The 288,358-nt window shown below is 42.6% G+C and overlaps 18 protein-coding genes across 18 annotated transcripts; 13 read left to right on the plus strand and 5 right to left on the minus strand.

The window, feature by feature from the left end:
• Positions 1–318: 318 nt before the first annotated feature.
• LOC128707413 (cytochrome b5 reductase 4) lies at positions 319–31,648 on the minus strand. Its single transcript, XM_053802365.1, has 5 exons — positions 31,330–31,648; positions 8,525–8,740; positions 6,120–7,209; positions 4,279–4,368; positions 319–574 (listed from the first exon to the last, which is right to left on the minus strand). Exons 1-5 carry the CDS (start codon positions 31,646–31,648, stop codon positions 319–321), a joined length of 1,971 nt encoding a protein of 656 aa, XP_053658340.1.
• Positions 31,649–40,491: 8,843 nt separating this feature from the next.
• Positions 40,492–42,647, plus strand: LOC128706741 (fatty-acid amide hydrolase 2). The gene is made up of 5 exons (XM_053801683.1): positions 40,492–40,806; positions 40,877–41,096; positions 41,176–41,308; positions 41,373–41,632; positions 41,860–42,647. Exons 1-5 carry the CDS (start codon positions 40,492–40,494, stop codon positions 42,645–42,647), a joined length of 1,716 nt encoding a protein of 571 aa, XP_053657658.1.
• A 698-nt stretch (positions 42,648–43,345) lies between these two features.
• On the minus strand, positions 43,346–43,996 carry LOC128707064 (sentrin-specific protease 8). Its single transcript, XM_053802010.1, has one exon. The coding sequence runs from the start codon at positions 43,994–43,996 to the stop codon at positions 43,346–43,348; it is 651 nt and encodes a 216-aa protein (XP_053657985.1).
• Positions 43,997–46,550: 2,554 nt separating this feature from the next.
• Positions 46,551–47,257, plus strand: LOC128708602 (uncharacterized). Its single transcript, XM_053803582.1, has 4 exons — positions 46,551–46,644; positions 46,754–46,888; positions 46,977–47,109; positions 47,191–47,257. Exons 1-4 carry the CDS (start codon positions 46,551–46,553, stop codon positions 47,255–47,257), a joined length of 429 nt encoding a protein of 142 aa, XP_053659557.1.
• Positions 47,258–48,974: 1,717 nt separating this feature from the next.
• On the plus strand, positions 48,975–52,385 carry LOC128708364 (synaptogyrin). The gene is made up of 4 exons (XM_053803338.1): positions 48,975–49,076; positions 51,294–51,528; positions 51,966–52,289; positions 52,360–52,385. The coding sequence occupies exons 1-4, from the start codon at positions 48,975–48,977 to the stop codon at positions 52,383–52,385; spliced, it is 687 nt and encodes a 228-aa protein (XP_053659313.1).
• A 7,141-nt stretch (positions 52,386–59,526) lies between these two features.
• Positions 59,527–62,412, plus strand: LOC128710347 (pacifastin-like protease inhibitor cvp4). Its single transcript, XM_053805401.1, has 3 exons — positions 59,527–59,572; positions 61,569–61,813; positions 61,879–62,412. The coding sequence occupies exons 1-3, from the start codon at positions 59,527–59,529 to the stop codon at positions 62,410–62,412; spliced, it is 825 nt and encodes a 274-aa protein (XP_053661376.1).
• A 33,695-nt stretch (positions 62,413–96,107) lies between these two features.
• Positions 96,108–121,508, plus strand: LOC128719524 (5-hydroxytryptamine receptor 1A). The gene is made up of 7 exons (XM_053813151.1): positions 96,108–96,452; positions 96,528–96,644; positions 109,189–109,261; positions 110,207–110,640; positions 118,604–118,741; positions 120,046–120,171; positions 120,981–121,508. Exons 1-7 carry the CDS (start codon positions 96,108–96,110, stop codon positions 121,506–121,508), a joined length of 1,761 nt encoding a protein of 586 aa, XP_053669126.1.
• Positions 105,251–106,923, plus strand: LOC128719525 (putative flavin-containing monoamine oxidase AofH). The gene is made up of 2 exons (XM_053813152.1): positions 105,251–106,589; positions 106,661–106,923. Exons 1-2 carry the CDS (start codon positions 105,251–105,253, stop codon positions 106,921–106,923), a joined length of 1,602 nt encoding a protein of 533 aa, XP_053669127.1.
• Positions 121,509–130,690: 9,182 nt separating the features above from the next.
• Positions 130,691–144,599, minus strand: LOC128706876 (fibulin-1). The gene is made up of 15 exons (XM_053801819.1): positions 144,512–144,599; positions 137,159–137,415; positions 136,871–137,018; positions 136,517–136,679; positions 135,738–135,934; positions 134,331–134,433; positions 134,102–134,166; positions 133,704–133,832; positions 133,185–133,325; positions 132,836–133,105; positions 132,457–132,594; positions 131,869–132,378; positions 131,348–131,477; positions 131,030–131,266; positions 130,691–130,853 (listed from the first exon to the last, which is right to left on the minus strand). Exons 1-15 carry the CDS (start codon positions 144,597–144,599, stop codon positions 130,691–130,693), a joined length of 2,739 nt encoding a protein of 912 aa, XP_053657794.1.
• A 7,247-nt stretch (positions 144,600–151,846) lies between these two features.
• LOC128709086 (TCF3 fusion partner homolog) lies at positions 151,847–152,218 on the plus strand. Its single transcript, XM_053804070.1, has 2 exons — positions 151,847–152,010; positions 152,083–152,218. Exons 1-2 carry the CDS (start codon positions 151,847–151,849, stop codon positions 152,216–152,218), a joined length of 300 nt encoding a protein of 99 aa, XP_053660045.1.
• A 6,712-nt stretch (positions 152,219–158,930) lies between these two features.
• Positions 158,931–160,446, plus strand: LOC128707665 (GDP-Man:Man(3)GlcNAc(2)-PP-Dol alpha-1,2-mannosyltransferase). Its single transcript, XM_053802622.1, has 2 exons — positions 158,931–158,950; positions 159,030–160,446. The coding sequence occupies exons 1-2, from the start codon at positions 158,931–158,933 to the stop codon at positions 160,444–160,446; spliced, it is 1,437 nt and encodes a 478-aa protein (XP_053658597.1).
• A 3,083-nt stretch (positions 160,447–163,529) lies between these two features.
• LOC128710153 (death-associated inhibitor of apoptosis 2-like) lies at positions 163,530–164,231 on the minus strand. Its single transcript, XM_053805194.1, has 2 exons — positions 163,694–164,231; positions 163,530–163,618 (listed from the first exon to the last, which is right to left on the minus strand). Exons 1-2 carry the CDS (start codon positions 164,229–164,231, stop codon positions 163,530–163,532), a joined length of 627 nt encoding a protein of 208 aa, XP_053661169.1.
• Positions 164,232–164,951: 720 nt separating this feature from the next.
• On the plus strand, positions 164,952–166,276 carry LOC128707539 (ribosomal RNA-processing protein 8). The gene is made up of 4 exons (XM_053802496.1): positions 164,952–165,032; positions 165,099–165,655; positions 165,723–165,959; positions 166,063–166,276. The coding sequence occupies exons 1-4, from the start codon at positions 164,952–164,954 to the stop codon at positions 166,274–166,276; spliced, it is 1,089 nt and encodes a 362-aa protein (XP_053658471.1).
• Positions 166,277–166,557: 281 nt separating this feature from the next.
• On the plus strand, positions 166,558–169,201 carry LOC128707592 (splicing factor 3A subunit 1). Its single transcript, XM_053802550.1, has 4 exons — positions 166,558–166,669; positions 166,746–168,624; positions 168,772–169,012; positions 169,100–169,201. Exons 1-4 carry the CDS (start codon positions 166,558–166,560, stop codon positions 169,199–169,201), a joined length of 2,334 nt encoding a protein of 777 aa, XP_053658525.1.
• Positions 169,202–170,122: 921 nt separating this feature from the next.
• Positions 170,123–171,539, plus strand: LOC128710097 (acetyl-CoA acetyltransferase, mitochondrial). The gene is made up of 2 exons (XM_053805136.1): positions 170,123–170,143; positions 170,316–171,539. Exons 1-2 carry the CDS (start codon positions 170,123–170,125, stop codon positions 171,537–171,539), a joined length of 1,245 nt encoding a protein of 414 aa, XP_053661111.1.
• Positions 171,540–186,697: 15,158 nt separating this feature from the next.
• Positions 186,698–195,503, plus strand: LOC128719161 (uncharacterized). The gene is made up of 7 exons (XM_053812784.1): positions 186,698–187,513; positions 187,603–187,800; positions 188,647–188,760; positions 192,234–192,466; positions 192,537–192,654; positions 192,907–194,283; positions 195,408–195,503. Exons 1-7 carry the CDS (start codon positions 186,698–186,700, stop codon positions 195,501–195,503), a joined length of 2,952 nt encoding a protein of 983 aa, XP_053668759.1.
• A 2,311-nt stretch (positions 195,504–197,814) lies between these two features.
• LOC128718703 (gastrula zinc finger protein XlCGF52.1-like) lies at positions 197,815–198,921 on the plus strand. The gene is made up of 3 exons (XM_053812323.1): positions 197,815–197,958; positions 198,033–198,721; positions 198,792–198,921. Exons 1-3 carry the CDS (start codon positions 197,815–197,817, stop codon positions 198,919–198,921), a joined length of 963 nt encoding a protein of 320 aa, XP_053668298.1.
• A 3,822-nt stretch (positions 198,922–202,743) lies between these two features.
• On the minus strand, positions 202,744–233,549 carry LOC128710122 (disco-interacting protein 2). The gene is made up of 17 exons (XM_053805163.1): positions 229,880–233,549; positions 221,935–222,012; positions 217,906–218,250; positions 215,576–216,142; positions 211,893–212,021; positions 210,346–211,303; positions 209,320–210,278; positions 209,106–209,242; positions 208,471–209,026; positions 205,830–205,939; positions 205,240–205,705; positions 204,954–205,044; positions 204,414–204,576; positions 203,829–204,326; positions 203,342–203,578; positions 202,925–203,276; positions 202,744–202,847 (listed from the first exon to the last, which is right to left on the minus strand). The coding sequence occupies exons 1-17, from the start codon at positions 233,547–233,549 to the stop codon at positions 202,744–202,746; spliced, it is 9,420 nt and encodes a 3,139-aa protein (XP_053661138.1).
• Between the last annotated feature and the right edge of the window lie 54,809 nt (positions 233,550–288,358).

Genomic DNA, 288,358 nt, shown 5'->3' on the forward strand with positions numbered 1-288,358 from the left:
GTGCCCTTTCGTTTTTGCTTGCTCGAAGCGCTTCTCTACGTGCCGGTTTGTAGGTGCATAAAGCCACTGTTGCTACACATTTACGGTGCGCTAACACAAACTATCGGTGCGTACTGTAACACTCTGTGTCTCTATCGTTTTTTGCTTGCTATGAGTTCAAATTCGGAATTTCTTTTCGTGCCATATCAGCCAATCAGTGTACCGGGGGTATACTATACAAGCCCCGTATGTTACGCGGTAATGGTTCTATCACAATGTCGTCGTCGCACACACACACACACGTCGGGTAGGGATGGCGAACGCTGTCCGTCTGCCTTACTAACCCTGAAAACAGTGCAGATGCTTCGGATTATCGTCACCGAGCTGTTGGAAGTACTGCTGGCACAGCTCGTTGAACGGTTTCGGTCCGCACAGGCAGCGGTAGGTGGCGTACAGGGGTGAATCCTTTGTCGTCAGCTGACGTATGATGTCCGGTGTCACGCGTCCATGGACGAAGGTCGAACGATTTTCGTCACTCGTCGTACCATCGCTGTCCGGAAGTTCCACCTCCGATAGGTAATGTCTCAGCGTGAATCTGAATGGAAAGCGGGGGATAAAAACGGAAGGGAAAAGTTAGAATTCGATTTATTATATTGTGTCGCTGCAGATCATAAAGTGTGGAAGATTGAGGCAAAAATCAGTTCAAGCGGTCTGGCTTTTCCACGAATTTCCATCTCTGGTACTGGAAGTATTTAGTATTTTAATAACCATTTCCACGCACTGTGTAATAATTTGGTTCTTCAAGTGTTTTGTAAATCATCATCAATCTATTACTTCCAAGCTTCTGTTCTGTAGAAGGAACTCACAATGGTCCCAACAGTTTCGTTCCCGGGTGTCCAACGATACACAGCAGCAAATGCATTGGAATGTAAATTTCTTGTGCATAAAGTAAGGAAATTATACGACAGCGATCCTCGCCATTTGCTCGTTCCGTTCCTAGCCGTTCCACAAGGCAAAACTAAAGCACACTGTCGTTGAAGAAGCAGCAGTAGATGATATGTTAATTTAATTTCTGGCTCCCAACTTAAAATAGAAACACATCTCCCAACCGGCACTTTTCCCATACATCCTGGATGGTCACTGTTCGCTCAATTCGATATGCGCACATCCGGACCGGGTCCTCGGGATGGTGGTGGGTGAACCGTAACGCTTGGTGGTTCCTTGGCACGTAACCGAAGCATCTAAGTACGCTCAAGTTAGATTAAACGTAATTGTCGGGCGAACGTGGAAAGGATAGAGCGTCGTGCTCTGGAATGGAACGTTACTTCTTCCCAGCATGGACAACTTTTACCAGCGCGTCCGATCGATGCTGCAGCAATACGGGCGGGTAGAGGTTTTTCATGCAAGCGATTTTCCGGCTTTGCTTCTCTGCATTCTACAGACACTCTCTAGATATGGGCTGCAAGTGATTCAGCAACATCATCAGCAGCTACGGTTTAGTTTCACAAAAGCTTTTCCGTTCCCATAAAGCAAGAACTAATTAATGCTAGCCATCAGTTAGGTGATTCGGCAAGGTTTTCAGGGGAATATTTTTGGTGGTTGTTGTTAGAATCCTTACGTCCATAGTTCCGTGTTTGCGAGTTGTGCAGTGGAAGTTAAATTAAATTGCTCTAAAGATTGTAAAACGTTTTCTTGTTCAAAACCCATTCCGTCACGCCTTCATTGTGCAGGGTACTTCCTAGGGTTGGGTCACAACAACTAAACCTGTGCAGTTCGATCAGCCTTTTTAAGTGAACGAACGTTCTTCGTACGCCAAATGATGGTACGAACAGTTCGCGAAAAGTCCCCAGATTGAACTATCTATTATGTCGGGATGCTATTTTAGTAACCCCGTACTTAAGTAGCACAAATCCAGTATACGGGGAAATACTAAAATAGTATACAGATACTGAAAAAGTAGAGCAGCAGAGTAAAATAGTACACTGTTACTAAAATAGTATACGACAACTAAAATAGTACAAACCTAGCATACCGGGGTGGTCTTCGTCTTGGCCGGCACAATAATAATATACCTTAATATTATACCTCAAGGGATCTAGACCGACCATTTCTGATTTGCTTTGACTTTATTTACCCGTGGCTAAATACGACAGTTTATAGCAGGATTTACCATTATTTTGGTGATTCGCCACCTTTATACAGTACTTTGAGAATCTCCGATTGCGAAGAACTTCATCTCCAAACTACGCTCACTTTTAACAGTAATTGGTGATCTCCCAGCAAAATAGCGAACGGTTGTCTCTATCTCTGACCATTCTTTATAGAAAACACTCAAACTGGATAATTGCTATCTATTCCCAAATTTAAATATAACGACATACGGCAATATAACGACATAATGTCATAACCACTACGGACAATTTCATCACTCTCCTGAAGTTACTCACGAACGATATAATTCGTCAACTGGAACATAAACTTTCTTCGAATATGGAACATAAATCCCACTACGCTTTCGCATTAGCGCAAGTTGTTGTACGGGATTTAGCGAGCAAGTAAGCGTGTATTCCCTCAACTGTCAACAACCGTTGGCTAGCAAACAGAAGAGAGAAAGATTATCCAAGTTGAAGATACCACATATCCAACAGCATCAGTCGTTCACCAATTGTGAGCGATGCTGTCGACAAGTTTGCTAATAGCATTACAGGAAATTCGGACCGTTCGTACACTAACGGTGCGGATGCTCAGCAGGGAGTGGTGAAGTTCTGGACTGGAATCGACTGTCAAAACACGATCAGTTCGATGCTCTGGAGAGCAATTTTGAGCTTTCATCTCAGCGAGGGTGGCTCGGGGGAAATCCTGTCGATAGTTGGCCGATTTTATTGCGTGCGTGTATAAAACGGTTCTCGCCATATGCCGAGGGGAGTTAACTGCGAGTTTCATGGAGTAAATTGGGTTTCGAAGGGGATTTCATTTCATAGCTAAACTTTGTAGCTACAATTATTGTGCGGAATTTGCTATTGATTGATACACTGAAAACGAATAGAAATTGTATTTACGGTATCTTCCCAAGACTTTGCTGATACACATTGACATTAATTAAAAAAGGCCAAGAAGATATATATAAGAAGAAATATACTTTGAATATTTCAAACTTAAAAACTTTAAAAAACCCTCTACTAAACGTCAATGTTCCTTCTGCATATTACCCAAGCTGTCCAGATTCCTCCACATTTCCTCACCAGTAATGATGTTGCCTCTTGCCACAAGCTTGTCTTTGTTGAAACCCGTAGCTGTAATGGCTTTTTCCGTCCGGTTCGTTTTCCTACACTTGTAAAGCGACGCGAAACGCAACTTCAAAGCCACGCGAGAGTACGTTAAACATTTGTGATGGATTGTCATCCGATAAATCTTTCTTTTTCCCGGTTTTCAAAGATTGGCTTTGCTGTCAAAAAAACAACTCCAAACTCCAAACATTTTTCTAAAGTTGCTCGACCTTAAATCAAAATCGACCGTTAAGACTCTCTCTTGGAGTAGTGTCTGACTAAGACTTCACATGGAGAACCAACATTAATTTTTCACAAAAACACACACCGTTTTGTGAACATGTTCATAAAATTCTGCGCTAACCAACAGCTTGTTTCTTGCTTCCGTTCGCAATCAAATCCGCCCGTATCGAGCAGTTCTCACTCACCGCGGAACGCTGCATCCGTTTGCACGGTTAATCCAAAATGTTTCTCCATATTTACACTCACTGCATCATTGAGTGTTTCCCTCCGTTATCATTCAGTTAGCATGATTGGAATAGGACCGTTTTGGATCGCGAAGCGCGTTATCGGTACGGTGTTAGTCCAATTGGAAGGAGCTTAGATCATGAATAATTCAGTATAAACTGTTCAGGCGGAAGCAGATGAAGGTGCAGATGGGAGTAACAGTGGTGTGCAGGCACGCAATTGCCTCCATATTGGTCCCCTCTCGGCACACCGCAGCTACCCCCCAATCGCTAGTTGCCCTTGTGTCAATGATTTTGGAACGATTTCAATTCGTTGCAGAGAAAACCGATGCGTCTCCCTAGCGTGTGGCGTATTCCTCCTCCCGAAGCGGAGCGTTTTGCGTCATCCAAGCAGGAACAGTGACCATAGTTTCAATTCCATCCCAACCACAACAAAGCAATGCAAAAGAATCCGAACGACCGGTGTACCTCGTACGCGTCGTCAGCCAGGTGTAAGATGCGGCGTAGCGCAGACCAACCACACGAACGTAACAGAGCAGAGCATCAGATTCAAGATAATAAATTACCTTTTGTCCTTTTTGCATAAATTTTCCAGCATCTCTCGGCACCAGATATCCGCTTCGGTTTTGTTGAAGTACAGCAGACAGATGTGTTCTCTGTGAAGGGGGCAAAAAATAAGAGTGGATAAATGTGGAGGGGAAGAAAAAACAATACACAACACAACAGTGCAACAAAAATTGAGTTACGTCAACGTTAAAGTAGGAACTACATATTGGGTGTACAGGTAAGTTTGGAGCGTTTTTTTGATTACATCCCCGGAACGTTACGGGGACATGAATTTAAGATATCAGGTGTTTGGATATTTGTTAGTCATTCGCTGCCAAATTATGCTCTGCATTTGGTGGGATCAAAAGGAGATCATGTATTACGAGCTACGAAAAACGACTTAGAAAAAGAAAAACGGCTTAAATGTATATGACTAAGCACGACATTATATCATGCATGATATAAGTAGGGGAGTAGAAGCTTATTACACATTACGAACTGTTAACGGGTGGTTCGAAAGCGAGCATATTAGCTGCGGAGTCACGAGCGATAATGATTTTCTCAAAACTCAAAACCTCAGCCACTTTTCGAATGAGTATGAATATTTATATTTTCCACAAAATTAGGCCAAAAACAAAATATAAACAAGGAATACAAATAAATGAAACACATTTTACTCGTCACACACTGTGCGCTGTCACTGTCAAAAAGAGATCCAACATGGCCGCCAATAGTGACAGTTGGAGGGACTGAATGTGAGGAAAATCGCAAGATGCAACTTTGGGTTTGAGTGATTTTTGTAGGGGTTTTGAGTGACTGAAGAGTTTTGAGACAAAGTCTCAACGTTCGTGGCCCCACAGCTATTGGTTTGAAGCAGAATTGGTTGCAAGACGGAAATAAAAAATGTGAGTAGATTTGTTTGGTGGCAAGAAGTTGTTTTGAGCAAAACTTCCTTTTTTTCCAGACAGTTAGAAAGACAAACAAAACTGCAAATTTTTAAGAAAAAATGCTAAACCCATACTTGTGCACCCAATACATTCCATGGTACCAGGTGGATGTTTACGCTTTGTTTTGTATTTATTTGATCTCTACATGTGATGTATGGATAAAAATGCAACCATTTATCGTTTCTGTCGGTTCCAACTGTTTTCCTCCTGGGGGGTGGAAAAAAAAATATTTTCGCTTCGAGTGGAATATGTTATTACATAATTGAATTAAAGTTGCCTTTATTTTCATTTGATTGTTTCATTTTGTGTTCGAAAAAAAAACTGCTCAAAAAGCTTTACAGCAAGGCATAAAAAATGGCTTCACATAAGTTTGAAATCACACCACAATGAAATCAAACCAGAAGATGGATACGTTAGTCTGCACAAAAGCGCACTCTATTCAGCCTTGTGGTTTGAATTGCGTTCCCGCATAGTCGACTCACCGTCATTTTAATGACGCGTGAGTTACAACCAACCATCCACAAACACACACACACCGTACCGCAGTTACTCAACCGAGCTTATTTTCCAATTAGTTTGCAACCGAGCGAAGCGGTTTAACCATGGGAAAACCGCCAAAAACAACCGCACCGGAAACCGGTTTTCGGCAAAGTGAATGGTGCGCGTTTGTCGGTTTCTGTTCGGTTACGAGAGGAAAACTTGTATGTGTGCTGGGTGGTAATAAATTGATTAATATCAATCTTTCCCTTACACAACAGAACCACCACCAAGATATTAATGAAGGGAATTGTTCTGTATTTTGTTAGATGAAATTAAGGGTGACTAAAGGGGCCAACTCTGCGCGAGAACTAGAGAGAAAGCTTACAAACGTAATCTTTTTTTTGCTTTCTTTTGGGCAGAATTCCTTCACTTACATCCGATTGCTGTTCCGTTCGAGCAGATAGTGCAGTAAGGCGAGCATTGGAGTCAGTCCACTGCCGGCAGCCAGCAGCGCAAATCGATTGTGATGTCGCAGTTTGCTCAGCAGGAAGTTTCCACTCGGCTGGGACACCTGCAGCGACGTGCCGAGCGGTACCGGCCGTGTAAGATGTTTGGATAAACACCCGTCCGGGTACGATTTAACCAGCAGCGGTATGAACGTTTCCGGACAGTCCGTACCCGCGCAGCTGGCCGGCACGGGTGTGTAACTTCGCGACACGTACTCGCCCTCGATAGAGGCGGAAACGGTCACGTGGTAGCCGACCGGTGTCACCTGCAGCAGGCTGTTGTTCTTCGGACGCAACAGCAATGCGCACGAATCGTGCGTAATTTCGATTCGCGTTGCCACATCGTACTCGTGCAGTTGCAGCTCACAGTTCTCCCGCCGCTCGTACGTCATCTGGCCGTAGTTGGTCCACAGCGCGGGACACAGCTTGTTGAACATCAGCTCTATTTTGCCCGACTCGAGCGATGTGCGGGCGGTGCATGGCCACCGTACGTTGTTGGCCAGATGGAACCGGTACCGATGCTGGACGCTTGATTCGACCAGAATGTTAACTGTCACCTCGAGATGGTCCACACACTCGACCATCACGCCCGGATTGGCAAGCGAACGGGTGTAGAAGATAAGCGTCAGTTCGGACGTTTTCTGTATCCAGTCGAATCGTGGCACGATCGGTACGGACAGCTTAAGCGAATCGTCACTGGCCGAGCTGACGATCGACAGGGGTGGCGGTGATATTGGGGCCGTATCGAGGGTATCCTTGACCGACGGTGTGGGCGAGGAGTTGGTGGTTGTCACGCTCGAGGATGGGCCTGATTTGGAAGCCTTTGCGGTCCACGACGGAGGGGGCGGTGGGAGCTTACTGTTGGGATTAGTGCTGTCGGCAAGATTGATGGTAACCGTATTGCGGAGCGGACCGATGTAGCACTTCGCCAGCAGGGATTCGTAGTTAACCCAGGCGTGCACCTCCTCGAACAGTCTCGTCGCATCCTTGCCGGCTCCTCGCATCAGCTCATCGGAACCTTTAAAAGGGAACAAAACGAACCAATTAGTGACTGTGGTGAAGATGCGATAGTGCAAATGGTCGTAAGGCAGAGCTTTCGTTTAACACTATAACGATCTACAAGTCATCTTGAAATGGCATTTTGAACTCAAAGTAAGTTCGTGGTAGAAAATAATTTCAACAATGTTCTGATACGATAGTTATATATCCGGAATACGAATGAATTTTCCTTACATTCTTCACACTTGGACCAGAATCGTTAAAATAATCCGGTATTATTAGACCTTAGATATCTCCAAATTCCACAGTTAAATATGTTTCCTCCAATAATTTATAGTGTTTGCAATGTAAAACAGTACTGCTGTGCCTAATATACCTATGCAGAAGAGTCTTCCATACAGATTTCGACTACTAAAAAGAACAGTCATTTGAATCATAAGTCGAGACTACAAAAATTGTAGAAATTTCTTATGTTTCATTAATATCTGAAGATTTATAAATAATTGAAGATCGCTCTTATTCTTTTGCATTAGCAATTTGTAAACACATCGAGTATTTTAAGTATTGTTAATTTGAGACCGAATAAAAATTTAGATATTCATGAATATTTAAAGTACTCCAAATATACGTTAGTTTCTTAAGATTAATGAATAATTCAAGTTTTTTTCACGCTTTGAACATTCCACATTTGGAGTATTGGTAGCATTCGATTGTTGAATTTAACAAATATCGTCCAGGATCCCTATGATTGCGGAAATTTCAGGAGAACTATGAATCTAAATCAGATTCGTCCTACAGCTATAGCTCCGAACGGAAAAAAGGCCTAACAGTGAGAATCTATTTTTGTGGGCGTTTTGGACACTTTTAGTTTCTTTTAAAAGGTCCTTACCATTTTGATTGATACAAACGGATGAATTTATAAACAAAATCGAATTGGTTGTTGAGGGTCTTCCAAGGTTTTCTGGGAACAGAACGGATTATGCTAATTTCGTTGTTAGAAGTCTAGAAGAGGAACATGACACGTCAATTAAAACTCTTCGAACATTGAGCAGAAAACATGACAGTGTAGAATGCGAAATATTTATCCTCAAACATGACCAATCATTTTGTCTGATCCAACCAACAAAGGGACCAAATTTTTTTGTCAACGAGATGATGTCATTTGGAAAAATAATGCCATATACTTAGCAATGTTTGTCATAAATCAAACCCACCACAGGCAAATTGCGATGTTTATCTAGTTGGGGGTATTTTTTTATTAATAGTTTCCGTTAAATGCCCGATAAGCGTACACCCTCAAGTCCATTGAACCGGAAAGCAAGTGTCTTTCTTACCTCCGGGATGAAAGTTCATGTATCGCGTCACGTTGTACACCTTCCCCCGGATGGCCATCCAGGCGTCCTCGGACCGGTCGTGCTTGGCGAGTTCGGCATGGGTGACCGGCACTACGCGACCCCCGGTGCCGGACAGATCGGTGCCCGAGTTGCCCAGCCGGATCCAGTCCATCAACGAGTGACCCGGCTTCAGTGCGGTTTTGTTCCGCGGGTTGCCTGTGGAAATGGGAAGAAAGAAAACCACACTACATTAAAACCGGTCGATATAAAGCTGGGGCAAAAGGACTCGACAGACAGAACGAAGAAGCGAATAAAATGCGAGGAAAAGGGTCAGCAAAAAAGCCTCCCGCTCAGCTTTCTCAGCTGACGGCACCATCGATGATGAACGTTAACGGGGAGCAAAGCCTAAAGCTTTTGATCATAAATTATGAATATCCGGCTGTTGTCACGCAAAATGTGCTCCCCTTCTGTCTGTGCTTTATAATTTCCCTTTACGGTAAAGGGCAGCTCACGGCGCACGGTGTTGGGTGTTCGATTTTGGGGGTGATCCAACATTAATAAACCGTGTCTCGCAAGACCGCAAAATAGAAGAGTTCTACGAGTTTGGGTCCGAACCGAACCACAAGCACTAACAGGGGGGGGATTTTATTTGAGGAGCCTGCGTGAATGATAATTTATTATCCATGCGTAAAGCAAATCATTATCATCCCGGGGGTTTGAGGCTACCGCCGGATAGGCAGTGCCTTGAATGGAGTACATCCATTACGGTCGGAAGGATAAGCGAACGAATGCTCAGTGCTCGTCCGTTATGGTTAATGCGATGCGATGGATCATGGGTGCAGCAGTCCAGTCCAACCTCCAGAAGCATTCAAATTGAAGACAAAATATGCTCATCTCTATGGACAACGTGACCGCAAATATGAAGCAATGGAAATTCCTACCGAGGTACCAACCTGCCATTCAATGAACAACACGTGCCAAACGGAGAAGAAGGGGAGCAGGAATTCCGTTTAAACGTGATGCATATCCCTTCCCTTTCATCGACGGCATACCATTCCGGTGGCACGCGGGAGCAAGTTGCTTTGTTCACGGATAGTGAATTTTTCTAATACTAAATAGGTACGAGATGATGTTCCCATTTTCGTTTGCATTTTATTTTTTTGCAATTTTAAGAAAATCAAGATATATTAGAATCTTCAAAAGCAGGAACACAAAGCGCTTAAGGGGGCTCAAGGTACAACATTTAAACATGGTCCCACCAGAATGGCAATGGGTAAGGTGTACAAAATATTGAATTTGTATGCTTTGTTTTGATTAAATTATTTCAGTTTACATAATAACACATTATCCATTGCCTTAACCTCATTCATGTTCCATATATTGTATGTAATATTTAAATTTCATTATTTTCCATGAGCTTTGGTAGTTTTATTTGTTTACATATTTGTGTATTGTTATGTTTATTTATTGTTTATATTTTTCAGTGTGTTACCAACTTTGTTTATGTGACGTATTGTTTGTTTCTTTACATACTTTACACCCCTTACATTGATGCACATAGTTCTTTTATGTAATTTGGGAACATGTTGAACGGGGGGTTGGGAAGATTAAAGTTATTTATATTTTTTTTTACTCTGTCCACTAGTAAATCCGCCACTGCGATCATCTTTGGTTGATGCTGGTTTCAATCGGATTGAGATTATGAACATTCTACTTTAAACTACAGATATCTCTCCTTTTTAGGTCCTTGATGAATATACGGAGATTGCATCTTCTTATCCTGTGCAAAAGAATTACCTTATCGTGAGGGATATCTTTGTTAAGACTAAAGCCTTGATTCCACAAGGAATTTTTTTTGCAAGCTACATTTCTGGTTACGATGCTTTATAATCCATTAGCAAACCTCTATCGAGCTGGTCGTTCGGGGTTCATCATCAAATATTGACTAAACCGTTTCCGATTGCTATCTGAACTCAAACAACGCAGCCTTGTTTCCCGTTCGTATGTGCTTAACCTCCGATGTCGTCACAAACTACATCACGCCGAATGTTTTTGTATTGAGCCACGCCATGCCAGTGCGAAAATGTTCAACTTTTCGCATTGGCTTTGGCACAGAACCGTATCCACATCCAATTCCAATCACGGCAACCACAGCAGTATGTTAGCCAATAACGGATGCTACACAACTACATCCTATTAGGATCAGTTTCAGCCGACCGAATCATCAGGCTTCAGCAACAACGATTCGAGCACAAGCAACACCAAATGAACCCATCGCAACGATCGACACCGTGTAAGAAGATTGAAAGTACGTTAGGCAGCGAGCAGGGAAAATGGCACAGAGAAAAACTCTAACGAATGAGCTGTTTTATTTTTTGTAGCTCCGGTTCCACATGAATCGTTATTTATTTCCATTGAATGGTAACGGGCGTCTTTTTTTTGCGCTCTGTTCCGTTTATGCTTTCCCCACAATGAGGGATGAGAATTTCGGTTTTCTGGGAAATTCGCTCGCTTGTGGAAAGATGGCATGACACTAGCACCCAGTGCCCAAAATTCCCTGAAGAAAAACACACAATCCATACCCACGCAGAAGAGTGCTGAAAAATCTATTATCGTCTGATTTCCCGGGAAATGCTTGCCGGTTTGGGACGTGGAAAACAACTCGTCGGCGTGTACTGTAACGCTTCTCGAGACACCGGGCCCCGTCACGGTTGTTTGGCAGTGTATGGAACTCGTGTTGCGTTCGCTTCTTCAATTCTCTCATAAGACACCCCACGGTGGTGGTGATGGACCACACACAATACCTTATTATGGTGTAATAAACTTCCGGATGCACTGTCAAAAAGGACCCACCCTCCGAGAGAATCTTAAATCATCTTCAGCGTCGCAATTTTCCAATTCGGACGACAAAGCGCGAAGCTATAGAGAAGTCTTGTTTGCGAGGCCGTCCGGATGCTTGGTTTGCGATTTAACGCTCGCTCGAAGCTAATCATAATCTCTTACCCATTTGAACCGTTTTGCCTCGCTGCCGTGGACCGGTTCCGTTGTTTACTCGGGTTAATGAGCATGCGGAAGCTTATTTTACGGTAGGACGACGAGTGCTTAACGGGGCACGGACCGTACAATAAATGGTTTCGCCATCTCAGCTGGCCTGATTTGTGACTTGACGTCAGCGGGCACTCCGGCCCGCCGCTTAATGGTGAGTGTTTATGGCTTTTTAACAGCCGATGAAATCGATTTTGGAATGATACTTATTACGCCCGTGGCGCGACCATATTGAAGCGACAATTTAAAATGGAATTGAAGCGTGTGCAAGTGCATGAAGCGATTTACGTCAATTAACAGCATTAAACGAATGTTCGCTTCGTTGAGTGAGTGTTACAGAATGACACTTTTATGGTAATACATTTTATAGCATCATTTCGCATACAGCTTTAAAATGAAAACAAGAGTAGTGCAGGGGTATAGACATTTTCCTAGCAAAACAAAAAGTATTATATAAAATAGCTTACTTACAATGTTTGAATCAAACACTGAATATAATTCTCCGATAAAGCATAATTAAATGGTATTACTAAAGATATGAAAGCATTATGGAGTTTTAATTAATCTCCGCTGCTCGCAAGAATACTCCCGAAACACTTTGCAACACACAAAATTGGCCAGCAGTGTGTTGGTGGTTTAGGAGAAAATGACAACATTTAAGGCTTTTTTTTAGAAATTCGTTTATAGAAAGCATTTGCTTTATTTATATTAAAGGCTCTCACATACAAATTAAACGCAGAATTTGAGGGGTTTTGATTAACACTGACTGAAAAAGACAATATTTCTGCAGAAGATATTGGTAATGTTTATTATCAAGAGGGTTGGATTGGGAACGGGTTGATAGAAAAAATAGACCTGCTTAACTGAGCAATGATAATTAGATAACACTGCTGGTACTCTCTACCGCAAAGCAAAAGACAATTATTTGAGAAATTGAACAGATTACTCCCTTTTGAGCGGTTTCTCCTGATTAACTATAAACTAACTATCAAAATGACTCGAGACTTTAACGACATTGTGTGTTTAAAAGCTTTAAACTGCTCTCTGGTTCGATCGTTACTTGAGTATTGTTCAACGGTGTGCTGTCTATATACAAGCGAGTGGATAAATAGTCTTGAAGCGGCTCAAGGAAAATTCCTTCGGTCATCCTTTAACGTGCGATGTATCAACTATTAGGCCTGGAAAGACTGGATCATCGGCGGAACCCACAGGCAAAACAAAAAAACATTAGGCTACATTTATAGCAGGACTGCTTTTAGAAACCGTTGACGATCCTTATTTTCTGGGTGAACTTTATTTAACAACCCGGAGACAATCCGCACGGCACCAGTAAATATTACATTGTATACGTTCCCGCATACAATACGGATTACGGCCGGCTCCTCTCACAGCCATGATCCGCCGTTTTAAATTCAATTTTAACATGTCTTTCTCTGTCCTCGTTTAAAGAAATGTTACGCGTTACGTAATAAGTCTCATATAAATGTTGAATATAAGTCATGTTTGTATTGCCTTGATAAGCCATCTTCGGCGGATGATTCTAAAACAACAATAATAATAATGAACTGTAACCTATTGCCGTCAAGTATTGGGCGCCTCCATCAGTATGGCAGAAGTTCAAAAAATTTGAAGAATTCTCTAAGTGATGGAGGTTCATACAAAAAAAAACACGGCTTTCAAACACTCTTTTTAGTTGATCAAAATAAAAAAAAAATTAAAAAAACAAGGTTCTAAGGTTTCCCTCTTTGAACCGGGTTTACTCCGTCGAACTAATATAAACTTGAAGATAATTGAAGGAAAATGTATTTCCATACATATTTCCTCAACTGTTTGAGCCCATTAACTGTCGGTGCGTAACCGGTTGAAGTTTGCTTCAACCGTTCGGCAATTAGTAGCTTAAGCCAAGTCAATTTTACCAGCCGCAGTAAAGTGGAGAATTCGTATTTTTATTCCAAGGCAATTTTATTACAGTACACTATAAAATGGTTATCAAATGTAATATATTACAACAAAACTGTATGTAGCACACGATTAATCATTGGGCTGTATTAAATCGAATAAAGTACCTTCATGGACTTAATAAAACATTCAAAGGGCAATTGAAGGGAACCGATTGATCAAAAGCGTTTGGATAAGCAACCATAACCAACCTAACCTCTAACCATCATCAATCACGGCACAGCACACAGGCGCAAGTGTGTCGGAACCTGGCCCTAGCACTAGATATTGTTTTTGACGGATCATAATTGTGCCACTTATCGGCTAAAGTTATGACGTCGATGAGCAAACCGAACGCTGACGGCAAGCTGAACGCTGAAACGGCTGCCCGGAAACGTGTGGCGTTTAAATTGTGTTTTCCCCAGGTGGAAATTCCTTGCCTTTGAATGTTAAGTACGCTCAACTTATCTCACCCCAGTGTGCGATCGGGACTTAGCGCGGTACCGCAGTACCGCATCATAAACGATTCATTCCCATCATTTGACGTGCAAGTGTACACTTCATTGACTACAAACTTGATTTGCAATGTGTCCCCCAACTACGGGGTAGATTATTGGTTAGTAGGACGAAACTCAATTATAATTTTCAAATCAAGCCCACGTTACAGCGCACTGCACCACCATTGACTACGTGAATAACCCAAAAAAGCTCATGTTTACGCCTGCAAGGCTTTTAATAGCAGTGATCTGTTGAGGGTTTTTTTTTCACGCATACTTCAAACCGGGAAAACTTTTTCCATTTCCTGCTCTGCTTCTAGCTCAGTTTTGGGGTTCCATTCTGTTGGGTGATGAGTTTCGATGAGAAAGGGAATGCCTTAGGGGGTTTTAGAAATTTCCTTAACAACGTTAGGGTAATGGTTAACGAGAACGTGCGTCCGAACGATTACATTTGAATTCCGCAAAGCCTGTTTGTCTAACACGTTGCAGTTAAAGTGTTATCGAAAGGGAAACAAACGCGCAATTTCTGCTCAGCGAGAAATTTAATTTGTGAGCTAATTTTTAAACTTTCCTAACCACAACCTTTCATAATATATAATGATAATACAAACATAATAAACACTTAAATAGTTGTTTTAAGTGATAAGCCTTGTAAAACGTTTTTCCTCAAAAAAGAATCTTTTAAAGCGACTCAGCGATTCGATGAACTTAATACGCATGTGACCGCTTTTACCATCCAAACCGGCCACCCGGTCGTTTCAACAGAAAGACTTTTAATTATTATTTTAATTACTTCGCCACGCAACAGAAGAAAAGAGGGCCATAGAGGGAAAGCGTTCATTGTTGTTGTGTGCTGCTATTTATTCCAGGGATTCTTTCAGTGGCATCACGAAATAATGTGTTTTAGATAAAATATTTTAAATTTGCTTATCGTAATCATAATCGTTTTGGGGGATTATTTAATTATTATTCATACTTTATTTTTAAAGAAAACAGTACGTTGTTCAAAATACTAAATTTAATAATTCAATTATGACATAAATTGATCTTTTTTATAGCATTTTTAAATTATAGCTCATAACTACTTAACTCACAGTACAAACTTTGACCTTTATAGTATAAACAATTATTTTTATAACCAAAATTTTGCATGGTAAATATTCAATTCGCATTAAATAATTAGACAAATTATGTCTCCATTACTTGACTCCTGCCATAATAAGATTTCTATAACAATACTCCTTTTACGATTATTAATGTAACCATTGTAGAAACTTGCCTGCCTCGTCCCGTCTCGTCTGATGGGATGCTAGTCAAAGTTTTGCGTTCGTTTATGAGCTCATCATCTGATTATAGCGACAAAGCAAATACGCTTGCGGGTCAAAGAAATCGTACGACGCCGCTTCTCAGCATTCCACTTTTCCTTGCCCTTTTTTTTCGGAAAACTTTTCATTGCGAAGTAGATTTTACATTTAATTCAATAAGAAGGGATTAGCCGTCGAACAACACGCAAAACCGGTGTAGGAGGATGGGAGTACAGATGATTATTGTAGCAGTTATTCGATTTTTTACACACAATAGTACTAAAAAAGCACATGCTCACTGCTGGGTTCGGCCACAACACAACAGTCATCGTTACATAAAAGAAGCTAGCCGAAATGAACGTTCCATTCCGCAGCAAATTGCAAGCGATAAACAACTTGGCAACTTCTTGCACAGTTGACCTTCAGTCAGAAACCATTATCCTGTCAACCGGAGGCGTTGATGCACAGAACCATCCAACCTTACGTTCGAACGTCTTGGTGGTGTTTCGCCTCCCGTACCCCTTTGCCCTCCTTTTCCCATGGGCAAGGGAATAATAAACCCTTTGGTCGCTTGGTGCAACGTGTGCACTCGCTACCACGGCGCATGGTGCATAAATCATGGCCATTGTGTGCCGGGCTACTTTTCGTTCCCAGTTTTGCCGCTTTGGAATTTGTGTTTCTTTCGTGCTTTCGTTGGTTGCACTTTCGTACAACAATAACAAAACAACGGCAAGAAAGATTAATTGCTAGCAACAGCATTGCATCTCATCGCCAAGCCACTCCTTACGCGTGGCAATTAGAACAAACACTGAAAACATGGCTGTCGCTTACGCTAACGAATAGAAAATCTCTCTATAGAAACGAAACAACAAAAAAACAATAGTTTGCTAGTGAAGCTGCGCACCAAACGAGCTGCCGATGAAAGAGTCGCGAGAAAAAAGCTCTCCTTTTTTTAAACTTACCACCTACTTCCTACTTTTTTTGTTTTGTTTTTGTTTTCCCCCGTCGTCTCTTTAACTAGACCTTTTGTGCAATCGTAAAACTCAGTAAAAAAAAAGTAAAAGACTGGCCCAAAGTAGTAAAGCGGTTACAACGGGCCAACCGTTCTATCGTTCAAATTTGCATACAAAACCCATCCACGAATGGGTTTCATTCATTTTATGGAAGCTGCCTTGTTGGGTTTGCTATTTGCAGCAACAAACAGCATCATCGTTAGCTATTTACGTTTCTATTTCGGTTCTATTCCATGGCGCTTAATAGAATGCATTAAATGATAATGGGGGTTCTTTCTGGACGGTTGGTGCACTTTCAAACTCTTTGGAAAGATATTGCTCTTGGACAAGCAAGTAAAGCCAGATCTGGTGATACGCAACAAATGATTGATGACATCCTATACTTGTATACATAAAATGATCATTAATAACAAGGTGAAGGCTAGCAGATGATCTGAAGGAAACGTAAAAGTTGCTGGGGGACAATGTGTAATAAAGCTCGTTATAAAGCTTTTATTTTATTTGCTGTCAACTCTTAAAACTCAAAAGAATCGTTAGGCCGTTACGAAAACTGTCATGCGCTCATAATTCTGACATTCAATGAATACGTCCGTCATGGTCTACAACACTTGTTGATGTTACAAAACCTTAGAGAATGTTCCAAATTCCAACTATCGTAATTTATTCTTGATATTTTCAAGAATAATTTAAACACAAACATCAGGCAGAAAAGGTTTGGCACAACTTGATAACCCCTAATAATGGCCTGAAGTAATGCCTTGAGAACGTAGAATCTCTTAACTTTCTCCAGAATCGTTCTTGAGAATGTGATTTGCATGGTGGTGTCCCATCTGATTTACGCTTCTTGGCATTAATGTCAAAAGTACTTTGGTTTTTTTTTATTTTATTTTATTACAGTTCGGTTCTTTGGCGTATTTTCAGTCACATTGTGAGGAGAGTGCTTCATTTTAAAGCATTTCCTCCCTGTCTTTTACCTTATCCCGTGCATGCTGGCGAAGCCTGTTGTGCTATCGTTGGTGAAGATGTAAATGTTAAAGCTGTTTTATTGTGTAATGTGGGTCGTCCGTGTCGGTGTTTCGTCGTCGTACTGCAGGTAGGATATTCTTACAAACTCGATATTTTAAAAGTTTCAAGAATCTTCATGATAGAGATTTAGAGGGCTTTACTCTGTAAAACGACTTTTGTTAGATACATTACCACACACACATCACCAAATCCCAGTGAAACGAGAGAAATATCTGAAAACCAAATGTGTGAGTTCTGAAATTCGATTTGTTCTCTATCCTCTCAACCTCTGCACATGTATTGCATGCAGCAGAGAGCATGTAGAAAAACGAAGTAAAAAGCTTCACCGACATCAATTCTCGAAAGGAACAGTTAAATGGATAATTTTATTATCTTCTGGATGTAATAGACCTCCTAATGTCATACTGGGATGAGTAAACTTGAGATCCCTGGTCTAGATAAGTCCTGGAGTTTCGCAGTATTAGATCGACTATCTTTGCTAGATTCTTCAGACGATCTATTCAGATCAAGTGCAGATTTTTTTAATGGCATAGCTCATTTAAGCATTAACAAAATCGCACAAATAGACCTTAAATAAGCAATGGCACATTATGCATCGTTCATACGTCACGAAACTTCGCTGATAGTGCTTGCATTACTGAAGATCACTGATCGTGTACGAACGGGTTTAGATTAAGATTTAATAGGATTCCTAAATTTTAAAAACACAACATGCAATTCACACAATTTCACAAAATTAAACATATTTTAATCCCTAAATTCGCTAAATATCTAAAACATTTGAAACACCATGATCGAAGCCTTTTGCCAATGGTGGAAAAGGTAAGCATACATCAAATACGCCGTCCATACGTACCAACGTAGAAATGGCGTTAGCTTCATAGTGGGACATTAGTGAAATCTCTTCAAAAAACCCATTCATTGTTGCTTTTCCTTATGTCGAAGGAGCTACAAGAAGGTACTAAAATCTTTTCATCCACATGCACACATCACAGACGAGCGGTAACACTTGGGACCCACACGATTTCGGGGGTTGGCACAGCTGGAAAGCTGAAGTGGTTTCAACGCACCGTTTTGCGTTCCGGGCCACGTACGATGGTCGCTGGATGGTGAAACATTACCCAGAGCGAATGCACATTATTTATTCGACCATGAAAGGAGTCCGTCCGGCTCGGGTTTTTTTTTATCGCAACCCCAAAACAGCTTAAAGGACACCGCCCAGGTAAGGCGGAGATTTTGTCCGGGACAGTGTTAAACGGGTCCCGGGGTCCGATTTGGTTCGATTCCATTCCCGCCGGTAAAAGAATGTTTGTTTTCATAAATACATTCACCAGTGCGGAGCCAGGGCCATTCGGTCACAGCGTAATACCTTCCACGAAGCGGCGGCCTACGAAGGGATTCTTGGGTGAATGTTTACACACCGCCTTCCACAAAAGTCTCATTTTTGCACCGAGTTTTGCCGTTACGGTAGAATTTTCTTTACACAAAAAACAAACACAAGAACCTCCGGGGTATAAACATTTCACAATCGGTTTGTCGCTTGCAGGTGATGTGGCGTAAATTGAGTTTTTGATAAGGAAATTGTAGATAGATCTTACAGGCACGCAAATCCCGAGGAGGAACTTCGGTTTTTGTTTTAATACTAATGCTTAGAAAATAAGAAAAACAAATACTACAAATCCTAACACACATACATGCTGGGCTGTCTCGCAATGATCCCAAAACAATAGACCATCATGGCCCTGCATTCCGACGGTTGAACAGTCTCCAAGCCCTCCAGCAAGAAGCAGACAAACAAATGAGTTTGAAGCGAAACTTTCATACTTAATTGTGTTCGTTCGACCAACGTTGGAAAAGATAAGTGAAACAGGCGGTAGACAAAATGGAAAGTGACAAAGCGGGACAAAGGCACACGAAACGGTAGCACAATGGTAGTGGTACGTGATGTCTGAATATGCTCCAGCGCATTAACAACGAATGTTATGACTGGGCACATTTTCAATACGTACGAATGTTAATAGACACACACTTGCTCTAGGCAAGTGCAAACCACAGCTACAAGAGCCGGTGCAGAACAGTATTTGCACAGTGATAAGGATGAGTAGCAGAGTTGGCGAAGTTGATGAAAACGGCACGATGAGGCACGATATTTGACGTTTGAGCAAATTCGAAATGGAACTTTCCGAACTCGCCGTGAGATAGTATAAAATTATGCTTGTTCAAGCTTCCATGAAATTTCATACTGAGTTAAGAAAACGTTAGTAAGCGAACAATGCTTGAGGCATAGGGCATATCCAATTTTCCACTTTCCGTGGACAATAATTCGTCCTCTGAAATCTTCGTTAAAAAAAGACGAATCCGAGAAATTTTCTTGCCGAAATTGCCTTCTGGTGTTACGGTCAAATGTACGTTAATAATATACATTTACAACAAAAAAAAGAAAATTCCAATAAACCCGACTTCTTGGCGGGAGTGTGAAGGAGGAAAATGATTAGTATGCTAGCCCTGACAGCGCGCCCTACAATCGATGGGCTGTCAAACGATGTGACATCGCTGCGTAGACACACACAGTGTATTCGAACGGTAACACTAAAACCGTCACGTTTAGGTGGGTTTGCACAGATGACGTTCGTCCGTGGTGGACAAAGATCCAGGTGAAGGTATGCGCGTGAGAGCATTGTTGGTTGACTCCTATCAAACGATAATGTCGAAGGCGATAATCGATGGATTTCGGTTTGCTCAAGTTTGGGAGTGTGCGGGAAGATTGATCCATAGAGGTGGTGGTGTATGAAAACAAGCAAACAACAGAGGGATCCGTTTAACGAAATGCGATAAAATCTTGCCACCTTGTTGAGGAATGCTTTAATATAACACCATTTTTGCTAGGGTATTATTTACGAGACAAATTTATGTTATGAAAGGTTTAAAGATGACATAATTTAATAATATATCGACATGAGTACCGTTCTTAAATGCTTTAGCGAATTATTACAGGTTATGCCTGGTGTTTGTTGGCCTATTTACGTAGTGTTTTATTTAACCAAACATTTAATCTGTTGAATCAATTACAGTAATGCACCTCTGGATCCGTTAACTACTGGAGTTAAGGCAGGTTGAAACCAGAGCCAACTCCGAGCATCCGGAATCGTTAACTCGGGCTGAAGACAGTGTCAGATCCAGAGTTTTGACTACAGAATCAGCTCCCCAGTCGTTAGTTCAAAGCCGACTCCGGAGCTGTTAGTTTGGACCCGATTCTGGAGCCGTCAGTTTGGAACTGACCCCAGGTTGAAGTCGGAGCTGGCACCGAAGTTGCTAGTTCGGAACCGACCTCTGGACTAAAGTCGAAGTCAATTCCGCGGCCATTAGTGCGCAACAAGCGGAACGGTTCTGAGCTGAAGTCAACGAGAACGAGTCAAAGTTCGGAACCAGTTCCAGTCTGACTCCGGAGCTGTCAGTTCGGAGCTACTAATTTGGAACTGTTCGGAGCTGGTAGCTCGGTACCCTCTCGGGGCAAAAGTCGAAGTCAATTCTGGAGTTCTAAACTGACCTCCGTAACCGTTAGTTCTGAACCAGCTCCAGGCTGCTTCCGGAACCTTTAGTTTGGAACCGGCGCCAGGCTGACTTCGGAGCTACTTATACGGAACCACCTCCAGATTAACCCAGTAGTCGTTAGTTCAGAGTTTCCTTGATTTCCTTGAAGCCGGATTGTCCGTCCTGCCTACGGGGGATTGGTCCAGATGGGATTTTGGACCGGTCCTGTCGTGTGAAGTTCAGAGCTAGCTCTTTAAGTTAAGTTAAGTTGGAACCGACTTTGGAGCCATTGGCAACGCAGCCGGATAGACGATCTTTGCTGTAGAAGTACCAAAAACCGGGGCAAGAGATCTCGTTATTGAACCGGAACTATTCCAGACCGGAACTAGTTTAATCATCATAAATAATAAGGAAAGATATTCATTTAAAAGCGATGCATTGCAATAATTATAAGTGTTTTAATGCCACTTCCAAACTCTTTACCAAAACATGAAGACACAACCTTGAAGAAGCATAGACGATCATCCCCCACAATGCTGTACGGGGGAGTATTTTACGACTCAACTACGTTCACGGCTAAGAGTGTCTGCTTTCATTAAGCTTTCGCGAAATACGCGAATAAAAGGCATTTAGGCAGACACGAATTCGACCGATGAATGAATCACGAAAATTGGTAAAGACTCGACCGATTCGCCAACGGAACAGTTGGTAGACCGACCGCACGGACGGGACGGGCTGCCTAGCACCCGCGTGACCCTCGGTAAGCTCCATAATCCTTTCCCGACACACCGGATCTTGGTGGGGTTTAGCCCGACCCGACCGTGGGCGGATGTTGCAAAACTTTTATATCGCTCACGTTCGTACCTTGGGCCCGTGGCAGGGTTTCTAATTAATTGCCTACCGTGTACTAAGGAACCGCCAGCAAACCGGTTGTGTGAATTAGCGTCACCATTAGCGGGAAAAGGGACCAAAGACTCAGGCAGAAAAAAAACGAAGAACCCGCCGAACGTGTTGGAAAATTGCGTACGGCGATGTTCGGAGCAAATTCGGATGATGCGATTATACTCTGCGGATCCTTACACTAATGATACTTGACGAATGGTGGCTTGTGCTCAGGTGTGCCACGTGCTCTTTGCGTAGGAAGTGTGGTCCCTCCGAGTGTGTGGCAATGGGATTAATTTGGAGCGTCAATTTGGTAGCTACAAATCCCGTACACCTAATTGCACTGGAATTGGAAATGGAAAAGGTGCCTAATGGGATGGAATTTGTAGAGTGATTGTAATAAATTGTTGTTCACTTTCACAATAAAGAACATAAAATTAAATAGAAAGCAGAAAGAATTCTGCAATATTGTTGTTTCTCTTTCAACGTAGCATTTGTCGTTCATTCGTCATTCTATGTTATGTGGAGAGGAACACAACTTAGCCCAAGCAAAACAAAATGATGTCGCGGGAGACTTGAAATTATTCTTTCTTTGTCGGCGCCCTTAGGCAGAGGGATGGAAATTTTATTTATTTTCCCATTTATTCGCTTTATTAAGCATAAAACGAAATGTAAATGAAAAATTTGTATATGCAATGGCGGAAAATGGCGAGAGCTGAGTGTTTGATGTGAATGTGTGTGTGTGTGTGCGTAGACAATTTCAACAACGCTTCAGATTGAATTACACAGAAGCAACAAAATTGATCTTATTTTGTTTTTTTTTCTTTTTGTTGTTTGCGGAAAAAAGACACCACTTTAGGCCGCAAAAGCGGAGCAAGAGCAATGAGTCCAGTGTTAGGAAGGTTTCTGAACGGTGAGGACCAGCTATCGTGAAGAGGTCGATAGTATGAAACTTGAGCTACGCGAATGCTAGTACTATTACGCGCAGTTTACACACCGGTGTCTATGCTCTTTGGCATCAAGACTGACAAAAAGGAAAACGAATAGCAATAGACTCCCTCGAGTGGGCATAACAAGAAAAGCTCCTTTCCTTTGCGCAAATGTTTCATCTTCTTCGATGGCGGACAACCGGCTAACGTCGTTTCATCATCTCGACGTACTTGTCTTTCGACTTCAAATTTGCACCGGTCGGTATGGTGATCGCAAAAGGCGAACAGAGCATTGGGGTAGAATTTGTTTCCGAAGCATTAAACATCTTCAGTTTCTTCACCTTTGTAGCTATCATGGTAAGGATTTAAAAGATCGCTCCAAGTCACGGACGTTCGAATTGGATGCCTTTCCCCGCAATATGCAGGTGGAGATATTAATGCTGGGATTAAAGACATGTCCCGTTTGATGAAGGTTCGAACTGTCACGGAGAGCCACAATGGAAGAAAGCGTGCTCGAGAGATGAATGGATGTATATTTTGTAAAGCGAACGTGTCATAACCTTTACGTAGTGGAAGAAAAGCGTGCCATTTTGGTGGAATTCTACGTTCACGCAAGACACGGTGCTTGCAAATGAGGCCAATTTTGCGCTCTATAGCAGGGGTCGGCAAAGTGAGCGGCCCCGTGGAAAGATTTTATCCAGCGCGATAGAAACATTCGAAAGACTTTATAAACAATACAAAATCTCTACACCACGACACTAATAATGTATATATATATGAATCATCATCGGCATCAAATGTTTTATATTTGTCTACATTTAAAAAAAAAAATTAAACGTTGTCTTTTCTCTACCAATTGTTTCTTGGACGGTCTCAAAGCTTACTAAGCTTGCTTCGATGCGAAGTTCAGAAAATGTGCTATGATGATAATAAATCAAAACCTAATGATCCTGATGTAATGATTAACGATACCATATTGGGCTTGAGCATAGTGGAGATTGGTTAATGATTTGAAAATTCGACTGAACTGCAACGTTTTTTTTCACATTTCGCTGATATTCTAAGAGTTTTGAGCCAATTAACATTGGAACAAAAAGCAAAAAAAGTAATGTAAACAATAATATGTAATAAAAAGAAAGAAAAGAAAAAAGTCCAGCAGACATTTTTTTAGTAACTATTTAGATAAGACGTGCACCAGCAGAACCAATACAGCTTGGATGATTTTAAGAACAGTTTCATGATACCATCTATTTCGTGTGTCTTTAACTCGCTGTTTCTACTATCTGAACCTATAGCAGAAAACGTGTGCCGACCCCTGCACTGTAGACATGAATTATTTTCCGAGTTCGTAGTTTCTTCTATAGCCTTATAAAACATTTTTTAAAAAGGTGTTCTGATGTTTATAGATAATGTAAAAAAATTACTAATCACAAATGAGAATTTTAATATTAATAAAAATTTATAATGAATCAAATTTGTACTATATTATTATACATTATTTAAATACTTTAACGAAACATAATAAAAAATGTAAAATATTACAAATCAGAAAATTAGAATATGATTAAAATTTGGCAATTTAAAACATTTTTAATTATATTAGTAAACAACTCATATAATTAAATGAATTGAATCTCGACTGGACAATGTTTATTGCACAAAAGCTTTACATTGGACTAAATCAACATGGGAAAGCGTGTCAATAAGTCGAACGAAAACCAACAAATCCGACGGGCAGTGCACAACGAACAAGTTTTAACCAACCGTTGCATGAACTTCTCTCGCCAAGTTAATCAAACAATGGACAATATGCTTTGTTGCGAAAAAATCTTACCAGCTCGGTAGCTTTTTTCCCCCCTTTGCTGCGACTTTCGTCCTGTTGAGTCACCGTCAAACGTTAGTGCGGATGGTAACCGACATCTAGCACCAAAACAACAATATCAAATTCCGAAGGGATTTCCATCAAATCAATACTAAAGTGAGGACACAAATAAAAAAACCCAGAGAAATGTGTGCGGCCACTAGCTGGTTTTCTACTTTTCACAAGATTACGGAACACCATCACAATGGGGAGGGAAAAAAAACAAACTAAAGCTGGAGGAATACGTCATTCGTAAGCTTAGCATTCGTTGTGCTCCCTTGGCTCGTTATTTAGGTGGGACACGTCCTTACTTACGACCGCTCCGACATGGTAAAAGAAAACAAACCTTCTAACTTTTTCTGTACCTTCTGCGCGGACACTTTTCATGAGACTGTGTTTCTGGTAACTAGAAATATAAAAAAAGAGTTCTCACAGCTTCTTTGCTCCACTGCTCTAAGGTCCTCTACACAATAGTGACACAACTGTACAGATATATTTGTTTCCGTATCGTTCCCAGCAGCACACAAAACTTTGCGTAGTGTTGAAGCTAGCTTTACCAGCTACGCGACCAACTCAATCTACTCTGGCGCCATACGATAAGGCAAATTATACAAAGTAAGGAACGGTTCGCTATTCTCGCTGCATTTCCGAATGACGCCGCAAACATTTGGCTGTAGCAAATTTTCCGTCCAAATGGAGCGGAGAGGAAAGCGATGTTTTCATTGCGAATAAAAGATGGTAATAAAATCACAATAAATGGGTTACGATTTATGTTTCAACCGTATGCTATGTGTGGGAGGGGGGGGGGTCTGCCTGCTGCCATCATTAGTATTCACAACAGCGAGTGCGGACGGGCTTTTGATTCACTGCACAGTCTCGGCAACGGTATGAACTTTCGGAAAATCATAACGGTGACGTTTGATGTTTACTTGTACAAAGTTTGTCCTCCATAAAGTTTTATTACCCATGTTAAACATATATAGAAAGTATTTTATAGAATTTATAGAATATTTATAGATATTAGTATAATAATTATATTTAAATTCCCCTTTGAAAACCGATTCAAATCAGTCGCCGTTTGTTGCAATAAGACAGCTGAGTTTGATTATAGCATTGAAGCATTTTTTGATAATGTTTTCATTCCAAAAATCGCATGAATTGCTTAATAAATAAAATGTAGAGAAAGCAGTTAACTCTCTAACATTGAAGTATAAACGATATTACAATAGTATTCGACATGCGTGAACATTCGAGTTACTGATTATAGCAGACAGCTATAATAGCGTATATCGGGGACAGGCTGTATACTCTGCCCCAGAGATACACGGTCCCTCTTATACGCGAGTTTGGAGATGCGCACTTTGTTGAAATTTGACGGCTCAGTTGGTTTATAGCACAAAATTAAAGCTTTAAAGTTGAAACAAAAATTAAGCCATCCAATTGGATTTAATAGAATTTTTAATTTAAGTTTTATTATTGTTTACTGAATTCAATAATAAATTACAAGTAACGAAAGAAGTCGACTTCATAACATTGATGCATAAGGACTATTGCTCCCGTATTCGACATACAGCGGATCTCTCGCGGGGTAAGAGCGACCCGCTATAATAGTGCTTCTCGAGGACTGCCTGTCGCGTAATTGTAATGCGCGCATTACAATGTGTCAATTTATTCGAATGAAACAATTGCAACCAATCAGTGTCCGCGTTTCGCATTAACGACTGCGTAGCGCATCTATAATTTATGCCATCGAGCAAGTACGTATCAACACAAGCCGAATCGCACATGGTTGAAATTAACTTTCAATGATGTTCATCATAGATTCATTCGAATCCTTACAATGGAGCGAGCACTAATTTTGCGATGGCCGTAATTTAATCAACCGTAATTCGATTCCATCCTCGAATGAACTAAGCGATTTCGAATTGAGTTTTCCAGAACCTAGATAAGCTAAAAGCAGCCCGCTCAACACACATTTTAAGCACCCTTTCTGTGTGTGGGAGGCAGTAACATCCTGCGACATCCTGTTGCAGGCTGTTGTTAAACCAACCCAATATAAAAAATAACACGTTTTCCAACGCTTCATGGTTAATGTGTCATTCTTGTGTAACATTTCACTCTATCTTTCTTGTTTTTGTTTTTTTTCTTTTTCGTTTAGTGCATAAATTTTACAGCATATCGTCATGCCCCGCTGTAAAATGAATTTGCTTGTTAATGCCACTGTCCGATGGTAAAATCGATAAGCGGACGAACCCACCTTTTTCCCGGTTGAGGGGGAGCGAACAACACGAGCACTGGGCGGTGGATTTTTGCCCTGACGTAAGACGATCAACGTAACCGGCAGATTTATGATAATGGTATGCGGTTACTGGGCAGGAGAGCAATTACAATTTCAGCCGCTTTCGGGTGCCACACACCCGGGCGTTACCAAATGACCCCTATTTGAAGTAAAGCCGCCCTCTGGACGTGGAGAGACACGACTCCGTCTCTCGTGTTTCGTGTTTTATTTTCTGGCGAGGAAACGCAATGCAACGGTGAGATACGCAACAGGACGAAAGGCTTATTTTCTCACGTTTTACGCCTGTGGAAATGATAAGATGGTAACGGTTCTCGGCTGCCAGGAGATATTGTTGGTGTGGGTGCGATATTGTGATAGGTTAGGATCATTCCTTCGCTTCTGGCCGGCGTGCGAACCGAAGTTGCGTAATGCTCGCAACGCAAATAATACAGACGTTGCTGCGTCACAGGCGGGCACACAAATTATGTTTTAATTATTAATTGGATGGTTTAATCGTATCCATTAAATACTGTGTTCCATGTTGGATCATTATGAAACCGGTACTGGTTACTTAGTAGGACTCTGCTACATTTGGGAATCATGAAATAAAGGCAGTTTTTTCCACATTACTCATACATCGCATAAAATTAAAGAAAGGTGTTGAACTTAAATAATACTCAAAGATATATCAAAGAATTATACGTATATTTCATTGCTGAATAGAATTAATTTATAACAAATGCGCAAGACCAATAGGAAAAGAAACGATTCCAATGCAATAATTTATGAGAATGGAAAGACATTACAATTGATTTCGAAATTTGCGACAAAATAATACAAATGGGTCTTTATTGCTCATAACTTAACAAATAAGTGCCTGAGTCGACCATTATGTCGACTCAGCCCGATGTGGGCTGCTATAACCAACTTTCCATCACCTGATCTCCGCGCAACGCGATCACTCCACAATTTAGCTGACTATAAACAGCGTTTCTGGCTTCAACGCTATAAAGGCAGTCCTCGAGATACACTATTATAGCGAAATGCTATAATTCGCGTATCTCGAATTCGTCGTCGTCTGTCAAATCCGGGAGTACAATGGTTTATACTTGTAAGTTATAAAGTTGACTTGCTCGTAATCAGCATTTTAGACGACTTTTACAACAATTAAAACAAACACACGTTCAATTTTATGCTTCAATCTCCGAACCCGCATATAAAAGGAATAATGTATCTAGGAGACTGCCTGTATCTGCCTGTATTTGTAACTTTCGTGTCCTAATCGATGTTGTAAAATGATAATCAACAAAAATCTAAAATGATACAAACTTATCGCTGAGATTACTTCAATCTGTTGACTGTGTTAAACAATCAGAAAAAATGTTATGAATCATTTCCATACAAAATCCATTTTGTCGAAGCCTGACTATATTTATTATCTAGCGCAATCGTGAAATCCGCGTAACAGGCACACGCAACGTACCGAATTATGCATACGACTCGCTAGATATATTCATTCGACGGCCCCCTCCCCCCTAAAAGTACAATGTTGCATTAATATTCAAAGCATAAGCGAGCGCTGGGAGCGGTTTACAGTTTGCCGTTCCACGACACGCCACACCTGATGACTCTGATAACTCTCGTGAGCTGAGGAAAGTTACACGTGCGTGGAAAACCATACGGCAAACGTTCGGAGATCACAAAATAGCAATATCCGGCATTGGGTGGAATGGAACTTTGATAAGAATCAGAAGAAATCATAAAACATGACGCACCAACGAGATGGTGACGTGTAATGGAGATAAGCTTCTTACGGTTACGCGTAAGGAAGGAAATAAATTATCCCAACCACTGGAAGCCAAAATTATTTTAAATGTATATTATGTGTGTTATGGTATAAATTTGCATACGGAATGTTTTCTGTTGATGTTGGAATAGTGGCAGAATAAAAAATACCACTGTGCTTGGTTGGTGAAAGTTTACTGGTGACCCATCATGAAGAAGATCCGAGCAAAGCCTCTGGTCTGGTCTGGCATTGAAAAGCTATCTTAATTTGTGATTTCAATAAGGCACATACTGTCCTATGATTAATCGCAAACGTTCCAACAATTGGGACAATATTGGCCCAGACAGCACCTTCACACAGCCAACGTGTGCACGGAGGTGGTGGCGGGAAAGCAATTTTGCAGGTGTTCCAGGAACATAACATGCTCGTTTGTACAACCGATGGAAAGGGCAACAGCGCCGATGAAGACACACGCTTGTTTCGTCGGAATTGTGCACCGAACCGGCACGAGTTCAAATTTCCTCCTCGAAGGCAAAGGTGCTGGCGCTGTAGTTTATCTTACACCTCGCACCTACGTAGGTTGACTTTTGTCCGGAGCCGGTATTTGTTTTTGTGCAGCACCTATTATACGATATGGCACGCAAGAAAAGCTACGGCAAATATTATCTTTCCCTTAACTTTGTTTGGCTGTACGGATGGGTAACCGTTTAGCGGTCTTTTATGGGAAGTTGCAATGATCAGCTCTAGTGTTGGTATAGCATGAAAGGGGAATCCAAGAAAAAAAAAACATAGAACCATCATTTAGACATCATCATCGGTAAAATTTACTCTAAAAACAACATAGAAAGCACGTATCAGTCCAATGGCAACGTGCAATCTTTCCTGTACGCCAGCACACGAAGCAAATAATTTGCCCCACATAGGAAACTTTATAATTCTCTCTTTCGCCATCATTCAACCAAGCTTGTGTGGGGGTTGGAAAAATAATCAATACCCGGAGCGTACTTCGGTAACATGCGGCTCGGTACTTGCCAACACTAGCGCACTATCATATCGGGGGCATACTGCAAACATGTGTAAGCAGAGCGTTCTTGTTAATCATATGGTGCGCTCTGCTTAACTTTCCACCTAGTGTGTGCAAAAGTTTCATCGCTTCCAATATTCGTTAGTCATCTGGAGCTAACGCACACGAAACCCATTACGGTGGATGGGAATAGTTTCGGCATTACAGAATACATGCCACCCGATGGTATCGATGGCAGGGTACATTAGCTACACTGGCGAACGCTGCACGAGTTCATTTTACGAGTACACGATTAAAGAACGTGGAGCGTGGGCAACGTAAGTACACGGTGCGACGGTGACGCGTTCGCCTCCGAAGACTCGCGCACTGGGTGTTGATGTTTGGTTAGGTCAATGTTAAAAGCAGTGAGGGTTTAAGTTATTCATCACGTTTCCGGCCGAAAGGTTAACGAATGTTTTCGTTACGAAAGCTTTCAAGCGGTGGATGAAGTGTGCTTTCGAGGTGATGATGGTCGGAACGGCAGCAACACATTAGGAAAGATGAAGGAGTTGGCTTTAAAAAGGAGTACTTTGTGGCTAACGTGTGTTATTATTTCAGTAAAAGTTAAAATATTTCACACTTAACAAGAGTGAGCAAAGTATTACATTGAATTTGGTTGTTCTTAAATAATTCACTTTAGGTATTTAGTACCAAAACCAAAGATTATTATACATAAAATGGGTACTGAGATATTCAATTTACAATAAATTATTAAAAACTAATAAACAAAATTAATTATACATAAGTACTTCAACATATACGGACCTGAAATGCGCGGATTAGCAGATGTATCTGATTTTTAACAGCTCAGTGAGCATATTGCACCTCTATTTAAAAAAATGATGGTGGTATGAAGTTTAAATTTACTGTACCAAAGTATAAAAGAAAACACAGGTAGTACACGGTAACTCTTATATGCGGATTCGAATATACAGGGTAAATTTGACAGTTTAGTTAACTTATAGCACAAAATACAGGCGAAAAGGTATATAAAAAAGTTTGATAATATCTTCTAACTCGATGCGACACATTTGCTTTAATGCTTATTAATGTATTCTTTAAAAAAACCGCATTATTAGTTATAATTACAGTATAATATACTACGGCAAACAAAGAAGTCTCCTTCATGACACTTGAGTATAAACCTTTTTTCTACATCTGGATTTGACATACGCGGAAATTTGAGCTACGCGAATCTCTCACGGGTTATAGCGGTATAGCTACAATAGCGGCACTACCTGTCATTATGCAATTTTTATAGCAAGATTCCATAAACTTCAAACTTGACACTTCTGAACAAGTAACCACGTGGGGCATGGAGACGCCCGGTAGTTCAACAAATAAATTGCGATTACTAAAGGAAAGCCACATTTCTTGTGAACAAAATCGTATTAACTGGGTTAAAATGGTTTACCTGAGCAAAAGTAAAATGACTAAATGCAAGTAATAAATATAGGCGGACAAAACGTTGCAGTGACATTGATTGAAAGTGGAAAAAATCCTCTCAACACTTCAAAAGCAGTCAATCAAACCCATCAATCACATCGAGGATGGAATTTCAAAACAACAAACCCGCTTCACGTCCATATACCCGTTGGCCTTTTTTCAACGGGTCCCTCTCTGCCACATCCAAGCAAATCAAATTCACCTACCTTCATCAGCACATTCGAGCACAGCATCCTCGGCGGTATCATTCGCGCCCGAATGGGTTTCCTTCGCGTTCGCTGTGCCTTCCCGCTGGCCGCTAATTCGCTCACCAGTCGCCAATTTAGTGACACTTTTAATTTTCCTTCCCCAGCCCCCGATGGTGCGGCCCCCGTTAGCACGTTTCCCACTCGTTGACCGTTCGCCGCTTTCGCTTTCCCCGGTTGGCACCGTTTCGGCCACATCTTCATCTGCGGTCCCGCTCGCACCGATCGCATTTTTGCCCTTGCGTTTAAATGTCTTCAGCCAGCCGCACAAATTCATCATTCACCTGTTCGCCGCCGAAGGTTGTTCGCCCAGGCGGTGGCCGAAGGTGGAAGGAAAGCAATTTTCACCACAACCAACCGGGCTCATGACGGGGTGACGAAGTGTCAGCGATACGCGTGTTGTTCACCCATCGATGCTGACACGGTGTCGATCGACGGTGTGACTTGGTGCGATGGCTAACGATAGAGCAGCCGGCGGGTTCGATCGATTTTCAAACGACGGAAGTTTCAACTACGCTACACATTTCCGGCTCGCGATACAGACGATCCGCGGTGGCTGCATGGTTAGATTCCGCTTCAATTCCTGCCCAGAACGGTTGCCCAGCGACATTGAACGGTTGCGATGGTTTGCCACCGGAGCTACACACTTAATCGGATCGCTTGCGAGAAACCCAACCGCACTGTATAGAGATTTTTGTTGTGCTTTAACATTGGCCACTATTAGTTACCAGTCATGCATAATGCATATTCGTTGGAATAGTGGGAAGAATGTCAATGAAACGACTGTTGATTAGAAACTGGCGAAATGTAGCACACAAAACATAAAATTCCATCTAAGAACAAACGAACAATTCTGTACAAAATGTCCATTAAAGATGATTAACATCTTCGTTTGCCATTTGCGCTCGTCGATAATAAATTTAACTTCTAATCAAAACTAACGATCGACCGGAAATGGTATTTGCGTTTCTGCCCGCCTCGAAGCGAACAGACACACGGAAACGAGATTTCATGCTTTGTGCAATTCAATTTCAACCCAATCAATCATCCGGCGGCTGAGATTTGAATTCCCAGTCGGTTTCCGTCCGTCAGCAGCCATTTTCACCCATTCGTGTGTCGTCGGCGGGCAAACCCTTTTCCCACTCCCAGCGGGAGTTGGAACGTGATTTTGCTCAAGCTTCCACCCTAAACCCGAGCGCACGAGTGCATTTCTGGTCACCGCAGCTGCTTGGTGCTTGAGCTGAAGCGTTCCAACCATGTTCCCGAGGACATGTTTGATGGGATTCGCCGGAATTTATTTGAAGCACATGGTACGGCCATTGCGGTTTTGCCAATGTTGACACATTTACGTTACTGGTGGGTCGCTGAAGGTGCTGGCCGGGACCAGCTGGGACCGGGTACTGTTGACTGACGCGAATTCGATTAAACATTTTCCAACCGTTTGAGGCGATATTGACCGTTTCGGTTTGCGTTGGATGGAATAAAAAAGGGATTCCAAAATGGGGACGGAAATCTGTACATGTTACATAATAAACGTAATTAAATTACAAAACGTGTAAGATATAAAGCAAGTGATTTAAAAAAAATTGTTGAATAATTTTGTTTATTCACAAATAGTTGTAAAAGATAAGAAAATGATACTAATAATAAGGAAAATTGAGGAAACGTTACAATAGGTTCCGAGATACGAGGATTGGCAGATACGTGATTTTCGGAATTTTGACAGCTATGTTAGTCGATAGCACCACATTTAGGCAAAAAGTTATTAAACATTTCTCATAAAACATTTAATTCTAACGTTTTCTAACGTTTGTTTTCAAAAAGAAGTCTAAAATTAAGAATTAATAAAAAGCAAAATAGAAAGTTGACTCTGCAACATTGAAGTATAAACAATATTGCAGCAGGATTCGATATAGGCAGATCTTTCACGTATTATAGCAGTCTGCTATATTAGTGTGTTTCGGTGACTGTTAGTTTCTAAAATTACGTTTACAATACGCGGATTTTTTTTATATTTTACATCTCAATTAGTTTATCGCTTTAACGGTGAAAAGTTGCGTTAAAGCGATAAACTAAGCGATCAATTCGCGGGGACTATTTGTATTAAAAATATGAAGAATGAGTTTCCACAGTGAGACAAAAGACAATTATGGTTTCGATTGTTAATAGTGTAAATGTTTGTACATATTTAAAACATCAGGATTAGAACAACAAATTTAAAAATGGTAAAACACATAAGTACAGGCAGTCCCCGGTTTCTATAATCCGGGAAAGATCAGCGTAAATCGAATTTCCGCGTATGTCGAAATCTGGTGCAATATCGATTATGCATTAAAGTTACAAAGTCGACTTACGCACGCGTTACGCGTAATTGATTCAGAATTTCAAGAGATATTATGAGAGAAAAAATTAAAACAAAACTTAAAATAATCTTTCTTTACGGAAGCCCCTCTTTATCATGCTCAACTTTATCAACTTTTAAGCACATTAATAACTCTGAAAATCGCTATAAGACATCGCATATAGGTAAACTCCGATCGAATAGCGGACAGACACCACAACGCCGGATGTTTATACTTCGTCCAAAGTGCACTAGTTACCATTTCCCGCGCTCCGGTTCGACAACCGGAAAAATACGTGGAAATTCAATTATCCCAACACTTGGAACCGCTTGATATTGCGGAGATATTCATCTACCAGCAACAGCTCGTGTACAATCCCGACGGAATTGTGTACCAACGGTAAATGGGAAAGTTAACATTGCACACTAACCCGTTTTTACGTGTTGTTCTACACTGGGGTTTTCCATTTTCTTCGTGTCAAAGAGCAAAAATGCGATAAAACACCTAACCAATCAAAAAAAAAAAAAACCCGCGACGGAAAGCGAATGTTTGCCTCGTGTGCCGGGGTTTTCGGTGGTTTAGAAGTAAACAACGCATTCACTCACACACATCAGTCTACAACCGTCGTTTCCGCAAGGAAAGGCACAACACAATACAAAAAAGCCAAACAAACACTACACTTCCCGAGCGGATAGAGATTTACACAACACACGCATGGGTTTTTGGGTTGTTTTACTTGCTGTAACAACAACACTTCGTACCAGCGACATTACAGTAAGGTGTTTCTATTGCTGAAAGCTTCCAACACCACGATTGCCACCATTGTAGGGTACACGCAATATTCGATCGAACCGATTTTTCACGACTCGTACACCACTAGCGGTCCCCGAGTGCATCATGTCGACCGTCCGTCGTAAGAAAAACTGAATTGTGGTCGAAAATTTTCCTCCCGAACACCATCGATGCTGCCGAAACGTGAGAGAGTCACACATACACGTTTGGACGCGACAAAAGCGTCTTCTTGGTTCAATTCCATGAGAAGCTTTTTGAGCATTGTGAGAGCGAGAGAGAGAGAGAGAGAGATATGGTGTATGTTTCCGTGGAAAAGCGTTCTCATGCTGGTTTTTCCCGTGTATATAATTTCCCGCTCACTTTACATGGACCACGTTTGAAGGTTTTATCAATGAAAAGCTTGCCGTGCGTCACGACGTGGAATGGGAGGATGGGATGGTTTCGATTTTCACTGCCTGTCTGTTGAAATATTCATTTGTACACCGACGCACACGCCTGGTGCCCTGCAACGGGCGGAAGTCAGAATGCAACAAAAGCATCATCAAGTGCTGGGGTGGTTTTTGCTTTTTGTTTTATTTGCTACTCTCGTAGCGGTACGAGTCAGATGACGAAGATCAAAGAGATATTTGTCGTGACGAGCTTTTTGTTTGTGAACAAAGAAAACATACTTCAAATTTAAACCTGTTTGATGCATGAAGACAAATTGTTTAACCAGACAAAAATATCGTAATTACTGCGGTCAAGGATCACTCCACATTCTGCTGACGAAGAGAACATGGCGTCAGCATTCGTAACATATGTTTTAATGTCCGTTCATCCGTGTTGAACGTGTGCGTAATATTTTTAATCACTTTCCCGTACTTACCTGTGGCTGAAGTAGACGATTGCTTGGGAAGAAGCATCGACTGACTAACAGGAGACCGCATTGGCGATGTCGTTACATGTTTGACTTCATTAGTCAAATTGGGAAGCTGTAGTTTATCGGAATTGTCCATTCTGTATGCTGCAAATAAATGAATAAATGAAAAAAAAAATATTAACGATTTTATTCATGATTCAACAACTGCTAAATAGTAAATTAAGACGGAAGTAATTAACTGCAACCGAAACTTCTTAATAAATAACAGCAACCTAACATAAACACATTTAAAATAAAAAAATACGTCAAATAATAAAATTTCCAGCTAAAAAAAAAAAAAAAAAAAGAGTGAAAATAAAATATTTGTAAAGAGCAGATTTTAAATATTAAGCTATATCAACAGTAGAAGGTTCCCTTCGATAGCACACTTTACGTATTGTGATGAGTAATTCTTTTTGAATGGTTGTGAAATGGTTTAATAACAAAACCAAGAGCCTTTGTTGTACAACAATATATCTTTTATTTATTTAAACTAAGAAAAATAGATTTGCTTAACCAACAATACGCTAAAAAAACACATTTTATTAGTGTTTATGTGCAGAAAAATACTTCGATTCTGTTCAAAATTTACATGGTTAGTAATTATGTCAACAAGTGCAGTAAAATTGCAATACTTACAGGTTTATCTAGCAAACTAATTTACTTTTGAAAAATACATATTTGAAGAAAATTCGTTGCATGAACTGTCTTTCGAAAGATCTGCATCACGTGTACGAGCTCACTGTGTTGTTGGTTGTTTTGGTATGTCAAAATCCAAGCCCGTTGTACAGGGTTCGTCATACGCATGTGAACAATTTGAACAGGAAAATTAATTACTTTAAATACATGCAGTCTTGTTACGTAAGTTTTACATTAAGAAGAAATCATTAATTAATATTAAGAAAGGAAGTATTTGCGAGTAAAGGCCTCAGTAAAAAAGAGTTTTTACAGCTCTTAGAATAAAACTGCAAATAAGATGACGTTTAGTTGTTCGGTGCGTATACACAGCCATGATGTTCTATGTAAAAACTACTATCCACAGTACATCCACTCTTGGAGAGTCATAAAGATAAGTGTTTCTAGAATTTCGACGTATCTCGAATAGGGATGCAATATCGCACATGTATTTAGTAAATCAACAAGTACACTTCCAAACGGAGAAACAATCATTTGCTTCATTTGATCTTTAAAATACCTTAAACCTTTTAACCTTCGGTACTACCTTTCAACCTTCGGTAGCAATTTTACTGCTCCAATATGTGGAGTTGGGTGGGCTACAATTGGGTGATGTTTTTATTTTGAAGGTGTTTACTCTAATCAATCAATTAGTTGATGAACTGTTCACTTGCAGTAGACATTTAGTTCATCAGTTGAGAGAGTTTTATGTATTTCAACACTAGAAAATACACAATTAGGTGCAAAACTCTGCAGAAGATTAGCATGAAATTAATGGAAAATCGCAAAATAAAATGATCATCAATAAGCTCCAACCCTAAGCAGCCAAACCCTGCAATTGCGTTCTCGCGGGTTGATGTCATCTGCGAGCAATGTACACATGTCATTTGACAAGCGCCGTTCGCATCGCAAACAAAAGGCACTTGGCGCGACGGAAGGTAACCAAAGTTAGATCGGTTCCAGGCGGCGCGATAGCGCAAAACAATAGGCTACAGTGAAGGTTAGTGCACGGTTCTGGTGTCCTTTGCCTTTGCAACGGTGTGTGGTGAAACGTTACAGCAAGCGCTCTAATCAGATCAGCCTTCGTATAGTTATCATCATACTTCTTCGTTGGTATTATAAATAGTTTTGTTGTTTTGTTTTCGGATAGCGTAGCCGCGCCACGCACAAATGTGTGAGTTTTAAATCGTAAACAGTCGATTAATACAGCGGGTTTGATTCAAGAGCGACGAAAAAAAAACTGCTCCCAAACAAAGGGGAAAATCAAGTGTTATCGATTACCCACATGCACTTGAACGTGTTGTGTGTGGAGGAGAAGATTTCATAACCCATTCGGAGTGGTCGTTGCAAGTCCAGCTGGTTCGGCTCAAATTTATGTCGTGTACACACCGTCTGCTGCTTAGTCATTATCCGCCGATGTCGTCACTGCCTGCTTGTCAGTCACAAAAACCGTCGCCAGTAATTTGCCCCGGTAACGTGGCGAGTAAAGCGCCGAACGATGGACAACACATTTGTGCAAAAACCGGTTAACAGAAACACAAATTTGCCAGACACGACGGTGTGTGTGTGTGAAGGGAAATGGGCGGGTGCGGTGACAGGGACGGAACGCGACGCTTGACTTGCCTGGGAAGAACGGCACAACCGCGCTGATATAACGGTCAGGGCAACTTGTTGCTTCTGCCGTAAACACATAATCCAATCGCACAAGTGGCCCTCCTCGCATGTCTAGATATTGTTGCGCAGCGTTAAAAACCAACGGAGAAGAAGCTACCGGAAAGGCGGATCCGAATGCGATTGATGACCTTGAGGTACAAAAACCTTGAACCGGGCTTGATAATTTATGCGGTTGCTTCGATGATAGTCGTCATCATCTCGACGGTGCTGGGCCTGTGCTTGTATTTATGATGAAGCATAAACTCCCACAGCCAAGTTAGGTTAAGTTTCGCTTAAAGGCAAAAGAATGCAACGCGTAGAATGCAGTGCGTAGAGAGGAATGGTTCTACAACTGGATCACTTACTGATAACAATCCACTTTTCGATACAGCTGCTAATTCTTCGTAGTATAAAACGGCCCAGTTTGAATGCAGAATGAATGAAGAACGGAGAACTCTGAAACCTTCCTCCCGTTCCTGACCCTGTGTGACGGATTACAGAAACAGGAAGTGAGAAGTCACGGCATCCGCCTAGTAACACACGCAGGCTTGTGCGGCGAGTATGCTCTCGTTAATCGAATTGAATCGAGGAAGCGATCAAATAATCGATCTAGATCGAACCGGTCACATTTTCTTTGCATGATTTATGTATACATCATTTGCCTGATGGAACACACAACCACAACGGATGCTCCCGCCCACCCTTTTCAAATGGTTTCAATTCTATGGTCCCATCATGCTAACCGTGGGGGGCTTAATATTGTTCCACTTTTCTCTTCTTTTCAGCAGTAATCGATAGAGAAACAGCCCGTCTAATGTGGGCGAGAGCGTATTAGTGCTGATATAGATAACCATGCACATGAAGAATATGGGCGCCAACGAGAATAAAACACCACACGGTTGGGGTGGCGACTTTCGGCTGCAAAGGCATTGCTATCTGCTATCTAAAAACCGAGTGTGTCCCTTCACACTCTACCCTCCGTGTGTTCGCTGTACGCTCGTATTATAACCGCAGCAGATGAGGACTTATTGATAGTGCCGGTCAACGCTGTTAGCATATCGCGTCTGTTAAACAGTGTGTGTGCCCTGCGGAGTTCTTGGGGAGCTTCCGCACTTCTTGAATAATTGTACGCTTTTATTCAAGTAGTTAATTACAAGATCATAACGATTCTTTTCGATCAAACTTTAACGATAAGTGGTCCGATTCTGCTGCCAAGTACTGCATAACATTATTTGATGTATAAACACATTTTGCAACGAGAATTCGAAGGGTGCCCAAGGCTAAAGGTGACACACCGTGCGAAGATTACGCAATCGGAGAAGGTTTATCGTACCCGGTTTTTATATCTGGTGTTTGTTTTACTGGTTATCATCCACGTAAAAGCCCATTTCTTCGACGATGTTACAAAAGGGAAATTTCCTACGGTGACATCATCGTGTGGTGAAAAGAGAGTGGCATACATTTCGACAAAATAAAACATTAACGAACGTTGTGGTCCTGTTGGAAAGCGAGAGTAAAGAATGTCACGATCGACATCGATCGCAGGCGACAAAATTCCCAAACAAACTGTTGCAATGTGCACATTCCGCTCAGCAAAAACCCCAAAACTGTATATCAAATAACCTGTCAGCATTCCAGCACCTCACGACCCTCGTCGTTTCCTTTTCATCGGTCGGTGAAATGCACCATCGTTGCCGGTATAAAGTTGTAACATGAGAAACACTTTCCTTGTGACGGACATCGTTAGTCCGCATTTTAACCCGCGCGTGTGTTGTGAGAGAAGACACAACAACCACACCACGAATATTGGCTGTGTGTAACATCGCATGTACAGGCACGGGTTAGTTCGAGTCGGTTTATGTTTGTTTTGTTCCCGTCATCCAACCGCACCGGCCTCTGCCGTGGCCGGACGGTATCGGTTTTGTGCCAGTTTTCCAGCACCGCAAGCATACGGTCGGTCCGGAGGAGGCAACAAGCGTGATGCTTAATTGTGTCGCTGCAATCGTTCGCTGCTATTATTAGCAGTAGACGAACGATGCCGCTGAAAGAGGCATTGAGTTTTAGTAAGTCGTTTGTTCGTTCATAACTAGCGGTTGGCCATCCACAACCTGTTAGTGCCAAGATTAGCTGCAAGTTAGTGGAAAATAATACTTCTTTCTGTACGTGCTTGATTTGTATACCTTCAACAGTAATTTAATATCTCCCATGTTTAAAAAACATCGCAGTTAGAGCGTGTAGATTGCCTTCACGGCAGCTGTGTAAACGGCCACCAACCAGTCACTAAGAAAACATTAGGAGTATGAATAAGTTCGTGCGGTTTTTTTTTGTGTTGAGAATTGGTTTAGTTGAGTATTAATTGTTTTGAAAATTGATCCGCCTATAATCATTTCATTTTGCTGCTTTTCTGACTATTTCGAGACTATCCTGTCGTACAGGCTGACTATTAGTGAATTTATTCCATTCTTGTTATCAGTTGTTGAAGAGTTAATAATAATTAATGAACGAAGTTATTCATTAAATTATTAACTTCTAAAGAAATCGTTTTTATGAAATGATAGATAGTATTTTAAAAAAGAAAGTGATTTCACAGTATTGCACAAAAAAAAGTATTACTAACCCTAGTAGCGCAACGAACTTATTCAAACTCATCATATATATATATACCATTTAATCAGCATGGAAGTTGCAGTTAATTTTCTCATCTAACTTGTATCGTTTTCCCACAGAAACATTCGTGTGTAAGAACGTGCCATCCGTCTACATATGAGAGTGGAGGCCGAAAAGCTAAAGCACAAGGCAAAACATTTTCTTCGCACGTTAGGCGTATGCGGAGCGGACGCAACACGGAGTCACTCCCGAAGGATGGATGCACAGACGAAACAGAACCTGCAGGAGCGGCGTAAGGCCCGCTCACTGGTCAAATCCGTCATCAATGTTGTGCACAAGTTTCTCACCCTGCTCGTACGGTGGCTTTCGCGTACGATCTATGGCGAGCACGGTAAACGGATGCCACCGATAACTAACCTCATACTGATGGAATCGGCCACCTCGCTCGCGACGAAGATTCGCACACGCAAGGTAATTGGTGGAGCAGAAGTGGGAAGTTACTCGCTAACCTAAACGTCTGCCTGTTTCGTTTGTCCTGTAGCTCACGAGCGCGGAGGTAACGCAAGCCTTCATTGACCGATGCAAGGAAGTGAACCCACTGCTGAACTGTGTGGTTGACGAGCGGTTCGAGGAAGCGCTGAAAGAGGCGGAACGGGCGGACAAGCTGATCGCCTCCGGTACGATGACCGTCGAGCAGCTTGAGCGCGAAAAACCATTCCTCGGTGTGCCGATATCGACGAAGGACTGCATACGGGTGCAGGGTGAGTGGTTTAACGCACGCATATTTAGGTCAGCGGCTAATGAACCTTTTGTGTGTTTGCTTTAATTTTGCCCGTACAGGTCTGCTGCACACGTCCGGCATATGGAACCGGCGGAACATACGCGGCGACAAGGATGCACGCGCGATGGAACTGATGCGACGCGCCGGTGCCATACCCTTTGCCCTGACGAACGTTTCCGAGTGCTGCATGTGGTGAGTGTTGTGTCCAACAACACGTTTTGTTTCGAGTTTGTTCATTAACACATCATTCTTGCAGGTGGGAAAGTGTGAACACCATTCATGGCCGTTCGAGAAACCCGTACGATGCCAATCGTATCGTCGGTGGATCGAGCGGTGGCGAAGGATGCATTCAGGCTGCGGCTGGTTCCCCATTTGGGTTGGGTTCGGACATCGGTGGATCGATCCGGATGCCGGCCTTCTTCAACGGTATCTTCGGGCATAAACCATCGAAGTTCGTTGTGTCTAACGAGGGCCAGTACCCGGTGGCGTTGTCGGACGAACAAAACTCATTCCTAGGTATGATAAGATTAAGCCACGCACCAGTACGGCGTTTGAACTGCTAATTGGGTAAAGCCCAAAGGTCGTTTACTGGCTGCTTGAAGTGCATGTTAGCGTCTACATTCGGCACTTGAAGTAAGCGACTAATGGGTGATTTACGCAGATAAGCAAACAAAGCGGCAAAATCACCTCGCTGCAATGACGTTGCAATGTTAAGCACGGCTTGTTTGTTGTCCTCTCTACAGGTATCGGACCCATGTGTCGCTATGCCACCGACCTGAAACCGATGTTGCGAATCATTTCCGACGAGAATGTGGCCAAACTTCGGCTAGATGAACCGGTTGATCTGAAGCAGGTGAAATTCTTCTATCAAATTAACGATGGCGGCGCACATCTGGTGTCGCCCGTCGATCTGGACATACGCGATGCAATGGAGAAGGTGATGGCACATTTCCGTGCCACGGTCAAGGCGGAAGTGAAGAAGGTGTATCTGGACAAGCTGCGCAAGTCCGCACCGATGTGGCTGGCCAACATGAAAACTCCGTCCAAGGTTGGATTTGATTCGCAGCTCGCCAATCTGGAGGGTACGATTAATCCCTGGCTAGAGCTGGCCAAGTGGCCGTTGCGCATGTCGAACCACACGCTGATCGGCATACTGACCGCGCTCTCGGAACGGAGCGGTGTAAAGTATGGTTCGGAAGAGTACCACCATTACGTGCAGCAGAAGCAAGAGCTGGTGAACGAGTTCCGCGATATGCTCGGTGATAACGGTGTCTTTATCTACCCAACGCATCCGACAGTGGCACCGTACCACAATGAGCCACTGATACGGGCGCTCAACTTTAGCTACACCGCCATCATCAACGTGCTGGGACTGCCGGCAACGGCCGTACCGTTGGGTTTGGGCCGCGAAGGTCTACCGGTTGGGTTGCAGGTAGTGGCCGGCGTCAATCAGGACCGTCTGTGCCTTGCGGTGGCCTGCGAACTGGAACGTGCCTTTGGTGGATGGGTTGCACCGGAGGTGAAAGCCTAGACAACTTGACTCGGGAGGGGCAAATCAGCAGACTGGTTTTTTTTTAACGCAATAAACACGGCACGGGCGAGCGAAACACGGCATGCCGGGTATACACAGTGTTTTGGTAAGGGCGCGAACAAACACGTTGGTTGTTCCAATTAAAACGAACAAGGAGATATAGATGTATTTTGGGCGTGTTAACGTTTTTCGATTGAATTCTACTGAAAGATGTTTTATATACTGAAAGATTGCAAATAAATTCTACAACGGAAATATTGAAACATTTGTCCTTTGTGTCCCCATCACACAAACTAATGCATGTGATTTTAGGAATTTACAAAAGCACACGAACTAGCATTTTCAAATTTATTTATATTAGAAAACTATTTGTGCTCTAGCAAGAAACGAATGGTTTAAATAAATAAATTAAATATCTCTAGACACCATTTTAACACACAAACTATTGGAGGTTCCCATAAATAAATCATTTCTCGTTACATTAGTCACATCAGGGGGTGCGCAAAACAAGATCTTACGTAGATGTCTCAAAAAAAGGTGCAATAAAAAAACTATTTTTCCTCCGGTCAAGAGGCTATAAACGGTTAAAACACCTATGTTTCCTCACATGGAAGATTTCCTTTAATCGTGTTACTGCAATCAACAGCGATATATTAGCATGAGAGCCATTTCTATGAGATAAGCCTCCAATCACTTTGCTACTTAATCCTGCCACCTAAGGTTAGTATTATTCCCAACAGTTCCTCGCGCTTGGATCGTATCACATCGTACCGTGCACTACGAACACCCTCGATTTTGCCACTTTTGCGTATCTGCTGAGCCACAGCATCCACCGTACACAGCACATGCACACCACAGTCGTATCCGTTGCTCTGCTGTAGACAGTCCCCGGTGCGTAGTTGCGCATCCGGACAGTACAGGGCCCGCTTCAGCACCGTCACCAGATGGCGAGCATATTCGGCGTTCGCGTTGCGGGATGAATCGAAATGGTAGAATGCTTTCTCGCCGCGAGAAAACACCAGCAGACTCCAGTGTGATCCACCGGCCCGATCCGCCAGCTGGTTGTCGTTTAGTGCGAAAAACACAAACGCTCTGTGTTGGGCGCGCAGCGGTTCCAGAAATATGCCAACATCGTCCTGTGCCACCATCCGGATGCACTGGGTAACTTCCGGGCTGACGAACAGCAGATCGTTCTCGTTTTCAAACACCTGCTTCTCGAGATACTCGAAGTAGAACGAAATGATCTGATCGTTCAGCCAGTACGGACCCTTCAGCAGGTCCACATCCGACAGGCGGAGACACGATTCGTGATAGCTGAGCGCCACTTCATCGTTCCGGTGCGACGACATCTTTGTACAGGGTGAGAGCAGGTAAATAACTTGATAGCGCTACACCTATATATCTACGGTTCTCGAAACAGGTCCCGACGAAGGCTTTTGGTTAAGCTTTAATTGGCGATGTTGGTCCAAAAATTTTCTTCACTCCTTGACACTTGGCGGTGTTCCAGGTATCAAAACAAACAACCACCCCCATCGCGACGATGTCATAACAATCGCCAAGATGCCTTTGACAGTTGGTTTGAAGCATGCGTGAAAAAAACCTTTAAGTAAAAAAAAACTCAAATCGTACCTTTTGTGATGAATAAACAAGCAATCGTGACTGCAAACGGCACTTTTCCACACGGATAACTTCACTCGCTACACGTATCACACAATTCACTCACTATTGCACCACATTCGTACATAAAATACCGCAATCAAGACCAAAGATGCGCGAATATTCCTTCAAATCAATGGATCTGATGTTTTGCACAGTGTGTTGCTCCGTGGAGCAACCCGCATGACAGTGTTGATGATTTATTTTTCAACGAAGATTTTGTAAGTGAAGTATTTAACGAAGAATTTAAATGTACTATTGCTTTATGTGTAACGGTAACGTAGACAAAAAATTCACTTTCAACTAAAATATTTAATCGTGTTTTTAAAATTTAAATCGTGTTTTTCTGACTTTCTTTTATAGCTTTGAAAAGTGGTTCTATAAAATTTAAACAAATAATTACAACATCGTGAATAACAACTTTGCAAACGAGAGCATATCAAGAATTTCTTGATATATTTGAAGTATGTTCCGATTACTCTATAACCAATATACAGACAGGTTCCATATAAATAAAGGCGTTCCACTTAGTACATGTAAACATTCAGGCGTTTATCATGAATTAATAACTAAGTGAAATTTTCCTGAGTTCCACATTAAACTTCCCTCCAGAAATGTTTGTCGAAATGCAAGAGAATAGATTGTGACATCGTTAATAGCTTGGCAAACTTTATTAGACATCATTTACAGGAGCGGAATGTTTATTGTAAGTTGAACAGTAGTTGCGTAACGCGTTTTTTAATGGGGAAAGAGGTCATCACTGTCATCAGTAAACCGTAAACCGTAGCTTGTCCAGATGGGAAGCGAATGCTACGGGTTTGATTATGTGCATAAAGCAAATCAGCACGACATATCAGCTATTATCAGCCTCCATGAACACACGCATGATCTCAATCTCACCCCGCACGATGGTCCGTTCTTGTGAGTATGGAGCAATTATTCCGTGTTTTTAATTTTCCTGTTTGGTGAGTATTTGTTTTTGAAGTCAAAAATGGTCCGGTTATAACTGGTGAACAAGCGGGAAATCGAACAAGCACACTTGGTACGGCATTTTTTTGTTTCTTGTTTGCAAAATGCCGAGGTTATCATCGTTACACTCGAAGGGCGCTGCGAACTATGAATTGCGCGATGAACAGACACTGGAAGCAGGCGTCCAACTTTGGATTGATGTAGTTTACGGTCTTGAAGCTTCAAAGTATACTTTGGTACAATCAATGATAAGATGGGATAGTTCGATCGTAAACAACGGCTATTAGTCCTTGGGCGATGTTAAGTAGATGACAGATAGTTATACTCTATATAATTGAAGAATTGGAACCATGAAACGTTTTAAGCGTAAAATAACATTGCCAGAATGCCTCTGTTTATACTATGGAAACATCCAATTTACTCCAGAACCACATTAAGAGCATCAGACGTACAGCGGACGTGCGAGCAATCACATTCAACACGACCCTTTGGCTCTGTTGCATTGTACTATGGAATCAACAAAACCAGTTTTCTTCTTTTAGCTGTGTTCTCGAAGATGTTACGTCTAATAGCTCCAGACACGGACGAAGATCAAACATCTCACAAACACACGCTGTGGTGACTGATAAGGCCGTAGGAGTAGTGTATTATGATCGGCGGCTGAGCAATCGATCGACTGCACAGCCCGTCTTCGATCCGTCGGCATGGGAGCGCTTCTGTGATGATAACCTCCGTCTGACTACGGAACTCGGGACCCAGCGCGGTGATAAGGTACGCCACTGTTGCGCGTGTTGGTGTGAACGGTCGCTCTGGCACGGTACCGTGCCTCGTTCATAAAAGCTGACCCGGACCAAGTGAAACTTTCCAGTCGTTGTTTGTTCATCGATCGCTACAACCAAAGCCACACTTCCTCAGGGCCTGCTCGTACGCAACGCCAGTAGTCTGTGTGTGTGTGTGTTTGTGCCAGTGTGTTGTAAAGAAGTCTCGTGTACTAATGCGCAAAGACATTGGATGTCAATGTGTTGGGAACATTTGTAGATTTCATGTGACTTCCTATTGACCCGAAAGACCTGCAGGACTACTCACATCATCTGTGATTTAAGCGAACGAATAAGTCCCACTCTGGAACCACGTGGTGGTTCGGTGACTGTTTCCGCATATTTCGGACACCCTAAGCAACTGCTGATTTTTTGTGATTCTTACACTACTAGTGATAGCGAGTGTGTAACCGATACGTCCTACGATCCATCCGTTTGTACCTGTGTACCCAAGAACTGAATGGTGAAAGAGCCTCAGAGCAGTAGCAGTGTGAATTATTTCCACCTAGTCAGTTCGTTCTGTTTGGCATCCACATTGTTTGACCTTTGCGAAGGTACGATATCGCCACATGCTGACCGTTCCCAGGGGCATGGAAGATTTGATTGTGCTATCAGGAAGCCTGACTTTACGGTCATTTTATTATGCTTGTCTACTATTTTTAGATTGCTGCAAAATGGCCTGTCTTCCACAGTCAGCATTCGCAGTGCACAAGATCCGGCAGGCGCAGAACGACAAGGATCTCACCGTTGCTCGTATGACGGGTGAGAAGCAAGGCCCGAGATATTTAAACAAGAATAGTAAGCGTCCCTTTTGGCAGAGTCGTTCTAATGTGAACGAGTACAAGAATATTAGAAGCTATATTGTCTTGTCGATTCTCTTCCACAGCTCTCGACCTGACACCGGTCAAGTACAATGGGAAGCTGATGAACAGCATCTGGGGCTTGTACAATCGCTACTCGCCGCATAACTTCAAGAAAAACAATGGATCTTACGGTGGTTTCTTTGGCATGCAACAGCCGTAAGTATTCTTAGACTCAATTCTACTTACCCACTGGAAACGGTTATTCTATTAACCTCTCATATGCTTCTATCCTGACAGATTTGCTGTTGCATGCTCTCCACTGGAGAAAGAATCACCGGTAACCAATCCAGCCGACCAGAATTAGATTGGAACATAATGTCTAGGCGAGATCTACCGTTTCTAGATAAAAAATGTAGTGCGTAGAATCCTGATTGTGATTTATTGGAATAATAAACGGTATATTCTATAACTCTAAAACGCTTTGTTTGTGGTACTTATTAAAAATCAAATTCGGTTGTGACTAGAACCTTCCCAAACGCGGTATCAACTCGACATCATCAATCGAAATGTTTCCAAAAGAGACTGATTACGAGCTTGAGCCCCAAAAATTTACAGAACAAAAATGGCAAACAACTGAACTTGTGACCTTAGCGTTCAAGGACTTGCATTTGAAATGTCAGCTTAGCTGATAACATGTTGCGGATTGGCTACACGAGATGTAGAATCGGAACGGAACACATCGCACAAGGAGGGTTGTTCATGGAATTGAATGCTGCTGTGTTGATGGGTTAATAATACAATTTTATATTTCTAATATATAGATAAGTAAACAACTATTTTCCTCTTTTAATAATAAAGCTAAACAAACAATTTGTCTACCAAAGCTCCGCTTAGTAAGATGGCCGCCGCGTTGAGTACTTGACGAATGCGCCTAAAGTTATGCAATGTTTTAGTTAGATGTTCGTTCTTGAGGAATTCTACTTTAACCATTGGAGTTGAATACTTCCGTGATTGGCGTTTCAAGAGGAATTAATATCAACCTGAGGAAAATGTATATAATTAAATTTAATAACTAATTTATTTTGGATTATCGTGTTCTGCATATTTATAAAAAAATCTGAACATCCCAACACAAACTCGTCCTGATTCTACATCAGAATTCCAAACTCTGAGCAACAATAATATTGTTTAATAAGTTTAAAAATGCGTTGTGTTTTGTTTTAATTTTAATGTGTTATACTCATGCTTTCAAACGCATAAAAGGTAAAGTATTGAACAATTTTTAATCAAATTTATATTAAATCATCAAACTCGCATTAGTTGTTCATTACAGCTAATCTGAAATGTAACGAATGTGACTTAAAAATGAAAAGCAGAAAATAAATAGCGCAAACCCATGTTTCTTTCAGTTGATGAATGCAAACTAATTTTTGTGAGCTAGCACGGCTCACTGATGAGAGCGTGAAAATAGTGAAGATCTCACACGGTGCGCACACCATTGAGGGGCGAGGGTGGAAAATTATCATAACCCACAACACACGGAGAGACTTTGCCAAAGGGTGCACGTGAGAATGAGCTAGCATGCGTGTGTGTGTGTGAGCGTGTGTGTACAAAAAGAGCGGGCGGTAGTAGAAAGAGCTATTGCACTAGGGGTGAAAATAATGAAACACCAAACACCCGAGCGAGACGCAACACGGCTGAGAACGTACCAGTATCGTATGTAAGGGGCGCGCGAGAGATAATAGGAAACATTCTGAGCAAAAGGAAGGTTTAACGTTTTTCACTCGCTTTAGTAGGGGGTGGTTTTGCCAGTTTCGATTTGCTTGTAGGTGAATGAACACCAGCGTAATATCGGTGCGAGTGTGCTATTGTTTGCGGGTTGGTGTGACAGTCGCTTGAAGGAAAAGTCACAATTCCAATTTTTCGAGGCGAATTGTAACATCGTAACGACAACTGTACACCGTTCTTGGTATCATTATCTAGCCACCAACTGGGGCGTGTGAGTGTGCGTGCGGGTCTGTTTGCTTGTCGAGAGTGAGGTGCAAATTAGCGTTCAAGTTAGCCACACACGAAAAACCAAGATGGATATCGGTGGAGCATACGGAGGCGGTAAAGCGGGCGGTGCATTCGATCCTATTGCATTCGTACAGCGTCCGACGGTCATATTGCGTGCCGTTTGCTGGGTTAGTATCCATACCGAAGCGAGATTGTTAATTGCAGAAATCTTCAAGTGTGACGACTTCCTGAAGTTGGCTGAGTGTCTATGAGAAAGAGGAATCATTCATTTATGTTTTTTTTTTGGTATGCATTAGCGACCTTCCCTCGGAATAGGACGAAAATCGATTTTCCTGGTAGAGTTAGCGCTGCTCCATCGATGGTACGGTTCTCACGCGCGCTTTGCGTTCACGCTCACTCATATGCTTCGATTCACTCTCACGGCGGCACTCTCCCGTGAGTGAGGCATTGGTTCGGTGCGGTCGAACGAATCGAAATCGAATTTCTTGTGTACATTTGTACGCTCCTTGCTGGCACCAACCAACTGCAACAAGAGAAAGTATTTTAATGGTTCTTCTATCGCGATGTGTTGATGATGCTTTCAGCAGGAGTACAATATTAATTGTCGCTTGCAGTAGTTAAAAATCCAAACAAAAACGAGGCCTTCGAACAAGAGGCACCGTCGCATTAGACAATCATGCTCCGAATAGTTTGCTCTCTAGCGAACAGCGCTTGAATGTCGGGGGAGGTTTTGTGATTAATTGCCATTAATCGAGAATGAAACGCTCACGTGCATCCTTCCCGCACGTACGTTTACATAACAATGTCAATACAGGAAAAAAAAACTCCATTTCCATACAAATATTTCTGCCTCTGGGGTGGACAGTAATACCAGCCTTGACTCTCCTGGGTGCTACGAGCGCTTCCGCTTGTGAGACGAATCGCTGCTGACGGTGGGTATAGTGTGGGAACCCTGTGACATAATAATATGGACGCACGGGTGTCAACGGCGAGGGCACGCGAGTACTCCCTCGGAAGCTTTCAACTGGTGTGAACAAGAGCTAAGGAATCAACCACTGAACACCATCCCCCCCCCCCCCCATGCCCACAAAACATACAAATGAAGAAAAAAAAATTTTACCATTCGCGTGGAAAGCTTTTGGAATGCTTGAAGAATTTTCCGAACTTGTTCGGAACTTCCTGCTTTCCTTCTCCTTAAAACCACGCGAGGTTTCCCATTTGCCCCACTTGATGGTGAGATTCCATTAATTCACATACACACACACATATACACGCATACGTACGGAGTACGGATAGAATTCGATTCGTCTGCGGTCTGAAGAGCGTACCAGCTTAACCTTCCCATGCAGCTTTGGGATGCGTGAGTGCTAGCGTTACTTCCAGGCGTACGTTTGCTGTGCCATTCATCTTGGACTTCGGGGCTGGTACGCTATGGCGCCCCTGAATGTGCCATTTGATGGGAGTTTTATTGATTTGGAATGTGTTTTTTTTTGTTGTCTGTTCCCCCATGGGGATAAGGAGAACGTGAAAGGATGTGATGAGACAACGCGAGACACCATCGCGGTGGTACGAGAAGATCGTGCCAAATGTGACGGGTCCATTATTAACTTCAGCTTCTTGTCACGAACAGAACAGTAGCGGTGGAATACGCATTTGGAATACAGAAAGGAGTCGGGATGAACAGGTGATAGTTTGTTAAAGCTATCCCGAGCACTACTGAGCAGTCAAATATCTGTGGAATTTTCTCAAAAACTCCAATATTTTTATGCATTTTTGCTATAATTTATATACTTATTTTGGTTACTAGTAATGAGCAGCATTCAACATCGTTTGACAGCTGTCATAAACGATTTGACATTTGACGTGAACCTAAGTGTGCTTAATCAATTTCAAATAATTAACTCCACTGTCGGTAATTTCGTTGCATTTCGTAGCGGAAGAGAACACAAATTAATTTTTAATCACCCTGGCCCGTGTGCTTTGGAGCTTATCCCAAACGAACCCTTGCAAACGAACCTTTCATCAAACCTATTTCGAAAGAATGACTTTACACGATAGGTTTCCATCCTTCCATTCCGGGGGCTACGAGCCATAAAACATACCCCGCAAAAGGGTCAAGTTTCGTCAAACGGCTAGGAATAGGCTAGGGAAGTGGAAAAATATCGATTGAGAATGTCATCAGGATTCATCTCTACTTAGCTTAAGTGGGCATCACGTATCACCTGACTGAAGCTCGCCTCCTTCAGAGCGGGTGGCAACTTTACATGTGATTTGTTTTTTTTTCGTTCCTTCTTTTTAATATCCACCACCTGCATATTATGCAGTACCACTCATTAAAACCTGTCTCGTTGCATTTTGCCCGGCACATCCCGGCTATGTTTCAGCTATTTGCGATCATCGTGTTCGGGTGTGTATCGTCCGAAGGGTGGCGGGAGGAAGCGAACGGCAAGGAGTATTGCATAATTAATCGTGATGGTAATGCCTGCAACTATGCGGTCGGTATCGGTGTGATCGCTTTTCTCGCCTCGATGGGTTTCATCGCGGGCGAGTACCTGTTCGAGCAGATGTCATCGGTCAAGACGAGAAAGCACTACGTGCTGGCAGATCTTGGCTTTTCTGGTGAGTATCGAGGACGGAGAACCACAAAATTTTATAGTTTTGAATTGTTACATATATTTATGTTGTGCGAATGTTGTGTTGTGGAAAAATAAGCTTCCCAGAAAAATGAATTGCTAGAATACATCTTGGGAGATTTCAAACGCCTAAAGGTATGCAATCATGCTTTGTATGCAGCAAAAGTCAAGATGCCGGTTACTAACCCTGCCTAAACTAATAGAAATTAACATTTGAGCAAGACTTGCTTACCTTTAGGTGTATTAAAAACAATAAAAAATTAGAAGCATTCTGTAACTATCTAAGCGTAAAGCACAATTCTAGTAAACGGAAAACACGAAAACAAACAATGATTTAACATGAAAGCATTTTAGCGTCTAAAATTAATAAAATATATACCTAGTATATCACATTAATTAGTGTTCCAATTATGTCCATTCTAGCCTTCTGGTCATTCCTGTTCTTCATCGGCTTCTGCTACCTTACCAACCAGTGGGGCAAAGCGGACGATCCACCGAACGGTGAGGGTGTGAACAACGTGCAAGCTTCCATCGTGTTCTCGTTCTTCTCGATCTTCACCTGGGCCGGGTGTGCGTACTTTGCGTTCCTGCGTTTCAAAGCGGGCGTAGATCCATCGTTCTCCTCGACCTACGAATCGGATCCGAGCGCCGCTCAGCAGTACGCGGCCTACCCGGCCTCGAACGATAATGACCAATTCCAGGAGGCACCGTTCTCTGGCCAACAGCAGCAACAACAGCAACAGCGGGGTAGGTAGAAACAAAACGCACAGCACAGATAAGGTACGCGGCCTATGACTCATCCTTGTTTGTCTTTCAGCAGACTATTCGCAGCCTACGTACTAAATGCGATGACCATTAATGGATCCGCGTTGCATCCGGATACGCTTTTGTGCGAGCAATTGAAACGAAAGCTCGGGTTTTTTTTTGTGGTGGACATATTACGAATGTTTGCAGTTGAAAACAAAAACCTCTTCCTTGGGCATGAGCATAAGCCAACATGTTGAGATGCGAAGATGATGGTACTGACAGATGCAAAAGTATTTCATTTTGTGATTGAACGCTAGAAGCATATTTTGAGGGGCCATTCCTTTCAATGCCCGTTTGACAGTTGGGATATGAGACGTAATTTTATTTGTGTTGCTGCTTAATGACCCGCAACTAAGAACCAAACAAGCTAAACCTAATACAATATAGGATAGAACCATGTTTACTGTTTACCATTTTCCTTTTTTTTGTGTGCAAACATTAGCGCTCGGAATCGGTTTACAAAAGTACGATAATGCTCGGAAACTATAGATAACCTTCGATGAAAGGTTCGGAACGGAAAAGTATATTTAAAACACAAAAAAAAAGAAGTATGTTACCAAAGAGTATTGGAATGGCACGCCGAAGCGTGTTTGAGCGGTGTGTAATGTGTAATAAGAACTCAACAAAAATGGCTAAATCGTGTTTGTAACTGTAGTATGAATGTAAAAATAGTATGCAAACTTCATGACGTTGTACGATGTCGTTATGAGCAGAAAATATCGACTTAAGCATTCGGAACGTGTACTTCAACATGGCGCCAGTAAGTCATACATACAGAACTTTGACAAAACGTGTACGAGATTCGGTTGATTGGAGTATTGTCAATGTTGCCCAGCATACCGATAAGTTGATCTTGACTCTTTCAAACCAGATTTTGCCTCTTTGCAAAAACACATTCCGCACGATTCGGCATTGCAAAGTGTAAACCACGATCCAGTAAAGTTAAGCCAAACTTTAGAATTCGGAAGGAAAACATCAGATCAGCATTTCAATACTGTGGGAAGTTAATGAATAGTATCACTAGCGATTATTTTCCCCCAAAACACCTAGATAATCTTTAGCGTAATACAGTTTGTGTTAGATAAAACAGTTGTAAGAAAAGTATATTTATTAACATTATGAATAAGAAAACATTTTTATTTATTTAAACAATTGACGATCAACCGACAAGCGCTAAAACAATTTATAGTAAGTTGAAAGTTACTCGTCCTTACATCCATGCAGCCAACATGTAGGACGATATGGAAATAGTGCTAGGCTTTTGGTTTGCTGAAGATTATGATAAAGATTTCAAAACTTCTCATGCAATGGCGACGTCCCGGTGCAACTAATCAAAGCAAAAAAAATGGTAAAGAATCTTCATCCAAAACACATCTCCTAATCGGCAAATAGAATCCGCCATATCGAATCTCAATCTCTTGCCCACCTGCATCAATAACTCCGGTACAATCGATTGCTTCATACATTGTTGCGCTATTTGGAACGGGCCGTTCAGCTCGCACGTGCGCGAATGCCGTCGGACGATGGATGGAGTTGGGGAAAATTGTCGAAATAATTGTTAGCAAATTGCGGGCTACTCGCAGAACAGCTCGCAGAAAAAAAACCTGTAAAACCATCATACTTTATATGCTTAAAGTACCGAACATGTGGTTAAATCTTATGAACGCTGTTTCATTACGAATGCAAAACAAACACTCACATAGTTGTACTGCAACAATCATCAATATTCTTACACAGCAGCTAAACCGTAGGATGTTTGTTTTTAGCGGCAGGATTCGCGAGCAGACAAGCTGTATCAATTCGATTGGTATCATAGGCGCTTCCTCTCCAGCAGCTGGAACCCCACATCTGACATACACATTTGAAGGCACATTCGGAGAGACGGCAGATATCGAATATCAATGCTCATGGTAGAATAAAAAACAAACAAAACAAACAAACCACAATCTCACAAACAAAACACACTCGTTGCTAAAAGATATAATTATTGATAATAATAATATTTAAAAACAAAATAACAAAAAAACATACAAACGAAAAACACAAATCGGATCAAAAAATGAAAACAAAACAGTTGGAGTGTGGAGTATGGAAACGTAAAAACAAAACTGTGTGTTCTGTAGCTGACATATAAAAGAGCGTTAAGAAAATATGATTAGAACAAACAAACACAAATGCAAGAAAGCATACATAAGAAATAAATAAAAGCATACTTAGATGAGACGGTGCATAGACTAACACAAACGACTTGCATACCAAAATAGCATATAAATATGCAAACAAACAAAAAATCACATCAACAACCAAACTCCTCCAATACTCTCCCGACTTGATATGGCAAAAAGGATCGGAGCTAATTTAAAACCATTTAACATCGGTTCGATACACAAACAATACGTGCAATAAGTTCATTATGCAACCACACGCAACCAAAGTAACGAAAAAAACAAACAAACAATGTTATAAATATACATCGTGCACTATTTATATATGAAATGCAAGTTTCACGAAGCTGAAAGCTGCTGAAAAGAGCGTCATAAACGAAGTGAAAGAAAGTCGAAAGTAATATAAAAACGCTCTCATAAAAAAAACAATACAAACAAACACTATGCAGAAACATTGACAAATACACGTACGTTACCGTTTGAACAGAGAGTATAGCAAAAAGAGAAACAAACAGAAATTAAGAAAAAAAGATCGATATATTTACTTGCTGGTTGCATTGTAGTGAGCATTCGTTTCGTTGTTATCAAGTGTGCGAAACCTATTGTAAATAGAAACAATAAGGACGACAAAACCAAGAAAGATGAAGTAGTCGAAGACGAAGAAAAGACAAAGCTAATATGACAAAGTGAAGGAAATTGGTCAACCTAAAGGGGCTATAGCAAAACTAACGTTGAACACAAACAAACGATTACAAGATAGTGCATTGTGCTTGTAAAACAATGTTTCCGTTTTGCCACATAGGATTGTGATAATTTGCATTATGTTTTATGTATGATTGTTGTTAGCATTTCTTTGATGTAGACATTCTCTAGGGCTAGTCAATGCTACTTTGATTAGTACCGAAAACAAAACGATTGTTTTGATTAGTTCATTAAACTATTTTGCGCTTTTTTAGCGGCTAGGGCAACTGAAAAGTTTACGAAAAATAAAACCACGACAGTTTATGAGTTACAATTATCGAACTATTTTAGTTGTTTTGCAGTGATTTAGTTGATAACAATATCGGTAAAAATGAAGGAACGAAGGAAGTGGGTATGGAACATACGTTAATAAATAATACCAAATAAAACCAAAAACCAGACAATGACTTTGAATTTTTATTGCTAACCACAATAAGCGTCTTGAGTTTATTTGACGATGTATGATAGATAGATTAGGAGGTATTTTGCTTGGACCTCGCCTCAGAATTCACACGTTTGTCGGCACGTTATAGCATACCGATAATATCTCTCTTGGATATCCGATGACATACGACTTAACTGTATACCAGTTAAAATATGAGTAAGTGCCAATCGTCCACAGAGACACAGAGATTGCATCAAGATCAAGAACTACCTCCTGCACATCAACCATTCGGTGAATCATCACAACCTGTCTGCTTCTGGACCGGTTGCACTTGTTTTTCAGCTACTGCTGGTGCTGGTCGACAACAGTTTTATTTATTTATTTAGTAATTATTTAGTTATTTCTCCGGCGCTTCAACCACTTCGTGGTGTTTCCTGAAGCAGGAGGCTTCTGAGCTCCGTCTTCTACTCTATTAACGAAACGTATTTACTCCATCCATCCATTGATACTATAAATATCGGAAAGCCGTCCTGATGTCAGATGTTATCAGATTGAATATTCTTGTGCGTAAGATGTCCCTTGATTTATCTGATCATGTTGAAAAGATTTCCAGGCTCGGTTCTACCTTTCGACTATTTTGAATGACATTGACGTAAATACCTATAGCATCCAACAAAATTATCGGGTTATCTGCAGACCTTCCTAGGTTACACCGACACCATAACAACTGGAGGCTGCTCAAAAATTGTTTTAGGGCTGATAAATCAATTTTTTGGACAGTAACAAGTACCATCCTTCTACCGTAAAGTCGATGGGGCGTCAACATGACGTAACATGTAGCAAACACGATAGCAGATTAAACTCTAGCTAGAAGTCGGAACTCTCTTTTAAGTTGGGAGTTCAATGTGATTTGACCAATACTGTTGCAGTGTAAAACAATCTCTGATCATGTTTATTTATGCGGCATTGCAATTGCTTTGCCATGTCCCACAAGAACGTGTCTCATTGAAGTTGAGCCTATGCTTAACCTCCGAAAAGGCTTTAAATTCTTCTCCGGTACACGAAACAACACTTTGAGGCATTTTTTATTTTTAGAACTGCTTGCATGATTGATTGCATCACCTCGGCACGATGTTTACCACGGGTGTTGCGCTGCTCTGCATACGTACTTGGCGCACATTAAACGCGCCTTACAATCTGCGATGCGCCAATAATCTATTTTAGCGTTTCCCGGAACGCCGACGCGTTCCGGCTAAGTGGTTATGATAATCATTCGTTCAGTGGGATTTCCACTCAACGGTGGTAAGTTTGCATCGCGCAGACGCGCATGGGGGTATCGCCGGGAACCGAATTGAGCCTATAGGCGCGTCAACAAGCCAATATTTACCCATCAATTTCTATGCGGCCATGTGTTTGTATGTTTTTAAAAAAAAAGTTTGTTTGGCGCGTTTTATGCGCCTCAGTAAATATGGCAACGGATACGCCAAAGAGGGGTTTTTGCTCGCTTACTTCAATGGATTGACTTGACATTATTCAGATGCTACAATTGTTTTGCCGCATTATACCAGGAAACCTTAATTTGCACCCTTTAGGGGGTAGTTCCATAACAAAATGCGGGGACTCTTGACACACACGTTTTTCGCGACTGGTTGTGAATTGTAGCCCTTAGAAGTTGTGGAGGACGTTGAATTGTGAGCAAACGAAAAAAAAAAAACATTTACATTTACCGACACAATTCATTTGAAGCAGACTGAATTTATAGCACATTATTTAAAGGCTATGAATAAATTTCACACCTCACTGTGTGTTTACTTGATTTAGGGAATAGAAATTGCACAAATAATGCCAACACTGCATGTGTCACTTGTTTCTACTGCTGCATATGAATTTGAGCACCATGAATGTTTTAGAGCGTTATAGAAACCCTGTCTTTCACTTCTGTTAATCTGATTGATAATTATTTGAGTATGATGGTCTACAGACATAAGAGAAATAATACACTGGGTTGATCGGTGTTATTCACATGACATAAACAACACACCTCAATCTGAAAGGTACTAGGTAGAGTACTAGGTAGAGTACTGCACTGGTTTGGGAATAAGGAAAGGTTTCGTACAAGTGATACGAATTGTAGAGTACCCCTTTATTCCTTGCAGCTTCAAGATTCAGTCACATCTACTTGCTCTCGACCTTGACTAAATCTTCATCTATGCTTCATGTACATTGGTAGTATACACACGCTGGACGGCTTCAAATGTGAGATCATCTTGTTTTGAACATTTCTTATTTAGTATTTGTTTGTTGCTGATGCTGGTTGAATTTATTAGAAACCAATTGATAACAAATTGTTTTTAAGACGCAAAAGAATTGAAGTGTATAATCACTTCTTTTTACTAATTAATTTAATCAAATATAACATTATTTTAAACATAAACTATATTTAAAATATTTACGTCTTTATCCATTTATTGATTTATCAGCAATCAATTTCAATATAAAGTTAAAGTACTAAACTAAACTGGCAATAAGGAACAATTTAGAGATAATGAGTATTAAGCTGACAAATTTATTCATTGTGTCAGTAAAAATGACAAAATTAAGCCTGCCTGCCCTCAATCGTTAAACATACAAAGTAACATCAGTTTACCTCTTGCTATCAAGAATCAGTAGAATCCATCATTTAAGTGATTGCCTATTTGCTGTATTGCCGATGAACGCAAGCAACGGAGCGGAAATGCAAAACAGCCCACGCAAAAAGATTAGCACGAAAAGAAAAAAAAGGAAACATAAAAACAACAATGCCAGTGATCCATTAGCATTCGGCGTACCGTCAACAAACATTAAACACGTTTAGCTCCATTGGTGAAGTTGTTGCAGTGCCGGGCGGCAAGTGTTTCTTTGCATAACCGCATTACCGGGTACGGAACGTTCGTTGCCATAGTGATGAGCACCGAATGTCAACTGAGCGGGCGATGGTAGCATACGAAACGCGAGTGGGGAAAAACCCTTGCAAAAAGCACAAACCGTACAAACACACCCCGTGTGAACCGTTTCCGGCGAGATGTCTGATCGATTAAACCGGCACCGGCTGAACGGTACATAAATTTCGATGACGTACGGCGTTGTTTGGGTTGTGGTGTTGTGAAGCTCCGATCGTCATACAGCATCTGCCACCGCTACCACCAGCCATCGCCACCAGTTGCCGGCCATTTGTTGACGATCGCTAAAATGGCCGACAGGGAGACACGGGAAGCTGCGGCAATTGCGGGTTACCTTCTGGCAACGCGCAACCAGACCAGTTGATAAAGCATTTAAATAAACCGGCCCGCACGGTTGGGCGAATCAGTTGACGTGCCGTAGTGCAAAAGCAAAGATCCCAAGTGAGCGCGTGAAGGTGCTCAGCAAAATCGAACGAACGCGACGGATGCGATTGTTTGCTGGTGTAGTGTTGTGAGATGTTTTAAGTGTGCATGTGTTTATATGACAGTATTTGTGGCGGGAGCGATAGCGACAAACACTGTAGGTCCATCACCACCATCATCATCCGCTGATAGCATCGGAAACCAATCGACGCACCCCAACCACCGCGCTGAAGTACGGCAGTTTCATAGTGAAGTGATCGCGTGTGAGCAGCAAAGGCGAACGTATCCGGAATCGGGACGGCATCTTTTCGACCCCGAACCAAACCAGACCACAATCAGCCGTTGAGCCGTGCGCGTGGTGCCTGTTGGCTGCGAAAATTAGTGCCAAAGTCGAAACGTTTGGTGACTTGAAGCTAGCTTCAGCAGTGCAGTTTAGTTAACATACGCGTTAAGTGAACGATAGGCAGAGGAGGGGACGAACAGTGAATTGGGATTTTTGGAGAAGCTCATTAGTATTCAAGCACATGATGAAGCTGCTTATTTTGATTGTGGCAACGTGTATTGTGGGAGGTAAGAACTTGATCAATTAGACAATGCTGCTCGATCGATAATTACGCACGCGATCGTCGTGGAGGTAGTGATATGTTTAAAATTCTATTAGTTTCCTACGTTTTAAGATGTCATTCTTATTATTCCTGTTATTCTTCCGTTTATCAAAAAGAAGTTTACATCTTTTATTAAATCAAATTTAAATCATTATACGCTAACTTTAACTGTGTAAAAATGTAATTGAATTTCCTTGGAGAAATACCTCAGGAATTCTTTAATTCTATAATATAAATGTATTTTCTTTAAAAGTATAATCTATAGAAAAAGAGAGTTTTGTTCCAATAATTCCAATTTTTATATTTATTCCTACGAAGGTTGCTTGTATTAAATTGAAACTGAAATAAGATGTAAAAGTTTATTAATTAATGTTAATTTAAAACAATTGGTAACTACATATTAAACGTTATATATTAAACGCAAATTGATGAGGAATATGAAACTCACATGTCCGGAAGTCGTTAGAATACGAACACAGTCTAACACAGATTGGTACAGAAATTTCCAAAAAATCACCATTAACGGAACATGATTAAAGTAAGCCATGGTAAATCGGTCACTTGCTAGGGATGACGCCATCGTCGCGATGTCTGAGATGGAAAGGCTTCCATTTATTTTTTGTTGTTTCCCCCCTTTTTTTTGCTCTGCCCTCCTGACAGCAGCACACGCCATACCATTTGCATTCGGATCGATGTGATTGTGTGGATGGGAACTGCTTTTTTTGTACCCTCCCCGTTTGTATTGTATTTTGTTTTACGTTGAATTTTTGCGCCGACTTCCACGCCGTCTGACCGACAGACCGAGGCATCAGTATCAGTGCTACCTTGAACTCCGGAACCACAAACCACGGCTACGGCTATCTCGTGCCCAATTGCGTTCTCCATCAAGCCCGCAAACGACGTCTGGTAAACGGACGCACCCTGGCCGGTCCCACGACGACTTCCACGATCTGGCCACTGTTTCGGTGTCGGCTGTGGCAATGGTCGGGGTCGCATGCTGGCGGGCGATAAGAACCAGCAGAGTGGACCATTCCGCTGCACGGCAATAGTGGCGGTGGTCTTATGTAAATCATTCATGCATGTCCGGGCGGGTCGCCTAGCCAGTCCTCTCTTTCGGTGCGCTTCTAATGCGAAAGAAACCTTGAACTTTTGTTCTCGTCCGGTAACGTGCTGCGATCGTTTTTTGGAAGATCGATGCGAGGTCCTTCCGGAAAGAGGTCCAGTAATGCGTCATTGGCAAGGGAGGTTAGGTTGATGCACTTCCAAAGGTTCTTGATTTGGACGACTCAAAATTCATCAAGAAAGGTTAGAAAACTTGAAGAAATGAACAATATTCTGGCATAACTTTTGAAAATAAATAGTAATATTGAAGAAAGTATTACAGAATTAAATAGGGTAACTAACCCTCTGTCACTTGACATTTTGCCCTTAAAGTGATGCAACGTGCACATTGCAAAATAATTAGATTTGTTTTTCGCATTCGTTTCGAAGCCTGGAACGGCACCGTTCACCACCATCGGATCGGTCCGACGTACGTTGGTGGGCTCCCTCACCGGTTTAGTCACCGTGGAAGGTTTCCGCAAAGGTCAATTTAATTCCCGCAGAATCCAACACGTCCAATTGGCGACCCAACTGGTGCGGCCGTGCGATCGAAATCGCACACATCGCTCCGGCAACGTGATCGGTAAATTTGATTGGAATCGATCGTCACGTCGTCACGGTCAGGCTGGTTGGCTGATATGCTCCGGTGGCTTATCAGCGGCAGTTGCTCTATCCACCCAGTCTTGGTGATGCGCTGCCCTGCCCAGGCTAGAATGTGTGCAGAATGTCAGCAAACAGAATGTTCGAAGGCAACGATCTGTAGGATTTCTCGCAGCGATAAGGCGGCGCTGATTGATAATCACATCCCCACCAAAACGTTGTTTCATTCGGGCATTCTTTTCCTTCTCGTTTCTTCACAGCGCTGTGCGAGGAGAAATGTGAACCGGGCACGACGTTTATGGAGGACTGTAACAAATGTCGCTGCGGACTGGACGGTCAGAAGGCTTGCACGCGCAAGGCGTGCCCACCGAACGAGCTGTCCGACGATAGTCAGGTGCGCACCGATGTACAGAACGGTGACTCACTGTCGTCGGCCGACGAGAAGGATGAGGTGCACGTACAAACCAACGGACAGGTGTGCACTCCGAACGAGATCCGGATGAAGGTAGGAAGATCACTTTGCTCCTGTCACGAACAAACCATATTAACTTATTCTCTGTAACCCTGAAGGAGTGCAATCGTTGCCGATGTGCCAACAACGGTATTGGATGGTTCTGTACGCGGAGAGCATGTCCACCGCGCGAGAAGCGTGCCGCACCGAGTCCCGTTGATAAATGCACCCCCGGAGCGGTATTCAGAAGCGAGGATGATTGCAACACCTGCTTCTGCACGGATAGCGGTACTGTGGCCTGCACGCGGAAGGCTTGCTTTTCGTCACTGCCTCAGAAAACGAAGCGTTCCACTGCTTCCACTGGGGACGATAAATGCACCCCTGGAACGGTATTTCCCAGTGAGGACGGATGCAATACCTGCTTCTGCACGGATACCGGCATGGCGGCCTGTACGCTGAAGGCTTGCTATTCGGCACCACCTCAGAAAACGAAGCGTGAAACTCTTCCCCAATCGGACATTGCGCCCGGTGCACCCGGATTTAGCTGCCAGCCGAAGGCTTCCTTCAAGTATCAGTGCAACACGTGCCTCTGTTCGGACGATGGCAAGATGGCAGGATGTACCTTCAAATACTGCATTCCCGGCGAATGGTAGAACCACGGCAAGGGGTGCTCTACAACGGTGGAATAAATCTTTTAGCAAGCTGTACCATAAGTTGTTCTTGTCTCGTCAGTGGGAACACCCTTCTGTGACTGCAGGACGAGACATGGACGAGCGCGCAAGTCATTTGTAAAACAAACTACGGAAGATGTACGAAAATAAAGTTATTATTTTTACTATCACGAAGAAGTTTTATTGCGAAAATTGATTAACTCGTGCCCGTACAACAAGACTCAAGAGTTCAAGAAAAGTAGAGCAGTGGCCAATAAAGTTATATCGCAATTTCCATTTCAGCAGATTCACCACGGAGGGTTGAAACGACATACGAAATACGACAAAAACAAAAACTTTTCCAAGTGCCCTGGGGGAAAACTTTAGTCCCTTGTCGATTTCCTTGGGAATTATGTTTGCGGAGGGAAAAAATGTAACGATGAAGTTCCAAGTTCAAGTTGAACACTATCTATCAGTACGGACAACTGGGGCACGTGTATTAGTATATGGTTCGATTCAATGCAATGAAGTTCGGAAATGACAATATATTAACCCCAAAGGTGCGTTAGATATTTTCGTCGCAGTATAAAAATGTTGAGCATATTGTTTGTGAGAAGAATTTAGATCGCCAAGCATTCCAAGTCGTGAGATTGTTTGTGTTGGTTTGTTTTATACCTCATGTTTGTTTGGTTTATACCTCTACCCCATTGGAAACTACATTCTTCTTCTTTTTCGTCCTGGTCCTGGCCTGCTGAAGGAGTCCTCTAAACCGCTCTCGGTCAAGCACCTTCGGAAACTACATTCTACTGCTGGAAAAAAGGAAAATATCAGGAAAAATCAGCAAAAAGAGCATAACCATAGGCTATTTACATTTAAATTGAAAAATTACTTATACTTAGCATTAAGATTATTAAGTAGGTTAATAGGAATCTTCTGGCTATTGCGTCTTTTAATAATTTGATAAATGATTATAATTTGAATTTGCGTGGTATAATTTGAATTCTGCTGTTAGTTACCTAGCTACAGTACTACGCAACTACAGTAAAGGTACCACTTAGACGATCTACGCTTCATTCGTCTGGAAAGTCAACGAGATTGACTATGTCTCTGCCTTATGTGTATGACTCATTCACTCTAATGTACTCTAACTGTTCTGTTCTAATGTCCTGTTTATTTTTTCCATTTCCTTTTTCACATTTTCTGCACAAAATGGTACCGGTCGAATGACTTCTATTGCGCATAAAACATGGCATAATGGAAGAGATCCTCCATGAACCAAATAACCGTGATTTTTGTTTCTTTATTGGCATGAAAAATATTTGAATCGCTTAGTCGAAAACCTGCAGAAAATGGTTGTACTTTTTGCAGGGATTGAGATGTGGGGAACTTCTCTTACTTAGAAGGTAGCCTAGGTTCTTAACCACCCAAGTCGAATGTTGAGATCGTATTTCCTAATGCATCGGTGTGTGAGAAAATAATAATATATATGTGTGGGGAAATAATAATTAATTAGAAAATAATAATAAACAATTATTTCTGCCGAGTTTTGGGAAAGATCTCAACAGACCTCAGACCCGATTCGAAGGAGTCATGAGGTTTCAACACCTGCGGCTTTAGACACCCTCGAACCTTCACCACACCCCCCAGATTACCAGCGAAGGGCGCTAAGGGATGGGTATATGTCCACCACATGTAAATGCACAGCTTGGTCGTGACGTCCCAAAATACCACTTGCTGAAAATTGGGTGTATAAGGCTCTCGACAATCACTATTACATCTGCTCAAGCACATGCGAGAACACACTCCTGCACCCGTGCTCCCTAACACACTCCTTCGAGTTGTCCAACGAGGCAATAATATGGCTGTAGAGACCAGCAACCCGTACACGAAGTAAAAAGCTGTCGTTGTCTAATATCTGACAGGTACTTCTCAAATCCAAAACTTAGGCATGAGTGTTCCTTCTTTGGGAAATGATGCGCCTGACGCCTAACTCAGCGTTGATCTAATATCCTTTCGTCAGAACACATCTGGTTTCATCTCATTTGGTTCGGTCCTGCGGAAGCAAACAAGACTAATATTCGCCAGTGCCACAAGGAGGCATGAGATCGGATTTTGTTATTGAACCACACGCACATAACGGTGAAGTACACGCTCAGGACAAGTTCCTTTCTACGAAGCCTCAAAAGCTGAAAATAGCTTGCAACGTATTCATAATTTAATTTTAATTAATCTTTAGCAATAGCAATCATCATCTAATTTGGTGAGGTCCAACTCACAAACATCTTCCGAGTCGCATTGAACTGCGCCTGCGGTTTTCGGACCGTATTAACTGGATTCTGCTTTATGCACATATCAGAATTCTCAACAATACATTGAGAGCACTATTGTAAGCTCTCAAATCGAATCGATTGTTAAGCCAAGTAATCAAAGTATTCTTAGAAAGCAAAAATTTTGATGACATCAACACCTTGTCAACACATAAATGGAAGTAAAGAAAAACGTAGAATTCAAATAACAAAACGGCAGTTAAATGAACGTTTTCATCGCATGCTATGTTTTTTACCACGCCGGCACGTGAGCTTTTCGGTGAGAGCCCATGAGCGGGGCAGACGTTACCCGAGAGCGTAACCAAGCACGAACCATTTGCGCGGGAAAATCATCTACCAATCGCGTGACGAAAGCTTCTCAATTTTCTCCGTTCACTTCGGGCCGAGGATGCGTTTGTCGGGTTTCCGATACGGTACACAATGCCAGCCACAGCTGCAGGAGCTCTTGAGTCTCGAACTACTCAAGCAAACAGTATCCATTCGACAATCGAGCGCATACTAACGGTCCGCCGCGATCACCACGGTACGGTTAGTCTTACGCAGATACTTGAGCTCGCTGGACGCGCTGCTGTGTCTTATCGGATAGCCGTTGCGAGACGCAGATTACATCGCTTCGCATCAGGGCTGCACAAGTGTACGCAAGGTGACGTCTAGAGGGTAATAGATATTATTCAAAGCCTCCCCGTAACGCTAGTGTGACTGATGATAGTCATCTTTTCGGTGTTTCCGGATTTCGTGCACGCGTGCCCGTGCGATGCCATAAAACGAGCATGGCTAATGTGCGTAAAATCAGCCCGACCAAGTGTGGTACGACGCGTACGATGAGCAGTTTCCGCGCGTGACAGATGATGCCGTGTGGGTGTGGGGTACTGCGGCCATCCACCGTACCGAATCCGGCCTGAATGCGACAGCAGCCAGCAGCTTTATTGGGCAGAAAATGTCTTGCAAGATATTATCTTCCCATCGCCTGGGTTCAGCGTAAGTCGCCGAGTGCTGCACGCTGTAAACGGGAAGGCTTTCGACGAAAGGTGACATAATTCGTGGTTAAGCACTGCTTGGCAAATGTGAAAGTTGTTCACATGAGGGAAGATTGCAGGATGTGTGCAATGCTGCTTCGAGCAGCTGTTTCTGCGTAAGGTTGATAAGACATAAAACAATCCAAGTGAGCGTGAATGTTGGTGTGTTTGCGTGCGGTTTTATGTTGCGCAACGGATGAAGATGCTTCTCGCGAGCAAATAGTTGAAGCCAAGTGAGGAAAACCCGTACTCATCACAAAACAATTGTGCTATTTATTTCACTCGAGTGCTGGCGAAAGGTACCGAAGCCATTGGAGCAGCACTTCTTCGCGTGTGGTGCCTACTTACAAGTCAGACAACGGGCGGGATATACCAGTAAGTACATGCCGTCCGGTAGCCGTTTTTCGCTGTGTTTATGATTGCTCTTCATGCGGCTGTTAGCTGTATTTATGATTGGCGTTTAGCCCCGAGTGTTCTCATGCGGTGTGTGTTATTATCTTAAGGAGCTGTGAATTTCCTCTTTTTCCGTAAGCAAGCAAGCGAAAGAGAGCAAGAGCGATAGCGATAAATCCCATCTTTCTTGAGCAACCATAAAAATCAGTGCACCGCTTGGTACTGCAATTGTTTCAGCTTGGTTTTATATCGTGCGACAGCAAGTGTCCGTTGCGGCAGGGCACAGCTTTTGATTAATGAAAGCAGCTTAAGTGAATTGATTTCAAGCATGCTGGTTGCATTCCCGTATCCGGCACTAGCGCTGGTACAGGGGCCAACCGACAGCCTGCTGCATTTGACCGGAACGAGTGAGAATATCCGGAACGGAGGGGGTTTTTCACTTGTTTCCCAGTCAGGCGGAATGAGTAATGTTTGCATCGATGTTTACTTGGCATCGGTCCCAGCGATAGCCGATGGAGGCGCCTGGTGGTGCATGTTTCTTATCTTGTAGTACCGGGGGGAAACAGGGCAGCTAAAGCATGGCCGATACGCATAACGAAAAATATGCGCTAGATTACATGTTACGTCAAAAATGGATAGTTTGGATAGTTTAATATTGTTTTTATATATGTTAAAACTGAAATTTAATATTAACAAGCTCAACACAGCTGGCCTATAAATTCATTCATAATATTCATGTTAATCTACTGGATGTTGAATAGAAATGGTTTACTCGAAGGAAAGCACCATAACCATTCCACCATAACACGAATTATGGTAGTATCATTGAGTAAGTCCTATTACAGCTTGAATGACGAGCTAAAACTCTAATTGTGTCTGTTGCAGAGGGAAGCTTTCTACGGCGTTAAAGTGAAACATGTCGAATAGGAATCGAAAGAATGTTTATTTATAAAAAAAAAATATAGATTTTTTTCAATGGACTGTGAAGCATATTGGTTAGAATTTGAAGGTAATTACATTAATTGCGATAAATAAAAACTGTCTCCCTTCACACCATTAGTGAAGTAAATTATTTGATTGCAGACATTCAGGCGCTTGTTTAAGCCTTGCGTAAGTAAGGGCAACACGGAATAGAATTTAATTTGATTAGATTATTGCTAAAGAATTTGCAAAAAATTACAAACCATTCCAAAGTTTTACATTCGAAATGTGAAACTGTTTTTATAGAAGATCCCTCTTAATGGTCCATGGCACCACCGTTACAAGCAGGACTAATGAGGATAGTTTAACAATCACTTTTTTCGGCTTACCTCACGAGAAATGGCACCATGCCCTTACCTTGGCAGCCGGTATTAAACACCATAATTGCACAGCCTGCTGCTGCTGGTAAAACGAGATCAATTTGAGCACTCGGTAGAATTGCACTCAATTAGGATTATGCTTGTAATAATTGTAGCCATGTTTTGCCATCTTTTACGTTCGCCTGCCTTCGCCACCCGTAGGCGCTGGGCATCCCGCCTACATCATTCGACTTCTCGGTCGTACGTGTCGGTCACCGCTGGTCGACAAAAATCTGAAGTGGTTGTAAAGGAAGGCAGAGAAAACTTCTAGCCAGCCGTAGAGCATACGCCACCAACAGCGCGCCGTTATTTTTCTCGCCCCCATCCCAGGCCTTTCACTCTGACGGACGACGATCGATACTTGTTTTCCTGGTGTGGTCGGGTCGGTGGGATGGTGGGAGAGCATGGCAAAAGTTATGCACTTATCTTCACAACCATCGTCCAAACTCGTGCCCCAACGAAGGGAAGCCACCACGCTTCCCTTCGCAACCGGAGCGTTCTCATCATCATAAAAGTCGTGCATGATCGTTTCACGACCGTCATTATTATAATCACTTCGATTGCCTCTCGACACATTCGCGTGAGCGTGGACCGACACGGGAAGGGTTGTTTTTTTGATGTTGTTGCTTGCTGTCGCGAACGTTTGCTTCGTGTAACTCAGCTCGCACCATTAGATACAGCGATCGCGGAACACAGGTTGGATTGCGTTACCGACCAATTAGGAAGCTGCAGCAACCTTCTTACGAGCAAAACGGGGGGAGTTCTTATGTTTTTTTTTCCTGTCTTCTTTCTTCGTCCAAAATTCCAACAAGAAATAATTAAGCCCCCACCTAGATCCGGCTTAGCTGAACCTGGTCGGGCAGAAACCGCTCACTCGAAGGAAGTGGCGGGAAAAGGTGAAAAGTTAGCTATATTATCTTTACTGCTTTTTGATACGCGTAACAGCACTCGGTGTTGTTTGCTGTTATTGTTTTCTTTCGCGTTTTTTTTTTTGTTTTTCACTCGACCGGCCGGACGAGGAATCGGGTATGTTGCATCACAGCGGCAAAGCTATCGTAAGCAGGATTTTGCAATCAAGAGCATAAAGTTTGCGCTGAGCTGTGCTGTCAGCCCGTAGGGCATCCCGACCTTGCGCTACGTTTCTAGTGGCGTTGAGTGTTCGAAGTTGGTGCTTTTGACGTAGTTAGGAACACGAGACATTGTGCTTGAGATAGAGGGAGAAGGGGAGGGTAATGAGAAGAGGAAAGAAAAGAAAAAAGAAACAACTAACGTCAAAGAGCTGTGGGATATGGTGTAATATCATAAAGTTGTCTTAATTGCGTTTTGCTTAAATACGATTACTGCTAGTTATTTGTTTATGTTTATTCATGAGAAATTGTATAATGAGAGACGGGGGGGGGGGGGGGGGGGGGGTTGGTCACATTTTAAAATTTCTTGAAAAGATGTCATTAAATTAAAAATCATTAAATCGTATTTAATGCATTTTTTTTTGCTGTATTCCTTTGCATTGAAAATTGTTAAAAAAAATCTGAATTATTTAAACCAATCAACTTATTTAAATTTTAATTGTAACTGCAGATAGTCCTCGAGATACACTGTTATAGCGATCCGCTATAATCACCAAGAGATCCGCAGGTGCTTCTCGAATAGTAAGTCGAATATGAGGGTAATTTCGTTTATACTTGAAACATATGGAACGGATGTCCTACTGTGCTAGTTTAAACTGTTATATTCAACTGTAAATATTCAACTGAACTTTAAGAGAAAGGAGACTTTCTGAAAGAAAACATTAACAAAATCTGAAACAATTTTATTGCAACGATTTATTCAGCTTGATGCCTGAATTCTGTGCTATAAAGTAACTCAGCTGTCAAACTTTCAAACAAACGTACATGTCCGAGTCCGCGTATTAAAGATACGATGTATCTTGGGGACTACGTTCCCTGATTTAAAGATTCTTATCTCAATGCTTCTTCTTCTTCTTATCTCAATCTCAATGCTCAATGCGTATCCCGAAATTCACTTGATAAGATCACAACGCGTTTGTTTAGCAGTAACGCTATATTACAGTCTAGCTGTTGTAGGGTTCCAGTCTTTAGATGATGGTGGGCCTCGGCCTGTGGTGAGTCGCGATGCCGAAAAGGAAGAGAGAATGTATGAATAGGGCCGTAGGACACACCTTCAGTCTCTTTGAACCGAGAATAAATACTTATTTTGTGATTTTCCACAAGGCATATAAATCGTACATTATTCTGTTCACCGCGGAACGCAACCCACAGTTGTTGCCCAATGAATAATTACACTGACACATTGCCTCGCATGATGATATGCCAGGCAAGATGATCTTGCCCCTTGGCATAGAAATTAAATGCATTCTTTCCATTTGCTACCGATTCATGCAAAGCGCGTTCCACGGTACATGGCTCGGAAATATTTAATTAGAGATGTAACCGTACCGTTGCGCCGTTCTGGGGGAAAAGTCATTATTTTAATGATACAACAGGACGCTTGAAAAATTTACAACCCACCAACGGTACATTCTCCAGGGTACGTTTTCAGCCTAATTTCATAAATCTGTTATCCAAGCTCATCGGACCATCCGGTCCACCACTTGAAAAAAGCTTTTCGTGTGAGTTGTGAGGGTCATTGAAATAAAATAAATGTCACTACGAATAACCTGACAGTGCGATGGCACTTTCTACGGTGGTTCCGATGTGCCCGGGAAACCGAACCACAATGTGGTTGGCCCGCTACTGTTAAGTGTCCCGATGGACATGCCTTGAAGTGAGCTCGCAAGGCTTTAACCTTCAAAGCCCGGTTCGGGTTGGTGCAGCGTCTAGGGACGGTGTGAAACTACTTCACCTTACGAGTTTAAGCTTTAGCCGGTGGAACGCAATCTCGGCCCATGCTGACGGGTGTCTTACTTACTCGTTGGAGTAATTTCTGCCCGGTGTTTGTGCGATGGCAAGCGTGGTGCCGGAGGATTTCCCACCCCCATTCGGTGCCCTTTATCGCATTACGTTCGAATCACGGCTTAATCCAGCGATCTTCATGCTTCGCTTCTTAGCTTCTTTTGAACGTTTCCAGTGGAATGATGCTGTTTTTTTCGATGGATACAGATGCACTATAGACAATGTTGTTCGCTTCAGGACAATGAGATGTAAGCATCATTCCACAACTTGTAGATATATTATATAAAAGCACGAGAAGAAAGGCTTACATGAGAAAAACAGTAATTGTATTTCATTGTTGTTGAAAATATAGTAACATTTTAGTAGGAAGGAGATTCAAGATCTGTCAAAATTTGACAGTTTGACAGAAATGTCAAACTCGTTTACCTGTTTCGAAGTAAAATGCTTTGTGGTATCCATTTAATTTGTCTTTTATTTGAAAATGTTATCATGAATTTTCCTTTGAACTGCAAAATTTACAGGTACCTTTCTATTAAGCTCAATTGTATTTAACATCACCAAGGAATGATTTTTAAATTCGCATAGTTTTTAAGTACTTAAATACTTTGCAAGATTTTTTCACTAAGCAACTAATTCTTCAAAAAAGGCTTAACATCTTCAAATGCCGCAAAAAATTGGTGACGTTTTTTTCCGTCCGCTAGACATTCCGCTCGTAGCCGGCTGTGTGAAAGTTCAGCAGCTACGAAACGGTACAAGAAGCTTACAAGTTTGCAAGACAACACGAAGAAAATATCAAGTAAAAAACCACACCGAGATCAAGAAGATCCCCGCAAAACGCAGACCGGCCGTGGTTTTGGCCACAGTTTCTTAAGCAGTCAGCCCCGGTTCGTTGTTTTCCGCTGGGATGCAGCGTGGCACAAAAAAAAAAGTGGTGAAAAATGGAGCGCAAAAAAGCATGCAAACCAAACAAAAAGAAAGGAAAAGGAAAAACGTACAACGAACAACCCGGGCCAACGCAAAACCGAAAACCCATAAGATAAGATATAGTGTACTTCGCGTGTACTTGGTACGGATGTTTTCATCCACTTGCCCGAGCCTGACGTTTTTCTCGTCGGCTGTCTAATTTACAGGATGTTGCCAAAATGTCTACTGTACGTTTTGTGTGTGTGTGCCTTGCTTTTTGTTCCATGGTTTTTTTTTGTTGTTGCTCGAGTTCAATCTCTCTTCCGTCCTGCCGGTACCGAAGCTTTTCATGCCTGCCCAGTTGCACGATTGTGACCGTTTGTTTGGTGAGTGTCTTTCCTGTTCTTCGTACTATTTTTCAACGAATGCCCACGGTGCCTTAAACGGAATTGGATGCCCTTGTCCCTGCGCTGGCAGACAAGCTGTTTTCTGCCCTGCATTCCGCTCGCGGACGACTGCGCGTCTTTGGGTGAAGTTGGCTTTGCACTTTTCATAAACTCGTTCCCCATTTGCCCGGCTTACACATGAGTAGGGAAAATGCGCCCCTCCTCCCTTCTCCCCCTTCCCTACTGGGAAATGGCATATAGCACCACTTTGCCATCGGTATCATCTTCCAGCGCTGTAAAACAGAAAGTTGGTAGGTGAGGTGTTCAATTGCAAGGATTTTCCAATGGTGAAGAAGCGAATCCGGTGATTTCACTTACACTAGCCAACGGTGCCGGAAAACGGTAGAGCGTGCTTTTACTGTGCCATCATTCGGTGGAATGGTTAGTGGTGCTTTACTCGTTCTTTTTTTGGTCACAATTTGAATTTTATTCCAATATACTCTCACCGTGATGCGCCATGGGTGGTAAGCTTTTTGTAATGGTAGATTCCGAACTGACCTGATTTTTTTTTGCACACGGAAATGCTCTTGACGTTTGTTTGTTATTTGATAGGGATTGGTATTGTATTGTCAATGAGCGGATCCATTCACCTTGGCTTTTGTAAGGTAAAAGCAGTGGAAGATAATTGAACGAGCTTATTAAATGTCGAAAGAACACTATTAAGTGTTTAATTGAATCAGTTTTGAAAATGGTCAATATAAGTGAAAAAGTGAATCAATTTTAAATTTTAGTTGTTTTCACCATCCAAACATGAATAGAAAACATTCGAACCAAAACAAAGATAACTATAGTAAATATGTTAATACAGTAAATACACATGAAACATATAGTCAAATTTAAAATCATTTTGATTATTAAGTAACTAAATATAATCATAGAAAACAATAAGAAATTGCAAAATAGAACAAAAATTCTCAAAAAAGACTAAGAAATTCCTTAAACGAATACATGAAACCTGCTTCATAAGTAAGAATGTATGTAAAAAAGAAGAAAAAAACATGAAGGATACATGACTGCAAATTTAATCGAACATTTTTTTTTATGTTTGATGTACAAATCATAAAATAATGTAAAATTTTAATTCAAATGAAGTAACATGAAGTTTTAAGGTTAGCATTTTTTAATAAATCCAAAAATTATGCAATTCAATTTGTTAACTTACTTTCAAACACTAAGTTCAGGTTTAAACAAATGAAAAATTACTGTGCAAATTATTCTATATAATCTAAAAAATATTTACAATTGTAGATTGCACAATTGTAGAAGCGTTTTAAGAGCAAGAAATAAACATGAAACCATATCGTCAATGTGGCACTTTTCCAAATCTGTACTTTTTAAATTTATTGCGATTGTTTGAAGACATGTTATGATTAGAAGGAAAGACGAAGCTAAGCCTTTTGCGCAATAAAGATAGTCCAACATACCAAACAAGCAGAAAACTTTCGATTAAGATATTGCTTTAGGTACATTTTCTGTACACGTTCGGTTACAGTTGTTCATCATAACACCAGTTCCGCTGTGTGCGGAATAAATCTGAAACAATGCCCGCCCCGAAAAGGGACAAATAGTGAAGGGCATTTCGCTTCCGGCCATTCGTCGTTGATGCGTGCACTTTCCGTAAATCAAGTTTGATGTTTTCCGCCTCGAGTCATCCGGAAAACCGTACCGGACGTACGGGCGAGAACGAAGTATTGCGGGCACAGAGCCACCACGGAGGGGGCACGTCTGGATGAGTTTTTAGTTTTGGAGCTAGCTAATTTATGGCTGCACGCGATTCGTGCCTGCTGGTGCGCGTGGAAAAACACAGGTTAAATTCAAACGTGCACATTCCTTCCGCGATTGTGCGCTTCGCTGTGATTTTCTTGCGCCTTTTTTTTATTTCATGTTTTGGCTCAAACCTGTCGGATGGTTAGGATAATCGTTCACCGTGAGCGAACGACAGAGAAATTACTCCGACGCTGGATGGATCGAAATAAATTATGTGGAGCATCGATTAAAATCTGAAATCAGCAAAGGAACGGATTCAATGGGAGAAATTTTGGAAAAATTGGGATAAGTTGGTAAGCGGGAAAACAAGAACATCTTGGTCAAAGTTTTGCTTACAAATTACGCACAGTGTAGCATCATAAATCAATCAATGTATCTGAAGGTTGGAGGTGACAGCAAGGAAGGCATCGTTTTAGAGTGCTATTTGACACCTAACAATAAATAATAATTGTGATACTTTACTTAACTCAATCAGCTAAATCAGTTTGCTAACCCTGCAACCACATTTTATCTCACATTCTATTTGATATTTGATATGAACATGGAAAACGGCTGTTTCTTAACATTGTCTTCGTAAAGCAAGATTTTTTTTCGAAAAAGATGGTTTCAGAATGAAAATCATTTGATCGTTTTGTATTATCATGGCATTTATTGCAATTTATTTTCCATAAAAGAAGATGAATTTATGCGTATAGGTATAGGTACGCAAAGATATACAGATGCTAACCAATTTAACTTTCATTTTACTGTGTTCTAATACGTTGACGTAGCTACTACATGAAATTGATGGCATTCTCGTAACGTTCAAACCTTTCTAGGTATATGAACCAAGCAGATCCTTCCACGAATTTAATTCGTTTTCACTCTTGGTTTTCGGCTGGTTCTTGAACTTCTGAAATACTTTTTAAAGATAACAGTGCACAGACCGCTCCAGGGATACAAGGCACCTAATATACGCGGATGTAAAGCTACGCTAACTCCATATTTTTAGAGCTTAAAAAATATTGCACCCCAATTAGACCCACTTCACAAAATACGGATATTCAGATTACTTAGCTCTTATTCTTAGATTACTTAGGAAAATCTTAACGAGAACTAGTACAAAGACATATTCAAAGGGGCTTCGGCAAACATTATTGGGATTCCAAATTTTAAAACAAGTTCAAAGAATATAGTTTTGTTGAGATGTTTAACTTGAGGAAAAACAGTTCTCAAGAAGTAGTAATAAATTGTGTAAAATACAAGTGAGGTCTTCAGTACATCATGGGTACCAATGTAACATTCTTTTCCGACAGAACAGCAACTGTCACGGTCGCCACGTAATAAGGCTTGTAATGAGCTTCGCGGAAATCATTTAACAATTTCCAAGAACATACTCTCCGGGTGAGATTCATAAACTCACCGACAGAAAAAATCTACGTTGTGTCGATCATCCAGGTGATCGTTAGAACCTGGAAGAAGTTTCCCTGACTGGCGCCATAAGACACATTGAGGCGTAACCTTGGGTAGAGGGACACTCAATGGTCTTGAATTGAGAAGGCGTTAGGCTTAAGTAGAAAATCCATACTATTCTTTTCCGTGTCTTTTCCATACTATTCTTTTCCATCGCTCAGACGTGAGTGAGTCACTGAGTCACTTTATTTATATCCAAATTTAACCTGCTTCTTCTGTTTTAGTATAAAAAACACTGCTTTATTTGATGCATTCTGGGATGCCATCACATTGCTTTCGCAACACACGAGCGAATGATACAGCCTGACGAAGAAAACTGTTTGAATGGGTAAATTAGCAACGCGCTCTCTAACTGGAAGTTAATTTAAGTTAGTTTTTCAGATATTCAGAGTTTTTCAGATAAGTTAAATATTTATTGGAACATACAACATCATCATCGTGGGTGTAGTAATATAAGTATGTTCATCAAATCGAGAAACAAAACCAGACAAGATACAATTTTTAAAACGTGATGAATATTCTATTACTCGTCTATCAACAAACAGAAACAAGCGGATCAGTTAATGTCCCGTGCGTTGATACGATTGATTTCTAACACCTTATTTGCTTATCGTAACATAGACACAAACATTTACGCACCCATAGAAAGGATGAAATATGAAACTTTCAGACCCCTAACATCTCTATCGCGGTGTGCAAATTGCAGGGCCACACTAATTTATTCGCTGTTACGGCTGTTTTCGATTTCGGGCCAATGTTTACTGACCAACGTGCAACACGGTGAAGCAGTTACCCGGAAGTGGGGGTATGGGGCAGAGTGATAAATAACCCCGCAACAAATCCGCTGTGTTAGCTGCTCCTCGCGCTATTCGCACACACTATTAGGATATTCAAATTTAACCAAAAATTATTCACATTGCATTTGGATTTTTTGCTGCTGTTGTTTGCTGGTTGCGTTCGGCGTGTTTCCCGTGTCGGCGCTCCCGAACACGTACAAATAGAGCAACTAGCAGCAGTTAGCTGCATGCAGGAGTTAGGTTTTTCGATCGCAACATGGTATCCCGGGGAGAAATAAACTACAGCGACAGCGTATGCTGACAAAAACCTAATCGATTCAGCGTGATTCGTCGCTCGGTACCGCAACGCGTACCGTGTTGATTGTTGATGTGAAGTGGTGCAACAAACGGAAAAAGCGGTCCAGGACGGCAATCGAATCGATTTTTGTGACAAACGCATACACTGGCAACGGTACACATCCAAGCACTCGGGTGATGCCGTTTGTGGTGTGGAAGCAATGCGAAATGTTTGAAAATTGATCCTGGTGGCACATAATTCATGAAATTTTCCTCGCCGGACGTACCGTGCGGCATCCTCGTGGGTGTTGTTTTATTATGTCCTTCGTTTACAAAATATCCACTGACGTGTGTGTGTGTGCGAGTGGAAGAGATAAAATCTTCCCTTCGTCCACTCGGGGGAACGCTTAAGGTACCTTTTATAGACACTTATGTTGACACACTTTTGGAGGTTAAAAAGCGCAACTCATGCGTACAGCAAATTCTTCGCCCATGGTACAATGTGTAGTGGCTGGAAAATGTGTTTTACCCCGTACCTATTAGTATTGCAAACAAAGGCGGCAAGTCGTCCGCTGGCGATGGAGAAAGCGGTCGGGTAAAAACGCGGCCAAAGAAACCAAACAGAAAAAGCGACGCATCGTACTGATTAGATATTCAGGCAACGGACGATGCTCATCATAGTTTTGGTCTGGTTGCAAATGTGAAGAAAGTGCGCCATCGGAATGTCTGCTGCCTGCGGAACCAGAAGTTCCAGCAGTGCCTTCCAGCACCGACCCGATCTTCCGGGTTCTGATGTACAATGTGCAAAATATTTGCCGAGCCCATTGTGCCGTCTGTGCCGGGCGTCGAACGCCATTTCCGATGGTGCATGTTGTTCTGTGACGGTCGTGCCTGCTGGACAAGATGGCCATTGTATGCCGTGGATGGGTTTGTTAATTTTTAGTTTCGCTGTGTAGCTGAGCATGGCACTGCCCTGTTCTGCAGCAGTTTGAAGCAGCGTACCGGGTGCGGGTGAATCAGCACCGTACGGTGCGCTCTTCGAGTTTATCGATTCTAGTCATACTTTCCATTTGCATGTCAATTTCTAGGTACAGCAGTGGACAAAAATTTAACCCACTAAAACAAATGCGAACAGCACACTTATTGATGATGTTCTTACTAGATGTTTAATGGGGAAGTCTAGTGTTCCCCAACGGGGGATTCTAGTGTAATCATAAACATGCGTACATTTAGCTTAAGTGGTGGTCTGGAGCGTCCATCTGGTATGCGCATCATGTGTTTAATATGTACATCGAAAAACATCTTCGAGTAGTAAAAAAGTAGTATGTAAAAACGCTGGCAAAAAGAATCGAAAAATGATGCCAGTAAATGAAATTGGGTTTGAAAATAGGTTCAAAATGCCTTGCTACATTTGTTTTCAATTTTTGTCAATGTTTTCCTTTAAAAAGTCGCCTGAAATGCTGACTAAATAAAGAATTGAGAAAATGAGAATGTCGACTCTGTAACTATGCAGTATAAACGATATTATTCCAGCAAATTTGAGACATGTGGATCTTTTGCGGATTATAGCGATCCGCTGATTTAACGTACCTTTGATGCTGTCTGTATTAATAATTGTTACAGAAGGAATTGGCCACGCGTCGTTGCATGGATTATGACTTAGGAAGGGCGATTTATCAGTTTTCTTATTATTGATTTATTTTATTTTTTAACATTACTTATTTATTAACGATTGATTTTTTATGCTGTAATTATCAACACTATTTTAAGTTTATAACAAAATGGCGGCGTGATTGGCGCGGCGACACTACCCCAGAACTTCAGAACTTATAGCAAACGACATCAGTTAAAGTCGACATAATGACCATTAAATTGAAAAAAGGAGAAAAAAATTAAATTACGAAAGCATTTTATTGTCGTTTTCTTTTTCAATTAAAAATACAAAATTAATTATTTTCCAACAATAGATACATAATTAAATTATAGCAATATCTTTATGTCTATAATAATCTTCTCATATTTCAATGTACATCAACCACGACTAATTTATGTACATTGGTTTATAATACACTAACAACAACTAATATTACCACCTTTTATGTTTGAGAGCATCTCTAACATCCCTGAATGTTCTTTTCCACACACTTAGTTTCACCTAACCATGGTAAATTAGCGCAAAATATTTGTTACACACTAGCGCGAAGTACGCAAAACGTAGAGCACGTAACATCACAGTGGAACAGTTTAAAAGAAGTAATTAAAAAGAGTTAGTTCATCTTCTGACGGAATAATGGATCTTGTTCGGCGACACCGTGTGCGTGGTGTCTTCTCTGTACGTTTACGGGTTAGTGGAAAGGAAAAGGGATTTCCACGAACGCCGACGTCTAAGTAATTTTGCGGTGGCGAACCATTTTTTTTTTCACCCACTTCCTTATCCTTTGCTACGGACGCGTCGAGTGAGTTAATCGGATTGCCCAACCGGAGAATGAGCGCGGTGGAGTAATTGAAAAAGTTTAACAAGATTATTTGTAGCTTCTTCGGCGGCACGGGGCACCCGCGAGGTACGGGTGAGTGGGGGATGTATATGGGCATGAAGTGGCAACAGACATTAGCGATGTCGTGTGAGCTTTTGCACACGCCGAATTAAGCACCGAAAACATGCACGACAAAATGTGGGGAGATTAATTTGTGAAAAATTAAACTTTTTCCCTAACAAAGCCTATGTCCAAACAAAATACCAAATTCCCAAACAAATTGTTCTTCTTTTTAAATGTGAAATACCCATTTTGTAATATAAACGTTTCTAAATCAACCTGGATGATAATCATCGTGAATCAAGGGGAATTTCTCGATCGCGATGGATAAGTCGTGAATGTCGATATCATATAATTTACTGAGTATTTCGTCTTCGAAACTATGTTTTCATCCACCTAGTACTTATAATTATGCTAATTATAATTTAAGATAATTTTAATTGTGCTGAATATAAAAAATATGCATCTTTAATTCATAAATAGCTTTAGCAAAAAATATGTTATTTCTTGAAATTGTATTGAGTTCATAACAGTGAGCTAAATGAAATATATAATTGAGCAACACCAACAAAATTTTGTTTTAACCTAACTAGCATGTACTCATTCTTCTTTATATACATAGAATCGCCTGTAGTGGATAAAAGAAGATCGTTTCGATCGATCGAGCGTTTCTCATAACACTAGATACAACACCAGAAACATATTTTAACAACAGATGCATTGAATCAAATCAATGAAGAATGAGATTGTATTCAATCCCATCTTAAAGCCATTGTTTGCTTCGTACAGCGCTTCAAATTAAATATTTATTATCAGCGTATCTGTTTTGTGCCACCTTCAAGCTTTTTCTTATATTTGCCCATTTAAGATCCATCTTTCAAATCATTCAGCGCAGATCATATACTCCAATACTCGCGATATGTTGCCACTGATGTGCAGTGTGGAGATGGATTTATCATAAATAATCATATTTCATTCGCATCCATCCGTCCCGTAGCAGATCCTTGTGAGTTTTCACTTCCATTCAACGCGCCGAACGGTACGGATCAATCTCGTGCTCGCCGTTCGCGAACATCCGCACGTTTTGTCAGCCAAAGGACGATATCGTGCAGTAAGCAGGTAGCCTTTTCTTGTGTATCATTTGCTACTCCCACGGCACATCGCACCATTTTCTCGTTAGCACGTGGCGTCATTTTGCATAAATTTTTGCTTACCCTTGCTCCCCATCGTGGGGTCGCTTTTATCAATTCACACCGGCTTATCTTCTTTTTTATGTGCCGCGAGCAGCTGATTTCCGATCGGGCTGAATTTATATGGGTCGGGTTAATACGTTTCCTGCTTCCGTATGCATGCATGCCACCGTTTCATTGGCGATATATAAAAAAAACGAGGCTTGCATGCATATCACCACCGGCGCACGGTTTTGCTTGGAGCACTTTTCTTTTATCACTCACTATCATATCAATGCCAATGGCTAATTCTGTACGCACTGAACTGCACGCTAAAAGGACGGCTGGTTTGCCTTTTATTTGCCATCATCTTTCATAGAATCGTTCTTTCACGGCAGCAGCGTATACTGCACCGTGCAGGTAACTCACTCGGCAGCATATTGCATATTCAGGGAAGATTTATGCCATTTTTTAAATAACTCTTCACGCTGCCAGCTGTCTGGTTGCTAACAACTTGCCTTCGTGAGCTTCGTTAGTGGTTTCAAAGCACGATAGAGTGCAAAAGGGAGAATAAAAATAACATTTAGTTTGAGCAATAGTGACAAGCGGAAAGAAAAGTATAAGGAAAATGACTTAAAAGGAATTATATAAAACTTGCGTACGTCAGTTATTTTTCAATTCATATAACAAATGTCGTATGTCAGATATAGTTCAATTCACAAAATCAAAAGTGTTTCTTGAAGAGTTGGAAGGCTACTTATTCTATGCTCTATGCTTCTAGTCGACTCTGTATCATTGAAGTATAAATTGTCCCACTATTCGACCTAAGCGGAAATTCGAAACACGGATCATACCGGTCCGCCATAATATTATAGGCAGTTCTCGAAATATAACACGGGAATTGCAGGTCTGTGCCGGATTGCCTAGGGGATTAATGTTTGCTACTGTTCATTCCCTTTCATTTCTAGTTCATTTTCTGCTTTTGCTATAATTACTATAAAATCTAGTCCAATTCTGCGCATTAAACTTTTTGCTTAACTTGTGTTCAATTGTCTTGCTCTCACGTATTGTGGTATTTTGCTTCTTACTAAAACCCATGAAATTAATATAAGTTATCGGAGGTATCTGTTATAAAAAAAACCTGTCAAGAAACATCTTTTTTCAGTGACCAATTTGCCAATCATAAACAAATGCTTTGAAAGTACATCTACAAGTCAAGTGTCGATTAGTCATGAAAGAGGCAATTTGTCGATTTTTTTTTCTGCATACAATCATCACAACCATTGGACTTCATTCATTTTTTTCTATATTTTAACAACCCTCCATCGTCCATTTTATTGAACAGAAATGATGCGGAAAATGCAAATATAAAGCGAATTGAACTGGAAATTTGCAACGTTCATCGTAGCGGGCTTTTCTTCTTTCACAAAAAAAATGCATCTAATGGAAAGAGCCACTGCGAAGGAAACATCATAACTGTCCGACACATCTTCGCCAGCGAGTGAATGCTTCTAGAGGCTGACATAAAATGCACTGCTTCATTTGCAGTTTGCTATTCCACGCCAGGAAAGGCATTTTTGACGGATACAATGAGACTGACAGATGCATGTCCTGCAGCGAATGGCACGTGTTGCATTATTGCAACCCATTAATGCGATAGAACGTACAATGGAGAAGCTATTTTTTGCTTACTTTCTCTTTCCACTGTATAGCTTTACTCGCCGCTGAGCAAAAAAAAACCCCTTTCAGACGGGATGGGAAACGGTTGAGAATGAAAAGGTGTCTTTTTGTTCGCGTAAAACTGTCCCACCCGGAAAGCGACTAAAATTATCGCCTGTACAAAGATCTAATTCAAATCTTTTATGGACCGTAAAAGACCCGTAAACTTTAAGCACAACTTTGTGCATGGGTTAAGGGCGACCGGTATAAAGAAGATTAGGACCGTCAAAAAAAAAAACCCCCCAGCACATACAAATCCGCGTACAGCCGTGCAGTGAGCGGGAAAATTTTCCATTATTATACGCTTTCGTCCCGTTGTCTTAATCCACGACCCGTGTCGGATAAATGAATCTGTTAGCTTTTTCGGCACAGGAACGGGTTGACAAAAACTGGGGGCACTTTTCTTTCACTTTCTGGCTCCGGTTTCAGCCGAGAATGAGCCTTCAATCTTGAGTTGTTTTTTTGTTGTTTTGTCTTATTTGCTTTCCATACCAATTCTGTGACGGAACGGAAAATGAGAAAAAAAAACATGATTGTTGACAGATAAATATTCTATCCTGGTTTTGGGATGGCTGGCGTCACTGTTTGGCAAACAAAACCGCAAATTTTAATTTAAAAATTTTAATAAGCAAAAATAATCATTTTCGTACTCTGTTGGCAACCATATTGATGGAGGATGGCAAATTCGAGCTGTGGAACAGCACGGTTTGGTTTGGTTTATAAATTAAAATACATTCGTATTCGTATGATCATTTGCTTTAAAATAACGATTGTTGTAATTTTTAATTAAAATTATCATATCATGCCTAATCATTTACTTTGTATTGTAAAACCCGATAAACATACTAAAAAAAAATGGTTTATAAACAAAACTAATTAAAATGTGTTTTGTTTTACGATTCTCACCTTTAGAAAAAGTTGCCATTGTTTATTAACAATATAAAGTGGAAGTTTTTATGATGCTGTACAGGCCATAATCAGGTTCTCCGTGTAATGAATTTTTAAGAATCAACTTCAGCTTCCTTTTTCATCCTTTAACACTCACGTGTCTCCATAAATACAATGCGGACAGTTGAAAGGCATTATATTTGGTTTAATTAATACAGCCTGCTTAAAGCTACGGTTCGGACGGTGCTGTTCCAACGATGGCCGTGGAAGGTGTCACCCGGCTACGCAATCTCTAGTGAAACACTAAAGCGTAACACACTTAAACCCCTCTCCATCGCCCTTTTACAAGAAGGAAAGATCCACTGGTGAACAGGCGTAACCGAAAACCGAGAGAATTATGAGAAAAGTTTTGCACATTTCTTATTCCACTCATAACCGGTTACGGTGAATAGATACCCGGCCGGCGACGCTGCAAGTGGTGCTGACTTTGACTGTCGCAAACTGGGTATACATATATATGTATACGTGCATGTGTGTGTGTATGTGTGTGCCCTGTACGTGTGAAGTATGTGCGAAAAATATCGTACCTAAAGGAAATTCCGGACCATCTCACTGACCGTGTCGTGGTCGTCGTCTTCGCTGGTTTTTCCGAATGATGAATGTACAAACGGATCCTGTTCCCTTTTGTTGGTGGTGTCCCGCTTTTACCGTGGTCCGTTTCTGTGGGAAGGTTAAGCATCTAATAAAGCACGGGGTGTGTCTGTGATGAATAGTGCCACTAGCCGAACATTACACCCGAAACCGGTCCACCATTACGAACGAGCAGTTGTAGCGAGACGCATCCCCAGCCTGCACCGGCTGGAGACAGCTGCGTAACCGTTTGAGGCAAGCAGCGACATTATTCTTATGCTAAATTTGTGGGTGAAATTGGGAGCAATAAATGCGAGAAGCGTCTGTGGGCGCATATCGCTACACGTTACACGTACGTATGTGTCGTTTCGCTAGCTCGATCGATGAGAGACGAATGCAATCAAAGAAACATAATCGTATGGCACGGCATACCGATCCAGACTGCCGGGTTTGTTTTACGGCGATGCCTCAGCAACGAACCATTTTGTTCAGACGGTTTAATGGCTAGTTTTGTTTTTGTTTTTGCTTTTCTTTCCTATCAATTGATTTTAAAATCTATTCCATACGAACCATTGCACAATTTCGATGTGGTATCAGAAAATAAGCAGCAGTTTTAATACTTTTTGCAGCTTGATTTGGCATGAGCATTTTTGATAATTCATCATAAAGATTAAGTGTTTTGTCTGAAAGTATGCAATTGAAATTAACATTTGTGTTTTTTTAACGTTTTAACGTAACGTCATTACCACGTAACTCAAATGTGGGCGACGCTCTTTCGAACTTTTGAAGAATAAATATATTCGTTTGAATTTTTGGTAAGGAATTAGCCTAAAAAGATCCTCAGCTTAGGAATGAACAACAGAAGAGTAATTTTAAACTTTTATAGATAAGTGTTGTGTTTCGTAACATAATCGTTTTTGTAACGTTGGTTAAACAGTCTCTGATTTAATATCTATCACAAACTCGTATAATAACTTCAATATCTATAATATCTATAACTTTAGCAATGTATAACAAACGTAACTTGATATGGTAGGTTAAGCTTTGTTTATTGCGATATTATATACAGTATTAGAGAACAATTTAGAAAAGTTTTGTCTTAAATATTTGTTTAAAAGTACTAAACAAGTACTAAACTGTCATGAATCGTGCTGGCGTAATTAAATGTTCTCGATTGAAAATCCAATGCATGCAACTAAAAATGTGTGTAGTCAGTCAAAATTTAAGTGTATAACCCTGTAATTTAAACATAATTTAGTATAACGAGAGTGTTTTGATATACTGGAGTCCACATTAGTCCACATTGATCCTATCTAACCATGCGACATCATTATATCAAAGTCAAATTTTTCCTTTCTCTTGTTCATTTTTTTCCAAACAAAACCATCACATTAAAATAACGATTTAAAAATCAATTTCAAAGTCCAACTCTCAGCATACTAATTCTAGCACCGTAGTCCACAAATTATTTCTTCCATTGCATTTTACGAATGCAGCCCAGCAAGCGGTCTAAACTTTTGGCACTCGTTGTCGTCGTCGATTGCTCCCGTACGCCATTGGGCGATGCCGGGACTTGGACGGTTATTTATTATCACACGCCTGAGTGATTTTATTCGCGAAGTTAACGCTGTCGAACATCACGTTCCTAATGTGGAGGTTGCACCGTACTGGCGCGTTGTATCGTGCACTGTTTCGTGCGGGTTTAATCTTCGCGTAGAATGAATTTTAACACAAAAAAAAAAACAGTTCGATACAAGTTTCCCACGGGTATGGCACAAGGAAGGAAGTCGTTTTACATCGTGCTTGGTGTGATGTGGCATTGTTCTTTTTCTTGTTGGTGCACATTAGCTGCAAGATACTTCTACCGGGGATTCTAACGGTATGAACCGGTTTCCCAAGCGTTTCGTTTTGCATTGGATTCGCGATTCCAATTTGTAAAGCTGCAAGGAACATAAATTAACTACGCAAGGACGAAAGTATCGCGATGCTTCTTTGCGTATTCCGAGACATCCCGGGTGAGAAAAACATGCAAGTTTGGAGTGGAGTGTTTATCTGTGTAGGAAGAAATTCTAGTAAAAAAGGATTTGGACTCATGGATGGAAGTTGTGGATAGGAAGTACGAAAGAGTAAAAGTTAGTGGTTAAGTATTGCTTTAGCAATAAATATTAGCAAATCGATTATTTCACAAATGCACTCTGATGCGTAAAAAAAAAACGCATTAAAAATGATGTTTTGCTTCGATTGAGGAACTTTACTCAGGAACATTTTCGGAATTATTACGCATCCGTAAAAAAGGCATTAAATCATGGCAAAGTATTTAACGTATTTTCAACTTCGTACCAACTTTACTCTGCGCTCGGTATTAACATCGTCTGTTGCCTGTTATACATTACAGTGCTGTAAAGTTAAGCAGGAAACCTCGACCTGATTAGTGGTGTTGCGGTTGTGGTGAACATGGTTGAGATGGAGAATCTTTCAATTCCACAATATCCGGCCACCATGCGGATGGCTTCGAACTTCCTGATTCAATTCCGGCAAAGCAATGTAATTGAATTGTCGTTAGATTTTCATCGGCAGGTGCATTGTTGGACTTTACTTCGCTACGGGAATCGGAATTATACGTTAGAAGATGGGAACGTTGAAAGGATCTTTATTAAACAACATTGCTTTGCCTTCAATTCGGAAACAAAAATCATTTTGAAACTTCACTAAGGGTAGTAAGAATTATGTCTTTATTTAAATTATTAGATAGCTATTATTTTATTAATTATAAGAAAATATTCAACGTGAAATAATAAACAAATTAATACCTGCTTAATTGTTTCATTATGTCGCTCTATAAATTTATTTAAGATCATTTCCCTTGCCATTGAGGTAAGCAAATTCGCATAATATATTTGTGTAGATAGAAACGTGCTATTAAGTTGGGCCATTAACACTCCATACTACTCCCATGAAAGGATATCAACGATTTCCCATCAAATCACAACTTGTGGCGCTAGACATTTGAATGCAAAACAATTTTCCCAAAACCTCACACCTCCGAGGGCTGTTATATCTGGATGGAAATTTATGCTAATTAGCACCATTGCCTTGATCGGCACTGTGAATTGTTACGGTAAAGTGTAAGGAAAAGTTACGCATAAAATTATTCGCTTTTAACTTTACAACCGGTAGTACAGATTTGAGAAAACTTTTCTGCTAACGCTTAACATTCATTAGCGTGGAGAATTTTTTTTTCGCTCCATGAGCGATATTTTAAACCTTTGAGGTTGCTTGACGTCGATGGCATAGTTAAGGATAAATGGAACTCAGACTTCAAATACACATTACGTGCAACCTGGAGCGAGTAGATTGTAAAGTTTATCAAGTTTGTTTTTACCATTCGATTCGAACCGTAATCATCACAGCTCTTTCACAGCTGCCATTTAATTTATCATGTAAATGTTTACCGCTACAAACACTAATTTTCATGATCCACGAGCAACTAAACGTAAGAAACTTACATCTTGCTGCTCACGCAGTACATACATCGCCATGGAAAGTGTTACGACTTGCATCGTTACAGCTTTTTGATACCAACATTACCGCGCCACTGTGTGAGTGTGTTATTTTTTTTTTGACTTCTTTACATTTTATCGCCATTTTCTCACATTCGCAGCTCGAGCACATGAAACTACACCGCCGAGTGCCGGTGCCCTTTAGCTTCGCTATCGGACGGACAGAAATCGGTGACCGGAATGTGGTTGATGAGCTGGCAGTAAAAAGAAGGAAATGACAGTGCTACAATTTTATGGTCACTTCGTGTGAGGCGAAATGATGCGAAAGCAACCGGCGGCAACGGTTGGCACCATCTTGACCCATCGGATGGCCCCCGGGCATGTTGTTCGGATCGCTAGCCATCAGAACAGCTTACGTCGTGTGAAACGCTCCATCGTCCCCGGGGGAACCGTTACCCTGGAGGTGGAAGTTTCCATGTTTTTCTCCCGTTTTTGCTTCGTACTCCCGAATTGCAGCTAAGCTAGCTTTCTCATCAAAAGTGCATTATCGTGTTTTAGGAGCATTCTTTTCTTTTTGCTCAGAGCGTCAAAAGTGTCGAAGTGCAAGTATTTGGCGGAGAAACATTCGAACCATTCAACGGAATGGATGGTCCAGAATCGACAGGAATGCAGCAAATGAGGTGGAAATTTGCAGGAAAATCCCATTGCGACTGAACACTACGTTGTGTCATGTGATGGATTAATAGTGATAGTAGCCATATTGAAGTCACTGCGTTAGTGTTAATATCGGCTATTAGACCGGTGTTACCTTACTGAAAACTACAATTAATCATCTGCTATGTTTTCGAACACACATGATCAACTCTAAAGCTCATTCGTTAAATGTTAAATGGCAGTTTCGACATTTTACATAACGAATCATTAATGTAGTTTAATCATTTTAAAATGATTGTTTAATTATTAAATTTTATTAGTTTGTTAAATAGTCAATAGCGTGAATCATAACGTAATAATAGATCTTTATGCCCCATTTTAACCACTCTCAAAAATATTAAAAAAAGAATCATCAGGTGCAATTGTCTACCAATTCAATATCCAGGGCTTCAATTGGGACCTATAATGAACCTCTGCCTATTTTAGCGACAAAAAAAAACTGTACCGACAGGGTTGTCCGAAGTCATTTTAATGTCATAAACAACCCAACGAAGCTTGGCTAGGGTAGTACGCTGTATGATAGTGAGTTCATCATACAGCTCTTTAATTTCTTATGTCCTTTTCCACGAACGGGACCTAAAATTCGTCTGAGCATTTTCCTCTCGAGCGTGGTTTTGAGGTTTTTTTCAGTTTTTTACTAATGTCTTACAAGCAAAAAAGTTACCACCGACTGTAGAATGACCGGTTGACGGCCAGCACCCTAGCACGTATCTCAACATCAATGTTGTTGACGGTGCTGACCATTAACCCAAGATAGATGAAATATTGGTCGACTTCAAAAGTTCGATCTTATATCGCTACATAACCCCTTCAAGCTATCTAATTTGGTTTTTACCTAGGTTTTTACCTGGAACCCGAGGTTTTCTGACATCTGTTAGATCTTTTGGTATGCATCAGCTACGTAGGAGAACCGTATGAAAATTATATCTATGTCACCAGCATGTATTAGTGTCTGGGTTGACTCATAAACGAAGGTTCCCGAAAATGCTACCTCTAAAGAAAAACCACTAAAAGAAAAGAAGACGTAGAATTAGCTTTATTAATCTCAATGTGATTAATTTATGTACTCAGAATCAACCAGAAAACAAGAGAATAAACAGAAGTAACATAGAGTACGTTAAATAAAAATTTTTAATAGCACTCATGATATCGGAAAGTTCTAACGAAAATCATTCAAGATCAGCGAAACCCCAACACTGTTCATCGTCAAAGCTGGGAAGTAATTTCAAACAACCGGCGAACGAGGGTCAGTAACTCATGGCACTCTAGCGTTTATGGTTTCCTTAGAAACCATCATCGGTGTGTATCATTAACCCATTGCAAACTAATCCACCATCTAGGAGTATCAGCATGCTAATGAATTTCTTCTATTTGACTGAGGACTTTTCAATCATGATAAGCACAAAACCAAATGTAAACATCGTTCGTATTAATCGAAAAACCTCAGCGCTCATTTTCCTGTGCGCCCTGGATGCGATGGATGCGTTGCGTTGAAAGGGAAACCTTTAAAAGCTACATTTTACAACGTAATTCCACGCTTCATCGATACCGCCGTTCAGCACCGCGTACAATTAAAGTGCGATGTGAAAGGGGACCTAAAAAAAATATGCAATTCCATCGATGGGAAAACCTATAAATATTTGATTTTCAAATTAGGTTCCACGTACAATTGTGGATTGAAATTGCTTTGCAGCATTTGCAGCGAGCAGGTGTGAGTTGCGTGTATAAAAGCAAACATAACCCACTGTTTTACCACAGCTTGAAGACGCGTGAATACTTTGTTTGATTTACGGTCACGGCACGGAGAGTTGAGAGTTGTTCCAGGATTGCGTAACGCTCTTCAGTTAATTTGTTACGCTTGGATTGTTGGATGGAGTATGGTACAAAGCGTAGGGGTTGCAAATACAATATTAAATATATCACCGTAGTAATACTTCCTGCCGCAATGTAAATACAAAACATACAGCATGTCTCTTCCCCAATTTCCAGGGAAAACTGCCTGATGCTAAGCAGCGAATAAAAACAAGCATTCTTCCATACACCAAACACCAAACAATACACACAATACCGCAGCAAAGATAAATCTTCCATTCGGAGTGCCCAACCAAAACATCCCAAGCGTGAATCATATCGACGGGGGGTTTTTTTCTCCTTCTTGCATAAATGCCAAAAGGTCACACATTCAGTGACGGCTGTACGGAACGTTGGTGCGTTGAAAAACGATCCGTTTGAACGGAAACGCAAACGAAACCATAAAAGGACAAGGAAAGTGTTCCGCCCGCTGTCCGCAAATCCAGTACGATGGGGGTGGGGTGAGAGTGCGGGCCCGAATATCTGTGATGTTCTGTTCCCAATCGGAATGCGAATGCTGATGTGATCGATCAGAAGCTATTTTCCTTTTAACTTGGCTTATTTTTTGTTGTTGCACCTTCAAACCATGGATTAGTGTTTCTGGGATTTCTAAGATAAAAAAAAACCTGCTCACCTCACCTTCCCATCTTCTCGTAGATATTCGTTTACTTTTTGCTGCTCGGAGGAACATTTTTACCCTTAAAAAGGAATGAAGAATTAGCTGTTGGTGATATGTAGGAGAGTGAAATGCTAGATAGAATCTAATCGGAGTAAAAAAATATCTATCTCCTCCCACTTGGCAAGTGACTGACGGAAGGAAACCATCCCAGATTTTAGCGTTCACATCCTTAAGAAACCCTTCAAACAGGGACGAAAATATGCCTCCGGCTCGCTGTCATTGATGCTTCGGCATGAAATTACGTTTCGCTCCGTCTCCACAACATGGACGGCGATGGGGGGAAAAAACCTTCACTGTCGATTATCCACGACCCGCCCGCCGACAGAGCATACCGAAGATGTATGTGTAGCTTGATGTGTACACTTTGTTCGTTTGTCTTGGCATTCGGAGTGGAAAACGAAAGCGCCAAAGGAAAGCATGTACCGGAGGTGAAATGAAAACTCCTTAATCGAATCGGAATAAAAATAAATTCCTTCACAGATCATTTTCATGCCAAAGCCAATATTCTTCCCCGGGACTGGTGGGGGTATTTTTTGCCTTCAGCCTTGGAAGTACTACTACTAACGGGGATTGATTCGCAGAAGGGCTGAAAATAGGCAGACACTTCGTCGACCATATCCGTTCGCTTATGTTTTGTGATGCGTCTTTTTTTTTTTTTTTGAGGGAAACTTATCGAAAGGAAGCGAAAGACTTGTCTCGTAGTCGAGAATCGAAGTGATCTAGTATTTTTTTTTCGACTGCCGTATTCAAGTACGGAAGAAAATAGAAGTGCTGCCCGTAGCCATTTCCCTATCGGGGTGGAAATCTTCTAGCGATTTTGGATAAGTTTTGTTGTGACATTGTGTGTTCGATTTTTCTCTGAATATTCATTTTTTTCCCGGGACAGGCGGACCAGTACAAACTAGTACGATGGGGAAAGTGTCCCTAGCTTAGCATAAGCTAGAAGAAAACAAAGTATAAGGGGAAGAGAGAGAGACAAAAAATAAATAAACGAACATCTTCACAAGCCCATCAAACCCACTTACGGAATGCTGTCATTATTCCGTTCGCCACCAACGGGAAAGTTTCAGCTGTGTTATGCAATATGTGTGTGTGTGTGTGTGTACGATAAAATGTTTACTCCGTACAGTGTTTTGTACCGTGTTTTCCGCCGATACGATGTACAGCACAAGCACACACTTGCTCGCAAAATTGATACCTTGCCATCAACAATTCATGCGCCAGCGTCAGAACGAAACGCGACACGGAACCCGGAACACAATCGGCACAGTACGCACACGAATGTTGGAAGTGTGCGACTAGAGCCTAGCCCCGTGCGGAAGTAGTGGTTGTTGGTCGTTGGGTTAACTGTAGCTGTAGAATGGAAATAAATAATAAATCACTGCAAATCGATCAGTAAAGAAGCGCGCCCCCGTCGAGCGGGGTCCCGTTTGTATTGTGTTAATTTTCATCTCATCAAACTTCAAGAAGGATGTATTCGATTAACATTTATCTGGCGAGTGATATATTGCAGCTATTTTTTTTTTTCGTCTAGTGCGTGATCTTGAATTGATCATCCCAGGACGTTGTAAAAAAAACAGTCTTAGGATTGATTGTTTACCAAAGGTCGATAAATTTGACCATTAATCATTATTAATGTGATGCAGCATTTGAACCGCGTAGTAAATATATATAACTATATGTATAATTTAATATTTATATTAACACGTTCAACATCGCGTCACCCTAATTTGGGTAATACTCTACGGAAATTGCCTTAAATTGCATTGATTTTGATCCGGCGTTTGAGGTGTATACTATACTTGCGAGTATTCAATTTTTCAATCTTTTTTTCAAAATTAAGTTTAACGATTAGGCCGAATTATCTGTTTCATATAGTATTCATGCGAGTAAAAACATTTTTATCTGATTCCCCTTTATGTCGACTCGCCATCATGCGACGTGACGGCATCAAGTGATGTATGTCTCCCATCGTGACCCCAACTTATCGTTGACCTGTTATCATCGAATTCAATTTTTTTATTTTTTAAATGTGTTTTTTTTATCCTAAACTCCCTCAATTGACTTCAAGAGAGTTTGATCTCTATGTACACCTTCTATGTCGACTTATGTCGACTTTCTTAGTGAACCATCTGGATTATGCTAATCGTGGTTTTTTTTGTAATAAAAAGTAATACTCAAATTGTTTCTAATATTTGTACAATGTTTATTCATTCAATCAGATGATTTACTTCATAACATGACGTTAGCGTGTGATTACAAGAGTTACAATAGATCGGATTTGGAGTTTCCTAATCGCGATCGTTGGTAGCTTATGTACGAGGCAGTGTGGGAAATATATGTTAAATGGAAGCATTTACCCTGAGGAAAATTACAAAACCTTCGTAGTGAAAATATTATGTTTCATAAATCACTGATTATACGGCATAACCGTAAATTATATTCAAATGTAACAATTTCAAACTGTGATTATTCCATGTAGAAGGAACTGAAAAAAATGTGCCATGTTTATTGATTTCGTTGTTATATATAATATATACGATGACCAAAGACTTTATATCACATTCTGCTGCATATAACAGTTACAATATCAATGATTTAAACCATCCACCATTCCTTTTTTTAATATCTTTGATTTATACACACTCCAAAAAAAATCACATACAGTTACACTTACGATGGGTTTGGACCTTTCCTATCTGCAGCTAATTGGTACCAGCTAGTTTCGGATTGGAGCAACAGTTCCCGCAGGGTGATTCTCTTTAAATGTTCCTGCACAACTGTCCATCCTTGTAGCTTTCCACCACGTCCACCACAATGTGTGTGGGTTTGTGTGCATGCGTCCTCAAATGTTCCGTTGCAAGGTTGTTTTTTTCCTCTCTTTTCAACACACCTTCCCGCTGTCATGCATGTAACCATCGCTGTCCACAAACTGGACGCATAACTAATGAAAATGTTTTCCCATTATTTCCGCCAAGTACTTTTCGCGTTAGTTTCGTAATGGTGGTAAAGGCAACTTTTTGTTTTATTTATTTTTAATGGTGCTGTGAATACTTTTTACCAGCGCTGTTGTTTAAGCTTTTGCGTCGTTTATTTTAAGTGGTGCAAAATGTTTTCGCTAAGCTAAGGTTTTAAGCATTTAAGTAGCACAACATGGTCGCCGCAAACACCCGGCCGGAGAGCGTGAGAAAAAGCTTGACTTCAATAAGGGCACACAAATTGGGCATAGAGATGGAGATTGAAGTCAAGTGTAAATATTTAACCGAGCATCGTCATCTACTGTTCGTCTCTATTTACATTCCATTTTCTTCTACAAATAACCGATTAAGTTCAACGAAAATAGTATTTGAAGGTGTACGAGCAAGCTGCCTTGAAATACAGTTTAACCTTCAGTTTCAACTTTGTAGCTTCGTATGAGTCCAGATAACGTTCAGCCCATCTCCCACACTAGCTTTCGAGGAAACAGGTTAGAAACATTGCTTGGAAACATGCATTTGCAAATCGTTGGCAAGAACGGAACAAAATCTAGTTAGAATGATGTCTCCTGCCAGACGATGTCCTGTTCTGTTAGTCAGACTGGTTGTTGCATTATTTGTAGCTGCACAGTAAGATACAGTGCAAGTGGTACACCATAATTCTGCTCACTCGTAATGTAAACAATGCTTATATCCATAGAACAAAAACTAAAATAATAAGTTCACTAGTCCATTATCTTGGGTAATTAGATAAAATATTATCACTAAGTTAAACTTACTACAAATTGTCTTGAACCAACGTAAATAAAAAAATCAATAGCAGAACCAACAACTCTTCACCATATCTCTTTTGCATGGTAACATTTTGTCTCAAAATAGAACCGAAAGACGTTCCCTGGTCGTGAGATGGTATCATGTCTGTACGGTTATTTCATACCCATAGCTTCACACCGGGCACACATCCTCACTACCACCGCAGAACGCTTCGCTCCAACAGGTCCCACATTAGCAAAGCACAGCGTGGATAGAAGATGCATTGCTGCTTTTTTGACACATACACATGACACATCACAGCCGTACAACGGTGAAAGGTCACCAGCACAGACGTAGGAAGCGGCCCGACGCCATCGCTGCCCCGTGGGGTTGGGTGTGGGCGGACGGGCGACCTAAATCGGATAAAATGTTTTACTTGTACACTCGGTCGGCATTTTGGAAACGGTTTTGGTTACGGTGTACCGTGTTATTTTAAGTGGAGCAGAGCCTTGTTGGCTTGTTTATTTGGATGCAGATTATGGTGGCCCGGGCCGGTTGAGCTTGATGACATTATATGCTGGGGGGAATTGAAGAACCGCACAGACACAAGCTGCTTATTATAGATAGCGTATCCCGTTTCATGGCACTTCCCTTGTGGGAGGGAAAGTTTGAAAAGCTATTTCTGGGTAGACAAAAAAAGCTCTTGGAATGTGTGGTCGGAATGGGTTAACGACTTAATAAAGTTTGCTTGGGAATTTTATGGGATTTTATGCGACGGGTGGAACGACCATTGGTGTGGTTATACGGCAGCGTAACAATCAATGCTCGTTAGATGGCACTAAATGCCAAAATGTGTTACAATTATGAGTATATATAATTTTATTTTTCCGTAACATTAGCAATTATGTTAAACTTTTATTTTACTTAAAATCAGTCTGGTAATTTGTAATTAATATAAAATTGAAGAAATAAGTTTACAGAGGGCCTGAAAACATGCTTTCATTTACAGAAATTCAAAGCATCACCCTGTACACTATGTCATATTGAAGTTGATCTTCCTTGAGAATAATATTTACGACATTGAGCTGTTAAATCCTTCGTACTTAATTATCACATATCTACCGTCTATGGACAAGGTCAAATCATTACCGTCCCAAACAAAATCCCGATAACCGCATCAGAACATATAATTGATTGTAGGAAAACTTTGTTACAACTTCACACCAGTACCCGTAAGGGCTCGTGTAACTCAATCAAAACGAACCTTTTGCCTAATGATTCTGGTCATCATCACGCAATTGGAATGCTTCGTTCCAAAGCCAGCCTTTCGCATCTTCACACTGACAACTTTCCGAAAAAGGTTCGGTTGCTTTGTAACTTTTTCCCCTCTGCGTGAGGTTTCCGCCCTGGTCCAGTGCTTTCCGCCAAAAATTTCACATTGTCAGGTTGGTCAACCTTATGCTATCAAAACCACAAACAGAGCTTTTTGCTGGGAGCTACATGAATCGAACGTTTCATTTTACTTTCGTTTCCGGCACTGGTCCTCTCCCTGTTGCCGATCCCATCGGGGACCAGTTTTAATGATGATGCTGAAATGAATTGTAAACTGGTTATTGACCGTGATGGGCTGGTTCGGGGATGGGTCGTTCAGAAAAAAGGGACCAATTGGTTTGTTTGACGAATAACGACAAATGAACCCAAGGGCACACCTAGCAGCAGCACAGATCTGGTTAATTTTTATGCAACGGTGAGCAAAATTTGCCCAATTTCAGCTTGAGGACACCGTTCGACTACCTGAAGGTTTAATGTGTTTAAAGAGAGCTAAGCAAGTTTGTACAGATTTAAATTAAATCAGCCAGCGTATGAAAACAACTCTCAAGGGCAAGATGAAAGGTAAAAATGAATTCAGGAAATGAAATGAGCAAAATATTTAAATTAAATAATTAAATTTTTAACACTTCTGTTAGTAGTCAAAGCCATGTAAAATGAACAAATGAATATTTAATGTTAAAATAAAATACCAGCTGCTTTACAATATAGCGAATAATGAAAAACACCAGCTTGTCATTTGTTGATGATTTTCTTGGGTTTCTTCTCCCCGTTGACACTTCATCCTTTTCGACCGACACTGATGATGGAGACGCCTAGTCGTTCAAAGTAATATGGGGACGCCTGGTCGTTTAAAGTAAATGGCGCCGCCTGGTGTTTGAAATGAGCTGTTGCGTTATTTCATTCAAAAACATCGTTTGAACATACAGAACGACATAATGTTTTAACATTAAACCTTCTCTAAATATGTTTCTAGCCTGGAATAATCAACGAAATAAAAAATAAATTATTTTTGTTGAGTTCGTGATTTCTTATAACCTATAATTAAACAAAGAAATTACTAATAAAACGCCCACAACTTCATTAATGTCGCTGTATTTCACCTGCTTTAGAAACATAATTAATATGATTAATGTGCTTATTTTCTATTTGCTTAAGAGCATCTTTACTAGCCAAAATAATCACCTCGATCGGCGATTAGTACCATATTGTACATGAAAATGCTTTTCTCTTAAAAAAAACCCACACCGTCATGCTGTCATTTATCATCTAAACCGTACCACAAAAATCTACGTCATCTTACTTCCACAGATAATGTTGCCGCTGTAATGGATCTGAAGGCTGGCAAACATCTAGTAGCACCAGCGATAAACAATATCAGTTGCACCAACAATCGGTTCGCCGGGCCCTTCTACCACCAGATCGGTCCGTTCGATGTCATACAGGCGATGTTTATCGTGCTGCTAACGTTTCTGGTTATCAGCGCGAATCTGATGGTGATACTGGTGATCAACAGCCGCCGTTATGCCGCCTACATCCATCCACAGCCGCGCTACCTGCTGACGTCGCTGGCCCTCAACGATCTGGCCATCGGGCTGCTGATCATACCGTTCAGTGCCCTACCTGCCTTACTACACTGTTGGCCTTACGGGGAAATATTCTGCCAAATTCAGGTGCGACTACAAACCATACCATGATTTCTATGCTAGCTATTTCCATCGCTCTCACGCCATCTTTCATCATTACAGGCACTACTAAGAGGAGCTTTATCACAACAAAGTGCTGTTATATTGGTGTGCATGGCAGTTGACCGATATCTGTGCGTGCTACATCCACGAATATATCATAAGCGATCCAGTAAGAAGGTGAGTGAAGTTGGGAGCCCCACTGTCTTTCTACCACAATGCTGATATTGTGCCTCAAAACGGGGTTCTAAAGATATTCTTTATGGGAGAGAGATTTCGAGCGTGTCTTATGTGACATGTTCCCGCTACACTTACCGAGCTGGATTAAGCCATTGAATGGTTTATGAAATTGACCGTAAATGTGTACGCTACGGTCGTGTTGCCTCACACACACACACAAACGGCTTGAGCTTTTTCCCATCCGTTCGTTGATAAATGGCAATAAAAATACAATCAAACATCTCAATAACATACATCCACTTTACCCAACGTGAAAGTGCTCTTGAGGCTATTTTTATGTTTGTTTTCTGGTTTCCTTGTTACTACCACCAAGTGTCCTTCTCCGAAGTGTGGGTCATGAATATAAACAAAACGACAACACAATAAAACATATAAAAAAAATAAACCCACCAAACCCGAACCCGCCAACCTTCATAAATCCTCCTGTCCTGTCCGGTGATTTCATCAGCATTCCGATACCCCAATATCTTCGTCGCTGATGATGAAGAATTTATTTTCCTTCCCCGGGGCGGCTATCGGAGTGGGTGGTATTGTTCTTTTTTTTTTTTGTTATACGGGCTTCGACGGTGACGGTGATACACATTTTCCTCGCCCGAGCAAAAGTTCCTTTGCTTGCTCGGGCAAGGGGAGGGATACGGCTACATTTCATACTTTATCATTGTACTGTCAACTATTGTCTTTTGGGTTCATGAATCGATAAACGATGGGCTAGACAAGACACGGATAATAAGCTTCTTAAGTTACTAGATTAATGTTTATGTCAATTTTCATAACAATCAGCAATTGTAAACATGTTGGGTGGCATTGGCAGTTCAAACGACATTGTAATCAATATCGGATTTTCTTGCTTGTACATTCGAAGCAGATGTCAATGTCTTATTTTGTTCTGTTTTGTTCTTTACACACATTTACAAGGTTTATTTCAAACTTAAAACGTTTGTGATTCATCTTAAAGTGTTTTATAAATTATTACCAATAAGGTTTTGCACCATGCACTATTTTAAACAAGGATTGAAAACATGCAGCCTCTTTAAAAAATAAGTACCATCTTTCTGTAATAAAAAATAGTTAAAAAAAGAAAATAGCCTTTCTCAATGGAGTCGCCTAGTCTTTTGTACAAAACTGTCATTTTTGCATATCCAAGCTTTACGTCATTAATTTGATATTTTCATAAATATTTTTTAACCGATTAGTTAAAAAAAATGTAAAAAATGTAAATGTAAAAATGCACAAAAACCAGTACGGCATTCGAAAAAAAAGATCAATTTCATATAATCACTGTAGAATTATTATAAATATAATATATAAAAACATACACATGATTAATGAGACGCATAGGAAAGACTAGAGAATGAGTTTGGTTTTTTAAGGATAGTGAAAATATCTTATTTACACTGATTGTCCGGAAAAGCACATTATCGGTGAATCAAAACCCCATATCAAATATCAAACAAAAACCACTCGAAATTGAATGATTCAGTCGTTTCGTAGTTGATACAACAAATCTCATACACCCGTAATGTGATTACACGAATCATGCCACGGTGCTACCGCAGCAACGTGTCAGCGCTTTCGTTGGTTACATGTAAGTGAAAGTTGATTGACTTTTCTCTCCCTTCCAGCGTATAATCTTATCTTTCGCCACACCCCCCGAAGCGCGTTAGGGCTGCTTATTTAGCGTTCCGATTTATTTAGTTTTCGTTTTCCCATTTAGTTTCTTGTTTTTTTTTTTTTGTTTGGCAAATTGTGTGAAGTTCTATTTCCTCAAACCATCATCACCGTGTTTCGGAACATTGTTTCCGTATACGGTACGGTAGCGAACGCTGTCCGGACCCTACGTCTTTGTCACAGTTCTTTATCGTATAATCAAACAATCAATTGTTTACGCTACCATGCTAGCGATTTCACACTCCACGTGGTTGTCGATTTTGGCTGGCCGGCGGGCAACTTTCATCCCCAAAAATACCCACCATCCCGGTGTTCCGTTTATACTCCCGGAGGAGCAATCAATTTTTCACACTCGGAAAATAGTCCTATCTACGATATGCCACCCCGTTTTGTCCTATCGCACAGAAAAGCGGAAAGATACTGCAGAAATGGAGGGTAAAAATGAAGCTGTAAAACTTTGTTCCTTGGTGCAAAAAAAAAGTAAAGAAAACAGCCCATTACACGGACGGACCCGAGGAGAAACGCACAAATGGCTATCGCGGTAAATGGTGGCGAAACAACATTAAAATTTGATTTACTACTGTTCGATATTCGGGGGCACTGGGAGCACTGGGTCTGATAGGGACGGAACGAGTAATCAATACGCTGAACAGATAACAGAATGTGGTAACGGTTGGATGTTTTTCGGCTAGCTAGCTTTGACACATTAAGTGCATTGTAGACGAGTTTGGTCGTTACACATAAAACGTGTTATCACGTTTGGTAACCGGCCATAATACGTCCCGGAGTAATTATCTCGCAGTTTGTCTAAAAAGAAAGCAAAAACTCCAAATTCGTTTGCTGAAGACATATGTTATGTTATGGTATCTTATGGTACGTCTATAATCCATGCATTCATCATGTTGTTTTTTATTTAAATCTTTTGAAAATCACAACATAATACAACTCTTAATAAAAGGCTCTGTGTTCCTTCTGCTGGTCATACTAATTTCCATAAGCTTACACATTATCATTCACACGCACAAAGCGTGCGCACTTTCGCTGCTCGTTTAAGCGCTGCAAACTTTCCCATAGGCTCGCAAACAGCTGCCCACAAATGATAACTATGGCCAATTGGTTGCAGCAACGAACGGACAACCATTATCGCAATATTCCGCACACGGAGATTATCATTTCGATTTGTAACGTAACGCTGCGAATGCATAACGCACACCTTTTTGACCGGTGGGAAAACGAAAAGTCGAAGTACGCTTATCGAAATCTCTTCATTTCCCACCCCCTGGGTGGTACCCCTCACGGCAGCTTCTAAATTCACTCCGGCGTACGACGCGGCGGACCGAATCTGTGCAGCTCGTAAAATTATCATTTCCGAGCACGTAGTCGCATGATTTGCGCTGTTGGCAAACGATTATGAAAAGCCAAGAATCTACCGTCCACTATGGTTTGGCTTCCGACTTCTCCATTCGGCAGTGCGGAACCAAGCGACATGGAACCCCAGACTCTCGGTAAGGAATTAAAGTGAGCAAAGTTATTGCATCCAAACACTATCATCGACCAGATTTGTTCGGCATCAGAGAGCCACCATGGCCAGAGTGGTGCCGTCCAGGGAAGCGGGGAATGCGACAAATGCGACACAATTTCACGGGGTTCGCCAGCACGGGGAGTTCGGGCCAGCTATTTTGCTGCTTATCAAATTGCCCCGGTTAGTATTGTATTGTATGCTGTAAGCGGCAAGAGGAAAAGGATTTATAGATTAATTAAGGCAAAGGAACCACAACTGGCAGCAAGAACTAACTGCACTTCGCATTCTTCACTGTGTCCCGTGAACGGTGGTGGAATTCTTTAGCTGCGTTTGTTGTGCTGTTCTGCTTGCCGGGACAGTTTTACGCCCACTGAATCCGTCCAACCGCGACGAGCGGAATCGGACGGAACCGAACGGAAGTCTGTACTTGAGCAGAACTGATGAGCTGTGGTGAATTAAGCGTGATGACATTCTCGTGTCCCCATCTACGCCGCGCTGGGACGCCAATGAAGGGTAGAGTATCGCACGGCGAGCGTATTTGCTGCAGGAACTACTTTAACGGATAACTTGCAAGAAGCATAAGTATAATAAATTGACTTAATTTACTCCACCAAACTTGGGTATTAAATTAATTTAAAAGCTCGGTTACTCATTTGTTGTGCTGTATGGAGATGGAAGTTTCGGAGTGTCGGTCGTATTTAATAATTTTGATTTGATTTGAACAAAATATTAACGATTTTTTTTTTGCCCTAGTAGAAAAATTACATAAATTACAATCAAGAAAATATAGGAACTTCTAACTGTGACTCCAATTCCTTTAAAAATGGTAATTTTTTTATGTTGATTTGCTCCTGAAAGTTAAACTTTCAATACAAGTTGTTTCAAATTCACTAAATATGGATACAAAATCAATGTAATATATTAAAGTTTTAGAAATAGAAATCTGATTCGATTTGAATAGCTATTAACACCTTAACTGTTATATAAAATTTTGGTAATCACTTCGAAAATTATCACCCAGTTTTTTTTGTGGAACTTGAACTCATTTCAATGGCAATGAATCAATAAATAGTTAATCCTAATCACCGCAAAATCTAATACAATTAAATCATATAAATTTCATCTTAAGGGTTTCCTGGTTTGAGTAATTATAACAAACCAAGTACCACGCTGTACTCCTAACACTAGAATACACGTCTGTACACAACTACCAATAGCACAGCTCCTCCTCTGAGGAATACACTGCCCTAGTTCTTGTCAATTTAATAACGTTTTCGTAATTTTCATTATAACGTAATAACGTTTTATTTTTACAATTTATTCCTTTTTCCATAAGTTATTTATATAACAGACGATGGGCTTTAATTTATGGGATGATGATGGGCTTTAATTTATTAAATAATTTCCTGGTATAATACATTCGTTAATCAATTTGTAATGCAGATAATTCTCGGTATACAGTGCTGAAGCGGCGCGAAACACATACATCGATTCCAGATATGTGGTATGGCCTTTTACCTTTATTTGCTTATAATGCATTTAACATTTTGACTAACATTTTGAACGCAATCAATAACAAAACATTCACAAGTGTAATGGATTTAATTGGAGGTCATCAGCGCCTTTTTTGATTCCTTTTTTTTCGTTGAATTTAGTAAAATCAATTCACTGAGCTAAAAAGTTTGAAAATACAAGCTTCTCCGAATTAGCAAAAGTCAAATACTACGAATATTGGGGTTTTCCTGTACCCGCTTTTCGCTTTTCGTTATGGTAGAAACACTGCATAAGTTGAGAAACACTGGAACGGGGGACAAAAAGGCGTATCGACGTGAGAGGTCGCGATCCCTTGTATCGGGTATCGGGTAATTAGTCTCATTGATCCTATCCTGCTAAATTAGCCAACCCTGACTGCGAAGGATTCGATCCTTTAGCTTGTGGTGTTTACACAAGCTGTTTCCATACTTTTCACACACAGCTATGGGAATTGTTCCTGACTTTCACCCTCGAAAGACTTCAATAATTATTACTCAAACATTTCTCTTATTCAACGAACACGCTTTTTAATCGCTCCCACGTGAGTGCAGCCATGTTCAAAACAATAACAAATGTCACACTGACACTTTAAAACTGTCCTGAAACACACACTTTTCCACAGCAAATAAACGTTGAAATGTTCCCAAACACAACTAAATTATATCAGACATCCCAACCCTACCGGATATGTTATGCGCCACGAGCGAGAGAAAACAGGGATCCAATTGCGTATGGTTAAAGCTTCGTTTTGCCAACATTTCAGGACAGGACCGGTATCGTCCCTCCCACTGAACGTTGACCTGGATGGGTTCGTTTTTTTTTTCTTTCTTCCGTTTGATAATCCTTTCGTTCGAGCTTGTATTTCGTAAGGGTGTGTGTGTGCTAGTGACCATGTAACATGATCCCCCGTCATGCGTTCCTCACCCAACCCCAGGACGATGACGATGACAAATGAAAACGCCTCCCGGACGGACGTTGCAGTCGCCAGTAAACGAAACAGCCGAAACGGACACACGACGAGGGGGTTCGAATGGTTTGCTAGCGTTTCGATTGGACAATGGTGATTCCCCGAGAGTAAAAAAAACGATGCCATATTTACCGTTCCGTTTGTCCGGATGGGCTGCTCGATGGCACAGTTTAACAACCTTATTCGTACACGGGCCGCAACGTGTTCAGGATGCGGGTGATGTAGCGTGCGGGAAGTTCGTTCGTTTGCCGGGCTCATTGACCAGAACGAAAGCTTGCCGAAAGCTTTGGCGATAAGCACAAACCGGACGTGGAAAGTCCGGAGTTCCGGTACCGCACCCACCCCCTGGGATCTGCTTCGATGGTGCCAAATGTAAACAACGCATTTTCACGTTTTCCTGGCCCATTTCCGGCAAACCCGTGCGATGGGCGCCTTTGCCTTGTTACGCTGTACGCGATTGAATCACGAACAGCAAACGGCCGGCACGCGCTCGTAGCCATCGTTTCACTGAGTCGTCCCATCGTCTGGAGCAATACGCACGTATTCAGTACAGTGTAGGTTGGTGTTGCAAACGCGTTACCGAACTCACCGCTATCGTTTTCAGATCGAACCGATCTATCCGGTGTCTGGCTGCTAGCACCGATGCAGAAATTCGCGCTCTCTGATCTCCGCGACGTACATCTCTAGTGGTTGTTGGTGCTGAAATAGGATACTTTTCAGCGACACGTTTTGCGCTAGGAAATGGCACCGAAATGCAACGACGGCACAAACCCCAAAAAGGGCTGAATCGATTCGTACATCGCACGGTGTGGCGTCATTTGCAACGGCAACGGCAACGTTGTCAAACGAACCGCTTTTGACCGTTTTGTGGCACAGCGCGCACCGGACCTAGACCATGGGAGCCACCGGCAAACACACACACACACACTCACACACACTTCAAACCAGATGGCAAACGGACGGATTCATCCTGCCGGCGAAACTATCAATCATAGTTAATGTGAACAATATTGTCCTGATTCGTATTTATCACTATGACACCCTGACAAACGAATGAGTTGTTCGACCGTGTATCCGGGGGCCACAATTTTGGCTTCGAGTTTTCATGTATGTGTGTGCCCTGTTTTTTACCCTTCCTATCGTGCACAGCATTCATCTTCGATCACGTCGTACCACCCGGCCCGTCTTTAGCACCCGGGGAAACTGTGAGATGAATTGCCCTTCATTTCGGGGGCCAATCCCAGCCAAAAACCTCATTCGCGTGGTCCTGGTGTGAATGGTTTCGACAAACGACCGGCAAGAAAAAAACTTCAACCACACACACACACGATCATATGCCTTCGCCCACGTACGAGGCTGCAAAATTTATTAACCTCTGCTCTGAGTGATGACATGACGTCGCCTGTCTGTCGCTTCAATGTCCGGTTGTGACTTTTCGGGGGGCCTTCTTTTGTATATGGTCAGGAAGTGAGCTTTTCGATTTCATCCCATTTCCTGCCACCACATTCAACCGAAATGGCGTATGTAGAGAGAGAGAGGGAAAAAGCAAATCGTGCGAGCAGCAACGTGCGAAAAAAAGGGTTACATCAGGCACGTGTAGGTATGATGGATTAATCGGTCATGGAGCATGAACAATGATGTGGCACGTTATATCAGCTGCCGTCAAACGGCGACTGGAGGCAGGAATAGAATTGCTTCGTTGAAGGGGTTCAAGTGTGGAATGATTTATTTTCTATTTCCGTCCGGCGAAACGCATACCGAACCAGCGTGCATGTAAGCCTTGCAATGATTTAGATAGTCTGGTGACGTGCACTGTTTGAGATCATATTCCGATCGTGATCTTTGTGATTTGTTAGCCAATTTGTAAAATTAATATATTTTTAACAAATTATTTTCTTTTTAGTTGGTGACAGATGTCTTCATCCTCAATGTAGAACAATTTGACAAATTTTCGTTATTGTTAGAAAAATGTTAGATAAAAAACTAGACACAATTACAAGCAGCACAACACACAAAAACACACATAAAAATTCGAAAAAGTGTAAGAATTTAAGATTTCAGAACAATGTTTAACATTCATATTTGAAGAGAGGAGAATATTAGACCCAAATACGAGATATAGAGAAAGATAAGATCTCAACCATTTACATTAGTTATTAATAATCAGAAGTATCGAAGAGTCTCTTTAGGAAGCTTCAAGAATTAAATGTTTTTTTTTAAATCATGAAGAACTTTAGACATCTTCAGAAATCGAGATAAACCAAGAATAAAAATTACATTTTTCTACACAATTTTTTACTTTTTCAATTTTTATTTTTAAATTTTATGTAAAAACATATTTTTACAGTTGGCGATAAAAATTTACCCTAAAAATTAAAGCAACATGAACTCTTATAAGAAGATTTTTGCATTTGCGTTTTGATTGCATTTGACGATTGCATTTTGAATGGGCACACCGTACTTCAAATTCCAAGTAGGGTCAGTTATTGGTATTGCAACGAGAAACCAAGGTAACTGATGTGTAAAGTTGAACTAATCCGCGAAAGAACTTTTTAAAAATAAATTATTTAATACAGGTAACGTAACTACGTAATACGTAACTAACAGCATAACTTATTTATCAAGCAAATACAAAGTTATAAAATGTAGGAAATTACATATTCCACCAATTGCAATTCAAACGTCATTTTCATCATAAATAGCGATCGCTGTTCCCCCAAACAATAACGCAATCCCAGTAACCACAGATACAGTGACAAATTGTTTTGCTCTTCTATCCGCTAAGTGAACAAATTATTTCGTACACAAAGTTTAGGCGCCCTTGCTCAACACCAGCGCACCGTTTCTCTTTTGGCCATGCTTCACGGCTGTGTGACGGCTTCGACCGATGAGCAGCAGCAAACTTCAACCGGGCACTCGATACCGCACGATGAAGAACCACCACCGGAGCTGCTCGATCTCGCCATTGTGGGAGCTGGGATTTCGGGTCTGATGGCGGCCAGAACGGTGCGAGAGAAGCGGGCCGGCATTCACTTCCGGGTGTTTGAAAAGTCCGCCCATCCCGGCGGTTTGCTCGGTGGGTTGAAAGCGCGCTGGATAACGCGGCACCACTTCCACGCGATGAGCCTCTGTCGGGAGCTAAACATTCCGCTGACCACGGTGTGGCGTCAGTCGGAAGTAAGCGAAACGCGACTTTCGCTAATTTCGATCGGACCGTTCGGTGAGGTGTCGTCCAACCCGGGCCAGCGGTCGTTCGTTGCGTTGTTGCGTGAGCTGTTGGTGTGGTTCGAAAGTACGCGGTTTATGCGCGAGCTGGATTGTCTGTGCACGGTAAAGCTCATACCAAGAAATGCCGAAAATATGGACGACTTTCTCTGCAGGAAGCTGCTGTTCGAAGCGTCACGCCGATTTTTTCGGTTCCTCATCAAAATCGGTACCGGATTCTACCCGACCGAGCTGACCGTGTCCGACTGTTTGCGGCTGTTCCGGTCCATGTCCTCCGTGCGCGATCTGTACGGCATGCTAACGTTACAGAACGGTCACCTGCAGCCGGTTGGATCACCGAACTGGGAAGCGCTCGCCGAACAGCTCGTATCGCGCATTGGCACCGAAACCGTCAATTATTCAACTAACATTGTGCAGGTGGAAATTACCAGTGAACAGCAGCGTGAAATTGTGTACCTCACCGATTCGACTGGGAAGCGATGGCGGGCCCGGTACGTTATACTGGCCGTGTCCTGCCGGGATCTGCTGCACATTAGCTTCCTGCCGACACAACCGCTCTGCTTCCAGCAGCCGAACAGTCAGCTGGGACTTTGGTCGATGGCCAACTTTACCGTACGCTATCCGGCTCCGTACTGGCGTGATCACGGCTACACCGGTTGCATTTTCAGCCCCACCCAGTCGCTAATATGCTACGAATCGGGTCACAATCAATTATCCGGCACCTACTTTTCGCCGTTGCGGGGCGTTGTCGACGATACCGAACGACTGCTCATACGCGACACGGTGCTCCGTCTGCTGCGCGTGCACTTCAACTGCCGAACGATGCAGAAGCCACTGGAATGTAGCATGGAAATTCAACCGATACCGTTCTATTTCGATGTATTCCCCACGTTCGAACGGTGCATCATATTTGCGTCCACCAACGTGAGCTGCTGGTACCGGGGCTTCATCAATGGTTCGATTCAGGGCGGTAAGTTTCAAGCCCAGCTCGCAAACGCCACGCCGTGTAAAGTTTTCTCATTATTGTGCCGTTTCTTGCAGGAATACGTGCCGCTATTTTGGCGCTGCTAGAGATCCGGCCACAAACCATCACCTTCCGCGAGGTGACCGATATGCAGTGCATACACTTTAAATACTTTCAAACCCGATCGGGCTACGAACGGTTCTGGTACTCGCTGAATCTTGCCAGCGTTGGTCGGTTCGTGCTCGGAACCGGGGCGCTCCTGCTGACACTCGGTCTTTGCCGTATGCTGCTCAAAACTGAGTTTTGGTTCAGCTGGTCTAGTGGTGAAATGTCTGTTTAAATATAAATTTAACGTCTTCAGCTCGAACGTATCTTCGTCTCGGGCAATTTTCGATAGCAACACCCTGCAGGATGCTTCAATGTGTTAATTGCCTTCTCCAATGTTTTGCCTTCTATTCCGCGCACGGACAGTTTTCATGGTGCACTCGCTTCCACACGTGTACATTCGCACGTTACCCGGCGCGCTCAAGCACTCCAAGCTATTAAGCCGGCAACAGCAAACCCAAAACGAACCCCTTACCATGCCACATGGACGTTCGCGACCAGTAGGCAAACAACAACAGGTATGAACCTGCCCGAAGCATTTGAAACAAATCGATTGCAAACGGCAAACGCTTTGCGACGAAATTGAAACGTTCGGTGCAAGTTGAACGACATTACAAAATGGCTGGTTATGCTGGCACAGCAGCCTTCAATCACAGGCACCAACTCCCAACAGGCTGACAGATTGCCGATGTCAATTTCCCTGAAGAGGGAATCGATTGAAGTTCCCGGTTCTGCTATCCTCTTCCCCGGTTCGCTTCTTCGCCTGCAGGTGTTAGCGAAGGTGTCCCAATGAACAGTCGATAATATACTGCATCTGATGAGGTGCGGTTAACTGCATACACCTCCGGGCCGTGCTGAAGATCGTCTAACGAACTCTAATAGTTGCACTGATTGTACGGTGTCATAACGTTCGTCCCGGTTCAAACACTATGCAATTGCAGTCATCCACCTTAATGACAGGTTGATTGCGGGTGTGAATGCACTTTGGTCCCTTGCTGCAGAGGATGTGCGTTTGGATTGATGGGCGGCCAATTCTATCTAATTATGTCACGATGTAGCTTAAATAGAGGGGTTTCCCTAGGAAAGACTTTTTTATGCTTATAAATTTGATATGAAATGTTGTAAAATACGTTTAATTTTTAAACTAAAATATTTTGGTCTACTGATGTAATTTTTGTAAAAAGTAAATTTAAATAAAACCCAATATTGTTTTCTAAACAAATAAAACTTACGTTATGTATTTTTTATATAACTAACATACATTTTTTTTTTTAAATCAGGTTTTTACCATGTAAAAAATCAATTAACAACATGTTTTTGAATATAAAAGTCGTAACGGCAAACCCTGGGGTTATGCTCAATTAATCTTTTGAGAAGATTCATTTATAAGAGTTTTTAGTGTAAAGTCATACAGTCGAGAGTCGATTCTCAAAAAAATTATGAAACCTCAAATAAAATCCTTACATTATACGAGAGTCTTCAAGTAAAATTTGAGTTATAATTAAACTATTATTAACCTATTTATGAGTTTCATAACTCATTAGTGGTTCAAATCACTGTGCATGAGTTGACAGTCACCGCAACGAGTCAATCTAACTCTCTCACTATTATTCCATTTATTTATGAGTTTTAAAACTCAACTATGGCTTATATTAATTCGAATGAGCAAAATCGCAAATGAGTCATAAAAGTTTTGCGCAAAAAGTTGAATCAGTTCACACTCTGGTAAAATTAACTCACAAATTCATGCGGATTCATTAACCGTAACACTAGACCGTAGTGACACCGAGACATATTAGATGGGAAAACAGTAACCAACCTTAAAACTGGAAATAGATTCAAAGTTCTTTATAAAACTAAAAACCCAAAAGGTGAAAACAAATACGTTATATATATCTTATAGTTATCTTATGCAGACGAATGAATATTTGAATAGTTTCATATCTGGATGCAGCTTGACACACTGTCATTCAACCCCCTAACCCAATTTACATTAACCCCCTATCGTTTCACGTTACATGATTAAAGCTGGAGCAATATTCCAGCTAAAATAGGCTCAAAACCACTCTACACTTTTCCAAACGAAAGCAAATAAAAAAGACACTATCCTAGAAAAAAACACACCTCCCCATTTCGCCGGGAAATTGCCTCGTAAGGGTAGGCAAATGTCTGCCACCGATCAAAAATTCAACACATTCGCTACCTAACAAGATTAAAGCACGAATAAAAGCAAAGCAACAGCAAAAACGGATGCTGCTGCTAAACGGGTGAATGTACATTGTGTCGTGTTTTGTATTGCGTTGTATTTTGTACCCACGTATCTAAATACTTCACTTTGCAATTTTCCTACAGTTTCACATTCTATCCGAAGGGTATTGTTCCGCTTTTTTTTTGCGGGCACCCGGGTATTCCCATATTTAGATCAATTCGAGTGTGTGGGTTTTTTATCTCGCTACCTACATTTTCTGGATTCATTTTGTTTCTCTCTATCTCTCCCCAGGGCTGTGTTGCGGTTTTAAGCGTTACGTGGATATTATGTTTAACCTGCTTCGGAATGTTGGTTCTTCCCAAAGGTGAGTAGGAAAGTTAGTAATTTACTGCTTTAGTTCATTGTAGTTTCCTTGTTCTTATGTGGGGCAGGTTCAGGCCGTTTGTTTGATAGTTCGATAATATTTTAAACAGCAATTTTCACCAAATCTTAGAAGTGCAAACAATTGCATAATACACAGGCGTATAAGTTGAGCTAGGGTTAAATCGCGCTTAGAACAATTTGTCTCAAATCAAATCATCAAAATAGGTAAACTTTCAATCTATTTTTTATCATTTTTATCAATTTTGACCCAGCAAAAGGCATATAATTGGAAAACTGATCAACATGAATCTTTATCACTTACCTTTGATACCTTTAAACTTTATTACATAACTTTTCCATACAAACCGTTTTGGGGTTTTTTTTTTATTCGCACGTCTAATTTATTCTACCACATTTTAATTAATCTTTCGTCAAAATCACATAGGCACTAAGCCCTCTTTAGTGCCACTGGTTAAGATTTTCTAGGGCAATGTAAAACAATGTACTTGGTTCCGTCCCAAAGCATGGGCACAGCGTAGAGCACTTCCAAGAAAATCCTTCATAAATTGCACCAAAGTCCACTCTACATCCGGGTACGCAACCGAGCAGTGCTGATGACGGTTGCGAGTGCACATAAATAAATTATTATAATTAATACCGCCCGCTTGCCCATCCATCCGGCGAGTACACTTCACCTTAATACACTGCCGGGCCGGGCTGGCTTAAGTTAAGTTTACAATGTCGCTCCTAGGATTACTGCATTCCAATGAGTGGCACACACGTACGAACACTCGCCCTCCCCCTCCTATTTCCTCGTATCCTCTGCCCTAAGCACACCGCTCCGCAACTAGCACACAGGGCCTTTTATGGGGCCTCCAGCCTCCAGATTCCAGCTTCACATGGAGTGTGATTAACGAATGTGCGCATATAAATTTATCATTATTAGGTTATTACTTCAACAAAACGGGCCTGTTGGCATGCGAGCCGTTCTACAGTAAATCATCCTACCGGATCCTGTCCAGCTGTGCGCTCTACTTTCCCACCACCATGGTACTGATGTACTGCTACGGATCAAGTTTCCACGCGAATCGATACCGTCTGGCGACACCGAGTGCCGCATCCCTGTCGCTGAACGTGTCGAACAGCTGCGGGAACGGCAGCACCGGCCACGGACCGAACGCTGGCGGTGCACCGGACGGGAACGGTGGGTACGGGGGCGGTGGCGGTGGTGGTGGCCGCCGCGAAGGGGACCATATCGAGACGCTAGCCGGGACGACGCTGACGGCTAATGGTTCCGGTCTGGAGCACCACTCCTGCGATGGGAATACGCTAACGGGCATCACCGCCATCACACCGATGTCGGTCTCCTTCTCCGAGAAGGTAAGTCTCGTCTACCAGCATTAACTTTTATGAAATAGAAGATGACTGGCTCGTGTGTGCCTTTTTTTTTGGTTTGTTTCGTGCTAGATACAATGACGTATCGCATGTGTGCACGTAAGGATTAGAGCTGAATCTGTGTTTCAATTGAAATGATCCTCGATTGCATATTGATGGAAAAAAGATCATTTACAACGCTTTAAGCTTTCCATGCATCTCCATGAACCGAAGCTTTTCTGAGCACGTAAAAGGATATGACTATTGTCGTTATTACTGTTTTATTGAAATTCCGGTAAAACTTGCAGCACATTTGATATTATGCACTAAAAGGTTCGATATAAATAAAACAAATCATAATGTTTTCTGAATATATCACCCATTTTTAACAAGTTTTTGATCCAAAAAAATATATTGAAAAAGACAATATAAAAACTTAGAAACAAATCACGACCGCTGCTAGGCAGGTGAGCTAGGTGGGCACTGTTCCACCATCATCCTAATACTGGAACCCTACAACAGCTAGATTTTGCAGTGCATTACTGCTAGCCTAATAAGTAAACAATCATGTCGTTATCGCAATCCCAACAATAAGTATGAGCCCATTTGTTTTTGAGTACTAATAGCAGACGTTAAATGGCTATAAAAGTCACAACTATTCTACTAGCTGTTATTGTTTAGCTCACGTGTAGTTTCGGGATGTTGTACGTTTTTTACATTCAATTTTTTTTTTCAATTGAAATTATTGAATTAATTTAATAAAATTACAATTAAAACAAAATAAAATTTTGGAATCCGTCTAAAGAGTGGGTGAACGAAAGTGTTACGGAGAGCTTCAAAATTTCCTTTCGGGGCGAAGAGCTTAACTAAATTGTCAGGAATTTGTAACTAAACTCTCGAAATTTCAAATGGTAAATACCGACTCTATGTTTCCTTTTTTCCTACTGCTGCACAACTCAAACATTGTGTTAAAGATGGAACTGTTACCGTAAAACGATACTAGAATATTACTTGTACATTCTACTCGATCAGTAACTTAACGAAACTCAACGAAGAAATTATTCTATATTTATACTATACTATATTACACTATATTCTGCCATTTTTTTATTAGACAATTATTTCCCACTGAATGAGGTATGACTCTTCCATCATTGCCATCATGAAATTGAAAAGAATCATTTGTGTTTGATTTTTTTTTCAAAATATCAAAGAAACATACGACGAACATCATTAAAATGTTACATTACGATTAACAAACAAAAAAAAACCTGCCTTGATGATCGCGTAACGCTTTTCGCAACAAGCGATGCTTCAATCGTTCGGTTACCGTAAAGTTATGTGAACATTACAGGCCAACCAGTAATTATCAGCCCCGATGATGGTGGTTATTATGCAAATTGTATCTCATTATGCTGCGATGCAAATCAGGTGGTAATCGTGTCTCGTAAGAATCATTAGACAGCAGCCAACGGTGCTTTACATCCCACTGTGGGCAGTGCTGTGGTGGGGGAAGTGGTAGAATATTTTTTCGCTGCATATTAATTTCGTTAAGAGACAGATTTCAATTAATGACCGTTAACACCAGACCTGGCTTTTATTGCGCTTTGATTTTGTTTGAGCTGCACACAGAAATATTGTTGGTACAGCTCTATAAACACAAGTTTTATCGCGCCACCGCGTGCTGGGTTGAATTGTTTGTTCACATTGATAGCTTCACGATTGCTGTACTATCCGGTAGCGACTTAATGTAAGCCCATTAAGTGCATGTGCATCGAACACCGTACACCGGCAGTCAGTAAGGCTTTAATGGCCTGCATCCCGATGCGGAAGCAAAGGCACGTTATGTTGGCAAATATCAGCGAATGAACTAACAACACGGCTGGCCCAATCACGCAAACAGCCCGCGGTCCGAGGTCCAAACCAAATAAGCCATGGAGTGTTGCAAAATGCGGAGAGATAAAATAGTTGTCATTTAATTACTGGTCTGCATGCGTGTTGCAGGCGACCAATCAGGAAGGTATAATTATTGATGCTAATAGAGGCGCAGCCACTCAGCATCGTTAAACTGCTTCCATAACCCCCGACTCGCCATCAGTGATGATCAAATCGATTGGAGCTGTGAAATAAAATAGTTTATTATAATAGACGATTGGTTTTAAAAAATTAAGCAATTTTCTGTTTGAGAAATACGTTCGTGTTGATATTCGAATTTGAAGAACTACGTCATACGATCATTAAAGGAGTCACATTTAAGGCAAATGTTAAGATTTTCTCACCTTCAATTAAAACCTGCTTGTAAGCACAATTTCCACAACATCTCTTTGCTTTGTATGTGATTCTCGATCCATCCGTAGACGCGGACCTCGCAATTGAAACCACACTAATGATTATCGCGTAAATTATACTCATGCCTGTATTGATTGAACGGCGGTGCAGGAATGTGAGCGACTGAATAATTGCCACAGGAAATGTGCACAGGGATCGTTTGATTTATGCTTTCCCTTTCGTGCCGATAATTTGATTCGAAGATTCAATTAACGGACGCTTTAAGCTGTTGCGGTAGGTCTTACGTTAAATTACATTACATCAACAGAATTGCGTAACGTAGCGTGTGATTATGTAAACATGTGTAATGTGCTCGGTTTTTAAAGCATTTCGCAATGTATTAAAGGTATCGTTCGCAATTAGTACCGACGACACATTGAAGAATGGTGCCCTGTACGTTATCTATCGTTTGATTCAGACACACTTTCCAATGTGTTTGTTTAAGGTTATAGATTGCAATATTATTTGTAACTCGTTTCAAATACTTTTGTTGCAAAATTAAATTCAGTGCAAACTTTTTTCTTTTGAAAACAACTTGTCATTTTTTAATTTGACATTTTTTAAGAACGTCCTTAGTTGAAGCAACACTACGTGGGTCAATTTAGGTCGATTATGTCGCTTATATTATGCGTTTTGTAGTGTGCAAAATTCGGATAAAATAAAGTGTCTTAAAAGTGAAAACTAAAAAATATCACCATTATAGATACGATAATACAGCCTATACAGCATCAGATTGTTCAAATTGAAGCTCAATAAAGTCTCTGTTGCATGGGACCATCGCTCGAAATCCCTCTTATTAATTGACGACCGATTACATTTTTCCAAATATTGCCCACTTTCTCGCCACATATATCGCTTCATCCGCACCACAGCTCCAAAACAAGCAAAAGTGAACAACACGAGCGGAAAGAATCGATCGGCACTCGTTCCGGTTCACGTACTCGGTAATAGGTTTCAATACATTTTATGATACCTTTCACACACCGTGAACATAATGTTTGCCGAGAGACGATAAATTTATTAACTTACAAATGGCCCAGCTTCAATTTCTTAATTTTCTTCTCCCACCCAGATGCTTCCCAATTTCGCCTTGTTTTTTTTTTGCCGAGATCGTTTCTTTTCGTCTGCTTTCTAGGGCCACACAGAAAGCACACACACACAGTGGGCGTAAGGAACGCTTAAATATTCAAAGGCCGCAAATTTATTCATGTGCGACAATCATAATGCACAAGCGTACGTAGCGTAGCGTCACCGGCACAGACATTACTTTCTCCAGGCAAAATTCGGTCACTTCTGGTACGGCACCGGGTGTCTTGTTTTTTTTATTTCGGTGACAAACTCTACCCAAATTTGGGCCGTTTCATTCATGGCACTGAGCGCAGAGCGGTGCGCTATTGCTCGGACGACCTTCATTCTTCACCTATTTGATGTTGTGCTGGCAGTATTTTGCACTCCCGATTGAAACATCCCGAAAAGGCAACTGTCTGTCCGACGAAGGACTGCCGTTGAAAAAACAAATCTAAACGAACGCTGGTAAAGCCTCCGATGGCATGGTTGAGAAGAAAAAAATGTGCTGGAGAAATAGAAAATCCTGCTCTAAGGTTGAATGAATGCGTACGATCAGTTCACAGAACAGCTCGAGAATAAGAGAAGGAAAAAAAACTGTTAATGGCTTTTGAATATTGATTTTCCAGTTGCTTCCCTTGCTGCACGTGTTCGCTCACTTTCGACAAACCCATCCGGATGGACTTTTGCCGGCGAAACGATCGGGCTACAAGTCAAGTCACCGGCTGAGATCCACATCCATTCGCAACGTATTGCAACATCCAGCAAATAAACTGGAAACTGGTCTAGGACCAGTTTTTAGTGGCAATCTATTTTTTGCTCCATCATTTCTTATGCCATGTCACGCACCAACGGTCCAGCGGTCCAAACCTTACCAAGTACTGGGCGCCTCCATGCATGCAAGTTCTGTACCGATGCTTAACATCTTCCGTGTGCTCTGTGCGGTCCCTTAAGGTTGCTCAAAATGTCAGCGATGGTGCGAACGGAAAGCTCGAAATGCTGAAGTACCGGAAACACCGAAGCATCTCCGGTACGACGAGATTCTTGCTAGAAAGTGGCCACACGCAATAATCGACTTTTGATTACTGCTGCTGCTTCTGCAGTCGGATAGTGTAGTTCGGTTCGGGAAGGCATGTCATCGCTTCCGGTCGCTTCGGAGCTAGATCTTCATTGTCGCTCGAATTTTTTGTTTCCTAGTACTGCACGGGTGTGGACAATTTTGCCCTAATAAATACTGGCCAGCCCTTCCATCGATGCAATGAATCGAGCAGCATTTTAAGCGCTGCATGCATTAGATTCAATTTATGAACAAAGTATGTTTAATGGTGGATAACTTTAAACGATTTAATTTTAGTGCATGTGATCTTGTTGCAACCACTCGGAAAGTATTAAAGAAAGCTTTTTCGTCTGCTTTGAATGGGTGGTCTCAACCCGCTCGTCCATGGCACATGGCTCTAAATTGCATTCCATTCTCAATGGGAAAATTGAATGGATGGAATTTCATAATTAGTCTAGAATAGATATTGAAAAAAAAGGTTAAACGATTGCCACATATGAAACCTATTCAACCATATACGATACGTTAAACTTACTGAGACGGAAAACACCAAGCAAGCAATGCACTTGTGCTAAGTGAACCTAAACCATGAATCTGACTGAGTCTTTATCCCGGACGAACTAATGATTCGGAATCTTCAGGCCTTTTTTAATACTTTTTTTCATTAAAGCCTATAAATGTTTCCTTTTATTGCACTACAACAAGTTTTCTTCTGCTTTAAGCACAAGAACTTGAAAAGGTCTAGTTCTGCATTAATTTTCGCGGTGCATTTCGATTTTAGCAGACGGACAGAGTGGGACAAATCTTCGATGACGTCTCGACCGCCTGCAAATGTTTGAAACCATCGAGTTTTTAACAAACCATACTCGCTGTAAGCTTTTCCGCGCACGAAATTCCGTTCAAAACATAACATTTTAGACAAATTCGTCGTTCGAGTTTTTTCTTCATCGTAAAAATCGCCATGGACAACAGATAGTAGCGGATACGATTGCATGTTAAAGCCGTACTAATTGACGGATAATGTCAAAAATTTGGATGGACAATAGATCACAACGGATGACAGTTGTGTCAACATTCTGGTGATGAAAAAATATGAAACACATGTGAGATTCGCTTTTTTATAAAACGACTCTTTACAGTTTGATCTGTAATATTAACCAACTTTTTGAAACCCAAAAATCATTAAAAAATAAAAACAACATAGAAAAATTCAAATTTTCTAAAATTTTATGCAAAACTTACATATGTCGAAGGAATCCAAAAGATACTCAATAATTTAAAATTACTTAACTTATAAATCTTTTGGGGGTCGACTCCTGATTCAAATTCGACTCTATACTGAAAATAAATTATAATTACTTTTCTGAAAATGTTGATTAAACATACCATTGCAATCAACTGATTTATATTATGTATGAATGTACATAATTCCTTGTAAGTACATAGATAACTTCTAGTGGCATATTCGTTACATAATGTACGATAAATGGCAATATATGGCAAGTCTTTTACTCGAATGTCTCTTTGATGTTATTAATTGTTGTTACAGACACGAGAAAATATTAGCTGTTTCCTTTTAGAAGCAAAAACTAAATCAACTTAAAGCTAATCTCACTTCACAAGTAAAGACCCTCAAATACCAAAGGTTAACGTTCAAGTGGTAATATCCTTTTGTGTGTGCCTTCAACTACCTACACTTAAATCCCGAACGATTTTCACACTCTATGTTTAATCGTCATTCATTACTTAATTACACCCTTGAAGTCAAGTTTGCCGCTTTTCACAGGTCGGCAGTCATACCGTTTACTTCACAGTGGGTGAAACACATTTACCGAATTAAAGCGCTGTTGCAAGTGCACGGCCAACGATCTTGTTAGGAAGCAGAAAAACTGTCACCTCTGTTTCACGGTTTGCTGACGCTTGCAACAAGAAAAAAAAACAACACCACAGCTCGTGTTTGTCGCATAGACACATGGCCATCCTTCCCCAGCGGGATACATTCCCTGTACGGTTTCGTACCTCGCATGATGTCCTGATGTGCATGCCATGCCCTGCTGCCACTGCCACATGGGTGGCCAGACCTTTCGCAGGCCCTTTACCGAAACAAACCTAGGGAAAAGTTCGATCCCTGAAATGAACACAACGAGCTGCACATCCACATCCATGTACATCGGATATAATTTATGCATTTTCAAGTGACATCCGCCTGAACAGTTAAACAGAAGCAGCGGCAAGTCCTTTATCGCTAGCAAAAAAATATACAAGCGTCGGCAAGGAAGGGACGAGTTTTTCAGGAAAACATTATGGGTTACCAGTGAAAACCCATGGCTGGTGGTATATTTCCTGTGGGAAATTTCCCTTTCAAAGCGAAGGTTGAAGTTTGCAGAATGCTGCTTTACGTAATTTAATTTGTTAAATGTTCGTTATAAACGTGCATCGGGCATAGATGAAAGGAATGGTACATAAATGAACGTTATTCAACAATTGTTTACTTCATTTATCAGTTATGAAAGTTGTGAAAATTTCACGGAACGACAAGATCAGAGCAGGTTTGGTTAGCCAACTGTCTAGTTGGCAACACTGCCACAACATCGTCTGTCCACTTTTTATCCCAAGTTCAGCTCACCCTGCCGGAGTCTGAACTCAAACTTTGTTGTTTATATTTAAAGAGCTAAACAATAAATGAATTAATTCATAAATTTAATAAAAATTTCTGATCAGGCCTCAATTCGTTAGATTTTTGCTGAAAAAATTAAAAAAATCGTTGTTATCAAGCAATGATAGCTCTTCAAAGAATTATCATTCATTCAGTTTGAAAACTCACTCAAATTTCTAAAACTCAATCTGATTTCCACTGCAGATCAGTCAACTCTGAGGAAACTCGTAAGCTTATTTGTTGCTGTTTAATGTATAAATATGCCTATGGATGACCTTAGTAGCTGTTTAAGAACTTCAAAGCATTTCCAGGAGCTTACGAGCGATGTAATCTAAATGTAACGTTTTCAATCGAGACTTAGTAGTAACATGAAATATAATTGAAAAAAAAACACACATTTTCGTGAATAGAGCACATTCAAGAAGCAGACAAAAGAAATGATTTAATACGTAACGATGTGTGATGATGTTTGGCGTATGATTTTTTCGCAACAAGACACGAAAAAACGCTTACACGCGTTCGAAGCTTGTGTGCGATAATTTATCATGTCTGTCATCCATAAATAAACATTTGGTGGTGTAATATAAGACGGTGATTAGAATTGGAGATGAGCCGTAATGCCGACAGCTGAGCATCGTGACAAATATGTCTCGATGTGCCTGAACGTGCTTGAGCGAGCAATGTAGCAATGTATTTCCGCTTGATCCGCACTCCTGAAAAAGGGCGATTTTAAATTGTCGTTTTGTGTACCACCCATATTCTCGAGCTTCGCACTTTATGGTGCATTTTATTTTCACGCTACTAAAACGCCACCGAATCGCCGTGCGGTGCGGTTTTTATGACCTTTTTCGCTTTCTTTGCAGTCCCAGTTTGCGGTGGAGGACGACCGGCAGATACATGGTTCGACGTCGCGAACTATGGCAGCAATATCATTAGGTTTTATAGTCATAATCACCCCCTGGACGATACTGGAGATAGTGGCCACGTGCACCGGTTCGAAGGTGAGTGAATACGGAATGCTTACGACCTGCGGGAGACTCATTAGCGACGATAGGGATAATGTGTGACTAGTGATGCTAGTGCGCCTTTGAGTTTCATTTTCCAAAGGGTTATCGAGTACCTTTGACGCTGCTTATGTCCTACCCTTGGAACCGCCTAGGACTCCGTCAGCTTAGGTTTAGGATGTGTGGCGGTAGGAAAATTTGATTACATTCCTTTACTAAGCCAAAAACCGAATGAATTGTTTTGGTTCTTCTAAAACTATGGTGTCATTTCTGCCTCAATTCATGCCTTTTTGCAAGTTGATGACACTCCTGTGATCTTTTCATCATATTTATTCACGAACTATACACATCATTTGATAAATATTTGCAAAGGGATCATAAGTAACAACACAAATGATGTTTAAAAATAAAAATAAAAAATGTGAAAAACCAAAATGTGATGAAGTACTTTGCACAATAGAATTATGTCCTTTTTCAGATTGTGTCCAGGGGGATTCCAGGGATGCAGGAAATATTAAAAAATATATAAAATTATTTCCTGTTCTCTGCAACTGTGTCAAATGGGTACATTTTCAATAAGTAATGTAGGTGCGACCATCTACAATTAATAATTTGTAATTAATTAGTTTTGAGTAATTTGAAAGCAAAAGAAACACAGCTTTTTTAGTATTTCGAGATATAAGCATGATAAAATTTGTCATAAATTTGATACCAGCCCACTCCCTTTGACCATTGACTCTACTAATCACTGCCACTACACCTGGAATACATATTTGCGCGTAGAATCGAACGAATCTTTCGCTTGCTTAACAGGAAACGTTTACCCATCTCTCGTACAGTTGCTCGTCATCGCATGAGTAAACTGTATTGAACACAGCACAACGAAGCTGTCTTCCCCTAACGCTGGATGGTTATTTACCTTTGAACTTTGTGCTAGCGTCCCATATTTGCATGTAGCCACCGCGTTAATGAACACCAAAAACTCAACGGTTCGGAAACTATGCAAACTCATTCGCTCACATCATTGTGATTCGGGTGAATGGCATCGGGAACAGGGATCGAATGGCTGGTTTCCCACTTGTAAAAAAATGGAATTCTTTTCACTATACTCACTCAGCTCTTACGCTTACGCTCGACGGACTGGCCCGACTCAGAGGACTTTTCGAAAATGTATCACACCATCAACGATCGAATCTCATCGAGCGCGTACCATTCGTTTCCACTCGCTTGACGATTATGTTCACACATTAATCTAATAGTACAAAAAAAAACATTCTTCGCTTCTGTTTTTACCATTGCAGATACCACCATCAATTGATTTCTGTGTCACATGGATAGCTTTAAGCAGTAGTTTTTGGAACCCTTTTCTCTACTGGCTGTTGAACGCGCGATTTCGCAAGATTTGCAAAGAGCTGTTAACGTCAAAGGTATGGCAGTGTTTGATTTTTTTTATTGATATTGTACTTCACAAACGAAATTCGCCACACAGATAAATGCTTTTTACGCTTCAAGACGACAGATGCATGGGTTGAATTTAAAAAGCAATCATTTATTTGATCTAAATTCAACGATGTTTTTCTCTTACATTTGCGAGAAGTTAACTCATTTGCCCATTAAGCTGTAAAACGTAACACAAATATTTGTTTGTTAACTGTTGCAATTGGACTTGAAGCATTTTAATTTGTAAAGTGTATGAGCAACATAGCACATATGAACAACTATATGGAATAAATTACTTTTTTATGTTTAAGTTTCCTTAATTAGGGATCTGCTATAGTGGTTAGATATTAAAAGGAAAAATACATTCATGCAAGATTATCCCAAACAAATCGTTAATTGAATTCATGCAATGTAATGGAACACGCTGAAGATTATCTACTGTGAGTTGCTGAATAAATTCATATCCAACGGAGAGTATTTAAAATTTATTTTTAGTATTAAAAAAAAATATTTTTGAAAAACAGTTAGGTTTTTATTATTTATTTGCCAATTGGTAAATGTATTTTGCCTTATAAATTAACTTTTTATATATTTGCCTGAAACTATGCAATCTGCAGTACAAAAGCACTGTCCTATATAACTAAAAATTCATTTAAATATTAAGGTTCAACAAACACATCCTGTGTTTTATAACAACGCAATAAACAACTTTATTTCTAACTATTTAATGTCGAACGAAGCCATTGTTTTTATTCACAAATTTGGCCTGCTTTCCATTCCATCGCCCTCGTCACAGTGTACCGGAAGTCAAAGTTCGTTGGAGGAAAAATGTAGCATAAGTCTAGAGTACGACCATCACATAACATCACTGCCACTACCACCGGGTCCACCACCGGCCACGATCTGTCGGTCGGCCAACCACACACCCCGGCCGGACGTCGAGTGTTCGGAAAAGTACTGGGGCGACATTCTCGAGCGTACCTTCAGTACCGGCAGCATCAATACGCTGCATCGCATCGGCACGACCTCACTGTCGTACGTTAACCGTGCACCGGTCGGCCATGCTACGCTGCAGTTTCGGTGCGAGGCCCATCAGCACCTAGTGCGAAACGCGAGCAGTACCAGCATCAGCAAGGAACGTCATGCGACTGCCGGGTTGCACTACAAGGACGATGAGAAGGATGGGCCACCCGACTTCAGTGCGCTGTATGCGCCCGGCTCCGATCCGCAGGTATGTGATCACGAGCTGCACGACATCAACTGTGCCAAAAACAAGGCATTCTTCCGAGGTTTCAACCTGCATCAGGGGCTCCCGGATATCTAGTATTACAGGAGCGCGTGGTTCAATTATGTACAGGCGTTGCGGAGGCCGGAACGCCTTATGATCCTAGGCGCGCGTAACCGTGCCACAAAGTTGTAACTTACTTTCTCCTAGTTTTCAACAGAACCAGGAATCAAAACACTTTCGTAATGATTGATCTACAACACTAGCTTGAGTTACTTTGTTATATTTTAACATCTACAGAGATATCAATAGACGTATGAAAAACACAATTAAATTATGGCTGTAACTGAGTTAACATTAATTTATCGTACTCAAATCAATCAATACTATTTTTTGAGGTAAGAAAACGTAACAATTGCGATAATAAATGAAACGTCTTTCCGCGGACGTTTGGAGATGTGCTCGCAAACAGGTGCTAGGATGTATGAAATGTTACTAAGCGATAAGATGCATCGGACGGTATAAGTGTAGACTAACGTATAAGAACTCACCATTCTGACACAGCAAACTGAACGTCATTAGACTAGTCGTAGCAAAACAACCGGTAGTCCTAGTTGGCAACAGCCAAACGCGTTAAACGGAAATAAAACCAAAATCGAGTTTTTTTACGAGAGGACTAATTTAGTTTATCGTTGTAAGTAATCTTTATTGCCAACGCGTTACTTTTAACCATTCGACGCGGTGTACGCAACACACAGAAAGGTAAGCATAATCCGATAAGTATCAATCAAACATCGATCACGCAATGGCGCAAATGACCGTATCATTATGAAGGTATTAACCTTCAACAAGCACATCAAACAATAATCCCCAGCCGAACACCGGTTGAACGGGGAACAAAAGGGGCCTATAAAACCGGAGCATTTATCCTTTTGATCCTGTAAACCATCGCATTATGGTTGTGCACCGTGTGCGGATAATGGTTTGTGTGTAAAGGCTTTGAGCGCTTTTAGCTGTATAATGCAATCGAGTACGAGTAGACGATTTGTGTTGTCTTCGGCTAAATGGAAAAGCCTGTACTAAGTGATGTAAGGTAGTAGGCGGGAGGAGGAAGCAAGGTAAACATTTTTTTTTCAAAATACTATAAGGAATGCAAGACAATTCTACGTTTGAGAAATCAAATCAAGATTGTTACGAATGTTGGGTTTATTGCACAGTTTTGCATTATCAACTCCATCCGTGTTTATAGATATCACATAAGAAACAAAAGGCCTGAACAATTATTTAACCAAGTATAGCTTCCCCGCACGCTGATTTACTTAAATGTTTAGTATTAGTAAAATGCTTATCTAAGTCCTATTCGTGCGAAACGTTGAGTATTACACAGTTTATTAATTAAACAAAATAATCCACCTTAGATAAACCGCAAATAAATAAATTAAGACATGGTGTAACCTATTTCTTAAATAAACAACTCAATGCTTATTTACATATTCGGCGCTCTAACCGATTCGCGGTCTTGACCTGCTGCAGGAGTCTTCTAAATCGCTCACGGTCGAGCGCCTTCGTCTGGCAATCCATTATCCTTTCTGGCGAACGTATCAACGCCATCACTCCCTCTCTATTTGGGTCTACCGCGACTTTACCGGCTGGGTCGTCCGGTGCCATTCTCATGATGTGACCAGCCCACCGGAGCATGGCGAGTCTAATGCGTTGTATGATAGCCGAATTCGCCGTACAGCTCATAGAGCTTGTCATTTAGCTTCTGTCTTGTCTTGTCATAGCGGCTTCTACATTGTCCTTCCGGTAGGCCATACGGGGCCTTCTCCAAATCCTTCTGAGCATCTTCCTCTTGAATGCGGCTAAGAAGAGTTCGTCAGTTTTGGACAAACTTCAAACTGTTGTTCCACATGTAGAAATCAGATCAGATTTTGATCAGAATCAATCCAGAACAGGAATGAGCAGATCGAATTCATCCGTAGAATGCTGTAAAAAAGAATTGAAGATTATCTACCACTAACCCAGAGCATCCGGCCTTGATTCGTAAGAGGTTTACTCTTAGCGTCGCTATTTAACGAACTCGGTTGCAGTACGTTAAAGCAGAACGACCATCTCCGTTCCTCGTTTTAAATGCTTTTAATCGAAATCTCTTAATAAAATTACCATACCACCCACAACATCAAAGCGTTTCGTTTCCCAAAACCAAAAATGACATTATCAACTGACACTTACCGAATTCCGCACTAAAGACATTCCCTTTGTCCCGGGCAGATATTTAACCAAATCGTTTCCCATCCCGGGACGTGTGGTTATCATGCACGATGAATTCATTTGCAATTCATTTCCGACGGCTTTACCTTCCCTAACGACGCAAGTCGTGTTTTTTTTTGTCAGGTATGCGAAATGCTTGTCACCCCTTTCGGCACGCACGTACAGTCACGACTGTGATGGCACGAAACGGAAACGATGCCTCGGATAGATTATCGAACGGAGGACAATTTCTCTGCATCATCATGAGATAAGCATAAGACAAACCACGACATCGGGCGAGGGTGGTGGGAGGTTGAAAAATGTACACATTCCCTACGAGGGGCAGCTCTCACGCCTTGATCGCAAAACGGAACCGGGCGGACGAAAAGGAATTGCCCCTCTTCCCCCCTCCCCCCCCCCCCCCCCCTTGATCCCCTCCCCGTAACCACAACCGGGCTAACGATTGGGAACGGAATTTGAAGCTAATTTCAATCACAATGCCAATGGAAGCACTGAATGTTACTGAAAGGCGCAACGCAAATAAAACCTTTGTCGCACGTACCACGTCGGCTCGGTGGCCGGTTGTTGTGGCGATAAAAGGATATCGAATCTAAATTTAAATTTATTCATTGAAGAAAACCACCAAAAATCGAGCCAGCCTTATCGCTGGATCATGGAAGGGTTGTGATGGGTGAGGATCGTGGTGTTTGGTGGAGCGATTTTCAAATATAAGAAGCAATGTTTGAAAAACGGTTGAAATGTTATCTGTACAAACTGTAAATGGACTCTTTAAGACTCTCTTTTATGGCAGCTTTACTAAGTTCAGTAGTATATACTTCTTTCAATAAACTATAATTGTAGTAAACATTCTTTTCACATTCATAGTTTGAAAATTGATCAAAAATAATGAATAAATAATGCACAATACTCTTCTTCCTCTAAGCAAACTCGAAAAGAAAAACATTGTTAGTAAATTAAACTAACTTGTAAAACTACAGCACTTTGCCGCAAATAAATCACAGGTCCCATTTCTGGCAACTTATCAACTCGCGGCTGGAACACAGAAAAGTACTAACCAACTGTCATCCGTTTTCCGTTGAACTTGCTCCAACCGCCTTACGCTTTAAAAAAAAGACAATCCAAAGGGTCGTTGCCGTTTGGTTGTTATTTTAAAGCATTTTTTTTTCTTCTTCCTTTGCGCCACCACCATCCAACAATGTACGCCGCAAACCTGCCGAAAGTTGATGACCAGTCAAAAGTCACCAATTTCAGCACTTTTATCAATCCGATTACCGATTTTCTTGTCCCCGGCTACTTACCAGCGAACACCAAACCACTCTGGTGTACCATGTGTTGACGCTTTTTGGTGAAGCATGGCCCCTATTCCCGGCGGAAAACTTTTACCCTCTTGGCTATGGTTCACCATACGTAGGAAAAAAAGGCTTAGAAAATGGAAAGTTGATGCTGGAACAGATGTTTCCTGTAACTTGATGCAGACGTAGGTCGATGGCTTTTTGTCGCTGTTTTAGGCCTACCATTATCCAAGGGGTGAAAAAAAATCCCTCAACGTGGATGTTTTCGACACAATTTGCAACTCTTTTCTTCGTTCCATCATTCACCTTAGGTTGTGGCCGAAAGGAATTGTGCCCAAAAAGTGTAAGGAAAACAATGACGATTGCGACTTCGCACAATTGAACATCCGAACGGAATGCTCGTACCGGGAGGATAATTGTTTTACGCTTTTTGCTGTTGTTCTGTTGGCCATCAGTACACAACACGAAAATTTAATTTCCGGCATCACCGCACACAAAACGGAAGTAATCAGTTTTGGTTCGATCGCGCCAGGTTGCGCGGTAGCGCACAGATCGAGCCATTTATCCGTGCCCGAACGAAAGGGCCGGAACCGTTGCTAATTGAATGATTTATTTCTAAGCACTGCCTGTGGCCACAATTTTCGCCTATCGAGGGCAATTAGGGCTCATTAATCTTAGTTTTTGGCGTTGCGATGGTAAATGCTTCGGGCGGGATGTGGTTTTTCCATGCCGATTGGGCTTTGTAAAGCAACCAAAACTATGCGCGCCCAGTGGACTACGCTAATTTGTTGATGATATAGGAAATTTCAACTGTTAAACGTAAAGAAAACAAAACGTTTAAAGAATGTTACGAACGTTACCAATGTATCATCGGTTCGAAACACTAAATTGAAATTATATTGAAGAGAGTCACGCACGAGAAGAACAATAATCCAAGGAACCCCGTGCTATGTGTACTATTAGCGACATCTGTATTATTTAATTCCAACTAATATTTTGTATTCTGTTGTTCTTGTAGTTTCTTCATATCGCTCTTCTACGATTCCCAATCTCCATTAAATTCAGTACAGTAGAACGTCGATTATCCGGGGCCTGTTTAACCGGTGTGCGGATTATCCGTGGGCAAAAAGTGACAGCTTGTAGAAAAATTTTGCTATATTTTCATGTTTAACTGTTTTGGTAACTGTAAAATGAAAAATATTCTATAATGTTAATAAATAATAACTGGTAATATTTAAAAAAAAAACAGTATTAGGTGGGTTGATCTATTATCTTTATCTTCAAATATTGCACGTACTACGCTGAAGGGCTTGTTATCCGTGAGTTTAAATTCCGTGATCAAATTGGAAAATCCTTTGAATGTAAAATAATGCCATGAATTACCCGAAAAAATTGTGGATCCCATTTACCTCAATCTGACAAATCACCCTTTTTATCAGCAAATCTCTGAACTTATATCTTTGAAACATAGTTTACTTCGCGTTACTTAAACGGCTACTAACAACACTAACGCCACCTGCGTGATATAAATCTTAATCGCGAAATAATAAATACATTACCATTTCGTAGATGAGTTTGGTAGTGATTTCCTTCGCGATGCATTTTGTACAAAGTTCGCTGAAAGATTTCACCGTAACGATAAACTTCCCAACAGAACAGAACAAGCAAAGCAATTTAGCGAAAGGAAATGATGATTGCCACGAACTTTTTCCATCCCCCAAAACCGTTCGTTTACGTCTCGTTTCAATTCCGCTGCTCGTATTCTAAAAAGACTCAACCGGATACCTTGCTCTTGTGTTTATCTTTGTGCTGCAGCAACACTGCGGAACAGGAAGTGCCCGCCTCGAAAGAAAGCAGTAATTTAAGTTGCAATTCTCATCGAGTAGCCTGCGTTTTTGCTAAAAAACTGACCAGGAGCTCGCATTACCTCTTCAGGTTGGTAATGAGTCAATTAGGTTGCTATGCTGCATTTCATTAATCCAAACAGTATTAAATCCACTCCGTAGACAGGAATGGTCGAAGCAAACGTCTTGCTTGCCTAACTATTAGACAGCTCATAAGAATCACGGTTTGTGTATGTGTGTGTGTGGTTATATGATTCCCACTGTTGGTCATGCCTCAGGATTGCAATTATTATTGAAAAATTAATTTCCCCCATCAACACCGGGCTAACAAGTCTGCGCAAACTGATAGGAAATTAACTGTAGCAAAAGGATGCAGAAAATCATTATTGCTCAGGTGCACACCGGACCAACAATTCGTACCTCCCGGCATGAAAGCCTTTCATTTGCCGGTATGAATGCGTTGGATTGAAGCAGAAGAAAAAAAATGGGCAGGCACGTCTTGTCAAGGTGGAAAAAATATCATCTCCGCTCATCGAACGAAGGGTGTGGAACGGTTCCTGTGACGGGCTGCGTTAACCAGCGCTTGTGAACGATGATGTTAAGGATAAACTAATTACATCCTGCAGGCGTTCGTTATGTAAGATGGCGATGTTGGTGTAGCTGCTAATGATGATGATGAAGATGCAGTTTTTATCGCGAACCGTTTCGGTTTTGACACTTTCCGTTGCGCAGTTGCATGTTTTTTTGTGTAAGTTCTCGTTCTCGTCATAGTTTTAGTTTTATATATAAGTATGCTCATTCAAGCAATATTTGATTTTTTGTTCATGATTTTAATAATTAAAAAAAGTCTTTGAATAAAGAAAGAACAACAATCCATCTCTCTAGATTTTTACAAAAATTTTAATAAAAACGTTCGAAAAAAAATGCTTTAAAAACAACCTCAAAGTCTTACAAGAGTATGAAAATATGATATGTATATATGATTGCATATATTTAGGTAAGACAGTAAAATTATTATTCTTGCTAGGCTAATGTTAGTTGTTGTCGTTTGATTGCCATTTTGTTGAGCGTCTAGAAGAAACCATTTGAACAGGAAAATTTACCCAAATGAAAAAAATCATTCTTAGTATAAAACGCTGTAAACATTAAATGAACAAAGTACGAAAAGGTGACAAAAAATCTCAAATAACAAAGGAAGTTTTAAAATCATTTTATACAATTTGTAAAATTTAATTTAATTTTAGTAACGTTTGTTATATTCTTCCGAAAAAAAACTAAATTAATATCTTTCTTACTTACTTCACGCCACTCTAGGGCTAGCAGAACAGAAGGACATGCCTTGCACATTGCGGTTACCTGTACAAAGAAAGCGACCAAACAACAACCCCATCGTCAACGGTATGCAAAATGACCATCATCCGGAATGCATTCTACGACGGATGGCACAAACCGTGATTCTTGGGTGTACATCAACCCGACCGCAACCATACCATACTACGCGGTGGATGGAAATGATGTTGCTGCTACTTGGAGGTTTCGTTGCAGTAAAACTGGCATCTGCTCATCTGTCGCACGAACGTAGCCAAAGCATGGCACGATAACGCAAAACCCATCCACGGCAGAATGTGACAAGTGAGGCCGTCGATCGGCGATGGCGACGAACCGCACCCGTCCAACCAGCGCTGAGCATTTCCATCCGCCGGGCGGACGGAAACAATTTAGGAAATGAAAGAGGAGATTATTTTATCTTCGTAAGTTTATCAAATCAAATATAAATTTTCCGAATGTCACATTTTGCCCATCCGTCTAACGCGCCAGATTTTGCACGCGCCCCGATGGGGAAAGCGATGAAAAAGTGTCCACCGGGAAATCCACCCACATCAGCCGGGGTCTGAGGATGGAGACTAGGGTAGAGAAAACGCGTTGCGGTTGGTAAGGATTGGAAGAATGGTTTATGCTACCACACTAACAGAAAGCTTATTTATGATTTTCTTCCCTTTCTGTTAAATTTAATTACGTTTCACCGGGGCGTTTACTCCCTCCGGGGCGGCCGTTCGCGTTACGCTTGGGAGTGACTTCCTGTCACGAGACACAAGTTTGTATCGTGAAGGACACAACATCCACGCGCACACAAGAGCGTACGAAGGATGCTTTTATTTTTTTCGATGCTACAGAAATCCGTTGAAACCAACCACGACGAAGGTTTCAAAAAAGGGTTTGAAGGACTTGAAGATGTCATCATTCGCGCCTCGGATAATGAAGCATAAGTGTGTTTGCTCCGTACATCACTCGACCCGAAAGAGGGTTTTTCGTAGCAATGGACGTACTAATATTGCATACGCTTCATGAAGGATCCCCGGATGGAATTAGTTACCTAAGTGGCAGCTATCCCACACTTTTTGCAGTCCCGATGGTAGAGTTATGGTATAACAAGCTCCAACCCAGGAACATTAATCCGGCCGCCATCCGGTGAAGTTACCGGCGTTTTTTTTTTGCCATAGCCTGTCAAATCTGTTATTTGAACCCGGCCTTTTTGCGTAAATCCATGTTCAACTGTTCAATAAAAATGAATGACACAGGCTTAGACGGCATGATGGTGTCTAATGACGCGTACACATTATAAATGGGATTTCAAAAACACGGGTGAACTAGTTGAAAAATGTGTAGTTTGTTACGGGTTCGGTTTATCTCAACTGTCGTACGCATTAATTATAGTGGGTTTAAAACCAATCCTAGCACATTTCTATCAATTGCAACAAATAGCACAAAGCTTTAAGCGTTTGTGATCCATACCTCAATGTTTGAAAGTAGATAGAAAAGTAATTTCTCATAAAATTTGATGAAAAAAGAATAAAATAGTCTCCAACCAAACTGTACAGTTCGATTCCAATCGTATTCCTCGGAACAATTTTTAAATTGATAAGAGAATTTAAAGGCCTAATTTTATATAATGAACAGTAAAACTAAACTATACGATTGAAAAAGCTTTACCCACCAACCACTATACACTAATATTTACCACAAAAAGGAGATAATTAATAATTTATAGATTATAATTATATTACAAAATCACAAAAATTATAGATTTCCTCAGAAATTATAGATTAAAGTCTACATTTTGTTGAGCATTTGTTCAATTATATCCAATATATTTAAGGAGTGAGCAATACGGCCTGGCAGTTCTTATGGAATAAAAAAAAAAAAAAATATTTAAGGAGTGGTCTAGTAGTACTTGCACTTCTGGTGAACCACCATTCAGTCTCGAGTTCATAATGATCGTTTTTTTTAATAATAAAAAATGTGTGAAACAATTTTTTTAAAAGTTGGAACTCAAGTGTACGCTATAAAATGGTAATGATCGCATAAGGTGTTCATTAGCTGCCATTGAACGAATAGTTACGATACGGTCCTCAAACTAGGTTGCTATGTTTAGTATATTATTTTAGCGTGCTACTGCCACCGTGATTGATAATCTATTTCTTATCATTCTTTGAGTGAGACGTGCATTGTTAACAATAAGTCATCGTAGTAGAACTGCGAACCGATGGATCAAGGTACTGCGATGAACAACTCATAGTTATTAAATACTTTAAACAAAAAACCATGAAATATTTTGTAGAATTTTATGACATTTATTTACTTCATGAACAACAAAGCCTTTTGACTGGTTTCAAGTTTATTCATTTTTAAAACCTTCTTCCTTCCTTTCATAATAATCTACGCATTCTTAAGGATTTACAAACTGGCCTCACGCGTGAAACACTTTGCGAATGAAAAGAAAAACACTAATAGAAGAATGTTCAAGTAAGAATGTAAGAAACAAACCGCTGCTGGGTTTGATGGCTCGCCAGTACAAACGGTTAACCGCGAGTTTTTAATATTCATACGCCGATATCATCAGGAACAGCCGGGCCACATTAGTGCCGTACAGTTCACCATTCTGGAACACGCTCATGCTCAGCTCCAGCTCAATGTCTTGCGGTCCTTCGATGCTCTTTCGCAAATTGAGTTGTGCTTCGTTCGTTCGTTTTTCGAGCCTGCAAACGGAGTAGCGGGTTTCGGAAAAGAATAAAATACGCTTGTTTAGTGCGGTTCGAACAAAACGCAGAGCGTAGCAATGGCAACGAATGGTTTTACGATGCCTCCGTAAAGGCCCTTTCCCTTTCGAAACAATACATTTTTAAACGAATTACAATCTTTACTTATAGCTTACCCGAAATAGTGAATATCGACGGATTTCACGTGCGGAGCCGCATCGACCGATACAAGCTTCAGATCGAAATCGATCATCTGGAAGTTCGACGGACCGGCTAGTGTAAACAATCCGCGACCCTCCGGTGGCAGCAGAATGTTGGACACGATCGTTAGGAAATTGTACGAGTACGAGTGCGGCTTCCGTATGCATTCCATGTCATCGGTATTACAGTACCGGTTGTTTCGCTGGCAACGGCTGAAGGAACGGGAAAAACACGGTAAAACAGTTAGAGTAACATTTAACAAATATTTATGTACGAACAGACGTATTGCATACTTTCTACGATCCGTATCGTGTCTATAGCCGTAGGGACACTCGATGGTGGTGCAACGGTAGCTTCCACCAATGTTCGTACAAATGTCGTGGCGTCCATTGCATACAGCTCCGGTTTGGCATTCGTCAATATCTGTGCAGTAGATTAAGACATACAGAACATTTAAACAAACAAATAAAGTACAACCGGTTCAAAGAACCCGGTTCTTCCTGGGTTACTAAGTGCTAATAATACTGCGGTATTCGCACGCAAGTAGCGGAACTCTTTATTACGAAAAGTTGAGTTTTTAAAATATTATATATATTTTGTGACTTTTCTGTCTTGACTATTCTGATGCGTGGTTTTTCTCAACACTCTCGTTTGGTTTTTGTTAAAAGACCACGCTTTCGCCCATATTAATACCTCCGTACCTGCTTGTATGTATTTCTATTTAAAATTTTGTAATTTAGCAATCTGAAACGCATTCCCCTCAAAGTATAAAGGGAAAAAGTATCGTTAAAAAGCAGCATTAAAATGTACGCACCTATGCAGCTTCGAGCATCAGCTCCCAGCTTGTAGCCTTGCGGGCAACGGCAAGCATACGAACCGGGCGTATTCTCGCAGATGCCCACGCACAGATTGGCCGACTTGTACTCCTCGCACTCATCCACATCGTCACAGGTTCGGTTGTTGAGGCTTAGCCTGTAACCCGGATGACACGCACACCGATACGAACCCCAGTAGTTAAGGCACCTCTGGTGGCACAGCCCAGGGATGTCCTTGCATTCGTCCACGTCCGTGCAAACCATCTCGTTCGGCCCATTCTTAAACCCTTCCTTGCAATCACACCGGTACGAACCGATCGTGTTGATGCAGTTTGAATTTTGCTGACACACCTTCGACCCATGCACGGCACACTCATCAATGTCCTCGCACCGCTTGTTCCGTCCGATCATATGACCCGGCGGACAGATGCACACATAACCTCCCTTCTTGTTCTTGCACGTCTGTTCCGGACCACAGATTGCCTCACCGCTAGCACATTCATCGATATCTGTAGGGAATAAAAATATTATACAGCAATATGAATGTTATAGAAAGTTAGAAGATATCATCGCTCTACGAAACTCACCCAAGCACTCCGTAATGTCATCATTAACACGGTATCCGACTGGACAGGTCAGCAGGTCGCGACAGCGGTACGATCCATTCGTATTAATGCACTGCTGATGTCGGTGGCAGCTAGCTCCTCGTGCACATTCATCAATATCTAAGGCAAGTGCCAAAATGAGCGACGGTTAGAAAATATGAGGACCGAATAGTTTCTTAAAACTAAAGCTTAAAGTAGGCTGGTTGTTTAACGGAGCGGAAAGGAACAGCTTAAGGGTTTATTGCTGTTGCATATTCACCACCGCATATCATCCGCAGCATGCAAACAAGATCGGTTGAAGTAATTTTGAACATTTCTTTTTTTTTCTAAATATAAACTTCTCATACTCTCCAACACTCACCAACGCATGCACCCATAGCATTCCGCTCGAATCCAATTCCACACGGTGGAAGATGCGGCTGGTAGGGCGAGTAGCGCGAGGCTGGATACTGACCGTAACCACCTTGGTAAGATGGCCGCTCGGTGGTACTCGTAGTGGTGCTGGTCGACGTGGACGTACTGGTCAGCGTGTGGTATCTGGACAGCTGACGACACCGGAACGAACCCTTGGTGTTGAAGCATTCGAACGGTGGCCGACAGTTGTGACGTCCGAGCGCACACTCGTCATCGTCTAGCGCCAATTGTAAATAGCGTAAAGTTAGTGTACAGTCGTTCGGGTGGGCATCACGGGCCAAAAGCGCCAAGCTCACCGTCACAGTTGCCCGTTTCAGCGTTCAGAGTGTACCCGGTGCCGCAGCTTTGCAGCCGGATGCAGGTGTAGGATCCGATCGTATTGTCGCACCGTTGCGTCTCCAGACACTCGTGGGCGTTCACCTGACACTCGTTGATGTCTAGCGTGATAAATGGGCGTTAATTAGGTCAATTGCAAGTGGGATTGAACATTTCGATAGTGAAACACTGCTCAAAGTTACTGCTGGAAATGCTGGACTTGAATTGCATTTAGGGGAATCTTGGAAACTGTTGTATGTCCTTCAGACAGCATGAAATACTACAATTATCTTGCGTATCTCTGGAACATTTACAATTTTATATTATTTCCACTCACGACGACAATGAAGCTGCCACATTGATTAAAACCACTTTAAACATTTCGTATCCGCTTATATCTTCCCGTAGATTAAAGCCAGACAGCGATAATCGCATCGCACATTCGTTCAAGCAGAAATCCTGAAGAAAGCATGATGAAAGCAAACACCGAATACTCTTACCAACGCAAGCGTTCGTAACGCTATCCAGATTGAATCCAATTTTACAATCACACCTGAATCCACCGATTTCGTTCGTGCACACCTGATTGCTGTCGCAGGCATTCTTATCGGCCGCACACTCATCAATATCTACACCGGTAGAACAAGAGAAGGAAACATTAGAAAGCAAGTAGGAACTTTGATGAAAACTCCACCCAACAAGATGATGATCAGAACACTGGGAGTGCGGAGTGGGGCTCTGCAAGTAAGTAACGGATGGGTGTGCAAAACATGAAAGACTGGAACGAATTACACAAGGAACCTCATCTGTCAGAATGATACCGAAACACCCCAATCCGCGTGTGATCCGGTTACGGACATCGATATACCGAGGCGGAAGTTCATATCCGAAGACTTACCCACGCACTGATCATTATGTCTCCGGAAACCAGGCGTACACGTTTCCACCTTCTTCCTCGGTGGACTATTATCGGTACGGTGGCGAAATGGCGCAGAATGAAAGAGAAAAAGGTAAAACGCAAAACATTACTACCGCTGCTTCACCGATCACCATCCGTGTCTCCCAACTTCGGCTTCCCTTTCGCCGAGAGCGATGGATCGTTTCTCGGCTAAGTAAATGGCACGTACGTTGGATAATTTTTCACCACAGCAATACACTCGTACGACCCATCGATGTTGACGCAATGATATCCTTCGTCGCAGGCACCGTCCTCCTCGCACTCGTTGATGTCTGACGTTATGGGGCAGGAATGGATGAGACAAAGTCGAAACATGTTGCATTAAGATGGTGGCAAAACCGCAAGAAAAAAGTTAATTGAATGTATTTTTGCTTTGTTTTGCTTTCAACGTTGTTTGCCCATGAACACCTCTTGCATCACGTCCATTACTAGGTTAGTAAACTATGAGAGCTTGTCACGTAGTGTACAGTGATGGGCGATACGCTTTCGTTGTGTAAATAAATATTGCTTTGATTGAATTAAATGCTTTAAGTTACATGTTTACATATGTTTTGCAAAATGTTTTAAATAGTAAAACTAATGTTTTAATGGTACAGAAAATGGTAGAGTGATGTTAAAATTTTCTAAATTGTTACAATAAATAAGAATTTAGATTGTATTATCCCATTTGTCAGAAGATAAAAAAAATGCTATAGAAAATGTTGATACCCAGCAGATTGCTCGCCCTGTCGTCCAGCACTGTGAAATGAAGCCAACCATCGCTAAGGCGGTTATGATTAAGTAAAAATGAACAAAGTCAACCAGGACGCCACTGCATGAAGACAGAATAATGAATGAAGGAAGAATGCTGGCAATCCTTCGCATACGCCCAAGCTCACGCTGTAATCAAAACCTGGTTGACACATGGTGACTGCCTTCGGTGGACGGGAGCAGTTACTACGTCCTCTAAGACAGTCTTCCCGCGCCCGGCTTCAAGCATTAAGCAGCTCTTACAGCTCTGTCACAGTAAGCGAACTCGATAGTTCGCGCGTTCTACGAACGTAGCTCAATGTGAAATACCGGCGAACTCATGGTGAGCTCGCGAACTTTCCAGTTTAATCGAAACAAAACCAACACTGCACGTAGACTGTTGTACTTGTCTTTTGTTCCATGAAGAAATTAAGTTACATTAAGTTACAGGCTACCAAAATTACATTGATAAATTTATATTTGAGCAATGTTCGTCGAACGCTCGAACTAGCAAGTTCGTCCAATGGGATAGCGCTTTAAGCATTCATATACAACAAGCAGAATAAGCACCGGTGAGCACCGAGGCGAGATCAGCAAACAAACCTTACAATGTGGCGGAAGCGTTATGAGCTACATACTTATCCGGACAGAATCCTCAAGCAAAAAGCCCCCTACTAGTGTCGCTTTAGCACCAGAAACTAATTCAGACATTGGATCAGACCGCCTCACGCAAAGGTAAGGTATGTGTGTTTTTGTGAGTAGTTTTACTTTCCATTCGCCTTCTTCCAGCTGGCGAGCGATAAGCGCGATCTTAGCGATTCCTGGATGCAGGAAGCGCAAAACTTACCTTCACATTTGCCACTCTTCAGTTCGTACCCTGCGTCACAGGCAATGTCCGGCGGGAGGATATCAATGCACACGAAGCTTCCGCGTGTATTACGGCAAACTTGGTTCACCGAGTTACACGTGGCCTCACCCGTCTCACACTCATCGACATCTTCACACTCGCCCGTGTGCTTATTATACTGGTATCCATGGGAACAGCTGAAAGCAGTGCAAAGCCATTTTTTTGCAGTAGCAAAAAAGAGTGAATTGAATAGCGAGTGCATGATAAAAAATTGTGTTAAAAGAATATTAATTATACTAGGAAAATTGGTATGAAAATTTTAAAATTAATAGACGTTTCCGATCGGCAATGAATAAAGCGATTATATTTTGTTCAATTGGGTCTAAGGAAGATCACATTGACGATCATGTAGATTTATTGTTTATCTTGCAACTTGTTTAATAATGAAGTATGTTAATTGATTGTACACTAAATCGCTAAATAGTTTCGCTGGTATAAACGCCTAAAAGTATGCAACGTTGTCTACAAATGCGCATTCCCCTTGGAGCCTCAGCAAAAAAGGCATTCTAAAAACCACAATTGCATACTTTTAGGCGTCATAAAGATAATTTCTGGCGAATAGAAAACACAGTTGTTCCTCACAGTACGTAAAGAGCTTATTTAACCGCACATGCAGAAAGAGCTTTGTCAAAGCTTAATAAGTAACGTCTCATTACGCGTGATGTTCAGATATCATTGCATAGCATCTTAATTTTGCGTGTTACACTAGCCCCACTTACCTTTTCCGCTCGAGTGCTTCATTATCCTCGTCCGAAACAGGCGCACAGGTTTTGTTGTCATCCATCAGCTCGAAGCCAGGATGGCACTTGCATACATACGAACCATCCTCGACGTTTTCGCACACCTGCGAGCAGATTGTAGGGAATTGCTCACACAAACGGGCTACGGTGCAAAAGCAAAACCGAAAACGAAAGTCCAAAACAACGTGCTTCAGTGTATTCTACATTCAAATGTGGCGTACAAATTTTAACAAAAGTACAAGAAAAAAATAAAGCTTCCAGAACACACCAAATGTACCAGCGTACATGTCTTTCCGGGCTACCGGAGAAGCAGGTGCAAAGCAACCAACTTACGCTCATCTTGTCCAACTTTTTTCTTGATGTCGTTGCAGCAATCGTCGTAGATTTCGTCCCAGGGACTGCCGAAGGCGAACGGTTCCACCGAGCACTTGTTGGCACTCGAGCCAACCACCAGCCCTATTTTGCACGCTTCGCAACAATCCTGCAGCGTGCGAGAAAGATGTGTGTTGTTTTTGATACGGGGAAGGAGTGTAAAATTGGATTACGGTGAGCTTATCTTCGCACGGAGGTTTCGATTCTTTACGGTACGTAACATGCCGATTCGGTTGTGCCGATGCTTACCGTGTAAAATTCCGATCCCGACTGGTCACCTTTCGGGGAACAGCTGCGGCCCTGCCGGGCGGCTATATGGCCGGCCGTACATTGGTAAATTTTGTGCTGCTTCGAGCAACATATTTCGATCGTCGATAGGCACAATCCGTGCAGCCCAGCTGGTACCAGCTCCAGGGATTCGTTGTAGCTGGAGCATGTCCGGCTCTGCAAACCCCATTCCTCACCCTGCTGGCAGCATAGCGAAAGGATCTGCTCGATCGCAATAGCTGCAAATGAAAATAATGCCAAATCGTTATTAAATTAACAAAAGGATTTCAAAAGAACCAAACCATAATGCAATTTAAATATTATTTCTATTAAAACAAATACAGTATGTAAATAAAATCATAATTATGATATCAATGGTATATAGCCAAATAGAAAAATTTGCATGAAAATATAAAATTTCATGGCAACGAATAAATTATTTTTGACATTGAACTCTCTAACTTTCCTAAGTTCTCTGAATAGTTGACTTATTTTATTTTCTATGCTTAATTTTTTGCGAATTATCGTAAGATTTTTAAAAATTATAAAAATCTAAAACCCTTCAAAGTGTATTCTTAATGTTGATAACTTCAACTTAAACATCTTTATGCGGCAACACTATAAGTTTGTAACGCCTAAAAGTATGCAACCTTTGTTCGTTAGATCTCTATTACCAATATCTTGTATTGTGTAATAGAGATTATAAATGACTTACATTCATCATTTGTTGCATCTAATGTCTCACTTACACTTGTCATGCTGATCTAAAGTTATAATTAAATACTTTTTAAAACACACATATAAAACACCATGTAATGGTTTCTACTAGCCAGACCCAACCGAGCTGCATTTATTGCTCGTTCGAAAATCATTGAAAGCACCATAGAACTTCTATCAGCATAAAAGTCAGCTCATTCCTGACGCCAGTTAAAGGGCCATTCTTACGACTTTTGTGCCCGAATATCTTGTATCAGCTGCAGCTAGTTTGGAAACACAAACAGAAGCACCACCCGCCATCACGAGTGCTGTGAGAACAATCATTTCCCATGCTGCTGAAAATAGCGCTTCGGAAAGGGTAATAAAATGTTCGAATCCAATTACGACAAAGTTCGTTCGTTAGTTTTCCACCGACCGAATGTGACGAAGACCGAATGTGTCGCCCTGCCCGGTTGCCCGGTAATGGTGAGCCGTGAATCAATTTTCTCACCTTTGCCCATTTATGTGGCTTTTCACAATGCTTTGCGATGGCATTCGTGGATTGCAATTTCAGTCGTTGCATCCCTATTTTGCGACAGCCACGCTTGCAGCGCTCCAAACTTCCGACCGTAAATAGTGCAGCCCCAAAAGCCCGAAAAGCTACAGACCTAGGTGGCCGAGTTTTATGTATCTGTTAGAAAAATGAGTTTCCCGGCAGGAGGTATTACAGTTTTGTTTTCCCCAGCAACGATATGCTGGGAATTCTTGGTACACACGATATGGTGCCGGTGCAGGGCATTCTTGATTTGCAGCCCCACAAGACTCTCCTGTGGTACGTTGTGCGGAACCGACACGCCGTACGGGTTCGAAGGGGAAATGGTTTCCGTTTTCGGTATTTTCACACATCGCATCGGATCGATAGTAATTATAATGGAAATGGCTTCGATCTTTCGATTTCTTCCGTCTTCGGTTCCTGCCTGCTAGCCTGTTGATAATGAAACCGAAGGTAAATAATAGATGCCCAATGCTGCCGTGGGAGTGGTGGCAATGAGATTATGCAATCGATGCACGTATGCCAACCGAATTTCCATTCCTTCAGCACAGGTGAAAACCTGATATTAACCCAACAATGTATGGGCAGGGAGGGGCTGGGGGGTGGCGGACGCAACGACGTGGATGGTCTTTATTCAGCTTACAGAAGTAATCGTTACTACTGTTTACTTTTTAACGATATGATTTTATCTCGGACTTCATTATCTTCATATTGACTTAGCTAACATGATATTTATGTCTGGCAATTAAACAATGTTGAATGGTGAAAATAGCTAATTTAAACATTTATCTGCTGAGATTAATTATAACACTTATTTATTCTTAATTGAGATCGACTCCACTTCGTAAGAATGCATCTTGAACATTACAAATATTATTACAGATAGAGCAATGGAGAACTTTAAATGAGTGTTGTTGAATGTTATGGAATGGAAACCTCTCCACTTAAGCGAATTTGTTATAAGAATCTGTTTGGATCATGTAACGGAAAAAGCATTAGCATAATGACATTATTTTTAATATTGGTTCACTTGTTTTTATTTTTACACAAAGAACCCTCTCAAAAAACATAATAATAATACATACCAATTCACGACGCATCACAAAAACGCCGTATTCAATGAAAACAGGGCAAGCGATAAATTTCAGATTAAAAGGTTCCATTATCGTGCATCGCAATCCTGTCTCCCGCGTGCAACACTCGGCGGTGAAAGATATTAACGAATTAAATTAAAAAATCAATCGTTGCCATTTCAGCGACGAACAAAACAACCGAACGAACAGAAAAACTATACCGAACGGCATGCCCTGTCCACAACGAACGTTAGCGGGGGTAAAACAGATTTAATCTCAACCCAAATTAGTGAGAATGCGGAAAAAAAGTAGCAACACTGAACATGATAAACGAAAATTGATCCGAAACTGTTTACCAGCAAGTAGTTCGTTTTGGGAAATGTACGTTTGTTGGAGGATCGGCTGCTGTCTTGGAAAAAATGCCAATCTGCCAGATGAACGTTTAATAATGCATTTTCTACAGTGGCTGCATTCAAATAAAATATTCAAATTGAACTGGTGTGAAATTATGTAGTTTTGAATAAAGTGATGAAAAAATTAACATTTTGACAGTTAGATGATTTTTGTTGATTTTATCATATGCATTTAGTTATACAAATCTTAAGAGATTATATTATCTATGCAATTCATAAAACATAGAAAGATTACTATTAAAATGCATGTTTATGCACAGGGGTTTCGAGTTCAAGTGACAAATTTGGATTAATTTGTGGATTTAAACCAAGTTGAAGTGAATTACATGCAGGTATATGTGAAAGGCTTGCCTTGCTTTCTCAACCTTTTGTAAGATGAAGTCGATTCTGTGCAAAGCTTTATTAACTCACAAAACTGCAAGGCTTTTCGACTAGACTTGTCATTGGAAAAAAGATTTGCATATACAGTGGAGCGCCAATTAACCGAGTGTAATTCAACTCAGCGCCGAGTGTAACCGAGGGTGCTGTTCGGAAATGACAGTTCCAAAATAGAATTGACATAACCTTTGCAGCACCGTTGATGCTAACAAATAAAAATATACATTTGTATACGAAAAAATGTGTTCTATTTCAAAGAGAACTACAATGCTTTTGTTTGTAGAAATAAAGAGCAAATTAAAAATAAGTTGTACACTTATAAAAAGCCACGCCTATTCTACTTCATACACTAAAACTCATCACAAAATGAAAATGTGCCTATTATACGTATAAACCCGCAACAACCTAATTCCGATGTGTAATGTTAATTTAGAGAAATAATTAGAATATTGGAACGCTTCTCCATCTACCTGTCCACATTGCACTACAACTTGAACAAAAAAACAAAATTGCCTGCAACTTTCTCTCATTCCCATGCGGAAACCCTGTGGGGCTACACAATCAATAACAGGGCTTGTGAGCTCTATTGGCAATATCGGAGTTAACTTTAGATTCTGTTCAAGTTGAACTAGAATATATCGCGGTGGATTTAGAATGTTTGTCATTTTCTGACATATTGAAAGCATTGCCAATGTGTGAATGGAGTGCTTTCACTGTGTCTATAGACAAGACCTTTTGTACGAGAAGCAGCAAGTGAATAGGATTCGAGATATACTTCGTTGTATGCAGGATCCGAACAAAAAAGCTTGTACAAAAACCAGAAATAACATTGACTTTATCGATTGAGGTAGAAAATGTTGTGATTCTTTCTAACATCAAAAAACATCAAAGGTTATTTTCCGGGCTTTGCGGACTTCAATCTATCCCAAAAGATATCCAGACATTGCTCCAAAATGGCTACTTGAATAGAAAATCCCTGTTTACCCTGTAACACAATCAAGTATGCTAATTAAAAAACACATGCTGTGTTTCTTGTAAAGCGCTCTACAAATTACCATAATATTTATTTTATAATCACCATGTTATTTAATGCGTTTAAATACCCAACATACACACCACAATGGATAGTTTAATTACCTTTCAAGCAGATAGGAAATACAATATAATACAGTGCTGTTCCATCCACTTTATTCCAAACACTCCATCCCGCTACACGCGTTCATAAACTGAATTGACACACATAAAAGCTTGCAGCAAAAAAAATAACACGCCGAAGAAAAATAATCCACTCAACATTCATATCAAAAACAGCAATCAGTAGAAATTAATTGCACCCGACGGGATGTGCCGGGGAAATGTTTCGTTGTAGAGTTCCGGCCAGCCCGGCCGACAAGGGTTCGGCAATCGTTAATAAAACAAAGCATAAAAATCACAACAACCGGTCACACCTTGCTACCCGTGCCAACCCCCGTTTGCCCGCGGTGTTGTGATAAATGTGTATTATTTTATAAATTAAATCAATTATTTATAACTCCACTCGGTTCTGGGCTCGGTTCTTTATCCTTGACGTGTAGACGCCGAGAGCGGGATAAGCAGGGGTTGCATAGGCCACCGGTAGCCTAATTCCGGCAACATTCGTCACTCAACCGGTGCTGCTTGGCAACAAGCGAAAAATGCAACGGATGTAGGGGGGGGGGGGGGGGTAATGCCGGGCGCCGGAAAATTGTCGCAGTTTCCACGCAGCGTGGCAACGACAACCAAAGTTATGTGAATGCGATTGCGAACGCGTACGACCGGTGTGCTGCCGGTGGCATACCGATCCTTATGCTTTACATCGAAAACATGCCACATACATCCGTACCAAAAATTAAGTTCAACCAGCTGCTGGGAAGGAAAATTGTACCAACGACCCCGTCAACACACACGCGCGCGTTATGCTAATGGTTGGCTTTTGCAACCTTGGCGAAACACACACGCGCAGCGTCAGGAGCGTTATGTTTTATAGTTAATAAAATTTAACCTTTTAAGCTGCACCTTTCGCAACGAGTTGGGTTGCGCTGGCAAGCTGCTTCTTGCAGAGCTTCCTCCGGGTGTGTGTGTGTGTGTGTGTGCGCAGTGTTCGAAGCGGAACCGAAAGGAAGTGTTTTCTGAACTTCCGGTTCCATCTCGCTTTTGGTCTGGAAACTCGGGCAAGAACACCCATCACAGCCACCACCCCACCTCACCACCCGTAAAAACCCCGGAAAGTACAAGTACCGGGTTTGCCGAGCTGGTGATGCTGCTGCAATGAATAATTAAATCCTGCTCATAAATAATGTGCTGGCTGTGTTTTTCAATTACCGATTTCTAAGTCAATAAACGTAACGATATGAAACGATTTCAATTTGTCCCCCATTACCAGGAAGGGGGTGGGGGAAGGGGGGAGGGGGGGGGGAGGGGGGGGGAGTTGCCACTCTCGGACGAATTGCGGAATGTACTCACAGTGATTCGGAAGCGTTTTGTCAAAGCGTTGTGACAGCCTCGGTACACCTGGTGCACATGTATGTACATTAATCACGTACGCGAATGGCCAGGCCAGGTTGGTTTGCGGTTTTCATGTTACACAGTTGGGAAACGCAATTAGATGCGCAAGCGATTTCGAGCACCAATAATGCTTTGCTGGTAAACAATTTTACTTAGTGCTTTATCTCACCATAACTACTGTTACATTGAAAGCAAGTGCAAATACAACGCCGGAACGTAACGGTCTGTGCCTTTCCCTGCGTTACGCCATTCTAGAAAACGCCAAGTCCCACCGCGTGTTTGCGCCGGCCTGATCATTTCGTTCTTAAGCGGAATCCATTTATTGCTGCTGTGCAAACACGCGCACCATAAGTTACGGATCTTGGCAACAGTGCAAGATAACGCCACTAAGCAAAACTAGTGCTTTGCAGCCGAACGCACCAAGCGCATTGTTTGCGGAGGCTGCGATAACGGAACCAATGCACACAGTCTGTGGCACGCTGTTAGATGCATCCCGCTGGTGCAGTAATTATATCTTGGAGAATGGGTAAATAATTAACACCGTGCATTCACCTCGGTTCGCCACGAAAATGGTAAGATCGAGCGTTACATTGATTTCAATCATAAAATGATTTAAAGAAATTCTTAAAACTTCTGATAAATTTCGGTGAGTATCGGTAAAATTGTAATTAAATGTATTTCCCAACATTTCTCAAGAACTCATTGGGCAGATGTATGCTCTTTTCTTCCGTTCTTCCTTGCTGTATCAGCTGTATGCAGTGATATTCTCCTGACTTGATCAACCAATTAGAATCTGACGAGGTTAATACGACGCAAAAAAGGCAATTTTATAGCTGAAAGAGCTCATTATTATATCAGTCCATGAATAAAACATGCTAAAACATCTTCGTTAAGTGTAGTTTATCCGAAATGTAGCATACCATACGATTTTCTACTGCTTGATTTGCTCCGTAGTCAGTATCAGACTGAGGATCTGCAATGCCCAGTGACTATTTGAAAGCTTTCTATTTCTTGGATAAGGTTTTTTTTTAAGTCAGGGCTCTGCTTGAGTTGAAAACATGGTATGCAGTCTTCGCAACGATTGCTTGAAACATACAATACAGCCGCTATGTCCGGTGCTGTGCGCAACGATCATTTAACCAATTAGCAACCTGCATCTAACCTTGAGAATGGCTTTAAACTGACAAACGGTATTAGTTCTGCTGCTCAGCTCTGCATCTGCTCGAAAAACCCTCGTAAAATGTGTACCAAAAACTGTTTATTAGGTTGTTTCTTTGTCTTTAAAATGTCTTTAACATTTCTCTTTGTTTTAAAGTTTTCAAATTGTCCCAAAATTTGTATTTGTAACATAAAACATTGCTGGTTTGTTTAAAATTCTAATACACAACAAAAGCTTGTGTTTCCCTTACCTAAGAGAGGCTATCCTGCAATGTGTTGCGTTAGGCAAGTCTCAGACATCCAGACATTCGACAAAAACTTTCCGCATTCTTAGACCTTAATATCAGTAATTGACCTCAACAGTTCTCAAGGATTGACGATCAAAATTCTCAAGTAAATTTCCTTTGATCAGCAGTTGTAATATTTCCATATTGTTTTTAAACTTATCACACCGCTATCACAGACCAGCAAGGTGCGTGAAACTTCACATTAAGGATGTTGGATGTATTATTTTTGCCACTTATTACTACTCACTACTTACTTTCTCCAAATGCAGGTTGCAGCAAGCCGAGAGTTCCCAAAACCAGCAGCAACGTTTGCTGCGATTTTTCAAATCTTTTCAAAATCATATCGCGACTTTCGGGAGCTTACTGATAAACTTATTGGCATTCGACAAATAGCTCTTTTCAACTAATCTGTACAGCTTGTTTAAAAAAATAACTCCTCTCTTAAGTTCACCTTATAAGACGTGCTTTATCACTCACAACACTCGCACGCTGTAAACCAAGCTTGAGCTTTATCCTCTCACTGACACGCTTTAAAACACCATCAACCAACACAGGCTGGCCTTCTGACCTCGACAATGGTTTCGAAAATTTTCTGCAAAAAAAAAGGAAACACGAAACGAACGTAAAATAAAACCAAACCAACGATGTCACATGTCACAAACTGTCAAAACGGATCCTGTGCGAGGTTCGTTACACGAAAATAGGGTCATTTTTGCGAATGAGATTTTCCGTAGTGGCAGCCACTTTACACTGGGACACAGAACTGGCACAAAGCACGAAAAGTGTTCCATCACTGTTCACTATTTGGCAGAGCTTTCGATTCATTTTGCTTTTGTTCTAATCAATTTGCTACACATCACAGCCCATATCGCTAGCATCATCATCGGCACGATCAGCGCGAGATAAGCCGAGCCCAGCTTTTTTTTATACAAAAAGGGACCCCAAAAGCAAATTTGTTCGTGCAAATCGATAGAATTCGATTTGGACAAATTTAGCTGGCAACGTCCAAACCGTGAGTGTGTGACGTCTACCGTCATCCGTACTGACAAGTTTGAACCGAGCTCTAGCACAGCCAATCACAGCTCTGGCACGGATTCAGCTTCGAACCGTACCACTAACCCACACTAAGCGGTGTGCCGCGTGGAATTGGATGGTGTCGTGCACTTTGGCGCTTTACGATGTGGAACACATCCTTTCCGCCAGTAGTCCACAGCGTACCGGTCACTTTCCAACAGCCCGTTTTAAAGCGCTACCGAGCTGCAACTCCTCCATTAATGCTTCATTTTGCATTTTTCCGGTCAAGGTTGGTAGTTTTCCTTCCAAGCGCCACGCACTTCACTTCCTGCTGAAAGTGAATTCCTTGAATTCCCGTTTTGTGCAGCAATTTTTCTGCACCTTGGCCTCATATACGTGCTCAGTTGCGTGTCGCAGGATACGTTGACCAGGTACAAGCTTCCGCTTCCCAGCGCGACTGGGGTATGGTGAAAAGTAATAGATTTATCGCACTCCTGAAAGCTTCCCCCCGGTCACTTTAAGTGGTTTCTAAAGCACTCAAACACTCTGCAGCTCAACGTGCATGAAGCTTGATTGTTGCAAGCTCCAAGCTATCGATCTTCTTTCGAGGTTACATCAAAGTCCACACACGAGCGGAAGACTGTGCCCTACCGGTCTAAATACCGTGCACCGGTTTAAGCCGGGTAATTGATTTATAAGTTCACTTGCAGCAGAAGCAGCAACAGCACCAGAACTTCAGCTAAACGCAACACAAACTCGCTCACAACTTGGTTGAGCTCTTCATTTCTGGCGTGGCTGAGAAAGGAACTGTACGCACGACTCACAACAGACGACTGCTGTGCATCACGGTCCGGAGGAAACTGCAGCCTGGGCCTCACGGCAGGCTCGTTTGCTCAATATATAGAAGTGATGTTTGCATTATGATAATGATACAGTTTGCAGCACGTTACGCTTCCCGAGCCCTTCCCAAAAGAATCCCAACGGCGAGCATCGCGGTGTGTTTGTGAAGTTAAACAAACTGTAAAGGTCAAACAGCAGACGGATGGAGGGCACGGTGAGCGCGAGCCGTACGCCATGAATATGCCACAAAGTTCGATGCTGTTCGTTGCTGCTGCTCAACGATTCATTAAAACAAGCAACGCGAAGCAAACGGGTACGATCTAACTCTTCAACGCTTCTAATGATCTCGTCACCGATTTATCTCAGCCAATGGTCAGTGTAAAGGAGAGCTATGTTGGGAATTGAACAATTCAATCGGAATACGAATGCAGAAGCGACAATGCAAATCGGCGCTTAGAGTAGCTAAATCAGATGCTTACAAGATGGAACTAGGACTTCAGTACCTTGGTTGTTGGTTTGTGTCTCGTATGTAAAGTGTTGGCAACGAGAAGCGAATGCATATTACAATATTTATCAGCTTGCTAGAGCTTTGTCGCGATTGACGTTAGAGCAATGAGATTCTGTTTAACATGGCAAACCCCTTAATCTAGCATCCTGAAGGTTATGTTATAATTGGGAAACAATGTCTAAATATAATAACTCCAGAGGCTCGATCCTTTTCAAAACTAGTTTTAAGGCCATTAGGCTTTTCCATTTTCGCCACACTTTCGTCCAATTGGTCATCTGAACGTTGGTCTTCTTGCCACTTATTGGGTTTTCACCTAGCCAAAGTTCGTCTTTAATGGATTTTTGCAATCTTTGACGCCAGGTGGTTTACCAAGCTACTATTTTGTACTCCACTCAAACCTCACTATCAAAAATTGTTCCATTAAACAGCGCCATCTATTGGAAAATTTTAGTTACTATATTTATGTCAAACTAATACAACAATCGAAATTCAATATAGAAGATTGCTCATTATCTGTTGTAAGAAACGATCGCTTTCGAGGTTTTTTTTCACAATTTTAATCATCAATATACTCTGAGGCACTGAAGCTCTGACTCTGAGAAAGAAACTTTATTCCAAACTGGAGACGTCCTCAGTTCATAGGAAATTATCAGACGTAAACTTCCTAACCAAACTCATATCTTGAGCACAGGGCTGATATGGAAGTAAGAAATATCTCTCCATGCCATAGCTCAAACTAATGGGTTAATGTGCAAGAACAAAAAGAATAGTGCCGAACTATTTTTGGACATCTAGTGACTGTGTCAAACAAAGGAGACTCTCAGTCCACAGCTTCAGAAGCCAGATAGCACTCTTAGTAGTCCGTTCAGATGTCTATTGGATAGTGAGATATGCAAGTAGCGAGATATTTTCCATCGACCATAGGCATAGATTGACCGCTAGAACGATACGATCAATAATATACGATTGTGAACGTCTACTTAACCACTCCATCGTTGAGGACTGGTATACTTGTAGATTTCGTACAGATATCGGTAGATATTTGTCGTGTTTTCAGGAAAATTGTAAATTTGACAAATAATAAAAATTTTTCCACAAACAAAATTACACGAACTGTCAAAATTTTGAGATTCGCGTATCTTTAACTCGCATAACTCGAGTGTCGCTTAACTTGGGAAATGACTGTAGTTCATCCGTATGGTAGTTATGAGTTAAGATATTCAAGAACTGCGAAATCGTCATTTTCTTCTCTAAACCGTGAAAAGGTTCCTTATCTCCAATACACTGGTCATATAAATGCATCATATTAAAGAGTGTCCCACATTAAATTCCATCACGGTTGAAACGCTGAAGAAAATTAACTACCGAACCGGTCCTTTTCAAACTTTAAGGCAATAAAATATAACCCTTTAGGTAAACTTTTAGCAAATTTATCTTCTATACCATAACCGTACACTCACACGTTGCGTTTAACACCACTAATCGGGTTCTGTACAACATCTGCCTAAGGTTTTTTCTGTACTTAAACTTCCTTGTTTCCTTGCACACACTTTTGTTGGGTTAAGGTAAGGTAAGGCCATTGTGTCTACTACTCCTACTCTAAATTTCAAAAGAATATACCAAATATGTAGTTTTTTAGACCGTTTCACCGTGGGACACCCGTTATTGATTATCTGGTTTTTTTTTTACTATCCATATCAAATCTCACATTAGTTACTATAACGTGGTTCCACGGTGCAATCGGAAATGCAATTACAGCCGCTTTCCGCTTTACGCTAATGTTTGGGACCGAACACTTTCGCGTGTATATAATTATATAGAACACAGAAAATTTTGCTATAAAATAGCGTGGAGCTACGAAGAAATCGCATGTTTATCATTTTTTGTACAAAAATAATTCGTAAACTTTCCATTTGTTTCATTTTTTCATTGCGTATCCAAGTTTTTAGAACTGCCATTTGCAGAATTCCTTTGATTATCTTTGAGCTGTCATTTTTAGAAAATATCGCGTATAGCGAGTACGGCGTACTACGGGAATTTGCAGTACACGAAAGATCAAGTAAGCACACGTGGCAACGGTCACAAAGCACACTAGATGTTGATAGGCACTATAGAATTTAAACGATCGCGCTTCCCATTCCGGCCGATATCGGTTCCCCCTGTGAGGCATTACATTGCAAACCATTCTTTTGCCTACCAATATTGCACAAATCCTGCTGTCCCTCCCACCGTTCCCCGGCAAAACACCAAACCATCCGGTAAATGAATGTTTAATGATGGTGCTCCGGGCTAGCATTTTGGGGAATGGAATGGAGCCGCGTGAGGTAGCCGTAAGAAAACACACGCCTCGCGGTCAAACGCACCCGGCAGTGTGAAGGGTCCTGTTGTTCCTTTAGCGTGCCAAGCATCGTAACCCAACAAACGCTCGTGCATCCCGCAAGCTGGCGGGCAGATGATCAAATATTTATTTACCGTCGAAAAGTAAATGAAGCTCCAAGGCAAAAAAAATCCCCAGTCCCCGGTTAGGTTGTGCCGAAGCATGGTGCATGCGAGCGGGAGGTGAAAAATGAAAGAAACAACCACAAAGCACGATACGAGTGCCGCAAAATTAACGGCTTGCGTTCATCGGGTCCCTTCATGGTACCACAGGGCAGAGAATTAATTTGTCCGGTGTCGCGGCTCGTATTTACCGGCTGGCCAGAGTCTCGTTACCTCCATACGTTCCGCATGGTCACTGTCATCTACCGGCCACGTGAAAGGATGCAGCTTTTTGACCTTCACTTCATTCTACCGGTCGGTTGAGGATAGGCCATGGGTAAGAAAATGTGTGGCCGCTTTAAAAAAAAACCCTCCGGCACCGAAAAGCGGAATACGCGAAGCCTTGGTTTGGCTTATCAAAAATTCAATAATCTTACCAGGTGCGGTGTCGATGGGTTGAGGTGCTGCCGTTAATGGTGGCCCGAACAATGAGGCTATAGGCAGTGAGCAGTTATCAAGCAGCCCCCCGTCGACCGTAAAGCTGTCTGCTGCGCTACGTTACTTACAACCGTACCAGGTGATGAAGAACGCCACGCTGCCGAGTTCTGGCCACGTGCGCGAATGGTTGGCGTGTTCTGCGGAAATCACTTTTGCGCTATTCCTCTGCAGGAGTCTTCCTTTCCTGTGAAGGCAGTAAAATCAACAGGTTTTGGGCAAGTATCGCGACCGGTCCGGAAGGGGTGAACAAGACAGCGTGGTCGTACGTTTTCATACAACGGAAATATTCTGCGTATCGGTAAGCATGTAAGGCAATTACAACAGTTGAATCTTGTAGAACTAGTTTTCTGTTTTTTCTTTGTCCGAATACTTCATACATTGCTCCAATAATGTAGAATCATATTGATTTTCGCCATCTAATTATGCGACGCCTAAAAGTATGCAATCTAAAGATCACCAAAACCTTTTAACCTGTTATTGAGCAAGCTGTGATCAATAGAGCATGCATTATTATTGTTCTTTTGCCGTTCTTATCCCTTTTCCCGTTTATAGTCATTTCCCGAGTGACGCGAATTCGAGGTACGCGAATCTCTAAACTTTGGAATTCATTTTTTTATTTGCCAAATTTCAAATTTTTACAATAATACTTTGCATTTTCCTTTAATAAAAATTAATTTTGTAAAACTTTTACTCTTATTGTTGAAATTAACGAAGAAATATCAATTATGAATGTGCGTCTTAGCATGCACTAAAGAAAAAGAACTATTCAATCCCTGGATACTAAACATAAACAATATTATAAAGGGAATTCGACTTACGCAAAAATTCGTTTCGCGAATTTCTCTGGCACGCATTATTCGCGTAACTCGGGAAATGACTTTGCGTTCTTTGCGGAAATTCGAGACATTCGCGGCATATAGCAGTCTGTTATTATAGTGTAGCTCGGGATTGTCAAATCTTCCGAACGGTCCTGCTTGTTGAAATTTTCGTGGTGAATCAAATCTTATCCCTCAAAAACTCTATCAAACGAAACCTTGCAAACAATGCAACATGCATGTTTAATACCAATACCAGGTTAATACCATTACCTGCATGTTTCACTCGTTGTCTATAATATCACATCAGTTGGATTAACAGTTGCAGACACCCTTTCTACTTACTCCAAACTTTACCAACACCTAAGCCTCGCTTTTAAGTTCTTTATCTATGCTTTCACTTTGCACCATTTTGGCACGTCTAATGCATTTTATATCCTTTGAAAACTTTCCCACCGGTGCATTACCGGGCGCGATGTAATGCGAAGCAAGTGTAAAAGAATAAACAACCTTTGAACTTTCATTTCTGGAGTTGGTTGGTCGGTCACACAGTGAAAAAAAGAACTGTTGGCAGTACCAAATCGAACAAAGTTTGTAACCAGTGGACAGTTTTCCACTTTTTTGTTGAAAAAAGAAAAAAACAACAAAGTAACTGGAGGAAAGTTTCCGATGGATATATTGTTTTTGAGTGGCTTATCAAAGAGTTGAGGAGAATGCTTCTAACATCGCTTTAGTTGAATTTGATTTTATATTTCATTTCTTAACTTTCATCTATAGAACGAAGATTATCCCTTTTTTTAACTATCTACAAAAGAATGCGCGGGCATAGCGTAAAGGACTTATTTTTACAAAGAATCTCTTATTTGCCTCCCGTGTACTAACGTTCGGTGATGAGTTAGTGGAAGTCTTGGGGATCAACCACGCAGAAATCAGCTGAAAGGTTTACTTATTCTTAAATCGTATTGAAGATCCATCCAGATTGGACACCCTTCACTAAGAAGCGAGAAACTTTCAGAGAGAACCACACGCGAGTTTTAAATGGTTTTCTCAAAATTCAAGAGCCAAGTCCAAGCTCCGGAACATAAGTCCTAATAAATGTTCTATCAAGGTTTTATTAAAGATAAATAAAAAGAACACCTGTAAGTGAACACACCGAAACGAAGTTAACGTATAAAACGTACACAGTCAAATTAATCTTTACAATTGGAATGCTCCAAATTAATTGCACAGCCTGCGGAAATATTTAAAAATAAATCATTGCTGCGTATAACCGACACACTTCCCACTATGCAACGGCTTCGTCCTGCGTTCAAGTTGTAGATGCCCAAGTATGCTTCCCAAACGTCAGCTGTCACGTAATCAAAACATAAACAAAGCGCGAACGGCACGGAGGACACACCGAGTGTTTCCTGTACTTTTGCATTCAATTCGTCCAAATGACCAGCGGAAAGCCAGTGAAAACACATTCTTCTACATCAAGCAATGACAAACCACTCCAACACACTGCAACAAATTTGAACGAGGCGTACCGCAGGGGAGTGGTGTTGCTACACGAGAAATGCAAAGCACTACAGCGAAGCAATGAGCGGCTTGTGTTTAGGTATGTAGTACGGCAAACTAAACCGCTTCAAAGCTAGAAGCCGGTACAGTTTTCCTTATAATCATTTTGCAGGCTTCACCGGGTGCAAAAAATGTCCAGAACACGTGCAAGGGATGTAGAGATGCTGCAGAGAAAATTGGATTCCTTCGGCGATTGCTGGAGAACGGCCATGGATCCGGCAGACGTGAAAGAAGAAGGGGCGGAATAAAAGCGGACTAAGACGAAGTGCAAACGCAGAGGCTGTCGGTGCTGTAAGTTTCAGCTCATTCTAAGGTCACTTTTGAGTTTAAGCCCCGCAAACGCAACAAAATCCTACATACATTATAATTTAGTTTTTAACATAAAATGGTGATGAGCTGATGAGCACAGATAATCGGCGCTCCACTGCAATTGTGACCCCGAGGCAAGCCTATTAGCGTTGACTATGAGCGGCCGAAAATAATGCGAGAAAATTAGTACATAAGTTAGAGTAAACCGCAAATAAAGAAAATAAAGACCGATAAAACTCAAGAGCTCTCATATAAACTTGTTTGGATGTCCTCGTACGATAAATCCTCCCGTATTGGCTCTACCTAACGAGTTCAGTATCGGTGCGGATCAGAGATGAATGGCACGTGAACTCAAACTGTTATCTAGTTTTTATTTTTTAAGAAGAGAACATAAAAATGGACTGAACGAACTTTATTACATCTCGCGAAGTATGATGTTTTACCGGTTCTATATACATTTTTTAACATCATGTATCGATTTTGACTACATTCACATTTGTCTTTCTGTTTCATTTCACCAGCCATAAAAAGAACATCTCGATCAGCCATTATATCGAGTAAAAATATTTAAAATATGTAACGGTCCTTTCAGCAAATCAAAAAAAAAAAGCAAATCAGCAAATTATCAGTTAACTCTCTAGTTTTGGACGTTTGAAAACTCTGTTCAGCAACTCACGACGCTTCGACAACCGTCTGACCGTTTGGCAACTCGGTAAAGTGACATTCAAGTGTATGCGCCATTTTGGCGCTGATTCAGAATTAGCCATCGCAGCGAGCTTACCAAAGCTATCAATTTCTACTCGAAGCAAAGAGACGATATCGGCATTTCTGAAATGTGAATCGTCGCACCCACGCTATTATTTAATTTCAATTCGAGGCCTACTACGCACACTCTATCGATGTGTACTGCTTTGAAAAATTTTACGTGGTATCCGGTGTCTTACTGATGACATGAACACCCAGTCGATCGGAGCCAGTCAATTCAATTCGTTTCATAACTTTGACTGCATATGTTTAATATAATCCCAGATAATGAGATGATTCACAAAATAACTTTCTTCCCACATCCATTGCTAATGTAGTGGGTCAAAATGTTGTAAAGTTCCATCAAGATTCATCCACGTTCCGAACAAACCTTAGATGTCCTTAGATTCGTTGACTTTGTTAAAGAAATCTGTACAGTGTCATTTACTAACGAGGTGTTAAAGAATCTCAAATTTACACGCACAACTTTCTCTTTCTCAAAGTATCGTATAGTTCAATAATAATGCGTAAAAATATTTTCTTGAATTTACTTCCTTAATGTGCAATCAATGCTCAATAGTATTTACAGTAAGAATATTATAACAGCCACAAACAAGTATAGGCAAATAAGCAAAAGTAAACAACAAAACCGTATGTAATATTCTTTCTTTGTTTACACTATCATTACCTTCAAATCGTGTGGGTAATAGTAAATGGTAATTGTGAATGCTATCAAACCCCATAAATCTGTACACCATTCCTTCACCCTTGCCGACCATTGTACTGAGCGAGCACTTGGCGAAGAAGAAGCGTAAGCAGAATAGAAACGCTCATCACTTTCTCGACAGAAAGTCGGGGTGGTGGGATTTGTCGCTAAAACCGGACACCGTATAAATCCTTCCCGCCAGATCGGCGAAACCCAATCTTTTGCCGCGACTGTATCCTGGCAAATGTCCTCTAGCCAACGGGAGGAAATTTCACACAAAGAACCATCAGGGGCAACGTGCATAATGATGATAGAAGATAGTGTGTTTAGATTGTCTTCCCCGGTAGCGTTCCCGTTCCATGGGGAGTAGACCTCGCGCTCTAGGGTAGGGTAACGTTGAGCAAGGGTTGTGCGATTGTGTGCGGTGTCATATCCTTTTTCTTTCTTACTGCCACCATCAGCGCATTTTCGTGGGCCATTGAATTGGGCACGCTCGGTATCTTTCGGCGACAATCCTTACCGCAACAGTCAAGAAGCAACTCGAATGATGCAGACCCGACTTTGTGTTCGCTTCCTGAAACGGCCGGATCGGTCAACGGGCTCGACGTGCTTACTCCACCACCCCCACTTTTCCACGTTTCTGAAGGGGGAACGAGCCAACGGGTGCCTCTGACTTTGGCGTGCCTTTGACCCGTTACTGTCGTTGTCTTTTTCTTCTTCTTTTAGTTGTGTGGCCTGTGGATTGGCTCTGCACTGGACTGGACGTTCTTATTCGAACGTTTGTTGTCCCCGCACGACCGCTCTCTATAGCTACACCCGCGAGGCAACGCATAAACCTCGTAGTGCCGTGAATTCTTATGAGAGAGGTTAAAGTAACCGAACCGAACCGGCTGACGATGCACTTTTTCGCGCTATTTCACCCACAAGCAAACAATCCATTCTTAAAAATATCTACCAGAGAGCTCCACATTGTGCTCTTTAGCGCGTTTCTTTAGTGGTCGTACACCGGCAGTCTTGGACCAAGGACACGAACCGAGATAGACACATAGCCAACGCGTGAAGTGTAAGGTTTGGCTGTGTTGCGTTCCGGTTCGGAGGGAAAACCCCGGATACGGTTGTAGTGTGAACGTTTGGTTTTGTGGTCGACCTCATTTTCCGCTGTGGAAAACTTTGCTTTTACTCCAAGAACGAACACCCATGTGGAAGAACAGTGGTTAAGTAAAATATCCCGTTTGTGAAGAACGTCACAGGCCGGACAGAGATCGAAATGGTGATATTTAAAATAGCATCCACGATAAATAACCTCGGAAATGGAACACGATGCTATATTGTGACAACTTATTTTATGACTCGCCGAACCATTGCATTATTGCAAAGGATTGTTTATGGAGATTTGTTTTTCATTCTCATTATTATTAGGCAATTTTAAAAAAAACCTTTTTGTATGAAGACGATTTGTTTTATGCAATGACTTCTCACTAAATATGAATAACTCTGCTAGAAGGATTCAACGAGCACAACACTAAATACATAGCACACTAGATGAATTCAAATACATTTCTTTTAAGAATCCTTGTTAGTTGTAAGATAAACGCCGACCAAAGCTTGTACGATCTTTATCAATGTGTAGATAAGTTACAATTCGTTGTTAGGTTCGAAAGGATCACCTGATAGTACTTGTACGTAGATGTAGAATGTTTATGTGATTAACTTGACAACTAAGCCCTCCCTCTGTCTATACCTCCCAGGGCGCTTAAGCAGACTGATGTTGTAAAAAAATATGTTGCATAATTACTTCCACATTGTCTTTTTTTTTTTACACTCCAAACTTTCTCTAAAAACAGTTTTACAAACTTGCCCGTTCTATAGTTAATCGTCGACCCAAGCCCAAGCAGATTAAACAGTTTCAAATTGTTAAACCACAAGACCCCCCCGGTAGCGCTCTCGTCGTAGCACCGCTAACACGAAGGAACCAATTCATCATTGTCTCAAATATTAAAGAAAGTAGTCAGCCACGGTGCCGCACAAATTAATCACCTCGAAAGCAGTAGCACGCATCGCTGCACCATCGGGTAAAAGTGACCATAATTGCATTCCTTTGGCAAAATGTTCACCGCCACGAACTTTCCATCCGGTGAGGTGCTCGGTCAGTGCTCGGTGTTGGTAAATGGTTCGTTACGTGGTTTGTAATGAGGCGGTGGTCCACGACTTATCGAATGGTGGCCCTCATTGTCGCCATCATCATCATCGTACCTTGCAACGGACGTACTTTCGGATCTTGGGGGCTCCGTTTCCGCAAAGCACAGTGCTGTCAGCAAGTCGACGAGCACTGCAGTTAATTGGATTTGCCCGGCACAGAACACAAACACCAGCGACCGCTCGAAGAAGGTTAAAGTGCGGGACCCAGAATGGAGGTTGAAGCACGCTGTAGAGCTTTGGCAAGATCGGTTCCCTAGTCGATGGCAATGGGTATTTTCTATCAACCTGCTGTAAACCTTCCGTCGAACGGCGTAGATGCTCATGCGGATATCCTGATTTTCTTCGTCCGGTAAACACGGGAAGCGTCCCCAATAATTCTTGCAATGTAAAGGCTAGGCAAATGTGTCCAAGTCAATTCAGCCTTACAAAATATCTTCGCTGTAAGAAAAAGGTAATTTTATAACATTTTGTTTGGGAAATCCCAATAAATCTGTTCGTTGTTTGTGTCTTTGTGAGAAGCAAGCCCTTGCAGGAAAATTGTTATTGGCGAGAAACAAACATAGATAATCAATTGGGCAACGTCAATAGTACCGTTTGCAAAGAATGGTGCAAAACACGGGTCATTGCCAGCTATTTGAACTATGCACATGAATAGCTTCAGATGCAACCGTAAAACGCGGTACATGTATCACCATTGTTGCCCAATTTTCCATTTGCCTTAGTATCCGTTCCGTTTTGTTTTTCTTTTGCTGGGACACAAACATTAACATATAGCGCCTACCAATGGTACCGAATTTTGAATACGAAAACATAACCCTCTTTACTATTCCCAATGCTAAAACCTGTTCTCTATGCACATGGAAGATGGTTTTACTCTTTGACATCATCATCCCCGGCGGTAAAAGGGGAAAATCCATAACTTGTCATTGTTTTGTTTGAGGTTGTAAATTTTAGCACCATTCGCCTTCTCCGGGATCGACATCTACCGGTTACGGTCGTACGATAACGTTTAAGCCACAGAAACCAGAACGGAATGTTGTGCCAATTTTTGTTTGTATCCAGCAATGCGTGAAAGTTCAATGTTGTGTGCGAACAGTTCTCAACCCGTACCCGCCGGCCCGATCACATTCAAATATGGCGCATTCCGTGGCGTTAGCTGCCACATGAAAATGTAATACATCATGCTGCTGCTCGGTGCTGAAAAAAACGGTCGGGATGAAACCAAGACCTTATTTATGTCCATCGCAAACTTGTTTGCTTAGAAAACAGGATGAAATTTCATTAAAAGTACACCGGAACAGCTAGTACACAATCATGTAAAATTCATACCAACCAGTGTCACCTCGAACCAGTACAGTAGCATCTTCCATTGTACATTGGAGAGGACAAAAGATGAATGGAGATTGAAAAACTTTTCACGCGGGTGTGAAAATAGCAATAGGATAACGCATGTTGGCACGCTTTTTGAAAGGATAAACCAAGAAGCCTGGAAGTGATCTTGTAGCGAGATTTTTCACGTCTGTAGTAAAACCAGTACCTTTGCCCTCAAGAATACTCCAACCTAGTGTAAGGTAGTATAAAGGTGATTTACCCTTTTTCCACCACAAACTCTGAGGTAAGCTTGTTTGGTGGTTAGTGGACGAAATTGATGTAGAATTAAATCTCCTTAAAATCAGGGTCTTCTAGTGGATGGTGATCTATTTACCAATATCCTATCTACGGTGTGATGCAATTTCATTTCACATAATTGTTTTTTTTTTCTTTCAGGTTTAACCATTCCTTTAATTCCTACAATGGTGCGAGTAGTAGGGAAGCGTGGGCTATAGGAAAGATTCGGGAATTTTGGGAATTCTGGGGAGAAACACTAAGCTATTGTGGGAGACATATGGTCAAACGTATGGTTACCAGACTATAAAAATCGCATCACTCACACAAACGGGTCGTGGAAACCGACGAGACTTGAACGTCTCTTGGTATAACTAGTAGTAGACCGACACTACATGCATTGCAATGATACTAACTAGCGATAAAGTATTTGCCCTACAGATGTGATAAAATTGTATGATAACGTACAGTCTAAGTTAACCCCCACAGCTGTAATATCGACGATGGATGATTTTTTCATCCCGAAAAATATCTTCTGTATTTCTTCTGAAATTTGTCATTATATTTAATGGGTATATTTAACCGTATTCATTGCGCTTTGGTAATTGTTATAGGCGTCTGCAGCTTGTTTAGTGTTCTTTATTACTGTTTTATTATAACCGTACCCGTATGATCATAAGACGCATTCTGGTAAACATCGGTCTACACTGTAGTATACTTGTATGTATGTTATTTTGAGACACAACTACAAAAATTAAGTAACCCCTACGGGGGCCGCCCGAACATTTTATACATTTAAAGGTGTGATATTTACATGATTTTTTTAATATTCTATAAGTGATAGTTGATGTTTTAATTGAATCAGTTATACTCTTTTGATCATCCAAATTATGATAAACATGGCTACGACGAACGTTCAAATTGTGTTTTTTTTTTTTGTTATAACAACTTTTAATTTATGCACAGAAATGATAAGGGAAAGTTGTAGCTTATGCCCAGGTGTGCTGGAATTAAATTCCACGTAAGAACGTACGAAGTGATATAAAAAATTGATGAAACATTTGCACCATGATATTGTGCCTGTAATGCACGCTACTTTATGTTTTTGTCTTTAAACATTTAAAGCGAAAACTAAATTTTTATAAAAATTCAAAATTCATTTCACCGACTTTTTTGTGTAAAATTAAACATATTTATCACATAAACTGTCTTCCCAGATGTCCGGGAGGCGGCCCAAGTGTTCGTGAACGACGCATAATCTACGTGAAAGATTCCGCGTCACTTTGGTAGAACAAAACACACAAAATGAGCAGAGCGCTCGGTAGTTGATGAGGGAAGTTATTGTGGAAAGCATAAATTTGTTAGCGAGCACAAAAGACTACATTTATTTCGGCAGAATGTTCTGTTGGTGCAGTTTGTAAGTATTTTAAGGACTCGGAAGATTAAAGTGCCGACACGTAGTGATTTCTAACGCCCAAACTACGATTTCGTTGCAGCGTATATGTTCTTTTCTTTCTGGGTTCGTTCTTGTCGATAGGACTTTTAACGGTGTGTGTCCTGTTGCGTCAACTCATAAAATTTCAACGCCGGAAGCGAACGGACCAAAACGTGAAGCATGTAGCGTTCTTTCATCCCTACTGCAACGCTGGCGGTGGCGGTGAACGAGTACTTTGGTGCGCCATTCGAGCATTGCTGAATCGTTACGAAAATGTGAAACTATTCGTGTACACCGGTGACGTGGATGCAAAGCCGGCGGAAATCTTAGCTAAAGCGGAGCGAAGCTTTAACCTCACTTTAGAAGTGGAACGTATAACGTTCGTATACCTAAGCAAGCGATGCTGGGTGGAGGCTTCGAGATACCCGCACTTCACACTACTGGGGCAAAGTTTTGGCTCAATCGTGCTGGCGTTCGAAGCGTTGCTGAAACTACAGCCGGATGTGTTTATCGACACGATGGGGTACGCTTTCACGTATCCGGTGTTCGCATATTTCGGTGGATGTAAAATTGGCTGCTACACTCACTATCCGACCATCAGTACCGACATGTTGCGACGTGTTCAGTCACAAACGCATTCTTACAATAATAGAGGTTATGTGGCAAAGAATCCGTTCGCCACTTGGCTGAAAATCGTGTATTATCGTTTATTCTCGCGCATTTACGGCTGGGTTGGACGTTGTGCCGATACCGTAATGGTAAATTCGTCCTGGACCGAAAATCACATCATATCTCTGTGGGACGTACCGTACAAGACGCATCGGGTGTATCCACCGTGCGAGGTGTCGCAGCTAAAGCGATTGGAATCGCTCACTGACGAGCAGGACGATCATATCATCATTTTATCCGTCGGACAGTACCGGCCAGAAAAGGATCATCCTCTACAGCTGCAGGCCATGTACGAGCTGCGAACGCTTTTGAATAACGACGAGGCGCTGTGGAATCGGTTAAAGCTGTTGATAGTTGGCTCGTGCCGCGATGAAGAAGACCGAGTGCGTGTAAAAAACATGCAAGACCTAGCGAAGCATCTGTCACTGGAGAACTCAGTTGAGTTTAGGGTTAATGTACCGTACCAGGAGCTGCTGCAGTGTTACCAACGTGCGACGGTCGGTTTGCACTGCATGTGGAACGAACATTTCGGCATCAGTGTGGTCGACTGCATGGCGGCAGGTTTGATAATGGTAGCGAACCGTTCCGGCGGTCCACTGATGGATATTATCGAAACGTCCGAGGGTAGCCAGAACGGTTACCTTGCGTACGATGCTTACGATTATGCGCGCTGCATTGCCAACATACTGTACAACACATCGGAGTATAATGCAAAAATTAGAGAAGCAGCACGCGCTTCAGTGGATCGATTTTCTGAAAAAGAGTTCGAGAGTGGGTTCCTACGTGCGATTTCACCTATCATGGACTAAATGCAAACAAGAGACGAGGTAGGTGTATTTGGTTGGCTTTAGATACACATTTTAGCAGTGTTATCATATTCTTGTCCATTTTCAGGGGATTTATGGAACAAAGCTTTGTGAAGCATGCATGCGTGTTAGGTGCTGGCACTAGAAATTTTGGCAGTTATTTGAGCTGATGGATTGGTACAGGCGGTAAGCGAACAATATGATTTTGTGCATTAATTTATGGCGATCGTATAAATGTTATAATTTAAAAATATTCAACATAGTTGAACGATGAACGTAAGACGACTTGTGTAGTGTGGGTTTGAATATCACGTGTAGTTGTGATTTGCTTGTTTGATTTTGTTGTTCAGCTGATAAACAGAGAGCAACATTTCCATAACATTTTCTCTACTTAAACCATTTAAGGATCAATAGATCACTGCAAAACATAGCTATTAAATTTAGAACCATGCTAGCGCTTCATATGAGGTACTACTTTTATTCTTTACTTTACCTGAATATCTAATAGAGAGGAGATGGGTTTTGTACCACCACAAGGCTGATGTGGCAGGGTTTCAGGTGGAGGATAGAGATGTTGTTAGATCTACAGATCTACGCTGGTCATTTCGCCGTTGCGGATGAAAACATGTGTATATGAATGCACTAATGCGCCTCTTGTGCCAGGATATCTGCGTTGGTTTGATGTTGTTTATCGCCTTCCTCAACGACTGTGTGAACTAGGTGGCGTCGGGCAAATTCGTCATTGGGTTGCTGTAAAAAAAATCGCGAAAATCCTTAGCGTGCTTCTATAAACGGTATCATGCGCAAAAGCGCGGTCATAATTCTAGTGGTCTTCTCGATAACATACGTGACGTGTAGAGTGTACTCGGGTCGATCATCAAAGACAATGCCCAAGTACTTTAAGGACCGCTTCGAGTGTATGACCTGATTGCGTACTGTGATACTGGACCGCTGCTCCTTTTGATGGGAGCTGACCACGACATTCTCTGTCTTGTGCAGTGGTAACTCTAACTTGACACTCTGCATCCAGAGTTCAATGATCGAGATCGACCGCATCACTGATTCGTCGACTTCCGTGATGGTATTTCCCTCTACCATGATTCCCCTAAACATGATTGACGATGCTTGAAGGCTGCTTCAGGCTTGGACTTGGGTTTCCGGCCCTTCTTAGTCTGGACTGCGAACCTCTTTTCCGCAGATGGCAGCGTGCATGCTGGGCCTGCTGTTTTGCGGGTGTTAGTTGTCACCCCAGCAGACGGCGTAGCACCCCCGTAGACTTCGACAGTGGGTCGAGCAAATTGCTGTATGAGGTGCACGATCTCCTCAGACAGCGCCTCCATCACGCAGAGGGTTTCCCGCAAGAACCCGACGTCTGCCATGGCGAGGAAATCATCCGTTGCGGACTCCACGTTAGCTCGAAACAGGACCCGTGGTTATCTATGAAAGGATGCAGTCATGAGGCACGGGAGAAACCACCGTTTCAAGAAGGTTTCACTCTCCTTTACTAAGGGGTAGGGTTGGATCATCTCCAAGCACCAGGGCACCCAAAACCTAGCATTTACCTCTACATTTAGTATACAAACTAGCCTGATGGTCTAGCTACACTTTGCCCGGGAACACGAGAAGAGTTTTCCTGATCTTAAGCTCTTACCTTTATGGCGTTAATTTCCATGCGCCTGATGTTACGGAGACATCATGATGATTTTAAAGACGTTAGATATGTAGACTTTCTTACTGCTCCTGAATAACATTATTTTCGAGAGTTTATCCATATTTCGCAACTATAATATTCAAACACATACCACTACGCTGATTATATTAATTTTCAGACGGCAGAAACATTAAAAATTTAATTACATAAATCGTAGAGCAATGTAATCATGCCAGTACTTCAATGCCATAAATGAATATTATATTGTTTATTTATAACGGTCGCCAAATTAATGCATATAAAACCATATTGTCGCAATTCCAACGTTGATAAAAGATAAGTTTATTAAATGCTGCTAAAATTTCAAGCCAAGCATAGGTTTTTAAATTTAGATAATGCCTTGATGTTATTGCCCTTCGAAGATAGGAAAAACATTGTAAAGTTCGCAGCTTTGCTTAGTTAGAAAGTAGAATAAGTAAGCAAACAGTTTGAAGTAAACAAAACCTTGCTTCTGTTGCTGGTCTGATCTGTAATAAACCAAAAATTATTTTCATATATTACTTAGTTATAATATTCATCCGGAACTGCTTGGGTTTTAATAAATATTGTAAATAGAATGTTTTGTTCCATGAGCAAAATGTGCTTGAGTGCCAAGGTCTTCATCATTGTATTGACTTACTAAAACCAACGTGCGCATGAATGAGAAATTGATTCTCTGTTATTTCACATCTGTAATCACATAATTCACATCACATCTAAATTCAAATTGAAAGGTAAGTAAACTGGTAAAAAAGGGCAGTAATATTGCAAGTTGAGGTAGTTTTTTGTAACTATGCGATTGCATTTTTCTCTGCTTACGCTTTAACAGAATGACTTTTTATTAGTTACTCACGTTATTACACTTAATAGTTGAGCTACAGTAGTAGTTTGAGATCACAGATTTCTCGAATGTTGATCACTTCATCTCGGAACGTTATAAACATAGGTGTTCGAAACCTAGAGTTTTCGCGAGCCAGAATGAGTTTGACATCACTGGACTTAGGCAACATAAACGAGCGGTCAACATAATTTAGACTCACAACGCCAGATTGCCGATGCAAAGCATCATACGACCCAGTTCCGTGTTGCTCGCCTCTTTATGTTCTGTTCTAAAGAATAAAAGAAACTTAAATGAACCCAACATCTAGTCAAATAATTGAAAGAACCACGTTTCATAACAGTTTGATACGCTCAAAGCGCATAACAACCCTGTTTATTACCCAAATCCCGTGTTCAACACGTTACAAATATTAAATCTTATGTAAAAAAAAACGCTATATACAACAATTATATATAATGCTTCCAGAAGTTAGTACCGTGACATTTGTTTTTGAATACTACTTATTAATTAATTGTATTAAGAATGCAAAGCGCGCTCGTTTGGCTGGAGTTCTATTTACGCAAGATAGGTACGGATACGGCCCGTAATTAAGGCACGACACACAGGGCAGTTGTAGATAGCCGGAGCACACTGCACGCAGGATACTGGGAATAGAAGAGACAAAAGAAACACGTTTAACGGTTAACATACCTCTGAAAAACACCGCCGTAATTGTTTACCTAAATGACCACAGGGACAAAACACAACGCCTACTTCTCGTGTCAAACAAATTTTACATTCACGTTCCTCTTTCAGCCGGTTATTTTCTTCTCGCAATCGATGCGTTACCTCATTCGAAATGGTGCTCTGCTGGACATGTGATGCGCTAGGCATGCTGTTGGTGCCTGTATTACCGGTGTGTGGTCCTTGTTGTGTGTCGTCATTCGCTATGACTGCAGCACCATTCAACAGCACCTCGCTAATGTACGCTTGTCCTAATACTAGCTGTAGAAAATTGCAACCCGCAAAGCACCGGGCATGCTCGTGCCAGGGATCATCGGTGACAAGCCAATCCCGGAGTCCTCCGTCACAGTGGAAACATCGTACCTCGTCTTCAACACCTGCGTAGTAGAAACCGGCTTCCGATAAACGCTTCGGATCTTGGATGTGACCGTAGTTCCAGTTTCGAAAAGAACGAATACGCGTATCCAAGGAGGCGTATTCCGGCATGAATGGCATCTCTACTTGTTGTATTCCTTGTCCCGTTTCTGACCCCATGGATGTTTTGATTAATTTACGATGGATCTACGATGGAATATCTTAGCAAGTTGTCGTTGCCTTTTTCTTTATAAACTGCAGTCTCGGCTAAAAAAGGTATAAAATGGGTTTAGTTCTGTTGAAGAGCAGCGCAATAAAGATAATTGGAAAATAAAAGATGATACCATTCGTACAGAGTGGTTTGTCGTAGGTGATGTTGCACTGGGTGAATTTCTGAACCACAAGTTCTAATATCACCGGCGGAGTTTTAAAAAACTGGGTGATCGCAAAGTAGAGTTATGTTTTGTTGTGATTTTGATTTTCTTCTCCACATGAGCTTTGTAAATTGTCAAAAGCAGATAAAAAACGTGCGGTATGATTTGACAGTACGCAAATAGTGTTGAAAATATAATTTTATACTTGTTTTTACTATAACTTGTTAGAAGATTTGCAAATTAATTCGTTTCTGGAAGAAATTAAATTTTTCTTTAGTGCACAACTGCGTAAAAATGTGTGTTTGGGTTTAATTTTTCAACGTCTCATTCAAAATTACATATGATGAGTGAATGAGTTGTCCAGCAACTTCCCTACCCTTCGACAACTGTCAAATTCGTTGACGCGCCGTAAACAAAGCACGTGTGAATTGTTTACCTCGATGCGTGGTTGAATTTTTCCAATGCCTTCGGCTGGTCGGCAGAAAAAACCGCATTCATTCGACACTACACACCGTCGACAACCAACATGAGCAAACTGTTCAACGATTGCGAATGGGAAGATAATTTACCAACAATTGGAACGAACTTTCGATTCTCTAAGAACTGGGTAAGTCAGATGCGTTGATGTACATTCCCCGGATCTTAGCAGTCGGCACTATTTTTTATCCCACAGAAGGCCAAAAAGCAGAAAAAAGATGAATTTCGCTTAGAAACACAAAACAAAGAAAGCGAGAAATCCCATCTGGAGGAAAATGAAAGCAAAAAACCTACCGGATGGTCGGTATTGTTAAAGAGTAACAAGCTGCATGGTGATAAGAGAAAATCCGAACACACTATAGCTGTAAATGGCAGCGAAATACCAAGCAAGAAACTTAAACCGAATGAAACGGTAAAAACAAATGGAACTACGAAACAGGAAGATAAACTGTCAAGGAAAAGTTCGAATGATGTTAATCAACGTGTAAAGTTTAACAGCAAAGAACAGAAAACCATTTCTAAACATGCAAAGGATGATGGTAGAACCTTAAGGGATAAGCTAACTGATCGTCTAAAAGGCTCGCGGTTCCGTTTCATCAATGAGCAGCTGTACAAAATGCCGGGCGAAGAAGCGAAGAAGCTGTTCCAAGAAGACCCGGCCTCCTTTGACGCTTATCACGAAGGATATCGTCAGCAGGTAGAGCAATGGCCAATGAATCCGCTGAATCGTATGATCAAATGCATCCTAAAGCTGTAAGTTGCCTTGCATGTTCGCTCGCCAATTGGTTTGAGTTATGCTAATATTGTTACTACCTTTCAGCCCAAAAAACATGATTATAGCTGACTTCGGATGTGGCGAAGCCAAACTGGCGGCATCTGTACCAAACAAGGTATATTCGCTTGATTTGGTAGCCAACAACAGCGGTGTGATTGCGTGTGACATGGCGAAAACTCCGCTCGAGAGCAATTTCGTGAATGTGGTAATATTTTGCCTTTCGCTCATGGGCACTAACCTTGCGGATTTTTTTCTGGAAGCAAACCGGGTTCTCAAAGTTGGGTAAGCGAATGATTTCCCACCTCTGTTTTCGGATCCGAAATTGAGGGAAAAGCTGTTCGGAATGGTGAAGTAAAGCTATTCTTTTATTTTTGATTATTTTCAGAGGTGCCATGAAAATTGCGGAAGTTTCTTCGCGCTTTGACGACGTAAACGTGTTTATCAGCAATGTGAAGAAGTGTGGCTTTACGTTAGAAAACAAGGACCTGAAGCACAGCTTATTCTACTTCTTTAATTTCAAAAAGGAGCGCACCGTATTGAAGGGTTCAACGAACATCAAACAGTTTAGCTTGAAGCCATGCTTGTACAAGAAACGATAGACAATGAAATGGTGCGCTAAATTATCCAGTTGCGTTAGCAAATATAATGCGTTTGACTGAAATAAAAGTAAAATCCAACTAATATTGCTCTGCTGTATCAGGAAAAATGCTGCCCGTTTGATTTTTGCTGGCAACACTGATTGCGCTGTTCCAATCTGTCAACACAGTCAATCACTGTTTGACAGCTGTCACTGTATACGGTAGCGAAGGAGAAAAACAAGCTTGGCTTTGCGGTGTTTTGCGGGTGATTTACACTAAATTTACAGAACATATTGTAAAATATGGCTGAAGTTCAAAACAATGGTACGGAAAAGGAGGTCGACGTGGAGAAGCCGGCACCAACGCTTTCCGGTCCCATAGTGGGAATCATTTACCCACCACCGGAAGTGCGAAGTAAGTATACTTTTGTACGCTAATTTTTGGAAGCACGCCACTCACTGTATTGTGCTTGTTTCTTTTTCTATGCTAGATATCGTCGACAAGACGGCCAGTTTCGTAGCTCGTAATGGTCCGGAATTCGAAAGCCGCATCCGACAAAACGAGCTCGGTAACCCAAAGTTTAACTTTCTCAGTCCCGGCGATCCGTACCATGCGTACTATCAGCACAAGGTGCAGGAGATACGGGAAGGTCGCACCGACAATTCGTCCACGGGGCCAGGGGCAGCGTCAGCTGGGTTGCAAAAGGCACAGGTACCTAGTGCCACGCAACAGAAGCAGCAGGAACTTCTGAAAGCCATTACCGAGCAGCAGTTCGTGCCGAAAGATCCACCACCGGAGTTTGAGTTCATTGCGGATCCGCCCTCGATATCGGCACTCGATTTAGATATCGTCAAGCTGACGGCTCAGTTCGTTGCACGCAATGGGCGCCTGTTTCTGACCAACCTGATGAACCGCGAGCAGCGGAACTGTCAGTTTGATTTCCTTCGACCGCAGCACTCACTGTTCCAGTATTTCACTAAGCTGCTCGAGCAGTACACGAAGATACTGGTGCCGCCGAAGGATTTGATGAACAAGCTGAAGGTGGAAAGTGCACCCGGGCGCAGCAGCATGAACGTGGTACTGGAGCAGGTCAAGTATCGCGCAAACTGGATGAAGCACCAAGAAATGCAAAGTCGCCGCGAAGAAGAGAAGGTTGAGCGGGAGCGTATCGCGTACGCACAGATCGATTGGCATGATTTTGTCGTGGTGGAGGTGGTAGATTATCAACCGTACGAATCAGGCAACTTTCCACCACCAACAACACCGGACGAGGTCGGTGCGCGTGTGCTGATGGAGGAGCGCATGAACGAGGAAGATCACGACATCGAGATGCAGATCGAGTCGGATAATGACGACAGTGACGATGAACCGCATCGTGGTGCTACGGAGGGCAATGGACAGGTGAAGCTATCGCAGATGGAAAATCTGGTCGGTAAGCAGCAGAAAGATAATACCCAGGTACAGGACATGGACGAGTCGTCCACCTCAGGCGATGAGGATGGCGAACGTAGCAAATCCCTTCCGGTCCCGGTTGCACCACCAACGCACGATAAGGTCATTGTGAAGAAGTACGATCCGAAGCAGTCGCAGAAGGTGCAGAAACCGGTACCGGCCGCTGCGGACGATTATCTCATTTCGCCCATTACGGGTGAAAAGATTCCTGCGGCGAAGGTGGCCGAACATATGCGTATCGGTTTGCTTGATCCGCGCTGGGTCGAGCAGCGTGACAAACACATCGAAAAGGTGGCCCAGGAAAATGTGTACGCACCGGGTGCTGCAATCGAGGCTAGCCTGAAACAGCTGGCGGAACGGCGTACCGATATTTTCGGTGTCGGTGATGAGGAAGCGGCCATCGGTAAGAAGCTTGGCGAGGAGGAACCGCGCAAGGACGATCGTGTCACTTGGGACGGACACACATCGAGTGTGGAAGCGGCAACACGGGCTGCACGTGCAAATATTACTCTCGAGGCACAAATTCATCAGATCCACAAGGTGAAGGGGTTGATACCCGATGAGGAGAAGGAAAAGATTGGCCCGAAACCAATACCCGGCACGATGTCCGCACCTTCCAAGTCAAATCAACAGCATCAACAACAACAGCAGCAGCATCAGCAGCAACAACACCATCAGCAGCAACAACAACACCATCAGCAGCAGCAGCACCATCAACAGCAGCAACATCATCAGCATCAGCACCATCACCATCATCATCAGCAGCAGCACCAGCACCAGCAGCAGCAAAATCCACAATTAGCATCGCAAGCGCAGCTTGCTCAGATGCAGTCACAGAAAGGAATGCCTCAAATGCCACCCCATCCCATTCCCCCACCGGTTCCGCCAATGATGATGATGGCCATGGGACCGCCACCGTTCGCCGTCGGTACGTACGTACCACCGATGGCACCGCATGCGGCTCCACAAATGCCAACAGCCGGTGGTGCACCGGTCCTTCCGGATGCGCAGCAACAGCAGCTAGTGGGTCACGAAATCGCATCGTCAATGGATGAACCGCCCAGTAAAAAATCACGCACCGAGGATAATCTGATTGAGGAAAGCGTATTCCTGCAGCGGCACAGTGCAGCCGGTCCGATCACCGTACAGGTGCAGTGTCCGAACATGACCGAGAAGAACGATTGGAAGCTTAATGGGCAGATCCTGTCACTGTCGCTCAATCTGACCGATACGGTCAGTTCGATTAAAGCGAAGGTACAAACGGAAACGGGCATGCCACCGGCGAAGCAGAAAATTTTCTACGATGTAAGTGTCTCTGTGTGTGACGAGGAACACATTGATGTGTGCAGCGAATGCATTTTATTCCCTTTTTTTTCTATTCCACCTTTCCAGGGTATGTTCTTCAAGGATAATAACACCATCGCCTACTACAATCTGCTGAATGGTGTAACGGTCGCACTGCAGTTGAAGGAACGTGGTGGACGAAAGAAGTAAGCTAAAGGAAGCAGAAAGCTCTACCATGTGCATCAAATTGTGGGGATATCCTTTAACTGTGCGTGGTGTTGCACGTATATAACCAGACATACATTTATTTGATCTAGTGTGTAGCCGAGTGACTCAAAGATACTAATTACAAGCAATTTATGAGAGTTCACTCTGCTAATTGTGTCAGGTTCCGTACATTTCACAATAAGCGGCATGAATCGGGACAACGTTTAGGACCTTTTGTTTTTATTCATTACATTTTAATCGATTATTAGGTTAACAGTGTATTCTAGAACAAATTATTCAATTCAATACATTTCGTGAACTGAATTTACATATTGATTCATTACCACTTCTTCTTCTTCATCATCATTACTCTGCTAGGTGTTTCTCCGGTATGACTGGGGAATCCAGGTTCCTGGATCTTCCCTAGTTACTCCGCAGTTTTGAACCTAGAATGCTCAAATCATCTCTTATTTACAATAGGATCGGCAGCTAATGGTCATATACCCTTGTTACCACTACACCCGAACCGAAACGCACCAGAAATGTCAAACTTCATGACTATTTGGCGAAAGAAATAAATCAAACAAAGCTATTAGGTTTTTAGACATGGCATTGAACGGTCCTGGGCTGGACGTGGACGTTCCCTGCGTGTCCAGCTATATAGCTAAAACGAACGTTTTGAGCGATAGAGCAACACTAAACACAAACATACTTGGTGAGTTCGACTACCCTGGGAGCAACTTTGTTGCCACATTGTACGAGTGCCGCATCGTCGTCAATCGCAGTTACGTCGCCTTGGTAGCACACGCACTGTCTACGGACGGGACGAATTAACCTAATCAAGCTCCGCGGTCGTACCGTTCCCGTGTGATCTCCAGTGGGAAGAAGTTGTACACGATTTTCGTCGGAATCCTTGCAAACGAAATGGTTCTCAAGCTTGCCCAGGTAAGCTAGCCTAGGATTGGTTTTTGTGGTGATAATTACCATACCAAAGCAGCCCATTAGTTGCTATGCGCACAGGAATTACGTACCAGCGTAGAGTGTTGTTCTTAAGCTTGAAATCGAATTTATGTAATCACCTGCGGAAAACACTCTCAACTCTTATCATTCGTTCTAGTTTGCTAGCCGCGCTGTTGGAGGCCGTGCATACTATTCGACGTCCGGCAAAAGACACGATGTTGTGATCGTGGCCGCCACCCGTACTCCTATTGGAAGCTTCCAGAGCAGCCTGTCATCGCTGTCCGCTTCCCAGCTCGGAGCCGTTGCCGTGGAGTCGGTTGTAAAGCAGGCTGGCATCGGGAAGGAGGACGTGCAGGAGGTGTACATTGGCAATGTGAATGCGGCTGGCATGGGACAGGCACCGGCCCGCCAGGCAGTCATCTTTGCCGGGCTGCCCAAATCGACCATCTGTACCACCGTCAACAAGGTGTGTTCGTCGGGCATGAAGAGCGTTATGCTAGGGGCACAAACGCTCATGCTCGGCCAACAGGAGGTGATCGTGGCAGGTGGTATGGAATCGATGTCGAATGTGCCGTACTATCTGAAGCGTGGCAGCACACCGTACGGTGGAGTTAACCTGATCGACGGTATTGTGTTCGACGGGCTGACCGATGTGTACAACAAGTTCCATATGGGAAATTGTGCGGAAAACACGGCCAAACAAATGGGCATTACGCGCAAGGATCAGGACGAATTTGCCATCAACAGCTACAAGCGCAGTGCGGCCGCCTGGAGCGCGAAAGCGTTCGATGCGGAAATCACACCGGTGCGGATTGCGGGCAAGCGCGGCAAGCCGGACATCGTCGTGGCCGAAGACGAAGAGTACAAGCGGGTAAACTTTGACAAATTCGGACAGCTCGCAACGGTGTTCCAGCGGGAAAATGGTACCGTAACGGCTGGTAATGCTTCCACGCTAAATGATGGCGCATCGGCCGTGGTGCTGATGACGGCCGAAGCGGCCGAACGGTTCAAGTGCAAACCATTGGCGCGGGTAGTCGGGTTTGCCGATGCCGAAACGGATCCGATAGATTTTCCGATTGCACCGGCACTGGCCGTACCGAAGCTGCTAAAACAGACCGGCGTACGCAAGGAGGATGTGGCCATGTGGGAAATTAACGAAGCATTTTCATTGGTAGTTGTGGCCAATCAGCGCAAGCTTGACATCGATCCGGAGAAGGTGAACATCCACGGTGGCGCGGTTTCCCTCGGTCATCCGATCGGTATGTCCGGTGCCCGGTTGGTAACCCATATGACGCACGCCCTGAAAGCGGGACAGGTTGGTTGTGCCTCGATCTGCAACGGTGGTGGCGGTGCGTCCTCGATCCTGATCGAAAAGCTGTAAGCAACGATTCTTTATCCAGCAATTCCAGGGCAGTGTGACGAGGGGGAATTCGTTACGCAAATACCTCAGTTCCGGTTGGTGGGTGCAACGGAAATGAATGTGCATTTATTAGTTTAGTACGATACGACACGAGATTAGTGACACACGATGAGTCCCCTTTGCTACAGTGGCCCAATCAAATGAAACGTATATTTTGCTATGCTACAAGCGGTTTTATTAAAATTCAATAAAATTGAACTCTATGGTTGTTTTTTTGTTATTTATTTCCCCTTTTTCGTGTTTCGTTTCTCCTAGGGACAATCCGGTTGCTACGGAAGGTGAACGCACTGGGAAACCTCTGCTAACGCTCTACACTCACGATCATTGTACGCTTTGCGATGAGCTGGTGGAGCAACTCGAGATGCAATTCTATGGCCGCTATACTCTCCAGAAGGTGGACATTACGAAGCGAGAAAACATACGGTTTTTACGGCTGTATCGGTACGACATCCCGGTGCTGTTCCTAAACGGTCAATTTCTGTGCATGCATCGTTTAAATGCGGATTTGCTCCACAGGCGGTTGCAGCAGCTAGAATAATACATAATGTCGCATCATAAGTAGTATAAAATGTGAAACAATCGCAAACTTAATTACTTATCCGGCGTTACAATCGCTTCGTGGTATTGGCCAACAATAGTATTTATCTATACCGCCATCGTCTGTCAATCCATTATCCTGGCCTTTCTAGCGGACGCATCAACGCCATCACTCCATCCAACCCAAGGATTTCCGCCGCCCGTTCGATCCTCTGGTAAGCATCCGCTACGTAGGATCGTTAACCAGTGAAGATATAAGTCATCTGCGCAGGCGTGGGCTTGGATTTACTTAACGAATATTATCTTAGAAGATTTCTCCTTCGAATCACGGATGGCCCTCTTTAGCGTTCGGTTGAACAGTAGACAAGCTATCCGATACCCTTGGCAGTTGGCAGTGGACGAAAAAGTTTGTGGGCCAAGTGGGATGCATGATCCCAAGGGTTAATGAAATGCATTGCTTTTTTATCGTTTATTTTACAGAAGGGGATAAACATCTTCCGAAGATGTGTGTATAAACAGCACGTTGTTTAAAATAGTCTATTGAATATGTTCTTAACACAAACAGAAGTAAATAAATTACTAATACAAAATAGGAATTCGGCTACGAACCGCAGAAGACCCAAAATGGTTGCCTGTGCTGAGTACGAACAGCGCGTTCCAGTGAACTCCTCAACTAGGTGTAATAAACGGTGCGAACCGAATCTGTTTTGATTTTTTGTACGTCAACGTACGGACAGCAAAAAAAAGGTTCGCCTTTTCGAAGCCAGTTGCCAGTTTGGTTCATGCGCGCTCAAACACGTTCGCTCGATGGTCGCTTCTAGGAAACCGTCACCAAAAATCCATAGTGTACTCGCGCGTTAAAGTGCGTTCTTTTGTTTTGTTTGTTTTGTGTATGTTTCACTGTCCGTCCTACGGGAAGGGGACGCGGACTGGTGTGATACAAAGTGTGTGTGTTTGTGTGGCCGGTTGTGTGAAGCAGTGATATCAAAGTCATACTTTCTTTGAAAAATAACGTGCATTGGTGTGATTGTTGCCCAGCGCGTAGTGTGGCGTTGTGAATATTGATCCAAGTGTGTGCAAAAAAAAACACCTCATCACATCCTGGCCAAGGCACATCCATGAGGCACCGCCACTGAAGCTGCAACCATGATCAGTGCAATAGTTTCGCGTTTAGTGATGTGAGTGTAATTATTCTCTTAAAATGGGACGGCTGGATGGCATCTGGGACCTGTCCATTGGCGGTGATGAGGTTACACAGAATGAGTGCCCTTGTTCCTCCGTCGCCGTTTTCTCAAGGTTCTACGACGAGCGAGCAAAGCAACGCTGCGAGTGTGGGGGCCGTCGGACGATTCGTCCTTTGCAAAAATGGAACGCCTTATATGGGAGATACACGGGCGGTCACAACAGAAGCAGTATGGCACCACCGTTCGAGAAACAAGGCGAACCGAGTCGGATGTTAGTCATCGTGTACAGCCGAAACAAACAAATCCCTACACAGCGTTAAGTTGGGGACAACGAGAAAAAAATCGATCCTTGGTACAGCCGCAGGAGCAGTCTTTGATGGTCCAACTTCCAGGAACGATTCCCTAGGAGATATGCCGTACAAATTGAGAGAGAGAGAGAGTGTGAGAAAGAGAGTTTAATACATGGAATGAGGGAAAGCATTCGTCGCATCCTGCAGTCAGCTGTTGCAAAACTCATCCGTAGCACAACCAAATTGAGTAATGTTTCGTATAGAGCGCGGGCGAAAGTTCGTCAAAAACTTTACTTTTAAAATTATTTATCATGCCGCTTTTGTATCAAGCAAAGAGCGTCGTTGTTTTGTGGTAATGCACGCACGGGAAAGGACCATCGTTCGGTCACGCCTTGCTTGGCAACAAATTTAACAACACGTTGAAAAGAACCGCAAATGCCCTTATATTCATGCGTGAGGCCCATCGTGATGTAATTCGTCGTGTTACATTCGGCAGCTTACGCCTACTGACTGGAACGACACAGCAGAAGTAAAACAAACCGCACTGTTTATGTGCGGGTTTTTTTAGCGAACTCCGTTTTTTTACGTCATGTCCCCAGTCCGGTCCGGTGCGAAAGGTAGAAAAGAGCCTCGCTAATGTGTTCTGATCGATTGTTATGACGGTTGTCATAGGGGCACCCTGTGGGGAAGCCTTTCCATTTGTTTCGTCACTGCTTGTTGTTTAATGGACGACACAAAAGTGCATTTGCGTTCCACGGTGACACACGGTGAATGTACTCCTTTGTAAAATAAAATTGTTTTCCTTTATTTGTAGGCACAATTCACATGTATCATCAATTTGAATCCGGGGAAAACATGTTGGCACATTGCTTTGATGTTAAAGTGGATAAAAAAACATCCGCGTTCAACGCATAGGTTGCTGCGATGATGTACAACAGCACATACACAATGCGTACACTTCAAAATGCAAATTGCATCTTTTATACGCCCGCGTACGATCACGTTGATCACGACTGTTTGGTTAAACGGAATCGCAGATTTAAACAGCAAAACTAAAAAAAAAAAACAGATCACTCCGATAGCGAAGGCATCCAAGCCCTGTACCAATGCGCAATAGTGTCGCTGTTGGGTGGAGAATCTGGCACGACATGCGGTCAGAGCTGTATTTTCAATTAGAAACATTACATTATCCCTTACGGTACGATTGCGCTCTCTGCGTATGGTTGTGGCGATGTGGCACAAGTAGATGATAATCGGTACCCCAGACTGGTTGTCGCCGTGTCGACCAACTGTTAACCATAGCAATTCTACCATTGGTTACCGAATGGGTTAATATGCATTGCAATTATTAGGAGCGTACATTGCATTACGCGCTAGAGAAGAAACTGCGTTACTTTTGGGAACTTTTGAGAAAATATCCGTAAAATTTCGCTATTTCAACTTTAGACGTTTACCACTAGGTCAAATTCTTTTTCTTCTTTATCGGCACAACAACCTCAAGAGGTCTACGAGGGCCTGCCATTTCTGGCTTTCTTTGACTGAATTTGCCCGTAGTTGGAAAGTCAGTCCTGCGCACGGGGGAATGTTCCGGATGGGATTTAGGACCCGTCATGTTCCTGGACCGGAGCCGCTACCAGCTGCTCAGTGAAAAATCGAAACATTGGTGACATTTTGATAAGATATGGAAAGTTCAGGAACTGCTTAGAGTAATGTCACCAGATAATAACTTGTGATGTTGTTCGATAGAGCATTGAAAACACTAACATTCAAGAGCTTCAAATAGAGCACAAGGAAGACCTATTGTCTGAAGAACTTATATTACTGATGCAAAGGAACTAAAGAAAAGGAATTGTTAAAACTAATTCTCAATCATGCAAATACATTCTAAAAGTATTGAACGCGTGGGATGTTATTTACTCATATGGTAGCTCATATATATTGTGCTGACGATGCAACTACTTAACGAACAAACGTCCATTGCAATGCTTTAATTATTGTTTTAACGTACTCGTGTATGAGTATAAACATTTCAAATGAAAAACAATCGCAAGAACCACACTTTTTTTTAAGCTACTAAGAGGATATTTCGGCCTAAAATATATTTTTCAACTGAAACAAACAAATATGGGGGAAGGACACACGATTCCTTCATATTAACGCCATATCGGAACCAGGAAAACATTGGAGTTAGAATTCCAAACCCATCTTTGTTTCCATGCCAGCTGTTGACCGCCGTTCCTGCACCCAATAGTGCAATCGTAGCGCTTAATCGAACACACAAACAGAGCTTAAACTCCGCGCCGTAAAACCTTCCTTCCACCAAGGCTTTTACCCGTTTACGGGCAAAACGAGTTCATTATTGATTTTCGCTTTCCTTCGTCGGTACCGTGCGCTTGTCTTCTTTGTTCCGAGCTTTCGCACCGGAGGCTGGTTATGCTGGACACGAGAGGAGACCCTATTGAATCACCTTCAACTACGGGTTCTACATACACCCTGTTGAGCTTCCTTAACTCGAGCATGTATGTTGCCTGTGTTTTCGTATCGCTGTGGTTCCATCAGCTGATTACGAACGTCAGACAGCACACATATGAGCGCGATGGCCCTTTCGGTGTGTTCCATGCAAGCAGCAAGTACCAGCGCGAAGGAAGTTAATCGCTCGTTACGGCACCTTGAGCACAAGTCAAGTTCATACTGGGTTCGTGGAAGCACAGCCTTACCTACATTGCTACCTCTTTGATGCCGAATCTACGCATAACCTTCCACGGCTCTTTTGCCGTACCTTCGGTTCGCGTAGGTTGATCGCGGGAAGGCAAAATATTAGCCGAAGAGCAGCAGACTGGAACATGTGGATCTCATTTTTGCTGAGGTCGTCATTGGGATAAACCTGTCCTCTTGGCACACCATACCGGGACGGCAGCGAGGAAGATGCGTGTAGTTGTACGTCTCTAGGTGAATGTGGCTGGTCAATTTGTCGCTAATTGAAATGACTCTTGGACGGGCGTAGAATTGAAGCTGCTCCGAGTTGTTCGGCGGGTAAAGTGAATGAATGCCACTTGCAAGAGACCATTGAACGGTGATGATTTCATATGCTTACGGTAAGCAGAAGTTGACCGCAAACCACCGTCAATGGAATGTATAGCTGTGTAAGTTTTAGTTAAACAGCCTATCTCTTTCCTAGTAAGATTTCTTCCATTGAGACTAGCAAGTTAATGGTACCCATTGTCCAATACAAATGATGTCTATAAATTGTGATTTCACTTTTTCCATATCGAGAGAAATGATGTCATAGTGTATTTCTTTCTTTCATTTCTTGGAACTCGTTTAAAATACCCTTTTCCAAATTTGTCCGCAATCCAATCCAAAGTTGCAAACGGGTTTTGATTATTTATTTTTGTCAAAAAAGTGAAAAATTAGTCCTTCGTTTAATTCTCTTTGAACGATCGTACCGAAAAACTACGCCCCTGGGAAATACAAGTACACAACAGATGTCGATGTCTGCTGCACATGAGCCGAATCTGTTTCATTCCCACGTGGTTCATTTTACATCCCAAAACGGTTGTAACGCGTTCCGCGTTCGTTTTGGGCACACCTCTTTTAAAGGCACTTGGCACAACAATATAATTCCCCAACAACCGGGGGAACCCCTTTATGAGAACCCCAGCCAAGCGTAGCAGCGTTCCACAGCGTTCCGCATACGTATCGAAGCATAATTTTGTGCGCCGATCGTGCGTGACATTATAAGCACGGATCGTTTCTGCTGGCTTGAGGGTGGGATCGAACCGTTTCACGGTTTCAAGTTCACGATCATTCAGGTGGCTTGTTTGGCTGCGGGTGTTTTGAGGTATCAGTTGTTGAACCTTCGAATCTCTTGCTGCTGGTGGTGTTCCATGCTGCCCTTTAGTTAAAACTTGTTTTGCCGTTCGGTTAAAGAGCAAAGAGGTCGGTTTCGTGGGTTTGGATGTTGAGATATTTAACATAAGGATCTTTACGCTTTTAAAGCTTCCACCAACCGGTTTTGTTTTATTTACATGCTCTGCGTTGAGTTGTAAACTTTTGAAACGAAAATTTGTAATTATTACATGTAAGAAAGGTGTTCCCAGTTTAACGTTTCCATTAGTGTTGTGTTTAATGAATCTCATGAGAAGAGAGAAGAGTCGTTCATATGAATATTTAGCGAGGAGTCATTAGAACTCTCAAACAGACTAAAAACAGACTCCTGAAGTCGACTGTCTTTCAAGAAGTCTGTCAAGAATCTTTAAAAATTCACGACTTTTCAACATTCATGAATCATCAAAGATTCATAAATCCTCCACAAAAGCTGTCTTATCGCAAGCATAATTAAATAATAAATGAATATAGTTATCGTTTATGCCATTTAAACATTTATAGTTTTCAAAACGAAGAATTAACGATTTAAATTTTACGTTCGTTGAGGACTCTTGAATTTGGAAGATTCTTGATAATTCATGAATCTGAAGGATTGCACTGTAGGGGCACATAATACTAGGCAGTGCACATGCTGCAATACACTAAACAGTTTATGATATCATCTGTTGCATTTGTGATAATAGATGTTTGTTTTGTGATGGTATATGAAAAGAATCTCAATTTTCTGCTTGATTTAACGATCAACTAAGTTGGTTTAAATATTTATTGCCATATTTCATTTCCATATACAAGGTTAACCAGGTCAACGGACAAATTTATGACTTACCTATTCGTCCACTGTCCAATTCAATCACTTTCGATTAGCATGCTCAAGCGCCGAAATAATTAATTCATAGTATGTGCACTTTTAAACAATCATGCGCTATATATGATCATGTGTATTTGGTAGCAACACCGGTATTTACACGACAGGAACGTTTCAAAGTCCCATCCGGATCTATTCTCCCGTTCACAGGACGTCCATTATCCTCCTTCCTTACCAGCACAACAGTTTCGACTAGGATCTGCCATTTTTGGCTTTATTTGACTTTATTTACCACGCCGCCGGATAGTCAACCCTACGTACGAGTGGTTGGTCCGGATGGGATTTTACCCCAGTCCTGCCGTGTGAAGACCGGCATCGCTACCAAACACACCACCGGGTCGCACGACTGATCGTCCAGTTGGGGGTAAATAAAGTCAAAGAAAACCAAGAATTGTAAGCCTAGACTTCTTGAGGTTGTAGTACCACTAAAGAAGATGATCGAATCGATGAAGTATGATCGTGTTTGCATGACCAAGGACAACCATCTAAACTGCCGAATCTGAGTGAAAATTGTTTACTTAATGTGTGAAGTGGTCAGGAAATGGTTTGACCTGTGAGTAACTCATGGACAGTGCTGTTTCACGAATCGCACGTTGTTTGAAAAAAAAATAGAAGGCCTTGTCTGTTGGCCTGGTATACACTGTAACTCAGTCGTCGTCCGAGTTGTGATTTAGTCACCAAGTTTAGGCGATTAAGATCAAATGTAAATGTACGATACCCTGAATGTATGCATCATCTTGTGATGACTGTGACTTAGTTGACCACCGTATGCTTTCCATTGCACAAACCTCATGTGTTGGAATCATGCAAACATTCAATTAGTAAAAGAAAATCCCCAAAACGCAACCCATATTTACCTCGACTTGTGATAATAAACTCCCTTTAATACAGACGATATAAAATGATAAATATATTAGATGTTTTATTTATTGAGGTAGAATAATACTTCAAATCAATACCATTCTTCTGTGTCTGGCATTGAATGTTTGAGTTTATGAAGTATTAACCTGGTTTGGTGCTCAACCGTTGTAATCCATCCAAACAAACACAACTGGGACCCATTTCTTCTGCACATTTATCGCTAATGTTTTGGTTAGTTTCCGGGGGGGGTGTCTGGGTACATAATTTTCCATCCAGCCAGGTTCAATGGAAGCGCGTATTCTTGAACCATAACAACCGGATGGAAGAATCCGTCCGGCTAGGGTAAACACATACGCGACTGAATTTTTAATTTATAATGTCTTTGCGGCTTCTCACACACACGCCGTGTGTTGTGATACACGATTCGGTTCGGAAGTAAAAGCAAAAAAAAAAAACCAGCACGAGTCCCAGTGGCTTGGTTGTCTGGTGTAGAGCGTGCTGCATAAAAAGGGGGGACACAAACACGTGGCATCACGCGGGAGGAACGCACTGTTGACGGGTTTATTGGCCGCCGTTCGGTAAGCATTCGACGGTTGACGACAATTTGTAAACAAAGCAGACCCTTTTCGCCGGCCGGTGCGCCGTTGAGCGTTTACACATGCCCAAAACGAAAAATGTCACCATTTGCAAGGGCCGCCTGTGCGTGTCTGTCATTAGCTGGCGGACCTAATCCGGAAATACCGTTGCATTTTGGCTTAAATATTGTGGTGTGTGGGTGGCATAGGTTGGATTGGATCAGAAACATTTGAGTGGGTGAACGGTCAGGTTGGTAGTTTGGCCTAATTTCGCTAATGAATGTACCGATGACCTAATTTTGAATATTAGCTATTTTTAATCGATGTGTACATTTGGCTAGGGAATGAGTTAATTCAAATCTCCAGAAGTGTATCCATAACTCATTTTTTCGATTTAACTCATTCGCAGAGAATTAAATCATTGTAAAGAATGAAGATTTAACTCTTCACGGCGACCTTCAATTCACCATTTAAATCATGAGTTAAATCAGTGAAGAGATTATTCCCGAGTTAACTCACACAAGAGTTCACTCGGGATTAAAGTCATGAGTAGAAGATCGCACCCATCCCCCTTCCCCCTCCCCCTCCCGCTCCGTTTGCTTACTTAAAATTAGTTAAAGAATTAAATCTTTATTCAAACTCTATTAACTCGGATTTAAACACATGAAAGGAATTGAATTTCCCATCCCTACATCACCGTGACGATCGATCACTGATCATCCTCCGTTCAAACCCGACCGGATGAAGCTATCAAGCCTAAACATTTGGATTTGCCTTTGCATGTTTTAAATGCGGATCATTTTTCAACCCATTTAGCGTATTTCCCCTCGGCATCGCAAAGTTGATTTACCAGGCGGAGAGGGTGTTCAGTTACCAACGCATCGCCATTAAATCGGCTGTTGGCCGTCTTATCGTATGCGCGTACAGCAAACATAACCTACCAGGCGGAATATTTGTTGATGTTGGGTAACGAGCGTTTTCCCTTCCATGCTTTTCCTTCACCGTGTCGCTGTTCACCGGCGGGTGTGAAAGATGTTCCAAAGTAAACATGTTTTCAATCAATTGCGTAAGCCTACCAATTAATTTGATCTGTGCCGTGCCAACGGATTCATTCGCTTGCAATGATTGTGGACGAAAGTGCTCTCTTTTTGTTCGATCTTCACAGAATAAGATCACAGTTTTGCGAAGTCGGGAAAGGAAAAGAAGCGTTTGTTAGCTGTTGCGGCAAAGGCAGCAAATTGGAAAAAACGTTTAATGGTTTCGAGTTTCAACGAGAAAAGCTGGTGTGGTGCTCGCTCGCGATGATGTACGATTATGCGTTCAGTTTCGTTGAGGTTTTTCCTTCTGCTTCTCCTGTGTGTTGCTGTGCATTTTGGTGCACATCTCTCTTTACACGCATGTTTGATACGTTCGATCATCTGCACGGTAGACTATTTTCGAACACGCCATTGAACGCACGTGTAAGCGATCGTCTACGAACGAAGCGGCGTATGAGGTATTGTTCTTGTTGAAATGTTTGATTTGTACTTATTATTTTTCGCTCGATTTGCCCAAAACTCCACTCGATTGCTGACCTCATTCTTTGTCACAGCGGGAATGGAAATGCTTCTGGTTTTGCGGTTAAACGCTCTCTTATTTCGTCATTACACACGAAGCAAAACCGATCAACAACACTGATGGGTGTATGGTTGTGTGCGGCTACGGCTAGTACAAGTGTTACATTTTTATTAACGCTGGAAAAAAAATAATATACGAAAAATTTATCTAAATTATATAAAATCAAAAAGGAACTTGTGGTGTGTGATTATGCTTATAATCACAAATTAATTTTATAGCCAAGAGCACCTTATTCGTAAACAAATGTTATTCTAAATGTTATGTACGAAAACAAACCGCCTTCAGTCGCTTGTCGTCTTCTGAGAATTAATATTCCAGCCGTTCTGGTGAACGCATCAACGCCATCACTCCATCTCAATTTGGGCCTACCACGCCTCCTCTGTCCATGTGGACGACCTAAAAGGACTTTACGGGCTTGGTCGTCCGGTGTCATTTCCATGATGTGGCTAGCCTACCGGAACCTGGCGATTCTAATCCGCTGTACGACAGTAAGTTCGTTGTACTGCTCGTAAGGCTTGTCATTGACGCGATTCCTCCATTATCCTTCTACCAAAAATTCTTCTGATCATCGTCCTCTCGAACGCGACTGAAAGGGTTTCATCAGTTTTCTACAAAGTCCATGAGTATCGGAACTACATAAGTCCTGTATAGTCTCAGTTTCGTTTGACGCGGCAATCGTTTTGAGTAGAGAACTTTTCTTTAGACTGTAGAAAAACCGGTTGATGGTCAGCGTTCCAAAATATTTCAACTTCAATGTTGACCTTTGACCCAAGGCTGGTAAAGCAGGTGACTTAGAAGTATACTGGCATTTTTGACTAGCCTCTAGACCCGCCTAAAACCTCTAGTCCTCTGGATCTTCTAGACCAGGGGTAGGCAGTCCTTTCGCGAATAGTGTCTTACAGTAGAAACATTTCTGAAGCTGAAGATTTTCAAATCATTATCTAAAATCTGCCATCCTCAAGTAATATCACATAGTATCCATTATTGTTACATTAGGGACAGCAGTTTTGAGACGATTTACCTCATTATTGCATGCGTTCGGCTAGCTCACAGACCGACGGTACATTAATTGTTCGGGAAAAAAACAACGAAAGAAATTTTACTGAAAAATATAGACAAATGCGACCCATTTTATATCGATGATAGTTCATAAATTCACATTGTTAGTGTCCTGAGTGCAGGGATCAAGTATTGTTTGTGAGGTCTTTCTCTATCGCACTTTACCGACCACTGCTCTAGAAGACTATCGTCCTCTTTTACCTAAAGGGGGTTTGACTAAGCCATGTACCCAACCTTGGATGTTAACTCTGCACTTAATCACTTAATCAAGTATGTTTTTGAAATTAAATAAAAAATGATTCTGATTGTATAATTGTTTTTTTTTTTATTTTTGATTTTTGATCACCAGACGTACATTTATGATGTACACTGTGTTTGCTCCGAGCCAAACCGAGTAAACCTGCGCAGTAGAAGATCATCGACTTTACGTTCGCTTCGTGTTTTTGTCTCCTTTGTTCCCATTCTCTCACTCCTGTGCTCTCTATTCTTGGCTGATCGCCCACATGCTCATCGGACCGACCCGGTGGTGTATCCCGGGTTTCCACCGTTTTTCCCATTTAGTTTTTCCGACGCTGTGATACGATCCGGCGAAGAATACTCAAACACTCCCGTCCGATCGCGGTTCGTGTAAAATCAAACAGAAAAATAAAATAAAAGATTCATTTCCCCGTGCTTGTTGTTCTGAGGGTTTTGTGTGTGAACTGATGCGTGTGTGGTTTTGTGTGTGATCACTTACGTTTCAAGAGTTCTTTGCTTTGGTTTGATGTGTGTGTTTTTTGAGCCGTGTGTTGGACGCGGTTCGGTTGCCAGTTTAGAATATAACAAAAAAAAAAAATTCGTTTTGTCCACATTTGTCCACGAAATTCATCGTGCCTTTTTCGCTGCCTTCTCAACCGATCATTTCCCTATGCAGTTACCGTGTGGTCGTAATTCTTCATTCCTGGGCCGTTTGTCGTCGGCCATCCGATCGGCGAGTGATTTTGTTCGAGTTTAAAAATAAAGTGTGTGTTATCCTGCGAATTATTATGCTCGCAAGCTGCTGCCTTTGTTGCAACACGCAACGCGGGGACACGCGGATGATGGAAAGCAGTGTATGTAGGGAGCTACACCGGACCATTCGGCCAGCTCTTGGCAAGCGTTTCGTTCAAGCTACCTCACTCCTAGATGATGAATGATGATGAACAATGATGTTTATTTGCTCGCACGCCAAACGGGTGAACCCTGGTGTGGTCTCTCCGGTCCGGTCATGTACTTCGCTGTTTCCTTTTTTTTTGCCGACCAAACATTTTTCTTCCACCAGACGACAATGCTTCGGGTTGAAGCGTTGTTCACCGCGTGGGTGAATGCGTCACGACACTACTATCACGTTTGTGCTACGATCGTCGTGCAGCAGATCGTTTGCGAATTTTCACATATGATCGATAATTCTGTTAGTAAATGGGTAGTGGTGTACGGGGAGAAGGCCTTACTACCATAGTCCTGTTTTGTTTGATTTGTTTGTGGAACAAAAGAAAAGTGTGCCCCAGCGCGTTAGCTTTGTAAGTCTAGAGTCTTTATGGGAAAAAAATTCGGAAGTAAATTGCGAGGAAGTTATCCTCACTGAACGCTGCAATTACGGCCAAAATATTTAGACAATATGTCAGAGTCGCAAGCCAGTCTTCTGGTGCACTTCCGACACTTTGGCTAATCGTGAGAGGCGCGCTAACAAGCTGTTCAGGAAAGACGCCGTACTGTAGACGCTTGTTGTTCCTCTTGCTATCTTCGAAACCCTGTGGAACTGTGGCTTTTGTGTTGAGCTCTAAAAATAGTTGTAGAATTAGACGTTGGAAAGTCAGCTAGACAGTCGGTAGCACCATAACGTCAGCGAATAAAACCACAGCTAGAAGAAAGCCTGGAGGAGGAGTGAAACATTGCTTGCATAGTTGAATATTTACGGTTTGGGAGGTCTTCTAATTGTTAGTACGCGACACTCGCTATTACGATAGAGTTGCATCTTCATTGCCCAAGAATAGTGCAATGGGGAATGACAGCCAGAACGATGATCCATGACTGCTAAATAGGAGTCAATTATGCTGGATTCAGCAATGATCCCAGAATGGCAAGAAATGCTTTTTTTTGTCGCTTTTTCGCCATATGCTAAATCAGAGGTCTTCTTCAAACGTTTCAACCCGTGGGCCGCATTGGTTGCAACTACCGTAGTTCCTCCGGGGTCCAATTACTCAGCATCTTACGGGCCATTTATGCTGAAGTTGATCTCGAGATAATTTTTATCTAAAATGAATGCCTTTGAATTTAATATATTAAACCAAAAATTTATAGATAAATGCTAAGAAAAAGTGACAATTTTGAATGATTCAGTTTCTTATGTTAAAAATTTAAGCAAAAGCACGTCTCTGGCAGGCAATTCTCGAAGGCTTTATGCGGACCGTAGTTTGGAGACCCCTGTTTTAAATGATTCGCTCATATTGAAATGATAAACATTATTTAACAAAATTTATTTTAAATCATTCATTATAAAACTGTTCACTTACTTCTCATATGTCAATGCCTAATCAAGATTTAACGATGAATTTTTTAAAATTTAATTTGGAAACTTTATCCTAATACTTGATCGAGTCGTATTTTAGTCTAGTTTAGTGAGCATAGATAGTTTAGAGTCTCAACCAGTATGGTTCAAATTTGTGTGGGAATTTGGCAATTCATGAGGCGGAAATTTTTTTTGCAATATTCCCTTATATGTTTGCAAATTTCTCCTAAGCGTCTGAAAACATTATCCCATAAATTGTCTAATTATTCCCATACTGATAATAAATAATTCCCAAAATTATTGAAATTTTTCCTTTTATGATTTAAAACCCAGTAATGTTCGAAATTTTCTCTCTACCACAGAGATTCTCGTATCTTAAGTATCAACTGGTGCGGAATCCCCGGACCATACCCTTCGTGCTTGAAAGTTCATTTATTTGCTCATAATTTACTCGGTGTAATGGGCGATATTTCATGTGGGAAAATGGCCAAAAATGGAAAACATATTTATTCTACTGAAAAGGAGATCATTATATTCTAAAATTTGTTATACTTTCTTGAATTTTTGTGCCAAAAATTGACTGTTTTATCGGGTTTCAAAATCCCCATTCAGCTCGGAGGGACACCCTCGTACTATTTAGTCTTTAGTATTTAGTATTTGGGGACATCCCGTATAATTTACATCTCTTCTGTCTTACATTGTGCTCTAGTATCTACCGCAGTAGAAGGTTGTACTCTTCTTATGAGCCGTATTTTTAATTGTCCTTTGCACAATACACCTGTGCTCAGGGTTGAGTGCCATCGTGCGCTTTCAATCATTCACTATATTACATCATACAGTCAGATCGGGTTGGTTGTATGACATGTCATAAAGAGTGAAGTCGTCCGGGTGTCAAGTCCATTTTGAGGTGATCATCCTTTAAGTAAAATACTTATGGTGTTAAAAAAAAACTACCTTTACTTATATTTTCCAATGTCCTCCTGTAACCCTTAAAGATAAAGCTCATGTGCCTTTGTTGTGATAAGTAAATAATTATACAAATCAGATGCTCATTCCACGCCACTCACACCAGTCCGGCACCGGCGAGGGTGTCCCAATTGCAAACCTAACCTAGACGCTGGGCAACTCGATCACATTCACTTTCACGATCAATTCGTCGATCGACAACCTGCATCGGAGAGAGCGACCGCAATACACCAGTGTTTGTCTCGCCGTCCTGCGAGACTCACCATTCCTTACATTGCATTCATTGCGTCCGGCGACGGCGACGTGCCAAAAGCGGTTACGCTTGCCTTCACGTCCACGACCACGCCAACCAAACACGACGACGACGACGTCGACGACACTGTGTTCTAGTTCTAATTTGGCAACCTGGGGATCGGGCGTTTGATTTGGCCTACATTTTTCGGACGCCAAAGCCCAGCTTGTGTTGCTTCTGACTTAACTGCGTGCTGCGTGTGCTTTCCTTGATGTTGGTGGATGGGTGTGCAGTTTTTGGACGAGCGTTCTTCCATGCTTTCCTTTTTCTGTTCTCAGGCTTCACAAACAGGACGGCTTAGCCTTGGTGCTGCTTTTTTGCTAGTTGGTTGGTTCGAAACTGTGTTGCAAATTCCAATATTCCGGTGAGAGAGGGTGCAAAATCCACCACCTCCGGCACTACCGGGAGTGTCAATGTGACCGAGTGTCTTGTTTCTCTTCCGTTCCGCTCTTCCTGCGATGTACAGAAAGCAGCAACGGGTCGGCCAGCAGTCGCCCGGTTACACCGCTCAGACCCAGGACGGCCTGAACAATGTTAGCGATCTCATAAGCAAGTTCGAGGTACGCAACTATCCTATAAATAGAGGACTGCTGCCAGAACTATCGCCGCCCCGGCCGGGATTCATTGTCCCGGGCACGGAGGAAGCGTGCTACGAAGCGTCCTACCGACCGTACGGTGGGTCGGCACGAGCCGTCTACCATCACTATTCGCCGACCCATTCTCCGCCACTTGGGCAGACGCGCCGCCGTGTGTCAAACAGTTTGCCGTACGAACCGCAATTCAACGATACAGCCTCACTGAGTGACGGTGGGGATAGTGTTCTGTCGGGGGGCAGGATGGACGACCGTCGGTTTCGGCAACGTCCCGGTGGTGGGCATTACTACCAGAATGGTTCACTCTCCTCGTTAAACGAGTCCGATTACTACGAGGAAGTGTTTGATGGCGGGGCGCGGACGCCACCTACCGGGCGGTACTATCAGCAGCAGCAGCGTTACGGTGCGCTCCTCGAGGAGGTTGACGATGCGCCACTAAATAAGGAACAGGTCACCAGCACCCTGACACGGTTCGGTGCCATACTGCAGATGCTGTCCCGGATCCCGTTTCCCCGGATGTCCGTCACCGGCATGGGGCTTTGCTCGCTCGTCGCCATCTTCTTCTGTCCGCGTGCGATCGGTTCGAATATATTGTTTCCCGGTTTCAGACTACTGTTCGGTACGCTGTACCCGGCCTACGCCTCGTACAAGGCCGTACGAACGAAGAACGTCAAGGAGTATGTAAGTATTTGGCCGTATCGTAATGGTTTTTGTCAGCCCAATTACATACACACTAAAATGATCGTGACAACTTCCTGCTATTCTTTTAGGTCAAATGGATGATGTACTGGATTGTGTTCGCCTTCTTCACCTTTATCGAAACGTTCACCGACATACTGCTGTCCTGGTTTCCGTTCTATTACGAAATAAAGGTGATCGTCGTCCTGTGGCTGCTGTCACCGGCTACCCGTGGTAGCTCGACGCTGTACCGCAAGTTTGTTCACCCGATGCTAACACGCCGAGAACAGGTGAGATGGCGGCATGAGATATAATTAAAAATAAGTGTAATTATGGCTTTAATTGTGTCGCAGATCGGTACGTAGATTTGCGTAGTAGATGTACAGTGCGTAACATGATTATTACAACACCTATTTTTTTTTCAAACAATATCTAACAAAAAATTCGAAGAAATTGTTCGCAATTTGATATACGGCCAACTCTTACACTAGTTGTAACAAAGTACGACAGAACAAACACAAAATGCGAAAATACTACAACTTTAACATTAGATCCATCTGTTGCAATAGTCTTCGGGAATATTTTTTTTTACTTTTTTATTTAAGTTCTAAATTCTGTTTCAAAATATTTGAGCTGTTTCATTGTAAATCTTTCTAAAATGTGGTTTCGAAATCCACAAAAAAGTGGTTTTCAGGTCGCTGTTCCTCCGTAACACGCCAAAAGACTTTGTCGTGCGTGTAGGTTGCCACATGGCCATAGTTGATCGCATCAGTACTCATAGGGATGATGTTGTACAAGAAAATATCACGCAAGTGACACAATCATTATTGGATAGCTGGCTCCTAAAACATGGAAAGAGGTGCTTGTTTAGTTGTATAACTATCTAGCACATCATGTTTATATCTATCTCTTCAAGTGTGTGTCTTGTTCTCACAATAAAATCAGGTGTTCGTACAGTTACGCTACGCACTGTATTGAATGGTAGACTTTACGCACAGGAAAGATTATTGCTGCAATAAACAGCTTTATTGCATTGCCTTTGCTCTGGTGTATGTCAAACCATATTTCCATCCGTCATATTTGTAAGTGAATCGTTTCTTAAATCTTCACTCATTCTCTTATCTTTCTCCTTCTAGGAAATCGATGACTACATCAATCAAGCCAAAGAGAAGGGTTACACCGCCGTGCTGCAGCTGGGCTCGAAGGGTGTTAACTATGCCACCAACGTTATCATGCAGACGGCCATCAAAGTGAGTGTGTTTTGGGGGCTTAAATTAAAGTGAAAAGAATTTACAAAAAATGGGTGTACCACCTTTCTGTCGCTCCAAAGAGAGAAGTAAATAAGCTGACGCTACGCTATTCGTTAAATGCGTTAAGTAAAAAGTGTATGCAATAGAATGTTTGTTATAACTTTGTTTTTTGTTTGTCTTGGTTTCTTGTCAAGAACCAACAACACTCAATGTGGCCTTAACATATCATCCACTTTACATAAGCTCATGTTTGAGTTTTTTTTCTTTAATTAACGTTTTAACTTTGTACTAAAAACTTTCCGGTTTGTAAATGCTTAACATATGTTTAAATGGTTAATCACTGTTGTGCTGAATATGAATAGTTATAATGGTAAAGGTAAAAACCCAATAGCATTTAAAGCTTTCACAAAATGCATTGTAATGCATCTCAAAAAGTAGCTTCCTTTGTATGATAAGAACACGTTAGCAAAGCAATAGGATACGTATAACGCCTTATGCACACACACACACACACACACACAAATACACCTCTCACGCACGCAAACCGTATTAACAAACGCAAAATTCGATTCTTTTTTTCTGTTTGTTTTTTTCTTCTTGTTTCATTGATTTTAATCAATTCCGGTCCCACCTACGCTCCCGTCTCCTATTCCCTCTTCGAAACGAAAAAAATAACAACAAAAACAAAAGGTTTTAGGCACTAAAACTGACGCACCGTTCGGTAGCATGATGCGCATTAGTCAATCCGATAACTCACTGCTAATGAGTGCCGCCGCTGCAGCTGCCCGCGCTGCCACCGGTGACACTTTTGCTTCTGGATCGGTCACCATGCGCACTAACGGCTTGAACACTAACCACCGCGCCACGGGTACCCCATCGGGTGAAGATGAAGCCGACGGTGGCACGCGCATGGCTGCCGAGACAGAGCAGTACAACGCATCAGCGGCGAGTTCCATCCCTGCGACGCGCGTTCGTCGTTCCCAATCGGTTGATTCCGCACTGAACAGAGGAGGGCAACAGCAGGGACTCGCACGCTCGGTGACCAGTCGTAGTGTAACGCGTGCCAGAGCTGCCGCCAACCTGCAGCAACATGCGATCATCTACGAGATGGACAGTGAGGATGAGGAGCGATTTTTAGCCACAGAAACGGACCTTATATTGGGGACTACGGCCATGACGACTGACGGCCATGCTGGCCGGATGCGGGGTAGGACGCGTGCCATCACTACGGTTAGTGGTGGCGAAGAGTCTGACGGAGGTAGTAGTACATCGACCGGTGCCTCCCGCCCGGGTGTAACGGCGAAGACCAAAGCGGCCCCAAAAGATACGGGACGTAGCAAGAAGACTGCTAAGGCGACCACTACAAAAGCTACCGCGAAAGCCGCTCCAGCAGGCCGTCGGAAAGCGAATATCGAAGTGGACGGTGTTTTGATGGATGTGGAGTAAATGAATCACAATCCAACGATCGCGATCGTGTTGCGTTCATGTGTCGAACCTATCAGGTGTCCATGGCAGGGAAATACATTGTTAAGCGTAGACTTCAGACTAGACATTAACACTCGGTGAACGAAGACTTATCCAAAAGGACCAACAAGCCAAGAATGCATGTGCTGTAAACGATCTTTAAACGATCGAGTTGGTTTCTGTGAGGTTAGGATTAAACGGAAATTTCAATGTACTAACAACAGAGAGAACATGTACGCGACCTGACTTCGTTTGAAATTAATATTGTTGCTTTTGTAATGCTAACGCGCATGGTCGAATAGCCTATAAAATGCGTGTGTGTGTGTTTTCCTGTTAATGATTTCATCCTTTTACTTGCGACACTTGCAAAATGTTGTTCTTCCTCTCTCTCTCTCTCTTCTATTGCAGCACGTACCAACTGAACAGCTTCTGAATCTGACGCTCAAATCAAACGATTCTTAGTCTTTAGACGAGGCCAAAAAACAAAAAAAAAACACGGTTGCTTTTTAAATAATGAAACGAATCAGGATTATGCGAATAATATAAATTTCCAACTCTTGACACAAACGAACAACCGTAAGGAATTGGCAGGGGCCCTATTGGCTTCTCAGTAATTAATAAAGTACCTCCAATTCCTTTCATATCTGCCATCATTATACATTTGCTTAAATGAAGTAATAGGATAAATTTTGAGGTAAACCAGAAGGATATTAATATTCGAAGCATTCTGATCAAATGTATCTGTGAAGAGACTTTTTTGCACAGTAGTGCTGGTAGGATCATGCGTCATACAGTTATAGCCTGGCAAAGGTGCGACTTACAGCAGTAGTATTGAGTGCAAGTGAGGATATTTAAGCCATTTCTAAATTCTTGAAGTTGAAGAACAATTTGTAGAGGAGTACGAGGAATATTTTCACCTTCTGAATCTTTTTGGGTATCTTCTTCCCACTGCTTCGGGAAAGGTCAAAAGATTTTATCTCGGTTTCCAGTTGATTAGAATTCCGAAATGCGTTTCAACGTTACCATTGCATCTTAAAAACTCTATAACAACTCATCAGGCTTTGGCGTAAAATCTCGTCTAAACCCTCCGCTTGAGCTGACTGTTGGGCTAGGCATTAGGCACGACGGTTGTAGATTTATGTGGCCAAATAAGACAACGAGGACATTAAAGTAACCGAGAAACCAGATCTCGAACTGCCACTGCCAGAAAGAGTCAGGTTATAAGCAAGAATTAAACATGTAGGAGACAACTTTAATAATGTTAGTTATATAAAAACGGCACATAAATTAAGGGGGGTCAGTGTAGCACAAGTAGAACCATTACTAGGGACAACTTAGAAGCAGCAATATTTTAAACCCCTTTCGGCAGGTATTCTATAGCACCAAGAGTGAATAGAGAAATTGAAGGACTTTATGTAAGCACACGCTCAAAGTTGTAAGTAAAGTAGTAGCATCATGCAGAGGTGGACGTGTTAGAGTAACAAAAATAAGAGCAGATTTTAAACAAAACGATACGATGCGAATAAACGTTTTTCGAGAGCGAGATGTAAACGATGTGTGTAGCATTAGGACGTCCATTGTAGGTAGTCCTTTTTATTGTACAAAATCTTCTTCACACTCACCCACGGAAAGTGCGCTTTAATCGCTAACTGTTACTTGAGCTTGTTTCTTTTGCGCTGTTGCGATTGTGTGTGTTTTTTTTTCTTTTCGTTTTTGCTTCGGCTGTGAAACTGTTTCTAATCCGGCGGTATGTATTTCATTTTTTTATTTATTTATTATTGTTTTAATTTATGCTAATCAATTCATGTCATCATCGCGTACGGCACTCTACAACACACTGCAACACACTGTTTAACGCACAGTGGTGTGCTTTTCGTTTGATAGCCACAACGGCACCGTAAACAAATAGAACTGCGCGTTGAGAGCTAAAGCTCTGGAGGGAATCACAGATTTTGATTTATCCGGGCCCCCTTTTTTTTGGGTTTGACTTATTGCACTATCGTTCCCAGGGTGGTGGTGGACTGGTGCAAACGCTGCGCAAGAGCTACAGCCTGAGTGATCTCTCCGAACCGGACACCCAGCGGACGCAGGATGAGGTGGACGAGATCGTGAACCGACCGCAGCGCGTGTTACGTTCGAAGAGTTCCCGCTCGTCGTCCGGCACCCGCCAGATGGAGATGTACTTTCCCGAGGTGGAAATAACCGGTGCGCCGTATCATGCGGCCGCTGCACCACCGTACAAGTAAGTCATCGGCATCAGAGCCACTTCCGTTTGGAATGAAATTAAATCATGTCCATCCTGCACATTTTAGCTACATTCGCTCATCGGACGATATAAGCTCCGGTTACTCGAGTGCCGAACCGGGTCTGAGCCGAACGGCATCGATGAGCAACACTGCGCGCCCGAGACTGAAATCAAAAACGCGCGAGGTGAGTATCGTTTGATGTAGTTTTGTTGTTATTAGTGGATCGCTGATCGTCTGATGTGCAAAAAACTGTAGTGGCATGTACCTGAAATAGGACAAAACCCAGCAAGAAGTGAAATTACGCTATAAAACACACACACACACCTGGAGGCACACGCATTCAGTGGACACGTTTTGTTTTAGTTAATAGCAATTTTTGGTTTTATTATTTATTTTTGGTTTATTTGCGCGATGCCACTCTGTTTTCGAACCATAGGATCAGGATGAGTACGGTGCGGATGTGTTTTATGACGAGCAGGACCTCTTCTTTGCTGGTAGTAACCGTGGGGCCATTCGTTCAGGTGATTCCACTCCCCAGCGGGCTAGCATCTATGAACTGCAGGGTGGTAGTGTTAGCTCATTACCGGCCATTACCCAGGCGGGACATACGGTGAAATCAGCATCATCACCGATTTATTCTAGCGGTACACAATCGGCACAGCGCGTTGAATCCGCCGGGAATGTTCCGACTGAAATGAATGACAAATATAAGCTATTCCTAGCATGGATGGAGGAGCAGCAGCAACGTGAGAAGGAAGTTGAACACGAAAGGACTGGAATGGAATCTTCAAATGAAGAAAATAACGAGAGCAGTAATATGCTTCGGCGAGAAAAAGAAATTGCACCCGGACAGGAACGACCTTTAATTGAAGAACAAGAACTAGTTGCTTCTGTGAAGCAGGAAGAATTGCAAGGGAGTAGCATCGAACCAAAAGCAACAACGGAACGTATCGACACCAGTGTGGAACCAATGCAGGAGGATCTTACGGCAATGGAGGATAACTTTATGGACACGATTTCTGTATCATCGAACGAGAATGATGAGTTTTTGGAGGTTGAAGCCTCAACAGAACCTATGGAAGAATTAATTAATCGTCAGGGGACGCATAAGGACGACTCTGCAAAGGATAAGCCTGGGGAAGAAATAAAGGAAACACCTGAAAGTAACGCCGTACCAGAAGAAATAGCAATAACCGAATCGAATGTCAATTCGGATAGGGAAATGACTGAAGAAACGGTTGAATTACCTTCCGTAATTGAAGAAAAGGAACAGCTAGAAGAACCGGCAGTTGCTGAGGAACAACTCGCTAAGGATATGGCAACGCCGCTGGAATCATCCAACCTCATGGTGGTGGCTGCATGTTCCAACTCCAACTTAACCTCGTCCAACTCATCTCTTGCCGTATCGGAAGGGAGCACCGGTAGTGTCATTAATCTGGCCAACGAAGGTACCGCGTCCGTCCAAGCAAAGAAACATCCATCCTTTGGGAAGCATCGTAAAGCACCACCTGTTCCACCACCGCCCGAAATGATCGTTATTCGAGAACCTCCCAAAATTACTCCTACTGTTGCTACTCCAACTCCATCAAACTCTCCGAATGCGGGAGGTCTGAATGAAAAACGGCCAATAATGCCTGTGAGCACTCGTACCAGCTCACCATCGTCGGGCGCTGTCGGCGGTCCAACGCAAGCAGCGGAAAAGTCTAAGCCGAAAAAGTTTATGAGCTCCCTGACGGGTATGTTCAAGGGACACGGCGACACATCATCATCAACGACGCCGAACGGTCGTACGAACGAATCGGCACCGCCACCGGTAGGACATCCCAAAGAGACGGAAATTTAAAACTCTTCCCCGCCCCACGCACGCCTCACCTGGCCGATCCACATCGCATGGTGCACTAAATCCGGTTTTGGCGTTGGTTTTTTCATTTGAATGATTCAAGGTTAGAGAGAGAGAGCAACGAATGCGCATATCGTATTTTTGTTTTGTTTGTGTTTGTATTTGCTTACGTTCATCCGTTTCCATTTTGTACCTTCATTTTGTTTGTGATTTTGCTTCTTTTTTGTGAGATGTTGTGCTTTTCTGATTGATATGAAGAACTAATTTCAGTTGAGTTTATTTTCCTACTATTATGCACAGGAATTATTATTGCCGACTAGAAGTAGTAGCGGTAGTTAGATAGATTTTTAATCGTTTTAAGGGATTTTGTTCTATAGATTGTTATTAAGTTTAGTTAGTTATGAAGACTCATTCTCACAGTTAATGTTTAAGTTAAAATTTCGTCTAATTTTGATTTCTTTCATTAATTTTGATGATCTCAAAGAAAGATTAAAAAAACACAATGCTGTTTTTCCTATAAATTTGCACATTTTCCATTGTATGAGAGGCTGTTACATGTGCGTTTGATAGGGTGAGGTATTGCACGACTCATAGTAAATAACTTCGGGATGGTCCCACCGATCCCATTGCATAACCGCTTTCTCTTTCCCTTTCCGGAAAGGGAACCTTTTTCAAAAATTCAAAATTACATTACAGTTTTAATGCTCCATGTTTAGGTAACTAATAGTGAATGGAAATTAAGCGTGTTCATGCATACGCTTTGCGCAATAGACATAGCTCATCGTGTAACTAATGTGTTGCGCTTGTTCATTTGGTTGCAAAAACGGAACAGAAAAAGAATTTCGAACAAAAAATCCCATTTTGTGCATGGCTCCGAACGTCGTCCCTTTCTTCCATCTACTGTGCGCGTGTGTGTTTGATCGTGTGAGCGGCAAGGATTATAACTGCGAACCCCTCCTCATTACTGATACCCCAGCGGTGATCCATTTATTGCATTTGAAATTGTTCTACTGTTTTTTGTTTGTTTGTGTTATTGTTATTATAAACGATTGAAATGAAATAATTCTCTACCTTTCTACCGCTTTGTGCCTTCACAGGAAAAGATGTCGGCCAGCTGTACGACGCTGCCCCGCACCAAGAAACCGGAAAAGGTCACCAAAACACGCTCGAAAACAGAAAAACCATCAGTTTAAAGTTGCGGCAGTGTGCGATTGTTTTTCCCCCCCAATTTCCCACTACCATTTTCCATTTGCTGATGTTTCGAGCTTGTTACGAGACGCCCGCGCCCTGTTCGAGACGTCCCCCAGTAGCTGGTGTGTTGTACGTTGTAGTATTACGTACTAAACTTAAGCGCATGAGCAGTGTTGTTTGGTTGAACAATGTTTGTGGACTGATGCAGGTGCGTAAATGGATGTGTCCATCTGTGTAGGTGTAGGTCTGATCTATGGACAGTAATCAGTAAAGGATAAGGGCGGACAGGGACTCGTTTTACTTCTTCTGTTCTATCGCTACAATTCAATAACAAGCATTTATATAAAAAAACTATATCATTGTGGGTAAAAAAAAAACAAAATAGAAAAACCACCACGGGGGGAGGATATAGCGGAGGGCGCGCACAATTGCAAATGGATGCCAAAACATGTGACACAATATGTGGATGGTTGGAAACTGTTTTGTGATGGGGGATACGAATTGTAGGTTAAATGAGACGCGTTTTTGGACAGGATCGCGAGAAACCAAAAAGGCCAGATATTATAATGCTCGATAATTGTGGTAACGAAATCTTCATTATAGGTTTTCTGCATGCAATGTGCAGAAAGTTGCAAGTGGTAAAATCTCTTCCGTTTTTAAATCATGACATTGTTTCATTTTGTTCCTTTTTTAAGTGTTCTAACGCTTTTAGCTAGCGCACAAATCGAACGTACGAGCTTAAAGGATCTAATTATCCGTTTCGTTATTTAATTGTACGTTTTGCACCTATATACTACATATCTGGGGTATAATAAGTATAGCTAGTTTCTTTATCATTGGGGTACTGTTTTAACTTATGTAAACTTATGTTCAAATGATAACCAGTGCCGAATGAATGATGAGCATGAAGGAAAGAACGGAAACAGAGTCAAACGATCGTTTCAATGATACAATAGGATAGACGGTTTTGAAGGTGAGAGAAAGTAATGAATAAGTGATAAGTATGGCATCACATTTAGATAGTGCAATCGAACGAGAATAAGGACGAAAAACAAGGCACTCCGAACGGCGTGTGTTTGTGTGTGTACTATCGGAAAAAAAACATAATTAAGCATTTCCTTGGATGGTTTTTGCGAACTTTGCTTCGCACCGGGCAGAGCAGAGTGAAAGCAGTTTAGCAAATTGTGCATAATGTAGGAGAGAAAGAGAGGAGGGGGAAAGTGGATTAAGCCAACAAATCCATCATCAACCCTGTAGTACGGTAGAGCTGTTGATGGGCAATATTACACATCTTAAAGACATAGCGAGGTAGCTTTGTGTTAGGAATTTCCTACCCACACACCTTTCCCCAACATGCTCTCCCCACTTATATCTATCTGCCCGCAATCTGGTGATAAGAGTTACTACGCTCAATAACTGGCCAATAAAATATGGAAAATACTGAACAGAATACTACTTGGGGTTGTTATTGCATATTAGCAGTCCTTTAGTCCTGTCCTTCATTTATTGTTACCTATTTTTTACTGTTTTTTTTATTACACTTTTTACATTCTAAAACATGTGTGGGATGAGAGGATTTTTAAGTATCCTATCGGGTTTATTTTTTGTAGTGTGGTGGCCGCATGCCGGACATATAACGATTCTTTCGTTGACGTTTGTTTTTGTTAAAGTAGTCGAGCACAAAGTCATTTGTGGGGTGCTTCACGTGAAAACCAAGGAGAGATCCTCACAAAGGAGAGATCACAATATAACCACAAAGGAAAACGAACGCCCGGTCTGCACGCAGCGACTTGTCGGTATTGACTTCATTTTTTCGGGAAGACAATCACCAACCGTCCACGCTTGCAGGAAAATTTCAGCGCATTGCTTGATATTTTCTTTTTACGCGCTCGTTGTTCGCGCTCTTTGCTGCCCAATTAGTATTTTAAAGTTTCATCACACTTGACACTAGAGGGCGCTTCGGTCATCACTTTCTAAATCTGACAAAAAAATATTTCATTTTATGTTTTGTTTTTACATTGTATATCCGAAATGTAACTAAATACCTTTGTTTATCCCATAGTTTAAGAATATGAAAGATACTTTCAAAGTACAAAGACAAATTATCCATTACTCGGGTTGAAAACAGCCCAACGGAACTCTAGCGCTGTTTTGTGGTATCCTGTCTGCTTATTAAGTGGGTTCGGTAATTTTGTCAGTTGGGAATTCACAGTGTCGTCAACTGTCAAATTAAACTTTCGTTTGACAACTGTTTGTTTACAATCCCGCTTCAACTTCAAAACGGTCTACGGTTGTGTGGCCCGCCCGGAAATTATGGACATCGATTCGGAGCGATTGCGGTTAAATTTTGAAAATGTGTGCCGTTTTTGTCTTTCGGAAGAGAATTGCTTACCTTTGTTCATTGAATCGACGTTCAACGAAAGCTTGTTGGATGCAGCGGATGTGCTTGTACTAAAGGTAGGTTGATTGCTTGCATGGGCATAGCATGTCGGGAGCAATCGTATGATTAAAACCGTTTCAATAATCCGTAGGTGGATGAAAATGATGGACTACCGAACTGCGTGTGCAACGAGTGCCATCGTACGATGGCCGACTTTGTCCAGTTCGAAGCTACCGCCCTAGAAGCGTACAACAGGCTGGAAAGTTTACTCACTCACCTTGCCGAAATCGGTGCGTACGCTGGCGACGATCAGCAAGATGACGGAGAAATGCTTCGGGATAACGATTCGCCAGTGATCGATGGAGAAAACATAGAAAGTGAAACGAAACATGAGCTGGACATGGGTACAAACGAAACTCACCATCCCGCGCACATAGAAGAGATACAAACGCAAAGTTCAAAAGCGATGAAAAAGAAAACCTGTCCCGTGTGCGGTAAACTGGTATCGCAGGTCAGCAAACACGTGCAGGTGCACAGTGGGACGAAAAACTTTGCCTGCGACCAGTGCGACAAGCGGTTTATGCATCGGAGCAGCTTGCAGAAGCATCTGAACATACACCGCAACATCCGCAACTATCGGTGTGAGCAGTGTGCGCAAAGTTTCTGCGATCGGTCCTCGTTACGCTACCATCTGGCCAAGCATCGTGGTGTGCGGAGGTTTCAATGCGAACACTGTGATCGACACTTTTACACCTCAACCCAGTGGAAACAGCACCAGAGTTTGGCCCACCGGGAGCGATCGTTTCGGTGCGACCAGTGTGGACAAATGTTTCTGTTGAAGTAAGTGTGTTGCTGGCCGATTAATTGTTGATTTTCGATATTAACCTTCATTTCTAAACTGTTTTTGTAGGCATCATCTGATGGAACATAGGCAACTACATACGGATGAGCGTTCGTTTGAATGTGATGTGTGTGGAAAGACGTTTAAACGAGGGCGATACCTCATCGTACACAAACGGCAGCACAGTAAGGAAGTATAAATGGATGACACAGTGCGCTGTATTTATACCCATCTCAATAGATTGTTTCTTTAGAGGTATATTTCTAGAACATAGGAAATGCATGTTACTGTATTGGGTTTGGATGTTCCTCTCTTCATATCAATCGTCATTATTTTTGTTTTTAATTGACCCGTTCAAATGGGTAGTAATTGTAATCGATTGTTATCTGCACGTGGATATGGTGCAGAAAAGGATCACAAATAAAATTCGTTCATCTCGATCGATTTTACTGTTAATATCGATCACTTTCCCCTAAACCGATAAGTAGAATATTTATTAGGAGGGGAAATGTCTAATAAAAAAAGGGAGAAAGGATACATTTACTTTCGTCCATCTCACTTGCAAGTGTTTGATAGTGTGCGGAAGTGCGGGGGTATTAATGGCACCTCCTAGAACGATGCTCCCCTGGTATCAGGAATCGGAAACTTGGTCCATTTCAATAGGATTTTCGATAGAATGGCGGAGGTGCGAAAGAGCGAGCGTACACTAACACTCCTCGAGTACTAGATTGGTGGCACCACTTCGACGGATGTTCCTGTTACTCGAAAGACCCATTGAGGAGAGAGTTTGTTCGTTCTATGAGGCAGATCGCGATCGTAACCAAACAACCAGCAACGATTATTTTCAATTGATGAGAAGGATCAGTACAACCTCCTGCCATGGAGGATCTCTTGTTAGTAAATACATATTTCGTCAGTTTTTGGTCCGACGTCAAGCGGGAGAAAGACACAAAAATTATGTGCCAATTCAAATGCATCATTGGTATTGCATACTTTCAGGCGGTTATGTCAAATTTCCTATTGAACAAATATTATTTCTAGATTGAATTTAAAAAAATGTGGGTTCTTCCGAAACCATTTCTTTTAAACAAAGTACAAACTAAAAAAAAACTTTTTCAATAAAAAAAATATTTGTGAACAATGTGCGTGTGTTTTTTTTTTCTTGAAATACATTTATTTTCCTTTCTAATTGCTAAACAGGTCCTGCTCACTATTGACGGTCGCAGTCGGGTATCCGGTGTGCCGTGTGTGTGTGTGTGTATTAATATGTGTGTGTATGTGTGAGAGTGTGTGTACATTTTCTAAACCACACCAACAGTCGGGATGCTGCGTTTTCTAGCCTAGTAACCGACAAGCGCGGGAAACTCGCTCTCTCTCTCTATATATATCGTTCGCAACAAAAAAAGATGAACACGTGCGCGCAAATGCGTCGCTTCCGCTCATGTTCTTTTCGTGGATTTTTTGCTTTGTTTTACTAAATTTCTATTCATATATGAGCACTAGAGAAAGATGGATTAGATGCACTAATAAGTAGTGGGGGTAAATGTATATGCTCAGTTGAGTCGCGTCTGTTTTTTCTTCTTCTTGGGTTTTCTTTTGCTCGATTTGTCCATTTCATTCGATACTCTTTTCGGGATTTCTGTTCCCCGACACGACTATCCTTATCATCTCACAGTGCGGTGATATTGTTTTGCTAAACGGGGGAAAAAACTTAACAATGTACACTAAAAGCAAAAGTAAAGTAAAGAAACTATACGCAAAGCTACACAATGAATAAACTATCGTAAAAGGGAAGAGCTCGAACTGTAAATTGGTTTGATTAAACAACACAAACCATACTTAACCAATACTGCTTACATGCACGCAGCAAACAAATAAGAGGGATGGTTGGTCGGAAACAATCGGGCAGACTAGAATGTGAAAAGCGGTAGAGTAAAATAGCGTGTGTCGCAGACGTTTAAAAGTAAAACGGAGGTTTCGAACCAAACAAAACAATTATATAAACATTAATGCTCTATACAAGTTACTGCGATAACTACACCTACCATAGTACGCGCGTGTTTGCGTGTTTGTCCTCTGTCTGTTTCCTACGCACTAATCCAGGGCCATATTCAAACCTCAAACCGTCAGCCAGTTTCTTTTGCTTGTGTACAACCATTGTTCCGTTGTGCGTAAAAAAAACCAAAAATGGTACACATTTGCGTAAAAGTAAAACCAAAACAATACTGTTTAACAGCACATATGTGGTTAGAGTTTTAAGAGCTAATTTCGTTACGTGTGCGAAAGGTTTCTGTGGGGTGCGGGTTTGTGTTTGACCTAATTTACAAAGAAGTTCATAGTTTTGAAACGTTCTCTAACGCATAAATACACACGCATCGAACATTCACACATACACACACATACACACACAGGGGGAACATACAAACTAGTATACTGAAACAGGAAACAGGAGATTTGTTTCGTGTATTTAACCTGAATTTAGTCCTTGCTTCTGCATCGTCATCATTTTTCCACTTACAAATTGCCGTTCAGTGTTCTATAGCTTAATAATCACAAATAAAGGAAGTATTTTAGTGTCAATGCTATCCAGCAAAGGTGCGTAAACCTACAATCGGGACAGTTTAAAGAACGTGCGCGGAGCAGCAAATGGGTGTAAGCAAACATTTTCTTCCAATTAACCTTGGCAAAAGGAAACAAAAACACAGCTTCTTAATCATTTTCACGCACACACATACACGCACACGTACACATACTAAAGGTACGATAATATAATGATGTACGGGGACATTGTAATATAAAAGTAATCGTTCACTTACAACACACTCATCGTGTTGTGCCGTAAACGATCGCAACACAACAAAAGTGCGAGAAATAGAAAAAGGAGATGGAGCTCAATACTAATTTGCCTATTTGCTCGCTCCGTTGAAATGTAGGTGTGCATGTGTATGTGTGCGCAAAAATGTTTTTTTTCCGCTAATTATGCTTATCCCTGCTTGCTAATGCTCTCCTAATAATGGTATGTACAGAGTGAAGCTTACCAGACAGTACGGTGTTGTGTGTATGTGTTGTGCTTTTAGTAGTTGTGCACCGCCAGCCTGGAGTATGTGGCCACTTTCCTTCCTCCCTTCCACTAAACTGCTGCCTATTCGTACAAACGTTTTCGTATTATTCGCAAAACACCCAAATTTCTTCCAACACTTTAAAGAAGGATCCGCTTATCCGGTCTTGAACAACTTGTATCCCCCGTCTTGGTGGTTTTCGTAAAGAACACTAGTCATGTAAAAGGATTTCTTACGCTCGCTTTCTATTTTACCTACCGAATAATCACAAAAGGGTAGATATTTCATTCTAAGAAATTAAATTAACACTACGAGAGAAGAAGAATGACTGTGAAGTGGGGAGTTTTAAAAACGGCGGGAAGGCAAAAACACAAACCTAGTGCGCAGCTTCACCTTCGCCACGTGTCCAATATGGTTGCCTCTGCCAAAATGTACATTCGGTTTTTTTTTTCATTCTTTGCAGCTGTACCTCCGCTTGACGGAATATTTTTACGCGTCGTTTGGCAGTAGTAGTAGTAGTAGTAGTAATCAATCGTATCAGATTAGAAAGAATTATATGGCTTAGTATAGTACGCGCACCGCGTAGAAATTTCCAACCTGGCTGAGTTGACTGTCTCGAGCTCTCTATTTCTAGCACTTCGCCTTTCTTCCCGTCCTGCTTAGCTTTCAGCCCTGTCTCTTCAGTACATATTGTATTACGAGATGGTTTTAAATACTAAAAACGAAGGTTTTTTTTTGTTTTATCTGAGCGCACACACTAAACTACCGTGAGCAAACTTTGTTTTTCGTGTTTTTCATTGTGCGCTTTGTTTCGTGTGCGCTAGTGTTGCTTATCGTTTCCTCAATTCTACTACAGGGCAAAACACGAGTGTGTCGAGCATTGGAAGCCACCTTCTGGAGGTGCGGCATGAGATGTTGTGCTGAGAAGTTCTGCCGGTCTGCACAAATCACAAATCGAGTGTTTACATGTTGTACGCAACGTAGATGGGATCGAGCTGATCGGCGAGGAAACCATCCCGCAGATGCATCCGCTGTTTCTCTCCGCGACTATTGATTGGTACAACGCCTGCGAGAAAACAATTGCAAATATTATTAACATCTTAAGAAGAACTTACTGAATTAAAAATTATCTACACTACATACCGGGATCGACGACAACGACAACACCGACAATTAGCTGATGCTCCTCCAGTACAGTGTTTGTCACGAGCGGTACCAGATCGAGCGCTTCCGATTCGTTTCCATCCAGCTCGACCACCACCACCAGCAGGTTGGTCCAGGTGAAGACCGCACACTCGGCAATCTTCTTGTGGCAGCGCAGTACCGAATTCTCGATATCGATCGGATGGTAGTTCATGCCGCGCAGCGTAATCACCTCATCCAGTGCGCCGACCACGTACACGGCATCGTGCAGTTCCTGCTCGTTGCCAGCCACGACTGCGGTCGTCGGGTTGCCTGCATTCGAACTGGTCGTTGAATTTAATGTGTTGTGACCCTGCGAAAGGAACGACATTGATGAGTTATGGTGGCTCAAAAGCAAACAAACGCATTACACACTACCTGTGAGTGAATTGATTCGGTATCCGAATCGCGACTAGCTATGCTCGGTGTGGTTTCGTCCAATATCGAGCCGGCCTGGGAACACTCGGTGCGCCGCAGGAACCCAAGGTAACCGGTACGGGCCCACGTATCGTTGGTCGAGCAGCCCGTCACCAGTTTGGCGTTGAAATGATCATTGTAATCGGTTTCGTCACCGTAGATCGTGAAATATCCGTTGGAGTTGTGCGGTGATTGGACCTAAATTGGGAGAGGGTGACAATAAGTTTGAATCGTTTAATAAAAATTCAATAATTGGTTTTCGAGTTCAAGTGGCAAAGTTGGTAGCCATTTCCGAAGTCATATTGAAAACTCATCGAGAATAGTGAATAAATTTTAGCTTCTCCCTTTACACATGCCACTTAGTCTCGCAAAATTAACGAAATCCCTGCTTTACCCCTTGAACTCAAACAATTTCAACAATTTAACAAAAAAAAACTCAACAACTTACCCAAATCTCTCCCAGATGGGAATCGCCACACTGTCCCTTCGAGTCAGGATTGGCAATGATAACCTTCACGCCCGGCAACAGTTTGCCCGACTCTACCAAGCACAGCGAGTTCGGGGCACCACGTTCTACCAGCGCTACCCGATTGTTGCGCAGTGCCCGCAGATCCACGTACACCTGAGCACTTTCGGCCGAGCTGGCACCCTGCACACAGATCGCCGGATTGACGCGGCACCCGAACGAGGTCGATACGCAGCGCGTATTCAACCCGAGCGCCTGGAACAGCTTGCAGAACTGTTGCGTCAGTTGTACGCGTGGACGTTCCTCCGCCACGACCACGCAGGTTCGCACGCAGCCCAGATTAATGTTGCGCTGTTTCAGTGCCTGGATCGAGTTGCTGAGCGCTTTGGTGCACAGTTCAATTACGCCGTACGAGCAGAACGTATCCCGTACGCGGTACTGGGACAGCGTGCTCAGCCAGAGACTAGGATTGGCTTCCACCTGGGGATGGATAGAACAGAACTCATTAAACAACGCTTTTTGCGGCAAGCTGAGCAGATCGTTGAGCGATCGTAGGACACTACGTACCTCGTACGGTGCAATCAGTATCGAGTGATGACCACTGTAGACACTGATCAATGTCCACATCGAGAAGCCAAGGCCACAGTACGGATCAAGACAGAGTGCTACGTGACGACTAGGGTATAGCTCGCAGGCAAGCTTCAGACTGGCACAGAGACTCGAAAGGGAACTGTTGTTTGTTGTACAAGAAGCAAACGATGCCATTGATTATTATAGATGTTTCTCTCGGTTACTGACTTATTGAGATGACATGGCAAAGTTCGAACCAATGCTGGATTCTTTTCAAGTTGAACGGGAATTTGTTCTGAGATCTTGTGAGATTTGTCCACCTTTCTGAAGCTTTTGCAAGATGAATCGGTTCTGTACAACGCATTCTCAACTCCCAGAAGAGGTAATGACAGAATCAAACACATTTTGAGCTATATCCATAAAGAGGGAGAGACTCCCCATTACCCCCATCAACTTGAGAAGTATCCAGAAATTGCTCCAATAGACATCAGCTTGAACTCGATCAGATGGAATGAAACAAACAGACAGATAACTAACCGATGCGTGATGATAACGCCACTTAGCCGACCGCAGGTGGACACACTGAAGTCTAGATAGGCCGTTGAATCGAGTGTACTGTTAGCGATTGCTGTAACGAAACGAGAAACATATCAGGAAGGGTTTCTAAAAGTCTCTTTCAAAAATCCAAATCCAAAGATATTCTGAATGATTATTTGACTTGAGTTGAAGATTTATTAATCTTCAGGAGATCTTGGAGAACGGATGAAGATTCAGTTGAATAACTCTTCTTAAAAGATTAATTAAGGACCGAACTATTCCTTACCGGCCAGCTTCCGTTTCGGGTTGTCCTCGATGTCCAGTATGGTTGGCCAGCTCTTTGGATCGATGGATGTGGCCGCTTCGCGCGACTTTAGCAGCTTGATGATGCTCTGTATCGACAGGATGATGCCACTCTTGGACACGTCCACGATCATCCGCACGGTGGGCAGTGTGGTGATGAGATTTTGCGGATGCGGTGGCCGGATGGTGACCGGCACGGCGCCCAAATACAGACAGCCGTAGAACGCACAGATCAGATCCAGCCCGGGCGGGAAGATAAGCGCCACATGGTCGCCCGGGTTTACCTTGCCCCGTTCCTGCAGCAGGGCGGCAATCTTTTCCGCCCGCTTGTGCAGCTCGGAGCAGGTGAGCGTTTTCGCGACGGCACCCTTCGCGTTGAGCAACGTGTACAGGACGTGATCGGGCGATGAGTTGGCGCGCCATCGCAACACGCCAGTAATAAGCTGATGCTAAAAGGTGAAGATGGTGAAGGGAAGGTGAGTGTAATGTAGGTGAGCGAACGGTATACGAGCCCCCGCCTCAGGGGCCCCGTCCATCCACCCTGGCCCATCCATAGTACGACCGCAGACCTACCTTACGTTCGTTATCGTCGGCCAGACCGATATCGCGGCCCTGGGCAGAGGCAAGCCTGTTACCCTGCACCAGGTTACCGACCATTACCGAAGCCGGACCAACGGAGGCATCTGCACCGCCGCCGCCAGCCGTACCCGTACCACCGGTACCAACCGGGCCCGTAACAAGTCCACCAACGCCGCCAATGTTCGTGGCAGAGGATGACGATGACGTTCCGGAAATTTGAAGTTGTTGGATAGAGCCTGATTTTAGTTGTGTGCCAGATATTGTTTTTTTCGTTTGTCGTTGGTTTTTTTTTTGCGATGAGATGAAGTGATTTTTTTCCCCGGGTCGACAAGGACACCGGTCAACAATTTATGATCCCGAGCACCCGTGTGGTAAGTGTTTGAGGGTGTATCGTGGTGATGCAGGGATGTTTTGTGTGGAGTTTGCAGTGCGTAACAATTGTTGTCCAGTTGCGATGGGTGTGTTTGTTGTGTACGATTTGTATAAACAAAAGTGTGTGTATGGTGATGAAGGTGTAAGTGTGTTGTGGAACACGCATACAACGAGTTTCGTAATAAACGTACGCAACAACCAAAAACACAATATCATTGTAATTCGTATTTTTGTGTGATTTCGTTGCGAGAATGTTGGCGTACAGTTCACAGCATCATATTATTCAAACAATACGCAAATGATGGTGTAATTAAACGTGATATGTACATTTGTGGGTATGGTGAATAAGCGTATATGTAATGTAGGACGAATAATGTTGAGATGGTTGATAGTTGAAAATGATGACGGCAAATCGGTTTAGTGATTAAACGTTAGAATAATTGCAGCACAGGAATTGCGACAACAATCGACACAACGCAGCCGACAAGACACACCCGTGTTGGGTTTTGTGTACCACCACCCCGCAAAACCATTAGAAGAGTGTTGTTTGTTTGTTTTGTTCGTATTGTGTGGGGTTAGTTCCAATAGAACGCGATTAGCAAACGAAAAGCGTTGCGAATTATTATTATGAAAAAAAGGAAACCAAACCATCAAATGCCAAACACACACAATTAGTGTACGCAGCAGCATATGGGTGAGCGGTAAATCGGTTGAAGATGTTTTATATTCCAGCAAAGAGGTCAGAAATCCCATCACATTGCGGTACGATTAGTAAAATTATTGCACATTATCGGCAAATACGGTTACGGCGTTTTGAATGCATTAGTTTTGGTTGTTTTTTGTTTTTAGATTCATTATTTTGTTTGTGAGGAGCAGAGCAGCATTTTGAAAAGAAAATTAAGAAAGAGAGAAGAGAGAGAGAGAGAAAATGATATTAATTTTGAGGAAATGAAAACCATACGAAATCAATCGCAACCAACGGATTATGAAATTAACTAGTACACACGCCAATTCATTTGTGGAGCAAGGGGAATGGATCTTTGATCGTGGGGGAAAGGGGGGGGGGGGGGGGGGGGGGGTTGTGGGGTTTTAGGTAAAGGCAGTTCCGGGAGGTAATGATTACATAGTAGAGGCCAAAACCAGATGCGATCAGAAATGTGATTGGAAGGGGGGGGTTGGGGGTTTGGTTGAAATTTGTGTCAATGCTAGCAAATCCATCGAAACATGTTTGTTCGTTGCAACACAGCGAAACGTTCGGTAGTGGTGACATTTAAGTTTGCAGAAAAAAAAGAGCACGATCTAGAAATAAGTCACTTGCCGCCTACAAATGTTACATCGGTGATGTTCTACGTGAAGTTATTATGGTCTACGGTTCTAGCTGTTCTAGATGGTGCATGCATAACTTAAAATTGTTAAACGTCCCGCCACCGACCGGTTTTGTGACTTATTTCTAAATTCTACAAAAAAAAAAACGAATGAAAACGTTATGTGAATGAGTAATGCAAACAGTCCAAACTAATACATAAATGCAATTATTCTGCTATGTTTCGTAATAATTCGAGCAACGAAGCAAATAAAAATATGTTCGACTCTTAACTCAATTCGTGGCGTTTTTGGTTATGGTGTTTGATTTAAGGATATTATAAAATATTCTAATGTTTGCAAATGCGCAAATTGAAGACAAACTCATTAAAAAAATCTGCATATGCTGAGTAGAACATAATAGATTCGACATACTTTTATATTATGCAATCTGTGCAGATGTATGCGCGTGGTGAGACCAATGAGAAATAATGTACTATGAGCCAAAAAACGCCACTCATTAAATTGAAGATTCCATATTTCATATGTTTGGCACTTTGTTAGGTTGGTTATATGTCAATCGTGTTAAAATAAGTTCTTTTGTGATGTTTGATGATTTTTTGTCATAAAACTCAAATACTGTGCAAATGTCGATGCAATGTGCTCTACGTTAATGCGCAAAAAGGATCCAAAGAATGTGATAAGAAATTAAAATTAACGAAACATCGCTTAAACACACACGAATCAAGCATATACGTTCGCACATCAAACACTTAAGTGCTTTGAGTGAGTTGAAAGCTTCATAACATTGTAATACACCGATCAACGATCGGTGGAACTCACACGCACTGACGCACATATATAAACAGATACACTCAATGATATGTGATGGGATTGCAAGGTGCAGAGAAAGGGAGTGTGTCAAGATAATCCTGCTTTACGCATGGTCCATCGTACATACCGTGGTGAATTTCGCGTGGTTTTGGAAGATTGGTTACGCAGGTGTGTGGACACATGAGCACATTCGCCGGATGTAGCGAACCCTCGAGGAACCGTCGACGTGCTTCGGTCAGATGGATACCACCCAGCGGCGTTTTCGGCAGATGATTCGGTGGTACGAGCGCCAAGCAGTAGATGCCAACCTGATGGATGGAATCGACCGCTTGAAGCACCCGAGACATCCACTGGAATGATTCTTCCTCCGAGCAGTCTGGTCGCTGTTCGGCAATCACACACACGCGCTCGTCGCGCAGCACCTTAATGCTGAAGACGGCGATACGGCCACGATAGATAAAGCGCATCGGTTCGACGGCCAGCACCGTCGCGATAATGTCGTCCGAGTTATGTTTTCGCCCGGTGACGGTCATTAGGCCGTCCCGCGAACCACATACAAACACAAGTCCACCCGGACCGAGGAACCCGAGCAAACCACTGCGCACGTAAACTTCATCGCCGATCGGTTTGCCAGGAATTGTTTCGCCATCTTTCGTGACGGGTGCTTCAATAAGTGGTTGAACCTGTAAGCAGGATTGAGAACGATTGGTATTTGCAACAACAAAAATCCACTGTACGCATATTGTTTTATAAGATGTATACCTTGAAGGTGGAATTTGTCATTCCTTCCAAACCATAGTACGCCGTACCGCTTGAACCAGAAGTTACGCAAATTTCACCAACTTGATCCGTTTTGCACAGAACCGGTGAACCTTCAGCATTAACCACAACCATCGTAGCTGTAACAATAAATATTGTATGTTAGAAAAAAACATCTTCAAATTACGTGCTATCTCCCTAGTCCATTGGAACGTACCACTCGGCATAACCTGACCACAGTCCTGTAACGTGAGCGATGTAAGTGAATCTTCACTATCAACCCGTACCACACCATGGGACAGTGCAGACATCGATAGAACGCCACGTCCAGTGGCCGACTGATTGTATCCGCCGGCAGCCGACCGTCCTGGTCGGCGAAGCGACACCGTAAACACTTCCGAGCTGCTCGCACACGGACATATTGCGTCCGGTCGGAGACCCTTCGACTGGAACACGCTCAGGAACTGATCGCAGCTGGACAATGACCAAGGATTGGCACCGTCTGCTACCAGCAGCATCCGCAGTGATGATAGCGAAATTTCCTTGTGATCCTTCGTTGCCAACAGACCCCAGTGTAGATCGCGACTCTTCACCAGACAGCACGAGGCTCTGTACTTTGTGATGAGCTGCATCCAGGAGGACGGTCGCAACTTCATCAGCGCGTACGGTATGAACAGCACATGCATACCGTTCAACACCGACGTGAGAATGCTGTGCCACAGACCGACCTCGCGCTTAAAATCCAGCACACACACGATCGTTTCCCCCTCGGTGTAGTGGCAGGCCATCGTTAGCGCCCGGCAATGGTTGATCATTGCTTGGCGCGTTACCGTAACGCCCATAACGCTACCCTCCTTGTCCGTCGTGTACTCAATGTACGCGTTCGAGTCCTCGCTGATGCGGTTGTTGTTAGTGTTGAAATCTTTCGGCACCTTCGGCAAATGCTCCGTCACGAACCAGTGCAACCGGGGCCAGCCTTTCAGCTTGGCCACCTCACCGGTGGATGACTTCGGCAGACCCTTCAGGCAGGCTTCCGAGGTGAGTGCGACGTGCACACCGCACGAGCTGAGCAAAAATCCAACCTGCTGCGGCGGTGAGTCCGAGCTCGAGAGTGGCAGTTCGATCGGGAGTGGAACGAGCCCACGGAACATACAACCGTACCAGGCGGTTAGGAAGCTGCAAAAGAGATAGTGACTCGATTAGTGAGCTGAAGCTGCATAAAGAATCCGCTGCCTGTACTTACTTCAGTGGGTCACTGTTCGGGTAGACCAGGGCGACACGATCGCCCGGTTTGAGAGATACCTGTTCCGGTCCCTTGCTGAAGACCTTCGTCGAGAGAGCGTATGCAATTTTTTGCGCACGAGATAGCAACTTGCCATAGGTAAGCGTTGTCGTCATTTTCCCGTTCGGGTCCAGCACCGTCGCCATCGGTGCCTTGAACGAGCTCGTACCGTACCGTTGCAGGGCAGCTTCGAGCGTACGCGGCAAACCCGACGGCACGATCAGCTGCTCGCCCTGCACCGGTGTCATCACGCTGCCCTCCGGTTTCGGTGCATTTGGATCCTTCGGATTGGCGGCAATTTCTAGCTCAATATCATTGTCCTCGTAAAACTCGGGCAGCGGGCGCCGCTTCGGACGCTTCAGTGTGTTCAGCAGCTGCTGAATCTTCGCCGACACCTTCCACCGGCCGGCAGTGCTCGTATCGCCCGGTTCCTGGTTCGCCAGATTCACGTAACGCGTCACACGATCCGCACCACGCCGCGTGTTGGCACTGAACTGCGTAATGTCCGGTGCGGCGTACGGTGTACGCTGGTGTGGTTGGAAATCGTTCAGATCCGTAATGTCGTAGCTTGACGGTTTGTTCTGGTACTGGTGGTTCCGGTGCACGGCCGGCGGCGAACCGGCACTCGACGTATCGGACAGGGTCGCGTGCTGCGTGTTCGCCGGCTGCGTTGGAATCGTTTGGGGCGGCCGCCGGTCCAGGTGGGTTTGCTGCTGCCCACCGTGCTGGGACGATTGCTTTTGCGGTGGCTGCGGCAGTGGTTGGGGCTGCGAATGGTGATGGTCCCGGGACGAGGGCAGCTTCATCGGTTCCCGCGTGAGTATGTGATCACGGGGCAGATTGTAGTTGTCCCGGTCCGGTGTGGATATTCTACCCAGCATACCTTCCTCCGGTATGGATTCATCTTCCGTACTGGAGTCTAAAACGAGATCACATTGGTGAGCAAGAACACAATACGATTAGAGCCCGCAAAGATAGTGTATCATTTAACAACGAGAAGTAAACACGTCTAAAGCAGGCATTTTAAAAGATCTTCCGATCACTTCTATCGCTGTTGGCATTGATGTAATGGTAATGTTCCAAATTACAAATTAAAGGACCAAATTTTATTGTCTACATTTAGGCGCAAAACCGAACTATGGAACGAAAAAGTAAACCATTCGATTTAACAAAAGCTGTGACTCAATTGGCTCTATAACTGTAATGCGGGGAAACAGATTCAACATTTTACAATAGACGATCGTGATGATCAGTGACAAAACCGGAGCTAACAATGAATTTTGGGTAGGAAACTATGTAAAGTATCCACTGTGTGTACGTATGTAACCGCAGGTTCGTGCAATGGATGGGCCAATTAAGCGTGAATGAACATATTTGATTGAAGCAGTTCACCAAACGTTGGTGCGATTTGCCGTGGTATGGTATCGCCCTAACGAGGAAGCGTTGTTGCCTGTGCCTGTGACTGATAATGTAGTGTATGTATTCCGTAGTTGGCCGGGAGCATTTACCTGAATCGTCATGATCGCGCTCAGGACTGCGGTTAAGCACCGAGCTTCGTTTGGATGGCATTGGCAAGCTAGGTTTGGGGCGATTTTTTAGTGCAGCTAATGCTTGCTGTACCGCTTCCTGGCGTACTTCTGTGTGTATGATTGAAGATGGAATCCAGTATCGGTATGCGGTACGCGTGAGCGTGTTTGTGTGTGTTTGTGTGTAGTGTGTCAAGTCCGCATATGATTGTGTCCGCATTGTGGTGATACGGGTTTTTTGTTGGTTGAATACACAGCCGGTACGTAGCGTGTATTTAGGCGCAATTGAAATCCGATGATAAGCAGCGATGATGAGTTGCAAGGCGATGATGAAGAGAGATGATGGCGATCATGATGATAGTGATGATGACGGGGGCCACAATACGATTTGCACGTACACGAACGGGATGCAGCATAACAAAGAGCAGGAATGGGAGAGAGAGAGATAAAAAGAGCAAACAAAAAGGGAAACGATGTAAAAAATGAAATTCAACCATTCGGCAAACGTTTGTTCCGGGACATAATGTGGAGGGATGTATTATTTTTGCCAGGTGAAACCGAAGTCTTATTGCTCTGAGTTATGTGTAGTTTCAAGATTGACATATCTGATGAAAGGGGTTGTCACTATCGCATCTGCCACCCAACATCTTCCAGATGTTCGCGTGTCTTTCATTCGAACTTCAGCACCTCAGAGATCTGACAAGGGTGATTGAGCAACCGACGATCAAAATGATGAGAAAGGTAAGCCACAACAAGATCACCAAAAAAGATTCTAGATGAAGATGTCTTTACTGCAGCAATCTTCTTAGTATGTTTAGGGGTACTCCAACTAGCATAGGAGCGGAAATTAATGGATTTTGTCTTCATTTTCATCATTTTGACATCACAATTTTGGGAGATTTTCTTGATCTGTCATTCCTAGCTCGTTACTTTTAATTTATCCGTAGTTGGACAAGCGATCCAGTGGCCTTAAGATCTGTTCCGCTCACTTCAGTACCACCAGGTAATTGTGTGTGCGAAAATGTGCGTAGACATTAGACAGTTGAGTTATACTGTAGAACAATCCCTTACGATCGCGAATGACGTGGGATAAGCAAAATGTCTACTTAAGAGTGACTACAACAGACAGACCCTTTTGGATGATGTTTTAATCCAAAAATGTACATGATGAGTTACGGACATCAGCAACTATCAGAGCCCACCAAAAAGATCTTGGACACTTAAAAATTAAAAATGATTTTTAGTTTTGTTTATAAATTACCCTGCTCAAACTATCTGACATGCTACTGCTAATGCTAGGCCAGCTGTTGTTGAGGTTACATCCCATGTAGGGATACTGGCGGAACCTGTTTCACACATCCGAGGTGCAATACAATTCACGTGTATATTGTCTTTCCATTGCTTTCAGTTTGCTAATCACCTTTGCAAAGAATGTTTTAATACTTTTGCGTAGGTTTCCGTAAAATGTTAGAACACTAAGATGAGGCAGGGTCCTAATACATCAGGTGACTTCACCCACGCTTTGGGCACATTAGTTCAGCGGTAGTTCAGCTGGTACGCCGATGAACTTGATCGTCTTGATCGTCAGTTGTCAATCAATCCCAGGACACGTAACTCGAACGACGAAGGGTACCAACACACGATGAAGGAGATGCTGTTAGTAGCGTTGTGGTGAAAGACGCTTGAGGGAAGGTTCGATCAACGCGCCCGTCTCTGACATACGGATCATTGGCGTTCGTTCGCTTTTCCGGTGTTGGATCTGTTCGTTCGAACGTGTTTAGCCTCTAAGCAACCCCGCGCTACCCACATATCGCGCCGTCCAAGTTGAACGACTTCAATCCCCGTTGAGGAATGGATTAAATGAGATCTAAACGACTAATATTGGCTACAAAAACAAAAAAAGAAAACGTACGCTTCCACTCAACTTTCATGCATCTAACGTTGTGTACTAAGGTAGCAAACAAAAAAAAAGATACGTAACATGCAAAACGAATTGAACCATTTACAAACTGCACCGAGCGTCATAAACATGCACAATTTCTCCTAAGCGTATGCTTCGCTTTTTGTGTTTTGTTGGCAGTGTGGTGCACTCATTAGCGAATAATTGAGGTGGAATCAGATCTTCCATGCGATCGTGAAGGTGCGGCCACTAACACACGCCATGTTGGTGTAAATTGTGGAGATTCTTGACCAATAACGCCCGCAAACAGCGTCTCGACGGGAAATTTTGGCTATCGGTTTGTTAGGGAGCGTGTTGCTGCAATAAAGCCGCTTCGTACGGTGTACTATCAATGGAACGTAGGAGTCGAGTTGAAACAAGCACTTTTTGTGAGACGATTTAAAGCCCACGTTCCAGAGGTCTCGAGCCCGCAGTCCACGTCATCGACGTAACATACGCAGCCGGCTAAATAGCTAACAAGCATACGAAACATAACATTAACGATGGTGTAGCACCCTTTCGGGGGCTTTGCCATCGGCATGGTGTAGAGGTAGAGTGCACGGAGTTTGATGCCTTTCGAAAAGGTAATAAAAATTATAGATCACACCTCGAAGCTAACAACACGCACAGGCACTACCTCGTTACTCGTGGAGTGCTGCCGTGTGAACAATCGTTTCCAATCGATGTCAGCAAAGTGGACGAATGTTATTACAGGAATGCAGGGATCTTTGGGCAGTATCCAAAATGATACTGCACACTAAGAAGTGCTCGGGAGAGTCACCTGGGGTGAATCTGATTGAGACTTGTGGACCGGAATGAATCTTTACAACACAAGAATTACAGCAGCTCTCCGCTTTACGCTAATGTCCGGGACCGAACGCTTTGGCGTACATCGAGTTTTGGCGTAAAACGAATTTCCTTAGATCTTCAGTTTATACTTCATGTCGAAGAGTTGACATATAAACATGTATAAGAGGTCTGAAATGTCGCAATTACATTGCGTTGAACTAAGAGGAATTCGTACATTTATCTTATTTTCTTCACAAATTACTATTATTTTTTCCATTTCTTCTATTTTTTAATTGCGCTTCCAAGTTTTGAGAATTGCCGTATTGAGAATTCCTTTGATTATTTCTGAAAAGTCATTTTTTCAAAACATCGCGTACATCGAATATGGCAAACTGCGGGAATCCGCTGTACTCAGAATATCTATGATGAAGACTTCTAAGATTTATTAATCTCCAAGGATTCTTCAAGCATTGGCTGAAGATTAGTTTCAAAAGATTCATGAATATCAGAATATTTTTCACTTCTTATGAATCTTTAGTAAAGATCCTTTTTTTCTATGAATGACTCTACATTGAACATTCAAATAAACGACTCTTCTCCTAAGATTCATTAAGTACAACACTCGTTTGTTGATCTCCTTACGATCACACTATACATTAACAAAGCAAATTTAATTATCAAAAAATGGCTGTTAGTGGGATTGGATTTGTTAATAGTTTATTAAGAAGAGTAGAAAAACAGAATAGACGGTACGGTGAATAGAGACCGTAAAAGAGACCACACCAAACTCCAAACAGAAACAGATAGCTTGCGAGTGAGTGAATTTTGAGGCTGGGATTCAAGGAGGCACGTTGTCCTGCACATTCACCGCAGCACGACGGATATTGCGGATTTGTGGGGGCATAGGGATGCATAACGGTCGGATGCAATAATTTACCACTGGTGTAGCGACTCTCGTGCCGTCCGATTCTTCTATTATTTCTACTATTCTTGCCATCGGCCGCCCCACCATTCGACGGATTATTACTTGTCCGATCCGTTTCGGGATCTGGCGGTGGCGGTACTGCGGCCACCGACGGCTCTGGGTACGCTTTCGGGCGCATTATCACAGCGGAGTCCGGTGCGGCAGCGGTCGGCGGCTGCGGGGCGATGCGCATCGCCTTGAACAGTGCATCGGCGGCGGCCGCAACCAGTGCGCTCGAGTACAGTCCGGGTTGTTGCGGTGGTGCGTGCTGCGATCCACCCAACGATGGCACAACTTTGGTGGTTGCGGACGTCTGTTGTTGCTGATCCTTGGTGGCGTGCTCGGGGGGGATGCTAATACCCCCCATTCCACCACCACCACCACCACCCGAGGATGTGGAACCGGACGATGGCGTTGCGGTGAGCAGTGCGTGCCGCTGACGGAGAAGATGCTGGTGCTGATGCACCGGAATGCCCGAGCTGGGGGCAATCGCGGGCCGCAGCAGTTCTTCCGGCTGCAGCACATCGGGACGTCCCGTTGCTATGATGGTGCGACGGTGCCAAAGCGTGGATGGGCGTGCAATAGAGGTGCGTATGTGTGGTCCCGTTTAAGATGAAGACGATACAGGGTGGACATTGTGTGTGCGCGCGCGCGTTCGGTGCAGTGTGATTGTAGTTTTGTTTTGTCGGCATTTTTAAGTATAATCCAACCGAAAAAGCATTTAGATAGATAGTTTGATGTACAAAACGCAACAAAACACAAGTGACAAATGGAACACCACACAGCGCATGCACGACAGTTTAACCAGAAGAGAAAAGAAACGAAAATATGAAAGAAAACAAAACACACGTTAGAATAAAACAAACTTAACAAAATCATACAGTGTCTGTAAATAAATTTATGATTGATGTTTTACAAATATCTCCAAGGATTTGTCTTAAGTTATTTCATATAAGAATACGCATGCTTTACAACTACATCCATTAGGCTCTACGTAACATAAATATTAGGAGAGAAAATAAAAATAAACCATCCCTAACTACTATACGAAATAAATGTAAATTTATTCTACCATGCTTGCCTTGCGCCACCACTGCACGGGTAGGGTGAACAAATGAGTCGCATCAATCAACAGAAGTAATGTGCCAATGAAACCCCTACGCGGACCGACTAAAAAAAATCAATGCTGGTGAACTCCACCAAACATGGTCACAATTAGTGCTAATGATTTATGCGCTAAAGCCACAAAAGTCTTTAAACGATCACGAAATATAACTTAAAAAAAAAACGATGTTTTGGTGGGATTTAACCTTGGCTTTTGGAGAGTTCTCGGTAGGATGCATCCCACAAAAATGTTCCCCATTCGGGGAAAAAGGGCCCGTTTTGTGTTTCCTGGCATCCTTCAAGGACAATGTGGGGTGTATACAAAAAAAAAACAAGGAACATAACATCCACAACAACATGGATGTCCCAAAAACACAACAAAAAAACATTAAACCCATTTAACTGGCACATGGAAGATCATCATCATCTGCCGTGCAGTTAGTTAAGGTAGCAATTACCCGGCTAGGGCCGTGACGTATCTCGTCTATTTCGCTCCAAAAGCCCACAACAAAATTCACACAACATCAAGAGTGGGGGAAATATATACACACAGCAACCTAAATCCTCTACAGGCTCTATCATAAACGGAACTAAACATCTAACCAAAAAAAAATACGGGAATAAAACAAGCTAACTCCACTGATTTGGGGAAAAGACTTTGAAAAGAAACTCGTTAGCGTGCGGCTACCCTCTGAATAATGTGCTGAGAGTGGTGGCGCGGATCATCCCCAAACTATCTACTCTCGGCAAACATTCGATTAGTTTTGTCTGTGTGTCAAAAGCGGTTTGGAAGTGGTGGAGCCGCAGATCGAATCAAAGACCATTCCGAGGTACGATTTGTGATGAAGATTTGGTTTTGGATCTTTAAGTGGGATCTCCCCCCCCTTTTACTAACGGGATGGATTCTGTAGCTCCGTTAGGGGTTTTGATGCGGATAGTTAAACGAGCATTATGACACACGGTCTAACGTGATCGGGCTATGGTGATCGTACAGTGAGGGAGAGAGATAGAGCTGGGAAAGCTGGCAAATTAAGCGGAACTTGCGGATAACTTTGGGTACATTGCGGTACCCGCTACAGGGAGACTAAGACGCGTCTAGGTGGTTGCAATACGAGGCTGCAGTAGCAGAGATCAAGCGGTCCTAGCTGACCGTGTTTAAAAAAAACTACGCGTGTAGCATACTGTATACGTTCTCTAACCTGAGTGATAGCGCTTCTCGTTGTGCGTTACTTTGCGTTGCGTACTGCGACGCGTGCGATTCTGTTGCAGTTGCTGCTGCTCCCGTTGCTGGTGCGATGAGGAATGATGATGCCCACCACCACTGCCACTGCCGGTACGATCATTTCTATCTCTACTACCACCACCACCGCCACCCCCACCTCCTCCTCCTCCGCCACTGCCCGAGGAGGCAAAGATGTTCTGCTTCTGTTGCGATGCTGGATGATGAAGATGCGACTGGATGTCATTGACGTACCCGGGGTTATTTCCACCCCCGCTGCCGCCTACACCTCCTCCTCCTCCACCACCACCACCAGCGCCACTGCCTATAGTTAGAAGTTAGTAATAAAGATGAAACAAGCACACATACACTCGCACACACATACACACACACACACACACACACACACACACGTATAGATATATACACCCAACACCACTAATACTTTCCCACGACACAGAAATCTACAATCGGTGCATCCTAAATGCACGGTTCGCCTACAAGCACTACAAGTTGACGCTAAAACCCCGCGACCGCAACATGCATTACCGCCCCCCAAAATCATCCCATCCGCGATGTTACATTCACGATGCGCGTCATTTAAGTTTTTCTTTCTTTGGTAAAATTTCAACCATAAGAAAAAAAAAACGGCTGCTCGCGAAAGGATCGACATTGGTGCCGTGTTGTCATGGACGAGCTGACGGAGGATCACTTCCGAGCAATTGTTGGCAATTTTCCACTTTCTTACACCTAATAGCGGAGCGATACGATCGGTTTAGTATGTGTTGAAAAATGAAGACTTTACGTCCAATAAAAGAGTGTTTTTTTTCTGCTGTAATAAACAACTCCACCGCAGTTGGGTCGTTTGTGCGAGTAACGAATCGTACGCTTGGGTACGAGCGAATAAAAGTGCCACCAGCGGCATGCTATGAAGGTTTAATTTTGAGGACATTACTTTCCGTTCGCTGTAACGGTTGTAAACATGCAAAAGTAATGGTATTTTTTGTAGCTGTGTGATTTATTCTATAACAACAGCAACTTTAATGTGTGATTTTCTTAAGAGAAATCGGACAGCTTTTTTTCTTTTAATTACTCCCACAGTAGCATGGTAAAGCATTTTTCCGGAAAATGTGACATTTATTTGACGCGAACTATACCTTCGATACAAACGAGCGATGATGAAACAATTTATAGCACTGTAAATCCACTACAGCAGTCCGTAAATCCGTTTGGCGTGTAACGTCCCAAGGGCTCCCAAAGCTGCGTGATAAACAAGATTGGGGGGACCTAAAACGCTAGGCGCCAAAATCAATACAAAACGCAACGCGCAACGTTTACACACACGAGCCGAGCGAAAGCCAACAAAACCCCCAAAACCGTAGCGTTGCAATTAGTCAGCATTTGCTGCTTCTGATTGTCATTTGTTCATCCCGCGAGCGCTTCTCGACCTAGGAAGGAAGTCATAAGCAACCGCGCTGCATTCATAACCGTCGTTTCCTCAATCAATGTTTGTGTTTTCAGTTTGTTTTTTTCGGTTTTTCATTATTTCTTCGGTCAAAAACCAAGTTGCGTGACTAGCTGCTCTTCCTTTTCAGCAAGAGGAAAGGGTGACGTGATCGTCACCGGTGTCTCCGGGTGCCACTTCCTCATGAAACCACACACACACACGGTGGTCGGCCGCAGATAGATGGAGCCATTAAAACACGAATCGAACTTTGGCAGCTAAATATCAACCAGAAATGAAAGGAAAGGAAGTCACTTTCGGCACCATGCAGCAACACGCGAGCTCTTCCACCATTCCGGGCCTGTTTGTCCCCATGGGTACAGTTAGTTCTGGAAGCGATCATCAATTCTAATCAATACCTCCGATGGCATTATGCTGCGAGCGTGCGACATAAGAAACAGACACGCTCTGTGGTTTTGTGGAATTTTTGTTTACACCCGCCGCATATGTGCAATACGTTCACTTTGACCTAAGACATTCAGTGACTTAAATGACAGCAGGAGAAAGGTGTGTTATGCTTATTGCACTTCGTCCTACACGTATACTGTGACTAATCACTGCAATATTTTAAGCGCCATCCATCGTACGTTGGGGTTTTCTAATGGAGGACTAGTTTTCGGACAGTACTAGCTAATAATATTACTAGTGATGTGCACAATGATTCAGAATGAAGGGATGATTTAAATCTTTCTCGGGAGTGCATTATTTCAATTCTCGAAAAAGAGTATTTGTAGCTCTTTGCTATTTAACTCATTCCCAAAGAATTAAATCATTCAAAATAATTAAGATTTGATTCTTCACAACAACCTTTAACTCACGATTTAAATCATGAGTTGAAAGCCGCAGCAAACCTCCAATCCCCCACCCCGTTGCTTATTTGAAATTATTAATATCTTGAAGAGTTAAATCATTCATTCTAATTCTATAACTCAGATTTAAATTCTCAAAAAGACACAAATTTCCCATCTCTACATATCACACTCGGCACGTTTGTTTGGTGCAGTGAAAGCTAACATTATTTACAAGGTTTTCCAAGTCAGAATTATCATTATCTAAATCATTAAACTGAATCGCAACAATGCTCTTCAAACAAACAACACAAGACTTGGATGATATTCTGACAGTGAGGGAGATGCTTAGGCATATCTGATGAGTTTTAACAAATCTTTGCACAACTTTCGCATATTTATGGGAAATTCCACTGCGAAAAAACTCACGGCAGGTGGGATTTTAAACAATTAGTTGTATTATGTTTACAGACCTCTCCATTTGTTGAAAAACCTATTTGGTGATCAGTATATGGTGCGGTAACGCGTCTAGAAACTGGATCGTAGCTCATAATACAGCATTTTAAGCTGATCCCATCAAATGCTTAACGTAACATGAAGATTCTTTTAAAGCTCTTTTGAAGAAAAAAAAACCAAACTTCAGCCGATTTGATTGGAATTATTCTGTATATACCTTACGCGGGAGGGAGAACATCTTGAGGATACAAAAGTGTGATGTTGACATTCGATTCTAACCTACGAACCCCTACATCTCCCTCCCGGGCATAAGCTCAACAATTCGGCAATGCATACGGAATTAAAACCCGATCCGTCGCCGAGCGGATTAAATGTTCAAAAGGGGCGCGCGATACCGCCACCTTAGCGTGGATCCTCCACGGACAAGTATGCTGCCGGGTGGCATTTGGCAAAACCCTATCTCGGCCTGTCGGTGAGTAATTGTTTCGCAAAACTCCGCTGTGGCGGCGCACATCCACCATAAATCAGTATTATCCCGCAAGCGGTTAAAAACTTATCGAGCACGCTGCTGTCAACACACGCTGCATTCCGCGCGGAAGGCTTCGGGAGCTGTCTGCCACGTCGTCTTCCGCATATGTCGGCACGCATCTAACGGTGGCACAAGGTGACCGTAAGGTCAGCGGCAGACGGTTAACAGCAATAGCATACAGAAACATAACATTCTTGCGACATTAAGTCATTAGTCGTCAACGCTATCTAATGGTATTAACTGCATTTTTAGACGGTGAATTCGCTACGCTGTGTGAGAAAGTGGAAAACATTGCCAACAAACATGAATGCTCGTAATGATGTTTTATAAATTTAAGTTTAAATGATTTAAGTAAAGATAAAAAAAGGTAATTTACAAAACAAGATTTGTTGCACTTCATTTCAAGTGTCACGGTAAACATCTTTCCCGTTGTTTGATTAATGGTATCACGAAAAGTCGTCGTCGTCGTTAGGAATTGCCATGTTTTGACTGCGCTAATTGACGCAATTCAAAACCTTCTCCCACACATCTACGCGTGGTTAATGCTTGAAGCTAGTAAATCATACCATCACACTGGGTGGTACGAGCTTAATATTTTGTTTTTGCGTTGTTACTTTTTGCTGTTGTGGTTATTGCGAGAGTGGACGAATGTATAGCCTCTCAGCCCAATCTAACCAATGTTAAAAGACGAGAAAACAAGCGCGATTGCCCCCGGTACGGGCGGTTACTTACCGTGCTGCACATTTTTGGACAGATATGGCTGCAAGAGTCTTGTTCGCTTCTTTTCGTATCCTTTTTGAGTGATGTCGCCTGAAAGAAGACAAAGTGTAGGAGGTGGGAACATAAATATTGGAACATATAATATTTCTGAAGTGAAAAAACAAAAGTGTATAACGTCTGTACACATTGCTCACGATCATTATAAGTTTCATGGCTATTCTTAAATGGATGAAAAGTCCTATATTCAAGGAACTCTCACGTAACCTTCCAAAATATGCAGCAAGACTCAATCAGGACCAGCGCAATTCACCTGTCTTACGATTGTTCCAAATTCTACGAACATATAATCAAACCTTTACCAACATCTGATGCGCTGAAGGTACGAATTATACTCCCCCCGAAACAGTGAGTGGTCACCTTTGCCAACTTGGAGATGCTCCATCCGGCATCCCTTTTTCATCTCAGTTAGCCGCAGGAACCTTCAAAACACATTCTCCGCAGCAGCAAATACTGCGTCACCCCCAGCTGAGCACAAGCATTAGCCCGTGGACAACATTACGCCAGGTCCATAAAGCATAGCGCTGCACAACCTATTAGCTATATTTCACTGCCGAGTGCCATCTCTTGCCACGCACAAGGCAAAAGCCCACGGGCACGGATGCAGCGCGCTGTGCGCGATGTGCGAGAAAGCGCAACTTCTCACCGGTACGTGTGCGGCAACTTGCGAAAATTGATCGAATAATGCTCCGCATGCTAATTGGAGCATTCGTTCGCGGCAAGAGAAAAAAATGGGCAGCTGGGGAACAATATCGTACCAAACCAGGCGGCCGACTTCTGATTGGAATCATCAGATCCCCCACCCGACAGTCGGATGCTTTCGAAAGTGGGCAAAGTACTGAAGGTTAGTACTTGCGTCTACCGGACCACACCATACACCATGCATGGTGAAGATTTGTTACGATTTTCCATCCCCTCACGATGGGTATTGAGCTATCAATATTGGGCATGTTGTGGGAACGATCGGTTAGTCGAACACAGCCGGGAATTTGGGGCTAACACAGGTAGTCATGTTCCGGAGTCGAAGGAAGCTGATTTCTAATTTCCACGCTAAATTTGACCACTATTTCCGTCCGCGATTTAAGCTGGTACGTCCGCGACCACCAGATGACTAGTGTACGGTTAGCCATACTGGTGCATAGCTACCTTCATGTGGCGACGTACGGAACATACTTACTCCAATTTTGATTCCACAGTCCCGCTGAAACTGGATTTGTGGACCGCTGCGGGCTGATACCTTTTGATTCGCAGCTGTTGTACTCATCTTCACGGACACCCGTTTGTGTTGGGGCAAAGCAGAGACAAACAGTAGATGAGAAGCAACGCTAAGATGCAACCTAACCGATCTACTTTCCCAAAACTGTTCATGGTCATGCGATCGAGACCAATTCTGCGGTGCGGGAGGTGAACGATAATTTGCAACTCATTGCGCCACCACCGCACCAAGACCAGAGGTTACGCGGCCAGTGACTAACGGGTGTTGTTGGTTGGTTGGTGCAACTGTTTGCGAGTGTGCGCGTACTTAAACTCCTTCCAAACTTCACCTTGCAGCGCCTGACGCCGACCGATTCAATCTTTGTTGCAGCGGTGAAGAACCTTGATTAAAGTCCACACAAATTATTAATTTCCATTGGAAGATGCTTTTTCACTCGTTCGCCATCATGCGAGGCTTGAGACAATGTTCGTTCATCGATCATCGAGCGGCTGTAGGAAGACTAGCGAAACGGTAACCTTGAAAAGGCTACAAAACACCGGTAAAAAAACTGCGATCCGTGGTCTAGCCACTGTGTTCCAACGCATCGACTAAAAACACTCGGGGAGTCTACCAGGCACTGCGCACCCATGCTCTGGGGGAACTCAATAGAGCGTTGGATGTTCTTGGAGCAGTGTAAAGCAGCAACGTCTAGGGGACGGTAATGAGCAGGTTTATGCATGGAAAGATGCCTCTTCTCGCACGGTCCCGCGTGCATGCATGAGACTGTGGCGGTTTATAACGGTTGCAAACACCAGTGTCCAGTGCCCGAGAGCTGATCGGTGTTACAACGTTGACCGACCAGACAACCGGTATCTAAACGATGCGTGGATGTTGCACCCCGTGGTGTAGCGTTCTCTCGATGCAATCGTCTCCAGCGCTGTTTGTATGGGTCATTCGAAGCATCCGACTACTTCCTCGCTGCAAACCCACGCGTGCGCTTGGCGATTCTGGTGCATTGTTTTGTCATGCGAAGGGAAATTGAGATCGCACCGTTGGCTGTTTATTGGCATTTTTAATGTTCGCTAATTGCACACCGTTTCGCAACAAACCTGCAGTTTCTCTCCCGCACTTGCACAGTCCCGCTCGGGCAGCTGATGAAGCTGTGCGTGATGATACGATGCATGGAGCAAATCGGTTTGGTGGGGCCACCCCTCGGGTGGGGATGTGAATGGGAGCGATCTCTCGTTAGAATCCGTTGGCCCAATGGTGAACGGCCATGCGCCCCCCGGTTGAAAGCAGCTCAGCTTTTCAATCGAACCCAGCTGGGAGGAGATTCGTCCATTCTTGGCCCGAACACAATTGAAGGTTATGCGCATGCTAAGAAGGGCAGTGGTGCGGACCGGTAAATGACCGTTTTGGTTGAATTTTTGCCTTAAAGTTCAAATCAGATCCCAACTCGTCTGGATACAATCTAATGAAGATGCTCCCGGTGCGGTGCAATTGTGAACGGACATGTGAAGTGTATGCGATATACATACATTATGGTAGACCGGCTAGTCTCATCATTACCACACAATTATTACTCCCCTACTTTACATTTCTAACCACCAGCGCATCAAATGAGCGCCATAGGCATTATAAGTTTACTTATTGCCAGATAACTATTATTTCCTACGCGGCTAATGAAGTTTACCTCGATTGTCGCCTTAGAGGTGGAAGTGGCGTGAGAACACCCCCCCCCCCCAAGGTAGGTCGGAAAAGAACCAAATGTACTGGCGAAAATGGATGTCTTCTTCCTCCCACCAGCAATGGTGGCGTCCATGCGTTAGGCGGCACGGTGTGCGTTGTCTTTACGTATAAGCAGAACATATTTTAGCACGTACGTAGCAGGAAAAACCTTCACGGACCCTACCACAGATGGCGTTGTTTTTTTTTTCTTTCATTGCATAATGTCCCGGGCGCGGAAATGAAACTGTAATTCAATTTGACCGTCGTGAAACAGATGCTCAAATAAATGTTCAACCAAACAGGGGCATTTGCTGTAGGCAGTCAAGAGGTGAGAGATGTTTTCTTGGAGTCAAACGTTCAACCGGCGGTTGTAAATCAATAAGAGTGTATCGATGCGAAGCGTTGTTGTCTTGCTTGGTTGGTTGTTGAAGATTGAAGTTTTTACAAAGTAATGTGTGGAATATTTTAAAAACATTTGGGAGTTGTTGAGAGTTTTTTCTAATTTAATTTTAGAACATTTGCTTTCTTTAGTCGTAATCTAAATTATTGTACTACAGATATAAATATGTAAAGTATTAGCTTATACTTAACTTTACAACACGGACTTGATGATGCAAAAAGTCATTAGAGGGACAGTTTAATTCAATCTATCATAAGACACACAAAACAAACTGTGAAAGGTAGTCATCTGATTCCTTGTTCCCATATAGGTACGACCAATTTGTCAAACGTGAGACAATAAGGCAGCCTATCTATCTCGCCTTCATGTACATCCTTCCCATGGCATTGCGGAAATGTGCAACAACACGAAACATGCACACTACTGGCATTGTGCAATGCGAACTAATTTCTTGCGGCATAATTACTGCCGCATTTACTGTCGCGCGCTGGGAAGCGCAAAGCGTCTCCAAACACAGCCGCAACACATCGCAAGTCCCATTACGCTGTCCGGCAGTTGTCGCTGAGCTGCATCCAAAAAATAATGGTCTCCCCCCCCCCACTGCTTACGTAAGCAGCTTCCTCGTGAAGCAAAACGGCAACTCAAATTACACGCCGAACTGGAGCGCACCGGCAAAGGGTAATGTCCGAGGTAATCGGTTCTATCCATGCTGGGCCCTTGCAAGGCGTAAACTATCGACCCGAAACGAGTTGGCGGGTGTGGGAAGTGGTCCAAATCTGCCCGGTTTGCTTAACCGGAATCATTTCATCCCAAACTCCCGACACACCACGTCGATTTCTGCGACATTTGAAGATCGTTTTTTTTTTTGGGGTAGAATAATTTCGTCCAAGCTATCCAAAAGGCGGTAGGGTGTGATCTCCCACGAAAAAAAAGAAGCCAACGAGCGAGTTCGAGTTGTCGAGCGTGTCCAACATCAGCGAAAGAAATACGGCTAAGGTGCGCAAATCAAAGCTTAATGGTCACAATAAAACCCCGTTACCATGGAAATCGTTCAAAGATGCTAGAACCGTAGGTTCTCCAGATGTCTGGAGGCACCTGGACGTTCGAAATTTAGTCGGATTTCGGTCCCGGGGGCTTTTTGGTCACTTCAGCCAGAAGATCTTGCTTAGCGCTAATTCAACCCGGCACACGAAATATTGGCTGCTAGTGCGAACGGTATTTCTTCCAGTTTAACTACAAACCCCTATTGAGATCAATGTCAGGCAGAGCTCTGGGAAAGTCGTAGAAAAGTCGTACGATTTTTTGTTTTAAACCATCCACGGAAGCCACACAATCTCCTGCCCAGGGTATTTCTTTCGCTCAACCGTTTTGACAGTGTGTCGAGCAATCAATCATCGACACCTTTCGGATACGGCCAATGGCGTTCCGGTGCGTTCCAGGTAACTCTCGGGCACGGAGCGCAACGCTGCGGAACGGGCAGGCACTTTTTGCGCCAGCGCACCACCCATAAGCCTTCTTGTCGACATGCAAATAGTACACCGCCAGCGCGCAACAAAAAATGTCTCCTGGTGGGAGGGAAATTATGGCAGGACAAGAATTATGCCCGGTTCAATTCATTTGCGGGACGGCGGGATCGGTCGTTCTGTCGGGAACCGTTGCGAAAGCCGTGCGTCACACGTACAACGCCGGGCGGGGGGAAAAGCGAACTTTTCACGCGCACCCCCAATGGTGGTAAAGGGTGGTATAGGTCGAATAGTTTATGATGATTCACCGTAACGGCGATACGATTTCTCATGCCCATCGCCCATCTATGGGCACCAGCCAGGCGTTGAAGTTGGCTGTGGATCTAAATCCATAAATTGTGGCACTCCTCACGCGAAGAATTCATCAACTTTTGCAACCCAAAAGGGTGGGTGCGGGAACGAATGGAATAAAATTAGTAACTCTGGGGAGGATTCCTTCACATTTCTTACACACAACCGATCGATACGGAATATGGTAAAAAGTTTAATCCATATTAAACGTTCGGAACACTCCCAAACCGCCCTCACTAGCAGGAGATGCTAATACGATGCGATTTGGGGGAATTGAAGTATTCTCATTGATTCGATTGATTTGCATGCGTCGAGAATAGCTGTGTAGAGCAGTAAAATTCCGCGCTCCCCACCTTAATACATGGAATTATTCTTTGAACATGAGTTCGATAGGATATGCCGTGATAAGTAAATAAAAAATCCACCGAATGGAGGCCGGAAACGGGACGATATTTTAATATCTGACCGTGTTTCATCGCCCAAAGCCACGAACATGCCTATCTGTAGTCGCAAAACTTGTGGATACAAGCACTTTGATAGGTTTATTGATCGTTAAAAAAAACATGCACACACACACGCGCTACGACAAACCATACACCAGCAGTGCAAGCCCTCGGGCACTACGAATGGCGTCCGAGTTGTACTGTCTTACACCCACGACTTCTTCAACATCATCACCTGCATAGGCGGAACGATTCCGAACGGAATGTACCTCACTTCTGCATCACACATCTGGTTCTGGTGGGAGCCGGATGATGTTTGGCTAGACTGCGGACTTGCGCCATTGACCTTGACTAACGACGATCGGTGGTGCGCTTGGTGGAAACGATCGGATTAACACAAATGTGATCCAGTGTGGAGTGAATTAAGGCATAGTTTATGGGAAGTGTCACGTCAAGCGACGACGAATGTTGCTGTCTGTTAGGTCGAAAAGCGACAGAGCCTCAGGGAAACTAAATGCTGCAACATTCAACAAGGATTCGAAACTTTGAAGGTGAATTACAAAAGGATTTATCAAATCCAAAGGTTTTGTAATGCAGAACTAAGCGGAGGAGTATCTTATTGCTAATTTACTTAATTGCAGTACTAAATATCCTGGTTTAGAAGAAATACATTCAAAGCTTATTATAATCTAAGCTAGGGTCCACCATTTTTGATGCTCGGTAGTCCAGCAACATTCTCATTACCAACCCTAGCCTTCGCCATTGCAGCAACGGGTAACTCAATAAGTTTAAATGATTTTAGGAACAAAGACATATCATTTGAGAGGTCTAAAATATTAAATTATTTTGTTGATCAATGTTCGCTAGGTTTCTAGCTCCGAATGAGCATGTAACGCGTAAAACATCCTCTGGAGAAGTCTGACAGGTTTGGTCGAATATTTAAAGCAGGATCGTTATTATTTGATCAAAATGTGTCTAACCTCTTCAGGGATTTCTCTGATGTACAGGCAGTCCCCGAGATATGCGGTTTCTCTTCTACGCGGATTCGGAGATACGCGCTTTTTGGAAATTTGACAGCTGACTTCGTTTATAGCACAAAATCTAAGCATAAAGGTGTAAAATTGGTCGAAAATATCTTCTTTTATCATATAAAACATTTGCTTTTTAGTTCATTTCAATGTATTCTATCGAAAAGTAGCCTAGTTTGCTGAATAAATTCAGTGCAGAGTCAACTATCTCTAACTTTAAAGTATATAAGATTTATACGACCGGGTTATAGCGGTCCGCTATAATAGCGTGTCACGGGGACTGCCTGTATTTGCTAAATATGTCTAATGGAATGAACAAGAACCTCTTCATGATGTATCCTCACTTTTGCTCGTCAAACCTTGAGAGCAAGTCAAGGTTAATACAGTGATGCATAAATATACGCTATGACCTCGCATATCAGTGTGGCATTTAGTTGTTGGTCCTCTTAGCGACCATACCAGCCAATTAGTGACCTGGGAGGATATATTACAAACTCAATTTCATAACATTATAATACGCGCTGTTGTCGTAGATAAGCGAAAAGACCCAATCTGCCGTCGTACGGAATCACTTTGCTATTTCTGTTGTACGGCGGCATTTGTGATGCAGATGTAATGCGGGCGCTTTATTTGGGGATGCGCATTACAATGACCGGCCGAAATACAATACAGCAGCGATTTCACGCCTGACTTGAACCGACACCCAATGCCAAACCAACTCGCGGGTGGACGAACCAGCGGCAGAAGCTTTTAAAAACAACGTGGGACGAACGTGTAGCTTTAAATTGATTTCCTTGCTCTTAAACGTTGCGCGGTTTTTTCGCTGCCACATTTGCGGCACGGTAGCTAAAAACAACTTATCATTTCCGATTGCAAACCATCCGGCAAACCATTTGTCACAGGGACGGCGAAAGACTCCAAATGGTTGCTCTATACGGTGCTAAATGAACGAACGCTAATGATGATCGCCTTTGACTATGATCCGTCCCGCTTCCCAAGTGATGTGCAAGTGTTGTTTTCTTCTAACCAAGCCTCATCCGCACACAACGGCCCGATAAACGCCGCAAAGAAACCTCACCGCCAAACATTCCAACTGTCACACAGTCAACTCACGACAAATAGCTGCCACGGGGTTTCGTTTGTCTGCGCGGCTAATCTCTACGCGTGACTGTGGCTGATTTACTCCATGATTTATTACAACCTAAATAAAATGCACTTTTATCATAGCAAAAATAAAAATTCATCAAAGCGGACGTTTGCATCATAAAGCCAAACCCTCCTGGTGCACTTACCCCAGTAGCTGCCGCGCCGCAACGTCGAGTGGTTTTTCCGCACGGTACGTTTTTTGGACTTTTTTCGCTTCACTTTCTTCTTGTGGTTCACGTGTATGATGTTGATATCGTTATAGTCAAACACATCACAATAGTTTTCATCATTCTCGTCCGCCTCGTCCTCCTCCTCCTCGTCATCGTCATCGTCCTCTTCGCCGCTCGCCGCACCGTTTTCGTTGGCGTTCGGGCGGGTTTGCTTGTCCCGCACGTCATCGCCCTGCTCGCTGACTATCACCACCTCACCGTTTGGGCCGTACACCCGCTTTGCACCACCCTTCAACCGGGGCCGACCCGGACGACCAGTGTCCTTCCGCTTCGGCGAACCCGAGTCCGACCCCTCAAAACACTCACAGTCACTGTTCATCTTGTCGCACCGCACACAGTACAGATTGTCGCCCAAGCTGTTGATCAGGAACTCGTTCTCGCTGAACTCTTCATCGTCATCCTCCTCTTCGTTGTCATCGTCCGCTTCGTCGGGATCCTCATCGTTGTCCGCTCCATCATTATTTTTTCCCATGTACCGATGGCGCACCGCACTGCTAGCTTTATCCCCGCTCACCGACGGGAAGACACTGGCCAGAGAAATTTCATTCTGAATCGCACCAGCCGATCGTATCCGCTTCAGCTCGTCTCCCGGGGCGGTCGTCAGCTGGAAGTTTGCGTCACCAAATGGAGCCGAAATCGAGCGCTTGTAAACGAACGAAGGTGGCTCCCTGTAGCGGTTCACGTGCACCGACTGATTGCGCTTGCCGAGCAGGCTCGAGGAGTCGTCCCGCAGGAACTCCTCCTCGGTGTAGTGGGCCCCACCGGTCAGTGGTTCCAGAGGGTATCCGTATGGGCGAACTTCGTGAAAAAGTTGCTTCCGACCACTAGCCGTCGTCGTCGAGTGGGCACTCCCGGTGCCGGATTTGGTCGCTTTGGTCGACTTCCCCTGCCCGAGGGAACCACCCGATCCACCGGCACCACTTTTGCGCTTGTCCGGATGGGGAAACATAAACTCCAGGCCGGCATCCGTCTGCTGAAAGTACCGCTGCTGGAGTGCATTGTTCTTGAAGCGAATCGTCTCATTCTTCGTCACTATAAACGTGTCGTAATAGTCGTTCTCCTCGTCCTGCTGCTCACCAACGCTGGCAGGGACGGTTCCACCAACAGCTCCCCCATTGTTCGCACCGTCCGTGCCAAGTATCGCGGCCCGACCCGCCCCATAATCCCGGTAGAACTCCTTGATAGCCGCTTCGTTCATCTTCTTCTTCTGTATGTAGTAATGCCGCAAGCGCTTCAAATGTTCCTCGTAGAACGCTTCCAGGTCGTGTATTTCCTGGTTGTACCGGCGGTCATTGCAAAAATTTTCAAAATCACGCGCAAAGTCCGGTGCCTCCGGTTCGAGCGTTCCCGGTGCGGGCGCTTCGGCACAGAAGTCGTCGCCCAGCTTGCTCCAGTTTTCGTCGTACAGCTCGCGGAAGATGTCCTTCCCGGCGACACGCTGCTTGCGAATGGATTTCTTGCGCTTGGACGAGTTACGCTGCACCACCATTACCCGCTTGAAGTAACCGTCCCGGCTGACGGCCAGCTTCGGTGGTTTGCGCCGCTGGAGCAGCGTTGCCTTCTTCGACTTGCGGCGGAACAAATTTTTTGGCTTCGTTAGCGTCAAGCTGAAGCCCGAATCGCGGGACGACATCGATTTGAAGGATTCATTCTTGACCTTGGGCGGTGGCACCAAGCGTGGCCCGGCCGTTGAGAGTATCGAGTCCTCTTCCTGCTGCTGCCCAAGGTTCAGCTGCTTCCAGATCCGACCGGTATTGATCGAGTAGAACTCCTTGTTCTTCGTGAAGGGATTTTCCTTGATGCGCAGCGCGTACGGTATGCTGTTCTCCGGCGAGGGCAGTTCCGCCTCATCGGCGTACAGCGTCTGATCGTAGAAGATGTTGTTCTCCTCCTCGAAGTAATTGCCGGGAAAGATAAACTTCGGCTCACTGGCCGCATCCCCACCTTTCGGGGTGCGCTGAAGTTCAAAATTTTCGTGGCTCTTGTACGTATGCAGGCTCGCATCTTCCACGTCCAGCGTGCCCGTCTTACTCGCGGTCGCCTTTTTCGCCTTCTTGCGGTATTTGTTTTTTTGGTTTTTCAGCTCTAGCGTACCGTCCGTCACCGTGCCGGTCAAGTTCTGTGTCGAGCCTCCCAAACCGTGGCGCAAATCCTTCTCGTCCACCTTGATATCGACATCGATCAAATCGAGCGCGGAATCGTTGCTTAGCTGTCGGTTCAGATTATCTTCCGGCTGCTTCAGACCACCGCTGTCCGACTTTGAACCCGCGTGCTCGATCCCATCCGCCCCCTGTCCATCCATCGCCGGGATTCGTATTACGATCCCATCGCGCGATTTGCTGCGTATCATTTTGAACGTTTGCGTGTTGATCCTTGGAATCCGCGAGGGACTCCTTTGCCGTTCACCGGTATTCGTGGCGCACGGCACTGCCACAGGTGCTGGCGTTTCCTTTACCACCTTCACCTTCACCTGCGGCTTATGCTCCCGACCGGGGTCGGGCTCCGGCGGACAGTTGTCGAAGCTGGTCTCCAGGTACCGCTCGTTGACGTGGGTAGTGGATTGCATCAAGGAGTTCGGCTCACAGTACGTCCGAATCGTAACCAGCGTGGGCAATTCGTTGGTGGCCGTTTTGCTCGTACCGGTGCTGAAGCTGCTTCGGAACGATTTTTTCGACGACGCGTTCGTGTTGTTATTGCCCGCGTTCGTAAGCGTATTGCTCTCGATCGTGAACGTGCTGATGCTGTAGAATGACTTGTCGTCCGCCGTGTCGTCGGGCGGTATCTTCGGGCACCGCACCACGCCACCATCGTTCCCTTCATCCTCCTCGGGGATCGCGTCCGAGCTGACGTTTATGTTAACGTGTGAGATATTCTTCACCCGCCCGGTGCTACCCGTGGTGTCTTGCCCGTTCGACGCTTTCGACAGCTTCCCCTGCCGTTCCTGGGCACCTGACGGGATCGTTTTGCTGCTGAGATCATTGTTTTGTACTTCGTGGTCGAGTGCGTTCCTAGGATCAGCGTGCTGCTGAGACGCACCAACCGACTGCTTCGAGGGTCTGGGCGGTTTCTTGATCTTGATCTTCTCTACCTTCCGGGACACCTCGTACGTCTTCTCCACGAGATTGCGGTTCTCATTGATGTACCGATCGTTGATCTCCTGCAGTGCGCGAATCTTTTCGTCCAACGACGCATCGTTCGATTCTAGCTTCTCCTCGAAGGAAAGTTCCGGTGCGGACACTCGCTTCGTGATGGAGGAGGACGCCGCACCCTGCTTCTCCGACGCGTGCACCTCTAGCCCCTCCTTCGTCTGGGTGCCCTCCGCATCACCGTGCAGCTTCAGCTTTTCCGGCCCTTTCACAACCGTGGCCTGATCCTCAAACTCATTGATGTTGACCAGATTTTTGGTCGAACCGCGGAGTACCGCTGCCGCGTTGCGTTTGCGACCCCGCTCGAGATAACTCTTCCGGATGCTGATGCGCTTGAACGAGTCGCTCCGTTTGAAGCTTTGGTCGATGTTCGATTTGTCCTTCTGCTTCTTTTTCGTCTTCAGCAGATTCCGGATCGATTCGAACGTGATTGGCTTCATGGTTTATGCGCCACCATGCCTGGAACCATGCGGTAACGATCCACTAACTTCGATGGTGCTGCAGCTTGGGTGCGGGATGCATTTTTCAGCTGTGCACCACGATTGTGCGCATCGCGATAAAACACTCCTGCGGGTATCGGAATTGGACGGGAGTCTGTTGGGATGAAGAAGGGTTGGAGGATATTCGAAAATGTCGATAAAAAAAACACTGCTGTCAACTTCGATAGATGTCGCTCTGTTGCAACGACACGGCGACCACAGGTTTGTAAACGCAAGTGACAACTTCAAACACAAACACACACACAAACAGACGGGGGAGGCTGCTGTTTCGTTGGTCGTCCCCCTATCGGTAAGAACTCGCTTCAAAGACTCTATCACATACGCAGCGCAGAGTACGCGACTAGAGCCGCTCGCGGACCGATCCTTCCTCGTTATGACCTTGACGCGGACTAACCGTTAGTGGCGTCCGGCCGCCTTGGCAAACAGACGCACACGCCAAACGGTGCAACCACGGGAAAGTTAGGGGCTCTCGCGAGCACCACGCATTTTTTTGTTTGGGTTTTTGTTTTTCGTTTTTGTTCACGCATTCGCAACATTCGCCACTTTCCTTTTGCCTCAACGGGCGTTACCAGCGCATCGCCGCTGGCAGGTGATGATGTCCGTGCCCCTGGCCATCCATTGGCTGCATATCGGCAGCAAGAGGGAGGGGGAATTGTACATGGCCACCATCTTGTAAGGTGGAAAAGTTTCGAGCAAAACAAACAAAAAAATAAATAGTGCACCACTTCCACCGTGCGTCGCGCTCTCTCGCGCCTCGTCGCGATGGCGAAACAACAACCATCCAAACATCCACTTCTGCCGAGCTCATCACCTCCGGAGCGCGCGTAATGAGCGTTTTGCATGTACGCCGGACGCAAAACGCAAATGTGATCTGCTTTTTGTCGGTGCTAATGAATGAAAAACTTCAACCAACTGCAAGCGTCAAACATATACGTGCACGGCTGCCCACGGGCCGGTGGGGTTCGGAAGAGAAACCGCGCGGGTGAGCGCGGCGCGCGTTTAAATACTTATGCCACGATCTGACACGGTACCGATGTAATACATTCGGACACAACAACCAAAGCCTTTGACCGAGGTATCACAAGTGGTGCGCTGTACGTTGTGTCCGTGTAAGTTGTTGAACTCACGAGACGTTGTTCTCCCCCCCCCTCCCCCCTCCTCCCCTTCCTTACCCTAACACCTCCCTGAGCTTGGGCTGGGCTTACTGGTCATTCGCTTCCACCAGGATTGTGGAAGTTAGTCCGCACCCGGACCCGAGTTTTACTTTTCGGAGACAACCCCAACACACCAAGCTGTGTCCAGCAATGTGTAACCTTCAACGTTAGAGGTTCTGACATACAGCACGAGCTGCAGCGAAAAAAAAGACTCCGAACGCGAAAACGGTAGATTTCCGCCATACTTCGCTGACCAGAACACAGCAAAAACGGCCCCGGGTTGTTGACTCATAAACCCGTTCTACAAGACTGCCCCGTTCAACGTACGGTACACCGTGAGATGCGGCTTCCCTAATGGAGCGCCCGGTGGTCACCATCGAAAACAAATTCCGCGTGCAGCCAAATATCGCGATACGCCGTATGGGGCCTTTGCCACTGACGCGTCTAAATATGGCGCCCGGCTGTGTCTAGAATCACGCTTCAAGATGTTTATCGAAACATTTCGCAAAACGGTGGTGCACGAACACCAGCAACTTCCAACGGCTGTTGCAGCTGTGTAAGCTAAAGGTGGTCAAGGTTCGGTCCGTATTGATGCTGCAATGTTTAAGTGAGAAAGAGGAATGCAAATGGAAACGGATCTCACTGGAAGTTAGTTGCAGGAATAATTTGTTTGACACAACTTAAAAGTCTGAAAGTAGCCTAAGGTTTACAGTCCAATCTTGCCCGTATCTTGCTTTAGACAACTTGCCCTACAACCAAGCGGTTGCAGTATCATGCGATCAAACTGAGTTGCTTCTCGAAAAGTAACGCTTATGTCTGGGTCATCCAAACACGCATGCCACGCATCAGAAATTTATTACAAACCCGTTGAGCCGGCGGCCGATGTTTATCTTCCAATCATTACCTCTAAATTTTCTCTGGACTATCTGTACTGCTACAGCGATTACCGAGATGCGCGTGTACTGAAAAAAATATTTCCCGCCATTACCGCCTAACGCTGCTATCATTGCATCCGATTCTAATTTCCCATGGCCCTCCTGCGGACATTAGGCGCCCATCTTGGACATCATCTTTACGGGGTTTCTTTCCGTTAATGAGTCTCTGTGCGTCCCACTGGCGACACGAAACCATAGCGCAAATGGTTCTATATTGAAACGCGACCCTCCGGTTACGAACAGCTCAGACATTCGTCTCCAGCATCGCTTGCCCAACTTTGAGGTGCGTGTACGAAGTGAATCAAACTAGAAACAGCAACAAAAAACACCGTTCCACAACTGCAATGGCTGGTCCGTACCTTCCCAAAAAATGGGTGGCATGTACCAACTACTGGGAACCGAATATAATTAGGTCAGTCATGAAGAAGTCTCGTGAGGTACCTCAAGCAATGCAAGCCATTCGCGACCTCGCTGAGTGGGTAATGAACGACGAACAAAAAAAAACGAAAGCACAACTAAAACTAGGTTCCAGGGAAAACAATCACGAACCAACTCGGACCAGCTGCCGGTTACATCAAAGGCCAGCTTTAAAAATTACTCTTCCTCGACAAACGGGGGTTTTCTAGCCCACCAAAAAAGAAAAAAAAACCCCACTGAGCGAGATGTTTTGCGAGTAGCATAAGTAACGTGATCTCGTGGTTTGATCTTTGATGGATGTGTTTTTTTTCTTTTTGGCAGATCGATTCGATTTGATCGATCCCGTGATGTTGCTAAATGGGGCTAGCTTTCCATCCCTCTTCGGTCCCACCACTAACTTCACTTGAACGGTCGATGTAACGTGGATGGATGGTACCTGATCAGCTTCACCAGGCTCGAGCATCAATTGTACCAAACCCTTGGACATGATCATCACTTCAACTTCGCCAGACGTAAGGACGTAAGTGCTGGCGAAGAGTTTGGCACCGCTTCCAGGAATCTTGAAACTCCAAAAACCGAAGGCTTAGGGATACCCTTCAAGAAGATACCGTTAAAGAGATTGGGAGTTTTCAAGAGATCTTCACCGCTGCTGGAGAGTCCGACCGACAACCAGTGTTTCTCTGGGCCTTACTACCACCCGGACCCGGCCAGTCGTAAAACAATCGAATAAAAAAAGTTAGCGCGGATGTGAAATGACGAACGGTTTTGCGTGTTGCGGGGAAAGCAGCTGGCGAAAAAACCTGATGCTGGAGCGTTTAGGTCAGCTCGGGACGGCGGAAGTGGATAGCAACCTTCGTAACGGCCGTACGGCGGTGTCTCGGGCAAGACCACAACACGCCCGTTGTGTGTCCGGATTGTGAAGGATTGTATAACAAGAAAAAAAAAACCGCAGCAAAGGCCGCACACTCGTTTTGTAGGTCACACACACACGCTGGTCACAAACCGCACGCTCACCCTGTACTTCCCAGTGGGCACGGAATTTCGCTAGTGGCGAATGATTCGACACTATTTTACGAATTCTTGCGAGGTTTGGCTTTGCGCTGTTACCTGGTGGATATGCTGGGATACTGATGTTACGTCAGACAGATGGTTTAAAAGATCATCTTTCTTAACATTAGCCATTAGCACTTGTAAATGTCACTGTATGTCAAATGATCGCTAGAACGTACCTTGCTTCAATACAGCACGGCCCACTTCCAAGCGTACATTAATGAAGTTCACAACTCTCGCATTATCGAGAAAGTGATATTGTAAATCATACACCGGAAAAAAAGGTTCGCCCAAAACCACCTTTATGATCTCCCCCCTTTCTCCCCCTTTTTTACACTTTCCCAACGTGTGCAGAATGTAATCGAAACCAGCACAGTGTGTCGTAAGACGCTTATCGCTCAATTAAGTCGCATCTTCGGCTGCCATGCAACCAGCCCCAAAGTGAAACAACGACAGAACCCGCGAACACACAACAGCATCATCATCATCTGGGTGCACCGGAAACACATCGGTGCCTCTCTGTGAAAGTGTGTGTGTGTGTGTGTGGTACAGGAACAGGAGCGGAACAAATGTAATGATCTTTGTCGGTGCTCTGCCCATGCTTTGCTGCTACCTTGAACCGATCGATACATGAGTGTATCGGAACTGTATCCAGCGGGCCCGATGCGCCACACTGAGATTATGTGCTCCACCACACATTGACAGCCGGGCCAGGATGGGTAGCACACTTTTCTGCTTAATTTGAATACTTGTAAAACCTCGTCATCCACGTGTGAGCACGGGGAAGTGTGTGAGAAATAGGGGGAAAAAAAGCCACCCCACGAACCGCCCCATCGGGCGTAACACTGGACAAGAAAGTGGAGTACTAGGCTACACACTGTTGGCTGTAAAATGTATCGAGGAGAGAAGAGATCAGCAGATAAACAAGCCCGTCTGAAAGATGTCGAAGATGCGCGTCCCCGGGACAGACGGGTCCGCAAGGGAGATGAATTTCAATTAAAGTAAGATCATGCCCAGAAGGGCACACACACACACACACGCGCGTACTTCCTCCCGTGGTTGTGCGGAACCAGAGGGGGTAATGTTTCTCTTTCCGCATTTCACACCCTGCAACGTTTGTGAATATCGTACACGGCGAGTCGGACCGTAGGAAAGCTGTGTTGATAACCAGACCGGAGCTCTACATCGTGTGCTCGAGGGTGGTTTTGTCTTGCAGGCAGTTATTTTTTGCGGTTTCGTCCTTGATTTTCTCCCCAGCACGTGAGGTTGTCGGGGGGGGGAAAGTCATTGCCGGGGAGAAATGAGATTTATGTATATCAACGCGATGGCTACCGCACAGCGCCATTGTTAATAGGTAAATAAATCAAGCGCTCGTTACATGCACTTATGCATGCATTTATCAAGACGACGGTGACGACGCCAACTGCTGGCTGGATTTGTCTCATTTGCTTTGGTTTGTGCTGTTTTTTTTTCCACTGCTTACCCTACTCGCTTTCTTTACGTCTTCCTTTCCCCTGGGGAGTATCTTCCCCCCGGTGGATTGGCGTGGCTTTAGTGAAACATGTGTTCTTTATGCTCGATATACACCGCAGATGATCATCCGTCTGCTATGTTCCCACTGTTTGCACGCTCCCACATACACGTCTGGCACATTTCGATCACACATATGCAACCACCAGCGGGGCCGGATGGAAATGAGTTCAATGCATTTTTGATTAAAATGTTCAATGTCCCGAGGCGAGAGGTGCGAAAGTGTGCCCCCCGTTCTCCCCGCGTACCATTACCGGTGGCAAAACTGCAAATCTTTTACAAACTAGAGCATATGTACAGTGGTGCATGCTCCGATTGTGAGAGTTTTTCGTTTGTTGCCTTTTCTTATCATTGTGCTGCTTTACTTTGATTGATTGGGCTGCAGAAGCAATTTGCATTAGTGTTGCATGTGGTTGGACGATTTGTCAGAGTTGGAACTGTTGTTTTTTTATTGAAGTGAAATAAAAAGAAATTTCCTCTGATTAATTTGCTAATCAACTGATGTTTTTAAGGCCATTGCAATTCGTATTGATATTTGGCTGTTTCTTAAATGTTATCAATGGAATTCGCAAAAGCGTTACGTTGCGTTATCCGGCACTACAAGACTGTCTTGGCCTGCTACAGAAGACCTCCAAACTGTTCACGGTCACGGTTTCCCGGGATTTCTGGCGGACACATTAACGCCATCACTCCATCTCAATTTGGACCTAACGCGCCTCCTCTGTCCATGCGAACGACCTAAAAGAACTTAACGGGTTGGGTCGTCCGGTGTCATTCTCATGACGTGACAAGCCCACCAGAGCCTGGCGAGTTTAATCCGCTGTACGACAGTAAATTCGCGGCTCCTCCATTGTCCTTCCATACATACGGGACCAAAAATCCTTCTGAGCATCTTCCTCTCGAACGCGTCTAAGAGGGTTTCGTCAGTATTGGACAAAGTCCATGTCTCAGAGGCGTATGTGAGTACTGGAACTATACAAGTTCTATATAGTCCCAGCTTCGTTCATCGCGACAGGTGTTTTGAGTGAAGAAGTTTCCTCAGACTATCTCAACATCAATGTAATTGTCGATGCTGACTTTTGATAGGTGACCCAAGATAGGTGAAATTTTGGATGACTTCGAAAGTTCGCTTACCTATCTGTACGTCACCCCTGGGTAAGTTAGGATTTGTTAGCAGGAAAAATTCGCAAAAGTCCCCGACTCAATACTTGTCGACTTAACACTGATATAATCACGGATAATTTATTATAAGTTTTATTTATTATACTATTATTCTACTGGGGAAAACATCTCACCTACTGAAGTGAACTGTAAGTACTGAACATCCATTGACTTGAAATTTCAAACACTCTTCCACAATCGTTTTACGCAATAAAAGAACAGCGAAATTTCGATCAGAGCCTGACTGCCTCAAGTGCCGCTTCACAGCGAAGAATGTATGCTTTTGATCATTCAGCATCCCTCCCTTTTCATCAAACGCAAAAATCCCGTTGCCATCACGAGATCATTTCTGCAGATTCAGCTGTATGATTGATGTGGAACGGTGATCTTTTTGCCCTGCGTGTGTTTGGATCACGATCGATCACGAGACGGTGACCTAATCATGCGTTTTTTTGTTTAAACGCACAGTCGATTAAAGATCATTTAGAAGATGTTTCTTTGTAACTTTTGAAGAGAACATGTTTGATGTTACGTAATTGTATAATTTTCAAACAAAAAAAAGGTGTAATACAGCGTGGTGTGATGTGTACAAACCCTCTAATTGGTGTGTACCACTGTTAAATCCATGATATGCAAAATCTTCTTGCAATGCTGGGACATTCCTGCTGCAAAGCGAATATCTCCCCATTACCAACCATGCATTAGCGTGTCTTGCACGACGCGAAAACATTGACCATCGCTGTCCTGGCGAGATATTTTGATGAGATTACGGTATGCGTCGACGGTGACCGCGCGCTAGTTTTGCGTTCCGGTTTTGGAGAATGAAATGATTAATGCATCTTTGGGAATGAAACCGGTTGGTGTGGTTCCATCGTAAAAGCGGCTAAGAAGCGCCAGCATCCTTTGCTCGTCTAGAGATTATACCGGTTATGCTGACTGTTCGACCGGTAACATCTCCGTGTGCACGAGGACGCGTGGATTAAAATTGTTTGCCCATGTACACTCACACGAATTGTAGGCCACGCTTCTGACAGTGCCTTGTCCGCTTGATATTACGGCACCACACCAACCAACACCGGCTCCATTATGCATCATTATCTAACTGTGCAAAACGGTACAATGCAACAGCATCCAACGGGTCCGACGAGAACTTGTGCTGGACAATTGCAGCTGTAGCGCCCCGTAAGCGATACTAATCGATTACAACTTTGTAGAGGACAAACTATTCTGACTGCTGCCGTCGCTGGAAAGCATGTGTTGGAATCGGTCAAAATAGGTTCCGCTTGTGCTGTAACAGTTAGGCTAATTTAAAGTCACAACACAAGTCGAATGCTCCACAACGGTACGCGGACATGGATCGTAAACTTCACCAGAGTTCTAAGATATCTTCAGCCTTTGGTCGCACATAGCACTGCTTCAGCCGAGGTAATTATTTCAACAGTCCTGTTGGGTGAAGTGTTGTATTTGCTCACCCAAAACTGCTACCGTTAATGGAAGTGTAGCGTAAAAGGTGATACACATTTCGAGAGAGTCTTAAGAGCGAATACTCCATACCACAGTTAAGATGTTTGTTTCGAATTCTTGAAGAAAAAAAAAACACAACATCTCTACTAAAACAACTCAACCGTATAGAATCAAGTGGCTTGAATACTTGAGGCAAGCATTCGCAAACGTGTGCACGTACCTGGAACCACAAAAAAACGCACAAATCTGGACAAAAACTAGATCCCCAAAAATGCTGCTCGCAAACGACCACTGCACAGCACAATTAGCATGGCTTATTTGAAGGTGGCACGTTTTTTTTTTTCGGTGGAACGAATATAAGATAGAGGGCACACAGCCATTGGGACAAAGCATCTTGCAACCCTTACTCAACTTGGGGATGTGCGGAAGCATTAATCGTGCTGTCTTTTCCCTCCCCTCCCCAAACATCCCGGGGTTCCTTTCGATGGACTACTTGACATACGGGACTGGAGGAGTTTGCCCTAGAAAATGGCAACGCCAGCCAGTCGACTTGGACGTCGTCAACATTATGCACGATGCCCAAACGATGAAATACTAACCTCGCCAAACGCCTAAACAACCGTCCGTGACCATTCTTCACTTTTAATGTGATTCCTGTTCTGCACACCCTTTGCATCTCCCTTCATCCACTCCAATTCCCGTTAGCTAAGGTTTAAGATCTAGGTCTGTGAGGCACCTCAGCTTGCCACGAACTTGAACCTCAAGCGGATTCGCGAAACCACTTTAACCATGCTTATTATGCCTGACGGAAGACCAATGACCAGTGGGATACGCACACACACAGATACACGCACACCCGCGACCTAGAGTTCCCTTCTTCCAAAAGAAGTACTCAAAGGCAGAAGGTTAGGATGAGTGGTCTAATTAAATTATGTTACCTTTGAAACAATGAAAGTGAATTTATTTAGCACGAATCTTTTGTGAAACCGTACAATGGAGGTCAAACTTCTGGGCGATATTAAAACGTTAATGTCGAGCGTTTTCCCAACCACCACCCCGAGGGTTACCCAAAGTCCAAAGAATTGGTGTCGAAATTTGCTTTTTATTTGCTAAATCAACCGCATTTTATCGCAATCATTTGTAAACTGACAAGGGGCAAGATCTGTCAAAATGGTTTGACGAAAGCAAAAACACCAGAAAACGGTCACATTTCATGAGTTTGTGGTTTATTTTGTGGGTTAAAATGGTGAAAACGAAAGAAGTGAAACGCTGATAATAAATTCTGTTCTGCTCATAATGTTGAAACACGTACTGCTGAAATAAGCAACGTTCGTGATGCACCTGTCAGTTTGGCTGGATAAAACAGTGTCGTGAAACTTAATTTTTTTATCTACAGTATCTGGCAGATGGTGAACAATACAGCAAAGAGCAGCTCTAATTAATATATATACATTTAAATAATCTGGCAGATGTTATAGGTTTTATTTATTCGTTCATTCTGGACATGTTGGTTACTTACGTTCATACGACAGTATAATAAAGAGTTGGTTCGTTTTAACTATTGCTTTAAATCATCTTATTTCAGCTCTTTTTCCCCTATATCTCCACGAACTAACAGGAGCAACCTTCTAGACACTGGGATCATACTCTAAGCCTTTTTTTTCTTATGCGTTTTGACGTTTCCAGGCTTATCCGCTCACAGCTTCCCAAATACAAATAACAAGCCACGTTAAACCTAGGGAAAAAAGATTTTCCTAATAAAAACTTCTCAACTGTCGACAGCTGCTCGACAAATGTCAAAACAAAGCATTTTGCTAGCAGGTCTAAAGCAGGTTAGGTCATGTTTCGCATGTGCCAAAAATGTAAACAAACATTTTTTAATTGAAACAGCAAAAAAAGGATTATTTCAACAACAAAATTCATACATTGATTTAAATGAATGAATTTGAAATTGAATTTCTAATATTGAATCAATTTTTCTAAAATTGTCTTGTCATTCTTTATGTCAAAACGCTACGTCCTTTACGAACAGAATGATACAGCCCGGTACCAGCATTATTTGACAGATACAGACTGAAACCTTAAGCTTTCAATCTTATGGTATGATCTTCTTGGCTTTCCATTGTTTTCTAGATTATTTTGCACACATTTCCATCCTTTTTGTGTTATTATTTAACTTTAAATAATCCATAGTTGGACAAATCCGAAACAAAAGAAGAAATAAATTTAAACAATAAGCGTAAATTATCAATTAAACCAGCATAACTCACACAAACTAGTGGTGCGTATGAGGTACAAGGCACGTGAAGGAATGTTAAAGCGATATAATCGGAACAGGCCATATAATTCACTTTCATTTATATGAATCGCTCATTTCCGCTACACTTAAAAGCCATCGGCACACCAGAAATAAAGTGGATGAACTATCTTAACCTCATTTATTAGCAGCCCTACCAGCCGGACCGGCGCATGGGGTGACGTAGCGTACGGCTCGGCGCCTCCCATAAACAACCGCTCTGACATAATTCTCACACTAATTGGCACGGTACTATGCAGTGGGTCCACCACGAGGCTTTATGAGCTGCCATATTGTTTTCTTTTTCGTTGCATCCAAAAACTGCACACAAATGTGCCGTTGCGTTCCGTCTAGATAATCTGAGACCCACCTCGTATTACAGTGCCCAAGGGATTCGTCATAGTATTTTGCAATTCCAAGCTCAAGCTCCGGACAAACCCCGTGCATGTGGTGGCGATGGACGTGGTGGTGAAATTTATTTAGTTGTTTTTCCCCCAAACAAAACGAACGACGACGCCCCGTTCATATTGCTGTCACTTCTCCTCCGGGGGTCATATCATTCACGTCACCGTAAATTAAGCCACTCACAATTTTGGCTTGTAGGCGTGCGACGATTGCTGCACGCCCGGGGGGTTCTTTCTGCTTCGGGAATCCTTTACTTTCACGCAAGCATGCAACAAGAAATTGCATTTGGGTTTGGCTTTATTTTTCGATTCGAGGGTTTATGCATTACTTCGACAAAACACTTTGGAACTATGACGTCGGTGCGTTCAAAAAGGGCAACCAGGTTGGAGAAAGCAGCTGTGAAGAACTGTCACTTTGGTGGGTGCAGCTTCTTGCATAAATACATTGCAGTACGGCACAATGTTGCACAACCTTCAGCATCCTATTCTCGGAAGTGGCCCACCGAGTACTTCGATCCGATTTCGCAACTGCAAACGAACAGACACCGCTGGATGCCCGCTTTTGGGGGGGAGGAGTGTGTAAATTGTGTGCACATCATCACCGACACGAGTGCAGCCCGATATGGTAAAACTTGAATTTTAATTTGCTTCTCCACGCGTCACATCGCATACCGGGTTCGGCTGCGTTTTTGGTGCGCGAGTCGCGACGTGTCTCGCACAGTTTCTGCATAAATGTGTGCCGCTTTGTGGTAGGTAGATTGCAAGCAATGCAGTGCTGGGGCTGGTCTTTCGTTGACTCATTGTATAAATATTCAAACGTTGCATTTAAGTGGACTGGTCTGTATTAGATGCACGTTGAGAACGTGCCATCATTCAAATATTCTCGATTCAAAACGGATTCCACCGGCTGCCATATTTGATCTGAGTCGACAGTGAAAGTGTTTGGAACTATTGACCTCCTGATTTAATGCGATTTTCCCATAATATTACAGCCATCCCGTAGAAAACGGATGCTCCTCAGGCTCGATGGGTGAATTTAGCTCTTGGATATTTATTTCCAAATAGGCCACAGATGCTAACCACCAACTAATTCTCCCAAAACGCCTCAAATAACCATTTCCAGCTTACCACAATCCAACAAACTTACGCACGAAAATATGAAAATTGTTTTGATTGGTCTCGATAAAATAAAGGGGAAAAACGCATATTTTGGAAAAATATAATCATTGAACCGAAAATCAGCACTGCACACACTTTCCCACAACACAATCGAATCCAACTTAACGCATTTCGGCCACGGTCGATACGTTGCCGGAGCTTGGATCGAATCGATTTGTGCCATCACAACACGCCAACAAAGCATTTTCTTTTCGAACCTCACCTCACACGCAGCTGATTTGTTGTTGTTTCGCCTGTTGATTGCCGGTCAAAAACTAGACCTGGGCAGACGGTTTTTTTTTTAAATGTGGCTATTATGTTGTAGGGCACCATTCGGTTTATTTAGCCGAGGGGAAAAAAGTGGTAACCTTACGAAACGCCATCGTAAACATCTTCACCGCCATGTGTGCGAACCATTTCACTGCGTACTATTGCAAAAGGTGTTGGAATCGTACCGAAAACACTACGAAAACCGCATCTTCTAGGTGGCTTTTGCTCGTGTGCTGCCTAAGTTCATGGTTGGGGAAACGTGACGGCAAAATCAGCCCAGACAGCATAAGATACTTTACAAGTTTGAAGGAGAATTCGAATGTCCAACTTATGCTTCGCGATAGACGAGTCCAATTGTCCGCTACCGGTACGCTACCTTGGATCTGCAAGACATGTCTGCCAGCATGTTAAGCGTACTTCGATAACTTTTTGCCGTAATTTGCCTAATCAGCTTCGGCACTGAGTTTGCACAAAGTTAAACGGTATCGGATGGAACTCTTTCGCACGTCTTGCAAACACTGGACAGACGGGAACCTCCAAGCGTTGTAAGAGAAAGTGACCTGAACGATTAAATTTTGTCGATTAAAAGTTATGCATGTCGTACTGATGTGCTCTCAGGCAACGTTTCTAGTGCTTCTGGCGCCACGAAGATAAGACCAACATGGTGGTGCCGGGGCCATAGAATACATTCTAGCATTCGTCCCACGAGGGAACCGTCGCGCAGAATGGCAACAAGTTTCGAGTTTAATAATTAAAGCAAGTGTTTCTTCTTCCTTCGAGATATTGCTAGATGTTGCAGAACACTTTGCCCCATTACCATATGTTAGTTGGTCACGATAGCACCAACAGTAAAGGAATATTGCTCGGTGTACCTCATCGACTGTTTAGAATTAGTGTTGTTCCCCCCCTCCCCGGGGGACCAATAATTTGCAACGCTGGGTGCATCTTCTCTGAGCAACGGAACATTAACGAACCGTTCAGCTGTTTGTGAAACTGCTAAACAAGTGACTTTCTCTTTCTTTTTACGGAGCAAAACCCACGCCCTGTAATAATGTATACGGATAGCATACGGTTGTACTTTTGGAATTGTAGGTCACGGTAGATAAGGTGCAGTAGACGTCATCGTCGTTGCGTTTCAAACAAAATGTTGTACATATGTTTAAAGCGTTATTCTACGATAGTGTCATATGTACGCCTTAGATCAGTGATGTCAAACTCATTTTAGTCTCTCACTTTGTATCTACTTACTACTTTTTTTGGTCTTGGTCTACAACAATCAACAACAGGCGTAGTTTTTATCATTCTTTCGGATAACAAAAAGCTCAAAATGAAGCGTTTCGCGACATTTTCAAATTTTCCGAAAAAAAATGTTTGACGTTTTTGTGGAATATCTTTGAGTTTCTGATGCATTTGCTTTACAGGGTTTATCAGCCCAGTAAACAACTGTCCGCATGGTTATAACAACCGACTCTTTGAGTAGATACCACGGTCTACCACTTATTCACACGTCAGATGATGTAAGCTACTTTGTCCAATTGAATAACACAATAGTCAACTTTAATTAAACAAAGGTCATCTTCGACTTCGACATATTCGGTTGTTATAATCATGTGGAAAGTTATTTACTGGACTGCTAAAACCTGTAATATTAATAGAAAAACAACAAGTATAACAACGATTTTTAGATGGCGTCACTATACCACACATAAATCTCCTGTACGGTACACAATTCTACAAAGAGAATTCAGATAAAAAGCTCAATTTCAAAGCTCAAAACAGAAAAACACACTTTAATGCAAGATATTTCTAAAAAACTACATTCTTTTGACACTTTTCCAGTTTTTCTTTAAATTCTTTTGTACAAATTTTGGACCAATCTTTAAAGAATCTTTAATCACAAAAAAATACTGCATGCCGTATGTTTGACACGTCTGACACATAGCCGTTTGTAACCAGAAGAATAAATTGTTCAAAGAGTCCTCCCATTCATTCATCTGCAGAAAAAGTCCTACACGATGACAGAATCTATCTTTCCATGGTTGGTTAATAGGCAGTTGAGTTGCCGCGTACCAAAGAGCTTTTTTATTTTGCAGTTGATGCACACAGATTTACATCCGTTCCCACGGCGCCCGGAAAGCGATTAATACACACACTCACACAAAAAGGAAAGAAAAGACCGTGCCGCATCGTGATAGGTAAGTGAGCTCTAATAGTGTGTTGTTTCATACCATCTATTTTCCATACGTTGGCAGACCAATTAAAAGCAATAGAGGCAGTTGTTGAATTTGCGAAAAAAAAGCAATTTACAATTGAGAAAGCCCTTCATCGCAACAGAAAATTGTATCGGAACGGTGCATGAAGCGAAAACTCCAAATTTCATCTGTCTTCTGGGAGACGAAAGCAAAAAAAAAAAGACAGACACATCCTAATAGAAAGCAATCAATTTGGAAACCATTTAAAGAGCTAACGGGCTCTGCTGTAGGGAAATTGTATCATCAGCGTGTTGGTGAAAATGAATATCACATAAAAATCATGATGCTAACTGATGTGTTGTTTTGCTTTGTTGCTTACTGACACTATCCGGAACTGTACGCTCCATCGGTATTTTCACTGTTGCCTTTTACCAATTGACTAGTAAGCAAATCGTGTTAAAGTGTCGAAAAAGACAAAACATAAAATAAACCCATCATTTAGGGATTCATTTGTCCGACCGTTTGGGGTGATCATCTTCGAAAGAAACGATTAACAATTAACAAATTTCACTTTCTGCAATTTGGTTCCCCCACTTGTGGATTTTCGTATGCCTTTTTCGCTTCTTATGCGCCGCTCGAGTTAGCATAATTACATGTTGAAAACATTTCTCTTTCACTCGCTATATAAAACACACAACCACCAAACAAGCCTGTTGACAAGCCGTTACATATTGCTAAGCGGGTGGTTAGAATGCATACAAGCAAAAAAAAAGGATGATGTGATTTGTTCAACCCATTTTTCCAGCTCGAAGGGATCGAAGTGAATCGAAACCATTCGGCACGGTATCTTCCTCACCAATGGGAGTGAATTTTTCCACTTTTCACCGAACCATTTCATTGGCCACCCCAGTCCCAGCTACCCAAGGGTGTGCATTTTCATGCTTACAAAACGAAAGGAAAAGTGCGATGCCTTGCGGTTACGCAAAATCATGGATGCCAGTTGCCTTTCCTTCCCCAACCCAAAAAGGCCCTTCCCAAAACAAAAAAAGAAGTCGAAACTGAGCGTGTACCATTAATTGCACGCGGCACCTATCACTAAGAGCACTCAAATGGTCGATTAAATGATGATAAATCGCAGGGCCCACCAGCCACTCCCGCATTCTTCACAATCAACCACGCAACCACGGAGCGAACCGTGGCGAGATTGGGGTGATAGAAAAAAAAAATAGAAGAAGATAGTTTTAATATTTTCCTCCCAACTGCCCGTTTTGTTTCGTTGCTTATCCGTTCACACTGATTAAAGCCTCCCCCCCCCCCCCCCCCCCCCCCTCACTTTCGGGCGTGTGGAATGAATTTTCCGGCATTCAAAGTTAATGAAAATGAAAACTGGTGCGTCCGAATTTAGCTTTTCAATGGGGGCTAGCCTGCACACCGAGGTTCACAGGGGGCGGTTCCTTTAATTTTAGTTTTTAACCGCCCCGTGGATAATGCGTACCCTTATTATTCTCATTACCGGTTAGCGCGGTTTGGAAAGAAATTTTTACCAAAAGCAACAAACCCAAAAAGCTCAATAAGACGATGTAACACCAAAGTCCTTCATTTGCGCAGTGCTACGTAACTGCGTTACTCTGTTTGTGGTTGAATAAATACGAAGTTTCTAATCGCTTTTTGAAGATAGTGCACTGTTTGTTTCGATTTTATTTTCTTTAACAAAGTATTGCGCAACAGTAAACAAACTGCAGATTAAAAAGGAAACAAGAAACCTCGTTCGTGCATCACCATTTCGTCGGCTACACTTTAACTTGGTTTCGCAACAGATATTTGATTTTCGCATAAATTATGATGAACTGAACTCTGTAAGGGCGAAAGCTTTTTATTAGCCACCAACACACAACACCGTTGCTCCGCTTGGCTGCCAAAACAGGGCGTTGAAATGTTAACCTTTTGAGCAGCGTTACCATTTTATTGTTTACTCTCGCAAGCAAATCTTCTATTTGCTCCACAGGAAATCGCTATTTTGTACCCTTGTCCTTGATTGGGGGAGGTGAGCGTGTGTTTAATTTAGCGAGCTTTTATTTGAAATTTCTATATTAGGATCAATCGGTTTTACCATATGTTATGTTTAGTTTCGTGAACGCAAACTTGATTGTACTGCTCCATCCCCTGATACCGCATTAACAGGTCAATGTCAAAGCAAAAGGCACACACAACCCGATAATAGCCGATCGCAATTTAGCTACTTTGCGCTGGAAGGCCGTCTATCGCTATGCATCATATCAAACGACATCAATGCCACGCGGCCACAGAGCAAGCGACGAACCCGGTCGAATAAAACAAAAATTTAATCACATAATGAGAGAAGAAAACAAAACTCAACGTGGGTAATAAAAATCAAGCGTTAACGCAATGCCAGACACAACATAAGCTACTGGTCGCGGCAAGAGGTCACCGGTTAGCTAGCTGACGTGATATTACCGCGACACGTTTACACGGACCCCGGCGAGTTATGCTTTTTGGTTTGGGTTGAAGCGAACGGAGCAATTATTAAACACCCGGTGGCACACATTTACACAATGAAGATCATATGACCCTTCTCGCCATCCCCCTCTTCCCCCCACCCTCTTGCGTATGTGCGCGCATGTATGACGTGCCACGCACGCATTGCTTACTGCCGGGGTGGCCGAATAAAACGTGAGAAAAGCTAATGAAAGGAAGAAAATCACCGTTCCGCGTACCGAGGGAGAGAGGCCGGCGCAGTTATCTGCCCCCGGAAAAAAAACATGAATCATGAATGTTGAAAATGACATCATAAAAAGGCTTAGAAATCAGACAGACCACCAGAAGACTGTCCCTTTGGTACAGTTCGTTTCGAATGAGCTTCATTCTTTAATACAAAAAAAAACTTAAATCTCCTTTCAAAAGCGCAAGCACAAGCGCCGATTATGTAAATGTGCATTGTTCCATTCGACGTTGTGCGCACCACCACAAGTAGTGGCAAAGCAGTGCAAGAAGAAAATTGGAAGCTTCTCTAATAATATTGACCTTTCGGTCGGTTTCGTGCGTGCACCTTAACCACGGGTGCATAATTTTGCCCATGGCCTTACAGTTTCAATTAAAATCGTATACAGTCGTACTCGCGCTCTACGCGCGCTAGCAAAAGCTCCAATGCTCGCTTACACGCTATTCATAATATTTGAAAACCGACGGGGTACCGGGATATACATGAAGTTAATTACCACTTTCAGAGGCTTCAGAGGCCGAGAAGAGTCGATCGGTACACTGGCTAGTTCATGCGGCAGACCTCTACTTTTAGCTATGCGACCACCGCACGGTGGAATAGCTTGGTATCATTATTTGGTACTTTTTTTTGGGACATTTTTGTTTTTGTGGAATATCTTTTATATTTTTCAATAATTTTTATGTATTTGTATTAATATCTTCAATACACTTAATGGAAGTGATGGACCTCAATGTAATATATTTAATTATTTATAACGATTATGATGACTCTTCGCCATATCATAACTAATTTTACAACAGCAAGATTTTGTTTTTTATTCACCCCGAAATATCCACACTTTGTCCCATCGTGCAGCAGTCGACAGACTACATTCGCCTTCGTTTCAAGCAGAATCGTGACTGAATTAAATCATCAGATCGATGTTGCGGAATACGAACCAAAAAAAACCAAAAAAAAATGCGATTACTAGTTCAACCCAACCGAACGGTCCAAGTGGGTCCGAACCTGGGTCCGAGCTGAATGTTGGAAAAAAACGATGTGACTATGGACGATCCTCACCATATTCTTGCAAACGGCCGCACCGGGATTGAGTAGGAAGAAAACACTTTCCTTTACAGCAATGGTGCACCGTTCACTATTTAAAAAAGCCGCACGGAACAGGCTCTCTTGTTTGCATTAAAAACGCACCATGGCGCAGTGAAACCGGAGAGACAGGGATGCGCATAGAAGCATAATAGCAATAACAAAAAAAAAGGCCGCCCTTAAGCCCCAAACACCATCTGTCCCGGGTACGGAGTGTCTCATTTGCGACGTAACAGACGAACAAACACGATTACTAGCGCTTTTCGGTGCCGTACGAGCTTAGTGTGGGGCCGTTGTTTGTGGCTTGTTGTTTGAAGTACGCTCTTGAGGTCGCGGCTCGAGCAGCACAATTGTCACTTGAACGTTTGATTGATGTAACCGAAGCATATCATTCATTCGGGGTTTAGTTTTTGTAATCTTTTTTTTTTCTTTTTATTTAAACAACAATCTGTGTGTGATAGTAATGAGGATAGCAATGTGTTTTTTTTTATTCCTCGTTTTCCTGCCCGCTTCAGAAACAACATAAACCTACTTGCGATCGAGATCGACCCCCCGATGAATGGGAAGGTCGTTTATGAAAGGCGCTGGAGCTAGTGGCGACCTAAAAGGGATGGCTCAGTTGCTGTATGCAACAACTACCGTAAGGTATGGAGAAATTTGCCCGAGTTCTATTTTTATACGCAAACAATCTAAAGACGCCAAGGAGCCGTGGAATGGAAATTCATAAAAAAAAACCATCGTCTTAGATGGGAATAAAACCCATCTCAACCATGTTTGCGTCACCTTCCGGCCCGTCCGACAAACACCCCTCTGCCGCACAGCCTGATTTGCATCGAATCGTTCCGACTTCCGCCCCATCGGTGCGCGCACGCTACTGCATCTAAATGTTATGCTGCAAATTAGGCCTCCTTTCTTTTGCACCACCATCGGAAAGTGCTCCAATCGAAGGGATAAAAAGCATAAAATGAAGCAGAAAATGCATTTTCAATGTTTACGACGCAACATCATAACCTAACCTCCGATGCTTCTGCGTTACTGTTCCGAATTTGTTTTATAGTCTGCACCGTACCCCTTTGCATGTTTTATACCACTGTTGTTGAGAGTGTGTGTGTGCACGCGCCTGCCTGCATTGAATGCAGCTGCCAATGCATCTGAAAATTGGTTTGCCATTATTTGTTTCATTTTTTTTATTCATCCCAATTCCAGTTGAAACGCGCGTGTGGAAACAAAGACGGGGCTCAGTCCGACCGGTAGGGTGGAAAATCTCCTCAATTTTCTAGCGGCATATTGCTTTTTACGAGTTTTCCACTAAACCTCGTGTTTGTCAGAGGGCTTGTAATGTGTGTCGGTTGGGTCATGATGTGCAAAGCCCCTTAAAGTAGGCCACACGAAAACGACAACGTGTACGTAGCTGAGTGAGAGTTTCGATGTGCGTCGATTGATGCGCAAACGGCAACCAGCACCAACTCTATTGAAAACACACACACCCACATCAAACACTACACGACTGCCCTTTACTGGAACAATCACCAACCAGCTACAATGAATTTGCCAGCACACGACAACGATACTGACCGCGTCATTATCACGATCGCGGGCTGCTCGTCCCCATACACAAACAGCTCGAAGCACACGCGCATACATTTTATTTCCCCATTCAATCGCACACTACAATTGGATTGGGTGCGCAAAACATACGGAATGGGAAATAACAATAAAATAAGGAAACGTGACGATATTTGTGACGATTGCCACGTACCGATAAGCAGCAGCACCGCCGCCATGTAGGAAAGCGCAACCACCGCAACCATCACGGCTTGCCCTACTGGAAAAAAAAAATTTATTTCTTTCTCCATTTTTGGGGAGAATACTTTTTTGCTGTGGTGCGGGAGGAAATGGGCAGCTTGTGCGGGTGTGGTAAGGCCTGGAGCAACTAACATTTGGGGTTAGGTTCTGTTCTGTACCGCACATTGCCATTGTCCAGTCGATTGTCCATCGCGTACCCGGCCAACCGGTTATGACAGCTAAATGGCGGAACGAAATCATTGGCTTTAAATGCACAGCAGCTTACGATCGGATTGCACCCACCAATTTTTGTTTAATGTGTCCGCCGTTATTAGCTTGATCGCTATTCAGCGGTCTCCATCGGCCCGGAAATGGGTTCGAACTGGAGGTCGTACTGTGGCGGTACGAACGAAGCGGAATGTGTGCGTGTGCATTTACAGTTTGCACAATAATGAATCAACTCAACTGTTCGCCAAACAAAAGTAATCGTTTTGTGCGAGGCTTAAAATAATTATATCTAAATGTCATTCATTACACAGAATACACTGTGCAATGGAAGAACCAAGAACTAAAGTCATATGTTATATGTAGATCCTGTTCAAGTTGAAATAGAATATGTTGACGTTGATCTAAATTTCTATTTCTTGGAATTTGTGGAAGCTGAAATTGATCCAGTTCAAGGGTTTATAGACTTTCCCTAATGTTTTTTTTTCAAATGTGATTTCAATTGTGATAGCTTTGTGCTAATGTTCCAGAAAGTGACAAGGATTCCAGATGTACCTTCATATATTCCAGTACAATTTGTAGAGATTCAAGAAAAAGCTCTTTCTGAAACTTTTGAAAGCTAAAATCAGTTCTGTTTAGAGTGCAGTCTATAACAACTCCAATTTTTTAAAATGTGTTCCAAGTTCCAAAGCATTGAGCTGAAGTTTCAGAAAGTGATCAGTACTCCTGATCTACTTTGACAATATTCCAGCTCAATTTGAAAGAATTGTTAAATAACTCTAACTTCAAAACCTTCAGTGATCACTTCTTCATCTTCATCAGCTCAACAACCCCAAGAGGGCTAGATCTGCCATTTCTTTACTTCTCAGACTTTATTTAACCGTAGCCAGATAGTCAGTACTTGCGGACGGAGGATTGGATGAGATTTTGGATTGGTCCTGTCATTGCCCTGGATTCCAAATCTACTTTAATATAAAGTAACTCAACTTGTAGATAATCGAGAAATAGCTCCACCTAAGCAACTTCAACTTAAAATTTCTGTGTTTTGTGCTCACTGTTATTTTTAGTTCTTCAAATAATAAATTTAAAAATATATGTACCACTTTATACTTGGACAAAAGCAACCAATAGTACAAAAAAAAAACCACAACTTGTATGACTGCTGCACAGAATACACAACGAGATGCTTGTTTTGTTGAATCACCGCAAAGCATTGGGACATCTTTCCGAGATAAGTATTTGTGACATAAGTTGATTAGCTGCGTACGACCGAAAAGCAAGCACGTTAACAAACAGCGCTGAACTATCTTCTTTGCGCTATCTTACCACTAATCAGAAACGTACAGACGATTCATCACCGTGGCAGCTCCCAACCAAAGGAAGGTGAAATAATAAACATCTTGTCTTTCTTTTCGGGTTTGCTTTAGCTTTTTTCACCCGTTCTTTGCCACACAAAAAAAAACAGGTTTCTCCTTATGTCCAGCAAAATAATTGTACCATCCAATCATCAACACGATGCGTTATCGTGGCCGGTTACATCGCGAGCATAGAATCATTTGCCCAACGGTGGATGGTGGAACGAGAATTTCACATACACAACGATCAGCATCAAAACATAAGCGTTGAGGAACGGTTGCCGTTGCGAGATCCGTCATTTTTGGTCCCACAAATCTCTAAACGTGCTTTGAGCGATGCAAACAACAACATTCTTCCCAGTATCAAAAAAAAAACTGTCACCTCACCCAGCTTGTGGCAAAAGATGCTGCTTAAGCACGCTATCAAATGTGAACCTTCTTATTTGGGATTCAAAAAAAAAAAAAGAAATAAAATACAACGGTACAATAAACCAGCGCCCGTCGCTCGATCACAAGATCATGTGTCGCTTGATCACGGATCTTTTTTTTTATTGGGAAGAATGTCCGCGAGAGTTGGTGCACGCGATGTGACGACAGGTTTTCACATTTCTCAGACTTAAATTGAGGTCGTCTTGTACCGATTATCACATCTGAAAGAGTATCAGCTGCTTGCAAAGGAATGGCATGCTTTTATAAAGCAACATTTATCGATCAACATCGAGAAAAACTAATAGCCCGTGAATGTACTAATTTGAAGAGAGTTTGATATAAAATTCTATCAAAATTGCTCGTAGAGTTTCGCTATAGTAGAAAAGACGCTTAAGAAGAGTTTTTATGTATTTGGTTGTCGGAGCCTCAACCGGTATATCACCGGTCAACTCCTAAGAAAATGTTTGGTCCAATTAAACATATCAGGTATTCTTTTTCAATAATAAATCACATAAAGAAATAGGACTTAATGACAGATGTACTTTTTATCCGTATGCTATTATTCGTCTTCGGTGAAGTCTTGGCGACCTCGGATAAATGGCGTTACATTATACTTCTTTTTGTGAAACTCTGAATAAACCATGCGCAATAAACATTCGAAAAGACCATATCACATTCGGTTACTTGCAACTAAGCACCATATAGAAAAGGAATTTCAATCCGTTCTTCCAGCGTCTGGTACATCTAGAGGTCTTAATTTTCAAGTGCAAATAAATCGAACTCCCACGTACGATCGGGTACTGATTGCAAGCAATTGACTTGTACGCCTCTCAATGGGGACACGGTAAGTGCCGGTTTTGTGTTGTGTGCTAGCAACATATAGGAAGAGAATACAGACAGACAACACACAGCTACCCCAGATGTGTAGGGCATTGTGTTGTTTTTAAATTGCAACACAATGCGATCCGATCACGTCATCTCCTATATATGCTTCAAAGTCACCCGTAAGTGGAAAAGTGAATCAGGCATAAAAAATATTACTTTCTGCGCAATTCTTAACAGAATATTGAGATAATTTTGAATATTTAATTTCAAATACCTTCAGTTATTATCAGTGTTATTTACTGTTATTATCTGTGTTATTTACAAACATCGCTTCAGTACAAAAAATTAAAAAAATCTGTTCATTTCTTTCGCTATTCGGTTCTTCTTGGGCACTGAAATATGACTCCAGGGAAAGAGACTAGCGTTTCGTTGCGTTCAAATGTCCGGATAAAACAAATCTAACCAGTTATTGTGAGAAGAGCACTCATAGACACACACACACACATACTGCTGCCATCTTTCTTCTCTCGATACAGATCGAGCTTGATTGACTTCGTGCATGACTAGAACCTATCGCTTTTTGGACGCTGTCTAATGATCGTTTTGTTTGAGCGGTAAATCAGCGTTTCCCGCCGTAGTACGGCCGTCCCTCGACCGCCACCAGAACGGGCACGGTTGGTTTTTCTAATGGATTTAATTTTGGCATGGTGGTGGCCCGCAGTCACATCGACCGCTAACGGCGACCGATCGAATTCCTATTGTGGTGGAACTCGAAATAAGCACGTTGGAGACCCTATGCATAAGACAACGAGAAGCGTTGGCCCCAAATAGGGAGCATTGTCCTTCGGGCTAAATTTGTCATGAAAATTAATATGTTTCCAAATGCACACCAGATGACAGATGGGGTCTTGCATAAAATTATTGATTTAGACGATGTTAAATCACTCGAAGATTTGTTGAAAGTTACGGATTTATACATTTATAACTATTAAATGTTTTGAATTACGTTAAAACAAAGCATAAATATTGGTTAAATTGAGGAATAACACATAACAATCATATTCCACGCTTTGTTTTTCCACTGTAAACCGGTACAAACAGAGCATAAACATCGAAAATATAGCAACCTCACGATTGCAGACGATAGACGCCTCAAAAATGACGACGGTGCTGTTGATAATGATCATCTTTTCGAGTTCTGCGATCTCATCACAACCACACCACGTCACTCCAGTCCGTAAACAGTCTTCACAGCAGCGACATGGATATGCGCGAAGACGCGAAGCATGATAGATATTCCAAAAACCTCTTCTCCCGACGATCGTTGGGTAGAGGGCTATAAAAATAAATCGAATCCCTCCGCGGTCCGAAGGCGCGAACGATGGGTAGCATATGGTTGAGAATGCGCAGGGATTTGGGGTCGTCCATGAATAGCCGATCCGCCAATAGCCGATGCTGCAAATGACGACGGCGATGGTAGTGGTGGTGTGCTTTTGTGGAGATATTCTCCCGTTCAAGTCCACCCAACCATTCCAATCGGTCCAGTCCAGTGGTTCAAATGTTAATCTGATCAGTGCGGTGTTCCACATCTCCCCGGAAGGCACCCCGGACGGCTGGCTGGCCGGCAAAGTTTTCGCTCCACAACGTCGACGACTACACACACTGCACCGTCGAGTAGCGACCCACAAGCGGTGGGCAAGGAAAGGAACACTCCCGCGCACAGCGAAACATTGCAAATCGGCGTCGCTTTTTTCCGAACATCTGCACCAACAACACCCTTTCGCCATTGCCAAACCATGCTGCTGTTTGGTGATTTTCTGCCCGAAACGAAAAGCGAGATGGATGCTGTGCTTTCGTCGCCCCGAAGCATCTGGTAGACGCGATGGTTCGGCGATGTTTGGCTTCTTCGCGACTGCACACTGTACATCAAGGTGTGTGAAGCAGGCGAGAACCCGCCGAACAGCGTGCGATGATGGCAAAATACGAAAGTGCACCGCGCGCCGGTGGTGTCTTTTCGCGTCACGTTTGCGCAGCCAGCCGAAATATCGCGCACATTCAGGGTGCGCCGCACCTTCGAGCGCCAGCAGAAGCCGTGCGAGATTACCCATTCAACAGGCTAGGTGACGAATATGGCGGGTGTAAAAGATAGGTCGACGAAACGAACCTTTCTGCACGTCACCCCGGCACAGGGCACGCGCACGGCTTAAGTGCAACTCGAGTTGTCCCCTTCCTGGATTAATAATATTTTCCTTTTAGCATTTGTGTTTGAAGTTTGTCACTTGTGGTTTTTGTTTTACGTGTGTTCGCCGACAAATCGTTGCTTTGGTAGAACTTTGAGAATTTAAACACAAACTTACATCACTGAAGATTCGTTGATGCATACGCGACACTGATGTACGTTGAATTATATTTCTTTCCACTGTCAGATGTTATACGCCATATTATATTTTACACTGGTTCGATGATTACGATTTTTTTCTTTTATGCGTAATAATATATTAAGCAGAATAATTCCTCTACACCAGAGCTTTTTTACCACATATTAACTATGCATACACTGGTATTCACAACCCCAAATCCACTGCAGTGATATGTTATTTCTATACCAAATGAACTACATTGCTCCACAAAATGTAACACATAACATACAGCTGCACTATTCGCTGTTGTACACTTCATAAACAACAAACTACACCGATAAACCGCGGGGAGCTAACAATAACACATCAAGGGCGCCATCAACTTGACGGAGGGAACGCACGATTAGCCGAAAACAGTACGAAACTGAGCCCGCGCGAACCGGTCCAAACGGAAGACGGCAGTTAACTGTGCGCTAGTGTCGAGGACGGGCAATAAATGCGCCCTGGCACGATCGGCTGGAGATCCACCTCGGAAAGCTTTCCTTCACCGTGTGCAGAGAGAGAGAGCGCGCAGTGAGAAGCTCCCCTTACATCGAGAGCGAGAGCAAATTACACAGCGTGATCGGGGTGAGTAGGTATGAGAGTTAGTAACTTCAACGCAATGAGTATGATGAAGCGAGTACAACATAAAAAAGTCACTTCAAAGATATATTTCTTTGCTTAGAAGATTACATTTACTCGTAAAATGAACTCGAAAACTGAGAATACGAAAGACAAATTAAAGCTCATCACTTGAAAGCTTTCATCTTGACAGATTCGATAGAGAGATCTCACCGAATCTCTCACTTCTATTGCTGCTCATCAGCACTTGCTGGATGCTGGGAAGTGTACTCACAAGCGTGAGTTAAATTTCTCACCCTCACCGCTTAACGAAAGGTGAGAGAGATACCAAAATCTCACCGGTCCAGCATATCTCCAAGCCCGCGGATGCCGTGCTCAAATAAGACGACGAACCTGTGTCCCGCGGAGAATTTCAATAAACGATCAACGCTGGGGCGTTGAATTTGGAATAAATAGCAACTTTTATGCTCGGGACGCGAACGAAAAACTGGTTTCGTTTTCTTTGCCCGCGTCCTTCTTTGCCACTTTGCGCCCGGAGAACGAGAAGGAGAGTGAGAATGGTTTTTTTTTCTCTTGATGCTTATATTTTTGAGTCGTTACGAGTGGAAAAGTCCGAAATGGGACAAAAAAAAATTCTACCATTACCCTTGTAACAATCAACAACACTAAGCAGTCTAAATTAGGAAGGAAATAATTGAAGTACCGGCGGCACTGTTAGCCACCAGCACGTATTGTGATCACGATTTAGCTATAAATTAATGAAGACACACTCAAGTGCCACCATTGAGATTGTGAGCCACGCACGCTAACGCCAATGATTTAGGTTCATTCTACAGCTCTTTTACCGTACCTTATGTTATTATTTCACTCTCAGAACGTTGCAATCGGTTAAGGACACGGAAAAGTTGTCTATTATAAAGTTGCATCACAAATCCCATCACATAATCAACGGGTAAGTGCGCTCGAAATAAACACGCACGGTTACACGAACGAAACAAGTAGCTTCTTCAGCGCCGACGTGGAAAGATATCAGCCGGCACAACCACTTTTACGATTTGCCTTTACGATGCAGTGCGGGAAGTGGTAAAATATTAAACTTGCATCCGTCACGTACCCCGGGTTGTCGGGGGCCATTATGCTTCACAAACGGTAACAAGCATCGCTTCCATAAAGGTCCATTACTCTGGCAACATGACAAACATTCTAGTTTTCAAAATGGCCAGCCACGAATTTCGGCTATTGTTTTCTTCGCTTTCATGGTCACGGACTGCATGATTATCATTTCCACTGCATCAGCAGAGCATACACACTGGTAAAAGCTTTCGTTCAATGCTACACTTGCACAGCACACAAAAATTCAGCGTCGAAAAATGTATTCTGGTCAGCAAAACTAACAGGACCTTGTGAAAGTTCGATGCATCTATTATCGCAATAAAAAAAAGAAAGTGTTAAGCAGTGGTGGAAGAATTTTATATGACTCTCGGTACGGGGTTAAATGGGGAATAACATTTGATCTTGAGCACCAAAACAAAAGGGGTGGCGGACGACTCCACCCTTTCTGGATCGATAATACACAATGGGTGTTTTTGTTTTCCATCATTTTGCGATGGAAAAACAACCATTTCCCGGATCAAACTGCACTTTGGTCAACCGGTTGAACATGTTTAGGAGGGAAGAAATGCAAGCAAACAACTGCAAAACCCATAATTTGGGCAGATAAATTTCAAAATCGTGCTGCACATCGTAGGGTCGGTGCGGTTTGCGCGATATTCTGATGCTGATAATAATTCGACCGGAATTGTTTTGCGTTTCGGGAAAAAGATCGTGAGCTAATAATAGCTATTAGATTTTTAAAACAAACGTGAGGCAGAAATTTTCCTCTTTACTCACTCTTTTTTCAAAGATTCTCTTGTAAGGTTGACGGTAAATAGTTCGCTTACCTGTAAGGAAAAGAAGAAAAACATTACAATTAGTGACATTTTATTGATCGTTAATACAGTGCGTAGCATAATTGTACGGAAACTAAATAAAAAAAAAACTAAACTAAATAGAGAAAAATCTTGTAGTTAAAGCTAACGTTGTGAAGAATTGTGAAGAATTATACAGAATTAACAAAATTGCTTTTGAGTGCTTTCTATAATTCCTTCTTCATCTTCTGGTAGCATAATTCTTAAAATATGTAAATCAATCGAGCCCTGTGCGACATTAACAGAAGAGAATCGAACGTAACAATTTACCAAAAATCTTCCATAATAATGTGAGGTACGATATGTGAGCGAATATGAATATGCATTTCCATTTTTTTCCACGCACTACAGCCGTTTATATAATGTATGATTTAGAAGAAATTCAATGTTTGTTCTATTACATTTATAATTTCCAAATTTATAATTGCCAAAAGCACCAAATGACCTTAAAGTTATGTTACCAACTGTAGAAATAAAATGTATTCCAAAGCCCTCTCTATATTGTTGGGAGTTATTCTTGATGATTGAATATTGATTTTGAAATTGTTGCACTATTATTTTGAAGCCCAGTAGCGTAGCTAATTATAGCGTATACATTAGTTAGGCTCTCATTCAGCACGAGAAAAAGATGCATCCTGTTTGGGCAAAAATAGGTCAGACTGAAAACCAAATGACCAGCAACAAATTCCGGCCATCTGAAGCCGGCCAAGATAATTTCAAAGCCACACGCAAACCATCAACGACCGCTGTTCGCAAGTTTCACGAAAACAATCTGCAAACTCAACCTGTTATCTAGCGTAAACATTCCACCGGCTGCCGGCCGTTGCATTTGCTGAGGGTTTTTCGGTTTGAATTTCTCCGAACCATCCACACGCACACGCATTTCGCTTGCATCGCGATGGGTGTGTGATAAGCTTTTCGCTGCAAAACACTCCAAGAAGAGAAAAAAGGCCACATTCTTCCGTTCGTTCTTTTCGTGCCATCGTTGCAAGCTTGGCGAGCTCGGTTTGACCGTTGTTGCTGCCTTTTTTGTGCCACTGGATTAGCTTGAAATGGCATAAATAATTATTTTATTTCGCTAATTAAATCTCACACATCACACAAAAGGGCTCGAACGGCTTCAATCGCGCGATGCACCGTAAAACGCAACTGCCGCAACAGGTCGACCATCGCCCGGTGGGAGACCCTTTTTCCTTTCATCACAACACCCATTCATGGGGGGGTGGGGTGAATTTATATCGTGAGCTTAATGGTGGACCAACGTAACGCACTAGAAAATGGAATTCCAGCACAAGTTTCCTGCTTGCCGTCCCGAAGGTCTATTTGATTCGCTTTCCTTTACCACCGGTGTTGGTGAAGGTGGGGTGCGATAGAAAAACGGGTGGCCCCTAATGGGATAACACATTTTAGCACGTCTGCCCGTTGGTTTGCGTTTGTTGAAAGCAAAATCCCTCTGCGTGGCGCCGGCGCAAGTGGTTTGATGGTGTTGCAGCAGTAGGAGCAAGAATTAATCAGCTTTTCCCACTAGTGCAGGAAGGTGGTTTCCTTCCCATTTTTCCCATGCTTGACCACCATGGAAAATGTGTATTGTTGGTGAAAAGAAGACAAAAAAACGGTGCAGGCACGCGATACAATACTTCGATTTGTCTGCAAACGGTCTCACAGTCGGGAATCAGTGTGTAAAATATGGGTGAATGACGTTCGGGAGCTCGCGTAGCTGCACCGAGTGGTTTTAACGGGATCAATAGGGGGTTTTGTGGGCGATCAGTCGAATCCAACGCAAACAAACAAACAAACAAACGCGAACGCAACCACGACAAAAGGTTTCAGAGCAGTGCCATTGCGTTTTCCATGCTGGTGCTTTAATTATGGATGAATATTTCATGTATAGGAAGTTTGAAGAATATTTATCTTAAACTATGAAAAGTTTGTACGCAGTTTTCGATAAGTGCAGCCTGCATCGAACGAGGCTAGTGTTGATCAGATAGTGTGAAGTCTGGATTATGCACGGGCAGATTATGGAGAATTTTTCATCTACTATCCACCAAATAGTTGTTGATCGGTCGAGTGTAGAGTAGTTAGTCATACTTCAGACGAATTATGAATTAAATAATCGGAAGCTGCTCATAATATATGACACTAATTTGATCCCACCACATTCAATACATGACTTGCCGGGGGTTAATATTTGACAGATAGAATTTTACTGACTCGTGTTGAGTCTTGTATTTTAGCCATCACATCTTGCTTCGAACGAATTGTGGATTAAAGACTTAGTATCAGCTCATAATATATGACACCCACTTGATCCCACCACATTCAGAACATGACTTGCTGCGGGTTAATATTTGACAGATAGAATTTTACTGACTCGTGTTGAATCTCTTATTTTAGCAGACGCATCTTGCTTTGAACGAATTGTGGATTAAAAACTCAGTATCAGCTAATGATATATGACACCCATCTGATCCCACCACATTCAGAGTATGATTTTTTTGCGGGTGAAATTTCGTGTTGATATTGAAAGAGTTGAATATTTACAGAAAGAACTAAATTTTCCATTCATTTCTTATCGTTTGAGATTCTTTGAAGAATTATTTTATATATTAAAACTGTATGCAAACAATGAGTTCCATTACTTACCGTATTTTTAGACATGAAAGATGCGTCACCAATTGAGAAAAAAGACAATCATTACCTTGTTCACACTCCATTAGCAAACATTACCCTTCCTTCGTTGGTGGTGGATCGAATTTCAAAACAAAAAACCATCTTTCCTCACAGTACTGGTTATGCTACCGAAAACTACCACCATTGGACGCTCGAAACCAAAGTCATTGATCCTGAAAAATGTTCCAATTAAATTATTTACAAAACGAAGCGCACAGGTAAAACCAGTTTTCGTGCTAAAGCTCGCGCCACGGATGCGGAGCAACCTCGCATTGCTCAGATAGTGGTAAGAACAACCAGCGCCAAGAGCTGCTGGACGGTGGTTCAATATTTGGTACAGTGACCGGTTCACCACAAACGGTACCAAACAAAAACAAAACAAAGAAACTGATAACAACGAACGAGAGAGGGTTTTATATTGCAGAACTTTTTCGGACGAGCAAAGATAAAAATACTGATCCTGATTGTGTGTTTTGAACGAAGATGGCACACAGAAGAAAGGATGCTACACACATCCTGCATTACTTTAGGCGCCATTCGGTAGTCGTGAGTGTGTGTGTGTACAAAATTCAAACCACAAGCAGTTTGTCACCGGTCTCGGATCGGCTTTGGTTGCCGAACACCGAAAATAACTTCACAAAAAAAAATGGAGCAAAAAACGCCGAGAAACCCCGGGAGAGAGAGAAGATGGCGTTGAAGGGACAGAAGAAGGAACCTGTTTTCATTTCAACATCCTTACCCGGTGCCATCATTTAGCCAAGCCAACGGGAGACGGAGAGATGGGCCAGCGATAGGCTTCGAGAATAAAAATACATAATACAATGGAGGAAAAAATAAAATTCTGCAATAGCATACACGAAACAAAACCGAACACCAGACCTTCCTGGACAATTATGGAAGGAATACTGTTGCGGACGGCTTCCATTGAGACGGTGAAGCGATGTGTTCCCGATGCTCCGGACACGGTGGGCACAACGTCGTCTAAAAGATATTCCTGTTTTCGTGATCGCTGCCGCCATTCTACACGCTTCAGGTGGGCGCAAATCGATTCGCTAGGGCGTAGCAGGATATACAATTTCCACGTACGCAGGTCACAAACCATGCTGCAAACGCACAGAGCTGGACACAGTCGAATGTAAAAATTTATTGGAGCCTTTACTGCGGACCCCAATGTCAGCAAGCAGACGAACTAAAGCTTTAATTGAAGACTCAAACGAAAAGCTCTCCAGCGCAGGCTCATCAAGAGATGGCGGCAAGAAGTTCAAGAGCAAGGATACTGCAGAAACCGGACGGAAGAACTACAAGTGCTCCTCACCGGATGGATCGGGCCAAAAGACGCCTTTTGCCATTCATTATGTCAGCCGGGAGGACGGTGGACGAGGCAACAACTGCAACGCATACCACATCCAACGCACAAGCACAGCATAATTTGGAGCGAATTGGAAGTGTTGCACATCCAACCTTCGGTTGTTGTTCTTGGGCATCGAACATCTTCCAGCCCCGCGGACGGCCTACGCATATCGGGTTCGTGCACCAAGCGAAATGCAAAAATAATGCTCGTTGTTTTTTTGTTGCTGTTGCTGTTGCTTAACGTTCAGATTGCTCTTTAGATGCTGGACTGGAATCGGTGGTACCGTCGCGTCAGAGTTCAGTCACGACAACCCTAGGTTATAGCATCCAGGATTGGATCCCGGGGTTTTTATATATAAATATAGCAAACCAGTTTCCTGTGTATGCGCGCCCACCTGGACCGAAGCAGAAGGCTCGCCAATTCTGGGCGAGAAACCCGGCCCACACAAACACACACAGCCGTCCAGCCGGAGTCCATCACCCTTGCTCCTACATCAAAACGGAGATCTGGTATCAGCTTTCTTGCCCAGCGCGCGTCGCACGGCTGCATATCTCACCGACCAAGGCGAGTGAAACATTAGTTCAAAATATTGCCGAGTGAGGGACCGAAACGGTCAGAATTATAGATACCAAAGCCTAGCGTAGCTATCCATCCATCCATTCAACCAGCAAGATGCACCTTGCTGTGAGAGGTAAGTAGATAACTGCTCGCAAACGCAGATCCGCACCGGGTAATGGGAATCGATAAATTAATTTACCCAGGTGAGCTGGGTTCGGTTTTAACCGATGCTTAAAGGTGTTTAAGAGAGGAGTAGACTTTGAACCCCTGGGAGACCCATAAATCCCCAAACGATGGGAAACACGCTTACCAGCTAGACCACCTTTTGCCACATTAAAAGCAAAAAGAAAAACAAGGCCTACCCAATGGGAAAGGTAGATCGCGAACGATCGTAAATGATATATACACGAGGGGTTAGGCTCGTTCTGCGCCCAGGAAACAGCTTAGATACCCCCGACCGATATAGGTCCACGGTGCCTTCGCTACGCACCAAAAGTGTGTTTCTGCGTGTTGTGGCACCGCGCTCTACAGCCATTGCGATCATTTTTCCTGCGCAGCCCCTCATCGACGCGTCCGTTATGTCACGATCGTGCGCTTCCACAAATGGATGGGATCTTCTTAAAGAGCTTTCACAGCCGAGCGCACCGCACTGCAACGGTACTGCGGGCGTACGTTTCGACAGCAAACGTCCACTAATGACCCGGGAGGGGGATTAGGGGAGCGTTTGTGCTAAGTGGAATCTATTTGGCAGCATGATACGGAAAGGAAAGAAAGGGCTGATGTTACAACGGTGTTGTTTGAGCAGAACATAGTTACGGTGTTTTCAGGCTGGGTGTTCAAAAGCATGCCGATACTGATGCGTGATGATCATATTTGCCAAAATAAATTTGTCAGATATGATGTATAGTTCTTGCAGGTTTCATTTCAGGAAGATTGCCGGCAGGGAAGATTGCCGACAAGGAAGATTGTTAGCAAGTGTGTTACAAGGTTGTTTACAATATGTTTTCTATTTTTGTTTTACATTTCATATGTGAATGTCGTTAACTTAAAGATCTAAATTTAAGGATAAAACTAAAATAATATTTCACCGATATCATTAATCAGCTATTTTATAACTATAGTAACACCAGGAGCATCTAATCTACTTGCAGTAAGCAGTGGTGGTCGGAACATGTCATGAGAATGACGCGGAAAGTTAAATTTTTCTTACGGATCTTGCAAAACCTCGAAGAGGTTAATGAAGATTAAAGTAATTTGAGGGTGTAAAACAGTTCAGTTGAAGACTGTAGATACATTAATGAATTATAAAACATTTACGTTACAGTGTTCATTATTGGTACATTTTGAAACGTTCAACACGCCTGAAAGTATGCAATCAATCACTATTGCATCACTGCTTGAAGTACTCTTTATAGTGTCTGTTAATGATAACTTTTAAACTTGCTAGCCTAAGGAAATATAAATGCATAATGTTTGACGAAGTCGCCATAGTAATCGTTTTGTAATTAACAATATCAATAATGCTGTTGAAACAAGTTAAAATATGTTACATTCTATTTTTCACAATAAAATAAATGTATTTTAAATTGTTTGCATCAACATTAACTTGAATCCAATTTCTTGCGTGCTGTATATCCGTAATATGTTTTGCAGGTTGATAACCTAATAACGCAAAAAAACATTATCGTTTATTATTCAATTTTGGTACGAGCCGAATGAAAACGTTTCATCAACGAAGAATCGTAACCGGAGCACTTAATTGCACTGCCAAACGAACGAGCCAAACGAAGGAGAAAAAGAAACCCACTGGTTATCACTTTTGGAAAGACAAACCAATCAAGAGCATATATGCTTGGGACAACACCTCGTTTTAACTTTTTACCCGGTGAAATTGATTGAAAAGCAGACGCCCGATAAGTTTGTCAGTAATTTTACGGGTTTCCTTCTACCTCCAGCGCTAAAACAAAATGACCACACACTATTGAACGCATTTAAAAACGCCCCTGTTGCGCAAAAAATGTTAAGAAGCACAGCATCGTGGAAAGAATCTCCAGAATTCGGCTATTAACCTTGCCGGAAATTTGCAAACTAATTCTGCGTCTTCCAGTTGACGTTGGGAAATTTCCGTCTTAATTGCGGTGTTATGTTTCGTGCGTACGGGTTACAATTGGTATAATGAACTGGAACAGGCCGACAATCATAAAACCTTTAATTCGCGATCGATCATAAAAATTGGCTTTGGTTTTTTGGTGGTGCGTATTCGTGCGGTGAAACAACAGCAAGACAAGAACCGTCCGCAAGAAAGCAATCCTCTATTAGAAACCCATCTCACGGTGTCTCTAGCAAAAGTGTCAAACGAGATGGATGAGAAGGTGAAGCTATTTTACGAGCAAGCAGCTAAAAATGAAAACACGTTTCTTAGGTCGCATATCGCTGAAAATCGTTCGCCAACCGTGCACGGCTCTGGCAATGACCTTGCGATGTTGTAAACCGGCTTCCTCTAGTCGCTCCACCGCAGCACGATAGTGCCGCGGTTTTGTTTTTCTTCATCATCATAATCGTACAGCGCCCTTGGCAATCTCTCTCTTTTTCTCTTTTTATATTACATAAAAAAAACCGGAGGGATTATGGTTCCAGAGTTCGTTAGACGATCGAAGATGTCGACGGCTTTGGACGGCAGGTGTATAGAAACCGTAGTTCGACAGGTTTCCCATGCGCAACTGTGTTTAGACACATGCCCCAAATGGCAAAGTAATTGCGAGGAATGCAAGATCCGGTAGCGTGAATGTGTTACGTACGAACCGGACGTCCTTTACGACTATTTGTCTAACACCGGTACATATCTGGTTGGATGTCAGTACATGCGAAACCATAATGAGCTGCGCTGGAAAATGATAATCGTATAATTGGACTCACTTATGCTTAGGTGTCATAATCATGAACTGACAACTGCAGATGTAGAGCAGCAGAAGTCATTTGTCACCGGTGCGATAGATCGGTACCGGTTGCAACATTTAACGCTGCATGTCGACCGACTTGTAGTAATATGGTCATGACACCTCCCATTCAGACACATTACCAGAGAGCTGATATCCATCACACTCGTCCAAAGTACATCTTACGCTAGAATGCAAAGACTGCACTTGATTCAGATTGCGACATCAAGCACATCGAGAGAACTTCTTCCTCTGTTTGTACGTCTGTCAATCGACGTCTACTTCACACGAGTACATTACGGCATGGTTCCAAACGTATCGGACGGACGCGTGCACTACGATCTACGCATAGCATCTTCTGTCTAGAGAAGGGAGTTTTACTTTCTCACACGCTAACGTAATCGGTTGCTTGACCGATCTCTCACCGCCTAGTCCGGCGATCCGTCCGTCCCGCTGTTCACCTGCGTCTCCACGATTTGGAACGATGCTGATGCGTTGAATGACAGCGAAACCCGATTTTGCATCGAATCTTAATGAGCTGCTCGCGGTGAACCGAAAAGAAACCGATCCCATTGTGAGCGTCCCGGGAGTGTTCAAACATTTGTACAATGAAGAAAATAGGCGAAGAAAAACGCTTCGCGAGGGCCGCGGATCTAATAGTGAGGTGAAGCAAGGCTAACAAACGGTAGGTGCTGGACATTTTAAAATGGGCAAAGGTCTCGTAATCGTCCACTCGAAAAAAAGGCGGTGAACTATTCGGGACGTTTGTGGCCTCTGGAAGAATGGTAATCATGTTCAAACACCGCGAATGGTATTTTATTTGGAGCTCGTTTTTTTTTCTTCACCTTCCAGTGCACGGGCCTTATTAAACTAGGTCAGTTGCAGTAGGAATAGAAATTGAAAGTTTTTTTTACCTCCTTTCCCACCGAGCTGGATGCAGGATTGTGAATGACCTGCTTAGTAATGATTGAAAGAGCAGGAAACTGCCCATGATCATTGATCTGTCGACTGTAAAGGGCGCCATCATGTCTAATGTGAATGGTTAGCATAAGAGCATAGGTATACTATTACCTGATGCATAATTCACAGGTGCTAATAGGTTGAGTTTTATTGTTATAACCTCATTTATTTGCGCTTACTAAAGAGGTGTGCGAAGGTGTAATCAAAAAGATTAACATAAGGTAAACATCTTCAGCAGTTTGTAATAAATAAAAAGCATGTTTAGTCATTTTGATTGCTCTTCTTTAGCCATCTTTTAATATTCCCAATAATTTTCTAAAAATTTTCTTATTGTTTTGCACCATTTGCTCCTTCTGTGTGCGGCTTGTAGTAAGCAAAAGAGTTGAGCAATAGTGTTGTGTTTAACAAATCTTTTGGGAAGAGTCATTCATACGAAACCTTTAGTAAGAAGTCATTCAAATCAGGAATTGACTTACAAAATAATAATGAAACCTCAAAGATTTACAACTTTGATCTTTATTATTTATCTAACAGCGATCTATGAATCCTCAGAGATTCATGATTCCTCATGAACCTTCATGAATCATGAGAGACTCATGAAACTCCAGATTCAGACACATTCATTCAATTCAAAGAATCATTCAGATGTATGAATCTCAACCAAACATTGCTGAGCAGAGGTAAAAACATAAAAAGCTCACATAAATATCCCTGCAACTATGTTTATTGCAACATCACAACTCATTACTCACAATTCTTCCCAATCAACAGCTAAACCCCGTCTATTTGCACCAAGCAAAGTATGTCAAGGTAAAGCAACTCAAGCAGCGCTTCTCCCCAATCATTCATCCTGCAATCTCCAAGTCACCCAATGCTAACACTCAGCTTCCGTAACCTCGCTACCATTATTGTCAAATCAAACGCTTTTTACTGTCATCTGTAACACTCAGGTACAGCCGGTAAGAAGCACAAAGCAATAATTTCCATCTCAAGACGCTTTTCCAACGCCCAATTAAATATCACCATCCAAAAAAAAAAAAAAACAATTTATTTGACATCGTGACTAGGAAGGTTGGTGGTTGATGATTAGAAGGTAAAAAAACGAATTAACGGCAGGGGTTTTCCAACAGCGAGATCGATTTTGTTTCTCTTTTTCAGTTCAGCAACAAATACGACAATGTTTATTTATAGTATTAGCAAACGCGAAACATCTTTCGGACGTTGACAACGTTGACATGAACGTAACTGACACAACAAATTAGCGTCAATATCCTCAAAAGCACCGTGTCCCAACCTGGTGAACCCTGCTGTCGGTCGATGAAAACATCGGTCAATCAAAATTAGATCTTCGCAATTAATGCCATCCGACCTTCAACTGTGAAACGTCGCCCCACGATCGATGTGATGGTTCAGGGTCGCCAAAGCAAAATGGCCCACCAACGGTGAGCTTGTTTTTCACGAATAGATTCGATTTTTTTTTGTTTTTTGGAAAACGTGACAGAAAGCATTCACGAGAAGTCGATCAAAAAATGCAGCCAAAAAAAAAGCATCATGAAATCGAATTTAATAACGGCTATCCGAAGGAGAGGATCAAATGGCGTGGGCTTTATTCCACTTTTCGCCACCGTTTGTTGCCACCGGTAAGTACGCGACCTCCCGGCCGTTGTCATCGTGGTGTTTTGCTTCATTGCATCAGTAGAAATCGTTCGTATTTTGACGATACTTTTTTGCACGACTTTATTTCGTTCTCGCACCCCTTACTCTGGCACACTGCCTGGTGGTTGGTGGTGCACATAAGTCTCTCGCGTTCGGGTAATTGTGCCGCGAGGCTGCTGATGTTGCGTAACATTGTTTTTTCCCGCGACGTTTCGCGGAATTGCACGGTTAACCGAAACGATACGCATCACCGACAGAGTCGTAGTGCACCCGGTTTGCTACACCGGCAAAGCACTGCCAGGGAGGGCCCAATATAGATGGGGGGTCACGTTGCTGAGCGATGCGAAATAAATCCCCAACGGGAAGATAGTTGAACAATTATTAGCTGATGACGGCACTTTTCCGATCGCGCTAGAAAACTCGAGCTATAATCTATGATTTTCTATCAACTTCCAACACACACAAACCAGCCAAGAAAAGTGTCTTTAAAAACAAAAAAAAACAAGGTTCATTGTCTTTGGGTGCTGCTCGGTAGTACTCACTTCCTAGCGATTAACATTAAAACGCTCTGGGTCGTCGTTTCCTTTTCGTCCGTAACGCATCTGTGCTAATCGTCCGGCAACATGGCAGCCATCAAGATAGTTCATGACGATGCGCACACGTTACCGGCCGGGGTGCGGATGCGTTACACCCCAGTGGACAATGCATTTCCGTCACGTGCACACATCGGCACTCAACCCGTAACGATTTCTACGGCATGAAAAACACTTTTATTGCGAAGGGAAAATGTTCAAAAGATGATCGATTGCTTTGTGCTTGGTGACAGTGTATCAATGTGTTAGTCTTTCTTTTGAGCGCAAAGAGAAACTTTCTAGTAATCTGTTTTTTTCTACAATGTTAACATACCCTTTTGGACATTATATTGACAATTTTCCAGACAATTTGTTATAAAATTTTATCGTATATACAGTATTGATGAGAAGTTTGAGCTGGAATGGTAGAACCGATACGATATTATGGGATCAACTGCTCTGGAATGAACTTTGTAGGGGCCTTTGGGCTTTGCGATCAATTTTATATAGTAAATAGCGAAAAGAAGCTGTAACAGTTGATTTGATCCGTCCCAGGACTCTTATAAAGTAACTAGATCGGATCCCAAACTTAGGAGCCTTTCCGATCTCTTGTATCCAAGTTTTTGCCGGTAGATGGCGCTACGAGATGACCGATCTTGACAGATCCAAATGATATGATAAGCTTGATCACATTTCGGAATACAGAGTTTTTTAGATGATAGAACAACGCAAGCGCCTATCACAACAAGTTCTGCACATAACAATTCAACGGCCTTAGAGGAGGCGGACTTCCTCCGGCCAAGTAGATCTGGTGGGACTCGACTCGCGTCATATATTGCGAGTCACATTGAACTCGGTTGATATGATTGTGTGATTGTAAGTAAGTAAATAACTAACGACCCGATTATTATTAATCAAATGATAACGCTGAAAAATTCGCATTAAAACATCAATTTGTTTTTCATCATCGCCATTCATTCAGGACGGTTGAACTCAATTGCAACGCAAAATCGCACAACAGGCACAGAACCATTCGGTCGGTGTTTCGAGTTCTATGCTAAACCGCGACCACTTTACACGCTCGAGTAGGGCAGAAATTGAAGAGGAAAGTCACAGAAACAGGTTCGGTTGCCACTTGCGAACGCGAAGTGCGGATGCACCATCATCCTTTGCCGTGACGTCGCTAGGGAAATAAGAACCGGTTTTCACATTTTTCGGTCCACCATTTCGCGACGGCCCTGCTGCCTTGAAAAGCCTCCTGCATGAGAAACAGGTTGATGTACACTTGCGTCGCACACTTTGGGGTCGACTTAAAGTGGAACTCACAGAGTCCGTTCAAAGGGCACCGAAAAAGAAAATGCTTTAACCAAAAGGTAGTAATGTGAATCATTTCACTAATATGCTGAATGAAGAAATCATAGGAAGTTGTTCCGATTGTATAATAACGCTTACCGGTACCATTGAACTGAAGGGAAAAAGAGAATCGACATACATAATTAATCTATTTCCAAATCAAAAGAAACAGATGAAATAGATCGAAAATATACCTTTGCCTGTTGCTCTTGATGCCGTTTTACACCGCCATTATACCCTAAACGAGCATTATGTGGTCGATTGCACTCGGAAGCCATTTTTCACCGAATAAAACACTTTCCTTCGCCGGTCACCGGTAGCGTTTGAAATACAAAAAGCCATAATGATCGATTTCAATCGATCCGACCGACGGACTCCCCCTGCAACGTTTTGGGGCGGGTGTTTTATTTTATCTAAGCGTCTGCCATCTAAACTGGCTCGGTTTGGTGCAGTCTTTAAAAATAAAACGAAAGCATTGACGTTTTATCGACCGAAACGAACGGAAAATCAACGAACTCTGGCTACACTCCTCTCCTTATCTTGCCTGGTGGGTTTCATCAACTTTAGTGCCTTCTGTAGATTGATTATTTATTGCTTTTTTAGAATTGCCTTCAATTATTACGGGTGCATTGACATGTTCTTTTAAAGTGACCGTTGCACAACGATGCTTTTATTTACGTAAAATAAGTTGAATATGTCTGTTAACACTACAACATAAACTCAATCAGATTGAAAATGAAATAAAAATGTCGAGGTTTGTACGCCATTTCGAAGTAATTTGTTACCAATTTCGCATTAATCGCGCTTTTTGATTCTAATAAAATATTTTGATTTAACACATACAACATACCACACCATAAGCAAAACTAACCCCAAAAGTCTATTAAAAAATCAAGATTGTATCTACTCACACATGATGTGGGAAATTTAATCCCAACCCTGATGTGCAATACTTTTCCAACGGTTTGATACATTAATGGCTTCATAAACTTTATGAATTATTACCCAACAAACTGTCAACTGCCGTTAAACGCATAACGCCATCACGTTCCTTAGGGAGCGTGTGTTCATTTTTCTTTTCATTGCCCTGCGCATTCTTTGGGCATGGTCATTGTACCTAACAAAAAGAGCTTCCAATACTTCACATTCTTTGGCCACGGTTTTGTGTACGTGAAAAACGGTCGAAAAAACGGTTCAAGTACGCTAATGCAGCACTGGCTGCATCTTCCGAAAATATGACACCTTTTTACCATTCAGTGTTTATGACCCGTTGGCATGCGATCGACAGGCTAATTAACAATTCGGCCCGTTGATGTTTTTGGTTCCGTAGCATTCTCGAGAGGACCGCTGTATCGTTTGCAGTGTGTTCTAAATTCATCTAGTTCTGAACAGAGGCTCCACACTTGAGCCATCACTTCGGTCGGAGTGGAGCAGCAATAAGAACGCACCGTGTTTCTGTCTTCCATTCAACGTTATCCGGCGTGAGGAACGGACGAATCACGCTAATTATTTGTGATTTCGTTTCATTCGACTCATTTGCACCCTTATTGGATTGGACCTCTGGACCCCGTGGACAAAAGGAATGAGTTGGGGAATGTTCTTTTTCTTCCTTATTAGCTATAATCATTTCCACTCTTGTACCATACGATCCGCAGCCGTTGAGGTTCATGTTTTATGACTTCATTACCACAGCTACTCCGAAACATATATAAACAGTTCGGGAGAAAACGCGCATTGTTTCGCTGAGGCATGCAATTTCGATAGACGGTAGCAGACGAAATGAAACTCACATCATCGAAGTCTGCACGAGCAATTTCGCTGTGGCGATTTACGGATGGATTAAACCATTTCACTACCCCTTCAAAATGCAAACATTCATTCGCATCAAAAACTCTTCACGCTAGCCGCATTTTTCATTTGATTGATCAGTTGTTTGACAAGGCGCAGACACAATGAAGAAACTATTAGTGTTGCTATGTACGGTAGCTGCTGGGAGAGCATGATAAAAATCGATTGAAAAACTAAAATTCACACTATAAAATAAAACAACACTTGAGCATTACAGCCAACATGTATGCTTTTTTTTCAAAACATAACCTATAAAAAGCATAACCTTGTGTTGTGAATATGGTAATTGGAGTATTATTTATAATTAAAAAAACAAAGCACATCGCACCACCTTTCCAATTTGAAACCTGGCAACACTTGAACTGCATTACGTTGGGTGTCTCTTTACATTTGATTTTTTTCCCCGTAATTTTGCTCCAATTATTCATACATTGATCAATTCGCTCGCCGGTTTGCGCGTTTTGCAATAACTACACCCTAAGTGACCCTGTGGTCCGAAACAGTGTAACGCAACCAATCACCGAATACATCGCCCTCCGTGCGCACGGTTGTAATATTTAACCGAACGAATCTAATCGTGGCCCGTTATGGTGCTTCAAGCGAAGAGCACCATTAACGTAGAGACGAGACACCCTGTTGGTGGGTCCAAGATCACCAATAACAGAAAAAAAATGGTTAGGTTCCGTGTCGTTGATGGTAATTTGCTACGCTATCTCATTGCAACCGTTTGTCGTAATCATCATAGTGCCGAAATTGCGCCCCATCGGTTTGAGTTCACTTGTTGGTGTTTTTCGCGTTGTGCGGCCACCAATATGACTTCAACCTGATCTGCATAGTAAAAACATTTCCCTAAAGGCGTACTCGCTTGATGGTGAGCGGCCCAGCTAATTTCATGTCTAAACACATAACCTTAAAATTAAGTTTCAATACTAACAACCATGAGAACCTTGACAAGATCATCTTTTTTTTCCTTACATGAACCATCAAAATACGTCCACCAAATCAAGGACTGCCGCGTACATTCATAAACCGCAGACTGTCGAAATAAATTCACTACCCATCGGTTGACGGTGACTGATTGGAGTGTTGTTTTTCCACAAATCTCCCACGGCTGGTGTATTACATCTAACCCATCCATCAGCCGCTTGTCACAGTGGTCACCTATCTGGGCCCTTTAAATGAACCAAAAAAAAGTAGCTTAATAATATGCGTAAAAACTAATCTAACCGTACAAACTAACGCTAAACCACAAACCGTCCATCAGCGGCAAGGACGGAAAGATGACCACCCCATGCCATAAATGGTGCGCGTGTGCACTCAAAAACCAATAAAGCGCCCTCCGTATCGAACCGTCGACCTTAGCACATGGCGTCTGATTAAGTTAGGTTGGCGTCACCGTAAAAGGGAAAACCCCTTCAGAAGTGGTCCAAAGGCACGCACTGTCCTTCGTGTCCGCGTTTATCTTCGCCCGATACACTCCATATGCTCGGGCGGGCGGGTGCGATTTGTCACCGACGCCGATTTGTCTAATCGATGTCGACCGTTTCGAACATGCGTTTCTTGCCACCTTCTTGTCAGCAATACGTAAACCACTGCTGATCGTCCACCGATGTTGGATATTGCAATAACCGCTGCACTGCATAATGGCCAGCCCTGCGGAAAACGCGCCAGCTGATCTGATCTCGAGGGATCCGCGAGGCCCGGGAACACGAAGCGCTGCAACATGACCATATTCCTGAAGGTGGTGAAAACTAATTAGACACCACTTAGCTCCAGTTGGAAGTAAGATGTTGCAGATGCACCCCACACTATGCGTCAAAACCCATCATCAGCACCATGCGTCGCGACGAGTTAATCGATTTATGGCGCTCGCATTCGCCCGTAGCAAATTGGATTTATTTGACTGTGCTTTTTTTTTATTCCTTCTCCACGACTAACGAACACTAGCGTTTCAACCGTTCAGCGCGATAACGAGCCGACTTTAAGAGTCCCTAAAGAGACACGAGCGATGCCCTTTAGCTGCACTACTCAGTGGTCTCAAGAAGCCGTCTGTGATGAAGTCGGTGAGGTGGGTGAGATATTTTAAGTAAATTTTAATTAACCCCTCGTGGCTGACCCGCCGTCTACCGATGTTCTTGGTTAATCGAGCGTGTTGTGTCACATCGTCTCCATTTCGTTTTGTCACCGTCTGCGTTTCAATTTTGCGATGTTTTTTTTTCATATTACCTGAAAATAGAGAGGGAACACGAAAAAGACTTTATTAGGCTTTTGTGATTAAATTTATACATAATAATATTAAATATACGCTATATATTTACTCGAAAAATCAATTTAAAATTGATTACTGGAATTTCTACGGATAGTCAATAATTGAATTAATTGTTTGTGTGAATTATTTGTAAACGAAGGGTTTCAAATCGGGATATTTGTTTTGGAGCCCAATCCCAGATTCTAATTATAGAAAAATTATGAAGAATTCGAATTTGGACAGTTGATTTGGATCTCAATCCCACATCTGGACAAGAGAATCTGATCTTGAACCCATTCTCCAACACTAATGAAAGGTTCAAGCGTTAAATCGTCGTCGAATAATATTCGAAATTCTCATTTTTTCCACGATCTGTGAACGATTACCTACATTGATTAAACCAATATGAAGTATTGTGTTGGTTTTTTTGTACCCTCCTCCTGTACACACCTCTAAAAAGAACAATTTAAAAACAACAATCAATTAAATAGTTGATTTCGATTAAAATTACTAACACCAACCGGTTGGTGTCGGTGCCGAAACATTACGATATTATTAAATCATATAAATCTTTCCCCTCACGGGCACCGCCAGCTGGCCACCGGGAAAGGGAACAACAACCATGGTTGGATGCATTTTTCAAAAAGGTTAAGTACCGTTCATTCCTTACCGGACGCCTCCGCAGCTAAGTATGCGATATTTCAGACCGGACATATTACATCCACTTCTGATATGATGTAATGGAGCAGACGGGGCGGGGGAAAGTTCCATCCCGCCCGGTATATGTACCCATCATTTTGTCACGGCAAAGCAGTAACGAGGCGCCGCCTTATTTATTTCCAGCCACAATCGTACGGATCGTACAGTTGAAGGTGGCTGCGAGAGGCGAGAAACTGTTTTCTAATTAATCAAAAAAAAAACTTTCAAAAACTTTACAGCGTGTTTTTCCAGAGCACCTCCATACGTCCGTGCGGATGGGTGGCGTGGAACCGGGCCCGTTCTACTGCACTATATGTTCCACAGCCACAGCCGAAAGGGGCAAAACGAACGATGAGCTCGGGAAAGACCGGTTCAGACGACCAGACCAGAACTTCTTGGCCATTTTCTTCGCACGGTTTGAGCCGTGCCGGTCCGAACTGAATGCCATGCACGAGAACAAGCGTCATTTTGTAACGAATGCTGTACATTGCTTTAATTCCAGCTCCACCCCGGCAGCCGCTCCAACTCCGAAGCACGGAAGTGCAAGTGAACGGAAACGCGACGAATTTTCAGCACCCTCTAAAACTGGCTGGCCTGGGAGAAAGTTTGCCTCTTTCCCCCTTAAAAAAAAAAGGGGCAGTTGTTCAGGCAAGAACGAATTCCTTCCTATACCATTATGGAGCATAACACAAAATGTACTGTTACTCTATTCTTTATCATACCCGCTGCGAGTGAATTCCGATGTCAATGGGGCGATGGTGCCCATGGGAAGAATAATGTGCCAAAAACTGTATGCGTGTGGTGCTTTTTAGCAATGCTATAACGGCGAATAAATTTAAGCACAGGAATTTTGATCACAAAACATGAAACAAGACAATGATGAACGATTTAAAGTTGTTCGCTGATCTGTTGATGGAAGCTGCAAGCTCTTCCTCAACAGTGGAAAAGTGAACACCGCTCAAATAATATTTATACATAACCTTTCATATACATGAAAGGTAAAATTAAAAAAAAAAATAACATCATGATAAAACGATCAGAGTTCTTGCTGGTACGATGAAACGCGATGAAATTCGATGAAATTGCGTATTTCTATCTGGTCGACTCAAATAAACACTTTAAAGCTAACCAGGACTTGAAATTAAGTTTGAAGAAATGAAATTACTTCAGGATTGATTAAACCGAAGAAATAAATGCTTAAACATATTTTCCCAATCTTAAAAATTGTGTTTTATCCTTTAAATAAAAAAACGCATCTACAAAGCTCCACGCGATTCGACAACCCTACGCGCCTAAATGTATGCAACGTTCATCACACCGGTGTATGTCCGAACTCTTTCGAGTAGTTTCGAGTTTCGAGCAGTAACAAAAAGCTAATTCGAATTACGCGATACTGTTTTTGTACTGCTTTGCTGTTAAACTCTTAAAATAATGCACTTTTATAATGAATTATTACACAAGGAATAAATAAAAATTAAAATAAATATTATAAGGAAAAAAAAAGTTTCAAAGTATTCCATTTCAAACTTTCTTTTATACGATTGACCAGCACATTATACAAGCGTAATTATTACACTTTCGGCACCATATAAACCCCGTTACTAATCATGCACCGATTCAGGCCAGCTTATTAAAACCCAATAAAGCATATTTACGTTACTCGCACATGATTAGATTAACACAGATTTCCAGAAGATTATGCTCTCTCGAACCCCGATTGGCTTCGATCTATCCGGTAGGTAATTAAGTAAGGCGCGTGCTTCAATACACTTCAAACTTACTTACCCACACGCGTGCTTTAAGCTAACGATAATTATTCAGAATAATAGCAAGGCGGAGAGGCAAACATTACGCTGTTTTTAATTAATCTTTTCGCCCCTTTCCCAATGCAAAACTTCGCTCTTTCCCCGTCCGTGGTATCCACACAAAAAAAACCGTACGTGTTGTTTAAAGCCATGCGGGATGGGGATCCAAACATGCACTCCCCAGAAAAGAATAACACCGACATCGAGATGCAGCCAATAATGACCTGTTGGACGATGAGACATGACGCCCCAAACAGCCCCGGTCCCATAGACATACATCTAGCGGTCTAGCGAAAAGCGAGTCCCGCACACGTCATCGTTCTCTGGCTTCTCGTGGTGCGGCTGTGAAGGGGTTTTGTATTTTTAACTCAATGTTACAGAGCAATATTTCACCACCCGAGACCGAGTGGTCGGTTTTTCGGCGGACCTCGTCATCAAACGGGAGTACGTTGAAGTTGAAAGGGTGCGCGCGCGGTGCGTACTTGGTGTAAGCTATTTTAAGTTCGAATACAAATCGTCTGTGATTCACGCGGAGCTGGCCAGTGCCGGTGCCCGGTTGCTCTAACAGGTCTCATAATTTCATTGAACGTGCACAACCGTGTCTGCCGTGGTACAGCTGTTTCATCGGCACACTCCCGTGCCAGATGATGGGCATTTCAATTTGCATCATCGATGTTGACGTAGCCGGCCGAATGGGCCGTTAGACATAGTGTGGTTTTATAGTCCGGTAGGTTAGAAACTGAAAAATTCAAAAGAAGACGCATGATGCAGCGGATCATAAAGTTGATGACATTTGAGACATGGCACGATAAATCGCTTTGAATGCAATGTTCGACGCAGATATACATGCAACCGGAGGAAACTTTCTTGTATGTGGTGGGAGTTAATTAAAATTAAACGATAGCTTTAAAACCACCAATCAATCATTTCTATTTCTAAAAGAATCGCACACACTGTGTCCAATTAGTAGAATACTTAGCATATTATTTGAACATTTTATACATTATTTAACATATTATGTAAAATTTCAGCGTACATTTACTAATAGTATGTATTACTAGTGTTTACGACAGGCCCCATAATTTTCCCACTCGTTAAAAGTTGGATTAAGCTGTCGGAATTGCATACCTTCAGGCGCCCAAAACACACCTTTACCACACGAAGGAGGAACAAAAAAACGGTGTTGATGTTGTAATAATTAACAACCAAATCAACACCAATCACAGAACCACCACATCCCAACATCGTGTCCGTCCCGTGCGTGAAAAGATGTCTGCCTCATCACTTTCACACCATCATTCAAAGTTTCGGCCGAGTCGTGATTGACTGCCGCTTCATGAGCGACGTCAACAGCCCAGCCGAGTGTCTGTGCGCGTGTGCGTGTTATGGATTAGACTTTCCGAAGCATGTTTTCGTTCCGATGCCCGGTGCGGGTTGTGTGTCTCTCTCACTGCATATCTTTTCATACGCCCGCCGTTTGCTTTGCACATTGGGATCAACATAAGTAAGAGAAAGATTTAACAAGCTTGGCGCAGTAACGCCGATTGCACAACATTCGCGTGAAAGTGAATGAACAGTCCCACACACACACACACACGCGTCGCGCCCATCATCGACCCAATCCAAGGAGTTTGGAAAAGAAACGCGGTCAACGTTACGGCTTCGCGACCGGGTGAGACGGAGGCGCATCTTGTGCGTGCCCGCGTGACGTCTGTCAGAATCGAATCAATTAAGATTAGTCACGATAGTTTTAAGCGCCAAAAGCCGTGATTTCTGGCGGCTGAAATGGATATTATGCTGCTTCGCTCTTACTAAAAGCACATCATGCAATTGGTGTGGTAATCTGTTAGCGGAAACTGGTCGATTTTACGATTTTTAGTTTCGAATGCTTAATCATAACTACAACCATGCATTAAAACTTGCTTCAACCTACGGCCCAGGAAAAGGCACTTCGTTATTAGTCTAATGCATTGTGCGGGGGATGGTTTGGGTTCATTGAATCACTTAGAACAGTAAATTTAAACACGTTGCCAAAGTTGCACTATTCCTACGGTCAACCTCATTCCTTACCGGTTGCAATGTGTTGCACAACTTTTAAGGGTTCCATTAGTAATGCTCGCACATCCGCCACGACCAGCAATGAATCATATGAAAAATGATCGTCCGTCTGTGTTCCACCACGGTTTGCGGTTCGTTAGCCAAACTCCGTACCAATATACCAACCATAAAATGGGAAGCGATCGGTGACTTTACCTCCATCGTAGCATAGTTTTAAAAATGCATCTCTCCTTCATGTTCCCAAAACCACCACCACCACCAGTTGCCTCCGCAAGTTAGCAAACAAACACCACCAGCTGGTCTGGGAAAAGTGGTTTTTCGGTGTTCTTGAGGGGGCAGACGCGATGACCTACGGGTGCATAAACTATGTTGCAACATTCCGCCCAAATTTTCCTGGACCGGAGATTTTCAGTGCTTCCAACAAGCAAACCAATGTTTGCGAAGCGATCGCTCGAAAGAATTATGACTGCCCGGGCGCAAAACATACAGAACGCTGTTTCAATAAACAGTGCTTCGTTACTTCTAGGCTGATCAATTATTTATGGCTTGAATAATATATTCTTTGTGTTATTTTCCAAACTGTACGCAGGAACGCCTTCAATTTCTATGAAATTAATTAACCCTTTATGATATTCCAACAAGCTTTTTTGTTGTTGTCCAAAAGCTTTGAACACCTTAAGGCGCACATATAATAATTCAACCATTTACCCACAAAGTCGCTCCAACTGCAAACCATGAATAGTGCTTCATTTAGCAAATATCGCACCACCCCAAACGCAGCATCACATCGGCGACCCACTGCTGTGTGAGCAACGTTCGCGCAATTGATTTATCTTGTCAAGCGGGCACCCAAATCATGTGTCTGCCCGAGAGCTGGCAAAGTATTTTGTTTCCCCAATTTGCTTCCACCGCGGGGAAAGGGAGCGGGGGAGGAGGGGCGGGGGGGATGCACCCAACCCGGGACGCAAGGAATGTTAAACGTTTGTTGACCTCCTCAACCACCATCAGCACAAAATTTCATGCTACCCCTTATAAATGTCGATGACGCCAAGTGTCGAACGCGGTGAGCGTTGCGTGCTTCAAACACAAACACACCGACCGCGTACACACACAGCGCAGCATCCAATTCCAACGGCCGGAGAGTGTGTGGCATGTGCACAAGATGGTGGTTTATTTGCGTGTGCGGTGATGATGATGGGCGATTGTGAGTAAAAAGGGGAAAATATGGAGGTATTATCCTATCTTTTCGATCAAGTCTCATCCTATCGAAACCCCGAAACGAGCAACATAAGCTACTCCCCACTGTGCTGTGCAACTGAACAGGATAAATCCCACAAAGTACCGATCATATGTTCGGGACTCTCGGTGCCCTCTGTCATACGAAGTCTGTTCCTTTGTTGTTCTTAGTCCAAAATAAAAGGGAAAGAAGTTTCAGAAGCAAAAATCCATTCCATTTTTTCACTTGATATCATCCAACAGCGAGATTCGGAACCTCCACCACACATACACACACACACACATACACCTTTACGCCCTTTTGTTGCAACAATACCAAAATGGAACACTCAAATGAACTTGTCTCGTGCACACAAACTCCGTTTGCCAACAACCGGGGAGACTGTGCAAAAGGACCTCATCTGTCGCAGAACGGTGATGCTGCAACACAAAGCAGTGTGTCTTTTATCTGTCCAAAAAATATAAGAACTTTGACGACACAGTTAACGAGAACAAAACAACACCGGTTACACCGGTTGCATAGTTTTACGCTATTTCTCGGTGCTTTGTGAGCTGACACTTGGATGGAGTTGGTGTTGCCTTTGGTTCCGTTGCCGTTTGCATGAATTATGAGTCATTTGATGTCAGCTTAAGGTGTTTTGCAAGTTTGAGCACATACCTCCCAGAATGGTTGATGGCGCACGTGTTTCCATGTGCCAGAAAGTGGAAAGTGTCTAGAATGTCGACAGGATCAATGACCAATGCAATGGTTTATTCAAAATGTTGTGTAACTCTGCTCTGTAAGGAAAGTTAAAAATCTAAATAGTGTTGGGCAGTTCGGAACCGGATTCTGAGATTCGTTCATTTATCGGATCAATCCGAATCCAATTCTTAATCCAGGATTCTCTAGACTGGAATCCCAAACAATCCTGTTGGTTCTGGATCTGTCAATTGTGTGAGAATTCGGGATCGAAATCCACAACAAGAGTCCGGATTTGGAGCATTTGTCATGTTAATCTGAGGAATCCAAAACAAACATTCTTCAGCAAATCGTTCGGGATTTTTGATGAAAAGGACGTGTTAATGGGTTCCACACTATTTAGTATAAAAATTGAATCATTCCCCTATAAATTCGAACGTATCAAGATTTTGTTATTTTAATATATCGCTTCTTGTGCTTTGATTGGCCTATAGAGACTTTGCACTTCTTTAACTGCATTCGTCTGCAGTACTTTAAAAAAAAAAGTTCACGTAAAACATAAAATTTCGTCACCTTTTATGGTGTACTTTAAGCGTCGTAGCACCCGAATTCGAATGATGCTGTAATACATCTTTTCTGGGATGTACATAAATATATTCTGTATAATCACAAATAAGAAGACCCTCCATTTTTTCTGAAAAGGAATTCGGATTGGATTCGAAGTATCGATCCCAAGGTGGATCCGGATTGGTCGAATCGAATCCCTTACGGGAGCGTTTTTTTTTTCTATTATCATATTAACTAAATTATTTAAGCTGATACTTGGTTGGCATTTGAAATTTCTAAAAATTCAGGGCAAAAATTATTATAATTATCTTAATTTTAACTGCCTACCGGTAGCTAGGAAATGTGTTTTGCTGAGCATACACGAGGCGTTAATTATTCCTGTTACACTAAACTAACATTTTTTTCTAATACTTCCATTACTCTTTATCACCAGGTATTACTGAGTTATACAAAATTATTTCAAAAGTGATTTAATATATAATTGTAATAAGTAAGTACTCAGCAAATACTCCCTTGGAAGAGAAATAATTATAAACATAAAGAACTTGCACCTTACATTTGTACAGATTTATGATGTAATATGTATTTACTGTAATAAGCCGTATGTAAACCCGTTATCGAGCTGGTTGGACATCCTCCACCACGGTACACGAATACCCTCCAAACTAATAACTTGCGTGGACACCAAACAAACGCTTTGACTTCATCAAACGTACATTACGCAATGTTGATAGACTCACGAAGGCTACCGAACTGTACAAACAGAGCACAGATGCGCGTACGCGACACGGCTCTTGCATCCTTTCCACCCAAGGACGATAGAGAAATCGCGCATCATAATGTGTAATTTAAACGATTTCAAAGTTTAATTATTTGCTTTACTCCGTCCCTGTCGCGTAAAACGTCCCATGCTTCCCCGCTCCACCCCGGTAGCAACCGAAAAACGCGTTAAACGCTTACGTAACCATGTCCCCCATTACGTATCCTCTCCCTGCACAGACCAGTCAAACAAATGTGTTCTCTCTGATGTTTCCTTCGCACCGCCAGGGATGCGCACTCACACAGCCTAAAGCATCTGCAAAACACCCATCAAACGATTATAAACCGTGTAATCCTGCTTCGCATCTCCGCAGCAAAATCCACACCTATAACCGTGATTAATGGACGGGGAGTTAGAGGAGTCCCAGTATTGTGCCGGCCAACCGTGCCTGCAACTGTGCATCTGACCTCGTAGCATAATTTACAGCATCGCGCGATGCACCAACTTGGTTTCCGCTTCCGAAAACCGCACAGTTTCCGCATATTTCGTGCAGCGTCACATACGAAACCAAACAAACCAGTGGGCACGTGGGCCTGGCCTAGATGTACTCGACCTGTCCACGGTTTCTTTGTTACGACGAGCTTTTATGTTCTCACCCATAGCCCTCCCCCCGGTGCGATGACAATGAAATGGGGCAGGGTTTGGAATAAAGGTGCAATAATGTTGGAATTCAGGGCTGTTGGGACAAATAAAAACCAAAAAAAAAAAAACAAACCCTAACCAAACAACGTCTGTCCTCCATCTGTCAGTTAATCGTCCAAAGAGGAAACCTTCACATTGACACCGTCCACTACTATTCGGCGGTGACATTGAAGCGAGTCATTCAAAACCCATCAAATGGAGGGGGGGCTATGCTAGTGGGATGGAAAAACTGACTATTCCCCGACACGCTACCGACACGGTGCTGTCGCCAGCATGGTGCCCGAGTTCCCGTTCCGTGTCCGTCCCATTATGCTCTATTAGATCATCGGTGCGTGGCCACGTCGCGAGTGTTGCGGTACCGGTTAATTTACATCTGTAAATACGCTACCGAAAGTTCTTGCCGGTTCGAAGGTGCTACACGCCCGGACAAACGGAAACCGAGCGGGATACTGTTAATTCCCGATGTTCCAGAAGTTGGTTAGCATGTAGGTGATGTCAGTCTATCTTCCCCGTTTTTTTTTTAAGCGTGTTGCATATTACCGCATTTTCACCCGTTTCGCTGCAACGGCACACAACAACCGGACCCTTTCGCCATGCTGTGTAGAAATATGTCTTGACCGGTTTAACCCGACAGTTGGTGTGTGCATCGTCGTGCATTGTCCATTACTGAGAGCGAGACGTTGATTTCCATTCCCGACTGACGGTTGGAATTTTTGTGACTCATAGCTGCTGCTTGAGATGCAAAATTTCACAACCGCACCGGGAGAGGTTTACCTTTCCATCATTTGTGCGTTGGTTGATGCTGGGTTTAATCCCAACGGCTTATGGGGTTTTCTACGTAAATAAGTATTGCTTCCGTCCATTGAAAGATTTAACAGTACGAGGTGATCTTTATCTATTAAGACCGAAAGAAACTAACTGATAATGTTGCCTTGCGCCATTCTAATAACATCAATTAATAAAAGTATTTCGAGTATTTAATTTTGGAACTTTGAAACATTTGATGTTACTTTAAACTATTCGTTAAATTATCGGAATTTTGGGTATTTTGGCTATCGGTCCATGGAGGTGCAGGGCCAGTCACCTTGCCTCAAGCATCTAGACAGACTACTATAGGCTACAGGATAATTAAGGCAACCCAGATCCTGGCATAAAGGATTGAAGGCAGAAAACCTCGAGTTGGAGATTAACGAGGTCACCAGCGGCCCTGCTAACCAATAAGTGAGTGATCTTTCGCAGTCATCCAAAATTTCACCTATCTTGGGTCAAAAGTCAGATATGGTCTGAGACATGGTCAGTGTCCAAAATTGTCGTAACCCTCTTAGCGTTCGAGTGGAAGATGCTCAGCAGGATTTTTGGCCCCATATGTGTGAAAAAAAAACAATGGAGGAGCCGTTACAATGACGAGCTCTATGAGCTGTACGGCAAACGTACTGTCGTACAGCGGATTAGGCTTGCCAGTCTCCGATGGGCTGGTCACGTCATGAGAATGACACCGGACGACCCAGCCCGTAAAGTCCTTTTAGTCCACATGGACAGAGGAGGTGTGGTGAGCCCAAATTGAGATGAAGCCATTGATTAAGATAGGCGGGGATAATGGATTGGTAGACGACGGCACACGACCGTGACCGGTTTAGAGTAATCGTACAGCAGGTCAAGAACGCGAAGAGGTTGTAGTGCCGGATAAGTAAGTAAGTATCTGTACTTTAAATGATCCTATAGCAAACTCAATATTTTGAAGTTTCTTAATTGCTCTTGTCCAACTATTCTTATCATCATCATATCTTGACCAAACATGTTTAACCAACAAAATTTGATCCAACACTGGGTGCATGCTTTAAACATACACGACATAATGCATTTCAAATTCAAGGACATTTGAAACAACTCTTGGAATTCGTAGTGTTGAAAATCTATCTAATATTGGATTACATCATAGAGGGGAAACATGACGTTATCAGCGCACTCACAATTTCGACCTTTGTCCCAACGTCCATCGAACGTCCTTCAATGGAAACTCCATAACGAACCCAATAGAAAGTGCCATTGTGTCGTTTAATTGCGCCCAATTAAAAGCTGAACCGTACGCCCCATCATTTCTGTCGCTCGCCTTATGCCCCAAAAAATATATATATAAAAGTGCGAGGTCAACGCACAACGACGACGAGGCACGGTTCGTTGGTTCAATAAATTGGGCCGCCCAATGTCAAGTTGCAAAAAATAAAGCCAACGAAACTAAAAGCCTCCCCCGTCTCACGGATTTCGTTTATTCATCCTCTCTGGGTGGTTTTGTTCAACGACTATCCATGTTATCCGATACGGCCACACTTAAGTGTCGTGTAAAATATTTTATTAAATCACGCCAACGTTTTTTGTCTTTAGTTTCATTTGTTTTTCTTTTTTACATTACCACATTTGTATTAAAAAAAAGCCACTACCTCGTGTGGGGTGTTTATCGCAGTGTACGTGCAGATACATATATTTTTATAATCACTTTTTCCGCCAATTGACCAACAGTACCCTCAACCGGAACTAGACAATTCGTATCGGATTATCAGCGCACGGTGTATTACTTCTGCGCACTTTACGTTGTTGAGTAATCGACATCGCCACACCGGGGGATCAAAACAGCACATCTCAACTGCAGCTATAATACACGAGTCACAGAAA

This window comes from Anopheles marshallii, chromosome 2 (assembly GCF_943734725.1).
Source record: "Anopheles marshallii chromosome 2, idAnoMarsDA_429_01, whole genome shotgun sequence".
NCBI classification, from domain to species: domain Eukaryota; kingdom Metazoa; phylum Arthropoda; class Insecta; order Diptera; family Culicidae; genus Anopheles; species Anopheles marshallii.

What these genes read in the sequence shown, in the direction of transcription:
- LOC128707413 (XM_053802365.1), bottom strand. Translation starts at nt 31,648, where the DNA reads ATGATGAATTTGTGCGGCTGGCTGAAGACATTTAAACGCAAGGGCAAA. An exon ending in CATGAACTTTCATCCCGGAG is followed by an intron (nt 7,210 to 8,524) that starts GTAAGAAAGACA and finishes TCCCTTTTAAAG; the next exon opens with GTTCCGATGAGCTGATGCGA. An exon ending in TTATGCAAAAAGGACAAAAG is followed by an intron (nt 575 to 4,278) that starts GTAATTTATTAT and finishes CTTTCCATTCAG; the next exon opens with ATTCACGCTGAGACATTACC.
- LOC128706741 (XM_053801683.1), top strand. Translation starts at nt 40,492, where the DNA reads ATGAGAGTGGAGGCCGAAAAGCTAAAGCACAAGGCAAAACATTTTCTT. An exon ending in CGAAGATTCGCACACGCAAG is followed by an intron (nt 40,807 to 40,876) that starts GTAATTGGTGGA and finishes TTTGTCCTGTAG; the next exon opens with CTCACGAGCGCGGAGGTAAC. An exon ending in GGACTGCATACGGGTGCAGG is followed by an intron (nt 41,097 to 41,175) that starts GTGAGTGGTTTA and finishes TTGCCCGTACAG; the next exon opens with GTCTGCTGCACACGTCCGGC.
- LOC128707064 (XM_053802010.1), bottom strand. Translation starts at nt 43,996, where the DNA reads ATGTCGTCGCACCGGAACGATGAAGTGGCGCTCAGCTATCACGAATCG.
- LOC128708602 (XM_053803582.1), top strand. Translation starts at nt 46,551, where the DNA reads ATGGTGAAAGAGCCTCAGAGCAGTAGCAGTGTGAATTATTTCCACCTA. An exon ending in ATTGTTTGACCTTTGCGAAG is followed by an intron (nt 46,645 to 46,753) that starts GTACGATATCGC and finishes TACTATTTTTAG; the next exon opens with ATTGCTGCAAAATGGCCTGT. An exon ending in GAGATATTTAAACAAGAATA is followed by an intron (nt 46,889 to 46,976) that starts GTAAGCGTCCCT and finishes TCTCTTCCACAG; the next exon opens with CTCTCGACCTGACACCGGTC.
- LOC128708364 (XM_053803338.1), top strand. Translation starts at nt 48,975, where the DNA reads ATGGATATCGGTGGAGCATACGGAGGCGGTAAAGCGGGCGGTGCATTC. An exon ending in TATTGCGTGCCGTTTGCTGG is followed by an intron (nt 49,077 to 51,293) that starts GTTAGTATCCAT and finishes GCTATGTTTCAG; the next exon opens with CTATTTGCGATCATCGTGTT. An exon ending in GCAACAACAGCAACAGCGGG is followed by an intron (nt 52,290 to 52,359) that starts GTAGGTAGAAAC and finishes TTTGTCTTTCAG; the next exon opens with CAGACTATTCGCAGCCTACG.
- LOC128710347 (XM_053805401.1), top strand. Translation starts at nt 59,527, where the DNA reads ATGATGAAGCTGCTTATTTTGATTGTGGCAACGTGTATTGTGGGAG. An exon ending in GGCAACGTGTATTGTGGGAG is followed by an intron (nt 59,573 to 61,568) that starts GTAAGAACTTGA and finishes GTTTCTTCACAG; the next exon opens with CGCTGTGCGAGGAGAAATGT. An exon ending in CGAACGAGATCCGGATGAAG is followed by an intron (nt 61,814 to 61,878) that starts GTAGGAAGATCA and finishes GTAACCCTGAAG; the next exon opens with GAGTGCAATCGTTGCCGATG.
- LOC128719524 (XM_053813151.1), top strand. Translation starts at nt 96,108, where the DNA reads ATGGATCTGAAGGCTGGCAAACATCTAGTAGCACCAGCGATAAACAAT. An exon ending in AAATATTCTGCCAAATTCAG is followed by an intron (nt 96,453 to 96,527) that starts GTGCGACTACAA and finishes TCATCATTACAG; the next exon opens with GCACTACTAAGAGGAGCTTT. An exon ending in ATAAGCGATCCAGTAAGAAG is followed by an intron (nt 96,645 to 109,188) that starts GTGAGTGAAGTT and finishes ATCTCTCCCCAG; the next exon opens with GGCTGTGTTGCGGTTTTAAG.
- LOC128719525 (XM_053813152.1), top strand. Translation starts at nt 105,251, where the DNA reads ATGCTTCACGGCTGTGTGACGGCTTCGACCGATGAGCAGCAGCAAACT. An exon ending in CAATGGTTCGATTCAGGGCG is followed by an intron (nt 106,590 to 106,660) that starts GTAAGTTTCAAG and finishes CGTTTCTTGCAG; the next exon opens with GAATACGTGCCGCTATTTTG.
- LOC128706876 (XM_053801819.1), bottom strand. Translation starts at nt 144,599, where the DNA reads ATGATTTTGAAAAGATTTGAAAAATCGCAGCAAACGTTGCTGCTGGTT. An exon ending in TGAAACGGGCAACTGTGACG is followed by an intron (nt 133,106 to 133,184) that starts GTGAGCTTGGCG and finishes AATTGGCGCTAG; the next exon opens with ACGATGACGAGTGTGCGCTC. An exon ending in GTCGATATTCACTATTTCGG is followed by an intron (nt 130,854 to 131,029) that starts GTAAGCTATAAG and finishes CTCCGTTTGCAG; the next exon opens with GCTCGAAAAACGAACGAACG.
- LOC128709086 (XM_053804070.1), top strand. Translation starts at nt 151,847, where the DNA reads ATGACCAGCGGAAAGCCAGTGAAAACACATTCTTCTACATCAAGCAAT. An exon ending in AATGAGCGGCTTGTGTTTAG is followed by an intron (nt 152,011 to 152,082) that starts GTATGTAGTACG and finishes ATCATTTTGCAG; the next exon opens with GCTTCACCGGGTGCAAAAAA.
- LOC128707665 (XM_053802622.1), top strand. Translation starts at nt 158,931, where the DNA reads ATGTTCTGTTGGTGCAGTTT. An exon ending in ATGTTCTGTTGGTGCAGTTT is followed by an intron (nt 158,951 to 159,029) that starts GTAAGTATTTTA and finishes ATTTCGTTGCAG; the next exon opens with CGTATATGTTCTTTTCTTTC.
- LOC128710153 (XM_053805194.1), bottom strand. Translation starts at nt 164,231, where the DNA reads ATGGGGTCAGAAACGGGACAAGGAATACAACAAGTAGAGATGCCATTC. An exon ending in TTGTCCCTGTGGTCATTTAG is followed by an intron (nt 163,619 to 163,693) that starts GTAAACAATTAC and finishes TTCTATTCCCAG; the next exon opens with TATCCTGCGTGCAGTGTGCT.
- LOC128707539 (XM_053802496.1), top strand. Translation starts at nt 164,952, where the DNA reads ATGAGCAAACTGTTCAACGATTGCGAATGGGAAGATAATTTACCAACA. An exon ending in TTCGATTCTCTAAGAACTGG is followed by an intron (nt 165,033 to 165,098) that starts GTAAGTCAGATG and finishes TTTATCCCACAG; the next exon opens with AAGGCCAAAAAGCAGAAAAA. An exon ending in ATCAAATGCATCCTAAAGCT is followed by an intron (nt 165,656 to 165,722) that starts GTAAGTTGCCTT and finishes ACTACCTTTCAG; the next exon opens with CCCAAAAAACATGATTATAG.
- LOC128707592 (XM_053802550.1), top strand. Translation starts at nt 166,558, where the DNA reads ATGGCTGAAGTTCAAAACAATGGTACGGAAAAGGAGGTCGACGTGGAG. An exon ending in CCCACCACCGGAAGTGCGAA is followed by an intron (nt 166,670 to 166,745) that starts GTAAGTATACTT and finishes TTTCTATGCTAG; the next exon opens with ATATCGTCGACAAGACGGCC. An exon ending in AGCAGAAAATTTTCTACGAT is followed by an intron (nt 169,013 to 169,099) that starts GTAAGTGTCTCT and finishes CCACCTTTCCAG; the next exon opens with GGTATGTTCTTCAAGGATAA.
- LOC128710097 (XM_053805136.1), top strand. Translation starts at nt 170,123, where the DNA reads ATGGTTCTCAAGCTTGCCCAG. An exon ending in TGGTTCTCAAGCTTGCCCAG is followed by an intron (nt 170,144 to 170,315) that starts GTAAGCTAGCCT and finishes CATTCGTTCTAG; the next exon opens with TTTGCTAGCCGCGCTGTTGG.
- LOC128719161 (XM_053812784.1), top strand. Translation starts at nt 186,698, where the DNA reads ATGTACAGAAAGCAGCAACGGGTCGGCCAGCAGTCGCCCGGTTACACC. An exon ending in CGAAGAACGTCAAGGAGTAT is followed by an intron (nt 187,514 to 187,602) that starts GTAAGTATTTGG and finishes CTATTCTTTTAG; the next exon opens with GTCAAATGGATGATGTACTG. An exon ending in GCCGCTGCACCACCGTACAA is followed by an intron (nt 192,467 to 192,536) that starts GTAAGTCATCGG and finishes TGCACATTTTAG; the next exon opens with CTACATTCGCTCATCGGACG.
- LOC128718703 (XM_053812323.1), top strand. Translation starts at nt 197,815, where the DNA reads ATGGACATCGATTCGGAGCGATTGCGGTTAAATTTTGAAAATGTGTGC. An exon ending in CGGATGTGCTTGTACTAAAG is followed by an intron (nt 197,959 to 198,032) that starts GTAGGTTGATTG and finishes AATAATCCGTAG; the next exon opens with GTGGATGAAAATGATGGACT. An exon ending in GGACAAATGTTTCTGTTGAA is followed by an intron (nt 198,722 to 198,791) that starts GTAAGTGTGTTG and finishes CTGTTTTTGTAG; the next exon opens with GCATCATCTGATGGAACATA.
- LOC128710122 (XM_053805163.1), bottom strand. Translation starts at nt 233,549, where the DNA reads ATGAAGCCAATCACGTTCGAATCGATCCGGAATCTGCTGAAGACGAAA. An exon ending in GCGCGATCATGACGATTCAG is followed by an intron (nt 211,304 to 211,892) that starts GTAAATGCTCCC and finishes ATCTCGTTTTAG; the next exon opens with ACTCCAGTACGGAAGATGAA. An exon ending in TGGTCAGGTTATGCCGAGTG is followed by an intron (nt 209,243 to 209,319) that starts GTACGTTCCAAT and finishes TTATTGTTACAG; the next exon opens with CTACGATGGTTGTGGTTAAT.